This window comes from Cydia pomonella, chromosome 7 (genome assembly GCF_033807575.1).
Source record: "Cydia pomonella isolate Wapato2018A chromosome 7, ilCydPomo1, whole genome shotgun sequence".
NCBI classification, from domain to species: Eukaryota; Metazoa; Arthropoda; class Insecta; order Lepidoptera; family Tortricidae; genus Cydia; species Cydia pomonella.
In genome coordinates this window covers 23,452,531-23,663,131 of record NC_084709.1, presented here as the reverse complement: position 1 = coordinate 23,663,131, position 210,601 = coordinate 23,452,531, and the positions used below count along the sequence as shown (strand labels likewise).

The window sequence follows — 210,601 nt, the reverse complement described above, 5'->3', positions numbered from 1 at the left end:
AAATTCTCTCAAAATGGCGCTACATACAACTTTGGAAGCGGCATATTTCGTTCCAATAATTTAAATTTGCGGCCACGCCGGTTGTTTAGGGGATGCAAAATTGGCCTAAGCCTGGGCTCTGACACGCTCTGCCTTAATTACATAGATTTACACTCTGGCAATAATTTCTGAATGAGAAATTTTCAGATATAGTGGCTTCTGTATCGAACCAATCAGATCGCACCTGGTGCTTGCAAATTAAGTTGCAGCTTTTTAAAATTGATTTCATTTTAAGTTTAATTGAAAGGTTTTTTGTACTTAGTTTTAAAGTAGGTAATACCTATAAATGCTAACGGAATGGTGGCCGCTTTCAGACGAAAGGAGTGCCTGGCGTCCGTTGGCTCGTTGGGTGGACGACATTCGGAAGACTGCGGGTCACTTCTGGATGAGATTGGCTCGGGACCGGGATAAGTGGCGTACTAGAAGAGAGGCCTATGCTCAGCAGTGTGCGATAAAAGGCTGATATGATGATGAATACCTATTCGATAAGATGTGAGACTTTTCGTAACGATACTGAGTTTTATAATAATATTTCGACGTAGCTTGTTTAAAAAAACCGGCCAAGTGCGAGTCAGACTCGCACATGAAGGGTTCCGTACCATTATCTATAAAAAACGGTCACCCACCCAAGTACTGACCCCTTTTTTTTTTTTTTTTTCTAGGGGGGAAAATGCATTCCGCATACCACCCGGGTGCGGGGGGTGACCCGAGTGGTTATGTGGGACTCCCGTCTAGGCTAATGAGGCCGACGGTATACCCACTAAAAACCCCCCATATGCCATCTCGCCGCCTTATTGGTGGGGTTACAGGAACGCTCGCGCACTCATCCGCGACCCCACCGGCGGCAGCCGCCCGCGAGCGGCTCCTTCGCAAATGCCCGAAGGCCCTTCACGCTAGGCGCGCCAGATGGTTCGACGCGCCTTCCTCCTCGGCCTCCGTCCTGCAGTGTAGCGGACCCCCCCGAGCCCGCCACAAGGAGGCCACGGGCGCCAGAAAACTCCCAGCGCCCGGCGGCAGATGAGGTCCATGGTTCTGCCGCAAACCACAACTCGGCTGCAGAGGACAGGGAGAACGGCACACCGTAACACCGACACTCCTCTTCCTCTGCAGCCCCACCAACGCCGCTACCGCGGAACGGCCCCGCCAAGGTCGCAGGGGATAGGGAGAGTGGCGCATCGTGATACCATCACGCCTCTTCCCCTGCGATCCCACCTCGGCCGTCGAGGATAGGGAGAACGGCTCACCGCAATACCGACACTCCTCTTCCTCGACGGTCCACCTCCAACGCGTCACAAGCGGGCTCACCAAGCCCACTTGGAGCGTCCTCCTCGGGCCAGCCCGCACCTCAAACAGGCCGGCCCTGGCTGCCTCTTCGCTTCACCGTGGGTGACCAAGCCACGGCTACTAAGCCCCTCCACCACGACAAGGTGGGCAACCCGCGGGGGGACCCAAGTACTGACCCCGCCCGACGTTGCTTAACTTCGGTGATTGGATGAGAACCTCGAGATTGGAAAGAAATATTTATTTTATTCTGTTTTTAGTATTTGTTATTATAGCGGCAACAGAAATACATAATCAGTAGAAATTTCAACTGGCTAACTATCACAGTTCATGAGATACAGCCTGGTGACAGATGGACGGACGGACGGACAGTCAGCGGAGTCTCAGGGCGGATTCGCACTACGTCCGATCCGAATCCGACCCGAACCCGTGAAAATATGGTCCATAGAAGCCGTAGAACTATTTCTATGGTTAGTTTCGCACTAGATCCGAAAGAGATCGGATGACGGAGATCGGATTTAGATTACAAAGCACGAGGGTTAAACAAACTTCTTACCGAGTGAAACTACTCTAAATTATTCACCACACCAACGCGAGAAAAATACCAACTGTAAAACTACAAATCATATCCAAATTAACGTTATTAAATATTTATCATTAAAAATCATCATAAAAGTCAATTCTACTAGCGAACATGAGAAGCAACTCAACATTTGCATCATATTACTTTGCTACTCTTGTGAATAAAATGCAACTTTCTCAACAGTTTTTGAACAATCAAGAGAGCCTACGAACTGGTACTGTGAAATAGTACATTACGATACAAGTGCGAAAAATAGGAAATTCGAAACAAGTGGCGATAAATTAAAACACGACCGAAGGGAGTGTTTTAAATCGATACGAGTTGCGAATTACTTATTCGCACATGTATCGTACAACGTTTTACAGTACATATTTAATTATGGCCCTTTAAATGTTCGACACAGTAACGTAATATGCTAATTTTTGCACTAGTGCGGTAAAGTAGCACCATATGTACTGTAAAAATTGTATCGAAGAGTCAAGCTGTTTAGGCTGCAAAACGTGCAAACTCCAACATTGCCGTCTTCTTTGTCAGCCGTGAAAAGATGCCCTGCTCTTTAAGTTTTAACCCCCAAAATGGCGACCTCAGGGTAATCATTAGCCCATTCCAAAGGACTAGAACAAAGCAGAAGCAATAAGCGGACATTCGTTCCCGAGCTCCTAATCCCTAAACTTCCGCACTTTCGAGCGTCGTAAAATTTAAAAACATTTGGCTACGGAACCCTAACAAGCAACCACATAAACTGGAAACAACAGAACATAATAAATAATGCAAAATATAAATTTTAAAGCGCTGTTATGAATAGGGAATCCGAAGTTCGCGCTGTAAATAACGTTTAAGTCGTCCCGCGGTTATCTTTTTACCTTAAAGTGGGTTCTTAGGGGGAATCGTAAATTTTGCCTTAACCCGAAGACGCCTACTGTAAAATGTTGGGGAAAATGCCTGTAAATTAACGGGTAGGTATTAAAATGTCGTGATATTGTAACACAAGCTGATTTAAAATACCAGAACACAATCGGTAATTCCGTATTGTTTTATAAATAAGTTGTAGGGAAAAGTAGATTTTGACTTATCGCAATTTGAGTACTAAGATAATATTATTAACCTTTTTTGTCCCACTTTGTTCAATTCGTACCTATTCCTTTTTTCTCATTTCCAGGTAGTTCACAGATGCTTCGCGTTTAATACATAAGAGTTTAACAGTTTGTATCCAGATTTAGATTTTTGACCAGATTATTTTTGGAGTCAACGCTTATGATTCCTCAGTACTAAAACACTTAAATATAATTTTTACTGTATACATTATAACGAAAATAATTTTATATTTAGGTAGGTACTAAATGCTTTTAACATAGGCTACATACATTTGACGTTAGCTTTAAAAATTCCATCGCGTTCGCACCAAAGTATCATTGTCCCAAAACAGCCGCAATCAGATGGAGGGTTAAGCGGCACTTATGAAAGCAGGGCCTTTATTCCTGACGCTAAATTAGTATCCGCCTCTGCCTCGCATACTCAATTATAAATGTAACCTTCTAGGTCGTACAGTTATGGGTAATATTATTTAATCACACATTAAGGATGACTCACGTTAGAACGGACCGTGTCCGCAAAGTGTCCGACACTTCGTTTTCTCTAGAAAGAATCACGTAATTACCGATCACCCGTCATAGAAAATGAACAGCCCTATCCTAAATTTAATTATAGGATATGAATTCGATCTGGATTTGATATGAATCAGATTTACCAGTGTCAAAAGTAACGTTTTTGATTACAGAAATGTCACTTTTGACACTGACAGATCCGATCCATATTTAATCCAGATTGAATTCATATCCTATAATTAAGTAGTAGTAGTAGTAGTAGGAGGGAGGGGCATGAATAACATCTTTGTGCCCCGGCTTATCTCGCCTGCACGTGGTCCTCCTGCTGCTTAACGGAAGAGATAGCAACAGAGAAGGGAAACTTGAAACAAACCCGGCTCGGTGCCAGCCGTTATGCACCTGCAGCCGATCCGACTGCGCGCGTATTGACTTGTCTTTCCCGCGGATCTAGTTGGTGAGGTCGAGAGAGAGTTACAGATCTTGGGCAACCCTGTATCTCTTCGTTTGTGTCCCAGGCGATGCAGTGTCTGTGGAGAGGTCACTTCATCCACGTTGGCTTTGCCGCGTGGAAAACAACACGGGGAGTGGCAGTCACCAGTGATAAGTCCAAACAGATAGGCGTAAGTTAGGACGCTAGGGGTCACTCCTGACACTACACCTGCCAGGCTTGTGGGCGTGTTTGCCGCACCCGTATTGGCTTACACAGCCATGAAAAAAGTTGTCGCCCTGCCTGACACTGCTTGTATAGTCTGTAATAGACTCGAAGGCCAATGATGAATTAAGTAGTAAAACTCTTTATTGTACTCATATTAAAAGTAGCATACAATTAGTAAGAACTACAAAGGCGAACTTATCCCTTTGAGGGATCTCTTCCAGTTAACCCTAAATTAAAATTAGATTGCGCATGTAATTGTTGGACGCCTCCGTCACACTATATTCTGTTGTCCTAACTCAGTATTTCCATCTTTTCGTAATGGGCTTGAACAATTTTTTTACGACGCTCTGGCTGTTTATGTAACCTATGTTATTTTTTATTTTCATTTTTGCTAACATAATCTTTGCGAGCCTTCGCGATCTCCTTGCGGAAACTTTCGTTCGAGATGTAAAGCACTGTATTTCTCATGCAAGCATTGGTCACTAAGCCAGAAATCATGGTCGGCAGAAGATCATCAGGTTCGGTAAGGCAAAAAAAGGAGGGGTACTCGTAAGTAAGTTCAATGCTGCCGTCCTCAAACAAAAGGGCCACTAAAGTCTTTCAGAACAGGGCGGTCAGATTCTAAGGGAACAATTCCGATAGTCGTGTCAGCGAACGGTCTTAGAGCGAAGAGTTTTGACCAACACCTAAAGACTTACGTTAGATGACTGGCTCAAGGATCAGTTCAGCTCAAGGATGCGGCGCGGATAGTTCGTTGGTTCCTCTCACTGCGGCCCTGACTAGCCCCGCTGTGGGCGACACCCTAGGTTAGGTTTGTTATCATGTGTTTATTAAGTATTTGTAACGTTTTTGTTATGTTTTTAATATTTCTATTCAAAAAAATAAGGAAGAAAATGAATACAGAACAATAATAACAGAAGTTCTTGGTTACTAGTCAAAAGGTCTGGGTTAAAAGTAATATTTTGCGTGCGATTTCAGGGGATGGGAATGCAGCAGTGCGCGGACACCGGGGCTTAATGAAAACATGGCGTAAGATAAGGTAACGACTGTTTTATTATTTAGGGTGGACTTAAAATTCTGCGGAAGTATGGAGGGTATTTTTAATTGTCTCTTGTTGAGCAATCCAATAAAATAACACTACAGTATTTTTTTATACGTGTTGACTTATTTTAACAAGTTTTTAAGAGTTTGCGCAGGAACATTTTATTTAATCTCTTGTAAAGTCATTTTAAATAGTATTTTATGCAACAGTTGTATAAGAAGGATCAAAAAAGGCGAGTGGCGTGAGTTACAATGTGAGCCGGAGCCGAAGGCGTAGGCGAACATTGTAAAGGAATACGCCACGAGAATTTTTTGACCTACTTATACAACGTTGCATACAATATTTTTCCTACGAGTCAACAAAAATAAATCTTAATTTAGGTAAACAAATTACAGCAAAAGTATATAGCCAAGACGCGCGAGCATACCTTGTTACGCGCCCGGCCCGCCCCGGGCCGCGGCCGGCCGGTCAGCGACACCTCCTCGTAACTCATGAGGCCCTGGTACTTGCTACTTGCTAAATTAATTTTTTGGACAGTTTTTTCTCAATTTTGGCCACCGTAGCCTACGGAGACTAATAAGCAACGCTAAGCGGTCTTCGTAGTCTATGGGTGTTGCTATATTACGGGTGTCACATGCGTGTTTCTGACTTATGAAGTAATTATTTTTACTATGCAACCAAATGAATATTTTGTAAGTTGGCAGCAGTGCACTTAGTTTAAAACTGTATTCGTTTTGGTTTTGTTAGGTTGGTAGCCATTAATCGCAGTAACGTTATAGCTTATAAAAGCACAAGAGCTTTTATGAGGAATAGACAATATAGACTTTTCTTGAAACCTTTTATGTATGTTCTTATATTCGTGTTAATGAATGCATAAATGACAGATAACAGTAGAGGAGTAGGAAAATAAATGAATTGGCCATAAGTCGTTTAAGTAAGTATACCTATCTGTGGGTTTTAATCCCAGTCACTTTGAAGAATTGAATATAGTATACCTAATTCAAATTATTCACTACAATTTACTTTCTTACAATAAAAAAAATACTTAACTGTACATAATGGAGGCGAATTCAATAGGTTTGTTACATAATAATTATTAATTCAAATCAAAATACAATACAAATACAAAAATACAAAACTATTTATTTATTTTAAATACACATGGCGATAATTTAGGGCATGGAGCCCCCCGGTAAGAAAAAAATTGGATGTGTTAGAAGGCACCGCTCTTCCCTAGGTTAACAACAAACAACAAGCAAACTATTTATACAATATATAAATAACTTAATATTATTATATAATTTTGAACAAAAATAAAACGCTCAGTCTTTCTCCAGGCCTTTACTTTTTGCAAATATACTTATATCAGTTTAGAATTGCCTCTCATTCTAATACCATTGGATCCCCGATGTATTAAAATGTTGTTACATGCATAGACGAGGGCAAGAACCGCTGTCGACAGTCCGAGGTGCTGCAATATTCATAGCCAAGACTTGGTACTGCGGACTAAGATGCAGCTAAAGAAATCTGCCAGAGGGACAAGCGAATGGCGAGTCAAAATAATTATTGGCTTCGTTTGGAAACCGAGACGTTCAAGACAATACATTGAAATTGAGGAGGGACTTCAATCTTCTCACGGCCCGATTCGAAGAATGAGATACGATAACAATAAGATCTGGTTTAGATAAGTTCTCATTTAGATATCGTTTATATGTCGTATAATTGACAGAAGCAGCTCTATTCGGGCAACCAACGTTACTTTGACGTTAGAAATATCGTAGATAGATCTTATTGGGATCACCGCGGAATCGAAATAAACGTCAATTTTTACATGTCATTTAGTTAACGATCTTTTAAAGATCTTAAATGTGTCTTAATCATTCTTCGAATCGGGCTGTGAGGCAAAGTGTAGGATTAGAGCCAGCGTAGCTTTATTTGACGATGTAATATATTGTTAAACTAAATACACCAATCATTATCAAATAAAGGATTTAATACAATAAAAACAGACATAACTTGGGAAACTGCACTACGGCCGCCATTGCCGCGATGCTCCTCTGTCAGTTCTTGCCGCGCTATAGGTATATGACCATATCCAATACCGATTGTAGGCTGCACTCGAGAAAGCCATCGGTTATCAATACCTACTTAAAAAATAAACTGATCTTTTCATATCAAGACAGTATACAAGGCGTTTCAGTCATTGAAAAAATGAAAATGAAAAATGATTTATTCTCTCACAAGCATATTTAACAAAATACAGGTTGGTGTCCCTTTTTAAGTATAGATATACCTGTGTTAAGGAACACCGCTCTTCCTTAGTGATTACCTAGAAGCTAAAAGCAAAACTATGATGGCTACAAAGTATAAACTAAATAATTAATATGTAAGTAAACTATGTAATACTAAACTAAGATGCGAGTAGCAAAGTAACTAATGTAATTTTAAATCTTCAAGTATAAGAGCCACTTTTAAGTGTTTTGCGCGCATGTGTGTGTGCGTGTGTGTGTGTGTGTGTGTGTTTTGTGTGTGTGAGTATGTGTGTGTGTGTGTTAAGGGAATGGTGCATTGATTGATTTATATTAGATTATGATTTAAGTAGATTTTCTATATCAACATAGTTTTTAGTATTTAACCAGTTTTTTATTTTAATTTTACATTCTCTGTAGGTGGAGGGATATATATATATTTCATTATTTAAAAAGTTGTACAATTTTGCTGATTGAACAATGTACTGTCTTTTAGCAAAGGCAGACTTTGTAGGTGGAATAGGGATTATGTTAGTTTTTTCCTTCTAGAGGTATTAGAGTCAGGGTAATAAAACGTAAACTTATGTATCCGTAAGATTACATTAAGCACATATAATTTTCTTACAGATAAAAGTCCACATAGATCATATAGATCAACGGTTGGAAACCTATAAGGCTTAAAGTACATGACTTTTAGCAGTGCTCTTTGAGCTCTTTCAAGTTGTAAAAATTTTGTTTTAGTGGCTCCACCCCATACTGAAACACAGTAAGAGAGGATCGACTGAGCTAGGACAATATAAATCTGATTTAAGAGGTTTGAGGACGCAGCGTATCTTAAGAATTTAAAGGTCCAAATAAGTTTCCGAATTCGGGACATCATTAGCTCCGTATGAGAGTGCCAGGTAAGTCTCTGGTCCATCATAACTCCTAAATATTTTACGTGTTCCACTTTTTCAATAGGAGGGCAAGAGCAAATTGATGAATCTATGTCATTACAATTATGGATTCTAAGTGTGAAAAACGGGTCAGGTTGAGTTCTACAATCTTTGGTGAAACAAATGTAGTTAGTTTTTTCTCTATTTAAAGTAAGGAGGTTGGCTTGTAGCCAGCGAGCAATCTTACTAAGGCCGATTTCCGCTGATGTACGCACTTCTTCCCAATTATCTCCATAAAACACAACAGCTGTATCGTCCGCGTAAGAAAAGATAGAGCCATTATCAATAGGCATGTCACAGAGCTGGTTTATGTAGATTAAAAAGAGCGTTGGGCCTAGAACACTCCCTTGCGGAACTCCGAATTTTACGTCACACTCGTCACTTATATATTTCCCGACTTTTACTTTCTGTTTTTCATTACAGCTATAGTTCATCTCATCCACCATAATGCGCAGATTTGTCAAATGTAACCATTAATAACATTACAATTCGAGTCAAGGCACGCGTCTTCGTGAATGACTCGATCTATACACTAAGATGCAACTAAACTGCTTAGGGTTTTTTTTAATACTACGTCGGTGGCAAACAAGCATATGGCCCGCCTCATGGTAACCAGTCTCCGTAGCCTATGTACACCTGCAACTCCAGAGGAGTTATATGCGCGTTGCCGACCCTAACCCCCCCCTCTATGAGCTCTGGCAACCTTACCGGCAGGAACAACACTATGAGTAGGGTCTAGTGTTATTTGGCTGCGGTTTTCTGTAAGGTGGAGGTACCTCAGTTGGGCTCTGCTCTAGATCTGGAATGACATCCGCTGTGCTGTGCCCTACCACACAAAGCGAAATGACATTCACAACGCCCATACCTCTCTTAAATAAGGTACCAGTTGTTTCATTGTTTGGAAACAACTTTTACTTACACCACACCCGCCATTCGCGCCCAAGAGCACATTTTATCATATTTTATAAAATTTAAGACCGTTGTCTTGGCACGATGTGAACAAGTATTTATTCATAAGAAACTAGAATTTGTCAGCACTTCGTTACATTGTTGTTTTGAACTTTAATAAGTTTTCCGAAAGTGATGTCAATTTGTAAAGAAGGTCGTGAATGCGTCTGCTCTGGGATTACAAAAATACATCAAAACATGAGGCCGGTTCTGATTTAGCAATTCGTTACTATTTTGATCTTGTTATAATACATTGATGCTCCATTACCTAAAGGTTGTCTGGAAGAGATCGGTCTGTAGCGATAAGGCCGCCTGTTGTTTACCTCTATCTTCATGTATTATATGTGTTTCCATGTATTGAGTTGGTGCATAAATCATTGGACACTTTTATTTCATAGAATTTTTTCAAGGTTTCAATTCGGTTACACGCTAGAATAATCTATTATTCTACAGAATGTTCTAGGAGCTTTACGCCAAGGGGTATAAAAGGGCGCGCGCGTTCCGAGTAGTTCAGTTTAGTTCAAAATGGAACCGCGTCAACTACGAGCGATCATGCTTTACGAGTATAATCTAGGAACGAGTGCAAGGCAAACGGCCGAGAAAATTAACACTGCGTTCGGACAAGGCACTATTGCTCATTCCACAGTGAGTTTATTGGTTTAAGTCTTTCGATAAGGGGGATACGAGTTGTGAAGACAAACCTCGCTCCGGTCGGCCAGTTGTCTTCGGCGAAGACCTTCTACGATCACATTTGGAAAGACAACCGGATGCGACTACCAGGGACTTGGAGAAGGAACTTGGGTACGACCATTCCACCATAATTCGGCACCTGCATGCAATGGGATACCACAAAATAATGAGTCGGTGGACACCCCACGCTTTGACAGACAGCGAGCGCGCAGCACGCGTGACCATATGCGAAAGTCTCCTGCAACCACACAGACAAGACTTTCTCAGGTCCATTGTCATTGTTGACGAATCCTGGGTTCACTACAACAACAAAACGCGGCAGGCCTATTGGGTTCTACGCGGAGAAAGGGCGCCAACTGAACCAAAGCCAGATCGTCATGGACGAAAGATAATGTTATCAGTTTTGTGGGACTGGCAGGGCATTCTCTATTGGGAATTGTTGGACAAGAAGCAGACTATTAACGCTACTATTTATGGAGAGCAACTGGAAAAGTTAGCCTCAAAAATAGCGACTAAGCGTCCAAAAAGGTTGTCTGTATTACTTCTTCAGGACAACGCTCGACCACATACTGCGAAGTCTGTCCGCCACATTCTGGAAAAGCTGAACTGGACAGTGGTACCTCACCCGCCATACAGTCCTGATATTGCGCCGTCGGACTATTGTCTGTTTCGGGCTCTAAAGTTACATCTAAGAAAGAAGAAGTTTGAAAACTATGAACAACAAGACGATATTGCCCAGTTTTTTGACCACCAGCCTCCTGCTTTTTGGGAACACGGCATAATGTCTTTGCCAGAGAGATGGTTACATGTTGTTGAACATGACGGTCATTATATTGTGGATTAATAAAAAATATTTTTAACAAATGTGTTCGAGTGTCCAAGAACTTATGCACCAACCTGATACTTTTTTCTGAGGTTGTGCAATAAAGAGGATTTGTATTGTATTGTATTTTATTGTATTGTATTGTATTGATGACGATCGAAATAGACCTTAACACATTCACTGCCAATGTTATCGTAGCGCTACGCTCGTAGCCGATCCCTGCGTTGTCCCGCTTTGTAGAGGAAAGCGACTACGAACAGAGAACCCGCCGAGCGGGTTCCCGGTACTCAATGTGTTAAAGAAGCTCAAATTGACACAAACGCCGCACGGAATCGTGCTCAAACTCAATCCCATCATCATCTCAATGGAGGATGCGGACGGGGAGGGCCGACCCCAAGTAAATGGGACTACCGGTCTAGGAGAAAGAAGAAGAGTGAAATGTAGCCATTTCATTAGGCATCGCACTTTTTTTTTATACTACGACAGTGGCAAACAAGCATACGGCCCGCCTGATGGTAAGCAGTCACCGTAGCCTATGGACGCCTGCAACTCCAGAGGTGTTACATGCGCGTTGCCGACCCTTTAAAAATCTGTACACTCCTTTTTTGAAGAACCTCATACTGTAGATCCTCGGGAAAACCTCGACAGGTAGCTCATTCCACAACCGGAGCGTGCGCGGGAGGAAGTTCCTCTTAAACCGCACTTATTCCACTCGTGTCACAGTCATATCAAAAAAAGAACAAATTATTTAATCACGATCGGCTATATTTGAAACATCAAAAAAACAACATGTTTAAATCTAGAATTAATTTATTTTTAATTCCGTCGTTTGGTCCAAGTTTCGACGTTCGTGATCGCGGACGATAACAGATATATTTGTTTTCAGATTTACATTTACTGTCCCATTTTAATTGCTCAATTTGATTGTATGACCCATTTCATAATAGGGACCGTGAGCGTTGGAGGGTCTGCCATCTTGTGGCCTGAATCGGAACCATAAACATGCACATTTACACGTCACGTGTTTTCTTGTGCATAGTAGGTTCTGCCATCTTGTGGGCTACATCGGAACAATAAACATCACATTTACGCCTCGCGCCAAAAATCTGACGGCTCCTGTGCTGCCTCCTACTGTTCATGCACGCTCCCTATAGATACATACCACGGCCATATTCCAATATTTTCAATATGTGAGATATCACACCGAATGCCTCAGGTTTTTTTAGTACGTCATCGACGCTGTCTAGACATCTACTAAGATTGAAGTCAAGTTGCATGCATATTATATTAACTCATTTTACGTGACATTTACAACGAAATATATGTCTGAGCTATCTTTTCGTAGTTTGTAGTTAGGAGCTGCAAAAACCTAAGATGATGCTGCAAACACGAAAAATGTATTGAAATAAAAACAGAAAATGATAGCGTGAAGATGATAAAACATCATCATTTTATTCTAAAGGGGCCGTGCGCGTTGGAGGGCCTGCCATCTTGTGCCCTGAATCGGAAACATAAACATGCATATTGACACTTCACGCCAAATCAAGAGCTGCCATCTACCGTTCTCGTACGTTTTCTTGTACATAGTTGGTTCTGCCATCTTGTGAGCTACATTGGAAGCATAAACTTTACATTTACACCTCACGCCAAACATCTGACGTCTCCTGTGCTGCCCCCTACAGTTTATGCACGCTCCCTATATTGTCTCCCTATACTCTCTTTTTGCACTCCGCAAAAACAAGGCGTAATCTATTGTTGAAAAACGACAGTAAACTCTGTTTTAAAACAAATTCTCAGACTAACAATCGCTTCGTCAAAATTATAGTGGAAAAGAACTTATCTCTCAAAAGTTACTCTATCGATATTATTTCCGAGCATGGGCCGATTTTTGATTTTCGAGCGTTAGAAATTAAAAACGAGTGGTCGAAAATAATCGCACACGAAAATTTGTTACGATTATTTTCGCATGAACCTATTTACTACTATTTTCTAATACGTATTTTTGAAAGTCACCATTTGATCGCTAGTGATCGACTATCCATATTCTTGCGTATCGTTGTACGCAGAAAATCGATATTTACGTTATTTAAAAAAAATAAGACATAACATAGTTGAGAATTGTATTTAAATAAAATATTTTTTTAAAGAATAAAGTTCTTAATAATATTTACAATACATATGGCGCTACTTTACCGCACTGCTCTGATAATTAGCACATTACGTAACTATGTCGAAAATTATAAGGGTCATATGTAATGTGAAACGATGTACGATACATGTGCGAATAGGTAATTCGCAACTCGTGTCGATTTAGAACACTCCCTTTAGTCGTGTTTTAATTTATCGCCACTCGTTCCGAATTTCCTATTATTCGCACTTGTATTGTAATGTACATATTACAATCATAAACTAGCTAATCACAAAAACGAATTCGCTCGTATTTCAAAAATAGTATTTCATGGTTTTCCACAGGTTATCGAATACTTAACGAATACGAGCGCTCGAAATTCAAAAATCGACCCCCTGAACTTCGCCAATAGATTGTCGATTAATCCACGATCGCCACTGGGGCCGTCTTGTAAAACAGCCAATTAGGAGCGCCCAAGACGTTGCCTGTCGAATTACGATTCGCGGGGAACTATCACTCTGTCTGATTGCAGCGCTTTTGACACTTCCGAAGATAATTCGGAGTGAAGTCGGTTTTATTGTTTTCGTATGGCTGTCGATATTGTGATTGCTTTTCGTGGGAGATAAACTAGTGGATATATCTCAACTATTCTACTTAAGTATCCAGTTGATTTTTTTGCGTATTTGTGCATGGGGTCTGTTAAAATAGTTTACCATTTTGATAAAAATGATAGAACCCGTTGAAAAATTAAACAAAATGCTTACATTCTCGTCGAGTCTTTAAAGAACCATATGTACTGTAAAACGTTGTACGATACACTTGCGAATAGGTAATTCGCAATTCGTGTCGATTTAAAACAGTCCCTTCGTGTTTTAATTTATCACCACCCGTTGCGAATTTCCCATTTTCTGCACTTGTGTCGTAAGTAACTATTTTCAATAAAAAGACACGTTAAAATCACTTACCTTTTTCTAATAAAGTTGCTAATAAAACGTACTATAGTTGCGTCAAAAACTGTTTTAGTATGTTAACAGGTTATGCATACTTTCCTGTAGACATCATAAAATAAATTGACTTTAAACGCTTAAAGCCTTATTTCCTTGCTAAACCATTATAGGCATGTTAAAATCTCCTAAAACGAATACGGGACTTAATCGCGTAAACTTACGTTTATTATATGGCCTGAGGTTGCGAACGTGACGTTACGCTCGTGGTCACAGACAGACTGGCGAGGAATTGTATCAACATCTTTCTGTGCGGGCTTTGCGAACTACCCGCACTTGATCGATTATTCACTTGTACGCTAGGGTTGTCGTTTTAAAACTATGAACGAAAATCGTGTTGGTTTAAATCAATATATTAAAATCTTCTGTTTCATTAAAGCTATATAATTAAAGCCTTAGTAAAATTTTCCTAAACCGTTAAGAGTCCACAGCAACCTACATACAAACGTAGTTACGCTCTCATTTTTTTTAACTACTAGTTAAATTGCTCTGAACTTTGCTCAGAAACGGACGTGACGTCATAATCTCAGCAGTAATGCAGCGGCTCACTTCACTCATTTTATCAAGAAAATTGATAGACAGAAGTACAGCGTGCAGCGGTGGCAACAACGACACAACATTAATGCAGATGTTGTTGAGATTCGTATGACACCTTAATGTCTTTTTTCTTTTTATACAACGTCGGTGGCAAACAAACATACGGCCCGCCTGATGGTAAGCATTAACCGTAGCCTATGGACGCCTGCAACGCAACGCTCGTGGCGAACGAAACGCAACTGTCACAGTCGCACTAATGTGGAAGAGGGATAGAGAGAGATGACTACGCTACGCTACAGAGCGTTAACGATTGTAACATTGGCTATGCGGCCAGAGGTGTTACATGCGCGTAGCCGACCCTTCTACGAACAAGGTTATTTCAAACCGAGCTAGTAATAAAAAGCCAATATAAAAAAATAATTTTACTAATAAATTTCCTATCTATACCGTCTTTCGTCGATGGGTTGTAAATACGCGCCTCCACATTTCGTAGGCCTCGGGGTTGGGTACGGGGCCTATTTTGACCTCTTTCCCTATATGGAGCAGTTTTAACCCCTCTCGAGAGCTGGGGAACCACCGTGGTAGATCCGTGGCAGACTCTGGCGTTGGATTTCTGTACAAAAAAAAAACAATGTACACAATGAAAAAATACAGGAGGAGTTTATTTTAAGGGGATGAAGAAACGTGACCGCTTCTCCATACGAACGTACTTCCCATTTTCCTCTCTGGATCCTTTCCTCTCTAACATTATAGAAAATATTTTACGCAAATTAATGTATATAGGGATATTATTTATTAATTAAGGTCAATACAAAAAAAATACTTAAAAAAAAAACTTAAGACTAACAAGTGTAGTCAAAATACCCCAGACATTACCACGTTGAATGGCGATGGATAACCTTTGCACCAGGTACGAACCCGCGCGGGCGTCAGAACCCCTCTCCCTAATTCGACGTCCCACTTCCCTAACGAAGGCAATAGCCTCCGACCCCCAGCACCCAGTCGTCTCGAACGCAAGGGGTTACAAAATAATAGTTACCACCCAGGGCCGCATATTTTTCCCTCTACTTGACCGGGGCAAAATCTGCAGCGGCACCAGCTGTCCGCACAGTTCGGCCGAGGTGTGAGGCTGCGAACGTACTCACGCACGTGGCGTCTCACAGGAGGCACTTTCCCCTCTGCCACGGCACCAAAGTCAAGCCGTCCGGCCTTTTACCATCGGCGCGGCAGAGACCCGGAATTAATGTATATTAACTACAGCCATGCTATACACCGTTTTTTTTTTTTATTTGCTTTAATTTCAAGGGTGCATTCCTGAGCTTAAATTAAGTAACTTTCTCAATGACACCGGTATTCTAATTAACTCCATTTCGGAGATAATCAATATTTTATTTTTATCTTATAAATCCCTTACGAGTGGGTACACTTACCTTAGGGCCCGTTCACATATTGATTAGTGTTTAGTACGGGTTGATACATTTGCTCCTAAACGTAAGTACTATCTCGGACGATCGATGTTCGAAATGACATTGACATGTCACAGTTTTCAATTGTTTGATTGAGATAAATGTAATGCCCGTGCAACAACAACGCTATATGCGACATTTAATTACTTTTTATAACAAAAACTTGTTTATAAAATATTTAACAAAAAAATTTTTTTTGAAAATTAACTATGTCATGTAGTTTTCCGAAACGTACTTACCAATACCCCGAAGTTAACGGAATTCAATAAAAACACGGTGTATACATTTTAACTCAAAACCGAAAAAAATTAAACAAAGGGGCATAGCTATTAATATACAATAAATTGTGTAAAAATACATTCCATAAAGTCGATATCCAGGGAGGAATAGGGTAAGGGCACCAGTAGTCAGACTTTTAACGAACCTGTAATTGGCTCTGTATTTATATTGTATGTTATAGAAATGTTTAAAGCTGTTGGTTTTCCATGTATGTAATAAAAAATAAAATAAAATAAAATAAAATTTATACGTTCAAGATTATCTAATTTGTCCACCAATTGACCAATTAGAACTATTAAAGTTTTTACTGTTCAAGAGTTTGATTATTTATGTAAAGAATAAAACGGAATGTAATTCCGTATTTGGAAATATTTAATAAAATATAAAGAAAGGATCTTTTTGTCAGTAAACAGACCCATGAAATAGACAGCCATCCCATTTTGGCGGCTGGCTTCTGAGTTCCGCAATCTCAATTTCCAGTGGACAGCCACAGGCTGGATATTTAATCAATCAAATACATACCAAATAATGTAAATGTTTAAATGTAGTTGATTTAACGACTTACATTTCATTTGAGATAAAAAAGTATAAAAGCTAATTTCTGGGTTTACGACATTTTTAAAATTTCTGCCTCGAACCCAGTAGTCAGCCAGGGGAGGCTGACTATTAGAGATTGTACGAAAAAGTAGTTCCCGATAGTCAGCCGCCTTAAAAAAGTTACTTTTGTATGGATTTTTATTAATTTTTTACTTTTATCAGATATGAAAGAGTTATGAAAATGACATGCGTTTTCCTAACTCAGTGGAGGATTTTTTAGGATCTGGAGAAATCTGACAGATTTTAACCACGCATTCCTTTCCAGGAGTAATTTTTTTTTTTCCTTTTCTGCACACGAAAAGTTATTTCTTTTAACATCTTGGTGAAAAAAAAACCTTACAACGAATAAGGAAAGTATTTTTTATTTACAGATAAAAATGGCGATATTCCTTTAAAACTTTAATGTCTGCCAGTAGGTATATCTAAACCAAGAAAGTCAGTGGTAGCGTCGCTGCCAAAAAAAGAATTGTCATTATCTCTAAACCAAGACTGATTTCAGAAAACTTTGTACTTATGACATTTTAGTCTCTAAATGTGATCAAGAATAAACCTTTCAAATCTGCCGGGTTTCTCCAGCCCACGATGTATAAATAGAATAGGGAACTATCTATGCGCAAAATTACATCGAAATATGACGGAAAAAGGGACAAAAATTTTACGTACCCGTATTTAGCAAAGTTTGTCCACAATTTAGTCATAGTACCTATTATTTCATTATCCTTTCTGTTCCAGATTTCCATATAATTTGGCCAAAAGTCTGGTTTGAACAAATAGAATAAGTCATCGGCATGGCAAGCCCCTTCAGAGTCCCGATATCCTGATCTAGCTTTCAAAATATTTCTGCTGCCCCAATAGTCGAAGTAGTAATTATAAATCGGTTTGTCTGTATTTTTTATCAAAAGCTCGCTTTCTAGCAACGACGGTATTTCAAAGTACAAGTGAGTATAAAGATCTGACATGTTCAGTATTTTTGACATATCAATAGTCCCCTCTCCGAAGTAAAATTCTTTTACTTCTTTCGCTGCTTCTTCAGCTTCTAGTTCTGTTTTGAATTCTAAATCAGAAGCAAATAAATAACGGCCGTTCCTTTCATTGACAGACTCAGGCGTAGTCTCTTCACTAATTAAAAATAAACCTTCTTTACTGTTCGATCCATGAATGATAGATATATTCAGTTTCTTCTTTTCAAGAATATTATACGGCAAATCTGTTATAATAGGCTCTACGCCAGGAAAAGATTTCTCAACGCACGGTAAATGTAATAGTTGCGTGTCGAAGAACTTGTCCAAAGGTTTCTTCGGTCTCGTCCTGAGAAAATCCTCTACGGGTAGGTCTTTGAATATATTGTACAGCTCGTACGGGTCTTCTGTATCATAGCCCAGCTGTTTCGCAATGAGGCTGTACACCCACACGGGCTTCCTGTTGATTGCCCAGTTGGCTATAGATGATCCGCTCTGTATAATAGCCCTCTGGAACAGGCCATTGGCTGCGTCGCTAGCTACAAGCATAGACAGTGAAGCAGCTCCAGCACTTTCGCCAAAAGCAGTCACATTCTCAGGATCACCGCCGAACGCAGCAATATTTTTCTTTACCCACCTCAAAGCCGCCAGCTGGTCCTTCAAGCCAGCGTTTCCAGGCGCCTCTTTTATATTTAGACACATGAAGCCTAGTGCCCCTAATCTGTAGTTGAAGGTAACTATGATCACATCATGTTTGACTAGATAATCTGGCGCGTAGAGGAACTTTCCTCCGCTGCCTAAGGCGAAGGCTCCGCCGTGGATGAAGACCATGACGGGCAGAGGGCGCTGCAGGGGCATGGCTGGGACGTAGACGTTTATCGTCAGACAGTCCTCTCGGCCAACTGTGCTCCACTTGGAGTTCTGTGGGCACATGTATATGTGGTCCGTGGCTTTGAAGGTACCCTTCCATGATGGGGGCGGTCCAGGTGCCTGAAATTAAGGTAATAACCAAACTAGAGCAGACTTAAAAAAAAACTTAAATATACAATCATGTTTAGACTATAGCGATCAATTTATAATTTTTATTGAACCTCTTTCATATCAGACCAATAAATATATACCAGATAATAAAAAATATTTATATATCGGCACCTTGGCCAAAAAAGGTGTCCAGTTTATTTATTTCCCATAAATACTTACAGTATTTTTTTCTACCATAATTTAAAAAAATACAGGTGGTGTATGGTGTATTAAAAAAAAAGTAAAAACAAAATCGCGTATATTATAAAACAAATCGTGATGGTATGAGTTATATCATATCTTATCTACTTTTTCTGTCGTAAACCGATACTAAAGTTATGCACTTCATTTAGGATCTCTAATAGGTATAATAACATATTAGTAGACATGTACCTTTTCTACCAGCTTATTTAAATAATCAATAAAGTCTAAATTGCAACCATAGAGTACTTATTGATAGTTTTAAATAATTTTATCTTATTTGTGTTGAGGTAAGAAATCTAAAAATAATAAAATTGTATGCCAATCCACAAGGTAACTAAATTAATAATCGCAGGTAGTGAATATGTATGTTTGTGTATTTATAGTAAATTTATAGTAAGGAAAAACTTAAAAATAATAACCTATATTTTCAAGGTCGTTGTCGTATTTAATAAAATACTTAACAATATCAGCTCGAAAAAATAATTGCAAATGTAAGCCGTGAAAAAAATTATTATAGTTACATTCTAATACAAATTGATTAAGTCCCACGGTAAGCAAAGAAAGCTTGTGTTGTGGGTACTTAGACAACGATATACAGGTAATATACAAATACTTAAATACATAGAAAACACCCATGACCCAGGAACAAATATCTCTGTTCATCCCAAAAAAATAAAAATAAAAAATCTTCTTTTTAAAACTTATGAACGGTTTTTTCACTTACCTATACAACTGTTATTAGGATAACAATTTCAACATAGTCCAAAAACTATGCCCGCTCAGAAGCGGGTAAAATACAATATGTAAGTAATTTTTCAAGACGTCAGCATTAATGCCAAAGGTCATACCTGATTAAAAACGCTTTATTGCGTTACGACACGATACTACTGTAACATCACATGTATAAAAGCGGTACAAACTCACTTGAAACCTGGTGCTGTGATTGGTCGTCGCATACGGTATGCCAACGTATTCGAAGTACGACCCGTCATCGCTGACCTTCCCGCTCAATCTCCCTTGAGTGATCTCCACCACCGGCGCTGGTTGGTCCACCAAGTTCACCGCGAACAACGTAAACAACACAAGATTTTTCGAATACTTCATTTTAAATGGCCATAAGGCCATAACAAAGCCCTCAAGAATCTAGAATTATTTTTATTTATAATTTACAACTATTTCACCATAGCGCGCACACTATTGACCTGATTATTATATCTGAGACTGACACTAGGCTTAAACTTCGCTTATCACCAATACGTAACCGATATAGCACTGATAGTAGATACCTAGTAAGGTGTATTTACAATTTAACAATACAATTCCAATTTGATTCAATATTATTGTTAGCTGTGTAGATCTGTGTACAAGCAGCTCGGTAAATCAAATTGGCTTTAAATCTTTACGTTTACGCACACGCCGGCGTTTAATAAAAATAGGACTTTGTACACACGAATTAATTTTAATAGATAGTATGTAGTACTCGACCGCTGAGCCGGCTTTGCGGCCTTCAACTGACTCGAAGAGGTAATAACACTGTGACGTAACAATTACCCACAAACGAAGCGATAACGTAACCTTAACACACGTTCATCTTCTTTATATTATAACAATCTCTGTTCGATAGTTTGTTAATCTGCAGGCCAATGAAAACGTAGATAGATAGATCGATTATTCATCACATATAGTAATAGGTACATTTAAAATATACATCACATACATAATAACTTTGACATCAAATGATATCTAAATGATGTCATTTAGTTATTCTATGTCATTAACCCCAATTTATTTTTAAGATTCTCTATACTGTACAACACTATATGGATCTTCCGATACAAATAAATAATTGAACACCGCACCTCCCGCCAAAGAAACAAAGTTCATCCTCACTTTCTCGACACGTGGCAAACCAAGAACAAGCGGGCATCTCGCTCGTTTTTTCTCAGAACGTGCAAGTTGTGGAATGAGCTACCTTCTGAGGTGTTTCCCTTGCGCTATGACATGGGGTTCTTCAAGAAGCAGGTTTTTAGGGTTCTCAAAGGTTGGCAACGCATAAGTGGCTCCTCCGATGTTGCTTATGTCCATGGGCGGCGATGACTGCTTCCCATCAGGCGGCTCGTCTGCTCGTTTGCAGCCTATTACATAAAAAAAAAATTGAATTAATTGAAAGTGAAATTAATCGCGCATGCATTTCGCTCGTACCTGTCCGTACTTGTATTGACGCGAGTGAGATGCAAGCACGAATGAGAACAAAATTACTTCATCTAGATATAATTTTTATGCCAAATGTATATTTTAAATGGCCTCCTTTACAGATAAACTGCATTAAGTAAACTCCGAAAACCATACACTACTATGGGACCAAGTAAGGAGACAAGTCAGCAAAATCAGGGTTAACATTCTACTATTTATAACTAGTTATCTTCAAGCATTACATTTGCGTCCTAAACACAACCTATCCTACCAAAAATAATAAATAGTGAAACCTGTTTATTTTATTTCACATTAAATTACTATTAAATATCTATTCTATTCCATAATCGCATTTGTTTCGTAACTAAGTAACTAGACTAATGCTTACAAATTACTAATAGAATATCTTAATGTAAAAAAGGCATTATCCTAATAAACCAGTGTCATCAAAACTTAAAATATTCTTCTCAAAATGTCGGTAAAAGAGAATAGGTAATTTGAAGCAAAATTGAATAGAATAAAATAGAATATAATGATTAAATTAAGTATTCAGTTTTTACAGTCGAGGGCGAGTTTCATAGACTGGATCTCGTTTCAACATTACATAACACAACTTGTATATTAAGTAAAAAGCTTTTCGGCCCGATTTGAAGAATGATTAAGACACGTATAAGATCTTGGAAAGTTCTTTAAAAGATCGATAACTAAACGACATGTCAAAATTGACGTTTATTTCGATTCCGCTGTGATCCCAATAAGATCTATCTACGATATTTCTAACGTCAAAGTGACATTGGTTGCCCGAATCGAGCTGCTTCTGTCAATTATACGACATACCTAAATGAGAACTTATCTAAATCAGAACTTATCGTTATCGTATCTCATTCTTCAAATCGGGCCGTTTGACTGTGAAGGTTCGGATAGACTTGAATGTCACTTGCTTCGAGCAACACCCGGGAGGGAATCGGCATTCGCACTATTTCCCCTCTGCCGAAGCACATGCCCAACTGGGCATAGCGCGGTGCGTGTTGTGTACTCGTTCGTGTACATAAACTGATCGATGTGTGCAAGATTTGTCTTTGACGTGTGTCATTTTCTATGTATTTGTGTCCTCATTACAGATTGCATTTTGTATGTAGTGAGTGAGAAGTGCAACTGTGTGCAAGTGTCCTCCCGCAAAAAATTAGCAGAACGATTTATACGGTAAGATATCGCTTGGGGTCCTCCGATCCGACGGCGACGTGTCGGAAATCGGTGTTGGTCGAAGGTCACTTGTAAAAAATAGAAAGAGATAAGATAAATATCGCTCAATATAATAATGTTAAAGGTTACATTCAGATGGCAACTGCAGCTGCATTACCGTTGCCGCATTACTGCTGCGGCGATAACGCAGGCGCTGTCAGCCACGCACATTACTCGCTGAGCTATATTTAAATCGAGTATAGGTAACCCCATAATTGTATACACGAATGCCTCTGTGGAAACCAGACCTGTTTAAAAAAACTGAATAATTTTATTGTTCTTTTTCATAGGTGCAGTGCGTTCAGAGTTCTTCTCCGAACGCAACTTATAAAGGGCGGCCGATATCATTATTATTGTTTTTGAATAATTCTTTATTTGCAAGAACATTATACATAATGGATATTATACAGACGATTATTATAACTAGCTTAAATCTAAAACCTATTTATTTTCTCTTTTAGATTTAAGCTAGTTATAGTAATCATCTATTCCAATATGTAAATAAAAAAATTGTAAATGATTTTTAGATATGGATTTAGTCCGATAAAGGACATCTTATAAACATGCACACAATATGATTTCTAGAAACGATGGGATGAATTGCGCAATACGCGTTGGTTACACCTACGTACCTTTTGCTCAATAAAACTGTATTTTAGCCGTGAAATGCAATATTTTTCTTTTCTGAAATAATTTCAGTTCAAGTTGAAAGACAACCAACTAACTATACTGTTTTTTTTTTATTTTCGTATAAATATCTTCTTTTTGTAAATATTAATTCAACCATTCACTCATGGGATACTGGTCTCCTAAGTATTATGAAAGAAACCTGTATCAAAGAAGTAACATAGTAATCGGAAATGAAAATATGCCCCTGACTGTTTTTATTTTGATATCTTGTTGAAAACTGTATGGCATTTTTGACAATGTCTGTCTTATGGGACGTTTAAGGTAGTGAGAAAGTTGGCAATGTCCTTTTAAAGTGACATTTAAAAAACAATAAACAACATTTTTATATTGTTATGCTTGCATATTTCTCTTAATGATTCCCACGTCAACGTAAAACTCAAACTTTTACTAAAAAGAGTGACCATTTAAGGGTTAATCAGTTTACGAATCGGTGAAATTACTAGAGCAAAGCCTAAAGATTGCTATCCATATTTTTTGCCAACCGTCTCTTAATTCCCAAATGAACGTAAAACTCAAGTTTTACTTCAAAAAGAGTGACTATTTTAGGTTTAATCAGTTTCCGAATCCATGAAGTTAGTAGAGCAAAACCTAAAGATTGCTATCCATATTTTTTGCCAACCGTATTAAGATTTAAAAAAAACGCTACGGTTTTTCAAAAACTCAGCTAGTAGAACTGCACCTAAGAAAGAAGAAAACGACGTTTTTGTTCTTTTCTTTGAACATAATTTCGGACGCGAAATTACCGCCACCCACACGTTACACGTAACGCTGGAAACAACATGTTAATGCCAGCAACGTAATCAAAAAGGCTCTCATTATCATTAATCACGCGCCAAAGTGACGTGACGTCACGACTCGGAAATTAATTATGTACGAATATATAAATTATGTGCATGGAGTGTTTGCTAAGAGGGTAAGAAGGCACGCTGATATTTTTCGTCACCTCTGTGTAGACTTTGACTATTTTCTTTGTAAACCTTAAGACGAAAGGGGAGAAAGTCACGTGACCGCTTTTCATACAAACGTAGTCCCCGTTTTCCTCTATGGATATTAACATTATAGAAAGTATTTTTACGCAATTGATGTTTAATTACCACATCTTCCCTTTCGTTTGAAAATTTTTGATTTTTTTTTCGCTCCTAACACTTTTAAGAATAAAAATATCAAATGAAGGTACATAGCTAATATGATTAATATACAATAAAATGTGTAAAAATTATATTATATCCATCAATGATATTAATATCGAAGGAGGAAAGTAGGGACTTTATATGATTTAGTTTCATCCCCATTCTTATTGATAGTAATCTTGTTTTTTTTTGACCATAAGTAAAACCTACATTTGAACTGATTTCAATGGCAACATGACCTGCTGGAGCGATGGTGTAGTAAAAACAGCAGGCTCATCAACCAACGGTCGGATCAAAAATATGCATCCAACAATGGATCGCCAAATAACGCAATTGAGCGTTTTTTATTGTTGTACGTTCAAGTGCCATATACCAAAAATGTAGGATTTTCCTTCTCAAAATCACGAACACGATTGATTCCACTAAGAAAAAAAAGTATCCCAATTTGTTTCTACTATTTTCACACACGACGCATATTAGCCCACGTAATTATAAAACGAGTGTTAAAAAATATTTAATAGATAATTGCCCACAGGAGTAGTAGAGGGGGGTCAACTCATTATGGAAACATATAAAAGTTGGCCCGTCTTTGCAGACCCTGAAGGCAAATTAGAATAATAAGGTTACATTCAACTGACACAAATGGATATCAAAAGCGAAAGTAACTGCCATCAAACCGCTTCGCAGTTTGGCAGTACTATTCTGATGTAACACATCGAGGGCTTCAGGCCAAAGGGGCGTATACGCAAAAATGTCATTTTTCGTTTTTAACGGCATCGTATTTGTCTTGTAACAATACGTAAGCACAATTTTTTTCATAATTTTATCATAACAATTAGTTAATTAAATAATTAAAAAATCATTTGGCGTATAACTGACAGTCATCATTTAATGTCGTTCCAAAAAGGCGTACTGAAGGCGTATAAGTGATATTTTCATTCAGTCCCCAATATTCATCGGAGTATAAAGGCGTACGTACATACTTCTCTCACGTGACAGTGCGAACCACGAAATAGTGTCACGCTATATAGGCGTACATACATACGACCATAAACTTTTACCAACTATCCTCAAAGTGCGTCGCGGCAAAGAGGCGTATGAACATACGACCGTACAAAAATTACGTTGGCCTTCAAATAATGCCGGGCCAAAGGGGCGCGGAGACAGCGTCCTTGATTGCCGCATATTGCTATCCCTTTCTGTCAAGCGGGTAAGCGCACTAGGACCGCCTGTCTCTCAGTCAGTGTCTAGTGCATTACAGAATGGTGTGCATCTAGTGCGAATAATAACAATGAAGTGGAGCGCTCTGATGCTGATGGCTCTGCTCTGGTCATTTAAGAATGACGTGGGCGGCTGTCTCCTCTGCCTCCATGTACGCTCTGCAGATGGGGCTATCTGTAGCACGTAGGGTTAGTAGGTGTTTGTTTAGTGGGGCGGGGCCGGTTATGGCCCCAGTCAAAAGCCGGAGCTGTGGCCTCTTCAGCTGTCTCAGCCTCCTCGACAAACCGGGGTCGATTGTCGGGAGGGCTTCCTTCGCCTGCCTGCACGTGCCTAGGTTAGACCGGTACTGTTGGTGTTTTACCTTGGTGTTGTGTCGCAGCATGTTCCGGAGCCAGGCATAAGGCAGAGGTATAATTGGCTCCGGTCCTGCCACCCTCAGTTCTGAACCTCCTCTCGCCAATATGTCGGCCGCATCGTTCCATTCGCATTGATCCACTGCAGAGTTACGCTGGTGGTGGTGCTCACCTCTGACAGAGCTTTGTGGCATTCGTAGATTAGCCCTGAGGTCAAAGTATAACTTTGCAGAGCTTGTAGTACTGACCGATGGGGATGGGGTAGTCCAATACTTTCCTTGAGGCGATTGCGTGTGCTGCCATTATGATGCCCATATATTATGCCTGGAAGACTGTGTTGTGGGCACCTAGTGGTGTTGAGATATGTATGTTTAGGTCCTCTGAGAATACTCCAGCGCCATTGCCTGACCTTGTCTTTGTTCCATCCGTGAAGATTCTCAGCTCTCTTGGGTTGAGCCCTTCACGAGGTTCTTCGTGTAACTGTATCTTGTATTTGTTATCGAAGACGAATTGTCTGGGTATCCTGTCAGTCACCGCTTCTATTAGCGGTTCCTTACCTATCGCCTCGTAGAGGATCTCGGTGTGTGGTACCCTAGGTGGTCTCCAGAGATTAGATTTTTTGAGACGTACCGCCGTAGCCTAGCGCTTCCTGTTGTATAAAGAGGTGCAGCGGCGGCAGGCCCAGTAAGGCTTCCAGGGCCGTGGTTTGTATTGTCCTCATGCAGCCCGTGGTCGCCATACAGGCCAACCTCTGGAGTCGTTGTAGTTTAGCTTCAACTATGGATAGTTTGGTGCGTGGCCACCAAACTACCTTAGCTTATTATTGGTCGTATGGCTGCCTGGTAAAGCCATAGAGTTATCTTTGGGGTTAGCCCCTAGGTTCTACCCACCATTTTACGACATTGCCAGAATACGACTGTAGCTTTGTCAATTTTGCCGTTTAGGTGATTGCTTCAATTCAAATTGCTGTCAAGTATTACCCCTTAATACTTTACCTCAGCAGATAGTTGGAGTTCAGTGTCGAACAGTTTGGGAAGGCGGAAGTTTCCCAAGTTGCGTTTGTTGGTGAACATAACCAGCTCAGTTTTGTTAGGATTGACTGAGAGTTCGTTGTTACAATCATTTGCAGTTGCATGATTGCCGCTCGTCAGTATAACTATGTCGTCAGCATCGCCGATTGTGTAATAGTGATTATTGTTTAGTGTGATGATCAGGTCATTCACCACAAGGTTCTATAGTAGTAGTGGCGATAGGACTCCTCCTTGGGGGCATCCTTTTGCTATTAATGCCTGCTGTGTTTCGCCCGTCCCGAGTTTGATGGTTTATTGGCTCAACATGTTGTTTATCCATTCTGTCATAACTGCATTCGCGCCATGTCTTACCAGTGCTGCTGTAATGCTGCTGACCAGGTTCAGCCTGTCGAAAGCCCCTTCTATATCTATGAAGGTTCCTAAGCACATGGATCTGTTTTTGATCGCCACCTCAATTTTACTTACATGCATGAAGTGCTGATTCTGTAGATTTGCTAGGTTTTTAGGCATGTTAGTTTGGATGCAAGGGCACATGAATTAGCACCCTCTCTCTAAGGTACCTGTCACACAACCTCTCTAATGTTTTCAACATGAAAGAGGTCAGGCTGATGGGCCTGAAGGATTTGGGGTCCGAGTAGTCGCTTTTACCTGGTTTCGGTATGAAGATAAGGTCAAGATCTCCCTCCATTGCTTCGGCACGTACCTATGAGTCAGACAGGCGCGCAGAACGTTGGTCACCTTCAGAGTGAGATGCTTCCCGCCCCATTTAAGAAGCGCAGGGAAGATCCCATCCATTCCTGGAGATTTGAATGATTCAAAGCTGTTTAAGGCCCACTGCGTGTGCTGCGGGCTGATTACCTCATATGTCTGTAGCCACTCGTCCTCCGTCGGGGTGGTTGTAATTCTTAAGTGTAACATTCCTCTGTTATAATTTGATGGAGACGTAAGTGGGTTAAGTTGTAAGCTAAACTACTTTTAGGTTTATTAGTAGAGAAGGTTTAATATTGTTTCTTTTTATGAAATGACGATAAATGATGTCGTATTTATTTGTTTAGAAGTTTTGAATAATATTTTATTGTTTAAGATAGTTATAATTTTGTTACCAGTGGTACCATTAAAGAAGGAGTAATGTTTATTGTATAAATACAAGTTTTGATACGTTTTAACCTTTTGTTCTAGTTAATGCACTCTAAATTTAATCGTTTGATTGTTTCTTGACTGCTTTTTTAGTAAAGCTGTCATTGTGTTGTCTTAGCAATTTCTATGCATCCTTTACTACCGATTTCAATTCTTTTCTGTAAAATCGTTCTGTACTACTCGACTTTTGAGTGACTACCATTTACCTAATACTATCACAAATAGTAAAAATTATCTTATTGGAATTCAGTTAAGTCAGTTTTCTTAAGTAAGCCCACACGTTTTAACGCTAACTCCCACCGAACGGCTAAACGACTGCTATTATAGGCAAAAATCCGAGTAAGCGGCGTGATTGTCTTTTGAAACACTTCTTCTTATCGTGTGGGTTGTAAGATTCTTCTTCTTCTTCTTCAGGTACCATATCCTCAACGGATGTCGGCTACCACAGTCCGGAACTCTTCTCTATTTGCAGTCTTTCTGCCCAGCGAGGCAGCGTCCATTCCCGTCCAACTCCTAAGGTTATCCATCCATGTAGTTTTTCTTTTCCCTTCGATTTTTCCCTCTATTATCACCAACGACTTTACACCGTGCCTTCCGAAGCACAGAATCATCTTACTTTTCGGACAATCAAGTGATTCAGCCTGCAATGTCCTAGCTAAACCGGGAATAGTCTCACAAAGTCACAAAGCGACTTTTGCTTGACAGTGTCCCCTCCGGGATTAGAACCCAGAACCTCCGAATCGAGAGACAACCGCTCTAACCACTAGACCACGGAGGCTATTGAAACACTGAAATGCTCAAAGTGGCTATTCAAAACAGTTACTTACCCAATCGGTAACCAGCTCGAGTCGACATTGCTTAATCTCGTGGACAGTTGTGACACTATCAAAACCATCAGGAATCATTTTAATGGTAAAATCTAGATGAACTTATGAACATTTACTCACAATATAATTTGGCGCCCTATTATACGACCACAAATAAAGGATACTTACACGATAGATTCGTCAGCCCAGACGGGCGTATAAAAATCAGAAAAAATAGAAGAAACTACACAATGATGACAAAATTACTGTAAAATTAAAGTATTTCGAATTATTAACAGTATTTCCACCTTACATGATTAAATTATCGAATAGAAAAAAAATATGAATTATACGACCATAAATCTCAAGTATTTTTCAAAAAATTTCAACCTAAATGTCGGAATTATTGTCGTGGTAAAGAGGCGTAACTACATAATTACTGCTTTTTAGAATACGTAGAACGAAACTAGGCATGACACATGAAAAAGATAGTAATTTAAATATTCTATGCAAAATTGTAGAACAATCGGTACATTGTAACAAAAGTTATTCAGGTTTTTGTGTCTCCTGAAAAGTAGGGTTCTTGCTTATACGCCCCTTTAGCATGAAGCCCTCGACATATGTACCGTGTCTTATGAGAATAAAATGATTAAAAATATGCACTTTATCTTCTAGCACCTAAACGCGACGTCAAGCAGGTCGTGTACTCGTTTACCACTATCACGGTAATTAAAAATAGTATAAACAAGTCAATTTTCGGATGATTTACTAACAAAATAAAGCAAAGTAATGGAAAATTAATAAAATTTTGAGTTGTATAACATTATCGAATAGAACTAATCTTAGCTTCAAGGTCTAAACTAAAAAAAAGCGGCCAAGTGCGAGTCGGACTCGCCCATGAAGGGTTCCCACTTATGACGTATTAAAAAAAACTACTTACTAGTCCTCGTTCATCATAACTTAGATAATATGTTCAGAAACAATAAGCTAATGGCCTAACAAAAACCTGTATAACTATAAAAAAACCTGTGAAACTGTAATTACATTCAAATTTAGAACATCTCTGAGAAACAAAGAAATTTAACTATTCTAATATCAGTCGAGAAGACGTTTTTATAAGTGCCAGTTGCAATTAATTCAAACGATATGGCAGAATTAAAAAAACTGCTGTTGCGTGACAATATGTGAAAAAGTTTTCATTTACCGCCATTAAGCTTCCAGTATGTCAATATTTTAAATTAAAAATATGTTATTTATTAAAGATGTGTATTTAAACTTGAAATAAAATCTTCGACCAATTGCACGCGTCGTGGCGTTTCCTTTTCTCTAAACACAAGATGTTTTTCAGACATTGCACTATAGATCGTCTGAAATAGATGCTAAGGCCAGTAGTAAACACAAGAAGTAGGGTTATTACAAATTCTAAATGATGCTTGGATTACTATTTTTTGAAGATTATATGTGTTATAGGGTGGTAATTTTTGTCGTATAACATCCAAGTGTGCTCTGTAAAGAGATAAGTTAGGTACACAATTCTAATACTTTTTTGCTTTTTTCACGACTTATTAAATTTCCTAAATTATATTGCCCATCCCTGTGTCTAAAGCGTTCACTTGCAAAATAAGCGCTCACACGTTTTAACTGGTAACAAATGAAACGCGGATTAGAGAGAGATCAATCAACGTCTGAGATAAGATGACGCCATAGATTTATTATTTCAGTTGACTCGTGTGTCGGCCGCAAGTTTGATTTATCTTTCTTTTTAAGAGATGATTAATTTTAACGTCTTCAATATTTATTAAAATGGTTACTTGGATATTGTTTTAATACTTTTCACCTAATTTATTTTAAGTCTATGTCGGCATGTATGAAAGTTCAGAAGTATGAAGGTTACTCTATGGTACCCTAGACACTGTACTAGAAAGCTAGCACATCCAATTGCAAGATGGAAATGGATGAGGGTTGCTGAAGACACAGCCCAATGGAAACAGTTGGAGAAGGCCTATGCATTACAGCACACCGAACTGAGGGATATACTATAATTAAAAATACTCATTAGAAATGTATATAGTTCGGAATAAATGGCTTTATTATTATTATTATAAAAGTTCGTGTGGGGTTAATTTTATATTATAGGATAATCTTACACAAAGCAACCTAAAATTAATAAATAGCACCTACCTAAGTTTAATAAGGCTTATGTTAGTTACCAGACGACTTTAAAATTGTATTCTAAAGTTGCAAATAACTACTTAAGTTGCAGTAGTTTCAGCGAACTGAGTTTTTGAAAAATCACAATACGGCTGCCAAAAATTTCTTGACTTTCGATAGAAAAAGATCAAGAACATAGGTCTAAAACGCACCTTTAAAATTAGTAAACATGTTTGCACAAAATTAAAATGTATCATCCCATCAAAAATATTTTCATGTAAAATGTTGCCAAGACGAAACCATATGGCTCGCATCGTCAAAAAGTTATGAGATCTCTTGTAGAGCCAAGTGTCTAACTCTACAAGCCCTAACTTCACAAACTCTACACCCAAGTAAAAAAAAAAAGTTGAAAAATGTACTTTGCCAAGGGTTGATCTCACATACTTGCACAATTTTAAATTCGCGCTTTTTCTGTGATAAATTGGTTTGCTGGACTATAAGTAAGTGTAGCTATAATCTATTTTTTTATCCCGTAGACTAAAATGATATTTCATGTGTTGCTGGTTTTTTACGTCTTATAAATAGTGATGTGCTACAACCGGTACTAACCGAAAATAAACTATTGGGAGTTACTTATATAGGCAAGTAACACCATTTTGAGGCATTTAGAAAGTTTGTATCCAGGTCTAAACACAATATTTCTAATATTTAAAAGCGATTTTATTGTAAGATTAACAGTCACCTCGAAGCTCATAATGCAATTTTTAAATGTTTGAGTGGATTATTAGTGAGTAGATTTTATTTATTGTTTACTTCCTATCATGTAGTGAGTAGATTTCATTAATTGTTTATTGTGGATCTAAAATGAATTTAATATTTATCGATTATTCACAAACCGAAATCAAAGATCAGCACTATTTGTTTTAAGCTGGTCACATTATTTCTGCGTTTGACATTTGTGGTTGTCATTTTAGTCTACGGAATAAAAGAACAGACTATAGTCAGCTAGAATAGGCGCATCAATTCACGTCCCAGACGCTGCACTGCCAAATTTCACACAAAAGATACAAAATATCCGAATGATTCCCGTAAAGAGCAATTTTATTATTCGGCGCGCGCCGCCACTCGGACACGTATGCACTGTAAAAAACAAAATGGCCGCTTCAAACTTCCCGCATCGAGTGGTAATATTCGTGCAATTAAAAATGCTGCAGTTTCGTAATCACTGCATTTCGGGCTTTTAGTTCATTGATGCCCTTTGTTCTTTTGACAATATGTGTATGTATTATTGTACGTTTTGTTAGTATCGTAGGTATTATTGTTTAAATTTTTACTGTACTTTAGCAAATATCAAAGCTATACATCTCCGTTCGGCATTTTGGTTGACTAACGAACGAATTTCTTTTAAATATTACATAATCTAATCCCCCCCATCTCCGTTCTGCTACCGTGGGACTAGTTAGACGTGGAGTTGCGTTTCGCCCTTACGTCGTTACTCTGCCTCTGATTCGCACTAGGCGCTTACGCATCCAGCTTTATCATGCGAACGGCTAAGGAGTGGAAATCACTTCCTGCAAATCTATTCCCAGTCCAGTATAAATTGGATCTTTTTAAATTGAGAGTGAATAGACATCTTTTAGATAAGCATGTTCCAGTTCCATCCTAGACTGCATCAGCACTTACCATCAAGTGAGATTTTGGACAAATGCTTACCTTTTCCTAATATTTATATTATAATATATAAATATATATATTTATTTTCCTAATATATGTATTATATAAAGTTGTGTATGTGTGTACAATCAATTTGTAGTAGGAAAGACGTGTCTACAAAACCAGACAGTTGCGAAATCTATAATAGAAGATTTACAATAAAATGCTGCAAGATCAGAATAGATGTCGTTAGGGATGGGATTAATACAAATAACGTGGTCGGCATTCCTGATACGAGTGAATAGAGCCGCCTTTTATTCCTTTTGCGTCATGGTCTGACGAATACTTTTAATTCATTTTATATCTGCGCTCTGCCTTTCATCATACACTTTCATAAAAATATACATTTTATGCTAATTGAGCTGAATTCAACGGTAATTTTCTTGGAAACTATTCCGTCTACGCCTCGAGACTCACTTTGACGGGCTTGCCGGAAGGAACGCCTTTAAAATTATTAAAAGTCCTTAAAATTCTTTAAGATGACTAAAGAAAGCTGTCGAGTCGCAAACTTTTGTTGTACACATCCAAGTTCTAAGAACATGATTAACGATAAGAATTCCGTTCGATTAATGTAGGTATTCATTGAATTGTTTTTATATGGCAAGGTTTTGTGAAGAATACTTGTATGTACTTCATTTACTTATAGAAACTGACAATAAAAGAAATAAATAAATAAATATTATAGGGACATTCTTACACAAATCCCCACTAAGTCCCACGGTAAGCCAAGAAGGCTTGTGTTGTGGGTATTCAGACAACGATATATATAATATACAAATACATAGAAAGCATCCATGACTCAGGAAAAAATATGTGCTCATCACACAAATAAATGCCCTTACCGGGATTCGAACCTCGGACCAAACCGGTCGTACTAAGCAGTTATTATAAACTTTCTTATGGCGCTGTGGCGCTGAATATCTAACTGTCCATTACGTGGTACAGGCGTGCCCCCTCAATGCCTATCCTGGAAGCTCCGATGACCTGTTCTCACTTACTCCTGACGCAGCTCAATGGCTGAAAACCTCGGATATAAACTTGTGTCATTTTGATTCTAAATATTTGTGATGTTTTGATGCCATTAAAACAATAAACTTTCTTTTAGAAATGAAAACATAAATATTATGGGAAGCAATACTTGTTAACAACGTGAGAAGTGAACCTCTAGCGATATTTTTACATTTAAGTTGGTAACTACTACGAGATTTCATGGTTGATGACCACAGCTTACAATATTATACAAAAATAAATATTGTTGCCAAAATACTACAAAGAACAGCATAACACTAATCTACAAAATTGTACGTTCGTTCCTAATGTCAACCTGACAATGTGTCAGTTCATGTCAACTAGTGGGGTATCTATAAGTAGTGGTTATAAATAACTATTTATTGTTTAGAGTTAATGCAATCATTCATATCACAATGTATCTGCAACGAACTAGATGTGCAGATGTGACTTTACGTGTATTTGTGCGACAAGCGACTCAACTGTACTACTTGACAACGTTGAAATAGTGTAATGCTGCGCAAGATCTTGGACAGATAGAATTTTATTTAAGACAATCAGAACTTCTGGTGACCAATCCAAACTTTTTTTAATAGCGATAAATTGTATATTGTGTGATAAATATTCAAAGCTGTCAGTAATACGTCTCCTTTGAAGTCATAAACGTACAAAGAGCTTAGTCCGTGTACATTCCGTCGCTGGGCATCTCTATACCTTCCTTGTGCGAACAGCCCTCGGTACTTAGCACTCTGAAGATTAGTTTCCGAGACGTCAGTAATAGCTGACTTCGCATCTCGTCCGGTATGCAAATGACCTGCGAATCAATTCAAGGGCTTCCAATCGCTTTGGCTCTAGTGCTCAGGGGCCCTACGGGTAAGGGTCCTATGGTAGCCCTTTGGTCTTGGGCTTTGTGGTGGACACTTTGTTAAATGGTTGGAAATTATGAATGGCCCTTTCTTAATTCTTGCTACTGTAATGTGCAGCACGCACGTCATGTAGATAATTGAATATTTTAACTGGGAATTAATAATTTTAGTTTAGGTAGATAGGTATAATGTTGGAAAGTTCTTAAAAATACGAGAATGTACAGCGAGCTGCAAAAATCCATTAATAAAGTGGGTATGCACGGAGCTAGGTGGACTAATGTCTAATATATGTCTTGAGAGTCGTAGGCGCCTACATAATATACATATAAGGTAAACGTTCTAGCTCGACATGTTAATGCCTCATAGGGTGTCCATGTTATCACCTCTGTATTGTCACAAGTTTAAAGATGACATGGAGGTACTGGTCCCCTTACTTTTGAAAATGTTGGTAAAATTTACATAATATAAACTAGAATAAACAATACTTACTAGCATGCCCCAGTTAAAGCATTACTAAGCAATTTTCCACCGAGGTATCGTTAGCAAAATTTTATGAATTCAAATCACCAAGCCATCCAAAAATGACCCTCGAATATAACAGTATGTAAGGGGCGTTGTTGCTTAAAATTCAGCAGCAGCTCGGGTTACGTTAAAATTCAACCGTTAGCCTCCTAATTTATTCAACTCAATTTTGGGCAATGAGAAAGCTATGGGTCACGGGAATAATATTGTGTCGTTAGTGTAATTATTGCTAACACCAGCTAATTTGGAGGCCGATTATACCGCTGGGCGGAATTGAACTACATTGGAGAGGAAATTAAAAATTACTGTCATAGTTTTTCTGGACGCGGAATTGAAATTTACTTCGTGGCGGATTTTAAGTAGGGAAGTTTTAAAGGTGTCATTCGGAGTGTAGCATTATTTATTTATTTAAAACTTTATTGCACAAAAGAAAAACTTAATGTACAAAAGGCGAACTTATTCCCATGAGGCATTCTCTACCAGTCAACCTTAGGGCAAAGCAGAAAATATTGTAGGCGGTGCGTTTAAAACTAAAAGTTGTTATTGAAAGAATTAGAGTCCTAATACACATAAATTAATTATAAACTACTTAAATACATAAAGACACATACATACATTACATAAATATACATATATACATAACATACATAGGTAACCGGTTCGTGAGACTGATACTTAATTGATGAACTGCCAGCAAATAAATCACGCACAGATTTTTTGAAAACAAACTTGTTGGGAGCTTTTCTAATGTTATGGGGAAGACCGTTCCAGAGACGTGCTGCCTGAATGGCGTAAGAGTTAGACATGAAGCCTGTTCTATGAGTGGGGATAGAAAGAGAGAGATTGCCAGTAGAGCGAAATTATTGTTACAACGTAAGGGATGACTCACACTAGACTAGGCCGGGCCCGGGCCGAGGCGACCGACACCGACACGTCATTTTCTGTGACGGCTGATCACGTGATGCTTTCCATAGAAAACGAAGCGCCGGTAGCTCCGGACCGGTCTAGCGTGGGCCGTGTAACTTAGTTATTTTCCTTGATTATTTGTATCTGTCATGCTCTGAGTAGGTCATTGTTGTTTTATGAAGCGTTCAGAAAGTGATACGTTTTCTGCACTAGAGCATTTTCCATTCCAAATACGTACATTCTGATCAGATTTTTAACTTCCCATTCCATAAAATACCGATACTCTTTGGAGCTGGTTCATTAAAAAATTGGAGCATTGATTACAATTTAATTGTAAATAGTTAAAGGAATCCATGCAGCCATTCCTCTTGCTATATGCCGCTCCAGATGTCTTATAAATTAAAACAATTTAAATCCTTCCAATACTTGCATTTTAATCTTTGCGTCATTTTCCTCAGTGCGACGGGCGACAGTGCGGTTACGACTTCTTTTTAAATGTTATAACAATTTTATGTCTGTATATAGTCAGGAATTTTTAGTCACGACGTACGTGACGTGAAGTGGACAACGCCAAAAGGTCTCAGCACACAATGCTTAAAAAAATGTCCACAACCGAATACAGAACCTCCTCCTTCTATGAAATTGAAGTCGGTTAAAAATGTAGACCTAGACTTTCCGCAACATGTATTAAACATATGTATGTACAAATTATGGTGTTAATATGGCTCACTAGAGTTGAAATGAAATTAACGGCACGCAGGCCAATAAGAGTTTTAGTTAATAAATCTCATTCCAATATGAAACTGACCTGATACTGATCTGTCAGTATCAAAAGTGACGTTTTGGGTTGAAAGTTAACATAATGCGCAATTTAGCAGGTCCTTTAAAAGATAAACTGAAATAATGTCATATAGGGAGTATGCATGAACTGTAGGAGGCAGCACATGAGCCGTCAGATTTTTGGCGCGAGGCGTAAATGTGATGTTTATTGTTCCGATGTAGCCCACAAGATGGCGGAATCTACTATGCACAAGAAAACACGTGACGTGTAAATGTAAATGTTTATTGTTCCGATTCAGGCCACAAGATGGCAGACCCTCCAACGCGCACGGTCCCTATACCAAGAAAAAGTAGTAGAGTAGTTTTCTTAGTATAGGACATTTTTTTCAGTTTATAATTTAAATAGTAGTGTTTCAACTTGAAAAAAAAAACAAATTAAAATATTTTCTGAAAATAATTTAATTTGTTCTAATACTTCTTGTCCTTTAAAGGAGATGGGAACCATCTCATATTGAAATAATGTCAGATCTTATAATGTTAGATCAACCCGCGTAGCCAACGTGCATATCGTTCACGCTCCGTGGCGAACGAAACGCAACTGTCACAGTCGCACTAATATGGAAGAGTAATAGAGAGAGATGACTACGCTACGCTACGGAGCGTTAACGATTGGAACGTTGGCTACGCGGCCAGTATATTATATTATCGTATGGCTTAATTGAAAAAAAAATTAAATCAAATTTACAAGGTTAACATAATACATCAAAATTGATGCATACAAAATAGCTGGGAGGCTCAGAGAGAGCGCGTCCAGCTAACCTGGAACAGTCTGAATCTTTTAACCGTCTTCTGCGAAGCCATTGCCTGGGGTGGACCACGAGGAGGTAGATTCTGACCAATTACCACCCCGGCCAATTCGAATGTACACTGACATCAGATCAAAATTATATCATATCTGAAGATATAATTTAGTTATCATTCGTCTCGCTCGCTCCAATACATGTCCGGACAAGTAAGAGCGAAATGCACGATAACTAATTGACATCATTTGATGTCAAAGTGTACATTCTCATTGGCCTCCAGGACAGGAAAACAAGATGAACGTGTGTAAGGGCCGTTACGTTATCGCTACGTTTGTGAGTAATTGTTACTCTTCGAGTCAGTTGAAGGCCGCAAAGCCGGCTCAGCGGTCGATTACCACATATTATCTATTTAAATTAATTCATTTGTGTGTACAAAGTCGTAATTTTTTATATATCGGTGGCAAATAAGCATACGGCCAGTCTCCGTAGCCTATGTACGCCTGCAACTCCAGAGGAGTTACATGCGCGTTGCCGATCCTAAAACTCCGCACCCTCGTTGAGTTCTGGAAACTTTACTCACCGACAGGAACACAACACTCTGAGTAGGGAATAGGGTCTAGTGTTATTTGGCTGCGGTTTTCTGTAAGGAGGTACTTCCCCAGTTGGGCTCTGCTCGAGATCTGGAATGACATCCGCTGTACCATATAGTTGCACCGTTCTAGAGAACGTTCTCCGGTTTCTATGGGGAATGTTCTCGCACGAGAATATTCCCCATACAAAACGGAGAACTTTCCCGAGAACGGCACAACTATAGCCCTACCACACAAAGCGAAATGACATTCACAGTTTAAGAGAGGCATCTCTCTTAAAAATCTTACTTTTATTACATGATATAACAATCAGGTCAAGATAGGCGCTATGGTGAAACAGTTAATTGCAAATAAACAATAAGTTTTTGTCAAGAATATCATTTTTGGTAAAAGCTTTTATCGCCGACTGTACTTTTCTTTTCACAGGCAACTAATACTCATCGAGACAATTCTAACAACCCCAAACACAATTAGTTTGCGTTGTTTTATGACATAGTTCCCATGGCCTACTCTATCATCAGATTATGTCTCCATCATCAGATCAGCTCCATCTCATCATAATATTGTATTATCAACCGATTAACCTATGTATGCACAATGCCACTAATGTCAGTTCAATCGAAAATCGGGAAGTGGGTCAAGTTTAGCTTTCAAAATTTGACTGACACTAACAGAACTTTACTAACATAGATACATATTAACAGGACAAGTTAAATAAGACTTCTAGATTAATGCTTGTGGGCATTTTGACTTTGTTATGGCCATTTAAAATGAAGTATTCGAAGAACCTTGTGTTGTTTTCGTTGTTCGCGATGAACTTGGTGGACCAACCAGCGCCGGTGGTGAAGATCGCTCAAGGGAGATTGAGCGGGAAGGTCAGCGACGACGGGTCGTACTTTGAGTACGTTGGCATACCGTATGCGACGACCAATCACAGCACCAGGTTCCAAGTGAGTTTGTTGACTGTTTGTATTAGGTACGTCATGTGTGATTTATTTATTGAATAAAATTTAAAATGACATTACAGCTTACGCCAAAGCGTTTCATAGATTCATATCTTAAAACTACTTATTTACTAGTCGAAAACTAACTTACATCTACGAATATCTGTCTTGCTCCCTTTTGAGCACTCCCTTCCACTCAGATATCAGCCTCCATCTATCCCTGTCGCAAACAAATCACATTCAAATAGTGCCGTGAGTAAGGAGTTAGCCAGCGCAGTTGCGCGCAGTAGGGGGGAGTACAGGCGGGGGGAGTATGGCCAGTAGATGCCTCCGTCTACTACAGTACGCATCAGGTACAGAAAGTTTTAGAAACTTTTATAAGAGGCCAAAACTGTCCATGTTACACCTCAAAACCTTAACTATAAAGCATGCTAAGTAGTCCTAGATATCTGCGCAGTGCAGCTCTAGTCTAGTGATGTCACAATATAGATATGCCTACTGCTATATTTAGAATACCTAGCGGTCCGAAACAATACAACAACTTGCATAAGTCTAATTCCATTAGTTTACGATATAAAAAACAGATAAGGCACATAAAAATAACGAGTTTGTTTTACGATATACACCATTTTGCTATTATATCTTCTATCTTAGCTTCTTCAATTTTATTTTCAGGCACCTGGACCGCCACCATCATGGAAGGGTACCTTCAAAGCGACAGACCACATATACATGTGCCCACAAAACTCCAAGTGGGGCACAGTTGGCAGAGAGGACTGTCTGACGATAAACGTCTACGTCCCAGCCATGCCCCTGCAGTGCCCTCTCCCCGTCATGGTCTTCATTCATGGCGGAGGATTTATTCTAGGCAGCGGAGGAAAGTTCTTCTACGCGCCAGATTATCTAGTCAAACATGATGTGATCATAGTTACCTTTAACTATAGATTAGGCGCACTAGGGTTCATGTGTTTAAATATAAAAGAAGCGCCAGGAAACGCTGGCTTGAAGGACCAGCTGGCGGCTTTGAGGTGGGTAAAGAAAAATATCGGTGCATTCGGCGGCGATCCTGAGAATGTGACTGCTTTTGGCGAAAGTGCTGGAGGTGCTTCGGTATCTATGCTTGTAGCTAGCGATGCTGCCAAAGGCCTGTTCCAGAAAGCTATCATACAGAGCGGATCATCTATAGCCAACTGGGCAGTCAACAGGAAGCCCGTGGGGGTGTACAGCCTTATTGCGAAACAGCTGGGCTATGATACAGAAGACCCGCACGAGCTGTACAATATATTTAAAAACCTTCCCGTGGAGGACTTCCTCAGGACGAGACCAAAGAAACCTTTGGACAAGTTCTTCGACGCGCAACTATTGCATTTGCCGTGTGTCGAAAAACCTTTTCCCGGCGTAGAGCCTATTATAACAGATTTGCCGTATAATATTCTCGATAAGAAGAAACTTAATATGTCTATCATTCATGGATCGAACAGTAATGAAGGTTTATTTCTAATTGGTAGAGAGATGGCTGCGTCTGTCAATGAAAGAAACGGTCGTTATTTATTTGCTTCTGATTTAGAGTTCAAAACAGAACTAGAAGCTGAAGAAGCAGCGAAAGAAATAAAAGAATTTTACTTCGGAGAGGAGACTATTGATATGTCAAAAATACTGAACATGTCAGATCTTTATACTCACTTGTACTTTGAAATACCGTCGTTGCTAGAAAGCGAGGTTTTGGTCAAAAATACAGATCAGCCGATTTATAATTACTACTTCGACTATGGGGGCAGCAGAAATATGTTGAAAGCTAGATCAGGATATCGGAACTCTGAAGGGGCCTGCCATGCTGATGACTTGTTTTATTTGTTTAAACCAGACTTTTGGCCAAACTATATGGAGATCTGGAGCGAAAAAGATAATGAAATAATAAATACTATGACTAAATTATGGACTAACTTTGCTAAGTACGGGTAAGTAAATTTCACACACGTTACACTGGAAATTCATTAACGGCGTTATTCATCTGTCTGTCAAATCAAACAAACCGTTGGTGGGCCGATTTTAATTTTTCGTCAATTTCGATAAAATTTGGTAGATATATATAATTCCCTATTCTATATATATTAAGCGCCATTTCAGCGCAATTTCAACGTATTTTCTCAAAAATCTTCCACTGACAAGCCAATTCGAGTTTTAGTTGTTAAATCTCATTCTAATAATGATACTGATCTGATATTGATATGTCAGTGTCAAAAGTGACGTTTTTGGATTTGAGTCTTAGTTATTAGATCTCATTCGACTATGACCATCATCATCAAATCAATCCTTTATCGCCCACTGGCATAGGCCTCTCTTCTAGTACGCCACTTGTCCCGATCCTGAGCTAATCTCATCCGAATCTTCCGAAGCTAATCTTTCGAATGTCGTCCACTCAACTATGTAGTTAGCGGGTGTTATACTGAACTGTCATGAGTCATAACTTTCATAGTTCAGAAACTCGTCACCAGCGTATCATTTCAGACGATAGTGGGCGACTGCTTCTCCATAAACTACTATACTACTACATAAACTGCCATATAGGGCTGCGCATGCGGTAAGAGGTTAAATAGATAAAAATATATGTAACATATAGACTACCTAGCTTGCATATTATAGGAGCTTCGTCTGCCAACAAACCACTCTGTGGTTTGGCAGAAGTATATTGTAAATATTTATAAGGCATGAAATGTGAATAAACGTTTATTTATTTATTTATTTATTTAAAAACGTAGTCCCCATATTCCTCCCTGGATATCGACATTCTGGAAAATATTTTTACACGATTTATTGTATAATTATTAACCATAGCTTTGCTCCTTCGTACGATTTTTTTATTAATACAAGAATTAGGAGCAAAATACAAATTCCATACATTTTTGTAAAGCTCTTAAATCTTATAATAATAAAAAAAAACGATACATCAACGAAGGACTATAGGTGTGGTTAACGTATATCGAGACGCGTAATTTTTTTTTTAATTAAAATATCCAGAGTTCATCCCCTTTCCTCTTAAATTTAACTGATCTACCCTGCATGTTTTCATTGTGTGTACATTGTTTTTTTTGTACAGAAACCCAACGCCAGAATCCGCCACGGATCTACCACGATGGTTCCCCAGCTCTCGAGCGGGGTTAAAACTGCTCCATATAGGTAAAGAGGTCAAAATGGGCCCCGTGCCCAACCCCGAGGCCTACGAAATGTGGAGGCGGGTGTTTACAACTCATCGACGAAAGACGGTATAGGGAGCCAATTGTATAGTAAACTATTTATTTTTATAATTGCTTTCAATACCTTTGTTCATAGTTTATAATAATATATAGACTATAGTAATTTAATATTACGTTTAGGGGGGATACAAGAAAATGTGACATGTATGACAAGGGGAGGGGGAATCACAAACTTTGTGACTTCATTTTAACTTCATGAGTAACTGAAAATTGATTTAATTGTTTTCATTCGCTGTACAGTGAAATAACAAGTTTTTGGACCGATAATCGTTTTTATTCGTTTAATTTTATTTCCTGATTAGTTTTGGGTTATAAAATTATTAATATTTATTTTATCAAAAGTAGTTCGGATTGTGTCAAAATATTTTTAATAATGAAAGTATTCAGAAAGGAAAATAGGGACTACGTTTGCAAAAGGCGGTTCGGGACGGTCGTCCATTTTTGTCTTACCTAACCACTACGAGTTTTCACCCGGGCCGCTATTGGTCATGTAAATCTGTTCCTGGCCCGCGATCCATTGTGACATTCAGATGTCTCCTGATTGTATTAAAGCTCGACCAGAAATATATTATCATTGTCAAGAGGGCGCTGGTATTCTCATGTATAGGGTGACAGTTCAGTTTAGTATGAAAAATTTAGTTCCAATGAAATTCCGCAATATGGCGCGTGATCATATATTACTCACATATTAACACAAACGCGTACGTCACGTTTCGCTATCGAATAAATATACAGGGCATGTCAAAACTCAAAAGACGGCACTGACGTGTTAAATTAAATGACTCAGCTATGGAAGGTGGAGGTAAGGAATACAATCTCCATGTACCAAAAAGTATCCGTCAAAAAACCTTAAATAGGTGGCTCTACAATACCTAGAATAACTGAAGAAAAAAATCAAATCATAGACAGCGCACTTCACTCCGTCAATATCGCCTAAGTTCTTAGCTACTCTAGCGCTACTCTGCAGAGATTTGGAACTATTATTTATAGCTGACAGCTGGACACTTTTGGAACAGTTCTGCCTATGGAGATTGCATTCGTTACCTCCACCTTCCATAGACTCAGTAGCGAAAGAAGAAGTATTCTGATTGTAATAACGGGTCATAAATTTTAATCTAGATTTTTTTTTTATATCAGATCATATTCGCTATCTATTTTTATTATCAGAATACGCCTCGTACAGTACAATAATATAACTAATTGAAACTACACCAGCATTTGACCATATTATCAATGATGAACATGAAAATAGAAGAAGCGCTGGTGACCTAGAAGCTCTGGTGGCCTAGCGGTAAGAGCGTGCGACTTGCAATTCGGAAGTCGCGGGTTCAAACCCCGGCTCGTACCTATGAGTTTTTAGGAACTTATGTACGGAATATCATTTGATATTTACCAGTCGCTTTTCGGTGAAGGAAAACATCGTGAGGAAACCGGACTAATCCCAACAAGGCCCAGTTTACCCTCTGGGTTGGAAGGTCAGATGACAGTCGCTTTCATAAAAACTAGTGCCTACGCCAAATCTTGGGGTTAGTTGTCAAGCGGACCCCAGGCTCCCATGAGCCGTGGCAAAATGCCGGAACAACGCGAGGAAGAAGAATGATGAAAATGAAGATAGTTGACGAGCCCGAAGGTAAGAAAAACTCCGTGAAAAGCGATCAGGGCATGTCAAAAGGCGTTAAATAATCGAGTTAAGAGTACCGAGCGCGCCTAACATCATAAATCTGGGGAGATATTGCAAAATGGCGGCTATCGCGAGATATGACGTTGAGGAATAGCCCTAACATCATTTGGTTGGGGGCCATTTGTTTACTGAGTCCGTACGCTATGGCGATAAGATACTTTTCACTTGGATATGTTTAGTTTTAATAGGGTGTACAGTCAGCATCGAAAGAAGCGGATCTTACTACTAGTATATTAAAATGAGATATGTCTCCATATGTATGTTGAACAATTAGACTATTATAACGGATACTTTTGAACGCGAACTAAAGAGGGGTCCATATGGGGTTGCATAAAAGTTTAAGTCATATCTTTGATACGCATAACAACTTGTGTCATAATCATCATTGCGCATACAAATGAAAAGTCATATTATATTGTGTCATACATGTTAGCCATAATATTTGATGACATACCTACAATAACAGTTGCCTACGAAGCTGATGGTCCCGGGTTCAAATCCTGGTAAGGGCATTTATTCGTGTGATGAGCATGAATATATGTTCCTGAGTCATGGGTGTTTTCTATGTATTTAAGTATTTATAAATATTTATATATTATATATATCGTTGTCTAAGTACCGTCAACACAAGCCTTATTGAGCTTACTGTGGGACTTAGTCAATTTGTGTAATAAATGTCCTATTATATTTATTTATTATTTATTATGTGCATACCTAACGGACTAACCTAAAATTTTATGCGAATTATGACTATAAAAATTATGACAACTCATTTATGACAAAAACCCAGTTATGCTCAGGAAAAATTCTGACTAAAGATTTTTATGACTTACAATTTTATGCATAAAGTGTTATGACAATTAAAAATATGACAAAAGTTGTTATGCGACCAAAGGGAGTCCCACTAAAGAGATATGATTTATATTTGGAACAGTATTCCAGCGTGGCAGATACTTTAGGCGCGTTACTTCATCCGCTATTATTTGTGTCATCCATGATGACGCGCGCATTTGTCAAATCTAACCTTTAACAACATGACTAGGAGTCAAGTCACGCGTCTTCGTGAATGACACAATCTATATAATGTACATAGGTACTAAACTACTTACTACTCAGTGGAAAAAAGTAAAACAAGATAATTTAAAAATGCTATGTTGCAATTTCCAGTTCTGTGGATACAAATTTATTCATATTTAATTAAGTAGGTGAGCGCGGCTTTCAGCCGCCCAGATAACGAGTGTCCTCAGAATGACCACTACCATAAGGATTCGTCGAGTTTTCACAATCTTTAAATATGAGCATTTTTTACGAAATGCATATTAACTAACACCCGGACCCGGGTACGTCCTTAAACTACGTCCAAAAGAGAGGTATGGGCATTGTGAATTTCATCTCGCTTTGTGTGGTAGGGCACAGCCCAACTGGGGAAGCACCTCCACCTTACAGAAAACCGCAGCCAAATAACACTAGACCCTACTCATAGTGTTGTGTTCCTGCCGGTAAGTAAGGTTGACAGAGCTCAACGAGGGGGGGGGGGGGGTTAGGGTCGGCAACTCGCATGTAACTCCTCTGGAGTTGCAGGCGTACATAGGCTACGGAGACTGCTTACCATCAGGCGGGCCGTGTGCTTGTTTGCCACCGACGTAGTATAAAAAAAAAAACTAACATTGGCACAGCTATCCAAAAAGAATCTTGGCCTCAGAAACGAGAGAACGCCACCTGTCCCGATCCAGCGCGGTTTCCTGCCATGAATTGGCATTCAGCCGACACAGGTCCGCCTCCACAACATCACACCAGCGGTACCCGGGGCGCCCGATCGGTCGAAATGTATACTAAGTAGCAGTAAATTTAAAAGTGGAAAAATTACTGCCTTGGATGAGACTTGAACTCACAGACGGATCGATACTCCAGCGCACTGCCAACTGAGCCACAAAGACCTCATCCACAGCCAGCGAATTTTTCACCATATAGGTCTGGGGGACCCTAACGACATCTACCGTCCTATAATATTTATGTCTTTCCCATCACGGAACAATGGTGTTCCGGACCTTTGGGAGGCTTGCGCGGAGCCGAAGCCAACACGTAGCGGATGTTGCCCTTGCCCGTGTCATGGAACGCACGCAGAGGCAGCACCCGCCAGGGTGTAAGGACTATTTGAGAGTTGATGGAATCTAAAATGAACTGGGCTATTGGGTGAAAGCGATGGACTAAATACTGGGCTATGGGATAAAAAACCGGACGCCTGCCTAATAAAACGGTATTCAATTTTATTTCCGGCAGACGATGACTCGCCCCCACAAGATGGGCCCCCACAAAAAGCGACATCTAGGATGGCTCAAGGGCAACACCGGTGTGAGCGGCTCAGGGGTGTCGAGAGGTGTACGCTGCATTTATTATTATTATTCTAGCTCCTTCAGCGAATAATCTAATATCAACTAGCCGCCCTGGTTCATCGGCAGGCGACGCTCTTGGTTTTTGGTCTGCTACGTAGATACATATAATGACTTCGATTATTTCTTAGACCCAAAATAGATAAAAAATTAGGGGTAACGGGAATAACGAAATGAAATCAAATTCTTAAGGGGGTCCCTAACGCCAATGACCTTCGAACTGAATCCCTTCGTTTTCTAATGTTTTTGTAGCTTATCATATTAACAGCAACGGCTATAAGCAATACAGTATACCATATTTACTTCAAAGTTCACTGTGTTCGAGATATTTGGCATCAAAGTTGAACAATTTTAGGCCAAAAAACTGGTTTACTGGCCATAACTTTTATGTTAATTAGTTTGAAATTAAAATCTCTGACCTGTTTTTAGAGACGTCAAAGACGAATCCAAATATGTAGATTTCGTACATGTAAAATCCTTCACAGCAATCTAGTAACGAAAAATGTATTTTTTTTTGACATTGTTTAAAAAAAATAAGAATTAGGTAATTTCTTTCAAAATCCGGCAGACCAGAATGTAGATAAAGGATTGAAGAACCGATAGCCGTCTGTCTTATAATTCTATCTATAGTGCAAATGTAGGAGTAACGACTCAAAACTAGTCAAAAATCGATGTAAGCCGCGGGGAGCCCCTTAAGTAACATTCAGTTACCTAATAAATCCAACTATAATTTTGTTTTTTTCTAACTGCATTGTGTTGTGCTAACGTTTATTTCTGATGCAAGGCTTTACAGTAAAGACCGTGTCATTCGCGAAGACGCGTGCCTTGACTTGTATTGTGATGTGATTTAAGGCTAGATTTGACAAATTGTGCGTCCTCGTCGATGACACGAACTATAATTTTAGAATTATTGTTTGTACTTTCATGGGAATATTTTCCATGGGAATTTTATCATATGTTTTTGAAGCGAGTTTCAATGGTAAGCAGTTAACATGATACATAAGTATAATAAATGTTTGTAAAATGTGAGTGTTCCCAGTCAAAAACGTGGCGGTTAAATAACCTTTCGTTTGGTTATGTGACCGTAAGGTTTTTTTTGAGGAGGCAAATTGAATCGATATTGCCTAATGGAGTTTAATTGCATGACTCCGCCATTTTGAAATATTTCCAAAAATTTAATCGACATACAACCTGTAGTGGAGACCAGCCATATAATACGAAAGCTGACAACTGACATGCCCAAGCTGAATCGGATAACTTCCCTGTTATAAAAAGATCAAAATTATAGTCATTCTGATATTGAATCGGTAATCCTTTCGTAGCCCAAAGGTTGTCTGGAAGAGATGGCTATTTGGCGATAAAACCGCCTGTTGCCTACCATAGTTTAATTTATATGCTTAATTTGTATGTCATGTTCCTTTGATATTTCTGAGCAATAATAGTAGATTTAACCAAGGGATGAAATGGTTCACCCGAGTTAAACACTCTACTTTGCATGTCTATTAAAAAAACACGGTTGTATAAACTTCAGTAATATTTATTGAGTTTACTTTCAATTAACAATTTAGGTAAAAATATAGGTATTTATGGAATAGGGAGTTAATTGGCTACTTGACTGTTTTTTGTAAATAATGTCAAACGATCTTGATTTTCCTGAGGATGAAATGTCTATATAGGACTCATGGCATTTAGACAACACAAAGGTCAGAAATGAGAGTTAAAGTCTGACGCTCGCACTCTACGATTGAAACGCCTCTAACAAAATGATAAGGTGATGTGACGTCACATCATATAAGTCTGTCCTAAATGCATGGAAGATCAAAGAAATTGCCATTTTGACCCTGAAATATTGCGTTTATATGTATAGTTGTCGTACAATTTATTTTTCATTAAAATATAAGGAATCGAATGGTACCATTTTGTTATCTATTCTTGAAAGAAAAAAAAATTTTTTTTTGAGACTTCGGAGCCTTGTTTATTTTTTATAAACTCAATATACTTTTTTCAATTCCACTTTTTCATAATGGATGGCTCATTTTCTATCCATTTAACTAAATTTTGTTATAATATTCAACATGTGTCATGTACCCAATTATCACAATGGAAACTGTACAACACTGTACTGTGTCTGGCTGTATTGGGATACCCTCCTCCAATTGAGGGGGGATTTAAATCTTCTCGGGTCAGAGGTGTAGGGTTAGAGCCGGTGTAGCTTTATTTGACGTTCATAAACGCATTGTAATATGCCTACTTGAATAATAAACTATCTTTATCTTTATCTTTATCTTATCTTTACAACAAATCCATTTAAAACCAAAACTTTAATTACTTATCGTAAAATAAAGAAAAAAACCTACTTAGATTAGAAAGTACAGTGCTCTGGAGCAGAAAAGTATCATTTTCTGCACACTTTTTAGAACAACAACAACCCACTTTCAGAGTATAAGAAATGAAAAGAATATTTGTATCGTATTGTATTGTACCTAGATTGTATAGAAATGAAGGGCAAGGGAAGGAAGGTCGAGTGAGTTATCTCATCTCAGCATACCAATTTTCTATAAAATTAAGCACAAACAAACAAATTGCTCAAAGGTAAACTGGAAGAGATCCCTTAAAGGGATAAGTTCGCCTTTGTACTAATGATGAGTGTTTTATCTCCTGTTTTGTTTTCATTTCTGTACATTCAGCGTCAAATACCAAAGTATTAGTCAAATAGATCGGTACACCTTAGATTTAGTATGGTGTTCCGAACTATTTGGCCACTTTGTCTGCTACAAAGTATTTGACGCTGACTGTACAATAAAGAGTTTTACTACTACTACAAACGATATCGCGATATGCTCATTACGAATTCAACGTTCGTGCTTAGCATTGTTTATTCATGAAGTTTTAATTAAAGAGTTATATTAATTTTAGAATTATTGTAAACTATTGGAAATATTGGAATTTAATCGTGCTTCGAATATGACAGTAAAGTGGTATCTGTACGCTGTGCAGTTGCCTCATAATAGGGACCATATGATAGGGGTCTGCCATCTTGTGACCAACATTGGAAACTTAAAATTGACATTGACACTTCACGCCAAAGCAGGTGCTGCCCTCTACAGTGCATGCACGCCACCTCGCCCGCTGTATGTTATGCCACCTTGTGGCGTAAATCGGAAACTTAAACTTGACATTTACACTTTGCGCCAATTATCAAGGAGCTTATGTGCTGCCACCTACAGTTCATGCACGTTCCCTATATATGGTGCCGTACAGCGCCATCTACCGTCACTTCGGGGCACGATTTATATATAAGGCGTTGTAACTTTTATACAATTCTTAATTATTTGGTTTTAATATACGTATAGGTCCACTGTTTGACTGTGACAAAGGAAGTTGGTAAAAAGTTAGAGTTAGACCAAGATAAATCTGCAGCGATTGAGACATCGTGAGGAAACCGGACTAATCCCAACAAGGCCTAGTTTACCCTCTGGGTTGGAAGGTCAGGTGGCAGTCGCTTTCGTAAAAACTAGTGCCTACGCCAAATCTTGGGATTGGTTGCCAAGCGGACCCCAGGCTCCCATGAGCCGTGGCAAAATGCCGGGACAACGCAAGGAAGAAGAAGAAATCTGCAGCGATTCTGATAGGGAGCATGCATGAACTATAGGAGGCAACACAGGAGCCGTCAGATTTTTGGCGCGAGGCGTAAATGTGATATTTATTGTTCCAATGTAGCCCACAAGATGGCAGAACCTACTATGCACAAGAAAACACATGACGTGTACATTTACATGTTTATTGTTCCGATTCAGGCCAAAAGATGGCAGACCGTCCAATGCGCACGGTCCCTATAGCCCACGCTCCAGACTGTGCAAGTCTTATTTCTATGAATAGTTGCACAGTTATCTTGGTCTAACTATATTAAGGTTAGTTACGAGTTGGTTGAAGGCTTAGCTCCGTGAAGCTGTTTTTCATTATAGAGTGAAAATTTAATGTAACCAGTTATAATCGAGTTCAAAAAAAGATAAAGCTAATTAAAATTTGAATTTTAAAGGTAGATAATTTGACCCTTTTTTGTCCCGATCTTAGTTACCTTCTAAAAGAAAATCATCACGCAACTTCTTTATGAACCGCCTGAGATAAGTGGTAGGTAAATCTATAGGTAGCTATATTATAACTGTGCATTTATATTATACTGTGCACTGTGACGTTACATTCGCGTATAAAACTTTTTGACGGATGAGCGCAGAAATAAAAACAGAATGCGGAGAATTTTAACTAAACTAATTTAGCTACACGACTTACACGTGCCGCCGCCGAGGGCAAGCCGCGGGGAACTTGTTTGTTCTAAATGTAAGGTTACAATCATAGTCAAGTCTTTTTGTAGATGCATTCAGATGTTTAAAATGTGAAGCTGATTTGATATTACTGTTGACGTAGATACGTGGTGACGAAGCAAACCAATGAAAACCAGTACCCCTAGTGTAAATATTTTCGACAGCGAAACGTGACGTACGCGTTTGCGTTAAGTGTCATTTTGTATGAGATTTTTGACTTTCCAAAACGTCCCGCTTGGCGCGCTGTTCAAAAACCCATACAAAATGAGACTTAACGCAAACGCGTACGTCACGTTTCGCTATCGACTAAATTTACACTAGGGGTACTGTTCATTGTGAGATTAAATCATAAAAATATGAAATCAATATTTATTTAATTATAATTAAGGGTGCTGGTGCGCGGAGGCGAAATCTTTTCTTGGGGAACTGGGGCGGCGCCGGCGCTTGCAGGAAAGGGGTCTCGACCCCCGCTCCAGGTCGTTCCTAGCGCAAAGGTTGTCCATCGCGGTTCAACGCGGAAACGCAGCAAGCGTGATGGGCACCTTTGGGTTGGGAGCGACGCGGGGTGGGTTGTTTGACTAGTTTTTAGAGGTTAGTTTAGGTTTAGTTTTATTTATAGTTAAGTTTATTGATAGTTTATTTGTAAGACCTTAGGTATTTTTTTAATGATTGTATTTTTTATCGGAGGTCGCGGGTTCAAACCCCGGCTCGTACCAATGAGTTTTTCGGAACTTATGTACGAAATATCATTTGATATTTACCAGTCGCTTTTCGGTGAAGGAAAACATCGTGAGGAAACCGGACTAATCCCAACAAGGCCTAGTTTTACCCTCTGGGTTGGAAGGTCAGATGGCAGTCGCTTTCGTAAAAATTAGTGCCTACGCCAAATCTTGGGATTAGTTGTCAAGCGGACCCCAGGCTCCCATGAGCCGTGGCAATGTGCCGGGACAACGCTAGGAAGAAGAAGAAGAGATTGTATTTTTTATTTAATTAGTCTTAAAAAAATTGAATTATTGTTTATTTGTATGTCCAAAATTGTTATTAATAGTTCTCGTAAGTTACATTAATGAATAAATATTACAGTTAGTATTAAGTGAACAATTACAAATTAATTAATATTGTCCTATTCTGCTTTATCCTTAATCCTTAGTCTTTAAGTGCTACCACTGTACTATACTTTTTTCAATAAATTAATTATATTTGTATTTTATCGCGGCTGTACCAGTGCAGCAACGAATGTCTCTCATATAAATAAATAAATATTATAGGGACATTCTGAAATTGACTAAGTCCCACAGTAAGCCAAGAAGGCTTGTATTGTGGGTACTCAGAGAACGATAGGTATATATAATACAGGATGACCTTAGCCATTGGACAAACCCTGAAATCCCACGTAGGGTTACTTCTCAGGAATGCTCTGACGTTAATATTTTTTTAATTAGAACAAAAGATAAAAAAATAAATTATTCGAACAAAAGTTATTTGCAATAATCGACAACAAAAAGAAACAAACTGTGTTAATCTTTGGCAATGTTGTTGACAATTTGTTCGAAATATTTGATAATGAAGACATTTTTCAAAAGTCAGAAGCTTATTAGTGTCATAAATAAAAAAGATAATCAAAGAGGTCGAATTAAGGTTCCATACTATTCCTTGAGGATATTACTTTAGGAGCTACTAACACATACAGGATACAGGCTGCTCCAAAGTAAAAAATGGTAATTTGTTAATTTCTTCGAAACCGCTACACCGGTTGTTATGATACTTTGTACACTGGTTCTAAATACCCTAATGCATATGTACATTTCGGCTTTGTCCAATGGCTAGGGACACACTATATACAAATACTTAAATATATAGAAAACATTTTTTCTCAAGTGACCCTCAAGTCTATCCGAATTCCGAACCTACATAAAGTCGAAAACTTTTAACATAAAATACAACTTGCTTTCACCACCTTTCACATAACTTTCTTTCAATATACCTAATATTCTAATGTTATATACAAAGAGACCCCGTATCTGATTTCGCCCTAGATAGTAAAAACTGAATACCTAATTCAATAATGCTTCAGTTCTTTTCTATTCAATTTTGCTTCAAATTACCTATTCTCTTTTCGTACCGACATTTTAAGAAAAGTATTTTAAGGTTTTATGACACTGGTATATTCGGATATTCTATTCCCGGGTACGTCCTTAAACTACGGCCAAAAGAGAGGTATGGGCATTGTGAATGTCATCTCGTTTTGTGTGGTAGGGCACAGCACAGCGGATGTCATTCCAGATCTAGAGCAGAGCCCAACTGGGGATGTAACTCCACCTTACAGAAAACCGCACCCAAATAACACTAGACCCTACTCATAGTGTTGTGGTCCTGTCGGTGCGTAAGGTTGCCAGAGCTCAACGAAGGGGGGTTAGGATCGGCAGCTCCTCTGGAGTTGCAGGCGTACATAGGCTACGGAGACTGCTTACCATCAGGCGGGCCGTATGCTTGTTTGCCACCGACGTAGTGTAAAAAAAAAAAAAAACAAAAAATCTAATGGTAATTTGTAAGCAATTATGGAATAGAATAGATAACTACCTTCCATCTGGCAGTTTTTTTTTTACTTTGTGTATTATGTTTTTATACATGTTTTTGAAAAATGTATTGGATTAAGTAATATGAATTAGTATATTTTTTTCGTAGAAACTAAAGTGTTCCTTATTACTTTGATATCTGTAAATAAGGACGACCGACTAGGTCCCGTAGGCGACATCGTTATCAAAAGGCGTTATGCACAAAAACACGCAAAAAAATTTTTTTTTATTGTTATTAACTCTGAAACTAGGCGAATTCAAAACATAACTTTATATGACATTTTTTGTCTCTAGATACGATTCGGAATATACTGTTAAAAATTTCCGTTTCCTCGCGGGCACCCGTGTATATTATACTCGTAGTACGGGTGGGAATGGGAACCCTACTCGAGGCACAAACACGTGGGGTCATTTTGAGCTATAATACACTTCTATATTCTAGTTCGCTATAGGTATAGTTCCAGCTCAATTTCGAAGATGCTATTCTGTTGGTTTATGAGACGCCTAACAAAGGCGCCTGTGTCCGCCTGACCATTGATTTTGTGCTGGCAGATAACATGACTCCATTACCACATGGTTTAAATTAAATTGAAATTGTATTGCTGACATACAAACTTACAAAGTGTGTCATAAGTCGACGACCGGTCTGGCCTAGTGGGTAGTGACCCTGCCTATGAAGCCGATGGTCCCGGGTTCAAATCCTGGTAAGGGCATGTATTCGTGTGATGAGCATGGATATTTGTTCCTGAGTCATGGGTGTTTTCTATGTATTTAAGTATTTATAAATATTTATATATTATATATATCGTTGTCTAAGTACCCTCAACACAAGCCTTATTGAGCTTACTGTGGGACTTAGTCAATTTGTGTAATAATGTCCTATAATATTTATTTATTTATTTATTTAAGTGCGTCGTGTGCTCAGTACCCCTAGTGTAAATTTTATCGACATCATAACGTGACGAACGCGTTTGCGTTAAGTCTCATTTTGTATAGGATTTTGAGTTTCCAAAACGTCCCGCTTGGCGCGCTCTTTCTAAATCCAATACAAAATGAGACTAAACGCAAACGCGTACGTCACGTTTCAAAATCGAATTTATTTACACTAGGGGTACTGTACCCCTAGTGTAAATATTTTCGACAGCGAAACGTGACGTACGCGTTTGCGTTAAGTGTCATTTTGTATGAGATTTTGGACTTTCCAAAACGTCCCGCTTGGCGCGCTGTTCAAAAACCCATACAAAATGAGACTTAACGCAAACGCGTACGTCACGTTTCGCTATCGACTAAATTTACACTAGGGGTACTGATAATGTATATTCTCATTTCTTTATTAATTTTAGTTTTCCTTTCCTTTTGTAAGAATTCGATATGTTTTATGAAACTGCGGATTTGTATGATTTGATATGCATATATATTTTTTTATCAAATTTCTATAAAGAAAATTAGCTACTTCATGTAATATCATGATTTCTATAGTAATCTAAATTGTATTTTTCTTATTTAATGCATGTTAATTATAAGATGTAATATTTTGAAAAGATGTGTCCCGCGGAGTTTCTTGCCGGTCCATATTGGGATACCCTCCTCCAATTGAGGGGGGGATTTAAATCTTCTCGGGTCAGAGGTGTAGGGTTAGAGCCGGTGTAGCTTTATTTGACGCTCATAAGCGTCTTTATTGTCACATATTTTTTATATTTATGTATATAAAGTAAAACAAACTGACGATCAAAAAATAAATTCCTAAGAATTCACCATTTTAGGTGAAATTGTATATTGTGAGATAAATAAATCATATCATATCATTTTTTCGCTAAGGTCTTTTTGCACGAACTCGGCGCCGTCGATTGGACGCTTTGGACAGAGAAGCATGGCGGTCTATGGTGTCGGAGGCCAAGATCCACTTCGGGTCACTGCGCCACAGCAGTAAGTAAGTAAGTAAGTATATCATTTTTTTGTCCGAAACCGAACCTAATGCCGAAACCTGAATTTTATGCCGGACGTTGGTCGGATACGGAAAAGGTTGTCAATGATGATAAATTACTATGAACAGAATTAGCTACTCCAGAATGTAGGCACAGTTCGACACACAAAGGAGTTCTTGACTACGGCATAGACAATACACCGACACGTTAATTTGGACTAAATCACGGTAGACACCGGACGTTCTGGTTCACTTCCAGTTTGCGATACAAGTGGCAAACTAGCACACGGACTGATTGGTTGTCGTCAGGCAAGCAGTAGCTACTTAGTTTGATAAAAGTAAAAGATCGAAAACTGTCGCGAGACATACTAACATCAAACTAATTTTACTGTTTATACTCGCGTTTTTTTTACGTAAGTAAAATTTTGAAAAACTGTTCTATAATGTTTAGAAACATTTATTATGTACAACGAATAAGATATTTCTAGAGAAAATGCATTTTAGTTTTTAAATTTAAAATTGGCGCTATAACGCTTGTCGGTGTCATGGCGCCCAGAGCGACGTCACGTTTGTAAAAACAGAACGCAGACCTTTGACATTTGCTACCTAGAGATGCTTGATTGCTCATTGAATAAACATTAATTGGGTATTTGACACATGTTGAATTTTAGAAAATGAGCCATACATTATAAAAAAGTGGAATTTAAAAAATTATATTGAGATTAAGAAAATACAAGGCTCGGAAAATCTCAAAAAAACATTTTTTTTGTCTTTCAAAAATAGAAAAGAAAATCGTACTATTCGATTCCTTACATTTTATTGAAAAATAAATTGTATGACAACTATACACATAAACGCAATATTTCAGGGTCAAAATGGCAATTTCCTTGATCTTCCATACATTTAGGACAGACTTAAATGATGTGACGTCACATCACCTTATCATTTTGTTACAGGCGTTTCAATCGTCGAATGCGAGCGTCAGACTTTAACTCTCATTTCTGATCTTTGTGTTGCTTAAATACCATGAGTCCTATATAGATATTTGATCCTCAGGAAAATCAAGATCGTTTGACATTATTTACAAATAACCGGCCAAGAGCATGTCGGGCCACGCTCAGTGTAGGGTTCCGTAGTTACTCTTCCGTCACAATAAGCTAAACTGGAGCTTAAAGTATAGTAAATTGTTAACCAAGGGATGAAACGGTAGCTTTCACCCGAGTTAAACAAATAGGCAAATTTGCATAATCAGTACCTAATTAAAGTAAGTCTTTTTACTATGAAAGGAAAACTTTTTGCGATAACTCAAAAACAGCTAAACTGATCATGTCCGCTATAGTTTTCATTTAATGTATTTCTTAAGTTCTACTTCCACGATTTTTTTCATATTTTTTGGACCTATGGTTCAAAAGTTAGAGGGGGGGGGGGGACACATTTCTTTTTTCTTTCGGAGCGATTATCTCCGAATTTATTCACTTTATCAAAAAATGTTTCTTGAAAACCCCTATTAGTTTTGAAAGACCTTTCCAACGATACCCCACACTCTAGGGTTGAAGCGAAAAAAAAAAATTCACCCCCACTTTACGTGTAGGGGAGGTACCCTAAAAAAAATTAAATTTTTAGATTTTATTGTACGACTTTGCCGGCTTTATTGATTTATATATCCATGCCAAATTTCAGCTTTCTAGCACTAACGACCACGGAGCAAAGCCTCGGACAGACAGACAGACAGACAGACAGACGGACATGGCGAAACTATAAGGGTTCCGTTTTATGCCATTTGGCTACGGAACCCTAAAAACAGTCAAGTAGCCAATTCAAAAATTTACAAGTCCTGCGCGGTCTCTCAGTGTGGTAACACATCAATTAAAGCACCTGATAAGTACCTAAATAAAAAACAATGTATACATTTAATACGGTTTAAATATAAATTAGCATATCAAAGAGTTCATCCGAATTACATAACCTATAATATTAACCTACTATGATATGTTTGTATACATAATTATGATATTAGTAAAGAATTTACAGTATTTTCATTTAGTTCATTATCCTATTGTTATGATTTATATTTCATTAAAACTTATTAATGTACTTACATAGAGCTTTTGACATTTCTAAATCCTGCAGAACAAAAGTTTTTATGAGAGTGGTAGGCCGTCGACTCCCGACCGATTATATCATTTAAATTTCAAACTTGATTAATTGAAATAAAATCAAAATTCCAGTAACCCAAAAACGACATATGCCACTTGAAGAGTGGATGCAAAAAACCTCCCCAGCTTCATCGCATCGATTCTAGGCAAATTGACACTATTTGCCTTAATGAATCCTTGTTCCATGACTTATAAAAATAAATAAAAAAAAAGCATTTATTTCGGACAATATCCATAACACACAAAACAACAAACATTCAAAATATTTACATTAAATTAACATTATTCATTACATTAAATCAAAATTATCAATTAAATTACATTACTTACTTACTTACTCCGTTGGCTCAGCGACCCAAAATGAGACTTGGCCTCCGAAACAAGACAGCGCCACTTTTCTCGGTCCTGTGCGACCTAACATTAAATTACATTAAAATTATCAAATAAATTAAATTAAAACTATCAATCACATTATATTAAACTAATTATTTGTCGTAGTTGGCATGTGGCGCGTGAGATTTCGCCCAGTGGCCAAATATCGGGCTGTCATGGGCCCCTGCGACCGCGCTCAAGAGCCTGTTGGGGCTACCACGAACACGACGCATCAGGGACGCGACGCGTTTGCGCATAATGGCATGAAAATCGTCCGTGTATGCCTCCTGCCTTATGAGTCTATGAGTAATATTTATTTGATATAAACTAACTTGTATCCTAACCGAACGACGTAAAATAAAAGCGAAAAAGAATCACTTTATTTGGGTAATGGCCGTTATGGGTTGTATATACAAATGTGACATCATGCTCTCTGATTGGTGTTTAACATATCATGGCGGGCGTCCGTATTTTCCAGTTTAATTTTATCAAAATAAATAATAATCTCTGACTTAATAAAAACATATAAGCATTTTTCAAATTCTATGATTAAAATTACACTAAGAAAATAACATATTTTAGTGATTTTCAGTTACTGTCATCATGCCTAATAGCAGATCAGTGTTTTGTCCAGTTTTTGCCTATACAATAATTAATCCAATTCAGATTGTGCACGACCTCAAATTATTATTTGAGGCTTTGTATATTCGCCACCAGGGAGATGACACGTTATTAAAATTGAAAGATTCGCCATTCGGGAACACAACACAGCATTCGGCAACCCTCTACGAAGGCTGGTTGTAACGATCGGGCCTGTATTGTTGTTCCAATCTTAAAGACTACAGGAGAGCAAGTGTTTTTCTTAAAAAAAACGGACAAGGGTGAGTTGGATTCGCCCACCGAGGTTTCTGTACACTGCATCTATATTTCGTGACGTACGAGATTTATTTATGTAATTATTTATTTATGCAGCAAGCAAATTTCTATATCTTTCAGGTCTTATATTTTTTACCATTTGGTTCGATTTATATTTTTTTGTGTCGAATTTATTGTGAATAATAGCTAATTTTCTTTCAAACGACCCGATTCGAAGAATGAGATACGATAACGATAAGTTCTGTAGGGCTAATATGGTCGGCTCTTTATCATTTGTCACCATGGCTGTCACGTTCTAACAAGTATGTAAGCGCGAAAGTGACTGGCATAGTGACAAGGGATAAAAATGAAACCATGCTGCCATGTTTGTACTCGTATGTCGTATAATTGACAGAAGCAGCTCGATTCGGGCAACCAATGTCACTTTGAGGTTAGAAATATCGTAGATAGATCTTATTGGGATCACAGCGGAATCAAAATAAACGTCAATTTTGACATGTCGTTTAGTTATCTAAAGACCTTTTCAAGATCTTAAACGTGTCTTGATCATTCATCGAATCGGGCCGATAGATTCTTGTATTTTTTACCATTTGGTTTCACAGTTATATTTTTTTGTGTCCAGAAGTTATTGTGAAAAATTGTTCATTTTCTATCTAAGTATTTAACTAGATTTTGTTATAACTTTTGTTGTCATCATACTCATCATCCCTATTAGACTCGCCTGTGTTCTGTACCCAGTGACAATACGCGGGGTAGCCACTAGCCACACCGACACGTCGAACGGGCCTGATTTGCATCCCTATGTAAATGAGAGCATCCTAACGACAGTCCGTGTGTCTAAACCGTTTGTGATGTTTTAGTCGATCTATCACTGATTAATACCAATATCTTGGAGACCGAGCTTTGCTCGGAAAATATATAAAATCTCAAAAATGCGCGGTTTTCTCCAGAGATAAGACCTAGCTTGATCGATCGATTGGTTGACTGGTAGAGAATGCCTTAAGGCATTAAGTCCGCCATTTGTACCTTCATGTCTTGTGCAATAAAGATTAAATAAATAAATACATTTTTCGCCCCTGAGAACCCCCATTTAGCAAATTTCATCGAAATCGTTAGAGCCGTTTTCGATATAGAGTCTGTTCAGAAAAAGAAGAGTCGTGGAATGTATTGGGCCTCATACATTCCACGACTCTTCTTTTTCGCACAGACTACAAGAATTGCTCATTCAAAGGTAAGTATACATATGTAAAAAAAACCGGTCAAGTGCGAGTTCGTTTTACTCGCGCACTGAGGGTTCCGTACAAACTTTGCATTATCTCGTGTAACTGCAAAGGCGAAAGACTTTTGAACAGAACCTATACTAAATATAAATTTATACAGCGCCATCTATCGGCAAATTGTCTAACTAATTTGCGCGATGTAATGCACGGATGTTGGTTTGTCGAGGATAATTCTCTATCATGAAAACCGATTTCAAAAATTGATCTTTTATATGAAAAAAGGTGTATTTAATGTAATCTTATAGAAATTTCACGTGCAATAAACACACGTAAAGTTGGTTAAATTGCAATCTAAATTCTGAAAGGTTTTTGTTAATTTTAAAAAAAGCTACCAAGTTAGAGGTCTGATTGTATTTTTCCTGTAAAATTTATAGTAATGTTAATATTATGTAAAAATTTCAGTCTTTCGCCGGTAAATTCACTTTGACGATAGAAATATCGTAGATAGATCTTATTGGGATCACAGCGGAATCGAAATAAACGTCAATTTTGACATGTCGTTTAGTTATCGATCTTTCCAAGATCTTAGATATGGAGTGTGGAATTAAGAGGAGTGGCATATCTTATGGTAGAACTGTTGCAAAAGTGTCCAGCTGTCAGCTATAAATAATAGTTCCAAATCACTCCAGAGTAGCGCTAGAGCAGCTAAGAACCTAGGCGTTATTGACGGAGTATGCGCTGTCTATGATTTGATTTTTTTGTTAAAGTACTCTAGGTATTGTAGCGCCACCTATTTAAAGTTTTTTGATGACACTTTTTGGTATATGGAGATTTAGTTTCTTACCTTCCGTAATCTTAAACGTGTCTTATCTTAATCATTCTTCGAATCGGGCCGTTAATGTGATTAAAATTGTGACTGGAGTTATTTTTCTAATTGTAAGAGTAAATCATGATAATATCATTTATGGCAAGATATGGCGATGGCGCGCTGGGAAACTTAAATAAAAATGCATTTAATAAGTACAAAAATAGAATTATTTAATCTTATACAACAATGTAACATGTATAAAACATTAAAAACATTTAAAAAAATGTTTAAAAACATAAAATATATTTCAGAACCAATATAGAGAACCATCATATCGTCAGGTGACAAGCAAAACTCACTAATTACTAAAAAATAATTAAACAAAAATCAACCTTCTTTATTAAGTAATTAGTTCTGTAAAGAAACATACTTTTTGATGTTAAAAAGTTACCAAAAAAAAATTGTGCGTAAAAAAATAACATTAACATTAAAATTAACATTTTTTTTAATTTTAATTAACATTAACATTAACATAACATTAACGTTAACATTAACATCTGCCAAATTTTACTTTATGAATAAATAAAGACTGTTTTCTATTATTTAGTATTTTATGTTACCGATTATAGCGTTAAACGTTTAACGCAACCTTGTTGCAAGTCGCATAAGAAGTTTCACTTCAAAAAGAAAAAACCTACGGCTTCTTAAGACGAAAGTGGAGGCCCCGTGTGAAATCACCCTTTTATACAAAGTCCTCATTTTCCTTTCTGTATTAACATTATTCAAAATATTGTGACACAATCTGTTGTATATAAAACGTAGGGGACGTTTGACTGATGATAACATTTTTGGCCACCAACACTACTTCACAATCTATGCGTCCGGTAAGACCTTATAGGGGTTAAGGATGCCGTTGGGGTCCATGAGCCGCTTGAGGTCCCGCATGAGGTCCAGCGCGGCCGGCTCCTTGCTGTAGTGCACGAACTGAGGCTTACGGAACCCCACGCCGTGCTCCGCGCTTATGGAACCCTGAAATGGCAGACAATTTGAACTGGTTACAGTCAGACCAAGCTAAGTTGGCAGCGATTTTGATATAAAAAATAAATAAATATTATACGACATTATTACACAAATTGACTAAGTCCCACAGTAAGCTCAATAAGGCTTGTGTTGAGGGTACTTAGACAACGATATATATAATATATAAATATTTATAAATACTTAAATACATAGAAAACACCCATGACTCAGGAACAAATATGTCATCACACGAATAAATGCCCTTACCAGGATTTGAACCCGGGACCATCAGCTTCGTAGGCAGGGTCACTACCCACTAGGCCAAACCGGTCGTCATTCAAAAAAACATTGATTCAGAATAAATATAACCCATTTTACAAAATAACTCTTCTGCCAAGCTGCAGGACTGCTTGTTGGCAGACGGACTCCCTTAAAACATAGATGGGTAGACTTAGTTAAATGGCTAGTTACTTGTTAAGTACAGTCACTGTAAAACTCACTGTGTCACTGTGTGTAAGTAGAATATTTACCTTCTTGTCTAGTGAAAAACTTAGTGAAATGCTTTCTATTTGCTTCCTGGATCAAGCAGTTTGGGTTGAAAGACAAGCTTTCAACGCCCGGGGGCATGTTCGGGTCAAAATCAGATCCATGAAGCGCCTGCACAAATACTAAAGCAAAGCGCCACAGAGGTCAATCTCCTCTCGTAATAATTTAAGATATTGTCAAAATTTGCATGTCACTTAACTTATTCCTGTACCACAAGACAGATTACACGTCTCATATATTTTATTTGGAGTTTTTCTACTATAAGCCCGTCAGACCCTTGAACAGTCACGTCTGAAAATATCGGTACGAAAAATGTGCCAAAAATATGTATCTACCTTAATATATGGGCAATAAAGTCGTGTATACATATTTTTGACACCTTAGTCACGTCTGAAAATATCGGTACGAAAAATGTGCCAAAAATATGTATCTACCTTAATATATGGGCAATAAAGTCGTGTATACATATTTTTGACACCTTTTTCGTATCGGTATTTTCAGACGTGACCATACATCATATTGCTTATTGTGGTAACTTCAATTTGATTTTGTTTAAGAGAAACATTTTCATTTTAAACTTAAGCTTCCTAAGTGATTTACACTCCCTTATATCATACGGTATTTCATTATACAAGGTGCCCGTGAGCATTGCCAGAGATTTTAACGGTGCTTTCCTGGTAATATTTAGAAACTAAAATGTCATATAAAATTTCCTGAATTAGGCCTAGTTTCAGAGATAATTAAATGTTTTTCGAAATCATTCTTTGGCCATAAGTCGGTACAAAACACATTTTTGACTGCGGTATTGCCACTTTGAGATCTAGTCTGGACATACCTATTGATTGAAATCGAAAAATTAAAAAAATGTATTCGAGAGGCTACCCCCAAATAAAATAAAAACTTTTTAGTTAATTTTAAGTTATGTGTTTATCAATAAAAATTACTTTTTATGTACAGGAGTGTTCAAAAAAGGGGAAAAAAAAAACAAAAAAAAAATTTTTTTTCACGTTTTTTACGAATTGCATACATATGTAAATCGGATGACAATTTTATTTATTCATTTATTTTGAAACGTAATAATATACATCATTACAGTCGAGACCAAAGCACTGTACAATTCAGATTATATAATAGGATTACATACTAGGAAATTACATACAGATTATATAATAGGAAAAACAGATCACAATCAACTTTCGTCCATCACCTCGCAATACCGCAGACACATCTGATACACAGCCGTCCATCGACTTGCAAACATATCACAATCTGGTGCCCATGACAGAAGGGAGTTCAGCAGCCTTAGAGCCCGCACAGCAGGCCAGTTTTTATGTGCTACAGTGCGTGTAACTGGGACGGCCAAAAGCTTGTGACTTCGCGGTCGCAGGAGATTTTTGGGCACAAATGGAATAGCGAGTCTAACAGTTCGTCCTACCAGCTCAGGACAGTCTGTCTCGCCACGTAAAACTCCACATGCTGTCACCATGAGATTGTAATTGCGTCTGACTGCAAGGGAATTAAAACCACAATGCAATATTATGATGACATGGAACTGATCTGAAGATGGAGACAGGAGTTGGCCATGGGAATCTGTGATGAAACAACACAGATTAATTGTGTTTGGGATTGCTAGAATGGCCTCGATGAGTATTAGTTGCTTGTGGAAAGAAAAGTACATTCAGCGAAAGCTTGTACTAAAATAGTTATTTACGAAACAAGTGCAGAAAATAGGAAATTCGCAACGAGTGGTGATAAATTAAAACACAACCGATGAGTTTTTAGTGGAAAAAATTACCGTTATTTCGTTAGATTTGAAAAGCTATTCTTCCCTCTTAAGTAACATCAATTTCAAGGAATTGGGTGTTGACAGCCCCTTGAGTGTATTTTTAAAGTCTAGCTCTAGATGACATCTGACCTTGAGTTTAGCGACTTCCTCGAAGATAAAAGGCTCCAGCAAGGCCGTGGCCTGCTTGCTGTACTCGGGCACCGTCACGTTGATGTGAATGTTGCCGTCACCTGATAAAAAAAAAAAAAAAAAAAACATTTACATTTATAAATATAAAGCGGTCTTAAACTACAAAAATTGATATATTTACTAGCGTTCGCTATTTTTTCTTTAAACGTGTGACACCTACAGTCAACCAATTAGAATCCTAGGCCACTATAGAACCATGTCGCTTTAACTACTAGATATTTGACAGGCATCACTCAATTAGCACTGTCGTAGAAGTCATTATGGCATGGTTCTATAGTGGCCTAGGAATCAAATTGGTTGACTGTAAATGGATACATAATGGTACATTATCCAAGTGCAGTCGTTTTTGGCATTGGAATTGCATATTCTTGGAAAAATTCGACACATACCGCCGTGGCCCGCGTGGCCAAGGGGCTCAGGCACCTGCTCCAGCAGCAGAGGACGCTGGTTCGATTCCAGCCTGGGGCACTTGAGGCCTTGGTCACTTTTTCTTCGTATATGACATCTCGGTTTATAATTTAAAAAAGAGTCTGCGCGGAAAGAGAAGTCCCCACAAATTCTTAGTGTTTTTTATTGAGTTCACACAAATTAAAATATATTCAAATTGTAGTAGTAGTAGTAAAACACTTTATTGTACAGAGAGAAACATAAAACAGGACATACATTTGTACAAAACAAACTTATCCCTTTCAGGGATCTCTTCCAGTTAACCTTTGAGCAATGGAGAATTTGATTGAATTTGATTGTTTAATAATACATACCGATATGGCCATATCCATAGACCTTGGTGGTAACGCCGCTCATGCGCCCGCGCAGCATGGGCACCAGGTCGTAGTAGTGTGCGACGGGGATGGACACGTCGTACTTGTACACGTAGCCTTCTTTGAGGCCCGCGCCCGCGATGTTTTCGCGAAGGTTCCAGATTGTCTATGCAATCAAAATATGATATGGAGTGTCGTGGAACACTCGGTCGGAACGATGTTAAGAAAGGATCGTGGCGGGATCTCGTCACGGAATTCAAGTGTGGAAATCACATATGAGGAAATCATTTTTACACTCATGTTCATGTTCATGTTCATGATAATGATCATGTTCATGTTCATGCTCATGATCGTGCTCGTGCACATAGAGCGAGCATACGCGCGATATTTCCTCGCGCACAAACCGGCCAGTGTAGACGTACCTCGGCCGAGGCGGCGCGCGCGCTCTGTGTGGACCCGCCTAATCTCATTATTTCTTAATCGTATGGGTTGTGACGAAAAACTTACACCTTTTTCGCCTAGCCCCCATCTGCCAAGTACATACCGTCCAATAAGGAACTTCGTTCCAAAAAAAATAGTTAAATAGTAATTTATTATTACATAATGATGATGATGATCCTTCCGGCCGATTTCGACCATGGCGACCACTTCCCTAGTTAGCTCGGCGCTCGTGCGCCCGAAGATTGCTGACGTAGCCGATCTTCGAGGTGAATCCCCGTGCATTACATAATAAATTAAAATACGAGTGTGGGTTTATGAAACGAGCAGAAAGTAGATTTCATAAAACACCACATGAGTGTTTAATGCCTAATTATGTGCAGTACAGTTATATACACTGATTTACCTACACATATATAACAACTTGGGCCTCCCTCTGGTCGCATAACAACTTTTGTCATATTTTTAATTGTCATAACACTTTATGCATAAAACGTAAGTCATAAAAATCTTTAGTCAAAATTATTCCTGAGCATAACTGGGTTTTTGACGTGACAACGTCTTATAATTCGACGGAGCCGGCTGCACGCACGAAAAAACATGACTCATGCGGCGTTACCTCGCTCTGAGGCGTTCCATTTAAGGCTTGAAGTGCAAGCGAGAGCGCGCAACGAGCGACAAAGAGGCACAATCGGCCTCCGCGTTCGGCAGCGTTCGACATCTGTCTCTCTCCTACTTGAGTGAGCGATGCGTCCGCGTGGACAGCTGCTATACAATAATACATTTACATGTTTTCGTCAAGTATGAAGTGAAATATATCCATACAAAATATCTATCAAACAAATAATATTAAAATTTTCTTTGAAAAATGAAACCATTCCATCAGTATTTTCTTATGACGTTGTCACGTTCAACTATCGTCAGTAAACCGACTTTACAGACAACCGTTTTGTTATAAATGAGTTATGTCATAATTTTTATAGTCATAAATTTAATTCGCATAAAATGTTAGGTTAGGTTCGTTAGGTATGCACAAAAGAAATATGACAACTGGTATGTATGTCATCAAATATTATGGCTAAAAATGTGACACAAGTTGTTATGCGTATCAAAGATATGACTTAAACTTTTATGCAACCCAATATGGGCCCATAACTACTTATATAATAGAATTAACAAATAGAATATTTATTATTTCTAATGTACCTGCATTTTAGCGGGTTCCGAAGCGACAGTCCCGTCTAAGATGAGCCCACTGCCCATCTCTCGATCCAGGAATCGGTTGAGTTTCTCCGCGTCGTGAGTTTCGTCGCTGCCATGCGTCTCCACCAGCACGTAGAACGGGAAGTCCGATATCGGGTTTCTGTTCCAAAATCAATTATTTCAATTGTTATATCTTCTTCTTCTTCGCGTTGTCCCGGCATTTTGCCACGGCTCATGGGAGCCTGGAGTCCGCTTGGCAACTAATCCCTAGATTGACGTAGGCACTAGTTTTTACGAAAGCGACTGCCATCTGACCTTCCAACCAAGAGGGTAAACTAGGCCTTATTGGGATTAGTCCGGTTTTCCTTCACTGAAAAGCGACTGGTAAATATCAAATGATATTTCGTACATAAGTTCCGAAAAACTCATTGGTACGAGCCAGGGTTAGAACCCGCGACTTCCGGATTGCTAGTCGCACGCTCTTGCCGCTCGGCCACCAGCGCTTTTTTTCAATTGTTATATCATGACACTTATCTAAGGACGCTAAGCCAGACAAATGACAACATTTCATTTTTTTCAAGTGGGCTATTTTATATTGTTTCGGAAAAAAATCTAAGGTATACGTTTTTATTTCCCCCGAAAACCAACCTTTCATTTAAAAATGACACATCTAAAAGTAGCGAATTCCAAATGTGTAGTATGACGTCATTACTATGGCTGAAAGGATAAAAGAATATTTTACTCAAAGAAAAAGCCCGCGAAGAAGTGACAACTGACATTTGAATTTTATGACAGTCTACGTCAACCGGACACTATTAATTTTTTTTATAAAATATTGAATCTTATACAGTCACAGTAAATGACGTCACACTTCCAGTTTAAACTTTTTGGCGATTTTCCAAGAACACGATGGGAAAAAATTAATTACTTATTTTATCATTGAAACTACATTTTTTGAAACGTTTTCAATGATATAGATTATAAAGAAAACAGTAACCTATGTACTATTAAAATAAACAAGTATGATAAGCATGTTAGGTATTTATTCAACTCTTATCATCTCTTGTACATTACATAATCCATAAGACAATAAATCGACATATTTTAAACTACATATATTCGAATAATATTCTCAGATACAGAGACAAGATGAAATCCGGTGATTTCTCGTTCGTTCGTATCAAAGGTTTTAAATTCTAATTTGAATCCTAATAATGGCACGATACGAGACTCTGATATATCTGTAGCAGTTTAACCTCTTGCGTCCCACCGTCCTAATACTAGTACAAATAATCTACCTCCAATTAAACTTGAATCAATATTAAACGTAAACGAGTCGCTTTTGTTTTCTTTCGTTCTATTTTAAAACCAAATTCTATTTTCTTATATTGATTCAAATTTAACTGCCAATTTTAGACGATTCGCGGGCGCACGCACACGAGTGCCATAGTAGGTACCGTCCACCGGGATAAATAGGAACGGCTGGGGTGAATAGGGACAAAACTTATAATGTGATTTACCTGACAATTTCTTAAAAAAATACATATTTGATTTTCAGAGACCATAATTGTATATCCGCAACGCAGGTTTCGTCAGGTGAACACAAACTCATAATTAGCTACAGGCTTCGGCACAATACAATACAACGGTAAAATCTGCAACAGGCTTCGTCAACTTACTCTAAAAGTATACATAAAAAACAAAAAGCCTACAAATAAAAAGCACCCTCTAACTCGCCGCCAGCAGGCAGTGTGCCCAGCAGGCTGGCCGCATTTCCCCGTTGAATTGCGATGCTAATTCTTTGGGCAAAATACTGACCAGCCCTTTGGTCACCCCTGGCATCCACCAAACGCGACCCTAAACCCTTATAAAAACGCCGGGCGCTGGGCCCCCATGACCCTAACATTTCCACCCCAAGAAAAAGGAGATTTTCTAAGAAATTGTCAGGTAAATCACATTTTAAGTTTTGTCCCTATTTATCCCGGTTGACGGTACAGCCAAGCCAAGCCAAGAAAGTGGTTTACCACTTTTCGACTCTATTTGTGAAGTAATAGAGTCGTAAAGCACTTTCTTGGCTGACTGTACCTAAAATCTGTTGCGACCGCGCCAGTTAGCATTGCTCACACTATTTTTATTCAACCCGTTCACCCGCTCGTTGACCCCCCGCGCTAGCTAGCGGTCGCCCTTTTCTGGTATGGGTAGCTAGAGGTTAAGACTACTATTAGCTATTACTGCTTGGTACACTTACGGCAAATTGAGATTCTTGCTGGTACTCTGAATGGAGTAGTTGTCGGCCATTTCGAATGCCGACAGGATCTCCCCGAGAGACGCCTTAGCGCTGCGGTACAGACGCAACACACTGTCGAAGTCCTTCACACCTGAATATACATTTTTTGTTTATTTATATATTTATTACATGCCCCGCAACCATCATTGCAGGAAATCTTAATTCGACAGTGTGCAATTTGGCACAAACATTATTACAGATTACAAGCACAACACATATTGCGTGGCCCTTGTGAATTCTTTCAAAGAAAAAGAGAACAGATCTAACATAAACAACAATCCACATAGGATAAAAGGCTAGTAGACGATCGCTTCTCGTCATTCAATTCAATTACCTGGATATTTAATTTATTTCTACAAAATTTATTATACTTAAATAGACCATATAGGGGTCCATATTGGGTTGCATACAAGTTCAAGTCATATCTTTGACACGCATAACAACTTGTGTCATAATCATCATTGCGCATACAAATGAAAAGTCATATTATATTGTGTCATACATTTTTAGCCATAATATTTGATGGCATACATAGGTTGTCATATATTTTTTGTGCATACCTAACGAACCTAACCTAAAATTTTAAGCGAATTTAATTAATGACTATAAAAATTATGACACAACTCATTTATGACAAAAACCCAGTTACGCTCAGGAATAATTCTGACTAAAGATTTTTATGACTTACAATTTTATGCATAAAGTGTTATGCCAATTTAAAATATGACAAAAGTTGTTATGCGACCAGGAGTCCCACCATATAGCTATGATTTGACTTTTTTTGGTTTTTATTAAAGTTAGCAGCGAAAAACGAATACCAACAGAACTATAGGTAATATATACCAAATAAGCCAAGAGTCTGTGCTTTAGGTAGTACAGGGCAATGCACGGCGACCTTAGTGACCAGTCCTAGCGTCCCCACTAAACCTATGAAGAGAGGCGTCAGGCAATAGCCGTGTTTTTGACGATCCTTGGTGACCTAAGTAACCAACCGGTGGTAAGTATACTTACACCAAAGAAGCCAAGAGTCTGTGCTTTAGGTAATACAGGGCAGTGCACGGCGACCTTAGTGACCAGTCCTAACGTCCCCTCTGAACCTATGAAGAGAGGCGTCAGGCAATAGCCGTGTTGTTGACGATCCTTGGTGACCTAAATAACCAACAGGTGGTAATTATACTTACCAAAGAAGCCAAGAGTCTGTGCTTTAGGTAGTACAGGGCAGTGCACGGCGACCTTAGTGACCAGTCCTAGCGTCCCCTCTGAACCTATGAAGAGAGGCGTCAGGCAATAGCCGTGTTTTTGACGATCTTTGGTGACCTAAATAACCAACAGGTGGTAATTATACTTACCAAAGAAGCCAAGAGTCTGTGCTTTATAGGTAGTACAGGGCAATGCACGGCGACCTTAGTGACCAGTCCTAACGTCCCCTCTGAACCTATGAAGAGATGCTTTAGGCAATAGCCATATTATTGACGATCTTTGGTGACCTAAATAACCAACAGGTGGTAATTATACTTACCAAAGAAGCCAAGAGTCTGTGCTTTATAGGTAGTACAGGGCAATGTACGGCGACCTTAGTGACCAGTCCTAACGTCCCCTCTGAACCTATGAAGAGAGGCGTCAGGCAATAGCCGGGTTTTTGACGATCTTTGGTGACCTAAATAACCAACAGGTGGTAATTATACTTACCAAAGAAGCCAAGAGTCTGTGCTTTATAGGTAGTACAGGGCAATGCACGGCGACCTTAGTGACCAGTCCTAACGTCCCCTCTGAACCTATGAAGAGAGGCGTCAGGCAATAGCCGTGTTGTTGACGATCCTTGGTGATCTAAGTAACCAACCGGTGGTAATTATACTTACCAAAGAAGCCAAGAGTCTGTGCTTTAGGTAGTACAGGGCAATGCACGGCGACCTTAGTGACCAGTCCTAGCGTCCCCTCTGAACCTATGAAGAGATGCTTTAAGTGGTATCCAGTGTTGTCCTTCTTAAGAGTTCGGAGGCAGTCCACTATGGTACCGTCAGCTTTTACCTAAAAATAATTGTATATAATTAAAATTCAAAAAAGAGACTTAATGACTTTTGACGACCGGTTTGGCCTAGTGGGTAGTGACCCTGCCTACGAAGCTGATGGTCCTGGGTTCAAATCCTGGTAAGGGCATTTATTCGTGTGATGAGCATGGATATTTGTTCCTGAGTCATGGGTGTTTTCTATGTATTTAAGTTTTTATAAATATTTATATATTATATATATCGTTGTCTAAGTACCCTCAACACAAGCCTTATTGAGCTTACTGTGGGACTTAGTCAATTTGTGTAATAATGTCCTATAATATTTATTTATTTATTTAATTTAATTAACACCATGATTTTATCCAAGTTTTAATAGGAGTTAATTAGTATTTGGTGTCAGAGGAAAATATTCACTTTGAGGAGGGTTGTCACATAAAATAAACCGGAAAAGTGCGAGTTGGACTCGCCCATTGAGGATTCCGTACAAATTTAACTTTTTTTTACACATTTATAGTATCCAGATTTTTTCCTGTACTTGTAATATAAGACGATATTAGATACTTGTCGAATTTCATAGTACTAGGTCAACGGAAAGTACCGTATATAAATTTTTATTCCCTTGAGTGTAAAAATATACGTATATTTTTTTACGTTAACTTAGAAGTTTGATATTTTCACAGCTTCAAGGGAATGTAGACCTGAGAATATGGTTTTAATTTCAAACTTCAAGCCCCAAGACTCAGCCATGCAGGTTGACATAGCGTAACAACCTTAGCCCTCCAGCGTTAGTGCTCACGTTGCCTCCAATATGACTGGAACCCTTCGCTCCAAGGTCTATTGGCATGTTACCGGGATATAACTATAAAACAACTAGCAATACATCCTACTCACTGCTTCGAGCCCCATGATTGAGCCATGCAGGTTGCCGTACCGTAACAACCTTAGGCCTCCAGCGTTAGTGCTCACGTTGCCTCCAATATGACAGGAACCCTTCGCTCCAAGGTCTATTTGCATGATACCGGGATTTGGCTATAAAACAACTAGCATTACTTCCTACTCACTGCTTCGAGCCCCGTGATTGAGCCATGCAGGTTGCCGTACCGTAACAACCTTAGGCCTCCAGCGTTAGTGCTCACGTTGCTTCCAATATGACAGGAACCCTTCGCTCCAAGGTCTATTTGCATGATACCGGGATTTGGCTATAAAACAACTAGCATTACTTCCTACTCACTGCTTCGAGCCCCATGATTGAGCCATGCAGGTTGCCGTACCGTAACAACCTTAGGCCTCCAGCGTTAGTGCTCACGTTGCCTCCAATATGACAGGAACCCTTCGCTCCAAGGTCTATTTGCATGATACCGGGATTTGGCTATAAAACAACTAGCATTACTTCCTACTCACTGCTTCGAGCCCCATGATTGAGCCATGCAGGTTGACATAGCGTAACAACCTTAGCCCTCCAGCCTTGGTGCTCACGTTGCCTCCAATATGACAGGACCCCTTCGCTCAAAGGTCAAGTAGCATTACGGGATTTGGCAATAAAACAACTAGTATTAGTTCCTACTCACTGCTTCGAGCCCCATGATTGAGCCATGCAGGTAGCCGTACCGTAACAACCTTAGCCCTCCAGCGTTAGTGCTCACGTTGCCTCCAATATGACAGGACCCCTTCGCTCCAAGGTCAAGTAGCATTACGGGATTTGGCAATAATACAACTAGTATTACTTCCTACTCACTGCTTCGAGCCCCATGATTGAGCCATGCAGGTAGCTGTACCGTAAAAACCTTAGGCCTCCAGCGTTAGTGCTCACGTTGCCTCCAATATGACTGGAACCCTTCGCTTCAAGGTCTAGTAATTCGTGTTGACGAGGATTTACCTTGTCGAGGTTACACTATATAACTTTCACTTACTGCTTCGAGCCCCATGATTGAGCCATGCAGGTTGCCGTAGCGTAACAACCTTAGCCCTCCAGCGTTGGTGCTCACGTTGCCTCCAATATGACAGGACCCCTTCGCTCCAAGGTCAAGTAGCATTACGGGATTTGGCAATAAAACAACTAGTATTACTTCCTACTCACTGCTTCGAGCCCCATGATTGAGCCATGCAGGTAGCTGTACCATAAAAACCTTAGGCCTCCATCGTTAGTGCTCACGTTGCCTCCAATATGACTGGAACCCTTCGCTTCAAGGTCTAGTAATTCATGTTGACGAGGATTTGTTTCATGGAGTCATGGGTGTTTTCTATGTATTTAAGTATTTATAAATATTTATATATTATATATATCGTTGTCTAAGTACCCTCAATACAAGCCTTATTGAGCTTACTGTGGGACTTAGTCAATTTGTGTAATAATGTCTTATAATATTTATTATTTATTTACCTTGTCGAGGTTACACTATATAACTTTCACTTACTGCTTCGAGCCCCATGATTGAGCCATGCAGGTTGCCGTAGCGAAGCAACCTTAGGCCTCCAGCGTTCGTGCTCACATTGCCTCCAATATGACAGGAGCCCTTCGCTCCAAGATCGAGCGGCATGATGAGGTTGCGGTCCCGGACATAGTTGTCTAAGGTTTCCAGTATGCATCCTGCCTCACAAACGAGGGCACCTAAAAGAAGTAGCTATGTGTTTTACAATGGGTCAAAGCTGTTGTTTAACCCCTCGTTCTAATATTGCGGGTATCAAGCGAATGATTAAAAACATGAAATGTTTCAAGGCACGAGGCTTAAGAGGAATTCCTAGTTGTTATTTTTCCATACAAACGCTCTCGACTGTTTCCTCCCTGGATTTTTAACCTAGAGCAATGATTTTTTCAAATAAGTCCAATATCATCAATATCAGTGCCGCTATGTTTTACTTTTTTGGATTTTTTTATTTTGAAGAACCTTACAGCGCCTCGAAAATCGCAAAAACGGCTCAATTGAATTGGCTGCAAAAAAGGCGCATTATTTGTATACTGCGCCTTTTTTTGGATATTTTTTATGATATGACAACATAGATTATTTCTTCCTCTTGCAGTTTCCAAAATTTCATAATGATTGGTTGCGTTTTGGAGGAGGAAACAGTCGAGAGCGAAACCTCGATTTTTGAGTTTTTTGCGTGGGAATTTTAGTCCGAGCTGCAGTTGTGCTTATCGCACGCACGCACTCCCGCCCACCGCATCGCGACAGAAACATAGGTTCAAAAATTCGAGATTTTAAAGGTTGCTCAGCTAGGAATTGCTCTTAAACAAACTTTGCTACCGAGTGAAACACAACATTTTTCACCACACCAACGCAAGGAAAATACTAACTGTAAACGATTACAAACGATATTAAACATAAATCATTCAAAATCATCACTTCGAAGCCAATTCTACCATCAAACATGAGGACACAACACAAAATTTACATCTCATTACTTTGCCACTCTTGTGGATAATATGCAACTTTCTCGTCAATTTTTGAAGAGTAAAGAGAGCCTTTATGAGCGGATGTGGTGAAAATGAACTTTGAAAAGATAAAAATAATTTTCATTTGAATATTGGTAAACCTGCAAACGAATTAATATTTTTGAAATAATGAAGGACTTTTTAGTCTTTTTACCTGCTCAGAGGCTATTCGTACTTGCGTATCTGGGACACCGGTACTTTGCTTTAACTAAGCTACCAAAGCATAGCCTATTCAGGTAGATACCTATACCGAAGATAGCAATTTAGTCTGTCGAGGATTTATGGTAGGCATTTAAAAACTATTTTTTTCAGTTGTGAGGTGAAGGTGCCGGAGGAAATGAGTATTTCTGTATATAATCCAATATAATAAATGCCATGAAATGACAATTGGACGGTCGGCAATACACATTTTTTTATTTTAATTTAAACCTTGTTGCATAGAAAATTGGGATGAATTTCGTTTGTTTCAGAAAGCAATGCAACAAAAGAAATTCTACATTATTTTATTTTTGAAAGGTTCTTATTAGATTAAAACAGAGTGTGTAACGCAAAACTATTAGCTTAGCACCCTTGCATGGTTTTATATGTACATTGTAATGCTCGATGGGCGTAACAGGCTTAATTAAAAAAAAATAGGTTATAATTTACCTGATGTCTCATCCAAGCTTATAATTTTGTTCATCAGCCCGAGACTAACAACTATCTCATCAAACACCGGTACGGAGCCTCCGACAAGCCCAGTGTTGCCTCCCTGAGGGCACACCGCCAGTCTCCGCTCATTGCAGTAAGCCAATATTTGCGATACCTGCTGTGTTGACTTTGGCTTTAGAACCACCTTGGATTGACCTGAAAGTATGACACAATTGTTCACATTTATTCCCATTCATTAAAAGCAGCAAAGAAGTGGCATAAAGGAACCAGGTTTTCATATTAACACATTCACTGCCGGGAACCCACCTAGTGGGCGCTCGTGAACTTTGTTCAGATGCCGGACAACCCGCTGGGCGGGTTGTTTTGTACGCAGCTATAGACCACCGGTTTCTGGGGTAGTGCGCCGTTTTTTGTCTGGCAGTGAATGTGTTAATAATTCTTTATTGCAACCATGGTGCGATATATACACCGTGTCCAATAAGTTCGAATACAGTTATGATCCTTAATAAAATAAATTTACGCGTAGTTTATGTTATGAAAATTATATTAAATGAAAGCCACATTTATATACAATATTTACAACAAATGTTTTGGAATAACTCCACCTTTAACTTTTTTTACAAGTTTCAAACGCTTCTCAAAAGAGTCACAAGCGGCACGCACCGCATCCATCGGCATATCGTCCCATATTTGCACGATAACCTTTTTAAAATGGCTCAGGTTTGCGACTTTATAATTATTTAGTTTCGAGAGCATGTATGACCATACGAAATAATCTAGTACGTTTAAATCTGGAGAACTTGGTGGCCATTCAGTTTTCGGCAAAAAATCGGTCAAATTAGCCTTGCACCAAGCTTGAACAGCGTTTGCCGTATGCGACGGAGCTCCGTCTTGTTGGAAAACATAATAATCGTCTGCAAACATATTTTTTAAATTTGGGGCAACATTTTTCTCCAAAACCTCCGATTTATAGTATGCCGCATTGATTTTGACGCCTTTATCAATAAAAACTAGAGGCAGTTTGCCCCTCTTACAAAGAGCACCCCAAACCATCACTGATGGTGAGCTCTGGAACCTAGGCACATTCTTTTCATACTCTGGAATGTCTTCTATCCGTGCTGCCCACAACCGGTCGTTCTGGGCGTTATGAGGCTGCTCTAACACAAAGAGTTTCTCGTCTGAGAAAACAAATTCGTCACCTGCGTGCCAAGAAAGTATGGTGCTACATCTTTCTACTCTCTTTTTCTTGGTTGCATCTGAAATGCCATGTACTTTTCGTTTTTTATAAGCATGACATCCAAGATCTTTTTTCAATATATTATGTACAGATCCCCTGGAAATTTTCAGATCAGCAGCTAATTTTCTAATAGATCGGTGTTTTTTCCGCCGAATTCGCTCTCTTATAGCCTTTACCACTTTTTCAGTTCTAGCTGAGCGGGGCCGACCGGATCTTTTCCTGTCCTCTGTAGAAGAGATCTCTTTATACCTTTTTATAGTAGTATAAACCAGATTCCGTTTAATTCCATGCGGTTGTAACGCCTTGAATATAGCACATGGCCTGTCGCCTTTAAGGAATTTTCTAATAATTTCTTCACGAACGTACTTCATCGTGTATTCAAGCCAAACTAAAAATACGTGACTCATGAAATTATAGTACTATGTTTATGTCAATATACTTTTTAAATTAAAATAAGAATTTTATATCCAGCGATCCGTATGTCTATACAGCAAGTGCTAAAAGTTTGTATTCGAACTTATTGGACACGGTGTATGTCAAATAAAATATACATTCTTTCATATGGACACTGTAAGGGCAGGATATATTTTGAAAAAGTCACATTTATTATATCTGTAGTTTCAGAGTGAATTTTATATGAGTCAAATATTTGCAGGAGCTCAGAGGTGTAGGGTTAAAGCCGGTGTAGCTTTATTTGACATTCATAAGCGCATTGTAATATGCCTACTTGAATAATAAACTATCTCTTATCTCTAGTTATGTCACTTTCAAAAATATTTTTTTTACTAAACTTGTTTTGATACTACCAAAATAATGCAAGTGTAGAGCGGAATAAAATCTCAATATTATATACTTAAGATAAAACCACCATGATTATCATACTCTTGAGCCAGCAAGCCACATGTAACATGCCGTGATAGATAATAAAATACTCCTAAAATATGGTGTCTGCATACAGTAGGACAAAAGCCAGCATACCACAAGGTACCTCTAGTATCCCACCATTCTAATACTAGTAGAGTCTGTTCGGAAAGAGAAGATTTGTGGACTGTATTGGGCCCCATACATTCTACAACTCTTCTCTTTACACACAAACTCTACCTACTAATTACCCACAACAAATCAATGGGCCAGAGTTGCTTTTGCTTTATTTCATCCGATTTTCAAGTGATTTCGATTCGAAACAAAACAAGTTCAATCCTATTTTCTAATAACATTGATAGAAAATGTATTGTAACATGTGTAAGGGCTGCTAGGAGCTAAATTATATTGATTTCATAATTAATTACGTTAATTACCTCTGCAGTTCTTAATCCAATCTATATTGAATGGCAGAACATCACTCTCTTCTGTGAGCACTTGCTCTTCACTCAAGATAGATTTAAAATAATTAACATCTTCTGTTTGCACCACTCCAAATTCTTTCCGCTGAACATTGTATTTCGTCTGTTAAGAAGAATTAATGTGATGGTAATTACAATGTTAAACTGTAGTTTACTTAATTTACCTATTTTGAAGACAGCATTGTGTTTAGAAACTCAAGATAGCAATTTTATCAAAACAAGATTCACTATAATAAACATAAGAAAAAATCAATCTTCTATAATGAACATTATGGTTCAATTTTGCATGCATGGATAAAGCTGTCAAATACTTGTTATTATTTGTACGCACTTACCGCTGATAACTGTGGCAGGGCAGATGCACAGCGAGTTTGTGATAAAATTAGATTTAGTTTACTAGTCCCGAGTGTTCTGACCAGCACTATCACAGATTTTAACATATTTGCGACTGTCTTCAGACAGTATTAATCTTGCACTAACATAAATAATTTTCAAACAACCTTATCTACGTTTATTTGATAATGAACGTTATATTGTATGTCTATGTGAACGTCACTTCTACTTCCATTCCAATATTTCTAATGCCCCATAAACTTTGATAAGTTTGATATTACTCATTTTAATTATTACTATTTATTTATATTTTGTTCAGTTCAAATCAAGTGCGATTACACGATTTCATAAGTTGATTGAAGATCTTTTAAATCTTCTTTCCATGTTCTTTCATTCATTTGCATCATAATGTCTTTAAAAGTGGCTTAAACTGTGTGGGTACGAAACTAGTTTTGACATTGACAGATGTCATTTGTCATTTCACACGTGCGTGTAAACGAGATTTCGTGTTTTGTGCGGCTCTAACCTATAGAATATCGTAAAAATGGTTAAAGTAAAAGCAAAAAGTTCTAAAAAGAAAGAAATAAAGACTCAACCGACAAAAATGGAAGTAGAAACTGTTGTGTTACCTCCAGTGCGTATGTCGGATGATCCTACTCCGAAACAGGTACGATTGCGACTTTTAAGTTTTATTTTATTATTTTGTCGTAGTTAAATAAATATGACGATATATTTGTTGGTTCTTAGGTAAAATGGATCAACAGGCAGAGAGTACTGGTATTCGCGGCTCGTGGTATTAACCACCGGCACCGTTATCTCATGGAGGACATTAAGAAACTAATGCCTCACCACAAGACTGAGTCCAAAATGGAAAGGAGCAAGAACTTGTACGTGGTGAACGAGATCAGCGAAATGAAGAACTGTAATAAATGCATCCTGTTTGAAGGCAGAAAGATGAGGGATCTGTATTTGTGGATGGCTAACATTCCCAATGGTCCAAGCGTAAAGTTTTTAGTAGAAAACAGTAAGTATCTTTTTTCCGACATGTATCAAACAGTAGCTTTATTTAAACCTAAATATCTATACCCTTCACAGTTGTACTAATTACACGGAAAATGTAGTTATAATAACAAGTTAATGTTTGTGCACTATGGTACTAATTATAATAATGTTTTTTCCATAATTAATATGATTGTGAACTAGGGTATTAATATAGAAAATTAGACTACTGTACGGAATAATTAAAAAATCTAAGCTAATGCTAATCTATTCATTAAAAAGGTTTTTTGGCTACAACTTTTAACATTCACAGCTAGCATATGCTACAAGCATAGCCGATTATGTGGTTTATCCACTTTGTAGTGAAAAGCACCTACAAACAGAGAACCCACCTGGCAGGTTACTCGTAGTGAATGTGTTAACATTATTGAAAGAAGGCTATGATACAGGCACAGTTTGCCATGCCCCTAACGTATTTAAGTGTGTAACTCGTTAATTCAATGTCCAAAAGTATCAACAGTATATGTTGATCATGCCATGCCGTGTATCATTTTACAGAGATCTATAGCGATACCCAAGCAAAATAATACTTATGCATGCATTCTTTTACAGTTTACACAATGGGTGAGCTCAAAATGACAGGAAACTGTTTAAGAGGATCCAGACCGCTTCTTTCTTTCGATCCGCAATTCACCAAGGACCCACACTATGCCTTGCTGAAGGAACTACTAATCCAGATATTTGGGGTGCCCAACCACCATCCTAAAAGTCAACCATTCTTTGATCATGTTTATACCTTCATGGTGCTTGACAACAGAATTTGGTTCAGAAATTACCAGATTTTATCTGAAGATGGTGCATTGGCTGAAATTGGACCTAGATTTGTGTTGAACCCTGTAAGTAAATTCCTGATGCTCAGTTAATAGGTGTAATTTTAAAATGAAATGTCATATAGGAAAGAAAAAATTACCAAGGCTAAGTCATTCAAGCCTTTGGGCTTCAATGTATCTGGTGGTGACTGTACAATATTGTGCCTAAATTACATGTATTTTCTTTATTTCATACTTACAATATTATTACAGGTAAAGATATTCTCTGGCTCATTCGGTGGGGTGACCATCTGGGAAAACCCAAAGTATGTAAGCCCAGCTAAACTGCGGCAAGCTTTCTCCAAGAAAGCTGGTGATAAATACGAGAGACGGATTGAAAAGAAAGCGGTGTACGAGGCTACGAAGCCTGAGACAGGGTATCCGGATATTGAAGATGCTGACTTCTTCAAGGGGGATGCAGTGGAGAAGGCTGAAGAAGTAGTTGTGAAAGGTAATAATGAGACAAACCTCATTATCAATGTAGCAGTTCATTAAAAATGTATACCCTAAATTCACGAAAGAAACATTATTAATCTTTTTGACGCCAATAGGCTGGTCACACAGAGCGAGCATACGCGCGAGGCAATTTCCTCGCGCACAAACCGGCCAGTGTAGACGTGCCTCGGCCGAGGCGGCGCGCGCGTTGTCCTCGCCCGAGTGCTCTGTGTGGACCCGCTTAATGGAGGATATATCTGCACCGAAGACGGATTAATCCGTCACAGACAATGGAGCAACATAGACCTACATGCATATGCATAAAGTTCAATTTTAGTTTAGACACTTCAGTGACGTGGCGTCCGTGTGACAGCTTTTGTATTTCACAAGGCATTGAAAAGGTTAAATCATAATTCTGCTACAAATTTTATATTTTCTTGTATTTTAAACAAAAATAAATATCCTGTTAATCAATATTTCTTTTAACAGAAATAAAGGAAGAGGTGGACAGTGATGAAGAAGTTCAGGTTAGACCTGCCGTCAAGAAATCTAAGAGCAAACCGGACATGGCCATCAGACGGAAACAACTCAAAGCCAAAAGCAAGCTCATCTCCGACCAGATAAAGAAGAGGAAACAGTTCAAAAAGAAAAAGCCAAATAAAAAATAAATACGTACTTAATCAAATTTTGTATTCCATAAATCAGGTTATAATCAATGCGGCCAAATCCGTCTGCGGAAAATTCCGTAAACGAGCTTATTTTTCGATCCTAGAAAATAGGGCCCATCTGCTTCTTATTGCTGAAATTAAATCGCAGCTTTGTCAATGAAGTTAACAATCGTGGACTATTGTTTCAAAAACAAGCGCTCGTGTACGGAATTCCCTCAGACGGATTTGGAAGCTATAAGGATACCTTGTCATAAATAAATATTTCCACACAAAAGTAAAATTTTATTTCGATGTCAGAAGCTACAATAAACAGGTACGGTTGGAAGAAAATGCGGGTTCACAACATGATTATAGATTCTTAATAATAATACAACAAAATGTCCAACACAGACTAAACTACTCAAATTAAATAAGGTCAATTGTGGAGAAGACCGACATTTTTTTGGCGGGATGACCGTCATAGGCCCAGAACTCGTATTTGTATACGTACGTCGCTCAGACTGTGAAAAAGGGAACCTTCGCTTTTTCTGTAACTAGATTACGTGTGCAAACGTAAGAGTTAAAGGCGGCTAAAAAGAGCTTGTAGACGGTCTTCCCTACATTGACCATAGTTGAGATCTCGATTAATATTAGATTCGTAAACATGGACGGCCGTCAGTCATGAGTTTACAATTATTTTGAGCCAGATATACGCAGCTTGAACTAATTTAACCTAAATGAAATAGTAGTTTTTATTTTCACATTGAACAAATGTAGTTGCTATGGATGCACATATTGAGTCCACGAGAATGTTTCTTTTTTTCAATCTACATATACCGCTTAAACCTGTTATCCAAGAAATAGGTTCATAGCAACTCCCTCTCCTACAGTTAAAATACGTTAAATAAAAAAAATCTGCTGTACTTTTCATATGTTTACAAAATATTTATGTTTAGTCATGTGTCTACACTACATAAAAATGCCAAATACGGCTTTCTCTGAACCAAAGGTTTCCTGTGGCAGAATTAATTTTTGCGTTCCTAAGATGTACGAGTATTTAAGAAGTAATGGTTTTTGATGCAGGAGGGGACGGGGGGGGTTAGCGTTGGCGACGTCCGAGGTTTATAACTATGGAAGGTGGAGTTAATAGAGGTCAGGAATGAAATCTCCATGTACCAAAAAGTGTCATCAAAAACCTTAAATAGGTGGCGCTACAATACCTAGAAGACTTGAACAAAAAAAAAAAACAAATCATAGACAGCGCACTTCACTCCGTCAATAACGCATAGGCTCTTAGCTACTCTAGCGCTACTCTGGAGAGATTTGGAACTATTATTCTACCATAAGAGATGTCACCCCTCTTAATTCCACACTCCATATTTATAATAAGTTTGGGATCTAAGTCAAGTTTGGTATCATTTTCAACTAAATCAAAGATTTAGACGTAGTTTTATCTAAATCGGTTCAGCTGTTATTGATTCCCCATACAAACTTCTACCTTCCTTTTTATACCCATAAGGGATGAATTTGGAGACAAAAAACTATGCTGTTGTTCCCCGGGACTCAAAAGTATTATATACTAACTTTTAACAAATTTATTCAACAATTTAAGCGTGAAGAGGACTTTTTTTCTTCACATTTTATATATTTTTACTACAGAATTGTGTCAATATGATACCATAAATGAATTTGGGCATCCCCGATTTATACGAAAACGATACCAAACTTGGCCTAGTAACTTAAATGATATAGATATCAAGAAAAGTTGAGAGCCCCTCCCCCTCTAAAAATGTACATCAAACATCTTGGCGCCTCCACTTCTTAAATCCATCCTGGGTCCTAAGGACCAATCGTGCCAAAGGAAATCTTAGGTTTACGCACGCAGTATTTCGTGAGCTGCAATTACGACTAATTACACTTTTCAACCGAAAACAATCATTATTCCCATGACACCATTTGGTCTATTTTGAGTTGATCTATAAATTTCAATCATACCATTTATAACCTTAATTATTCATTATTCTTGCATTGATTTTAAATATGGATGTAAAAATAGAATAAAAATTCACTCTTAAGGCTAAATAAACTATCTTAGAGTATTAAATAATGAGAATTATAAAAATAATTCTGGAAAGGAATGGACAAGAATAAATCATTCATGGAAGTGCAAAAACCTTAAATTGAATCGACATAAAATTTGCCAAAAGGAATCAAATCTAAAGTTAACATTGGAGTATTTTACTCTAATATAATTAAATACAATAATTACTTAAGTTAAAGCTTCACACATTACAATATGTGTCAATTAAACAGTCAAGTCGTGTTTTGTACTACAAAAATAAAATTCACATTTATCAAAAATCGCATTTAAACGTTCATAAAATACTAGCAACTTGTATAATAGATATCATCAAAACTTAATATTATCTTGAAATATATTAGCGCCAAGTATATAAATTTTATGAGAATATAACTATGGTATAAATGCATACATATCAATCTCAAAAAAAACGTTTAGTAGTTTTTAAAGTCTTGTGGCGTTATTCATAAAAGGTGCTACAAGCCTCAAATAGCATTAATTTCAAAAAACATTATCTTATTCTGACGTGTGTATTTGTAAGAAAGTATTAAAACATAAGTTAACTAAATGAGGCTTGTAATCGTTATATACTATACACACATTTTAACAAGACCGAAGGGAGTGTTTTAAATCGACACGAGTTGCGAATTACCTATTCGCACATGTATCGTACAACGTTTTACAGTACATATGACCGTTTAAATTTTCGACATAGTTACATTGTGTTAATTTACGCACTAGTGCGGAAAAGTAGCACCATATGTACTGTAAATTTGTATTAATAACGAGGTTTAAAGTTAGGGTGCATATGAATTGATATTTTAGTTTGTGCTCACACCCCTTAAAACATTAAATTGCATCAAAATGATGGTGATTTTTAAAACATGTGTTATCACAAGATATCACCAAGCTTGACATAATAATTATAAGAAGATTAAATAGAGGAGTTATTACTTATACCACATAAATATAGACATGAGATGACAATAATACTTTGAATATCAATATTATCAATAAATTAATATTCTAAACACCTATCTATAAATATAAAAAAAAAATATCAATAAGAGTTTCCAATAAAGGTACATCCATTTCGATTATACATATTAAACTGTTGTAAGTATCGATGAAAACTTTTCTCGATGCTTTTCGTTCTAGTTTTATACTTATATTCTACGTCTATTTTATTATAAATGCCTCAGGACTCTCGTTACCTGAAATATATGAAAGAAATATATTTTATTATGTTTTTTTTTGTGCAACATTGAAAATCGATTGGTATGGCAGTCAAAAAGTTCAAATATATTATTGTACACCTTTGTAAACCCATATTCAGCAATGGTATATTATTGCAGAGGCCTGGAAAGGGCAATTCGTGGAAGAGTTTCGATTTCCGAGCCGACAAAGACGAATCCACGAATTGCTGTTCCTGCCGAGGCATATATAGTGCTTTTCTCCAAACATGCGAGGAAATCAGGTAAAATAATCATAATTTAAACATGAACCAGCATTCAAATCGAACCCTCACATCAAAAACAATATCCCTCTTTATTTTTTATTTTTTTAAAGTTATATGGCACAACTATTCTGCCAGACAGTACCATTCAATATTCGCTCATTCAATATAATTGTGCAATATAAGCTGTATTTGCACGCATGAGATCCTTAAAAAAAAAGTTATATAGTCTTTGATTTTAATAAGCAGGGCGGCTACCGGGAAAATCGAAATTCGTCAATTGCGGGCATTTTTCTCTGTCACTCTAATGACGTCTTACTAAGAGTAAAAGAGAAAGATCCCCGCAATTTGCGAATTTCGGTTTTCGCGGTAGGCCCCCTGTATTCGCAAGATCATACACGTCGGTCTTACACGACTCTTCCTATAGGACCGTCATTTCAAGCTATAGCTTGGCTTGAAATGATGTTGACCTGGTCGTCTAGACGCGGCCCGCAGCTATATTAATTGGCTGTGTGCGTTTTTCTTAGTGGATACATGTTTTTAAAAAGTAAAAAACAATACAGTAATAACTTCCCGTCCACTAAAACACGACAATAAAGGTTTGAATTTTTTAAATGTGAGTTTGACCATAACGAAGAACCTCCCGTACTATTTTTGCTACAATAAGGTGAACTTCCGAGCATATTGGAGAAAATAAATAAATACAAATGGTGAAATGGTACCATCAAAAATCTTTGAACTAAATCGGTCCTAGGAGTTACTTAAGTTCAAATATTCGATTCCTCTCGTCGAGAGTATTTTATTACTAAATTACCTACAGTAAGATTACAGTTGCCTTAAATTTTAGGGAGACATAAAGCTCGTGAAACCTTAGTGGGGTAACTATTATGGTCAGCGAAAAAACGGTGTACGGTTCACGCAAACTGCCAAGGAATTAATTTCCTCGGCTGTACAGTCAGCGTCAAATACTTTGTAGCAACCAAAGTAGCCAAATAGTTCGGTACACCATATATTTAGTATGGTGTACCGAACTATTTGGCCACTTTGACTGCCACAAAGTATTTGACGCTGACTGTACAAGATTGCCTTTCATATTTTAAAAGTGCGACCAATTTCGGAATGATGTCAAGTGTCATTGGAAGTATTGCATTATTCAGAAATATTCTGTTAAGGCACGGCAACATAGTTCCACAGAGGGCAACATACTAATCTAGATTTTACCTATTATTTACATGTAAATACTAATTACAGATTTACAATCACAACACAAGACAAATATTATTTATCATCAGAAAAATCACTTATATTATATTATAGTAACATTTATTTAATACAAATGATTTAAGTTTCGTTTTTTATATAAATTGGGAGGTGATTATATATTTTTATTGACGTATAGTGTGGGCTAGTTTCAGTTTAGAAAAAGGAAGTTTAAGTTTATTTAAATTCCGGTCATTCCTTTTGGGTAGTGTTGCAGGAGAGTATAATTCACTATGTTTTCTTACAAATTTGCTGGTATTTTATATTTAACAAAATATGGCTTACAAGATTCCATTTCGTCAATGTTGGCCAAGGTTCTGATGCATCTTTTTTGAAGTATAATTATTTTATCTGTACCCCACTATTACCCCATAAAAAGATCCCATAGGATATTCTAGAGTGAGCATATGCATAGTACGCTGCGAGAGCTGTCTATGTCTGTTACGGGTTTGAGGTGGTTTATAGCATAAATCAACGACGATCTCTTTTTGTCAGGCTTTGGTACTAGTATCTATTCCTAATAAAGTGGTTGATTTTATACATTCTAGAAGTAAGACAAATTGGCAAGTCGGGTTTTTGATAAGGTTTGAATTGGAATAATAGGATGATTTTTGTAAAAGTGATTGCTTAAATTATTTTCTTTCTACGAGTATATTTCAAGATCTATCCGTCTCCCTGAATACTGCTTTTCGTATTTTGCAATCCGCTAACCTTTGGTGTTGATATATTCAAGCGGCCGCTTTAAAGCTCAAAACTGGTCATGTTTTTAGGGTTCCATATTTATTTATAGCCACCGTCTTTCGCACTAATGTAATGTTCATTTACGTGATTCCCTTTTGTACACTTAAATCATCTTTAAGCGTAAGCTTAATTCCACATCAGTGGCCTTTGCTGAGCCGCAATAGAGGCAGGGTCTTGATAAGAGGAAAGGGGTCGGCCGCTTCTCCATCCATATGTAGTCCCCATTTTCCTTTCTGGATATTGACATTATGGATTTTTTACATATTTTGATGAGAAAAAAAAATAAAAATAATAACCTTAATACTTGGAGTCCAGATTGCGAAGCTCGTTGTCGGTGGTGTCGAGGTCGCCGGGCGGGTGTCCGCCGAGCGCGGCCAGGCGGGAGCTCTTCCAGCGGCCCTCTCCCGCGTTCATGTTGCGGTCCTCGCACACGCACAGGAACAGCGTGTCCACTACCATCTGTAAAAAAAAACAATAATGTAATACGCGATGGAAACAATTTTTTTTAACCCGAACTCAATTTAGTAGCGATGTTTATCACAAAGTTCCAATGGCCACCTCTTATGTCCTTCATCAGACCAGCTCATGGTACGATAATATTGCATTACATGTGAAATTTCAACAATAAATAATAATATCGTCACTTTGGTATCCTACTAGAATAATACACTAATATGTACACAGTAAAAACGTAAACTCAGCAAAAATTCAAATAAACTATAATTAAGTACAGCTATCGTCTATAAAGTCGTAGTACGACTTTTTTTAAAGATAACTCTTGAGTCTTGCATTGAACATTTTACTGTTAGTAATTGTTTTAAATTCAGTGGGTAACTTATTGAAAACAGTTACAGTGTTATGTTTACGATGCTTGATATAAAAATAATCTTTACTTAATTTAGTCGTTATCTTTTATCTATTTTTCAATTTGTTCACTCTATATTATTTTATGTCTTTTTCCTTCTTGTCTGTTACCTTTCGTGATTTTTCTCACTTCATGGTCTCATCGGAAGATCAGAGCAGGCAATGCCGGATTTAAAGGTCTGGAGGCCTCGGGCAATAAAGGAGTGGAGGCCCCCTGGCCCCAATTTTTTTCCAAATAAAATGGTAAATTTTCCGAATTCTCTATTGTGGGGGCCCCTCTTTTGTGGAGGCCCGGGGCAGTAGCCCCGGTTGCCCTCCCCTAAATCCGGCCCTGAGAGCAGGAAGCCGCCAGCAACATGCTGAGATGAGGCCATTTCATGGCACTTTATACTTCCTTTGTTTTTGTTATATCTTGTAATTTTATGTGTCTTGTTTGTGTCTACGAATAAAAATTATTCTATTATATTCTAAAAGGAAGACGGCCTGGTAACTTGCGGCGTGCTTCATCATAACTTTAAGCCTAGGGACTACAGAATTTTTTATGTCTTTCCGCCTAGTAGACAGCCTGCTTTCTCTCAGTCGCGCTCTCATACTTGTGTAGGTGCTTTACTAAGTCCGTTAAAAGTAGTATGTAAAGACACGGTACGGTAAGGATTCTCAGTTTGATAAAATGCTCTCTGAAAGATGCCATTTGCGGTATGCGTACAATCGTTCTAATTGCCCTTTTTTGCAGTACATTTACATTATAGCTATAGCTGTTTCCCCATAATTTGATGCTATAACGCAGCTTTGCTGCTATAAGAGCGTGGTATACCATTTTTAGTTGCGTGGTATCTATAGCATCTCGTAGACAGCGTAAGGCATAACAAGAGGAACGAATAGTATTGCTCAGTGCCTGCATTTCGTGCTTCCAGTTAAGTTGTGCATCAATGTAGACCCCCAAAAATTTAACAACATCAGCTTGCACAATTTTGTTGCTGTTTAAACTTATTTCCAAAACATCAGATATTTTTGCTGTCGCCGAAAATAGTATGACACTGGTTTTGTTGCTGTTTAGTCTTAGATTATTTATTGCGAACCACTCATTAAAAGCTAATACTGCAGCATTCCCCCTTTCATTTAACTGAGTCATATTCTCAGCACTGACAATAGTGTTAGTGTCGTCTGCGAAAACAACTAATTTGGTATGAGGTTGTGAATTTATTATTATTATTAAATCATTTATTGCAGACAACATTGATCCATATACATATAACATTTATAAAAAGAATTAAAATAAAAACGAAAATTTAAATCGATTTAAATACTAGACATTAAAATTTACATGATAAAGCATTTCATTGATTAAATTAAAATAATAAATGGATGTAATAAAATAAATTAAAATGTCAAGCTTCCTATAAACTATAAATAACTGCAATTAAAATGTAAGAATATGAAGACTGTGCCAGTGTCTAGCAATCGGGCAATCTAGCCTGTTTGCCACCAGACTCAGGATGCTGTTGGGGCTCTCCCGTACACGGCGCATAATGGAAGCTGTCGCATAATGGAATGGAATTATATATTGTATCAAATCGTTCATAAACAGGACAAAAAATAGTGGGCCAAGTACTGAGCCTTGTGGGACTCCGCGTCTTATAATAGCAGTCTTTGACTTGACCAGTTTCTCTGTGTCTCCATCGATTGTTTTTAGTTCGACATACTGCTTCCTATTATTTAGATACGAATCTAATATCTCAAGGACCTTGCCTGTAATGCCATAGTGCTCAAGTTTTTTATCAGTATTTCATAGTCAACAGTATCGAAAGCGGAGCTGAGATCTAAAAAGATGCCAGCCACTTTCATCCTGTCATTCATACCTGTTACCACGTCCTGAACCAAGGTAGCTATGGCCTCTCCAGTACCTACACCTTTCTGGTATCCAAACTGTCTGTTGTTTAGGACATTATTAACAATTAGATGTCTTTGCAACCTCACCTTTAATAACTTCAAATATTTTTGACAGCGTAGGTAATAAGGATATCGGTCTATATTTTTTGGGGTCACTTCTGATGTCTTTTTTGTATATCGGCAGTACTTTCGCAACTTTTAATTGGTCAGGAAAGACCCCTAATTGCAAGCAGTTATTATAAAAGTATGCCAGTGGTTCCGATAACAAATCAATGTTATCTTTAAATACGCTTATGGGTCTCTCTCATCTCTCATCTCATCATGTCCCGTTGATGATTTCTGTTCCATCTTTTTTACAATCCCAAAAACCTCTTGTGGGGTTACACTCGCACAACTCATAGATTGCTCTTTGTGAACTCTGCCTCAGGACATGCATAGCAGATGCAATATCAGTAGTTGAAGTGCCTTTATTATGCTCAAATAGACTTGAAAATATTTCGGCTTGTTCCTGAAGATCTTCAATGACCTTGTGGGTTTTGAGGACTAATTTGGCATTTGACTTAGCCGTTACCCTGTTGCTTTGTCTGTTTACAATTTTCCATGATTGTTTAGTTGAAGTAGAACTGCAGGTCCAGGTTCTGTTTGACAAGGAGCAGGCCAAATGCCTCGAGCACTCTCTGACGCACTAATATGGCTTGACGGCTAGAGACGACAAATATGATAGTAAGTAGACATGAAGAGCATAGACACGGCGTAGAACTGCAGGTCCAGGTTCCATTTGATAAGGAGCAAGCCAAATGCCTCGAGCACTCTCTGACGCTCAAATATGGCTTGTAGGCTAGAGACGACAAATATGATAGTAAGTAGACATGAAGAGCATAGACACGGCGTAGAACTGCAGGTCCAGGTTCCATTTGATAAGGAGCAAGCCAAATGCCTCGAGCACTCTCTGACGCTCAAATATGGCTTGTAGGCTAGAGACGACAAATATGATAGTAAGTAGACATGAAGAGCGCAGGCACGGCGTAGAAGTGCAGGTCCTTGGTCACAAGTCACTCGCCGAGGAACATGAAGCCTTGAGCATTCTGTGATTACCTGTCACACTGATACAGCTGGTCGGCCCTAGGATACAGAAAAAGTAACTTACCTCATATAAAGACAGGATGCAATGAGCAATAAAGAAGGAGTATATGCAGATGAAGAGTGTGGGCACGGCGTAGAAGTGCAGGTCGGGGTTCCGTTTAACAAGCAGCAGGCCGATGATGCCGGTGACCGCGGTCACGATGCACTTGCCCAGGAACAGGATGAAGTCGCCCACGCTGTTGATGGTGGCCACTTGGAGCGCGTTGTTCACTATTGTGCTGAACGCCTGCAATAAGATCATACCATTACTTAAATGTAGGATTGAGTGAAATGGAACGTATGAATGATTGTGAGTGAATAAGATAGAATAAAGACCATGTAAACAAGTATGAAAGAGATAGCACTAGTGACTGAAGGTTTTTTAAATGTAAGGTGCAGGCCATCCGCCATTGGGATATCGGTCTGAGAGCAATAGTGATTCACTGTCACTTAGAACCGACCAAGCTCTTGTCGTTTAGAGTCGACAGAACCCTGTCGTCTAGAGCCGACAGTCTCCTTTTTTATTTATACTACGTTGGTGGCAAACAAGCATACGGCCCGCCTGATGGTAAGCAGTCTCCGTAGCCTATGTACGCCTGCAACTCCAGAGGAGTTACATGCGCGTTGCCGACCCTAAACCATGAAGCACAATACATGAAGAGTACAAATGGCGGACTTAATGCCAAAAGGCATTCTCTACCAGTCAACCATGAGCCAAACCGAAAGATCCTAATTGGTGCAGGGTCAGAATACAAAGTAAAATGACAAAAAAATATCACAAAATTATATAAAATTATACGTACATAAATAATATACATACATACATATATAAATATATACCCATTGTGAAACATCATGAGGACGACCTTTGAACCTTGTCAAACAGATGCTTGCGCAACATGCGCTTGAAGGAGAATTTGTTCTGGGCTTGTCTCATAGAGAGAGGAAGATCATTCCACAGCCGGATTGCCTGAATGTTGAAGGACTGGCCTGAAACCTGTACGATGTCGAGGGACAATAAGTTGAAGGCTACGGGAGGTTCGGAGATCGGTGCCGGTAACTGACTTGATAGACGGGTCATCGTCAAAGAGTCTATGACCATGACCCCGCTATCGAGTCCAGGGCTGGAGCTGATATTCATAATCATAATCATTTATTTGTTGTTGTAGGTAGTTCTATAACAAGGTATATCTACCCGTTATTATTTTAATAAACCAGTTGTCATCTGAGCTCGGTGTTTGATTTACTACATGGTGGCAGCGGTGAAAAATAAATAGTTTTTGTGCAGTTATTGGAGTTTATTGGTGTAAGAATTATAAGTTATTGTGTTTGTGCTAAAGTGTACTGCAAATGGAACATGCGAGACCGCCTCCCGAGCTCAACACCGACGGGAGCCCCGTCAGCCGGGCTGACGCGTGGCAATGTTGGAAGATGCAATTCAATTTATTTCTTAAGGCATCTGGAGTGGTTAAAGAAGACTCCGCGACTCAGGCCAGTTTGCTTATCAACTTAATTGGACCCGAGGGGTTCAATGCATATCAAACATTCGAGTTCAACAAAGAAAGTGATCGCGATGATATAAAAATCCTTCAAGAAAAGTTCGATGGATATTTTGGTCTGAAACCGAACATAACTTTAGCGAGATACAAATTTTTTACTCGCAGCCAAGAAAATGGAGAAACTATAAGCCAATACGTAACGGCACTTAGGTTATTAACAAAAAACTGTGCATTTTCCTCATTGGAACAGGATTTGATTCGCGACCGTATCGTCTGCGGCATAAGTAGCACTATCGTGAGAGACCGACTGCTTCGTACGGAGGATTTGACACTCGATAAGGCGATAAAAATTTGCCAAGCGGATGAGATATCGAGTGACGGTTCCCGGAGACTAGACGCACTCAAAATAAGCGCGGGTCCCTCGCAAGTGGACGCCGTGCAGCTCCGTGGCGGCAGGGCTGGCCGCGGGGCCCGAGGCGGCGGGCGCTGGAGGCCGAGCCGCGGCGCCTGGGGCGCCCGGCCCGGGGGCAGCGGCGCGGCGCCGCCCGTGTCCGGGGTGCGGCCAGACCTGTGACCCCGGCAAGTGTCCGGCTAATGGAGTGCAGTGTTTCATGTGTCAGGGCTATGGGCATTTTGCGCGAATGTGTGTGAGTAAATCGGTAAATAATAAAAAGGTGTATGACATTGCGGTTTGTGACGATGAATCGGGTAATGAGTACGAGTCGTTTTATGTACCGGTGATTGCTAATGTTTCGTCAGTGAGTTCGTCATCAAAAGACTGGTATGAGACACTAAGAAGTGAGTATGGCAAGGAAAATTTTAAACTTGACAGTGGTGCCGATATAAATATGTTATCTTATCACAGGTATTTGCAATTAGGTTGTGACCCAAAACTGATTGTAGACGAACCGAGCACGAGATTGTTTTCTTATTCTCGCGATGTTATTCCTATTAAAGGTGTTTCTATTATGGATTGGTATTATAAAAACCGGGTTTATAAACTAAAATTTGCAATAGCTGATGACGAGCATTCTGAAAGCGTACTGGGGCGTGACAGTTGTACCGAGTTAGGGTTAATTAAACGTGTCCATTCTGTAGATTTATCTAAATATAGTAATTTATTTGAAGGGCTAGGCTGTCTTCCAGGGCTGTACCACATAGTGGTGGATGAGACTATTCAGCCGGTTATTAGTGCCACTCGGAAGGTACCGATAGGTCTACATGATAAATTGCGGCAAGAGCTAGATAGAATGGTACAGTTAGGAGTTATTCGTAAAGTGAGTCATCCCACGCGATGGGTAAATGCGTTAGTTATCGTGGCTAAGAAAAATGGGTCACTTCGTATCTGCCTTGATCCCCGCCCGCTCAACTGCGCCGTGCAACGCGCTCACTTCCAACTGCCGACTATCAATGAAATAGCTGCTAAACTTCACGGGGCCCGGTACTTTTCAGTTTTAGATGCTAGTTCGGGGTTTTGGGCTATACAATTGGATGAAGAGAGTGCCGACTTATGCACGTTTGGCACGCCATTTGGCAGATACCAGTATCTTCGCTTGCCATATGGAATTAATTGTGCTTCGGAAGTATTTCATGCTAAGATTAAACAGCTGTTAGAAAATTTAGATGGAGTCGACTCGTTCATTGACGATATTATTTGTTGGGGCCGCACGAAGGAAGAACATGACGAAAGGTTAAATAAATTATTAAAAAGGGCAATGGAAATAAATTTGAAATTTAATAAGGATAAATGTAAGTTACGTGTAGAGGAAGTAACGTACTTAGGACACGTATTCAATAAAAACGGTATGAGACCCGATCCCGAAAAGATTAGGGCCATAAAAGATATGCCCACGCCTGAGGATAAAAAATCGCTTGAGCGATTTTTAGGTGCAATTAATTTTTTGTCTAAATTTATCCCCAATTATTCGGAACATACTTTTCCATTAACTAGATTGCTTAAAAAAGAATCCGTATGGTGTTGGGATTCCGTGCACGACGCGGCATTTGCTAAATTAAAAGATTTGGTGTGTAATGCGCCAGTGTTGACGCTGTTTGACGCGTCGCAGCCTGTAGTGATTTCGGTAGACGCGAGCTCGGTGGCGCTGGGCGCCACGGTCCTCCAGGGCGGGCGGCCTGTCGAGTACGCGTCGCGCACGCTCACCGACACACAAATGAGGTATGCGCAAATAGAAAAAGAGATGCTGGCGATTGTGTTCGCGTGTGAGAAGTACCATCAGTACATTTATGGTCAAAAGAATGTTATTGTAGAAACTGACCATAAACCATTAGAAAGTATTTTCAAAAAAGCATTAGACACTATCCCAGTACGCTTACAGAGAATGTTGTTACGTTTGCAGGGTTATGACTTAAAAGTTAGCTATAAACCTGGTAAATATATGTATATACCCGATACCTTATCGCGCGCGCCTCTTCCAGATTTATATGATGACTCAATAAGTAGATGTGTTGTGTACCAAGTGAATCAATTACTGGACAGCGTACAGATGTCACAATCTAAACTCAAGCTCATAAGGGAGGAAACTGTAAAAGATGAAGCCTTGTGTCAGTTAAAAGAATATATAAATAAGGGTTGGCCACAGTACAAACGTGATGTTACTGAAAAATTGAAATGTTATTGGTCATATAAAGACGAGTTACAAATAATTACAGACATAATTTTTAAAAATAAGCTTATTCTAATCCCTGCTGCGTTAAGAGAACAAATGCTAAAAATCATTCATGACGGTCATCAGGGCATTGACCGCTGCAAGAGCCGCGCGCGAGAGGTATTGTTCTGGCCAGGCATCACACGCGACATTGAGTTGTATGTGCGGCGCTGTGAGGCCTGCCAAGAGTGCCAGAATGCTCCCGCTAGGGAACCTATGTTGCCAGTACCTATTCCAGAATTGCCGTGGTGTAAAGTAGGAATGGATATATTTGAGTATCGAAAGCAGTACTTTCTGATTATGGTTGATTATTTCTCGGGATATGTTGAGGTGGCTCAGTTGAAAAACATGACATCATTATCTGTAATTAGTGTTATGAAAGAGAATTTTGCTAGATACGGGATACCGCAAACAATAATCACAGATAACGCTACCACATTTACAAGTCGGGATTTTAATCGGTTCAAAAGTCAATGGGGATTTGAGCACATAACATCTTCCCCCCACTACGCTCAATCTAACGGAAAGAGCGAAAGAGCCGTTCAAAGTATAAAAAAGATTTTAACAAAATCAATAAATAGTGGCACGGATTTCTATTTAGATTTGTTAAGTTACAGAAATACGCCACGTGGAAACATAGGTTCCCCCGCGCAATTGTTAATGGGTCGAAGGTTGAATTGCAGGTTGCCTGTTCATCATAGTTTGTTAGAACCGGTTAATATGAATTTGCGTTGTCATAAGGCACTAACTAAGCAACAAAATAAAACAAAAACAAACTATGACAAACGTTGTAGGCATCTTGCAAAATTAAATGTTGGCGATGACGTAATAATAATGGACCACACTAGTATGACTAATAAAATGAGAGGGAAAATTGTAAAAACGTGTAGTACTCCCCGGTCATACATAATAAAAAATCGGAGAGGTATGGAATACCGTCGTAATCGCAGACATTTAATTAAGTGCGAGCCGGTTGCGCCACCGCCACCGACCACGCAAACCCCGGGACAGGGTTCGAGTCCGCTCGATGTAAAGTGTGCGCCTGTTGTCGAGCAGGCTCCAAACCCGTGTACGAGCCTTACTACCCAAACTACTCAGCCCAACGAGCCCACACTGACTCGTAACAGAGCTCGCAAAATGGGTATTGATATCAATGCTTTGTTTTAAGTATACCAATTTACTTGTACTCATTTCAAAAACTTATTATTATTCTCGCATCTCTTTTGTTCGTTTTTCTTTTCTTTTCTCTTTTGAAACAAAGAGGAGAGGAATGATTAGGTATAAATGAGTTATTCTTCTCAAGTTTACTTTAGTTTTATATACGTAAGTTTAGTATGCATGCTTATTATTTTTAAGGGAAAGATGTTGTAGGTAGTTCTATAACAAGGTTTATCTACCCGTTATTATTTTAATAAACCAGTTGTCATCTGAGCTCGGTGTTTGATTTACTACATTTGTAAAGCTAATTTACAAGTCACTAATAAATAAAAAATTCAATACTTTCAATAGAGAGTAATCAAAGTAAATAGCACAATTATTAATTGGTCATTATGAACTCGTCATAATTGTAGAACGGGCGCTCAATAAGCCAACTTCTTAGGCGATGTTTAAAGCTGCTTACGCTCGAGGCCCCAGTTATATTTTTTGGTAGACGGTTATATACTGTGGGGCCCGTCACATGAGTCAGTTTCGAGGACTTGGCAAGCTTGCGGTTGATAGCAACGAGCTTATCTGCATTTCGAGTATTGCGCCCATGTATCATGCCATTTGTTTTAAAGGTGTGAATATTTTCACGCACATAAACTGCTATCTGCATAATTACAATAGCAGGTAACGTAAGAATCCCTAACTCTTTAAAAAGGTCTTTAGCCGGTGTATCAATTGGTACTCGTGCAAGGATTCTAATGGCACGTTTTTTCAGGCGAAAGACCCTTTCCCACTCAGCACAGCGACCCCAGAGTTCAGCTCCATATTGCAAAAGAGAGTGTACGGTTGCAAAGTAACACGTACGGGCGACCTCTGGAGTCACTGTCCTAGCAACTCGGCTTAGAGCGAAGCAGGCACTAGCTATTCTGCTGCACAACTTGTCGACATGCCTATCCCATTTCAAACCCGAGTCAATTTCGAACCCTAGAAAGGTTGTGGTGGTGGTTTGGTCAAGCGATGTTCCATCGATCTGAACAGGGAGCGGTGTCATAGAGCGGCCCGCTAAATTAAAGTGAATGTAGTGAGTCTTTTAAAAAAAAAAAAAAAACGTTTATTCACATTTCATGCCTTATAAATATTTACAATATACTTCTGCCAAACCACAGAGATAGAGATAGGTTCAATGAGAGGCCGTTTGTTTTGAACCACAGAGCGAGCTGCGCTGCTGTTGCGTTCAATGCCTGACAGACGCCTTCTATGGTTGAAGCTGTTACAATTATTTATTCACTATAGTCACTACAGTAAGTATACCTTGCCAGCTGCTTTGCAGAAGTTGCACCGCTCTATAGTGATGATGGTGTAGGCGTTGTGGTTGAGGTAGCGCATGAACTTCTCCAGGCAGTAGAAGCAGCAGATGCCGCACTTGAGGCCGCACTTGGCGCATTCGGAGCCCTTGTCGGCTCTGGCTGACAATCTGGAAATTACAACATTTTATACAAATACTGCTTTTAGACTGCTTACCATCAGGCGGGCCGTATGCTTGTTTGCCACCGACGTAATATAATAAAAAACAACAATTTCATCTTGTATAACATAATAACAAATAATAATAAAATGCAGCAAGCGGTGATGTTGGCCACGGCGGATAGTACGTCGGTTCCTCTCTGCGGCCCTGACCAGCGGCAGCTCGGGCCCGCCCCGCTGCCGGCGGGATCTTAGGTTAGGTTTTTAGGGTTCCGTAGCCAAATGGCAAAAAACGGAACCCTTATGGATTCGTCATGTCTGTCTGTCCGTTTATGTCACAGCCACTTTTTTCCGAAACTATAAGAACTATACTGTTGAAACTTGGTAAGATGTATTCTGTGAACCGCATTAAGATTTTCACATAAAAATAGAAAAAAAAAACAATAAATTTTGGGGGTACCCCATACTTAGAACTGAATTTTTTTTTCATCAAACCCATACGTGTGGGGTATCTATGTATAGGTCTTCAAAAATGATATTGAGGTTTCTAATACATATCATTTTTTTCTAAACTGAATAGTTTGCGCGAGAGATACTTCCAAAGTGGTAAAATGTGTCCCTCCCCCCCTGTAACTTCCAAAATAACAAAATGATAAAACTAAAAAAAATATATGATGTACATTACCATTCAAAATTCCACCAAAAATTGGTTTGAACGAGATCTAGTAAGAAGTTTTAAAAAAACAATAAATTTTGAGGGTTAGAATTGAAACTCAATTTTTTTTTTCATCAAACCCATACGTGTGGTGTATCTATGGATAAGTCTTCAACAATTATATTGAGGTTTCTAATATATATTTTTTTCTAAGCTGAACAGTTAGCGCGAGAGACACTTCCAAAGTGGTAAAATGTGTGTGCCCCAAACCAAATCCCAACAAGGCCTAGTTTACCCTCTGGGTTGGAAGGTCAGATGGCAGTCACTTTCGTAACTAGTACCTACGCCAAATCTTGGGATTAGTTGTCAAGCGGACCCCAGGCTCCCATGAGCCGTGACAAAATGCCGGAACAACGCGAGGAAGAAGAAGAAAAATATGAGTGTTTACTTACTTAGCGTGTAGATAAGTGAGTATAAGCCTCGGTATCTTGAACAGCGTGATGAGGAAGGAGCCTTTAGCGACGGAGCCGAGGTGGTACTTGACCAGCTTGCCGATGGAGTACAGGACGGGAGAGTGTGCGTTTTCGCCGCTGAAAAACAAGAAAAAAAAACCGTGTGTTTTTGAACTAAAGAATAAGATTTATAAATAAATAAATATTATAGGACATTATTACACAAATTGACTAAGTCCCACGGTAAGCTCAATAAGGCTCGTGTTGAGGGTATTTAGACAACAATATATATAATGTATAAATATTTATAAATACTTAAATACATAGAAAACACCCATGACCCAGGAACAAATATCCATGCTCATCACACGAATAAATGCCCTTACCAGGATTTGAACCCCAGGTCACTACCCACTAAGCCAAACCGGTCGTCATACACTGGTATTTATTTACTGGTATTTACAAACACTGGTATTTTTGAACTGGTAATTTTAGAAATAGAATTTAAAACCCCATAGCGAGCTGAGATTGGTGCGAACCAATGAGATATTGGAATTTATGAATTAATCATGGTTCGATACCAGTTGGTATTTTATTGTAGGAAAACGGCGTAAGAAAACTTAGAAAACCGGACCAATTCCAATAAGGCCTATATCAGATACCTACTTAACTCTCCTAATCCTGGGCTTCATTGAGCTCCACTAAGAACTGCCACATAGCTGAGTGTCAATAAGGCCTAGTTTAGTTGGGGTCCAGCTAAATATCCCAACTTACCGGAAGTACCAGTGCGACACGGCCCCAGCGATGGTCATCTGCTGGCAGCCGAGGATGAACTCGCTGCCCCACACGAGGCAGATGAGGCACATCCACCACATGCTCTGCACCCAGCAGGGGCTGAACTCGATGGGGTCCAGATTGAATTCTGTAACGTGGAAATAATATTTATCGTTAAGGGGATAGACGACCGATTCTCCATACAAACGTAGGCCCCATTTTCGCCTCTGGATATTTACACTATGGAAAATAGCTATGCACTTTTTTCGTTTAACCTTTATATTATGTCTTACATGGCGACCCCGCCTGCTATACTTACGTTTTGGTGTAGCGCTGCTGTTGACGTTTTGCGTCCTGACAGACGCGTAATTTGTACTTGTACGGGATGCCGTGATACGTGGCTGTTGCGACTCGCATGCCAAACTTTAGTATAATTAAATATAAATACACTCGAACCGTGACCGTACGCTTTATGCGTTACATGGCGACCCCGCCAGCTGCACTTACGTTTTGTTGTAGCGCTGCTGTTGACGTTTTGGGTCTTGATAGACACGTTGTTGACGAGATCTGGCATCTGGGAGCCGTTGACGAAGAAGTTGTTCTTGTAGGGGATGCCGGGATATGTGAATGTTGCGACACTTGCGACTCGCTGGCCAGGCTTTAGTTCAGTTAGAAATACGCTCGAACCGTGACCGTACGCTTACGAGTTACATGGCGACCCCGCCGGCTGCACTTACGTTTGGGTGTAGCGCTGCTGTTGACGTTTTGGGTCTTCATAGACACGTTGTTGACAAGATGCGGCATCTGGGAGCCGTTGATGAAGAAGTTGTTCTTGTAGGAGATGCCGGGATACGTGGCTGCTGCGACTCGCTGGCCAAGCTTTAGTAAAATTAAAAATACGCTCGAGCCGTGACCGTTCGCTTACGAGTTACATGGCGACCCCGCCGGCTGCACTTACGTTTAGGTGTAGCGCTGCTGTTGACGTTTTGGGTCCTGACAGACGCGTTGTTGACCAGATCTGGCATCTGGGAGCCGTTGATGAAGAAGTTATATTTGTACGGGATACCGGGATACGTGGCTGTTGCGAGGCAAGCCTGAAAAATGATAATATATTATCAACTCTTTAATCTTTTGGCCGCCACGCAATAGTACACTTTATTAGAATGTATTTAGGTTTATTTTATACTGTAGCATTTATCGGCTATGGCCGACTGTGGTAGTCAAAGGCTTATAGAATCTTTTATCACATAAGGCGTTTCTAACTTAATCAAAGGAAGGTACCTACTAAAAGGGTTAGAAACATCACGACCATGTATATCTTTGAATAAGAAGCGTTTCGACAAAAACAGGATGGATCCAGACCCACAACACAATATAAAAAAAAAACTTAGCCTGTTGGAAGAACCATTTAACAATTAAGTACTCACCACAAAAGCGGTGGTGCCAGTGAGTTTTTACCATTCATTTTTCGATGAAGGAAAACAGCGTGAAGAAAGCTGCACACATCCACGAAGAAATCAGTGGGACGTATATGGGTAGGCTGAATTATTATTAACTATTTATTTATACTAACCACGCACACGCACGTAGCTCAGGCACGTAGTCCGGAATTCCGGATGGGTGAAGATCGTGTGGACATCCTAGGTACCGCTGGAGAGACGTGTGAAAAAAGACCTTAGCGAACTCAGCGCCGTCTATTCGATAGAAACGGCACTGGTTGGACAGAGAAACATGGCGGTCCCCACCAGTAAGTACTCACCACGACAATAGACCAGAAGGCGAAGAACAGCACGAGGAAGAAGAAAGTGATGATCGGCTGGATAAACAGAGCTGGGATGGAGCCGAGGCAGTGAGCGGTCTCACGAAACAGTTGAGCCAGGAACGATACGCGGGAACGCATCACGTATACTAGCAGTAGTAAGATCACCTTGAACAAAAACAATTATTACATTCTTATGTCATTTCATTTTAATGTTTAAGAACCTAGAGTAGCGGCAAAATGTCTAAAATTCGTGAAATTAATTATGTGAATAATTGTTGTATCATCATCACCATATCGTCAGGTGACAAACAAGTCACTAATTACTAAAAAATAATTAAACAACAATCAACCTTAATTCAGTAGTAATATGGTTCATTGTGGCTATGAACTTGTAGTGGTAATTAGTGAGTTTTGCTTGTTATCTGACGATATATAGGTATGAATAATTACATCCCACTGCACGTTGCAACGTTAGCCTACTTCACTCACACACACACAATTAATGTATGCACACAACAATAAAATCTAGATGGATGGATTTTTCGTCCTCGTAGGCCTTTGGCTTAAAAATTTCACGCACCATTACTTCACAATTTAATACCCATCGGGCTACCGCGAAAACTCGAACAAACTATTTAAAAAAATGAACCTCATTTTGATCAAATTGTCGTTTTTGTACGCACCTATTACATTGTAAATTTCATCGAAATCACTAGAGCCGTTTTTGAGAAATTATTACAAAATGTATGCATATAAATGTATCTGAAATATATGATAGCTTATTTGCCGCTACTATATACCTACCCGCACACACACACAACTGACAGACAGAGGTAGGGACGGTTAAGACAAAACTCTGACTTTATGGCTATGCCAAGCTAATTTCTTCTTTCTTCTTTCGCTCTGTTGTGTAATGAAATCTCTTTGTCTCTCTTTACGACTCTACCTCTACCAATCTTTTAACTATATGGTTGTAGTGTATTTAAAGTAATGTCCGATTGAAACAAATTTTTATACCGAAACCGAAACTTCGGCCGAACTTTACCGAAAATACAGTTTTGATGCGGCCCAATGCCAGTTTTTTGAAAACGGCAGTGTTCGGAAACATAATTTTTATGTTGAAACAGAAAGTGTGGTCGGAAACTAACTAATTCAAAACAGATTAGTTGCGCAGATAAAGTTCAAAGAATATGTTACTTACCGTAATAATAGTAGCAATTATAGAATACCAGAGGAATGCAGTCTCATTCTTAAGAGATTCCTAAAACAAAACATTCATATTATTCCGATGGCCTTATTAAAATACTTATTAGCTATATTCGCTTTATTTCCCATTTCCTTTAGAGTTCATTGCAGTTTCATGCATTCGTTAATGTCTTTCCATCACCGAAGGGTCCTTACACACTAGCGTCTTTTGAGCGTCGGCGTCTAGTCAGCGCTATGGAAAATGGCGTCGCTGAGCAGTTGTGCCAATGTTGCGTTGAGAAGCAGCCTCAGAGTTGACTAGACGCCGACGCTCGGGAGACGCGAGTGTGGGTGTCTTATGCTTCAAGTGCAATAAAAAGGTATCTGAAATTCTGATAAAAAGGTCTTTATTGAAAATGAAACATATGGACCCTTCTCTAATGGAAAGCCACATTTTATTTCGAGATCCGACTTAAATGTACGAAGTTATTTTGCTTTTAGTTTTAAAAGAAAAAATAAATTTAGAAGGTTTAGCAAACTGCGAATAACCACAAAAAAAAAAGAAAATTAAAAGAGACCAGTTCGTGTCATCCAAGATGACGTGCAGATTTGTCAAATCTAACTTTACTAACATGACAATAATAGTCAGGGCACGCGTCGTCATGAATGACACGATCAATAGAGGGTTTTTTTTAATACCACGACGGTGGCAAGCAAGCATACGGCCCGCCTGATGGTAAGCAGTCACCGTAGCCTATGGACGCCTGCATCTCCAGAGGTGTTACATGCGCGTTGACGACCCTTTAAAAATCTGTACACTCCTTTTTTGAAGAACCTCATACTGTAGACCCTCGGGAAAACCTCGGCAGGTAGCTCATTCCACAACCGGAGCGTGCGCGGGAGGAAGTTCCTCTTAAACCGCACAGTGCGTGACCATTTAGGTTCTAGGGTGTGAGGATGAACACCCTGCCGACGGCGGGCGGTGCGGTGATAGAAAGTAGCCGTGGTCGCTAATTATTTTTCTAAAGAGGTCTTAAGTAAAAAATCGTTTAAATATAAACAGAAATATAAATTCAATTTAACTTTCACGAATAATAAGAGGCCTTTTCATCTGTGTGAGATGTTTAAAGCAGCATCCTGGTAACGACACTTGCGTTCGTGGCTCCATAGCCGTGAGAGTCAGAATGGCGGGTGTACCTAAATAAAATTAAATGAAAACCATACCATATTTTTGTACCTAATTTGTACTATTTAGTACCTCCTTTAAAAAAAATTGTACCTCACGGTACTTAAAGTTATCACCAAAAAACAGGTCACCCGCCATCCTGACAGTCAGAATGGCGGGTGTACTTTATTACGCTATGTTCCCGTGGTTATTGATAAATTCTATAAAAACCAAATTTTTGTACCTTCATATTCAATTATAATACGAGTCATTTTATTTTTGGTTTCCAAGTTTTATTCTTTTTATATTTTGCTTGCTATTACACTTTTGCAGGCGTTATAATTTTTCAAATTATCGATTTCATGTTTAAGAAAAAACGCTAAGGTACAATTATTTTTATTACGCCAGGATTTAGTACCTTTAATGTTTAATCTGTTAAGTTCAAATAACTCAGTAAATCATGTCTTAAAAAAGGCTAGGCGCCAATTCAAAGAAATCTTCCTAAGAAAAATCATTTTTAAGACACGATTTTCGGAGCTATTAGAACTTAACAGATTAAACATTAAAGGTACTAAATCCTGGCGTAATAAAAATAATTGTACCTTAGCGGTTTTTCTTAAAAATTAAATCGATAACTTGAAAAATTATAACGCCTGCAAAATTGTAATAGCAAGCAAAATATAAAATGAGTAAAACTTGGAAAGCACAAATAAAATGACTCATATTATAATTGAATATGAAGGTACAAAAAAAGTAACAAAAATTTGGCTTTTATAGAATTTATCAATAACCACGGGAACATAGCGTAATAAAGTACACCCGCCATTCTGACTGTCAGGATGGCGGGTGACCTGTTTTTTGATGATAACTTTACGTACCGTGAGGTACAATTTTTTTTAAACGAGGTACTAAATAGTACAAATTAGGTACAAAAATATGGTATGCTTTTCATTTGATTTTATTTAGGTACACCCGCCATTCTGACTCTCACCCATAGCCCTATGCGACAGAGGATCCCACGTCCACACACGCGGCAGGTGTATGCTCCCCCAGGTGGGCGGGGGTTAGAGGCCTTACTCGTTATTCCTCTTTTAAAGAGGTAAACCAGGCATCGTTGTGCTTGGATTGACCATCATGAATAGCACGACGCTAAACGGGTCGGTCTTCGGCTAGTTTTTGCCATTGGTTACATGAGATATTAAGACAACCATATCACGCTTGACGCAATCTTTGACGTGCAGCATTGGCCGCTCGACCGGTCTTTTTGCGTCTGCAACCTCCCCTAGCAGGATTTGACGTGGTAAACGAGTCCGTTCCATTCGATACACATGCGCAAGCCACCTCAGTAGTCTCTTCTTTAGTATGGCTGTGATACTATGGAGCTGTGCCTCGTGTATAACAGACCCATTTGTCACGCGATCCTTCCACGTAATGCCAAGTATGCTCCGCAGACAGCGCATATGAAGGGAGTTCAGCCGGCGTTCTTGTTTTGCGTAAGTTGTCCAGGTTTCCGCTCCGTACAGAAGAATGATTAGGACACACGCACAGGGATTAGGGCTGAAGTGTGTTTTGTGAAACACTTAGCCCTGAAACGCTGAAACTTTCACTACAACGGAATTTAATCGGGGAAACGTCGGAGGTTTTAAAGTAAATTTTACGTGAGTCCCGTTGTAGAATAATACCACTCTACTAGGTGGCGCAGCGACCCAAAGTGTGTCTTGGCCTCCAACACGACTGCTCGCCACTGATCCCGGTCCTGTGCAGTTTCTCGCCAGTCTTCAATCTGGAGCTCGCGCAGATCCGTGTCCACCACATCCGCCCAAGGTTGACCGGCTGAGCGGCGTGCGTTGTATTATAACAAATAATATAAATAACTTACTGTCAAATATATGGATCCGGTGAAGTTCTGGTTTCCACGTTTTAACTCGTAATAGGTGTACCACAAAAGGGCAGTGCCAGCGATGCTTACTACTGATACCACTATCATGAAAATCCAAGATACCACAGTAGCTAGCAGATGCAGTATGGAAACCATGATCAAGGAACATACTGGAAATTGAAAGAATTTGGAATTAGAGTGGGATCACTACATACTTAGTTTAAAGTGGGATATTTGTGATGTTTTTTATTTAGTTCAGTGCGAGAGATGGAAAAGAGTACCGTAAAAGATGCCTAAGTGCTGCAAAAGCTCTATATTAAAGCTATATTAGAACCTTATTTAAGATAGTAGTAATGGTCTACTTTAAATCGGCACTTATCTCAATATAATAAGTATAAAAAAATATTTTTAAATTTTGGAGCAATGGTGCCACACTGGTGCGTTGCGTTGCATCGCGTTTTTTCGTCGCAGGCGTCCGCGTGACGTCGACGCTGCGTCGTTTTACATATATTTTTTATGACATGCCACATTAAATGCGCTGCGACAACGCGACGCAACGCAACGCACCAGTGTGGCCTCGCCCTTACGATACTTAGTTAAGCTATAAAGATCGCTATTTAATTAATTTGATATTGAATATACATATATAAGTATAGACGTAGACACATCCCAAATTTCTTAAGGCCATCTTACGTGTACACGTTCAACGCAGCTGGCCAACTTTATAGTCACGCGTGCAATAGAGTATTTAAGAGCAAGTTCGGCCTGGCCAGCCACATTAGGGGTCATGCTAGACAACGTCCATAATGTTTATTTAGGGTCGCCGTCATCGAAAACGATGAGGAGGACTATATATAATTAAATACGGAAGGAGGACATAAGGAACGAAATCTCCATGTACCAAAAAGTGTCATCAAAAAACTTTAAATAGGTGTCGCTACAATACCTAGAGTACTTGAACAAAAAAATCAAATCATAGACAGCGCAATTCACTCCGTCAAGGACGCCTAGGTTCTTAGCTACTCTAGCGCTACTCTGGAGAGATTTGGAACTATTATTTATAGCTGACAGCTGGACACTTTTGCAACAGTTCTACCATAAGAGATGCCACTCCTCTTACTCGTAATTCCACACTCCATATAATTAAAGATTAGATTTGACACATCTGCGTGTCATCCTGGCGTGGATGACACAAACTATAGTTTGTGAACCTGTATGTATGTAGCTGTTAAACGCCTATTTAACTTATGTGCCTAATTTTCTGTAAAGAAATTGTTTTATGTACCAACCTAATTTTGACATGTAAAATACTGTTTTATGAATAAAAATCTGAATCTGAACCTAACTCTGCACGGACTGAAATAACAAAGTGTGGCAGTGCCAACATAAACGCCATATTCTCATAGGAATAGCAACTAGCACTACCACCATTGACATATATCTAAGAACGGGCCTTACAGGCACTAAGAATGATGCTAGTTCAGTGGGGTTACTCAATTCCCGCCAATCGTGCAGTCTAATGCAACTTGTTGCGACCAATCGCGCGTGTGATGCGAACTCATCAACCAATCGCGTTGTGGCGTTAGACTGCATGATTGGCTCGAAGTCGTGTGCGTGACACAGCTGTACATAACAGTCAAGTGTAAAAATATGGGTTTACTCAAAAATATGTCCCACAGCATCTTATTCCAGTGTAATAAGAGCGTGGTATCATATTTAAGAGACGATTTATTAGATACATATTTTTGCACTTGACTGTACTAGTCCCTTCTTATTGCCCGTAAGGCCCGTCCTTAGATAAATGTCAATGATTACCACACTTTGTTATGATTCCACAGATGGTCCAACTCTACACTACTTTGACGTATATTCTAATCAGATCTAAGGTCACGGATGCCTAAGTGTGGATTCGGGATAAGTGTGGCTGGCTACGTGGCTACCACATTGGGGCCTCTTTACAAATTGATTAGTGTTTATTACGGATTCATACATACTTATTCGTCGTCCCGTGTTACCTCATTTACCTACATTTCAAAAAGTAAAAAGTTGTAAACGCAATCATTATCAATATAACTGCCGACCATTTCTGGGTCAACCAGTAGGTAAAAAAATGTAACAATAACAAGTACACAATTATCGATCAACGTCAAGAAATAGAACGCTGAGTTTTGTGATGGTTATCAACTTATCATTATCAATATTATGTTTGAATGGGTGCCGAGTAATATAAAATACCGGCCAAGAGCATGTCGGGCCATGCTCAGAGTAAGGTTCCGTAGGTACTCTTCCGTCACAATAAGCTAAACTGGAGCTTAAAGTATGGTAGATTGTTAACCAAGGGATGAACTGTGGGTGTACGTCTTTTTACTATGAAGGGGAAACTTTTTGCGATAACTCAAAAACTATAGTTTTCATTTAATGTCTTTCTTAAGCTCTACTTCCAAGATTTTTTTCATATTTATGGACCTATGGTTCAAAAGTTAGAGGGGGGGACACATTTTTCTTTCGGAGCAATTATCTCCGAATATATTCACTTTATCAAGAAATGTTTGTTGAATACCCGTATTAATTTTGAAAGACCTTTCCAACGATATCCCACACTGTAGGGTTGAAGCAAAAAAAAATGTTCACCCCCACTTTACGTGTAGGGGAGGTACCCTAAAAAAATGAAATTTTTAGATTTTATTGTACGACTTTCTAGCACTAACGACCACGGCGCAAAGCCTCGGACAGACAGACAGACGGACTAGTTGACTACGGAACCCTAAAAATAGGCTGTCAAAAAGAGCGTTTTTAGGGTTCCGTATACCCAAAGGGTAAAACGGGACCCTATTACTAAGACTCCGCTATCCGTCTGTCACCGGTGTCACCGAACGGTGATAGTTAGACAGTTGAAATTTTCACAGATAGGCTCGCGTTCAGGCGAGGAAAACGCACGCGCCGGTTCGGCCGAGGCACGTCTACACTGGCCGGTTTGTGCGTGAGGCAATCGCTCTGTGTGGACCCGCCTGATGATTTATTTCTGTTGCCGCTATAACAACAAATACTAAAAAGTACGGAACCTTTGGCGGGCGAATCCGACTCGCACATTTCCGGTTTTTTTATCTTCATCAATCGTGCAAACGGACTGACTGCTCTTGAAAATTAATGACAAATGTTATGACCATTAAATGATAGATTTAATTAGATTTTTCCCTCGTGCTCTTGCGAGATGTAAATTATGGGACATTATAGTACTTTCGCACTTGTTGATGTATGAATCATACATGTTGTCGCCGCGAGATGGCAGCACTTGGTGACGCCGGCTGACGTCACATCCGAGCGAGCAGAGTGGGGCCGACGGGTTCTCACGCCACCGAGTTGCGGTCGAAGGGAGAAGACCGGCGCGCCACACTTTTGTACTTGACTTCGAGCGAGAATGTTGTCTTGATAATTGTTGATATTAATTGTACTTTTGTTGGTTCGAGTTAATTATATTGATTATATTTCGATCCTTGGCTTTCATTTAACATACACGTCGTTCGCACGGTCAAGTTTCAAAATTCAAAAATTTATTCTGCAAGTAGGCCTCAAGGGCTCTTTTACAAGTCAATACAACATTTATAGTAACATCATATAGTGACATGAAAAATACATAACAACATTTATAAATACAATAGCCAATACCTGGGTAAACATTACATTATAATAATCTTAAAATAAATAATTACTACAATACAATAGAGATGTATAGTCTCTATGGTTAAAAACACATTCAATCTGGAGATGTAAAAGGTCCCCAATGTCAGAGTACTAATACTAATAAAATTTGGAGGTGTAAAGTCTCTCCAAGTGTCAAAATAAAATTTATTCTAAATAAATAAACCGCGTCTGGACTGTTAAACTAGCAGTCTCATAAACTAATGCTACATTCTGTACATAACTAGTATGTACCAAGTCAAGTATATTATACAATATGACAGAGACGTATTAATACATTAAGTTTGGAGATTTATAAGGTCCCCACGGTCTGAGAAAAATAATAATACACAATAATAATGACATTAATAAGATTTGGAGGTGTAAAGGTTCTCCAAATGTCAAAGAATAAAAAAAATAAAAAATTGTATGAAATACATGTTTCACGTCAAGTCGCGTTTAAGACTGACGTTAATACGAATAAACGTAACGTAAATCGGACGGCCCCTTAATTGCTCAAAGGTTAACTGGAAGAAATCCCTGAAAGGGATAAGTTCGCCGTTGTACAAATGATGTATGTTCTGTCCTGTTTTATGTTTCTTTCTGTACAATAAATAAATAATAAATAAGCGAGACAACTCTATAGGGACCGTGCGCGTTGGAGGGTCTGCCATCTTGTGGCCTGAATCGGAACCATAAACATTTACACGTCACGTGTTTTCTTGTGCATAGTAGGTTCTGCCATCTTGTGGGCTACATCGGAACAATAAACATCTCATTTACGCCTCGCGCCAAAAATCTGACGGCTCCTGTGCTGCCTCCTACAGTTCATGCACGCTCCCTATGCGCGTATAACAACATCTCAGTGGGGAGACACTAGAGCGTTCGGGAATCTTGGCTCCGTGCGACTCTGCATTTCTCCGAGCAATTATTAGGGTTGGCACAACTTGACGTCCCTTTGCATGCACGACCATAGATAAGATAACGACTTGAATTTTGACAACCCTAAATAGCCGGAAGGGATAGTGCCATACATGAGAAAGAGACAGCATGATTTGTCCCTGAATCGCTGTCAAACTTCGGTTTTGTAGGAAGTGTCATTTCTATACTGTAGTATTATTATTTATTCTGTGGTATAATGGAATGTTAAAGTAGCTAATTTAGTTGCAACTATCAACAGTTAACCTTCACTAACATTTTGCAATAAGATGTACAGTCGAGGTCATAAATATGTATACATTGTTTCACCTTATTGCAATGGATTAAGGTGAAGTAATGTATACATATTTATGAATTCGACTGTACATGGACACTTTGAAGGCTAATATATAAGGAAGTTACTTTAAAAACTGCATAAGTTCAAAGTCAGTACAATAGACTGTTTTCCTGAAGACAAGTTAAATATGTTTATTAATTTAATTATTCCTATTTTGTTGTCTCAATTTTCTTTTGTGCTATTTTTATTTTGTTCCTGTAATAATTTGCGTTCTTTAAGATGATTTAAACTGTATATTGTGTATTTTTGCAGCTGCCAAATAAATGATTTATCTATCTATCAATTATAGTCACTTACATTAGTCATTCTTAAGATTTTTTAGTTTCATTGAAATACCTTGTTTATTTTATGCTTCTGAGTTTTATAAGAAGACAACATGTCTTAAAGTCTTAACTATTCATGTAATTAAAAAAAATAATTGAAAGATGTCGGAAGCATTTTTGAAAATTGTTATCGAAAAGTTGTTGACATGAAAAGCGGCCAAGTGCGAGTCGGACTCGCCCATGTAGGGTTCCGTATATTAGAAACCTCAATATCATTTTTGAAGACCTATCCATAGATATCCCACTCAAATGGGTTTGATGAAAAAAAAAATGTTGAGTTTCAGTTGTAAGTATGGGGCACCTCCAAAATGTATTGCTTTTTTTTCCTATGTTTGTGTGAAAATCTTAATGCGGTTCACAGAATACATCTTCTTACCAAGTTTCTACAGTATAGTTCTTATAGTTTCGAAAAAAAGTGGCTGTGACATACGGACGGCCAGACAGACAGACATGATGAATAAGGGTTCCGTTTTTTGCCATTTGGCTACGGAACCCTAAAAATGGTACCAGGAATAACATTTGTTCTTTAATCAAATTAACATTATTCAAGTTTTAATAAATTACCACCATGATGATGTCATGTCATACGACATTGGATATGAGTCACCCCCTCCCTCAGAATTAGATCACTGTGTCAATTACGATCCACCTCAAGCTAGAGTCGGGTCGTATCTTACTAGAGTCAAAGCATTTTGAACCATGGACACAGTAGTTAAATTTCATATTTGATTGGCAGCGCTTAGGTTGCGGGCGCGCGGCGTCGTGTAGCGTTGTCGCCCAAATGTGATATGTAAGTATTGTACATAAGGTTCACATTTCATTGACTCTTGTAAAATGGGCCTGGACTAACTTCACGTATAATATCGTACATTAGAGGATATGAACACCTACGGTTCTAGCTACTATTTACGCCTGCTTGCTAAACAAATGGTGGGCATGTTAATTAGTGAAAAATATATGTCAATGAACACCATTGGTGAATAGGTATCTGTTAGATCAATATTTTTATACATGTTTATTAGCTGCAATGTTAAACCGTATCCGAACGGGAGTAGGATGCTGTAATCAGAACCTTCACAGATAGGATGGACTGTGGGGAGCCTTTTCAAACAATCCCTCGCATCATAGGAAAATATCCCAAGAGGCGATTTGCCAGAAGCATGCAGGACCTGTTAGCCCTCACAGCGGAAACAAGGGATTGGCTACTCAATTTAGATATATAATTATATATGTATGTCTTTTTCGTGTAAATAAAATTGTAAATATTCATTCAGTATATAAAGCCATATGATACAATAATGAGCTGCAATGTTTGTTATATTTTGTAAAAAAACCTCTAGCAGGATTTCCTGTTTTCAGTCTAATTATCAAAACTTAGGCATAGATTTATGTAGTTTGTTATTAAAATCCAAATTGATATTAACAGACAAAACCATATAACTTGATAATTTGCCTAGCTGATAGCTTACCACAAATACAAACACAACATGTTGGTATTTTGATTAGTGTTGAGCTATCTCTAAACACTTTCAATGTTGTAAACCGCATGTTAGTCTTAAGTATTAAGTGGTATTAGGTATATGTTCTTCGTGAGATACGTATATGGAAGCATCTGTAGTTAAGGACATTTATGCTATTTAAGTCTTTTTTGTTCATGCCATGTATGTTTTCTGTGTTATCTCCTTAATAAATAAATAAATAAATAGTGGTTTGTTCCAGATTCAAACACTCCCATGTTATTCAGTTCCTACCAGTGTGTCTCTAGCCATTGGACAAAGCCGAAATGTACATATGCATTAGGGTATTTAGAACCAGTGTACAAAGTATCATAACAACCGGTGTAGCGGTTTCGAAGAAATTAACAAATTACCATTTTTTACTTTGGAGCAGCCTGTATGTGTTAGTAGCTAGCTAAGGTAATATCCTCAAAGAATAGTATGGAACCTTTTTAGGATTATAATTTAATTTAGTTATTAATATCTTTAATTATCTCTGTTGTGTTTCTCTTATCTCATATTTTCTCCTAACCCACCTAGCCTTATCTGACCTGAGATTTGGTGTCACAGATTTTTTGAAATGGAGTCTTAGTTATTTTTTAAGTAGTTAATTTCTTCAAAGCACTCATAAATTAAGGCTAATTAACAACATTTACAACTTATCAGTTAAGACAAAGTATTTCAATAACTAAACCCATTTAAAATAATAAATTAAGGATAACATTAAGGTAAGGTGTAATTTTCAACCTTGTATTAGTGAATGGTTCTAGAGAGAGATACTGAACATAAAACCAATCCTTGGTATTGCCAGGCAGTGGCAGATTTGCAGTCTTGTCCACCCTAGGCCCCAGGCCCTGTAATAAGTATTAGTCCCCCCTTTCTCAGCACAACTGCAGCCCCCAATCTTTGGCTGCCCTAGACCAGGACCTGCTGGGCCTCAAGGCAAATCCACTACTGTTGCCAGGCCATTTACAGAAGCACAAGTTCCTTTTTACAAGCTTTTATTTAACTTGCCCTGTCAGTATGTGTGTTAGTTTGTTAGTGTGGGTTTTAATCATGGAAGAAAAATTTGACCCACTTCCCGATTTCCGATTGAGCTGGAAATTTTCATACATATATGTAAGTCAGGTGATGGGGTATTATAGTACCATGGAGCTGATCTGATGGTGGAGACAGGAGATGGCCATAGGAACTAAAAACTCAACCTAATTGTGTTTGGGGTGTTTAAAATTGTCTCTATGAGCATTGGTTGCCTGTGGTAAGAAAAGTACAGTCAGCGATAAAAGCTTGTACCAAAAATGATATTTTTGCAGAAACTTATTCTGTTCTCAAAAGTTAAGGATACTGGAGCCTAATTTCTGGGTGTGACTTATATCAGAAAACCCTTGTCCCAACAGTTTTTCACTGTAGCAAAATTGTGGGCAGAAATTTTCTTAACTTTCATCAAGAACTGAAATGAAAAATTATCCCTATAATCTGTGTGTGGCCCTGCAGCTAAACTTCATTAGAATAAATAACAATTCACAAATAGAAGGCTGAATTGTAATAATACGTTATAAAAAATACTTACATAATGCAACAATGACACATATTATCATTTCTTTCCATGATGAATACAAGTCCGTCAGCATCTGCTCTATCGTACCCCAACTGTTGAGCAAGTTGTACACGTCTGTGGATACTTTCTTCGAAAACTCTTTTAAGGACTTCGGAATGCATCTGTTCAGGAGAGGAAATGTCTCCACTACAGGTGTTACGGGACATGGCCCTGTCATGCTGTGCAGTGCATCGTCTTTAACCAGCTCATTCAACCTTGTTTCATAAGTACATAGATTAGAACCAGTTTCACGATAGAACTCTTGAATAGCAGGCAAATCCTTCAATATCTTATTAGGACATTGTTTAACGCAAATTTTTATAGATTTCCTCAGTTCCTTTATGTCCAGAAAGAACAAATAGGGCTTGTCTATTGTACTGATTCCCGCTAAAGGAAAGTTTATGAGCTTCTGATTAGTTTTGACACCACATGTGTTGCCGAACGAGTCAAACCCATTGATTATTCTTGCAGGATTCCCGTAAACAAACGATATTGCTGCGATTACGAGCTATAAAGAGAAATCAAGTTGAAATTAGAAAAGTCATTAAGCTTGATAAAAATTATAAACAATTTCAAAGTTATTCACTTACCATAAGCACCCAAAATACAATATAGATCACCAACCAAAGGACATCGGTGCAACTTTTCTTCGGAGTTTCATTTTGGGGTGAAATCTCACTTTGCGCGCAACCCATTTTTACTATCACTAGACACTTATCGACTTAATATTACTCACAACACTGTACTTACTAATTAAATATTTTGAGTGTCCTTAAGATTAATTTACGATCATAATAAGGTTATCCAAATCCATAATTCTCCCAGTAACAAACGGAATTGGTCGGGCCGAGCACGACAACAATAAGTGTTATTAATAAAGTCAAACAAAAGAAAAAAGTTTAGGCGTGGGTTTTGAGCTGTTCAGCAGCGCGGCGAGCGGCGAGTTTGGCTCGCTCGGTTCGTGCTATGGTTTGTCGTGTGTGGGGTAAAAGAAGTGGGGGATAGTAAAAAAAAACAAATAAGATATCTCTACCGCCTCGTCTCTAACGTATAGCTGCGTCCTATTGTCACTTAATTAATGACTTCTACAAACGTCACGATAATCGCCAATCCACCATAATTTGTATTACATTGCGACATTTAGTTGATCAATTGAATTAGTTGATCCTACTTGGCAAGCAATTATCTAAAATCCCATGCCATTTTTTGATGTAACGTATCAAAGAGCATATAATCACTACGTTAACGTATTCGTAAAAGGTGTGTGAAGCGCTTAATTAATGCCCAGCCACAAGAGATACAAACATTACAGATATGTGCATATGTGGTTAAGTTTCCATAGAAGAAAATATTTTTTTCATTTCATTACATTTATTTCAATCAATCAATCAGCACTAACAGCTAAACCTGGCGTGCTAATTGGCATTATATTACTTAGTGTCTAATATGCATTAATCACTTTTAAAGATACAATAAAAATACAATAATTGGAATGACGAATTGCAATAAACAAAAATAAAATAAAACTGAATTGAATAATGAATTATATGTATTATATTATATAATATATTAATAATGTAATATTTTTGTTATTATTTCAGGAGCATCCGTAAAGAAACTAAAACATTTTTTTTCGTTGAATTTATTAAAGCTACGCTCTCCAAATTTATTGTAATGAATTCATCCTTTAAAATTTAAAAACACTACCCTCTGCACATTTCACTTTATTCTTTGATTTAATATAAACTATTTAGCTCTGCTCAAAGTTTTATCATTTCAGAACGTACCTCAAATTAAACCACTGAACTGACATAAGGTCACATAACCTAATTTTGAGATTTCGTAAATTTTTAGGTAATTCTTGTTGTGTGGATAAAAAACTAACTCATAGTAGCCCGTTTTTCAGAAATAAATATAAAACATGCATTGGCGCTTTTTAATGAACGTGCGGACGCCATTGTCCAATTTTACAGTTCATAGATGCTTAAGTAATAATATACCTGAGATTACCAAAGTACACAGAGAAATATATACGAGAATGTACCCAACGACAGTGGTGCTACCAGATGGATCTTCATTTAACATAAGATATCATGAACCTCGGAAAATTATAAAGGTATGATGTCTGTAAGGTATACAATGTACCAGTGTGTAGATAATTTTGAAAGAGTGAAACAGTTCTGCTTTCTGTTAATCTTAGTTTAGTTTTTTTATATCTTTTTTGAGAAGAAGAGGGGTTTCGTCACACAGTGATGAAATATACATTATTACCTACTTACACTACTACATTATTTAAATATAGATTGCACATCATCCTGGCCTCGTATGGTTATGGCGATGCCAAGATGATGTTACAAATGCCTATGTTAGTAGATTAGACAGCTATAACCAAACCTTAAATAAAGAAAAATTGTATTGACTAAGACCATAAATAAAATGAATATGTTCTAGCCCACCGAGGCGAAGCTTTTCACATTTGCCTGGGTGGGCAAGAACAATTTATGGAATCATCATTGAGTTTATTTTCAAGTTTAGTCCTAAGCAAAATAAACATATGTGCATCTTACACATAGGTAAGGTGAACAAATGACCCCTTTTTTAACTCTAGGTATTCAAATACTTTCAGCAAAATATATTAACCGCATATGGCAGTATACCTAAATTTACCAATAGCGCAAGTAGGTAGGCACCTTACAGTAAATGTAAACCCGAAGTATTAAAGGTCTACCATTTAGCCGAGGCCATAATAGACAGCCAAGTACATAACTTGGTAACTTGGCTGCCTAAAGCGGTCCCACTTCCACTCATGACCCTGACAATGAATTTGTCACTTGTGTTTCATATAAACACTGTTGATATTCTCATATCATTGTACCTGCCTTAATAACCATAGATTCAAAGAATAAATTACTTATTTGATTTGTATTCTTTCAGCTTCCCTTAGACTTATCACAGCTGTCTGAAGAGGAAAGAAAACAGAGGATTGATAAAAGAAAACCAAGAAAGAAGGTCAAAATTACTGAGGATGTTGAGGACAACTTTAATGCTAAAAAATATTTGAAATATATGAAGAAGAAGTGAAGACATAGTAAAATCTTTGTATTGTAGATTTTTATTGTATAGTGTAATTATTATAAAATTGCATGTTGTATTTAATGGGAATAATTTCATTTGGATAAAAGAACCCAAACCTTCCTTTATTAAACCCAATTTTATAATTCTGACTAATACTACTTTCCGTTAAGATGATACTCCATTCAGACCAAAGAATATAATACTCACTAATTCAGACCAATATTAAAAGCTAGAATACATTCATGGCAATTTTAGTGACGTGAGAACGAGAAATTTAAAAGCAATCTTATTGATTTTGCGTTTTGATTCTACACGAGCGACGAATAAAAATGTTGTATTGCGATTAGTGATGTAAAGGATTAGAATATTATTGTCATTCTATCAAATGAGATAATAAAATAAGTTAAACATTTTGCTATTGCTTAACCCTTAGAGTCAGACCAAGCTAAGTTGGCAACGATTTTGAAAGCCCAGCCTGCAAGTAAACGTCATAATTTCATGGAAGTTTGACGTTTAAAATAACACTTGCACTGTCTAGGCTGTCAAAATCGCTGCCAACTTATCTTGATCCGACTATCTAACTCTATGACCAATTAATTTATACTTAGCAAGCCAAGTTACAAACATGATCAACAAAACGCAAAGTGTCAAAATAAAGTTGTCAAGAAGTAAAGGTCTTCGCGTCGTTTAGCGAAACTAAAACATGAGCCGCCCGTTCAAGAAGTATTGTTTAAATATGCTCGCTATCAAATTATCCTGTAAAAAATCAAATGACTGATTCTACGAATTACAGTGTATCAAAAGATATTCTCGGCGAGCGTGAAAATGGGAAGAACTCGACGTATACGAACCCAGAAGATGCGTAATTTTAGAACTTGTGGTGCTGAAAGCGAACTTATACTCTTGAATTCGTGGCTCGCTAAAGAAGGAATGCTATACAACAGCAAATTGACCCTGGCTGTGTTCGAGAATACCGGCCGCGGCGTTCTCACCAAAAAGAAGATAAACCCTGGAGAGGAGCTTATGAACTTACCTTTGAACTTAACTATAAATGTAACCAGTATTTTGATGGATTCTACGTTTTGTAGTATATTTTTAGATAGCGATAAGAATTGTTTGATAGAATATAAGCATACAATCTCATTTCAGTCATTGATGGCATTTTACTTAACATTTCTGCAATCACAGGGTTTAAAATCAAAATGGTTTGTGTACTTAGAGAGCTTACCTGAAGAATATACTGTACCATACTTTTTGCCTAAAGAAACGAAGTTACATGTAGATGCGGATATACTTACTGTTGTTGCAAGGCAAGAAGATATAATTAAGACTTCATTCCATATTTTTGAAGATGTTTTGTCTCATTGTACATGTAGTCAAATTGATGTAATTAAATTTAAAGATTTTTTTTGTCTATCTAGATATGAATGGGCGTATTTTACAGTCAATACTAGATGTGTTTACATGGACTTAGATAAGATAGTAGATCTGAAAAACATTGAGACCTCTATTTTGAACCTAATTACTGATAATACTAAAATATCACTCTGCCCTTTTTTAGACATGATCAACCATAGTCCCTATGCCAAAAATGAGACCAAATTGATGGTCAGTAAAAATATAGAAAATATTAGCGTAAATAACTTAAGCCAAAACTTATTTTCTGATGTGAGATTTTCTATTTATACCAAAAATATGTTTAATCCGTATACAGAAGTGTTTATATGCTACGGAGACAGCCACAATCTCAAGTTAATCACGGAGTATGGATTCTGCTTGCCGAACAATGATTTAGATTATGTAGCTTTTGAGTTTGAAGATTTAGTTTCATTCCTAATGAGCAAGCATATAAAGTTGTCTCAAGAACAAATAGCATTTATAAATAGTCATAATTTGAGTAAAGATTTGTATATTGATTTGAAAGGCCTCAGTTTTAATTTCTATGCTCTCTTGATGGTTGTCAAATACTACTATGAGAGAGATAAAGATGTGAGCAGATTGATATACTCGGCAGCTATTTGTTCCAACGACTCTGACCTCAACAATCTGATAATGCCATTGACGGAAAGGAAACTAAACATGATCAAAGAATCAATTACTAAATTGAAGACTTATGAAAATAATATAATTTTGAATAATTGTATATCACTTATGTGTCAATATGTTAGAATATTAGAGAAATTTATTAAATGTTAGAGCTACATTTGAGTTTCTTTTTATACCTAGATCTATTTCAAAGATCTTGTGATACACGTTATTTTAAATTCTCACTGAAGTAAAGATGCTAAGCCCGAAGAATGATCACGGATCATCCCTATGAATGATGTTGATGACAGATCATTCTTAACCATTTGAATAGAGTTGTCGGTCAATTGGTCAAAGGAACTAGTTTGCTCTTTTAGTTCAGGAGCAAATGTCGAAATCTGAAGGAACGGAAGGACCTAGCTTTGATCCGGTCCGTAGCTGCCATTATCTTGTGTGCGAGAGGGACACCGCTATAGACTTTGTTACTTGGTACCGACGTACCAACTACTGAACTAAAGGACCGAGACCGATTAAGAGCGATGAACAAGTTCCTTTCGGTCCGTGGTGGGATATCATTCCTTTTAGTTCTTCGGTCCTGACTGACTCAAGCCTACATTTGAACGCCAAGAACCCCTAGGGCGTCGTTACTAGTCGTGCCCACAGCGCCAAGGACAACTATAGGTGTCATGACGTACGCTGTTAAAATAACCTTCACACTTTGAAGTAAGTAAGGTTTACATTAGATCGCTTGCGCCCAGGAGATTGGCGTTTGAGTGATGTTTGTGTTTATGACAAAGCATTCAATAGGGTAAGGGAGTAATTGCACTAAGATCCCTATTCCCTATGGGTCAAAGTGGTATCCGCAAGGGCCCCCGAAAATCCTGAAATTATAAAATAAGATAATGTCACCTTACTTTCCAATCATAGTTTTGCCACCAAATTGTATTGCACCGGACCAAGGTCAGGGTGACATTGGACCGCCGGGGTTTGGTTGGTCATTGTGTAGTAATTATCCTTATTGGAGTTTTTGGAACAGCCGGCACAACTGCATTAAGCATTGAAGAGTTAACCGGTAGCAAAAGATTTACCCCATTATTCATAAAACTTTACGGGCCTGATTTATTTAAATTATGTTTTGTCCCTTTCTTACTAATACATACGTCAAAATGACAGATAACAAACGATTCATAGCTAATTCAGGCCAATAACGCCATTATTGTATAACTTTGTATAAGATGTATCAAGTCTAAAACAATAAAAATAGAGTTGTGCCCGCTCGGTCTTTAAAAAGAGCGCTCCGATCTCGATCAATCGGTCAAAGGAACTAGTTCGCTCTTTTAGTTCATTTAGTTCAGGAGCAAATATCAATCAAATAAACAGAGCGAGAGCGTGAGCTAGCGACTTTCTTGACCTTGACTCATTCCGATCATTCGCTCCCGACCGATTTGTTACTAGGTACAGGGCGGCTACCGGGAAAATCGAAATTCGTCAGTTGCGGGCATTTTTCTCTGTCACTCTAATTACGTCTTAGTGAGAGTAAAAGAGAAAGATCCCCGCAATTTGCGAATTTCGGTTTTCGCGGTAGGCCCCCTGACGTACCGACTACTGAACTAAAGGACCGAGACCGATTAAGAGCGCTTAAGATGAACTAGTTCCTTTCGGTCCGTGGTGGGATTTCATTCCTTTTAGTTCTTCGGTCCTGACCGACTCAAGCCTAAATAAAAATTCGTGTTTTGAATTTGACAGCTGGTGTAGATGACGCTGTACGGATTACACTTGTACACTTTGGATAACTGGTTGTTGAATGTTTGTCAATCCTATGACACTAAACCTTCTGATTTAATTACACCTATATATCATATTACTATTGTCTATTTGTCATTTTCAAAACAACTTACTCTCAAAATGCCTAAATGTAAAACGAGGAACAAGGCGCGAAGGCGTGAACAATCTGCGAAATCGACGCCACACTCGCGTTCGCGGCTTCGCGCACGAGTGTGGAAGGCCCTTTACGGCACCTATATAATATTTTGGTTAAAATAAAACACAGTTCGTAAACAAAATAATATACTTAATCAACTGTACATATTACGTGTTTTATGGTCTAAAATTTACAACAGTAATAACACTTAATAACGTGTAACTTTCGATTGTTTACAGACACATTTAACCTTTTGAACGCCACGCCTATTGCACGCGGCGCGTAATCGTGAACCTTGTCGGTACGCATGAAGGTTGATATTGGGCTGTAGCCGCGCGCGCAACGCGCGCGTCATGACGTTTTTGACGGTCAAAAGGTTAAATCTTCTTGGTTAGTCGGTCAAATAACGATTTGTAATAACAACTGAGCTTAAGGGTCCCCAGCAAGCTCGGTTCTCCATACAAACGTAGTTACGCTCTCAATTTAAAACGACTAGTTAGATTGCTCTGAAACTTTGTACTTACAATAGGATAAAAGGTTATGTAGCCTCAGATGCCATAGTTAAAAAAATACAGCAAATTTAAGATTTTCATACAAAACTTGTTTTTGCTCTATTTCGTTTCTTTTATAAGGTAGAGCAATATAAACTAATTTCAGCTCTAGATATACCTCATGCCATTATATGTGCAAAGTTTCATTATAATCCAACACGTGGTTTTAAAATGAGAATGAATCTCCGTTTGTATGGGAAGGTGAAATTCAGCCGAGCTTGCTGGGGACTCTGGGTAAAATTTACACATTTTAGAATTTTTATTTCGTAGTCTAAAACCTGACATTTACATAATATACATTGCATGGTACAACACATACCTAAATAATACTAATTTATACTACTCAAGTATTAATCATGAGTGCACCAGGCACATACATTCTTAATTACAATTAAATCATAAAAGGCTAAACGCGCATGATGGCGCTGCCATCGTTAAAAAACAATATATCATTAGATACGCCAAATCCAAAGAAACAAACCTTGATCAGTATAATAATAATATGTACAAAACAGGATATTTCTTCATTCAGGGAACCTTATTTGCAATAAGTCGCTGTACAATCCTTATTACATTCCAATAAGGTCTTTAAAGGAAACCACGAGTTCCATAAAAAAATCGTATGAACTCGTCATCAAAACCATATTCAAAGGAATACTTTTGTCTATGATTGGAACACATCTGATGCTAACGGTATCGTATTGTCAATGATTTGTCTATACTTCTTCGTGTCTGTAGCTCATTTGATTTCTCTGAAAAAAAAAACAATGAAAAATAATCTTATGTCGTAGACGACACGTGTAACAATTAAGAGGAAAGAATAGCTTTTCGAATCTAACGGAATAACGGTCATTTTCATAAGAAATTCCATTAAAGGAGAAAACGTTTTTCACTAACTAAATCTTAACGAATCACTTTGATATTGATGTCGATCGCTTCGGCATAATATATTTTAGGTTCCGGCTTTAAAAAAAAATTTTTTGTTTTGCTAATTATGAAAAAAAAAAGTATAACCTATAAACCTAATTTTTGATTATATATTATGAATGGGAAATATTTAAAAGTGGAAATCGATTTCTCTTTTTGTATGGACCAGAAGTATATAATCTTTGTCCAGAGGGCGCTGTTATTCTCATGTATAGGGTGACAATAGGGTTGTTTCCAATTTTTTGAAACGCTTGTAATACGTTCTATATTAACTAAAAGTTGTCCTAAAATTCAATTTTTATACTAAAAACGGCTTTAAATATGTTAAATTAACAAAATATATTTTGACAGATGCTTTCGCGCCCAAAACGCTCTTTGAAAATTGTGTGACGTCACAGTTTACGATTTGACACATAACTACATACACACGTAGAAGATACGAACTGTCAACTGACAGTTGTCATTTGTTCTTTATCGCCTAACTGTCAACAGTGTCAATCCGAGAGTTGTGACGTCATCAGAATCTTCAATGACGTTTCTAGTTTGGTCACGTGACGTGTGCCAAAAGATATTTTAAATTCAATATTTACAAAAATATGGTCATTACAGGTTCCCTAAAAGTAGTTTAACATGTTCTAGATTTGTAGATGGAAACAACCCTATTCAGTTTAGTATGAAAAATTTTGTTCCAACGAAATTCCGCAATATGGCACGTGATCATATATTACTGGTCAGACTAGTTTACAACGGGGCTACAGAATAAATAATAGTACTACTGTACAGAAATAACACTTCCTACAAAGCCGAACTTTGACAGCGATTCAGGGACGAAGCATGCTGTCCCTTTCTAATGGCACTATCCCTTTCGTGTATTGAGGGTTGTCAAAATTCAAGTTATTAAATTATCTGTGGTTGTACACGCAAAGGGACGGCAAGTTGTGCCAACCCTAATATAATAATTGCTCGGAGCAATGCTGAGCCCAACCACAGCCGAACGAAGCCGAGAATGCCCGAAGGCTAGAGTGTCACCCCACTGACGACGCAAAGCGCGTAGCGAATGGTTAAAAGTGGAATCATGAGCGTTGCGACGGCTTCAAGTGCCGAGTGATACACAAACATTTTCACAAAGGTCCGTTTTTGGTCACTTTATCCCAAGAATTAGTGCAAGCAGTCGTATTCACGAAAACGACATGTTATTAATGCCTACTGCACGGAACGGATACGAAAGTTTACTTACTCCGTTGGCTCAGCGACTCAAAATGAGCAGAGATGTGACTTATTTGAAATACTTGTATTTAAAATGGAAATACAAAATGCAAAATACCTATTTTGTATTTTGTATTTAAATACCTTTTAAAGAAAACTATTTTGTATTTTATTTCAAATAGTTTTTGGGACCTATTTTCTATTTTCAAAATACAAAATACTTTTTATTAGGTGAAGTAAGTAGGAGTTACAATCTCTTCTGACGTTACAATCCTTGCAACTCTCTCATTCTTTTATGGCGACCGGTCAGGCCTAGTGGGTAGTGGTGACCCTGCCTATGAAGCCGATGGTCGCGGGTTCAAATCCTGGTAAGGGCGTTTATTTGTGTGATGAACACAGATATTTGTTCCTGAGTCATGGGTGTTTTCTGTTTTTTTTTCGAAGCTGTTTCTATCGTTTTAATATCGACCTTATTTATTATGTATTTAAGTATTTATAAATATTTATCATTGTCTAGTACCCACAACACAAGCCTTAATGAGCTTATTACTGTGGGACTTAGTCAATTTGTATAATAATGTCCTATAATATTTATTTATTTATTTATTATTTTAACATGGAACTGGTGAATCTGTTTAGTAACGCCGCAAATGACCACAAGCGTAACGAGAGATTAAAAATCTGGAATCATAAGCGTTGCAAGGGTTTCAAGGCACGAGAGGTAAACAAACTTTTCTGCCCTGGTGAAACACAAACGAGACGTTTTCACCAACCAACGGGAGGTATATACTAGCTGTAAAACATTACAAATCTAAATTGATGCTTTTAATAATTGACCGTTAAAACCATCCATCACTTAAAAGTCCATTCAAACAGTAAACATGAGGAGACACAAAATTTGCACTCTAGAGGACTGATATACACACTATTTTTAAAGAATAAAGAAAGCCTTTCCTACTTGTAAATTCCGAGCAATACTAACTTTTTAATTCAGACTAGGTATTCGCTATTTAGGAGTACCTTTTATCGCAAAGTATTTGTATTTTAAAAAAGCATTTTGAAAATACCTATTTTGCATTTAGTATTTTAAATACAAATTTGAAAACTATTTTGTATTTTGCATTTGAAATAGTATACCAAGGAAGTATTTGTATTTTTTATTTAAATACTTTTTATAAACTATTATTCACATCTCTGAAAATGAGACTAAAGTTTAGTAATATATTAATACGTTTTACCATACCTCCCTTACAACTTATTTTTTATTTCTTAATAAAATGTACGGAATCAATTGGTAATGGTGGTTTGGGGTTTTTAGAAGTAAAAAAAAAAACTTAATTTTTTTAAACTTGGGTCTACTTTTTTATCATTTCCGTATATATTTTTGTGTTCGATATAAATAATAAATAAATAAATATTATAGGACATTATTTACACAAATTGACTAAGTCCCACAGTAAGCTCAATATGGCTTGTGTCGAGGGTACTAAGACAACGTTATATATAATATATAAATATTAAATATTTATAAATACTTAAATACATAGAAAACACCCATGACTCAGGAACAAATATCCATGCTCATCACACGAATAAATGCCCTTACCAGGATTTGAACCCGGGACCATCGGTCATAAATTGCTCAGTTTTTATCTATTTAAGAGTCCGGTAACGATTTTAGAGTAAAAATGTAAAATTGAAAGATTTAGTCGTTGAAATGGTACACCTTTTGTTACGTAATATCTGTCGTTGAAATTGTACACCTTTTGTTACGTAATATCTAAATAACAAGTATTGGTTTCTATTAGCACGTTTTTTCATCTTGCCTTTTAATAATGAGGTCGAAAGCGTGCGTCCCCGGTAATGTGACGAGAAGAGACAAAAGTTGATTGATTGTTTAAGTATCAAAATTACGTTGAAATTAAGTCGATTTTCAGAGAAATTGTCACTTGTTTTGAAGTAATTTCTAGAGAAAATTGATTTCGTCTAACTTTCATTTACACTACTTCAAATTTATAATAACAAAAATGTAGTTAACTAAAGTTGAAGTACAGGATATGTGTAATACAAAATTACCATTTTTAGCAGTCCAAACTTTACGAAATTTACAAATAAGATCGATAAAATCAGTGCCTTACGTGCGTTTACCTACACGTTCATTAGAATAAAAATCATTACTAATTAAGTGAGTCTGTTTTCAAAGAAATGATTTACTAAAATCAAAAATAACAAGACGTCCTAATAGAAACCAGTACTTGTTATTTCTAATAGTTAACAAAAGGTGTATAATTTCATCGACTAAATCTACCAATTTGTCATTTTTGCGACTTAAAATCGTTACCGGGCTCTTAAATAAATAAAAAATGAGCAATTCATGACCGATGGTCCCGGGTTCAAATCCTGGTAAGGGCATTTATTCGTGTGAGGAGCATGGATATTTTGTTCCTGAGTCATGGGTGTTTTCTATGTATTTAAGTATTTATAAATATTTATATAACGGCCTCTTAACTAGATTTGCTATAATATTTAACATGTGTCAACAATCTCTATGATCGGGTTTTATCTATAAGTATCCGTTCATAATAATACCTGTTTTGTTTCTCCCACAGCCGCGAGTAGAGGGAACCACTCTTGGCTATGAGGTCATCGTGTTTCCCTCTGTCCGTGACGGCGCCGTTCTCCAGCACGAGGATCTCGTCGGCGTCGGCGACGGTGGACAGGCGGTGCGCGATGCAGATGGACGTGCGGCCCACCGTGGCCGCTTTGAGGGCTTGCAGGATTGCCTAAGGGTAATAGTATTTTACAGTACATATGGTGGTACTTAACCGCACTAGTGCGAAAATTTACATATTACGTTACTGTGTCGAACATTTAAAGTGACATATGTACTGTAAAACGTTGTACGATACATGTGCGAATAGGTAATTCGCAACTCGTGTCGATTTAAAACACTCCCTTCGGTCGTATTTTAATTTATCGCCACTCATTACGAATTTCCTATTTTTCGCACTTGTATCGTAATGTACTATTATACAATCGTGATATAATAGAGCTTTTCAGTCGACCGTGTTTAGGAAACGAAGCTTGCTGAGTTGCCTAAGTCAGGTACTAAATTGAAAAGATTGATTGTATCACTATTGAAACCGATACTTTTTCTACGAGTCATCGAAAATAATATTTTTTTATTATAAAATCGTAAATTGGTAAGTATCTTAGTAGACAAAAATATAGTACAAAAGACATGAACGCACAAGTCCCGCCCTGCACCCCGAACCCCTTCAGTCTTTTCTATGGGAGCGCGGCGGCAAGAGATTGTTTTTTTTTATGGATCGTTTTACGTATCGAAACGAATCTTAAAGTTGAGTTGGGAGCCCATACATGAAAAATACGCAATTATAGTTTGGTATACAAAACCTTAATTCAACCATTACAGTCGACGAGTAGAAAAATATTTTTATGAAACTGTCTTAAAAACTATAGGAAAAAGGAATTTTGCATACATAATACACTATTTAGGCTGATATTCAGCTTATTATAACAAATTTTATTGTGATATTGAATGTGTAACTCACATGTTCAGTAAGCGAGTCAAGACTGGACGTGGCCTCGTCGAACACTATTATAGGCGAGTCCTTGAGTATGGCTCGGGCAATGGAGACTTGCTGTTTTTCTACTTCCAATAGCTTTAACTCACTTTCCCAGTGTTTTAGCTTATTATAACTAACTTTAGAGTGATATTGAGTGTGTAACTCACATGTTCAGTAAGCGAGTCAAGACTGGACGTGGCCTCGTCGAACACTATTATAGGCGAGTCCTTGAGTATGGCTCGGGCGATGGCGACTTACTGTTTTTCTACTTCCGATAGCTTTAACTCACTTTCCTTGTGTTTTAGCTTATTATAACTAACTTTAGTGCGATATTGAGTGTGTAACTCACATGTTCAGTAAGCGAGTCAAGACTGGACGTGGCCTCGTCGAACACTATTATAGGCGAGTCCTTGAGTATGGGTCGGGCAATGGCGACTTACTGTTTTTCTACTTCCAATAGCTTTAACTCACTTGCCCAGTATTTTAGCTTATTATAACTAACTTTAGAGTGATATTGAGTGTGTAACTCACATGTTCAGTAAGCGAGTCGAGACTGGATGTGGCCTCGTCGAACACTATTATAGGCGAGTCCTTGAGTATGGCTCGGGCAATGGAGACTTGCTGTTTTTCTACTTCCAATAGCTTTAACTCACTTGCCCAGTGGTTTAGCTTATTATAATTAACTTTAGAGTGATATTGAGTGTGTAACTCACATGTTCAGTAAGCGAGTCGAGACTAGATGTGGCCTCGTCGAACACTATTATAGGCGAGTCCTTGGGCGATGGCGACTCGCTGTTTTTCTACTCCCGATAGCTTTAACTCACTTTCACAGTGTTTTAGCTTATCATAACTAACTTTAATGCGATATTGAGTGTGTAACACACATATTCAGTAAGCGAGTGGAGACTGGACGTGGCCTCGTCGAACACTACAATAGACGAGTCCTTGAGTATGGCTCGGGCAATGTAGACTTTCTGTTTTTCTACTTCCAATAGCTTTAACTCACTTTCCCAGTGTTTTAGCTTATTATAACTAACTTTAGTGCGATATTGAGTGTGTAACTCACATGTTCAGTAAGCGAGTCAAGACTGGACGTGGCCTCGTCGAACACTATTATAGGCGAGTCCTTGAGTATGGGTCGGGCAATGGCGACTTACTGTTTTTCTACTTCCAATAGCTTTAACTCACTTGCCCAGTATTTTAGCTTATTATAACTAACTTTAGAGTGATATTGAGTGTGTAACTCACATGTTCAGTAAGCGAGTCGAGACTGGATGTGGCCTCGTCGAACACTATTATAGGCGAGTCCTTGAGTATGGCTCGGGCAATGGAGACTTGCTGTTTTTCTACTTCCAATAGCTTTAACTCACTTGCCCAGTGGTTTAGCTTATTATAACTAACTTTAGAGTGATATTGAGTGTGTAACTCACATGTTCAGTAAGCGAGTCAAGACTGGACGTGGCCTCGTCGAACACTATTATAGGCGAGTCCTTGAGTATGGGTCGGGCAATGGCGACTTACTGTTTTTCTACTTCCAATAGCTTTAACTCACTTGCCCAGTATTTTAGCTTATTATAACTAACTTTAGAGTGATATTGAGTGTGTAACTCACATGTTCAGTAAGCGAGTCGAGACTGGATGTGGCCTCGTCGAACACTATTATAGGCGAGTCCTTGAGTATGGCTCGGGCAATGGAGACTTGCTGTTTTTCTACTTCCAATAGCTTTAACTCACTTGCCCAGTGGTTTAGCTTATTATAACTAACTTTAGAGTGATATTGAGTGTGTAACTCACATGTTCAGTAAGCGAGTCAAGACTGGACGTGGCCTCGTCGAACACTATTATAGGCGAGTCTTTGAGTATGGCTCGGGCAATGGCGACTTACTGTTTTTCTACTTCCAATAGCTTTAACTCACTTGCCCAGTATTTTAGCTTATTATAACTAACTTTAGAGTGATATTGAGTGTGTAACTCACATGTTCAGTAAGCGAGTCGAGACTGGATGTGGCCTCGTCGAACACTATTATAGGCGAGTCCTTGAGTATGGCTCGGGCAATGGAGACTTGCTGTTTTTCTACTTCCAATAGCTTTAACTCACTTGCCCAGTATTTTAGCTTATTATAACTAACTTTAGAGTGATATTGAGTGTGTAACTCACATGTTCAGTAAGCGAGTCAAGACTGGACGTGGCCTCGTCGAACACTATTATAGGCGAGTCCTTGAGTATGGGTCGGGCAATGGCGACTTACTGTTTTTCTACTTCCAATAGCTTTAACTCACTTGCCCAGTATTTTAGCTTATTATAACTAACTTTAGAGTGATATTGAGTGTGTAACTCACATGTTCAGTAAGCGAGTCAAGACTGGACGTGGCCTCGTCGAACACTATTATAGGCGAGTCCTTGAGTATGGCTCGGGCAATGGCGACTTACTGTTTTTCTACTTCCAATAGCTTTAACTCACTTGCCCAGTATTTTAGCTTATTATAACTAACTTTAGAGTGATATTGAGTGTGTAACTCACATGTTCAGTAAGCGAGTCAAGACTGGACGTGGCCTCGTCGAACACTATTATAGGCGAGTCCTTGAGTATGGCTCGGGCAATGGAGACTTGCTGTTTTTCTACTTCCAATAGCTTTAACTCACTTGCCCAGTGGTTTAGCTTATTATAACTAACTTTAGAGTGATATTGAGTGTGTAACTCACATGTTCAGTAAGCGAGTCAAGACTGGACGTGGCCTCGTCGAACACTATTATAGGCGAGTCCTTGAGTATGGGTCGGGCAATGGCGACTTACTGTTTTTCTACTTCCAATAGCTTTAACTCACTTGCCCAGTATTTTAGCTTATTATAACTAACTTTAGAGTGATATTGAGTGTGTAACTCACATGTTCAGTAAGCGAGTCGAGACTGGATGTGGCCTCGTCGAACACTATTATAGGCGAGTCCTTGAGTATGGCTCGGGCAATGGAGACTTGCTGTTTTTCTACTTCCAATAGCTTTAACTCACTTGCCCAGTATTTTAGCTTATTATAACTAACTTTAGAGTGATATTGAGTGTGTAACTCACATGTTCAGTAAGCGAGTCAAGACTGGACGTGGCCTCGTCGAACACTATTATAGGCGAGTCCTTGAGTATGGGTCGGGCAATGGCGACTTACTGTTTTTCTACTTCCAATAGCTTTAACTCACTTGCCCAGTATTTTAGCTTATTATAACTAACTTTAGAGTGATATTGAGTGTGTAACTCACATGTTCAGTAAGCGAGTCGAGACTGGATGTGGCCTCGTCGAACACTATTATAGGCGAGTCCTTGAGTATGGCTCGGGCAATGGAGACTTGCTGTTTTTCTACTTCCAATAGCTTTAACTCACTTGCCCAGTATTTTAGCTTATTATAACTAACTTTAGAGTGATATTGAGTGTGTAACTCACATGTTCAGTAAGCGAGTCAAGACTGGACGTGGCCTCGTCGAACACTATTATAGGCGAGTCCTTGAGTATGGGCTCGGGCAATGGCGACTTACTGTTTTTCTACTTCCAATAGCTTTAACTCACTTGCCCAGTATTTTAGCTTATTATAACTAACTTTAGAGTGATATTGAGTGTGTAACTCACATGTTCAGTAAGCGAGTCAAGACTGGACGTGGCCTCGTCGAACACTATTATAGGCGAGTCCTTGAGTATGGCTCGGGCAATGGCGACTTACTGTTTTTCTACTTCCAATAGCTTTAACTCACTTGCCCAGTATTTTAGCTTATTATAACTAACTTTAGAGTGATATTGAGTGTGTAACTCACATGTTCAGTAAGCGAGTCAAGACTGGACGTGGCCTCGTCGAACACTATTATAGGCGAGTCCTTGAGTATGGCTCGGGCAATGGCGACTTACTGTTTTTCTACTTCCAATAGCTTTAACTCACTTGCCCAGTATTTTAGCTTATTATAACTAACTTTAGAGTGATATTGAGTGTGTAACTCACATGTTCAGTAAGCGAGTCAAGACTGGACGTGGCCTCGTCGAACACTATTATAGGCGAGTCCTTGAGTATGGCTCGGGCAATGGCGACTTACTGTTTTTCTACTTCCAATAGCTTTAACTCACTTGCCCAGTATTTTAGCTTATTATAACTAACTTTAGAGTGATATTGAGTGTGTAACTCACATGTTCAGTAAGCGAGTCAAGACTGGACGTGGCCTCGTCGAACACTATTATAGGCGAGTCCTTGAGTATGGCTCGGGCAATGGCGACTTACTGTTTTTCTACTTCCAATAGCTTTAACTCACTTGCCCAGTATTTTAGCTTATTATAACTAACTTTAGAGTGATATTGAGTGTGTAACTCACATGTTCAGTAAGCGAGTCAAGACTGGACGTGGCCTCGTCGAACACTATTATAGGCGAGTCCTTGAGTATGGCTCGGGCAATGGCGACTTACTGTTTTTCTACTTCCAATAGCTTTAACTCACTTGCCCAGTATTTTAGCTTATTATAACTAACTTTAGAGTGATATTGAGTGTGTAACTCACATGTTCAGTAAGCGAGTCAAGACTGGACGTGGCCTCGTCGAACACTATTATAGGCGAGTCCTTGAGTATGGCTCGGGCAATGGCGACTTACTGTTTTTCTACTTCCAATAGCTTTAACTCACTTGCCCAGTATTTTAGCTTATTATAACTAACTTTAGAGTGATATTGAGTGTGTAACTCACATGTTCAGTAAGCGAGTCAAGACTGGACGTGGCCTCGTCGAACACTATTATAGGCGAGTCCTTGAGTATGGCTCGGGCGATGGCGACTCGCTGTTTCTCTCCTCCCGATAACTTCAGTCCGCGCTCGCCCACTTGTGTATCGTAGCCCTGCAATTATAAACTTTATTACAAGGGAAAAATGTCCAAAATAAAAGCGAAGTAGAATGGTTCGAGGATATTTTTTTTTTTTTTATATCTTCTCTTTTAATGAAGTCTTGACTCGCTTAATGAAGCAGTCGCTATCGTAAATTTCAAATGCCAACCCGTGGTAGCCGTGCAGGTCGTTGAACTTGCAGTAAGTTCAGTAATTAAGCATATTTATTAGGTAATTATTTATTTATTATTATTACGATATATTTACACAGCATTACAGTTCGCACCAAAGCGCTGGCAAATGTATACATGCAAAATAGTACATAATTATTGAATTACAATTAAGTCATGCAAATATTATAAATTAAAAATATGTCAAGTGGTTTAAAATATGCAATTATACAATTTCATGTCAAACAATACAATAAACAATAGAAAACAAATCATTCATCCATCATCTCACAGTATTTCAAACATTCACGACATACATTTACCCATCTGCTAGCAAACACATCGCAGTCAGGGGCTGATGACAAGAACGCGTTAATTGTCCTGAGGGCTCGAAGAATTGGAGAGTTTCTGCACGAAACTGTACGCGCAAGAGGAACGGCTAAAAGACTAGAGCACCGCGGCCTGAGCTGGTTCTTTGGCACGAACGGTACCGAAAGTCTTACAAGTCTTGACACCAAGTCGGGACAGTCACTTTTTCCCCTCAATATGCTACACATATGTGTCAAAAACTTGTAATTACGCCTTACTTCCAGAGAGTTGAAGCCAAGTGATCAAAGCAAGAACTTAGTTAACATATGCATTTTCATAGAATACACTTACCTTGGGCCACGTTTTAACGGACTCGTGCAGCTCGGCCATCTGGCTCGCCTTGTACACCTCCTCTACGGGCCGCGAGAGGTCGCCGTAGTGTAAGTTATGCAAAATCGTGTCGTGGAATAACACACAGTCCTGTAATAACCAGACTATTTAGCAAAAAACGTTCAAATTACCCCCGGAGTTACACACAATGTTTTTCATCACATTTGCGAAAAAAAAACTAAATTTTAAGCGAAATAATTCTTAAATACGACGACTTGACGACCGGTTTGGCCTAGTGGGTAGTGACCCTGCCTACGAAGCTGATGGCCCCGGGTTCAAATCCTGGTAAGGGCATTTATTCGTGTGATGAGCATGGATATTTGTTCCTGAGTCATGGGTGTTTTCTATGTATTTAAGTATTTATAAATATTTATATGTTATATATATCGTTGTCTAAGTACCCTAAACACAAGCCTTATTGAGCTTACTGTGGGACTAAGTCAATTTGTGTAATAATGTCATATAATATTTATTTATTTATTTATCTCGGGTCTTTATCACCCTCGTATCCAAAATTTCACTTACACCCCTCGTTGCACAATGTACTATTATAGACAGAAGTGAATATTACCTGAGGCACGATGGCGACGGCCCTCCGCAGGCTGTGCAGGTCGACGTCCCGGATGTTCTGTCCGGCCACGAGGATCTCGCCCGACTGCGGCTCGAAGAACCGGAACAACAGGCGGACCATCGTTGACTTACTGCAACACGTTTACTGTTAAACTCTGTACCTTTAGGTATTTAAATAAAAGTAAACAAACAATTTGTACATTTTTAACCGACTTCAAAATTTCAAAAGGAGGAGGTTATCAATTTGGTGTGTATATATTTTTTAATGTTAGTTACTTCATAACTCCGTCATTTCAGAACCGATTTTCAAAATTATTTAGAACCTATATATATAAAGATTGGTCCCGTTTTTGTCAAAACTCAGTTCTGATGATGGGATCCATGAGCAATCGAGGGAACTCTTCAAATGTGAAGAGTATACATATAGTGATTTTTGTATTTTCATCATCAAATCAAGCATTTATTTATTTGGTACTTCTCAACTCTTTTAAGCAAACTTATAGCCATTTTTAATATTATTTCATGCATGGTGTGAAATAACAGATCAGTAACAGATCCAGGCGGTTTTGTATTTGGTTGGTTAACCCGATAATTTTTAAGAAAAAGAAAATTAATTATTTCACAATTAATTATTTCACAATTAATTTTAAATATAGTCGAATACTCTATTGCGGGTATTTTACCAGTCTTTTTAATTTCATTGTATAAAATCCAAAATCAACAATAATCTTTCTTTCACCGGTCTCCCTTGGTTTTCTTTTTCTTAAAAATTATCGGGTTAACCAACCAAATATAAAACCGCCTGGATCTGTTACTGAACGACCTGACTTTAACCTACATTATTTGATCATGTAATGTTTTCATCTACCCTCAACTGGCTTAAGAAGCCATTTGAAGGTAGATTCTGTTTACTTTTATTTAAATACCTAAAGACACAGAGTATAGATATACTTGTAATATAAAAAGCGTTAGTAGCCTTGCGGTAAGAACGTGCATCTTTTGATCCGGAGGTCACGGGTTTCAACCCCGGCTCGTACCAATGAGTTTTTCGGAACTTATGTACGAAATATCATTTGATATTTATCAGTCACTTTTTACTGCAACCCATTTACTGTCAGATATTATGCTTGTAATTTAAAAAGCTTTGGTAGCCTAGCGGTGAGAACGTGCATCTTTTGATCCGGAGGTCGCAGGTTTAAACCCCGGCTCGTACCAATGAGTTTTTCGGAACTTATGTACGAAATATCATTTGATATATATCAGTCGCTAGTTGGTGAAGGAAAACATCGTGAGGAAACCGGACTAATCCCAATAAGTAATAGTTTACCCTCTGGGTTGGAAGGTCAGGTGGCAGTCGCATTCGTAAAAATTATTGCCTACGCCAATTTTTGGGATTAGTTGCCAAGCGGCTTATTGCATGAGCCGTGGCAATAAGCCGGAAAAAACGCTAGGAAGATGTGCTTGTAATCACCAGACATCCGATTCTATGACATTTAAATTGGAAATCTCATGTGAAAAAAAAAAGAATTTCCAGTCAGTGCTATGCCTTATCCACATTATCAAATACATGTTCAGAAGATAAAGTTAAAAACGCTTATTATGGAAATGTATATCCTTTATTAATCTTTTCACCGCCACGTCAATGAAGTAATAGTAGTTTATGTGACTGCTACATAATAAAAGGCATTAAAACACACGAGTGTGGGTTTAAGAAACGAACGAAGTGAGTTTCTTAAAAGGATCACACGAGTGTTTTAATGCTTAATTATGTACAGTTATATACACTATTTTATCTACTTATATTATATATTATAAACTTTCTATGATATATTCACTAACCTAAATTACAGTCAACGTTGGGGCATCGTTGCTCTCTTGGCGGAACTCGCAGATAATGTGGTGGCGTCACCGAAATATTTTACTCGCTCATTTTACACGAAACTCTATAGTTACTTCAAAAACAACAAAACAAATTCATTTTATACTTAAAACTAAACTACACGTCAAATCTAACTACTACTAAATCGTTAAACTGTACGTCAAATGGAGGTAAACCAAAACTTTTTTCATGCATGTCACACATTCGTAGTTTTTTTAAATTCAGATATAAACTAGAGGTGGGGGCCTATTTCCGTATCATTCGATACAGCGTGATATGTAAAAATTGTATGCCCTCGACATTTCATTTCGAACAAATAGGCATCTCGTCTGATATTAGAATAGTGTCAAATCCAATTGCTTTTTTTTCAGAGATGTTCCAAATTTGACTGTCATAACCAAATCAATTTTCATGTAGTTATGAAGCAATTACAACATTATCACAGATAAGAAATTTGTTGTAACAAAACAGTTTATCGTAATGTTGGCCATTATTTACGGATTTTGAAGGCATCATAGAGGGTTTATGATATGTGTGTAGATAAAAAAGTTTTATCAAAGCCACGTCAAAAATTGCACGTATACAAATCTGAGCAGAACCACGACTTGATATGAAGTCACGTAATGTGACTTTATATCAAGTCAATGGCGGCGAAAAGGTTAAGCTATGGTTTAATTTACTGGGCAATTCAGTTTATCTAGAAACAACCTTTATTCTGCAAAAGAAATGCATCCGAATTATATACCGCCTCTATCCTTAAGACACGTTTTTAAAGAAAACGAATACTCTGCTTTTTAATACGATTGCGAGGAAACTATACAGAAACATCAAATATTCAATGTTATTTTAACGTATTTATTTTAAACTAAAGAAATGAGTCCTCGGACCGGCCACCAGCTGCAGCATTGGCAGAATTGAAAGGGGCAGGGATTGTACTATATGCACTAGAGCGCAAAAATCAACTTCATACTGCTTACACGCGACTTAAACACCAACTTCACGAATGACAAGTAATACATATTAGTAGTAGTAGTACAGTACTATAGAGGACGGGAAACGAAGGGTTATAGACGGCCAGGCCAAGTAGATATAGACGGCCGAGCGTAGCGAATGAAAAAAAAACAATGGCAGAATTTTGCTTATAGGTTTTTTTATGGTTGAATGCCAAGACGTGCCTGACGTTTAAAAAAAAAGAAGGTGTCCTTACAGGCCTAGGTGTGTAAGGCTGTATGAAATTCCTTTACATATCATCTTCACTCATCGCACCGGATACGTAGTATTTCCGGACCTATTTTGAAGTAAGTCATGTCAACATTTCATTACAAGTTTGAGAAAAAAATAATTACGACTTACCCACTGCCCGAGCCTCCGACGATACCGATCTTCTTGCCGGCGGGGATGGTGAAGCTCAAATTGTTGAAAATCGGCTTCCCATTTATGTACTTGAAACTGACGTCTCTAAACTCAATGGTGGCTGTCTTCTGGTCCACTTTGAGGGGTACTGCTGTGGTTTTCTCCTAAATTCAACATAGTTTAATATTAATCATACAGAAATACATCACCTGTGAAAATTTTAACTGTCTAGCTATAATGGTTCATGAGATACAGTCTGGTGGCAGACGGACGGACGGATGGACGGACAGCGGAGTTTTAGTAATAGAGTCCCGTTCTGCCCTTTGGATACGGTTGTTCGGTCTGCGATTGTTCCTATTGAAACAAATATTCCTCTAGAACTATTTATTGAAGTCTGTCAAATATACATTTGAAAATACAGCAGTTATATATAAAAAGTATGTACCTGATGGCCAGTTTCAACACTCCCCCTACATCAGGGCAGGCTTACTTATCATGCCCAACAAGGTGCGTGCTCTGAGGAAGCTTTCCTTGGGCAAAGCTTTTGTCAAAGTATCCGCTACTTGCTCCTTGGATGGCACGTAGAGGACATCTACCATCTTTTCGTGGTGCAGTTCTTGCACGAACTTATACCGTGTATCTATATGCTTAGTCTTGAAATGGAACACAGGGTTTTTGACTAGCTTGATTGCACTTTGGTTGTCCACAAACAATGTAGGTATAACGTCGAATCCTCGCACTTCTTTATAGAGACGATTGAGCCAAATTACCGTCTGGGCTGCTAGGCTGGCTGCAACAAATTCTGCCTCGGTCGTTGAAAGGCTCACACATCTTTGCGTTTTTGAAGACCACGACACTGCTCCCCCTGCGGCCAGACATACATAGCCAGAAGTCGACCTTCTCGTAGCCTTGTCTCCGGCGTAGTCCGCATCGCTATACGCTACGAAAGAATTTCCTTCCGCTGACGAATACTTGTACAATATACCAAGGCATTGGGTTCCCTTCAAGTATCTCAAGACTCGTTTAGCGATCGCATAGTGGCACGTATCGGGTTTTTCAACATGTTTCGATAATACATTTACAGCAAAGGAAATATCCGGTCTACTCACAACCGATAAATATAATAATTTTCCAACCAATTCTCTGTAATGAAAATTATTGACATTCGTGTCACTGTCGAGTTTGAAATTTTCTGTCATCTGACTTTTGTCTATCGGAATAACAACAGAGTTTGCAGCACACATGTCATAATGTTTTAAAATAGTTTTTATGTAGGCTTCCTGGTTGATAAATATTGACCCGTCATTTAGGCGATTTATTTCTAGCCCAAGATAGCAGCCAACTTCAGAAGTTCGAACTTGAAATTCTGCCGTCAGGGCACTCAGGAACTCTTCCATACATGTTTTGTTTGGGGATAGGACTAATCCATCATCCACGTAGATCATGACGATGAGTTGCCGATCTTGGCTTATAAACAAGCACGGATCAGAGTCACTTTGCTGAAGCTTATATTTAAACAGGAACGAACAAAACTTCTTGTTTCAGCACCGTGGTGCTTGTTTCAAGCCGTATAGGCTTTTGAGAAGCTTGCAGACGCGGCCTGATCCGTCGTCAAATCCCACAGGTTGCTCCATATATATAACCTCGTCGATGTCGCCGTACAGAAAGGCAGTCTTGACATCGAATTGGGTAATGTGCATTTTTCTAAGAACTGCTTCGCTAAGCATAGTCCGAATCGTATCCCAGCGAACAACAGGGCTAAAAGTTTCGTGATAATCGATCCCGTGCTCTTGGCTGAATCCTCTGATGACTAGTCGAGCTTTAAAACGTTCAATAGAACCATCAACATTCTTTTTGATTTTGTAGACCCATTTGTTGCTGAGGGCCTCTCTATTTTGAGGTAAATCAACAAGAGTCCACGTATTGTTTTGTTTAAGAGAATTCATTTCCTCTTCCATGGCATTACGCCATTCTTTATGGTTCTTTGAATCCATTGCTTGCTTGTAAGTCTGAGGTTCATCTTCTGAAAGACATATACAGCAATTAGATCGGGAACTTTGAAGTAATCGTCTATCTCTTAGATTGTAGCGATTTACTGGATCTTCATTAGAGTTAGGAGGAGTTTCAACTTCGCTAGTTTCGGGTATATCGGGTAGTACAGCCTCATCCGGAATAGCCTCATTACGAGAGTCGATTTCTGTTTCAAAAATCTCAGCTGTTTCTGGATCTTCATGCTCGCCTATAACACATGGAAGCTTGCAAAAGTCGGAAGAAACTGTTTCTGATCTAAACAGTACATCTCTTGAGATGATAACGTCGTTCTTTTCAGGTATCCAGATACGATAGCCGTCTTTGTCTCCGCAATATCCCACCAAATATCCTTTTATAGCCTTCTTATCGAGCTTCTTACGTTTCTGCTTAGGGATATGTACAAAACATTCTGTGCCGAAAATACGTAGATGGTCAATACAAGGTGTCTTGTTATACCAGAGCTCATAAGGTGTCTTCCCTTTAATCTGTGTTGGTCCAGTCCTGTTAATTACGTAACTCGCAGTATTAATGGCTTCAGCCCACAATTTTTTCGGAAGTTCTTTATTGTATAGCATGCTTCTTGCTGCCTCAACAAGAATCCTATTTTCTCTCTCTGCACCGCCATTTTGTTCTGCTGTGTAAGGCATACTCATGCGGTGATGTAGGCCAATTGCTTCGGTGATACGGTGTACTTCGACATTGTTGAATTCTTTTCCACCATCTGTGAGTAATTCTTTAACAACATGACCGGCCGTTTTAATTTCAGCAATAAATTTGGGTAGTACGCTGGCTACTTCGGATTTTTGTTTTAGGAAGTATACTCTTCTAAATTTTGTGAAATCATCTTTAAATACAACGAAGTATCTTTTTCCACCAAGTGATAATTCTGACATAGGTCCACAAACGTCAGCGTTAATTTGATCGCCTGGTTTATTGCCACGATGTTGTCTTGTACCGAATGACAATCTAGTCATTTTTCCGTATACACAGCCATCACAGTCATCTTTCTCTGGTGAAAATTTTATACCGTTGCGTGTAAGGACTTCCTTTACATGTCTTTTATTTTGATGACAAAATCTTTCGTGCCAAATTTGTAAGTTAGTCCCTTCTTTGACCACACATGCATTTGCAGTTCTTACTCTCATTAGAAGTTTATACAGATTACCATCTCTGATGCTGACAGCTTTAACTTTGCCGCTCTTGTCTTTAAAGATGCGCTTGTCCTTGTCGGCTACCTCAATGTAACCGTGGTCTAAGGCTGAACCAGCTGAGAAAAGGTTTTGACCTGCTTGCGGTACATACCACACGTTAGTAAGGTGAGCACGATTCCATTTGCCATGTACAGACATTTCTACGTCAACAATTCCTTGGCCATAAGCATACATAGCCCGATCATCTCCAAGGCGCAGGGCTTTTGGGTTATCGAAAGGTGTATAGCTTCTGAACCAATTTGCGCTAGACGTGACATGATGAGACGCACCAGAGTCAACGATCCAGTTTGAATTGGGATCGCTAAGACGAGACAGAAACGCATCTCCATCAGCCTGAGTGGACTCGTTACTCGCAGGTTTCTTTGTGTTGTTTCGCTTCTTAGATTTCTTGAGCAAGAAACACGCCGATCGCTTATGTCCGATTTTGTTGCAGTGTGTGCATTTAACGTTAGGTTTACTTGATATGAGAGCTTCGTCAGACATAGAAGTAGAAGAATTAGTACCGAGATCTCCAAGGCGTTGCTCGTGAAGGCGCAGACGTTCCATAAGAGTAGAGATATTTCTATTCTCTTTAGGCACTGACTCCCAGGCATTTTTGAACTCGAGGTATGTTGAAGGTAAGGTATTCAATATCCTGTTCATAAGTAATGATTGAGGGAGTGCTCCTTCTTCCTTTAATTCGTCGTTGAGTTGTTGCCATAATGTATGTAGCTTAGAGACGTGCATAGCAATATCATCAGCTTCATCTTTAGTATAGGTAAACAACTGGCAGTACAACAAATCGAGTCTTCTCTCATTCTTCTGCTCGTAGACCGAGTGAAGTTTATCCCACATTTCCTTACCAGATTTGGCAGTGAGAATATGCCGTTTCGGTTCGGCGGACACGCTACATCCTATGATGCATTGCAATAGTGAATCACGTTCTTCATATTTGATAAGCTTCTTTTGATAACTTTCGGTTTCGTCAGCCGGCGCATCACTACTTGGCGGAACAGGAACAGACTCGACGCCTTTTACTATACCTTGCAGTTTGTGCATAGATAGTTGCAGGTTTATGTCGAACTTCCATTCTAACCAGTTGTCTTGACCGCGTAGCTTTTCAATATTAAAGCGATCTAGTTTTTGACCACTCATATTTTATACGGAACACAAAATCTCAAAAGATAAAACTCATCCGAAAAATAGAAGAAAAAGCTCACTATAAAAGGTATATTTGTAAATATTTAACCATAACCTATTGAAACAAATATTCCTCTAGAACTATTTATTGAAGTCTGTCAAATATACATTTGAAAATACAGCAGTTATATATAAAAAGTATGTACCTGATGGCCAGTTTCAACAGTTCCCTATAAACGGAAGCTCTACCAATTATTATGAATGTCTTATTTTTGATAAGGTAATTGTAATTTTTCATGCGTTGAAACCACATAGGACAACTTTTATGCGTACAACGCTGCGTCTGTAACGTGATTTTAAGTGTCCCCACACCTACTAAAGAGGCCGGGAAACGAAGGGTTGCAGGCCTAGTAGACATAAACGTAGCCGAGCGTAGCGAGGCCGCATAGAGATACGGGGTGGATACGCGGCCGGCAACCCCGTATCTCGCCGAGATTTGTATAGTGCTTATCTCAAACTTGCAATGAAAAAAACTGTCAATTTGTTTTATTCGTATGTTTACACAGTTAAAAACAAAATACGAATCTACTGCTATTTGATGGTTGAATGCCAAGACGTTGTGTTACAATTTGACATAAAAAAAAAAACAAAAGAAGGTTGCTTTAGAGGCCTAGTGTAAGGCTGTATCAAATTTCTTTAAATATTATCTTTACTCATCGCACCGGATACGTAGTATTTCCGGACCTAATTTGAAGTAAGTCATGCTCATGTCAATATTTCATTGCAAGTTTGAGAAAAAACCTTTGTGTCTACGCAATAAGAACGAAAACTGACGATGCGACGACATATATTCGTTATATTACCAGTGGGGCGACACACCTCCTTTCGGCAATTCCCGGCTTCGCTCGGCTCAGCATTGCTCCGAGCAATAGGGTTGTTTCCAATTTTTTGAAACGCTTGTATTACGTTCTATATTAACTAAAAGTTGCCCTAAAATTCAACTTTTATACTAAAAACGGCTTTAAATATGTTAAATTAACAAAATATATTTTGAGATGCTTTCGCGCCCAAAACGCTCTTTGAAAACTGTGTGACGTCACAGTTTACGGTTTGACACATAACTACATACACACGTAGAAGATACGAACTGTCAACTGACATTTGTCATTTGTTGTTTGTCGCCTAACTGTCAACAGTGTCAATCCGAGAGTTGTGACGTCATCAGAATCTTCAATGACGTTTCGAGTTTGGTCACGTGACGTGTGCCAAAAGATATTTTAAATTCAATATTTACAAAAATATGGTCATTACAGGTCCCCTAAAAGTAGTTTAACATGTTCTTATAATCCAAAAGAATTTATTGGGATACAATTCTGTCCTAAGATTTGTAGATGGAAACAACCCTATTATTAGGGTCGGCACAACTCGACGTCCCTATACGTGCACGACAATAGATAGATAATGACTTTTGACAACCCTAAATGGCCGAAACGGATAGTGCCACACATTAGAAAGGGGCAGCATAATCCGTCCCTGAATCACTGTCAAACTTCGGTTTTGTAGGAAGTGTCATTTCTGTACGGTTGTATTATTATTATTATTATTTTTTTTTATTTATTTATTATAGGACATTATTACTTTTGTGATCTCTGTATGTACTAACAATAGTCTTGTAAGTTATGTTGTGTAATACTAACACTTTTATGGGTTTTTGCCTGAAATAAAGGATTTAATAAAAATAAAAAAAATTACACAAATTGACTAAGTCCCACAGTAAGCTCTATAAGGCTTGTGTTGAGGGTACTTAGACAACGATATATATAATTTATAAATACTTAAATACATAGAAAACACCCATGACTCAGGAACAAATATCCATGCTCATCACACGAATAAATGCCCTTACCAGGATTTGAACCCGGGACCATCGGCTTCGTAGCCAGGGTCACTACCCACTAGGCCAAACTGGTCGTTTCTATGACCTTCTATTACCTTAATCCTGGACTCGACGGTCATGAGCGTGAACATGGTCTGCATGTCGATGAGCGCCTGGCGCACCTCGCGGTACACGGAGCCCAGGAAGCCGAGCGGGATGGACAGCTGGAACAGCAGCCCGTTCACCATCACCAGGTCGCCCACCGTCATGCGGCCTGCGGGCACCGCCGACTCGTCACATGGTAAGCTTCCAAACGGCATGCCACCGACACTCAAAGTCATATGTTCATGGCAAAAATTGAATTTTAGGTAAAAAAAAAAATCGCTGACTGTACTTTTCTTTCCACAGTCAACTAATACTGATCGATACAATTCCAAAAACCCCAAACGCAATTAGGTTGCGTTGTTTTATCACATAGTTCCTATAGCCACGTCCTGTCTCCATCATCAGATCAGCTCGATGGTACCACCCGGAGTGCATTGTCACCCGACTCACATATGTATGCAAATTTTCAGCTTCATAGGAAACCGGGAAGTGGGTCAAATTTAACTTGCAATATTTGACAAGTAAAAACAAGTAGAAAGTTACACACATAGGTACAGTCAAAAGATTTGTGACCCACTATTGTTATTTGGCTGCGGTTTTCTGTAAGGTGGGCTTCCCCAGTTAAGCTCTGTTCTAGATAGGGAATGACATCCGCTGTGCTGTGCCCCACCACATAAAGCGAGATGACATTCACAATTTATTTATTTTATTTTATTTTAAACATATTTCCATAACATTACAGTCGCAACTAATACGTCATGAAATTATATAAATTAACAGCGTAAAACTACACAACAACAGTTGAGGACCTAGCATCCATCATCTCACAGAATCTCAGGCATTCCCTTCTCACAATGCCCATAGTGCGTTTTGCACCTGTTTGTGAAACTTGTTCTACCAAGCAAAAATCAAGAAATCAGGTTTCGGATCGATGAAGTTACTAGAGGCCTCAACACTGCTAATTAAATTTTTGCCAACCATATTGTGATCTAAAAAATGTGTGTATGTGTCAGCTCCGACCCGTGACTGGAGTTTACTTGGCGAGTTCCGCCAAGAGAGCAACGATGCCCCAACGTTGGCTGTAGCTTGGGTTAGTGAATATATCATAGAAAGTTTATAATATGTGTGCAGATAAAATAGTGTATGTAACTGTACATGATTAGGCATTAAAACACTAGTGTGATCCTTTTAAGAAACTCGCTTCGTTCGTTTCTTAAACCCACACTCGTGTAGTATAATGCCTTTTTCCTACTCCTCTACTGTTATCTGTCATTTATACATTCATTAACACGAATATAAGAACATACATACATAAAATGTTTCAAGAAAAGTCTATATTGTCTATTCCTCATAACAGCACTTGTGCTTTAAAATCGCTATAACGTTACTGCGATGAATGCCTACCAACCTAACAAAATCAAAACTAATGCAGTTTCAAACTAAGTGCTTTGCTGCCAACTTACAAAATATTCATTTGGTTGCATAGTAGAAACAATTGCTTCATAAGTCAGAAACACGCATGTGACACCCGTAATATACCAACACTCATAGACTACGAAGACCGCTTAGCGTTGCTTGTTAGTCTCCATAGGCTACGTGGCCAAAATCGAGAAAAAAACCGTCCAAAAATTTAATTTAGCAAAGAGCAAGTACCAGGGCCTCATGAGTTACGAGGAGGTGTCGCCGACCGGCCGGCCGCGGCCCGGGGCGGGCCGGGCGCGTAACAAGGTATGCTCGCGTATCTTAGCTATATACTTTTGGTTTGTTTACCTAAATTAAGATTTATTTTTGTTGACTCGTCGGAAAAGTATTGTATGCAACGTTGTATAAGTGGCTCAAAAAATGCTATAAGAAGGGGACCCTATATGTAGCACTCACATAAACTACTATTACCTTTAACGATTTCGTTGGCAGCCAATATCATGATCATGCTGAGTCCGCCGCTGAAGATGGCGTGTTGGCCGAAGTTGAGCGCCGCGAGGCTCGAGGCCGTCTTGAGGGACGCGGCCTCGTACTTTTGGAGGCTCTTGTCGTATTTCTCCAGTTCGTATTTTTCGTTGTTGAAGTACTGTAATGGAGGTAAGGGTGTTGTATGAGAATAAAAAAACCGGACAAGTGCGAGTCGGAGTCGCCCACCGAGGGTTCCACACAAATGAACTTATTTTTTACTTTATAGTAATGAGATTTTTCCCTGTATTTGTAGTGTAAGAAGATAATACTTGCCAAATTTCATAGTTTTTATTTTTTTTATTTTTATACTACGTCGGTGGCAAACAAGCATACGGCTCGCCTGATGGTAAGCAGTCTCCGTAGCCTATGTACGCCTGCAACTCCAGAGGAGTTACATGCGCGTTGCCGACCCTAAACCCGACCCCCCCTCGTTGAGCTCTGGCAACCTTACTCACCGGCAGGAACACAACACTATGAGTAGGGTCTAGTGTTATTTGGCTGCGGTTTTCTGTAGGGTGGAGGTACTTCCCCAGTTGGGCTCTGCTCTAGATCTAGGTCAACGGGAAGTACAATATGAATTTTGATTTCGTTGAGTGTCAAAATATACTTTTTTTTGCGGCATAAACAGCCATATTCCATTTTTTACGTTAACTTAGATGTATGTTTTTTTTTTACAGTTTTAAGGGGCGAAAGACCTTTCAACTCGATACCTCCACGCGTTCCCGAGATAAAGGGTCTTGCCAGACAGACGGACGGAACCCTAAAATGCGAGTTAGACGGAGACGGATAGTTTAGGTTTCTGAATTGTAACGAAATATTGCAATGTGACAATTGAACAAAGATTAACGTTACAGAAATACGGTTCCACAAACGTCCGATGTTGACTCAGAATTGTTTCCTTATATAACCAGATGTTTTATCTGATATGGCATATATAATATTTGGGTAGGTTTTTTAGGTACAAATACTATATATATATTTTTTTTTTTATGGTAGAGGAGGCAAACGAGCAGACGGATCACCTGATGGTAAGCGATTACCGCCGTCCATGGACACCTGCAACACCAGAGGGGTTGTAAGTGCGTTGCCGGCCTTTGAGATGGGAGTACGCTCTTTTCTTGAAGGTTTGAAGGTATGGACATACTTAGACGCATTTACGTAAAATTAAATTTTGAATAACTTTTGTATATTGTGATTTAAAAAAAAATACATAAAACACATAAAATATTTGGACGAATACTGCGGAGAGCATAACAACAACGTTGTGGGTGCCTGTTTAGCCTTTTGGTCTATTAGCTCACGTGACTAGCGGACATGGTGATCGCTACTCTTAGGCCTCTCGGCCTCGCGTTTACCTTGACAGTCTCATTGCTTATGAGCGAGTTTAAAGCTTCGTTTCAGATCTCGTTCTCCGCCCTATTCATGTGAACAGTGCAATTAAGTCCATTGTTTTCACGGCCTCGCACTTACTTTGACAGTCTCGTAGTTGATAAGCGAGTCGATATTTTTTTATGGCCTTCAACTCAACTTGCTGGATATGATCGGCAAACTTTGTGACCAAGTATTTTCCACCGTGCGCTTACCTTGAGAGTCTCTTAGTTGATGATCGATTGATTCTCCGCTCACTTCATGTGAAAAGCGAACTTTGCGATTGCTATCTTTCGGCCTCTCGGCCTCGCGTTTGCCTTGACTGTCTCATAGTTGAAGAGCGATTTATTCTCAGCCAATCAAATACTCCGCTCAGTTCATGTGAACTTTATGGTCGTTGTCTCTCGGCCTTACGTTTACCTTGACAGTCTCGTAGTTGATGAGCGAGTCGATGGCCTTGTTTCCGGCCTCGTTCTCCGCTTTATTCATGTGCACTCGGAACTTCGTGCGCCACTGTGTGATCGCGAGCGTGAACGCTGCGTACACGCCGACGCAGCCGAACGCGAGCCCTGTTCACAAAATAGATGAATAGATGAGTTAGTTTTTCGTGAAATAAAGCTACATATTTTAACGGATTAAACATATACCCCCTTATTCATAAACGTGTACTAAAGTTACGATGCCGCTGATCATCGTTTGTCCCTTTCCGACGTATTGGTATGATGGAAAGGGACAAACGATAATCAGCGGCATCGTAACTTTAGTACACGTTTATGAATTCAATTCAATTCAATTCAATACTTTATTGATAAAATAAAATTTTACATGTCAGGTACCATTGTGCTTATAGCTAAGTCTTATTATTTAATATTTCTCATAGTTGAGAGGCAAGGCTGAGTTAACGAACCAGTTGTTTTGTATGTATATATATATACACATATGTACATAGTTTTACTCACTAGATACAGTGCTAGGTCTCGAAAAAGGCATCGACAGAATAGTATGCATCAGACACCAGTTTAGATTTAAGTTTTTTATTGAAATTTTCGTCGCTCGCAGTTTGTTTTAACTCGAGTAGTATTTTATTATATACTTTAGGCCCTACCGTGTGCATACACTTTCTAGACTTGGCAAGTCGCGTTTTAGGGGGATAAAGTTCATTTTGCCTTCTGGAACTCGCACCGCGTGCGTTGCCGCGAGTCGGAAATTGCGTTAGGTTACGTCTTACGTATTTTGCCACTTCGAAGATATATAAACACGGTAGGGTGAGAATTCCTGTTTGTTTAAATAGTTCCTGTGCTGGATGGTCCCATGGGACCCCAGATATGCACCGAATCGCTCGTTTTTGGAGTTTGAATGGCCTCAGTCGGTCCGCAGCGTCGCCCCATAGGTCAATACCGTATGTTAGTATTGAATGAAAGTAGCCGTAATAAGCTTTCTTAACATTATTTATATTTAGACTGGGGCGAAGTCTGCCCAGGGCGAAGCAAGCGGATGACAGGCGGTCACATAGCTGATCAATATGCGGACTCCACGTAAGCCCAGAGTCAATTATCAGACCTAGGTATTTCACTTGATCCACCTGAGGGACACGCTGGCCATTGCAACTTATATGTAAATCGTGCACTCTTTTACCTCGCAAGCAGAAGCGTATTATATTAGTTTTTTCAACGTTCAATATCATTCCGTTGGCTGAAAACCACTTCGCTACCTCGTCCATTACTTTAGCCAATTTGTATTTGAGTAGGATGTGATTTTCTGCCGCGACGATTACACAACAGTCATCAGCAAACATCACAATTTCCGCATCGTCGGTGGCGGTTGTGAAATCGTTCATTAATATTGAAAAAAGGTTATTTCCGATCACAGACCCTTGAGGAACAGCAGTATCCCCCAATTCCAGAAGATCAGATCGTACACCACGAACGGATGTTAATTGTTTCCGGCCCTTTAGGAAGGAGGCTATGGTTTGTAGGAAGCTGCCCGTGATTCCATAGTGATCTAATTTGGATAAAATGAGAGAGTGACCAACGAGCTCGAAGGCGCGCGACAAGTCGCAGAATATGGCTGCCACCCGTCGCCCGGCGTCGAGGTGGCTAGTCACCCTGGTCACAACGTCGCGCACCGCGTCGATCGTCGATCTCCCGGGTTGGTAAGCATACTGCTGAGTGCTTAATAAGTTATTTGAGTAGAAATGAGACATTAACTTGTCACTAAGTAGTCGCTCGAAGACCTTCGAGAACAGTGGTATCAACGATATGGGTCGATAGTTCTTCAAATTATTAAGGTCACCTTTACCTTTATATATCGGCTGTACCTTAATATTTTTCAACGTGCTAGGATAGGTACCTGCATCTATACATCTATTTATTAGGTCACAAAATATATTTATAATGAAAGTGGGTAATATATCGAGCAGATGGGACGACATGTCGTAGATATCCTTCGAGTCTTTACGTTTGATCGATTTTATTGATTTAGCGATATATTGAACTAGAAACGGTTCATTTTTAATATGCTTATTGTGTTTGTTTACATACTTACTAAGATAACAAAGCGCAGCGGGAATATCGGGGCGGGCGCAGGTGGTCTTGTTTGCGTCGACGTAGAACCGGTTTAGCGCCGCGGCGGCGGCCGCCGTCCGATGCTCGACGCTCGTACCGGCTGATTCACTTATCAACACCTCCAGCGAATCTTGTTTACTATTATTGCTATTTGTTTCAGATGCAATTATATGCCAAGCCGTCCGACAGATGTTATTGCTATTTGAAATCATGTCATTAAAATGTTGCTTCCGAGCAGCGTAAAGTTCCTTCGAGTACCTAATTTCGAGATCCAACACTGTATCAGTAGGTAGTTGACTACGCGGCGCGTTATTGTGCAGCGCTGTTTTTACATGTCTGAGGCGGTTTCGCAATTGAATAACAGGTTCGCTCACCCATGCCTTGCTATAATTTTTTATCGGATACTTTCTTAATGGAAAGTTGATATTATGAAAATTAATTATTATGTTTATAACAGAATTAAATATAATGTCAGGACTAATCTGATTATTTAGGACAAATGCCCAGTCATAGTTATATAAACAGTAATTAAAGTTGTATTTGTTCATATCCGAAAACAGTCTTTTCCACATAACAATATTTAGCTGTAACACTCTTAATATAATTATAGTAATTAATACACATTTGTGGTCAGAAACAAGCATGTCATACGGTTTTACACATAACACTTCGTTTTTTTTAATATTGGTATAGGCGTGATCAATGCAAGTACTGGCTGTATTGCAAATTCTGGTGGGAAAGGACACAAGTGATGTCATGCCAGCTGATTTAAAAAGGTCAAGTAGGGCCTTTTTTTCGTTAGTTTTAGTTAGTAAGTCAATATTGAAATCTCCCACAACTATAACTTTGTTATGTTTAAAAACAGGGAGTTCAATAATTTCATTTAACTTTGATACAAATAAATTAAAATTGTTCGGCTCACCTGACTGAGTAGGGGGTCTGTATATACATACAACGAGCACGCCTATACCTATATATTCAGCCGCACACGCCTCCAGGGTCATTTCCACGCTCAGGGCTGCAACTTCTTTTCTTTCCAGTGTAGGCAGTGAGGTTGCAGAGTAGATGGAGACTCCACCGCCATTCCTCGATGGTCTGCAGTAGCTGGCACTAAGTTGGTAGTTCATGATGTTCACCTTTTCGATCTGGCCTTGTTTTAACCAGTGTTCAGATAGGCATATGACGTCAATGTTTTTCTTAAGTTGAAGTTCGCACTCAAGTTTTTGCGTTTTGTTTTTCAGTCTGTTTATGTTCTGGTGTATGACAGTGAATTGCTCCGCCTCCATAGTTGACCTTGTTTTAATAAGGGGGGTTAGCGTATAATAAAATTATTTACATATGTCGGGATGTATCGGCATGTACCTATTTATGTGTTGGGATGGGATTCGTGTGTGTAAATTATCGCGTTAATCGAACACAGTTAGTTTTTATAAACTTATTTTAATCAAAATGGTTAGTGGCACACTAAAGTAGGCTAAAAATAAAGAAGAAACGTCTGCTAGCGACACTGATTATTTTTATAATAAAGTAAAAATTCACCACCTCTGGCAAGACTCGAACTTGCGACCTCTTGGAACACCGGTCCAATTCCTGCTACCAACTGACAATATTTTTTTATATCACTTATTCCTACGCATGGATAGAGATGTCTACAAGTATGGGATAGTTATAATAATGTTGCTCACCAGTGAACGCTAAGCCTCCTTTCAACCCCAAAATTGAAGACACCAACGTCAGCTCGAAGATAGTCGGCACAATGTTAAACACCATGGCTGAAAGCACGAAGTTAATGGCGCGCGAACCTCGGTCTATCGTCTGTTAACAATATTAAAAATTACAATGTGTTTTGTGCAAATAGGGATGAGCGTTAAAAAAACTGCCACTTTTATTTATTATTAAAGTTTATTGCACAAAATATATACAACAATGTACAAATTTATGTATCGATCCCAATGGGATAAATAAAAGCGGCCAAGTGCGAGTCGGACTCGCCCATGAAGGGTTCCGTACCATTTATGACGTATTAAAAAAACTACTTACTAGATCTGGTTCAAACCAATTTTCGGTGGAAGTTTGCATGGTAATGTATATCATACATTTTTTTTCGATTTTTCATTCTGTTAATTTAGAAGTTACAGGGGGGGGACACACATTTTTTCACTTTGGAAATGTCTCTCGCGCAAACTATTCAGTTTAGAAAAAAATGATATTAGAAACCTAAATATCATTTTTGAAGACCTATCCCTAGATACCCCACACGTATGGGTTTGATAAAAAAAAATTTTTTTTTTTAATGTTTATGACGTATTAAAAAAAACTACTTAGTAGATCTCGTTCTTACCACTTTGGAAGTGTCCCTCGCGCAAACTATTCAGTTTAGAAAAAAATTATATTAGAAACCTCAATATCATTTTTAAAGACCTATCCATAGATAGCCCACACGTATGGGTTTGATGAAAAAAGATTTTTTGAGTTTCAGTTCTAAGTATGGGGAACCCCCAAAATTTATTGTTTGTTTTTCTATTTTTGTGTAAACATCATAATGCGGTTCATAGAATACATCTACTTACCAAGTTTGAACAGTATAGCTTTTATAGTTTCGGAAAAAAGTGGCTGTGACAGAATCGGACAGACAGACGGACATGACGAATCTATAAGGGTTCCGTTTTTTGCCATTTGGCTACGGAACCCTAAAAAGAGTTCTTTCTATTGTGTTACCATCTCCCATATGGGGAATTTGTATGGCGGTAACAAAATGGAAACTTTGAAAAAGGAATGGAAATTTTTGGACACTTTTGGATGATGATGACTCGCGATCCTGATTAGAAATAACACAAAAGGTCACATAAACAAAGTGGCAAAAAAATCGGACAAGTGCGAGTGCGCCCACCGAGGGTTCCGTACTTTTTAGTATCTTATACCTTTAAACGAGCAATTCTTGTATATATATTTCTGTGATCTCGGAAACGGCTCTAACGATTTCGCTGAAATTGGGTATATGGGGGTTTTTGGGGGTATACAATCTATCTAGATTAGTCTTATGTTTGGGAAAACGCGTGTTTTCGAGTTTTCATGCGTTTTTCTTTCGTCGCAGAATATGGTCGCTAATTTCGTACTGTCCGTCTGGTCCAGCGGGATAAGACGTGGACTGCTAAACGAGTGTTACGGGTTCGAATCTCGCCCGGTGACTAACTTTTGTTTGTTTTTATATGTTCAAGTTTATATATAATTTTTTAATTTTTATTGTTTTAGACAAGTTTAATTTAGTAAAAAAATGTAGTTAAGTTTATCACCTATACACCACCATATTACAATAAATAGTTATAACCGAGCAAAGCTCGGTCGCCCAGGTACTTTGTATTTATAGCGGCAATAGAAATACATCATCTGTGAAAATTTCAACTGTGATAGCTATCACGGCTCATGAGATACAGCCTGGTGACAGCCGGACGGACATCGAAGTCTCAGTAATGGGTCCCTTTGGGTACGGAACCTTAAAAAAAGAAACGCTCGGATAATCTATCCCTTTTAACGCCACGCCTATCGTGCGCGGCGCGTCATTTTGAACCTTGACTGAAGGCCCGAAAGTTGATATTGAGCTGTAGCCCCGAGCGTCAGTTGATGTTTTTCTGGATGACCCTTTCACCACCAATATTTTGGACCCGGGTATGTCCTTAAACTACGTCCAAAAGAGAGGAATGGGCATTGTGAATGGCATCTCGCTTAGTGTGGGATGTCATTCCAGATCTAGAGCAGAGCCCAACTGGGCCCAACCTTTCAGAAAACAGAAGCCAAATAACACTAGACCCTACTCATAGTGTCGTGTTCCTGCCGGTAAAGTTGCCAGAGCTCAACGAGGGTGCGGGGTGTTAGGGTCGGCAACGCGTACGTAGCACCTCACGAGTTGCAGGCGTCCATAGGCTACGGTAACTGCTTACCATCAGACGGGCCGTATACTTGTTTGCTGCCGACGTAGTATAAAAAAAACATCACAGCCAATACTTTACGCCCTTTCTAAAGGAACGTACGCTTGGGCCAATCTCACATGGCGGCCCTGCCAACGCATTATTAGTAGTTTTACCTTGGATAGAGCGCCGGTCTGCCGGCCCAGGTGGAAGCTGAGGTCCAGGTCGTGTATGTGCGTGAACACGTTGCAGGCGAGGCGGCGGATGGAGTGCTGCGCGACGCGCGCGAACACGGCGTTCCGCAGCTCGTTGAAGCCGGCGGCCGTCGCTCGGGCTATGCCGTCTACAATTATACAATGTGTTTGGACAGCGTGCCGACGACGAATTTTGACTTTGGTTTTCAATGTACTTTAATTTCGTTTACTAAAATTCCTAGATGTCAAAACGGAATTGTGTTAAAATGCCTGAATCCTAGAATGCCATTTTTTTTCAAAACACTATGTTATCAAAATGCCTTAACTTCAAATTAACGTGGTGTCACGATACCTAAAACTCAAATTAGGTACCTACATAATGACTGCTGTCTTATTCTATATTATCGTCTTTAGATCTGGCAGACTATTAAAAAATTGCACAAATTTAAACTAAGACTGAGTCGACCGTCCAGTGTCGCCCTCATTAAGCGAATTGTGTTTTCTAATAAACCAATTAATTTATGTATAGATCAGTATATTAATATTGTTGTTCTACTTATTCCTCAATTTTTCATCTACATATGTGATATTTTTCTATACCGCTTACTTTTGACTATCATCTAAACTGAAAAATGTGACCACCATCCGCCGTTTAGTTGATAACGATTATTTATAGGGAGCGTGCATGAACTATAGGAGGCAGCACAGGAGCCATCAGATTTTTGGCGCGAGGCGTAAATGTGATGTTTTTTGTTCCGATGGAGCCCACAAGATGGCAGAACCTACTATGCACAAGAAAACACTTGACGTGTAAATGTGCCTGTTTATGGTTCCGATTCAGACCACAAGATGGCAGACCCTCCAACGCGCACGGTCCCTATAGAAACATTGGATGGTTTGAATTAAAGTCATTATGACATTTGGCCATTTTAACCTTTTGAACGTCAAGAACACCTAAAGACGTGGTGCCCACAGCGACCAGGACAACTATAGGTGTTATGGCGGACGCTGTCAAAATACCCTCACACTTTCGAGGAAGGTTTATATTAGCTCTTTTGGGCTCAGGAGCTTGGCGTTTGAGTGATGTTTGTGTTTATGATATAAAGCATTCAAAGGGTTAAGAAGGAAGAATTTGTTTTTTTAGGCTATTCACTGAGCCGTGACCCTTTTGTCCTGCTGCAACGCACACAGTATGTAGGTAGGTACTTTTATTTTATTTGATTGTTTATTAATTATGCCTATTTTGTTGTCTCAGTTTTCTTTTGTGCCATTTTTATTTTGTTCCTGTAATAATTTGTGTTCCTTATGATGATTTAAACTTTATATTGTGTGTTTTTGCAGCTGCCAAATAAATGATTTATCTATCTATCTATCATTTGGACAAAATTATTTTAAAATTTAGAACAAATGAGTTTATGAATAAATTAGATGCACACAATACAAATTCTACTCAACACTGAAAACTTTATTGATGGCTCTGGATACAGGCATTATCAGTTTTTTCAACTGCCTGCCTACTTTACAAATAATAAATAAATAAATGAAGACATTGGCATTGTGATATTTAGGTTCAATGAAACCAAAGCGAATTATATCGACAAATATCTCTCCACTAAATTCGCAAACTTAAAACAACTTTATGCCTCTCTAAATAAGATTGAAAACTCACATCCAAGAAGTAAACTGAAAGCGGTAGTCCCCAACGCCTGCGAAACGGTCGCCATCCCCAGACGTCGCCGTGGCCGCGTTCACTTCGTCCCAATAAGGCCTAGTTTCCCCGTTGGATTGGAATAAAATTTGCAAGCTAAAAACAACTTTATGACTCCCTAAATAAGATTGAAAACTCACATCCAAGAAGTAAACTGAAAGCGGTAGTCCCCAACGCCTGCGGGACGGTCGCCATCCCTAACAAGGCGTCCCCAGACGTCGCCGTGGCCGCGTTCACTTCATCCACGGCGTATTTGAACAGGAAAGGGACGGTGACATTCATTATCTTCGCGCCGAAGAGTAGGGATAGGGACAGCATGACGCGGTTTCGGATTGCGGCATTATCCTGAAATTGATAACGATAGTATGCTATAGAGACAGATATGGTAAGAGTGCAATAAACATCCTTATGTCGCATGAAATTTAGGTCAAAATACTATGTTGGTTTGTTATGTCATTAGGCGGGTCCACTGCCGAGGCACGTCTACACTGGCCGTTTTGTGTGCTAGAAGATTGCCTTGCGCGTATGCTCGGTCTGTGTGGACCCGCATACTGATCATTTTATCAAACCAAAGGAATTTTGATTTCCAATATACCTAGCTACAGTTAGGTACATTATGTAGGTACTATATCCAAAATGTAGACCTTCAGGGTTGGGCTATGTTATTGTATATATGGGCATGTCACATATCCGCTAGCTAGAGACAAGTGTGCATATTGTGATTTTTTTATTAAGATTAATAATATGCTATAACCTACAAGTAATTTAAATAATAAAAGAAATAGAAATTGTATGTTTAGGCTGCGTTTCCACCAGAGCTATGCAAAGATGCGTAGCGGGGCATGTTTGCTAATAACAAATAAATATAGACCAGTTTCAAAACCTCAACCAGCGCAATAGTAACACCCGTCTGTGAGGCCACCAATATAAGTTAATATCTGAACTGTCTAAAAACAACCCCCCCAGACATTTTCTCAGCAACAAAGTGGTCAAAGCGTGGAACAAACTACCAGAAGATGTGGTCTCAGCACTGAATGTCAATCAGTTTAAGAACAGACTAGACAAATACTTAACCAGTGCAAATAATACATATTAAGTGAAGATCACTCAGATACAGGCAACTATCAGTTGTTTCAACTGCTTGCCTGTTTAATAAATGATAATAATAATATTGAATATCATTAGAGTGGCGCTGAGCCAGGGAATGTCAATGAAGTTATTCTATTGGTTCTTAAGAAACTCATCCTGACGCTACGCATCCTCGCGAAACGCAGCCTTATGCTGACATTTCCACACTTTTCTATCAATTATTGTTTTTTTTTACATGTAAATTTGACTCACCTGAGGCCATATATACGCCAGCATGCCCCTGATCATATCAGCACCGGACACCGGCTTCGCATCCCCCAGGTTTATATCTTCTCGGGACAAAACAGAGGCACCTGGGTGAAAGCAGTCTCTCTTTTGGATACCTAGGGCGGAAAGTAAAGGATTGGATAGGTTGGGAAGCTTGCTGTGTCCAATTTACCGTAGATTTTCTCTATAATATGTTCTTTTATATGTCTGGCAATATGTTTTATAAGTTTGGTGCAAAGGTCTGTTGTTAAGTACAGTTCTCCATAAGGTTTAGTATGTAGCGGATCACTTTATTTTTTTAGTAATATTGTACATAATGCTGCCATTTTGTTTTATTATAGAGGCAGACTGTGTGTAACTAGATACAACAAAGGAATATAAATTTCTATCTAGTTGTATAGCAAGATTATTACTTCTATTCTGACAACTTGTTGCCAAAGTGACCAGTAGTTTTTAAGATTAATATGATCATTGTTTCAATAAAACTTGATTTTGAATTACATGATATTTTTTTTAATCCTTACGGCAAATAAATATCAAGAGTATTCTACGATATAAAACAAGACTAAATGAAAAAGAAACAGAAATTCTCATGGACTAAGTGAAGCAAACAGCATAGCAAACTAAAATGGTTAACAGGAACAGGCTAAGTAAAGGTTATAGGACAGACACAAGGACAGCAATTACCCGCAAGTCGGGTAAAGGGTGCAGGTAGTGGGGATGTAAGAGCTGCATTCAACCAAGTATTAGTAACACAAATATGGGGAATTCAAACATAAGGTTTAATAAGGTGCAAATGATATTAGCTACACTATGATTTCAAATTGCCATGACATAGTGGATATTTATATTGTTGTTATTAGCTTTTGTACATATTTTTTGTATCAGTATGGTCTTAAAACTTGTAAGACTATAGGCAGTGCGGAGACACTCCTCTCATTTTTTCTCGGCCCCGTTCGGCTTGGCATTGCTCCAAACAATTATTAGGGTTGGCACAACTTGACGTCCCTATACATGCACAACCACAGGTATGATAATGACTTGAATTTTGACAACCCTAAATGGCAGTAAGGGATAGCGCCATACATTAGAAAGGGACAGCATAATTTGTCCCTGAAACACTCAAATTTCGGTTTTGTAGGAAGTGCCATTTCTGTATGATAGTACTATTATTTATTCTGTGCTACAGGTTAACAAAATTAATATGTAAATATGATTACTTAGTGGAACAAACTAAAAAAAAAAATATTTTTATAAAACATCTTCTGGACAATTTTTCCAAATGATCATTGTCAAATATTTAAATTTAAGCTTAACAAGAGACTAAGAAAACATATGTATTTTATTCTCAAAGTTATCAAAACAGAAGATAAAATGGATGTGTTGACTCACGAAATGAAACTAGACATCAAAGTGATAAGCAGCAAAACATACATGATAATATTAGTAGCGAGAGAAACATACTACAGGTATTTACATATTTTAAAACTAAGGGTCACATCAAAGAGTATTGGTGCTTAAATAATGTTAAATACTGAATATTATAAAATGAATTAAATTAGTAGCATTTTGAGCATTTGTCTGTCCTTTATCATAGTAAAATAAACAGTAGATAAATTAATAAAAGCCATTTTAATTAGGGTCATATTGGAGCAACTTTTTGTTGTAAATATAAGTTGGTTAATAATAGCATGATACTTGTAAATAATACCTTAAGTCCTTCTATATTAGGCAATAATTTAATACAAAAATACTAGATAGTATTGTGTATCTATGAAGCTTATCTATTTTATTGATTAATATTCAATTTGTTACATTATACGCATATGTTAAGTTAAATTTAGTTATGCTTGGATTCATCCAGAAATAAAGTTCAGTATATTCACGACATTTATCATGAGATTGGTATGATGTTATAGCGTATCACAATATTTGGCGGCATTGAAGGCAAGGTCAAGTTTAATAGGTTATATAAGTTTTAAAACACGACTAAAATCTAACAGAAATGTCTCTAAACATTTGAAGTTTACTAGTAATAATTAGTCGAATAATAATTCTGCAGCAACACACTTACCAACTGGAATTTTTCCAGTTTTTGCTTTGTTTGCCAACACCACTGCCAATACGTTTTTAGCCGCGTCTGAGCCTCCAGCATTGCTTGGTGGTTGCGTGCTGTGAAACTGTAATAAATATAAAGAATTACACAGGTATTTAACGTGAAAAATACAATTATTATTTAAGAGAACACATAGAAAACCAGAATGAAAGCATTACATGGAGTAAGAGTAGGTACTCACCCTAAAATTACTTGTAACCGCATATTGTTTACATATTAAATTTAACTGTGGTTTATTTAAAATTATCAATTTATTACACGATAACGAATTCCTAAATCTAACATGGTTTTTAATAATATTAGGGAATTTTGTATTTGACAGCAGTGCAGCCGCCATGATTACCAACTGACAATAACATGACAAACACAACTGACATCTGACATTGACAGCATTTTAATGTTGCCCAACATTAAAAAATACACTAATGTACGGCCATAATGTTGTTTGGCTAGATAGCTATTGATATTACTAGAAAATGGCGGAAATTAATTTAAAATGTACACATGAAATATTAAACCTATTTTTTTCATTACATAAATCAACCCTCAACTATATAGTATATTATAGAAATAGTTGTAAGAGAAGTATTTGTCATTAAAAAAAAACCAATAGACGCATGTTATTAAACAAAGAAGAGGGAAATTTAGTGAGCTTAAGTAAAACTATTTCCATAAAAAAAATCAACCTCTTTGACTCGCATAACGTAGTGGCAGTAAAATGCTTACTCCCTTGGGCGTAATATCGGCTAGGTTCATAGGTTGTGGGTTGGGTTTGAATATGTTCTTTCTAGGCAGACGAAGTCATGGGCAAAGACTAATAAAAACATACTTAGGTCCTCCTTATAAAAAGTTTCACCAGTAATTGAATTACAAATATGTATTTGACCTACTTCAATATTATTTTCTCGTTACCAGTCTATCTAATCATAAGTAATCTATCAATAAAATTAGGTACAAAGAGTACCGCAACCTATACCGCATAGGTATTGTCAAAATCCGCCAAGGCTGTTCGATTACAATGTTTCAAATCCTATTGATTGTGACAGTTATCGGTTTCCTTGGCGACGGGTACACAACACTACTTCAATTATATTTTTTTCAAAACAAGCTCATATTGAGCATTTTTTTACACAATGTGTTGAAAATGGATTGAAGCTATGTCCAGCTTAAGTCTCATACCTGAAGATAAGAGGAAAGAATTTCAAAGGTTGGTGATTTTAAAATTGTTTACAGGTCAGTTGGATAGAATATTGTGTGCACACTGTAACGCTTCATAGAATAGCACGAGTAAAATTATCAGGCCACTCAACCATGTCACTAAAGCGTCACGTTGGGCCAATGTACAGAAAGCAGTTACACGTAAGAGGGATCAAGCGATATTGCGATCTCGTTCCCCTAAAGAGCTTTGTCCAGTAGATGAGCCAAGCCAAGGTTGGTCCACCGTGGATCGGTCTTCAATTCTTTTGAGAGTGTTTCATACAATATCCGGATATGTGTTTTTATGCCACTATATTATAAGTTGAGCATTTGTGTCCCAGCTACTCTGGGGGGCCTACCGCGAAAACCGAAATTCGCAAATTGCGGTGATCTCTCCCTTTTACTGTCACTAAGACATAATTAGACTGACAGAGAATAATGCCCGCAATTGACGAACTTCGATTTTCGCTGTTATAGCCCTAATTCTGACAACAATGGCTGATGGCCAGACTGTAGAAGATGCACAATATTAGTAACAAGTGTTCTGTGAGCAGTAGACCTCGCGATAACAACACAAAAACATAATCGGACAGACAGACGGACATGACGAATCTATAAGGGTTCCGTTTTTTGCCATTTGGCTACGGAACCCTAAAAAAATACTTCATCGAGTTATTATCACATCGTGCTCGCCATAGACTAATGGCACTTAAGTTCTTTATGCCAATTGCTGCCATTTTTAACATTTTCCAAAAAGGAAACGACAGAAAAATTCTATCTAACTACTTAACACAAAATTTCACGAGAAACAAAGCGCCAATATAAATATTATAAGACATTATTACACAAATTGACTAAGCCCCACAGTAAGCTCAAGAAGGCTTGTGTTGTGAGTACTCAGACAACGATATATATATAAATATGTATAAATACTTAAATACATAGAAAACACCCAAGACTCAGGAACAAAAAATATCCGTGCTCATCACACAACCGATAAATGGGGTTATTCGCGGATGGTCTAAAACGCAAAATGACTAGTGTAATATTTTGCCTATATCACTTCTCTTTTTTAATATTTTGCCTATATCTCTCACTCCTTCAGACGGTGGCAGAGCGCCTAGACGGCCCTTTCCAGCTTCATTGGGATAAGCTGCACAGGGCGTCTAACTGATTTATTAGTTTTTATCAATTGTATGTTATTCGTTTTAATTTTTAATTTTATGTGTGCAAGTAATTAAGTAAGTATTGTAATTTTAATGTATTTTTGTTTTTATTAAATTTTTTTAGTCTACATCGCGAACGGTTAAGAACGCAAAATGCCTACATCATTTTCGTCGTTTTATCTTTACGTTAGCGATGTCGACGGAGCCCCGCTGCCGCGGGACTCCTATTCTGGGCGGTTTGGCCTTCGGCCATTTGAAGATAACTAACAAACCTAACCTACCTAATGAAATAAAAAAGTGGTCATTTTGCGTTCTAGACTGTTCGCGATGTAGACTAAAAGCGATATAGGCAAAATATTACACTAGTAATTTTGCGTTTTAGACCATCCGCGAATAACCGAATAAATGCCCTTACCAGGATTTGAAATTTGAACCCGGGACCATCGGCTTCATAGGCAGGGTCACTACCCACTAGGCCAGACTGGTCGTCAATCATAAAATATGTGTAGGTGTACAGTCGGGTTCACAAACATCTTTACAACTTTTCAATGAATTGTATTTTATAAATTGTTGACGTGCTTGTTTTTGCTTGTATGTAAATTCCATGTTGACGTGTAAAATTGCGCTTGTGGATTATTTGCTGAATAAATGTTGAAATTGAAATTGACAACGTGGTTGCTTGGTAAATGTTATTACTCTGTAGATGAATATATAAATTATATTTATCATGAATTGTTAACCTTTTCAACGCTTTTCCACACGTGTCAAGAAGTGCCATGGACGCCAAAAAGTTAACTGGTGAAGAGCGAATATGAAGCTTAACTGACAGTAGGAAAGTCGCTTTGACAACGTCCGCCATAGCCTTTTTAATGGTCATTGGCGTCGCGGGCACGACAGACGATGACCGTTTTTGTGGTCTTTGGCGTTGAAAAGGTTAATTAATTTTGCTAATCTTATACTGACTTTGAATTTTAATGTTTAATTTAACTTATGTAAATATTTCTACGCCGATGCATGCCGGCAGAATATGCTGACCTAATTCCTTCTACTAACCAACAGTGTATATGTACAGTGTGTGTGTTCTTGGAAATAAAGTGTTAAATTGAATTGAACGTTCCAATAGAGTCAAACCCAAGCTAAGTTGGCAGGGATTTTGAGAGCCCAGATGGTGCAAGTGTTATTTTAAACGTCAAACTTTTATGAAATTATGACGTTTACACTTGCACAGTCTGTGCTATCCAAATCGGTCACAACTCAGCTTGGTCTTTTTTTATCGACGGTGGCAAACAAGCATACGGCCCGCCTGATGGTAAGTAGTTACCTATGGACGCCCGCAACTCCAGAGACTGACTCTATGTAGGTATTTACACGACTCTATACCACGGACAATAAGGTCGTATAATTATATTTTTGGAACGTTGGCTGGTAAAGATGTTTTCATTTGCTCTGTAGCAAAAAAAAAACTGTTTAAAATCTAGCACTCTTATATTTAATTAAGGAAACCGTAGGTCTTACCTTAAAATACAATAGTTAATAATACTGCATATTGTAAATGACCGTTTGTTTCTTAATAAAAGAAAAAAAAAATTGCTCTGAAAGAGGGTCATTGTTGTTTTAAAAAGTGTGCATAAAGTGATACGGTTTTGCACTAGAGCATGTCACTTTCTAAGTACGATTTTTTAAGCAGTTGAAATTTGGTTATTAATAGATTTGTTATACAATTTGCATTATGATATTTAACTCTCCATTCCATAAATAACAAAAAAGTACCCTCAAGAAATGCAAAAAAAAATATACTTAAGTAGTCATGTTAAAAAAAAACATTCGTATTCGAAATGAAAAAGTAGAGTGTTCACTCGGGTGAAAGGCACAATTTCAGTCTCGGACTAAACTTCCTCGGCAGAAATGAGTGCCTTTCATCCCTTGGTTAAGAGGCTGTCAACACTCAATGTCCTTGAAATTGATGTTACTTAAACAGTTTTTTAAGAAAGACTATTTGTTTTAGTCAAGTAAGAAAAATATATGTTCATATTAATTATATTTCAAAGATCGTGGTTGTACTCGATACATGATTGAACGAAATCGGCTCGATAGAAAATAATTGCAAAGATTGGTCTTAAAATCACAATTAAACGGTTCTATGTCTTTATTGTTTTGACTTATGGATCTGCAATTAAAATCACAATTTCAAAACATTTATATCTAAACCGCTGTTGAGTAAAATATTACACTAATAATCCACTTTTTTATTTAAATATTTTTCTTATTATTCCCTTGCCCAGGCCCAGTAACATGCGACAGTGCTATCTCATTTACTCCGATACAAATAGACAGTGTGCGCGCTTTAGGTATTGACAGCCTCTTAACAATCTACGAGTACTATACAGTAATTTGGCGCTAATTTAGCACTATACGTGCGTATGTCGAATATTTAAAGGGCCATAAATATGTACTGTAAAACTTTGTACAATATAAGTGCGATAAGTAGGAAATCCGCAACGAGTGGCGATAAATTAAGACACGACCGAATGGATTGTTTTTATAACTTTTAAATCGATACGAGTTGCGAATTATTTGTTCGTAATGTACTAGTTTTGGAACGTCTTTATATCGCAGAAACTGTCTCCCGTGGCTACGATCCTTCAGTTCCGAATAGAAAACAGACTTAGGGAGTCTACAGTCATCCATGCGACAGACGTGTCCAATCCATCTTAGTTGGCTTTTCATTAAAATGGCCGCCATACCGGACATATTGGCCCGACGACCTCCATGTTAGACGTTCTGAAGCGTCATCTCAAAGCTTGCGACATTCCATTAGAGCGTTGGGAGGAGCTTGCGGTTCAGAGATCAGAATGGCGCAATATGGTAAGAGAAGGTGTAGCTACTTTTGAAGAAGCTCGACTTGAACACCTGGATCAAAAGCGCCTTCAACGGATGTCTCGACCTAAGCCGTTCTACGCATACACATATAACGACCAAGGGCAGCTTTATTGTGCACAGTGCGACCGGGCATTTAAAAATCAAAGGAAATTGTAAAGGTCGCCGTTGTCGGATACGACATTGGAGGACTATATTTATATATAGTTTTGGAACGTTGGTATAATCAACAACTTGCTAGCTTAGCAAGTTTAAATGGTAGGTAATGTCATCTCCTTATAATTTTCCAATAATTATGGATAGGCAGTTAACTCGAGAGAGATTGAGTAAGTCGCCGACGAGGCATTATTACAACCACTTCTTAAACTAAATCCATTATAAACATGGTCTTCGATTGTTAATATTTGTATAGAACTTTGAGGTCAGGTTATGCTGGTTTTAATGTAATTTTTAATAATTCGGTATTGAATTGAGACTAGAGGACCGTCGGGCATGGCATGAGGGCACTCGGAATACTAATAAGGGTAGACTCTTATATATGGATACTTATAATTAGGGCGCCTACGTAGATGAGCAATTAAACATAAATAAGTTACTCATATTAAAATTAGTTTAGAGTTTTATTGTTAATCTGTAACAATATAACTCCTAATCGTGAAAATAATGTTGAAAAAAGTGAAATGAGAGCAAAGGTCAATATTAAGAATGTGTCGATGGCGACTCGCCGACAAAATGATTGAGATATATATGTGTGTCAAGTTCTATGCTGTGTAGAAAATCCTGAAATTATAAAGGATTTGACTTTCACTAAGTGATTTGTTAAGACTTAGTTAGCGGAAACCGTTTTCTACCGAAATGGAATTTCATACAAAAATTACCTTTATTTCGTTAGATTCAAAAAGCTATTCCATCTTAAAGTTCATTCTGTTGTATTACACGTAAATATCTCAAATCCCTTCACCACTTTGCGTGGATTTAAGCAAGTTTGAAGAACATCAACATGTATTTCCTCTATAGTTTTCCTGCTCACTTACCGAACTCCGGTAACACAACTATGTCGAGTACGCTTCCATTCACACATTGTTCAAAACTCAATTTTCTTTGATTCACTACGGTTTGAAGATAGTATCAGAGGGCCTGCCGCGAACTACGTTCGACGTGTTGCCTCCCTGTCACACTTACGTACGAATTCACAAGTGCGACAGAGAGGCAGCACGTCGAACGTGGTTCGCGGTAGGCCCTCAGTACCTTACCTACCTATTTATAGAAATTCTCTACGAACACGTGGTTAGAATTTCTATTTAGTTGAATTGGTTTTGCTTTCGGCTAGGGCCTCGATTCAGATTAAACAACTTGTAACGGTTTTGATCATTTTGATTAGAACTTGATGATCGGTAGGCATCGAGGTTTTTATCGCATGGCAAGACTGATAGCGAGCCATGGAGTCGACATTAGCAATAAAATTCAACTCATATTCATACTCATACTCATTCATCTACAATATTTAATTACTGACTTTAATTTTATAGTCCAGGGACAAGAATGTTAACGAGTTTGTAAACGATCCTTTAATTTTGTCTTTCAGGACACAAATATAACAAATAAGAATAATGACCATCTTTTTTGTATTTATTAATTTATATTCATATTATTTCATTTTTGGTACAAGCTTTTATCGCTGACTGTACTTTTCTTTCCACAGGCAACTAATACTCATCGAGCCAATTCTAAAAACCCCAAACACAATTAGGTTGCGTTGTTTTATCACAGAGTTCCTATGTCCACCTCTTGTCTCCATCATCAGATCAGCTCGATGGTACCATAATATTGCATTGTCACCCGACTTACATATTATGTATGCAAATTTTCAGCTCAATCGGAAACCGGGAAGTGGATCAAATTTAACTTGCAAGATTTGATTACAAACAGACAAAGGTCAGGTGAAAGCAAATACGAGCTTGTAAAAACACGGCCCTCGCTACGCATCCTCGCACATCTCTGGTCGAAGCGCAACTTTAATAACACCTTATACGAGTATGTATTTATTACAGAAAAGAGTCTGCAGCGACCGTCTACAGCAGCAGTTCTCGTCTAAACTTGCTGACGAAGCGCAAGCGCATGAACCCCCTCGCCGGCGACATGTCCAGCCAATCACTGAAGCCGGACCGTTCCGTTACCCAACGTGTGCTGTCAGCTAAGACGCACCGGGTGAAGCAGCTACAGAATCAATTAGCTGACGCCCAGTATCACTTGCAGGTATCTTGATCTCTTGATCGAATGTATAGACCACTGGCCGATACTTGAAGGCTCTCGCCGGCGACATGTCCAGCCAATCACTAAAGCCGGACCGTTCTGTTACCCAACGTGTACTGTCAGCTAAGACGCACCGGGTGAAGCAGCTACAGAATCAGTTGGCTGACGGCCAGTATCACTTACAAGTTGTAGGTAATTTCAGTTTTTTGGTTTTTACATACTCACTGGTCAACAAATAAACCTTCTACCCGGCGACATAGCCAGCCAATCACTGAAACCGAGCCGTTTGAGGCTAATAGGTCAATCTAGGCTTTCAAAATGATATTATTTTGCTATCATTCGTCGTACTTGTTGGTACATGTACTGGTGCGAGCGAGAAGCACTGAGGAGAATGATAACAAAATAAAATAATGTTGATATCGGAATGTAAGTCTAACTTACTGTTGACGACGCACAGGTTGTGAGAATTTTCCAACTTTTGAAGATTTCGTGACCATATGTGTTGGCCTGAAATCTGATCGCTTCGTTATGGAATTTCAGAATTAGTCTGGTTGAGCCTTTTCTTTAAATCTGTCGTTGACCCCTTTCCAGACGTAATACGAATTTCATCGTTAACTTTCCGATTTAAGGTTAAAATTAGTATGCATTTTCGGGAAATGTGACTTGTCTTCTGAACCATCAAAGCTGTATTAATTGGAATATATATGATGTATTTGGATTTTTCGGGAAAACTTTATAGATTGGTGGCCTGGAAAAGGGTGAACAGGATTTTTCCCAAAGGGTTTAGATACATTTTAAATGAATATTTAATGTTACGCAGGAGTTGAGTAATGAAAATCGGGTACTGCGGGCTATGCAGAAAAAACAAGAGATAGCGTTACAAAGGTTAGTTATCATCATACTTACTTATTATATTATGTCGGCGGCCTATCGTAAAACCAGGCATATCGTGAAATTCCTAGGCATATCGTAAAGCGTGAAAATCTTTGTCTCGTTCCCTGAGGCGACGAAGCCAGCGAGGCTTCTATTTCTGGTTAGTTTCTATCTAAAGCAATCTGAGGAACCTATCCTACCTATTTATTAGTTTAAGTGTATTTACTGTTTGTGATTATCGTCAAGACATTGCACAGGAATATTACGATCTGCCTGATCTTACAATTGGCCGCCGATATATACAGTTAGCGTGAAATAAATAGTGACGGCCAAAGTAGCCAAATAGGTTACATCGTAACACGCCTTTGTTACCTTAGGAATAGGGATGTGTTCCGATATATTTTTGCCAATTGTTCGTTGCCGAGAAGAGCGATTTACTTGTGTTAATAATATCATTAAAATACAACCGTCGATAATGTGATGAATGAGGAAGGAAACTGTCATTTTGATTGTCGATTTCCTGCCAATTAAGTACCACCATCGTGAGCGTCGTCCACAACACAACGTTACCGAACATTATGTTTTTATCTAACATTGCACAGATAGTTACTAGTTCCTTTTAATTCATTCAATTATATATATAGTGCCTGACAAATTAAGACCAAACCTACACTAATATCAGGTGTCCCAAGCAAAAATCTGAACACTTAATTCTTCTCTCCTTGCACCATTTTTACGTCTCTGTTTAGCCCTATGGTAGAAAATGTCATTAGGTATTAGGTAAGTCCGCCATTTATACATCTTTAGTATTTTGTGGAATAAAATATAAATGAATTAATAATCTTAAATTACCAGATATGAGAACTCGAACGCAGAGCTGCCGCAAGTGCTCAGCTCTCACACCGAGGAGATTAGGATCCAGCAGTTAAAGTACAAACAGCTGAAGCAACAGATGAAAGAGACTTTGACGAAACTGAAGGAGCGCGACATGCAACTGCAGCAGCTTAGGGACGAGCACCAGCATCTGCTGGATTTGAGTAAAGACAGGTTAGATATACTTACCTATGTTTTATATTAAAGGAAAAATTGAAAAAAAATCACCGCTTTCGGAAGGATTTGAATCTGCGACCTTTGGAAACCGTCCAATCACTCTTAACCAACTGAGCTACGGAAGCTTAAAAAAAGCGCGAATGTTTCCATTCCTTCCTTTATGTATGCACGCACCGGGGTGGCGCCTACTTATGTGCTGTCCAATTTTCCAATATAGCGAAATTTCTACATGGTACCGTAAAACTACACAACTATAGTCCAATACTGCAACTATGGTCCACAAGTTCGAAAGGAAATTAAGTATCTATACCAATGTTCCTTTTGGTTTACTCTTAGTTTTACCTTCCATTTATAAACATACTTTGCCTTAGAACTACAAAAATATAGTAGAATACACACCGTAACGAGAAAAATTGAGTTTATTTGTGGACCATAGTTGGGAGCTTTGGACTATAGTTGGGTGGTTTTACGGTACATAAATAAATAAATATTATAGGACATTATTACACAAATTGACTAGGTCCCACAGTAAGCTCAATAAGGCTTGTGTTGAGGGTACTTAGACAACGATATATATAATATTATATATAAATATTTATAAATACTTAAATACATAGAAAACACCCATGACTCAGGAACAAATATCCATGTTCATCACACAAATACATGCCCTTACCAGGATTTGAACCCGGGACCATTAGCTTCGTAGGCAGGGTCACTACCCACTAGGCCAAACCGGTCGTCAAACACACATACATAAAAATTCAAATTTTTTCATGGGAATCGAATATTTCTAGTCCCTAAAATTTTCCTTTCTTTCCTGTGATATTTATCTAAAATTTCCGGGAACTTTTTGGAAACTTTCCGCAACTTGCGAATTTGTAGTTAGATGTATGGAAAAATAAGCTCTATACACCTAATATTGTACGAGTATCACCAAGTTTTTGTCTTCAAACGTGGAACGAACACTGATTTATTTAAAATTAAAAAAAATATTCTGCAAGTAGGGCTAGTTTACAAATCAATAGTGACATGAAAAATATATAGCAACATTACATTGTAATAATCTTAAAAATAAATAGCAATTTAACAACGATGTATAGTCTCTACTCTACAGTTAATAATAAATTAAATTTGGAGACGTACAAAGTCCCCAATGTCAGAGTACTAATACTAATAAGATTTGGACGTGTAAAGTCTCTCCAAGTGTCAAAATGAAATTTATATTAAATGAATCGCGTCAAGACTTTAATTCTTTCTTCTTGCTTTTACAGAGTGTCTTAAAATGTAGGGCTTGAATCTAGTCGCTACACTGAGCACCTTTTATTGTGACTAATCCCGAAATAGCGAATATTTTTTTTTATACTTTTAGCTGAATCAAGTAATAAGATAGGTAATGTTTTCTATGGAAAAGCCGAACTTTTTTTCGCAATTTCGGGGTTTGTCCCTTACTAATATAATAATAAATAATAATAATTCAGCCTATATACGTCCCACTGCTGGGCACAGGCCTCCTCTCATGCGCGAGAGGGCTCGGGCTATAGTCCCCACGCTATCCCAATGCGGATTGGGGACTTCACATACACCTTTGAATTTCTTCGCAGATGCATGCAGGTTTCCTCACGATGTTTTCCTTCACCGAAAAGCTAGTGGTAAATATCAAATGATATTTCGTACATAAGTTCCGAAAAACTCATTGGTACGAGCCAGGATTTGAACCCGCGACCGCCGGATTGAAAGTCGGACGTCATATCCACTCGGCCACCACCGCTTTTGTCCCTTACTAAAAGTAGCTAAAATTTAGCGAGTAGAATCGATCCCTGAAAGCCCCATGGTGGGAGACATACTGTATAATAAAACCGTATTGAGCTAGGAAGGAAAAATATTTCTTTCAGAAACCTCCTCGAACGAGAGAAGCTACAATCCCAACTGTCAGACCTTCAGCTAAAGGTTCAGCAGCAGAACGAAACTATAAGCACTCTGCAGCGCCGACTTGCGCTCGAAGCCAAGAATTTTAAGCACCAGTTGCAAGCTGAAATCAACAAGCATAAAGACACCCGGCATGACCTGGACTTGGCTATTAATAACGCTGATAAACTGTCGACTATTATCGAGGTATGATCAACTATGAATAGTACAAATTAGGCTATGAATTACTAATTAGACAGTTAATCTAGAATAGACGCAGAATATAGTAGTTTAATTTGACTTTCGTAACCTTGTTGTAATAGTCCAATATCCCAGAGCCGCCAGACCGTACTTATTTTCTCATGAATAATGTATGTATGGGAAAATATTGTGTTAGTAGGTACTTTTAATGTGTGCATACTTGCTATATTGGCCCGACGGCCATTTGTTCGGTACAAAATAATACTAACTTTTCTTAAATTGCCATGGCTGATTTTTATGTATGATTTAGAAAATATTGTTAAAAATCGATAATCAACATTGCCGACCATTTCCGCCGGCAGTAACTTTTACCAGGCTCTTTAAAATTGTCAAAAAAAAGTAACTTTACTTATATTCCCACTCTTGATTTTTATATGTAGAGTATAAATGTCTGGCGATATATGTAGAGTATAAATTAACTCTGCAACAGAAACACGTTTCGTGCGGTAGGTGATTTGTTGTTCTTTGATGTTTATTACTAGGGAATACCGTCATGACAGTACAAGCCATTTATACTATAAGTCTGTATCTTTAGGTATTCAAAAGAATGTAAACAAACGACAATTGGGTATTTTATTGGGCAAGACAATTCTTCAAGTCAATTAATTTAACTGGATGTGCTAAAACTTGAAGAAATTTTACTAAGATATATTAGCGATCACGCACTAGCTCGCGTTGACTATTAATGCCAATCCCGAGCCCGCGCGGGCTCGCGATAGCTATTAATGCCAATTTTTAGTGGACTAGGGCCACTGCCCTGCCCACACCAGCCACACACACCGTCTCCCAAATGACGGCCATTTGACCTCCCCACCGGACGGTGGGGAGCGACCCGCGACAGCCGCCGCAGCCGGAAGGCGGTAGCGGCCCCTCATACTCCCCTGACAGGGGGTATCGACAGACATCCAGTCAGGACTAGGGCCAGTGCGATTTTAATTCTCGCCACGCGTAGGCTCGCCTCGCCCCTCCGGTGGAAAACCAGCTTTATGGTGTCGCTTGCTGTACATGCGAAGTGCTTGACGGTGTATTTACAAGTGGCATTATTCCACGTGCTTTGCTATAACATCTGTATCCCGGGATCTATTGTTATATTTGTTCTAATTTGTTTAGATATTAATGCCAATTTTTAGTGGAATAGGGCCAGTGCGATTTTAATTCTCACCACGCGTAGGCTCGCCTCGCCCCTCCGGTGGAAAACCAGCTTTATGGTGTCGCTTGCTGTACATGCGAAGTGCTTGACGGTGTATTTACAAGTGGCATTATTCCACGTGCTTTGCTATAACATCTGTATCCCGGGATCTATTGTTATATTTGTTCTAATTTGTTTAGATATTAATGCCAATTTTTAAAGAAATAGGGCCAGTGCGATTATAATTCTCGCCACGCATCGTCTCGCCTTGCCCCTCCGGTGGAAAACCAGCTTTATGGTGTCGCTTGCTGTATATGCGAAGTGCTTGACGGTGTGACAAGTGGCATTACTCCACGTGCTTTGCTATAACATCTGTGTCCCGGATCTATTGTTATATTTGTTCTAATTTGTTTAGATGAAAGAAAAGATGATTTACACGGCGCGACAGGGCAGAGTCGTGAAGTCACCAGTGAAGTCCATTCCAGTGCAGCAACAGCCACGTAAATACATGCGCAGCCAGGATATCCGTGATGATGACAGGGGCAGTGTGAGTATATCAGCTTACGAGTACCTTCTTGCTTGGAAAAATAATACCTTGTTCTTCTTAAAAGTAGAACCATCGCCAATATCGTAACCAATCTGGGCTAACTTAACCTCGATGTTGAGGACTTTGAAAGGTTTTGTTAACCTGCGGATGGCATTTGTTGGAAGCTATCCATTTATTGATTGATGTTTATTACAGGGGGACCAGAACAACATGCTAGCAAAAATGTGCGAAAACTCTCGCAGTCTTAGCAGTGCTTTATCCCACGACGAGGAAACCAGCTCGTCCGCCGAGCCCCGCTCCCGATACGCGGCTCGCAGTCGCCTCAGCAACAGCACACGGTCTACCTCCAACAACACCAGGAAAAGCTCCAAGGGATCCGACGACATAATAGAAATAGCCAAAACCGTTCAAGATGGAATGGCTGACCTGGCAATCTTTGACGAACAACTTGACTTCAAAAACGCCTCGCCGGATGAAGTTCAAAAGAAATTAGATGCTATGAAGGCAGATTTAATCAACAAAATTAAAACTGATGATTCTTTATCCAGGAAATCTAGTGCTCTGAGGAGGAGATCTACTGATGAATCAATAGAGGAACAACTTAGTGAAGTCGATGATGAAAGACCCAAGTCGAGAGGAAGGAGACATTCCAATGTTTCGTTTTACGACGATGTAACCATTGAAGAAAATACAACGATAATCAACGAAGAATTTAAATCTGTGGAAGTTTCTAATCCCGTGCCAGCAACAAGAACGAACATGGATAAAACAAAGATTGAACGAAAATTGTCTGGCAAGCCTATCGAGACATATTGCAAAGACATCATCCATGACATAGAAAAAAGTAGCAAAGTTATAGACAAACACATGAGAGAATACACCCAGTCGAGATTTAATAACGATACGATAGTTGAGCATTTGCAAGCTGTCGACAAAATCAATGAATTAGTCAATGCGCAAGGCGAAATACCCCCAGAAGCTCTGTCAGAGTTAAATAATAATTTCAATATGATATCAGACCAGGTTTTTTCTGCTGAAGGTTTGCCGGTTGCCAGAAAGAGGTCAGTTTCTGGACGAAGGAGCTCTAGGGTTGAATCACGGACCAATGTATTTGGCGATTCTAGTCTGAGCAATCAAGATTTGTTAAATGATTTACTAGGAAAAAAATGATATAGAAGTAATGATTGCTTGCAATTATTTCGTGACACGAGGCTGGTAACTTGTTTTACTTTATAACAAAGTTATCGGGTGTAAACAGTTGTTTTTCAATAGACCATTTTGATTATGAAGTTCGTTGACATAATAATTAAATCAACGAGTTGAAGTTAGGAAACAAATATCAGTACTAAGACCGTTTGTTTTGCTTGACTGTCGGAGAAGGGGCGGCAATGCTCATGAATGTTAAATGAGCTTTTACTGGTGGTATTTTCTGGTTATTCATAACTTACTTATATTCATAGGTTACTAATAAAGACCGCATCAATAGTAGTTTTCAATGACATTGTAACAGTTTTTCCATCAGGTCACGTGTCCGTCTTACGAATTTTCAATTTGTCGAATCTGTCGGTCACGTCACCTGTCGCGAGTTTAACATTTTTTCCCCATCACAAAAAGTGCACAGCGCCGCTAAAGAAGTTTTCACTTCAATAAAAACCTGTTTGTTTCAACAATGCAATGCAATATACGTGTATTTATATTTTACAATATAAACCTTACAGCCCCCGTTCAGGGCAACGTAATATTGTGACGTGACGGTACCTAATACTGAGCATGGCCCGCCTTGATCTTGGCCTGATTTGGGTAAAAAAGTTTAACCAAGGGCGCTAAAACTCGATCTCGCTCTACCCTGATCGAGTGCTCGGGCCGGACTGGACAACAGGCTGGTAGAGTTGATACAATTTTATTATTTTATTAGCGGGGTATACTTGCAATTATAACTTTCCTGTACCGACACTGTGCGCCTAGAAAGCATGAAAACGATGCCAGTGTAAAAGCTATGCCTTTATTCCTAGCAACAGGGTAAAAATTCAAAAAGTCTGTACCTACTCAGCGACCCAAAGAGGGTCTTATCTTACGGCACGATAAGTTTCGGTTTAGATAAGTTCTCATCTAGATATCGTTTGTATGTCGTATAATTGATAGAAGCAGCTCGATTCGGGCAACCAATGTCACTTTGACGTTAGAAATATCGTAGATTGATCTTATTGGGATCACAGCGGAGTCGAAATAAACGTCAATTTAGACATGTCGTTTAATTATCGATCTTTTAAAGATCTTTCCAAGATCTTAAACGTATCTTAATCATTCTTCGAATAGGGCCGTTAGCCTCCGAAACGAGAGCACACCATTTTTCCCGATCCTGCGCCATTTCCGGCCAATTATCGGCTTGAATCTGACGCAGATCGGCTTCCACATGCACACTGTCTGTCTGTCCGTTTAAACCTAGCCAATTTAACCAATTTCCCGGGCAGAAGCTAGAATAATCCTTTCTGGACGGCTCGATGTTATGGTGCAAAATATAATTTAAAAAATCTGGATTGGCTTAAAACCTTTGTCCGAGTGCGAGGTGAGGCCGATACGTGATATAGGGGGCCGATTATAATGTTCTAAGTTATTTCCACTGAGTTCTGAATAAGTGAAGGACCCGCACAAAATCGTCTTTTCCTACACGTAGTCCTCATTTTCATCTCTGGATATTAACATTATAGAAAATATTTTGACACAATTTTTCGCATGTTACCATAGCCTACGTTGAATTTACTCCAATTATTTATTATTTTAAAGTTAGCAGCATTTAATTTAATTTAATTTTTACAGTAATCGAAAAAAGTGAAACGTAGGCGCATAGCTATGGTTAATATACACGAAATTATGTAAAAATATTTTCCATAATGTCAACACAAGGAGGAAAATGGGGACTACGTTTGTATGGAGCACCGGCCGTCCCCTTTCCTCTTAACGGAAAATTACATACCTACATTTTTTTCTACAGGTTTTCATATTAATAATTAAAGCAAAGTAAAAAAAAAATCGGTCCATAGAGAAAATATCCGTTTCACTTATACGGTTACACAAATAATGCAAAATTTTTTTGTATAACTATTGTTTTGCGAAATAAATGGGAGTTCTGAAACCAAATATCACGGATCACGTTGCATGGTTTCTTGATGGAATCTTGGAGGGTGTTTTCAACTTTCAAATTTTGTTATGATACTTATGGTTTATGAAATACACCGTGGGCTGATAGAACCCGACAGATTTTAAAGGTGTATTCTTGACCGCATTTAGAGACTAAAATGTGATACAAAGTTACCTGAAATGGGTCTTGTTTTTGAGATAATGTCAATTTTTGTAAAAAAAAAATTCTGTAATAAATTAGTGAAAAGCGCATTTTTGGCTGCAACGCTGCCACTATGTGACTTGGTTTAGATACCTGTTGGCAGACATAAAATTTTTATAAGAAACTCGCAATTTTTAGTGTAAATAAAAAAAAACTTTAGTTATTCGTTGTAACTAATTAGTTTTTTTTTTCGCGAAGATGTAAGAAGAAATAACGTATCGTATTAAGAAAAAGCAAAAAAAAATTTTTGTCTGATAAAATTTTTTTTTTTCCGAATTTTCCCAAAACTTATTTAAAATTGTTTGCTCCTCATCACCTCAGGAATGCGTGGTTAAAATCTGTCGGGTTTTACTAGCCCACGGTGTATAACGTAGATTCAAAAAATAGTCCCATTTTTTAAACCGACATAAAAGCCCTCCTTTATGTTACCTACGACGTTCCACCAGATTTTGATTATTTTTTTACAAATTTCTTGGTTATGGTATTAAACCTGTAAAGGCCAGTTAATAATTATATTGGCGGAAATTGGCGTCAATCTCCAATTTAATCACCAATTTTAGATTTAGGGGGATATTTGAACGCTCTAAATAAATAAAAAAATGCCACACATGAACACTAACGCCACAAATTGGTATTCTTGCGTCCGCACCTCTATGTTATCGGTAATATCGGTCATAATAACGGTAATATCGGTCATAAATAAATAAATATATAATCGGCGGTCGAAATCAGCGAGCCAAATTGGCGTTTGCATCCACACTATCAACCTCAGACTATAAAATCAGATTGGTGAAAAATTATTTCCGTCTGTTCCAATCAATTAAGGCTAGTGGGCCTTAATACAGTGGAACCTTGATAACTCGAACCTCGATAAGGCGAAATCCTCGTTAACACGAAATAAAATGCTATTCCCTTCCCTTCAAAGCACAAAACCTCCATAACTCAAAATGTTTAACCTCATTAACACGAAGTAACCAAAGATTGCCTTCACGATTATCCAGTACAATTTTTACCTTTTCTACAAGTCGAAAAAATAGGCGTATTGTTTTACCACCTCTATATCTCGAAGTTATTTACTAACGAACCTCTGTAACTCGAAAAAGATAACAAGACTGTACTTTATGCGTTTGTATAATTACCTCTCTAACACGATTTTTTTATGCGTTTTACCTCTGTTACTCGAAACCTCTTTAACACGAACAGAAATCTATAAGAACCTCCCCAAGTCGATTACCTCTATAAAGCGAAATCTCGTTAACACGAAGTTTTTGGCGTTTCCCTTGAGATTCGTGTTATCGAGGTTCCACAGTACTTATTAGTGCTGACGACAGTTCAATATTATAATAATTGATATAATGGAGACCGAAGGTTAAAGGTCGCCATTAGATATATCGGAGCGGCTACGGCGTTCACAAATATCTGAACATACCTTTATTGTTAAGGCGTTAGAGTGCGTGTTTAGATATCAATTCAATTCAATTCAAAATATTTATTTGCACTATATCCTTTTTTATTTTCTTTGTATCTTTAAGCACTTTGGGCGATCTAGGTGTGTAGCAAATGTGCCAATCGTTTACGCTCCGCAGCGTAGCGTAGTTCTCTCTCTTGCTTTTCTATATTAGAGCGAAAGAGACAGTTGCGTTTCGTTCGCTATAGAGCGTAAACGATTGGCACGTTGGCTAGGCACCCTTATGGCGTCTTTACTGAAGGAGTGACTATTAAAACTAAAGATCCCTAATCCCTAAGTCCCTATCAGATACATCGGAGCGGCCGTCGTGCTCAAAAATATCTGAACACGCCTCTATTGTCAAGGCGTTCAGAGTGTGTGTTCAGATATTTATGAGTACCTCGGCCGCTCAGATATTCTGATGTACAGTCAGCGTCAAATACTTTGTAGCAGTCAAAGTGGCCAAATAGTTCGGTACACCATACTAAATATATGGTGTACCGAACTATTTGACTACTTTGGTTGCTACAAAGTATTTGACGCTGACTGTACCGACGAAAAAGCTGTTTAGAAGATACAATAGGGATGATCTTTAGATGAAATGTTTATTTCATTTATGTTTAATTGTTCTTTTGAACGCCAAGAACACTAAAGGCGTCGAAACTAGTCGTGGCCATGCATAGCGCCATGGACGACTATCAGGTGTTAAGGCGTACGTTGTCAAAGTAATCTTCACACTTTCAGAATTCAAATTACAAAATAATAATTATTTTCAAAATTCGCTTGAGCTCGTGACCTTCGCGAGTAAGTGACGTTTTCGGTACTGACGTAAAGCGTTCAAAGCGTTAAATAGTTTTTCTGCCCTCCGCCGGGCGGAAAGCGTCAACTTTGCTCCCGCTGCGCTAAACGAAGTTGCCGCTTTCCGGCTCCGTCCAGCAGAAAGATAGTATGCGCACCACAGGAGGAAACGTAGGACATTCCATCCCGCGTATTCTTTCCTACTTTTCTTCCCTTGGGACACAACTATTGTTTGACATTGGCAGGCGTTATTATTTCTCATTTTTGACCCTATTGACAAGTTTTTTGTGTGATTGAGTGTGTCATGTATTTTTGTAAAGTTTGTGTATCTTGGATGTATTTATACGAAATGTTATTAAATAAATTATGTAGATGAAGGTGAATAAATTATATTTTATAAAAAAATGCGTTTTACTGAACTTGCCATGAGAATCAAAATAATAATTAAAAATAGAATGAAATGGGCGACCTTTTTGTATATCTAGGCGGCTAGAGGCATTGAGGTATACCTAGTCAGCATCTCTAACAAAAAAATACCCGCACCTCAATGAAGTGCCGGCACTTCAATGCGTTTAGTACGTCTCCGACTACCGGTAATGCCATGCATGAAACAAAAATTAAAAAACAATGCCTTTGTGTGTTATTTCTATTGGGTAACCCTTTTCCAGGCTACACTAATCTACAAGGTTTTCCCAAGAAATTAAAATATATTCCAATAAATCCAGCTTTGATGATTCATTTGAAGACAAGTCACATTTCCCGAATGTAAAATCTAATCTGAACCTTAAATCGGAATGCTAAAGTTGAGATTCTAATGGCGCGGGTTAATATCAAGAAACAATAAAATAGTACATTACGATACAAGTGCGAAAAATAGGAAATTCGAAACGAGTGGCGATAAATTAAAACACGACCGAAGGGAGTGTTTTAAATCGACACGAGTTGAGAATTACCTATTCGCACATGTATCGTACAACGTTTTACAGTACATATGGCCCTTTAAATGTTCGACACAGTAACGTAATATGCTACTTCTCGCACTAGTGCTATAAAGTAGCCCCATATGTACTGTAAACAATATAATATCAATCCACTGCAGAAAAAACCCTTGTTTTAAGAGGCTGTCAATACCTAAAGCGCGCACACTGTCTATTTGTATCGGAGTAAATGAGATAGCACTGTCGCATGTTACTGGGCCTGGGCAAGGGAATCAGCGATTGATAATAAGGGAATAATAAGAAAATTATTTAAATAAAAAAAGTGGATTATTAGTGTAATATTTTACTCTTTAGCGGTTTAGATATAAATGTTTTGAAATTGTGATTTTAATTGCAGACCCATAAGTCAAAACAATAAACACATAGAACCGTTTAATTGTGATTTTAAGACCAATCTTTGCAATTACTTTCTATCGAGCCGATTTCGTTCAATCATGTATCGAGTACAACCACGGTCTTTGAAATATAATTAATATGAACATATATTTTTCTTACTTGACTAAAACAAATAGTCTTTCTTAAAAATTGTTTAAGTAACATCAATTTCAAGGACATTGGGTGTTGACAGCCTAAAGCTTATTTAGATTATTTTGAAACGTGAAACACTCGCGGTGGTACGAAATTTGATTTGTTAGCCGTTTGTGTGGCTCGCATTTGGTCCAGGTCGCTGTTTGTCCAATTAGCGTTTGGTCCAATACGCAATTTGCCCTAAAATCCAGACATCTAGACCAATAGCGAATTGACTTAGTAGCAGTTGGTCCCAATCGAAGTTCGCCATATATGCATTTTGACATACTTGCTGCTCGCCTTAAAAGCAGTTTGTCCTATACCTACGTAGTTAACCCTTTCTTGTCTGTCTTTGACTAATTGGACGTTAAATAACGTAATATTATCGACATCGTCAAACAGTCACTTAATACAGGTACTTAATCCGAAAAAACGCATGTACGATTTTTGGTGATGGTACTCGCAAAAAAGCCCAATACAATAAATACAATACCGGTTGATCTGTATAAATTATTAATGTATTTTTTTAACTATCATGTAACCTTATTCTCCTATGTACTTGTATGTGGCAATAAATGATTCTTATTCTTAAACCTTGTCCTCAAATATATACACTGCACGCAGTAATAGGTTCCATTCCACACTTTCGCCCAAATATTGTGCCAATAGTGTATTAAATTAAATTAAAATTCGTTTATTTCGAGTAACATAATGACTCATACATATTAATTTGGAACACTAGACTTAAACACTATACTACAAATACGAGTACACATGCATTAATACCTACAATAAAATAATACAAAGAAAATAAAAGTTTTTTAACGCATCTGTGGTTAACACATTGACAGTTATCACCTATCTCAATGTGTTAACCACAGCGCTGCTGGGCGCATGGAGTCCACAGCAAAATGACATGTACGGGCAAAACTTGTCCGCAATCATTGCCAGGACGCTGTTGGAGCTGGCGCGCACGCGTCGCACCAGAGATGCGGCTCGCAAGCGCATGGTAGCTTTAAAACACGCCACCTGCGCCTCCGCAAACATCCCTGATGCGCTGCAGTATCGCGGCAGCCCCATCAGTGCCCTGAACGCGTTATTATATTGTACTTGTAGGGCCCTATACGATCTCAAGGTGTACCTTCTCCATAGACTGCAAGTGTAGAATGTTGTGCAAAAAGCTCTGAATAAAGTCACCTTACTTTCTACCAGATCAGGTTTAGACGCTCTTTTGCGAGTACCATCACCAAAAATTGTACATGCGTTTTCTCGGATCGCTTGGATAAGTTGGTACAAAATGCCAACATTTTATTGGCGTCTTCTTCTTCAATGACTAAAAAGTTTTCGGCCAAGGTACGGAAGGTGGAGATAAGGAACGAAATCTCCATGTACCAAAAAGTGTCATCAAAAAACTTTAAATAGGTGGTGCTACAATACCTAGAGTACTTGAACAAAAAAATCAAATCATAGACAGCGCAATTCACTCCATCAATAATGCCTAGGTTCTTAGCTACTCTAGCGCTACTCTGGAAAGATTTGGAACTATTATTTATAGCTGACAGCTGGACACTTTTGCAACAGTTCTACCATAAGAGATGCCACTCCTATAGGCCAAGGCTTTTGGAAATGTGACGTCATTTAAACAGCGGAATGATAAGCTCTTTATATTTAACATTTTCTTTTTATGTCTATAGAGAGTATCTCTTTTGGAATGATATAAAGTAATTCCTTCTGGTTCCACTAAACCACTCTCTGCCAGCTGTATAAATGAATCCTCAAATATTCCTTGGACAGATCCAAGATCGGCAGTTACTTTCTTTTTCGGTTCAAATGAAATATCGATTATATTTTTGGTGTGGTCAGGCTCACACGTATGTTCGGTTTCTCTTGTCACACAATCGCGGTCAATATTTAGGGTTACAGAGGCAATGCACTCACTTCTATTATGACAACGCCAAAGAGTGCTGCCGGTATCGTTTTTCGTATTTAGGTACTGGTGACCTTGTCTCAGTAACACGGGATGACGATGATGGTAAGACTAATTACTGATTATGAAGACCACGGGCGATATGTGGAACTTCCCTCTTATAATTGGGTATATTATGATTTTTAATGTAGGTAGTGTTGGAAATAAGATGTGAGAGGTTTGTGAGGTAGACGGTGGTAGTAAAGGTACGGGTAGGTTGGGGTTTGAGTCAGGGTTTGAGAGGTTAGGGGGTTGTGGGGGCGGTGAGTTGATGGGTCGGGGAGTGAGGGGTTGGGAGTTGAGGAATCGGGGGGTAGGAGATGAGTGGCCGGGGGTTGGAAGTTGAGGAATTGGAGGTTAGGATTAGGAGTTACGGTCAGGGGTTGAGAGGTCGGGGAATATTCGGTGGTTCAGCGTCAAGGGTTTCAGTGATCAGTGGCGGGGCAGAGGATCGATTTAGAGTAGTAGCAAGAATGAATTCGTTTACTTTTTTCGTAAAACGTTTTTATTACTATTATCTTATTTCTTTTATCTCCTTGTCCGGTGTATGTGTGCTTTATGGAATAAATGTCTTGTCTTTCTATACGTCTCTGGGACAAGGCTTGGAACCGGTTTATAAAATAACGGTAAATGCCGGTTTATTTCGGTTTTCCTCCGAATTTTTACACAAACGCGAACGTTTCAAGAACTTTATTGTTACCTAAAAAAACGGTTTATTCGACGAGCAACGAAACGGCCGGCCGGCCTGGGTGGTGTGACATAAAAAGAAACCGGTTTTTATTGCTCTAAACCGGTTAATTCTACAAGAAATGTTCTCATAAAAACCAGTTTAAAAACAACGGTTTTTCGAGCGAAACCGAAATTAAAAGGTTTTGCGCCAAGTACATGAAAACGGCTTAGAAATTTAACCGGTTTTAGAGCCTTGCTCTGGGATGTTAGATCTTATTTATATCTATTGATTCGCCCGAGCGAGAAATGACTTGCCTTACGCTCGCTGAGCGATGAGAATGATACTGGAGGGTCGAAAACTCAACAAACGGATGGGAAAAGCGGTGTTAAACTGTATTTTAAATTAATTTACGTAAATGTAACATTTGTTTATTTCGGACAGTTACATAATAATATATTTATCTAAAACTCTTCACGCTACATGACCGGCTTCAATCGGCATCTGAAACAGAATGATGTATTTTGATAACATTCTCGAACAAAGTAAGGGAAACATGCGACAACAGGTAACTGTGAAATAATTCCATTGTGACCCACATTCCGAAACCCATTTCCTGTTTTTCTGTAGCTACCTCTAGTAAGTACAGTAAATATCGATAATAGCATATAAAACAACGCGCGAAAAATATCTGCCACCTTGTCCCGCTTCTAATACTTTTACATTGGCAAAATCGTCATGGATTTGATGGAAGCCATAGTTTAAAAGAAGAAGTAGAAGATACTAATAATAAAATATCAAAAGTAGTTAGCTGTGCCTCTCCTTCTGTCTGTTAGTTTATATTATATACTTACGTTCATATATGGCATCAGATGGCCGCGGAGGTAACGGTCGGTTTTTCATAGTGTGGGTTGCTTTAGATTCATTCACTGAAATTAATTTCGGAAATATTATAACCCAATAGGTACAATAACATTGACATATATGTTTACACAATTGTATTATTATTATTAACTTATTAATTTTGTTGTTAGCTGTGTACAAATCTAGATAAATGTGGAAGAGCGGGGCTTCCTGTCACAGGTATTATTCATATTTACTAGGAAGTCCCAACCATGAGTGTTAAGGTGCGACCAGACCGCAGCTTAAAAAACGGTCACGATACGGAATCGCAATGACGCGGCGTATGCGTACCGTTTTTGACGCATGCTCCCCACGCCGCTGCTTAAAAAACGGTGACGGTACGGAATCGCAGTGACGTGCTTCACGCGAATCTTTTTTGTTCGCAAATCTTTGCGTCTTTTACGTCACCGGTGTGGTGTCTGCCATAAGATCTCCGTGTAATATTTTTTGCGATTTTTACGCAGATCAATTTACGGTGCGTCAGAAGCGTATTTTAAGCAGCGGTGTGGGGACCATGCGTCAAAAACGGTACGCATACGACACGTCACTGCGATTCCGTATCGTGACCGTTTTTTAAGCTGCGGTCTGGTCGCACCTTTATGTTGTACTATTTAACGAAATGAATGTTTTTTTTGACAATACAATTAAGAACGAGGGTTCGAAATGATACTGTATGATACTTTTGATTAAGAGGAAAGTATACAACAAGATCATTCATACAAAAAGAGATTGGCATCTTGACTAGGCTCCCTGATATCGCTCCGTTTCTTTCTGCTAACTTGCCAAATAAGGAAAGGGCTTTCTGCATAATACTTACTGTGATATAAGTTCTCTGATGGCTTTGGTGGTTGGTTTGTTTTCCCTTCGTTTTCACATTCTTTCCCTGAAATTAATTTTGGTGGAACATTATTAACACAAACGGGACTTAATCGCGTATTAAGTTTTAAATTTACCTCCGACGTTTCGAGGACGGCGTTGTCCCCGTGGTCTCGGAGAAGACTGGCTAAAGTTGACATCAACATCTTCTAGCCGCGCGAGTTTTTCGAACTACCCGCACTTGATCTTGTTTATTGACTTGAACATTCTGCTCACTAGGGATGTTACTCTGTCGACACACAACACTAACGATATTCGATTTTTCGACTGTCGATATTCGTTCTCGCTTACATATACGTACTAATGACTGGATTCCATGTGGATGAGATCCCCAAACCCTCGCCCCGATTGAAATAGCAATGTTTTTTTATTTCAATGGCTTCCCGCACTTTTATGCTGTAGAAATGGCGATCCGTGGAAAGGATTTTAGGGTTATGCAGCTCGATCCAGTGGTTTGGTCTTGCCTCCAGTAAATGCTCAGTCACAGCAGACTTGTTCACCTGACGATTTTTGACAGCTGTGATAAGTTCCTTAACTCTTTCTGCTATGGTGCGCTTAGCTTAACGTCGGAGGTAAATTTTAAACTTAACACGCGATTAAGTCCCGTTTGTGTTAGTTAATAATGTGTAAAAATCCTGAAAGTTTAAATCAGTGTTTTGGTGGAACATATTAGAATGAATAAGCTTAGAGCCGTATTCCACGGCGTCATCCCGTGTTTTGCATCAGGTACCGTTTTCTGCAGGATCCCGTTTAGTAGTTTAAGTAGTAGTTACTTGTAGTCGTTACTCGTTTATAATTCGTGTTATTCACGATGACGCGCAGATATGTCAAATCTGTACCCCTAGTGTAAACTTATTCGAAGGCGTAACGTGACGTACGCGTTCGCGTCAAGTCTCAGTTTGTATGACATTTTGAGTTTCCAAAACGTCCCGCTTGGCACGCTGTGTCTAAGGCCCATAATAAATGAGACTTAACGCAAACAAGTACGTCACGTTTCGAAATCGAATAAATTAATAACATAAGAATCTGACCTTTAATAACATGAGTAAGAAACATTATTGCCCGCCTTAGCCCGGCATTAGCCAAGACTCGGAAACCGGTTAAATTTCCAAACCGTTATCACGTACTTGGCGTAAAAGCTATTAATTTCGGTTTCGCTCGAAACGCCGTTTAAACCGGGTTTTATGAGAACAATTTTGGTCAAATTAACTGGTTTGGAGCAATAAAAACCGGTTTCTTTCTATGTCGTTGTCTATGTTACGTAGCACACCACCAGGCCGGCCGGCCGTTTCTTCACTCGTCGAATAAACCGTTTTTTTAGGTTACAATAAAGTTCTTAAAACGTTTAAACGTTTAAAACGTTCGCGTTATAAAAGTTCGCAGAAAAACCGAAATAAACCGGTATTTACCGGTATTTTATAAACCGGTTCCGAGCCATGGTTAATGCGGTTGCGGCCACAGTAAAGCTTTTGAATGTAACCTTCACACGTATATAAAAAACGTACCTTTTCGCCGAGACTTGAAAACAATGCAAGCAAATATAGCCGCAAGTATGAGGGCTACAAGCAAAATTGATATTATTATTGCCAGCCACGCAAAGTAACCTGAAAAATAATACAATGAAAAGTGAAAATCATTTGTTATTATTCCCCAATTTCGTAGAAAAATCAATATACTTTGTAAATATAATGTTTATATGAATATGAGTTTAAAAATTCCCGTAAAAGCAAATATTTCATGAACGGTCCGATTCGAAGAACGATTAAGAAACGTTTAAGATCTTGGAAATACCTATCTTTAAAAGATCGATAACTAAACGACATGTCAAAATTGATGTTTATTTCGATTCCTGTGATCTCGATAAGATCTACGATATTTCTAACGTCAAAGTGACGTTGGTTGCCCAAATCGAGCTGCTTCTGTCAGTTATACGACATACAAACGATATCTAAATGATAACTTATCTGAACCAGAACTTATCGTTATCGTATTTCATTCTTCGAAACGTGCTGTAAGTTTATTTTAACTACAAATAAAGGTTTAATTGACTTGATAGGACAATGATTGTTTTAAAAGAATGTGATTATGTACTAAAATAAAGGTAAATTGCCTTATTGATACGTTTTTTTAAACCATGCTATACTTAGTCAGGTCATAAGGTCTGTCACAAAGATTTTTACTGATAAAAAAATTATAGGTCTGTACCTAATAATTCACCTACCTACCTTTACCTAGTAATTCAGCATTAAATAAGCTTTCAACTCATATATATGAATAATAAGGGATACAGATCCCAGCTTATTTCATGCTGAATTACATACAATATAATTTAACGTAATTTGCTGTCTTAGTTTTGCATAATTCTATGTAATATTCGGAAAAAAATTATAAAAAAACATGAAAAAAATAGTTCAAGGTGATTTTGATCCCTATTTTTTTTTACATGGTTGAACCTTACATAAAACAAAATCTGGGCCTTTTATTTTTATTTGCACATAAAAAGGGTTTACATAAAAGGTGTTACAAAAGTTACATGTCCTAGCCTTTGAACCTTTTTTTTTAACCTTTGCGACAGAACTTATGACCTGACTAAGTAATTATAAAGATATTTTATTATTTATTATTATTGTATCTCCTTGGATTTCACGGGCCTATAAATCCCGGTCTTTTGATAGGCTTACGTCGGGATATAGATCCAACACGTAGAGGCCTCTTGGAGAGCTTTATTTATTATTATTATTATACTTACTTAGTCCAAAGGCCTGTCCAGTCCCTTTATCTTTTCTTATCATTTGAAGTTTGACCGTAGAATGTGTCTTTAAATCCTCAATGCTGAAGTGTCCCAACTTCTTGCACACTATCTCTGTGTCGTTCTCGTGTAGCGTGAACGTTTTTGTCACCGTTGCTGGTGCACCAGTTTTGACTACCACTATAAATAATTGGGAAATGTTTGTTGGAAGAAATAGCCTTTACTTTTTTTGACAATAAAGAAGAGTCATTTTGATATGATTTATATTTATTCATTACCTATTTTTATGAAACAAAATTGATATGAGTATTAAAATCTATATATGTATGTATAAACGTAAAAGTCCTGACTGACTGGTTCACTTAAATCAACGCCTAGCCCAAACCTTTAGACCTAGAGAGCTGAATTTTTCACAATAGCTAGTTTATAACGTTAAAAAGGGGTTTTCCAAAATTCATCCCCTAAGGGGATTAAAAAGGTGATGAAAGTTTGTATGGGGTTCAAGTTTTATTTTAACTACCTGTCAATAAGTAAGTTAGCTAAATCTGTAGTGTTGTAAAAAACTCCCTGTATGTTAAATAACGTAATTTTTGCGCCAACGGCATGAAAAGTACGGGCCCTGTACCCCTAGTTTAAATTTATTCGATAGCGCGACGTGACGTACGCGTTTGCGTTAAGCCTCATTTTGTATGGGATTTTGAGCTTCCAAAACGTCCCGCTTGGCGCGCTGTTTCTAAATCCCATACAAAATAAGACTTAACGCAAACGCGTACGTCATGTCACGCTATCGAATAAATTTACACTAGGGGTTCAGCTAATAAGGATATGTATATTATTTACAACGTGCACCGTGCACGTGCGCATCCACGCAGACGTATCCGGTGAATTCCGATGTGCCTTACGATATTAGGGGTGTAAAATTATAGTCGAAATACCAAGAGGTTAATCTAACTCGATTGAATACTGTATAATTTATCAATATAGTGAAGTATGTGAGTATATTTGACGACCGGTCTGGCCTAGTGGGTAGTGACCCTGCCTATGAAGCCGATGGTCCCGGGTTCAAATCCTGGTAAGGGCATTTATTCGTGTGATGAACATGGATATTTGTTCCTGAGTCATGGGTGTTTTCTATGTATTTAAGTATTTATAAATATGTATATATTATATATATCGTTGTCTAAGTACCCTCAACACAAGTCTTATTGAGCTTACTGTGGGACTTAGTCAATTTGTGTAATAATGTCCTATAATATTTATTTATTTATATAGTATGGGTACTTACCAATCTACAGTACCTGGCGATAAATATTGCACAACGGATTTTCGACTTCGTAGAGCGTTATCGCTTGATCTCTCGCTGTCTCCCATATTCTCTTTGTAAAGATATACTTACTTCTATACGTACTTACCTCTTTTCATGTTATCCTCGTTTTCATGTAAATAAAAATGTAAGGTGTATTTTGTGTCAACCGGGCATGCAGTGCAGTTTAAAACGCAGTTGAGTGTGACCGTCTCGTTGTTCTCAAAGCGGTATACTCCTCCATTTGGCATTGGGTAAATCATGTTCTTTGTTTTCCTTAGGATGCTGATCTGTGGACCTGATAAGAAGTTAAATTATCAAAGAGTGATAGGGACCGTGCGCGTTGGAGGGTCTGCCATCTTGTGGCCTGAATCGGAAACATAAACATGTGCATTGACAGTATTGACACTTTACCCCATAGCAAGTGCTGCCATCTACCGTTCTCGTCCGCTTTCTTGCGCATAGTAGGTTCTGGCATCTTGTGGCCTACATTGGAAACTTCACATTTGCACCTCGCGCCTAAAATCTGACGTCTCCTGTGCTGCCCTCTACAGTGTATACACGCTCCCTATACCTCCCCTTTGATAGTTCGGTCAAAATGAATTCTATTCATTGTCTGGTTTCTGGCTACTCTGTCACACTTGTATTCGTCACCAGGCTTCTATCAAATAAAAAACAAAAAGTCGACTGCATGTCTTTATAGCTGTAGATTATGTTCAGAGATCGGACAAATTTGCGTCATTGCTCGCAATAATGTGGACATGACTCCAAAATTAATCAAATATGTAATCATTTAATTAATTTCTTACTTTACTTAAATTTTAATTCCTAGTCAATAAATACAAAAGTTTGTTAAAGTATAGATTTATTAACGAAAATAATCAGTATTTTTTCCAAAATTTCTGCAGTCAGTCTATTTCTTTTTACATCAAAAATATACTTAAGTGCTGAAAAACTTCGCTCGCACTCCACTGATGTTAATGAGGCAAACTTAAGTAGTTTTATATATATTTTCTGTTCTTTGTTTAGTTTATCCCGATTTTGAGGTTATCGCCCACAACTTAGAACAGAAAATAAACTCTGAATTATACTGGAATAATAATATTCCTATAAAACTACTTAAGTTTGCCCCATTAACATCAGTGGAGTGCGAGCGGAGTTTTTCAGCACTTAAGTATATTTTTGATGTAAAAATAAATAGACTGACTGCAGAAAATTTGGAAAAAATACTGATCATTTTCTTAATAAATCTATACTTTAACAAACTTTTGTATTTATTGACTAGGAATTAAAATTTAAGTCAAGTAAGAAATTAATTAAATGATTACATATTTGATTAATTTTGGAGTCATGTCCACATTATTAAGTATATTTATAGTTTCTATTTTTTTCCGTGAGCTTCTACGGATTATCGTCTTATCTATTGTTTAAAAACCGCAAAGGCGCGTGCCACTATGAAAAAATGGTCAGGCCGCATAGGTAGCGTTTATTGAATTACTACTCTATTGAGCACGGAATAAGATTCATTATGAACTAATACAGAATTCTAACAGAATAGCTGTCTGATCTCTATTGGTGCGTCTACGGTAGGCGACTAAACGCTCTCAAATCAGCTTAACTTGTGACACTGCGATCCGAAACAAAGATACGTATTCGAAGACCTCGCTTGCACTGGTAATGCGAGCGCACGGCTAGCTAGCGCCAAGGAAGCAATGTTATGTTTCTCGAAGAGCAGGTAAAAAACAGGGCCGGATTTTCACACAAATATATTTGGGTGGTTTTACGTTCTTTAATTTAAAGAGATAAAACATAGAAGAAAGAGTAAATTAAGTATATAGGTATATGCACACGTAAAACCAAGGCCTCCCGTTGTCTGTTCTCAGTACAAAATTTGATACTCAAGCCGTAGCCATTTAGGTGGTAGACAAGCTGTGTATTCAATGAGTGCGTGCGGGTTTTTAAACCTACTAATAAAATATGTTTTCTGTAATAAGTAATTGAGTTATTATATATCATAAAGTATTCATTATCCATTAGCATTTCTATGATGTTAATTTTTAGTGCAGATATCGAAGCTTCAATTAATTGCCCACCACCAAAATGGCTACGGCTTTAGTATTAAATTTTGTACTGAGAATAGACAACGGGGGGCCTACCGCAAAAACCGGAAATCGCATATTGTGGGGATCTTTCTCTTTTACTCTTACTAAGACGTAATTAGAATGGCAGAGAAAAATGCCCGCAATGACGAACTTCGATTTTCGCGGTTATAGCCCAGTGTCAAACTGTGAGTTGTAACGTCATCAGAATCTTCAATGTCGTTTTGACTTGGGTCACGTGACGTGTGCTAATAGATATTTTAAATTCAATTTTTACAAAAATATGCTCATTAGAGGTCCACTAAAGGTAGTTTAACATGTTCTTATAATCCATAAGAATTTATTGGCATACTCTCTCTCTCTCTCTCTCTCTCTCTCTTCACTGGCTCAGTGACCCAAACAAGATCTTGGCCTCTGACACAAGAGAGCGCCACTCTGCCCTATCCTGCGCCACTTCACGCCAGTTGGGTATTCCGAGGGCGAACAGGTCTTTTAGGACTTCGTCGCTCCAGCGGTATCTGGGACGCCCAGACGGACGTTTTCCACCCGGGTGCCCCACATACGCCCTTCTCACGGCACGATCCTCTCCCATCCTCTCTAGGTGACCGAGCCAGCGGAGTCGTGTGGCTTTGATTTTATATTGGGCATCGCAACCAGCTCCTCTAGCTCCCTATTCTTTCTACACCTCCAAGTTCCATCTTCATCTCTGATAGGTCCCAGAAGCTTCCGCCAGATTTTCCTCTCCGCTACTAAGAGCTTGCTCTCTTCTTTCTGAGTCAGAGTCCAAGCTTCACACCCATACATCAAAATTGGCCTAATTACAGTCTTGTAGACACGAATCTATCGAAAAATTAAAACAAATATAGATGCGAAAAAATGTTGTCTTGGAATTTTCATTGATCTTAAAAAGGCATTTGATACGGTTAGCCATCCACTACTTTTAGAAAAACTTAAACATCTAGGCATCACCGGCAATGCTTACAAAATTATGGAATCGTACCTGAGCAACCGGTGCCAAATAGTGAGAATAGGTAATGTACAAAGCAGTCCTCAAATTATAACCTGCGGCGTCCCGCAGGGATCGATTGTTGGCCCTCTCTTGTTCTTAATTTACATCAATAGCATCTGTCAAGTACCTTTGAACGGAGAGATAAGCCTATACGCAGATGACACTTGTATTTTTTATTTCGGCCAGTCTATAAAGGATATTAAAAAATTAGCACAGGAAGACCTGAATAACCTTAATGAATGGTTCCAGTTCAATTTACTTACTATTAACGTAGCCAAGACCAGTTATATAATATTTAAGTCAAAAAATAAAAAAAATACTGAAGACATAGAACTGCAAATTAACCATACACAATTAAAACAATCCAGTGAGGAAAAATATCTTGGCCTAATATTGGACTGTGACCTATCCTGGAAACAACACATAAATAAAATCCGATCAAAACTCACATCTTTAAGAGCCTGCCTCTACAATACAGTACAATGTCTTCCCCGCCGGGTACGATACACGATTTATAATTCATTAGTAAAATCTCATTTAAACTATCTAATTGAAATATGGGGCAGTGCCACTAAAACTACTCTTAAAAATCTCCAAATCGCTCAAAATAAAATTATTAAAACACTTTTCAATTATGATTACTTAACTTCTAGTCGCAAAATTTATTTAGAAACAAAAATCTTAAATCTTAACCAACTGTACGTTAATAATACCTGTCTACTGATTCGAAAAATATTAGATAACAAAATCCACTCACAACTAAGTTTTACAACTAAATTACAAAAAGGCTTACGACCTCTACGTAATTCTAACGATCTTTGTCTTCAGCCAGCTAGAACGAAATGTGGCAAAAAAAATATTGGTTATGAAGGAGCACAATTTTACAACAGCCTACCTAAAGAAATTAAACAGTGCAAAAATTACAATGTTTACAAGCGAAAACTATTGGACTACGTAATTCATAATATCTAAATACGGCCCTGGCAAACATTCCACATGGGAACAAAAGATATTGCACTATTAAGTAAAATATTGTCACTCAACTCAACGAGTATGTGTTTAGAGTTCAAAGTGCAATACGGCTAAAGTATAAGTGATAAAATTACTTAGCAACAGTTTTTAGTTAGTGAAAAATAAGCAGCTTGTATTTAATTTGGACATACCCACATGTTTATTTTATATTCAGTACATATTATACAGCTTTACTTTATTGAGCATGTTCGTGTGCCTATTTTTGGATGTAATACTCGTAAATGACATGTTCTAGTTTTAGTTATTAGTTATTTTAATTTGTTAATTACCTGCATGCTCACTCATATTTTGTATTATCTTGTATTTTCTCTATTTAAGTGAAATGTTAAATTTCTTTTGAGAAAATAAATTTCTTTAACCACAATCTTGGTTGGTCTACTGATCAGCTTTGACACTAAAACTCGATGGAGCGCTGCCGAGCATCTTAAAGCGTTTTGGATTATTGGCATACTATTCTGTCCTAAAATTTGTAGATGGAAGCAATGTAATACGGTTTAAGTCACTTAGTTTTAGTCACTCGTGTGACATGTTTCAAGCATTAACAGTGCGAGTAGCGTTTACGATTAATTTGGGGAATACTCTTGTTGTTTCTACTCGGAAATACTCGGAATCACAAGCTCTTTCGATTCTAATAGAAGGAAAAAGTGTCTATTCCGTTACCGTCATACAAAGTCTATCAAAAATGGTAACAGAATGGAAGTAAAAAGTCTTGAGTCACTTTTTGAAGTGAAAACTTATTTAGCGGCGCTGTGCAATTTATGTGATGGGGAAAAAATGTTAAACTCGCGTCAGGTCACGTGACCGTCAGTCGCGTCAAGTCACGTGACCGTCAGATTGAAAATTCGTAAGATGGACACGTGACATCATGGTGACGTGCAAATTGAATGTCATCAAAGCCTGGTTACTTTTGAAAAATCGTATCTCATTCAAGTGTGACATTTTATTTTCTTCATAATCAAAGTGCTGTCATAACGGTTAAAGACGTTTAATCTTTGTTAATTGTGTTGTATTGTATCTTTGTGTTGTTGGGTGTCCATGATCTGTGTCCTTGAGTACCTATCTACTCAATTTTTTTCTTACCAAAATGTTAAATAACAGAAAAGAAGCGTGTTTTTTTACTTAATATGATGGTGAACGATTCATACACATTTACTGATTGTGTAGGCTGTAGTCCTGCTCAAGTTTCCTGAATTACTCTGTATATGTTATATATTAACACTAATAAAATTCGCATTTGAAAATATCTTCCACACTCCAATTTATTTACGTAGGTATAATAGAGAATTATCTCTTTTTATAAAACTGCTACTAAATTTCTCCAAAATATCAAAAATGCACAAGGTTAATATTCAAGTTTTTACTTCTGCCGGCACTCCCGGAGTGCAACCCGTTCTTTTTTTTCCTGTCGGGGTCGAAAGAGCTCGTGGTTCTTAGTATAAATAACATAAAAATGTCTAAATAAAAAAAGTAGTGTGCACTAACTAACTTTTATACCCACATAATCCGACCACTTAACTCAGTCGATTCGTTTTTTAGTTGCACTAATAGTTTCTAGTAGAAGTGCAATTAGCTAAACCTTGCATCCTAGTGCAGCCGCAAATGCCATAATAACTTAATAACTTCTAACCAACAGTCAGAACCACTAGTGTACATTTATTCGATAGCGAAACGTGACGTAGGCGTTTGCGTTAAGTCGAATTTAGTAAATAAACAGCGCGCCAAGCGGGACGTTTTGGAAACTCAAAATTCTATACAAAATGAGACTAAACGCAAACGCGTACGTCTCGTTTCGCTATCGAATAAATTTACACTAGGTGTACTGAGCAAATGACTATGTACATGCCATAGCTTTCAGTGGAATCAAACGAAGTGAATGATAATAGACGATTTTATGAGGAAAGGGGACGACCGCTTCTTCATACAAACGTAGTACCCATTTTCCTCCCTGGATATTAACATGATAGAAAATATTTTTATGCCATTCGATGTTTTTTTTTTCGTTTGATTTTTGGGGATTATTCAATTATTATAAAAGATAAAAGCTTTTCAAATGTATGGAAAATTGTTGTTCATTCCTAACCCTTGTAATAATCAAAGAATCTAAAAAATTCAAACGAAGGGCATAGCTATGCTTCTGTATTTCCAGATATTCTTCTCTGCAGGTCACATTTCATGCATTTCTCAGTCGATTTTCGTGAAATTTTGTGAGCAGGTTCGGTAGTTAGATATATGTAAGTTGTCTGCCATTTCATTTTTTTAAATATTGAATATTGAAGAAATTGGCGACCTAAGTGCCAGTAGGGTCTATGACACAAGACTATTGTGGGTTCTCGCTGATAATGACACAACGAAATAAGTTTTTTTTACATTTTTAAACTTACGAAGCTTATCGCGAGGTCTACAGCCCACAGAGCCACTAGTATTCAATAAATATTTTTATAAATATTTTCCATAATGACTGAATGAATGGGGGGGGGGAAATGGTGACTACGTTTGTATGGAGAAGCGGCTTCTATCCCCTTAAGAGCTAAGTATGTGAGATCCATGCATGATCAGCGAAATAAGTAGGTAAGTAAGTAAATACTCTCTCTCTCTCTCTCTCTCTCTCTCTCTCTCTTTGTACTGCTTATCCTGCGCCATGTTTATATTTTGTCTTTTGTACAATAAAGAGTTTATACATACATACATACATACAATACATTTTACAAATACGGTGTAATATAAGGAAACCGAAAGATTTTAACAGTGTATTCCTGATCACATTGAGACTAAAATGTCATGTAAACTTTTCTGGATTTCGCCTAGTTTAAAAGTAAAAAAAAACTTATTGTAACTTAGTGGAAAACGCCTGTTTGATGGCGATGATGCCATTCTGGGGCGTAATCTAAATATCCTTATTGATAGATGTCAAAAAGTGCCAAGTTTACTACTTAAGTGTACTAGGTTTTACAAAAAAAAAAATGTTTTACTTTACATTAACTTTTTTTGTACAAAAACATTAAAAAATTGGGAAAAAAATTTTTTTTTGCTAAATTTACTTAAATACAGATAAAAAAAAATTTTCCTCAGAAGTGCGTGGTTAAAATCTTTCGGGGTCCTCGTATTACACCATGTATATGAAATAGGTAATATGCCTTCGTTGAAATCATCTATTTTGTCTTGCTAAACCATGATAACCTAATTTTGTAACTTGATTAATCAAGTATGCTTATAAGTCAGGAAAGTAGAATTAATTAGGTACAGTCAGCATCAAAAGTAGCGGATCAAACAAGGTTTCAAAAGTATCTACCATTCTGTAACAGCTTAACAAAATGTGGTGGTTCTATGTGTAGTAAAAGATTTAGTTTCGATGTAAATTTTAGAGATTTATCTATATTTGGAAAAGTTACCCAGAATATCAGATACTTTTGGCGCGTTGTTTCATCCGCTACTATTGATGCTGACTGTACATATTGATCGTGTCATACACGAAGACGCGTGCCTAGACTCGTATTATTATGGTATTAAAGGTTAGATTTGACAAATCTGCGCGTCATCGTGGATGACGCGAAAAGACGGACAACTGGTGGTCACTGGGGATTTTAGTTTCGGTGATTTCTTCGAAACCGTTAATTTTCGCTGAGCAAACTTGTAAAAGAGCCCTTGACGACCCCTTGCAGAATAAATTTTTGGGGTCAGATCGGTACCTAGTTTATTAGGTCCTCTATAATTGGCATTCGTTGGATCCGTACTTAACGCTCGCTGTAGCCATGTAGGTTTGTAGGTAATTATAATTAATCAAATAAACTAAGAAATACATTTTAAAAAACTTACCCGAGCTATTTGTTGCATAGCTTACAGAGAAGAGCAACAAAAATATATATCTCAGCATTGTTATGTTTATTTATTTATTTATTTTATTTTTATTTATTTATGTTTTTTGGAACGATTTGATCAAATCACATTAATAGTCTGTGCAACTACACCTATTACAACTTCCAACTGCGGATAATATTTAAATAATATATTATCAAGTAGGTAGAATCGTACAATTAATCACACAAGGAAAGTACACAATGACGCCAAAGCGAATAATAATTCAACAATATTTTACATAATCTCACTTTGTTATAGGTAAGTATTATATTAAGGCAAAACACCAATAATTAACTGGTACCAATTATCGTAAATGGGCCATTCTAGTTTTTCTTGTAAGTACAGACAAGGTATTAAATATCGATACGGATCATAGCGCTATGATTGTTTGTCACAGTCTAATTTTTTCCTCCAACGTAAATTTTAGTATAGTTTATGGCGGGCAACAAATAACCCGACCAAATTACGTAGGTTGTGTTTGGTATGTTGTCAGGAATGTTAAAACGTGTTTTTAATTTGGCGCATTACGTATTCACACACATCTATATCTATGTTTCTGTGTTAGTATTTTTATATATCTACGTATTTATTATATAATGCATCCTCATCTAGTCCCCGTAACATAAGCCTTGAGCTTATTGTAGGACTAGGTATATTTGTGTAAATTGTCTAATAATATTATATTTATTTTAGTGTGGTCATTGCAACAATAACAACTTTAGTTTTCCAAAAAAATAAGGATCAAAGTCAAATGGCGTTCTAAATGTTTCAATCATGTTTCGAAAAATGGCAGGAAATTTACTGTTGCTACAAAGTTTTCTTTGACAATTCAGCTCTATTTCATATTTTCTTGTGTAATTTTTATATTTACGATGTCGAAACCCTCTCCGAGTGGGTTAATAATAACATTCTGAGATAATAACACGATTTTCCATTTCCCAATAAGAGTATTACGACGTATTGAACTCAAGTGTAATAAGACTGGGAGTAATACTCGTAACATTTTCTCGGTTTTAATGAGATACAATTTCATAACGAATTTTGAAGAGGGTAAAGGTATATACAATCCTACATATATAAGGATTATGAATGCGAAATATCTTTCTGTTACCTTTCAATGTTGAATAAATATTTTTAGACGTTTCTACTTCCACTCCGTTTATTTTTTGTACCTCGTGTAAGTTAATTTTAACTACTATGTGGTGTTTGTGTGAGTAAGTAACATTTTTGTTGTACTTTTGTATTTTCGGGGAGAATCAATATTATGCGAATACGAAACATAAACTAGCAACATTGTTTTTTTTTATAAATATATCTTATACCTTTAAACGAGCAATTCTTGTATATATATATATATATATATATATATATATATATATATATATATTTCCGGGATCTCGGAAACGGCTCTAACGATTTTGCTGAAATTTGGTATATGGGGGTTTTTGGGGGTAAACAATAGATCTAGATTAGTCTTATGTTTGGGAAAACGCGTGTTTTCGAGTTTTCATGCGTTTTCTTTCGACGCAGAATATGGTCGCTAATTTCGTGTTGCCGGCCACTGTCCGTCTGGTCCAGCGGGTTAAGACGCGGACTGCTAAACGAGTGTTACGGGTTCGAATCTCGCCCGGTGACTAACTTTTTTTTTTTTTTATATGTTCAAGTTTATATATATTTTTTTAATTTTTATTGTTTTAGACAAGTTTAATTTAGTAATAAAATGTAGTTAAGATTATCAGCTATACACCACCATAGTTATAACCGAGCAAAGCTCGGTCGCCCAGGTACTAGGACATTATTACACAAATTGACTAAGTCCCACAGTAAGCTCAATAAGGCTTGTGTTGAGGGTACTTAGACAACGATATATATAATATATAAATATTTATAATACTTAAATACATAGAAAACATTTACATGAAAACGAGGATAACATGAAAAGAGGTAAGTACGTATAGAAGTAAGTATATCTTTACAAAGAGAATATGGGAGACAGCGAGAGATCAAGCGATAACGCTCTACGAAGTCGAAAATCCGTTGTGCAATATTTATCGCCAGGTACTGTAGATTGGTAAGTACCCATACTATATAAATAAATAAATAAATAAATATTATAGGACATTATTACACAAATTGACTAAGTCCCACAGTAAGCTCAATAAGGCTTGTGTTGAGGGTACTTAGACAACGATATATATACTATATAAATATTTATAAATACTTAAATACATAGAAAACACCCATGACTCAGGAACAAATATCGGTCCATGCTCATCACACGAATAAATGCCCTTACCAGGATTTGAACCCGGGACCATCGGCTTCGTAGGCAGGGTCACTACTCACTAGGCCAGACGGGTCGTCGAATTTGTAAATGGTAATTTTACCATCATCTGCCGTATGCCAAACGACTTGAGGGCCAAGAAAACTACCGAGTGGACACCAAACATAGTGCGACGTCACGGCAGACCTCGGAGGAGGTGGCGGCACGATCCTGACGTCTTTCGGAAAGATTGGTCTAATATTGCCATAGATCGAGACGCGTGGAAGAAAAAGAGGGAGGCATTACCCCAGCAGTGGGACACAGGCTAGCAAAGAAAAAAAAATTACCATGCTCTCTATTTAGAGAGGTATAGGTTATACAAGGGGTTAAGATAACTGTTGTATATGCATGCATAGGTAGATGTACGTACGCACGGTGGCTGCGCCCACCGCGATATAAACCAGTTAACGTGTTAAATAAAACAGTTCGCTAATGGCTACGTTGTGTGTCACTTGTGTGCCTTCCCGACCCATATCTATCAGTGGCGACGATTCGATAATTACCTCGCGTGTTAATCGCCGTGTATCATGGCAACTTCAAACTCGGTCGGCTTATTTTCAAGTTTTAACCATGAACAACAAGAGTGGCTTACGTACAAAAATAGGCTTGAACAGTGGTTTATCGCAAACAACATCGACGATGCAAGCGATAAATCGGGTGTGAGAAGGCGCGCCATCTTGTTAAGTGCACTTACCGAAAGCACCTATCAATTAGCAAGTAACCTTGCTCTGCCCGGTGTTCTTGAAAACAAAAGTTACTGTGAAGTGGTTCAGTTATTGGATGCGCATTTTACTCCAAAGCGCTGTGTTTTTGCGGAGCGTTATCACTTTCATTCTGCAGTGCAGAAGGTAGGCGAAACTTCAGCGCAGTGGGCCGCGCGGCTGCGCGGGCTCGCGGCGCATTGCCAGTTCAAGAACATTGAGGAGGCGCTTCTGGACAGATTTATCATGGGCATGCAGTCTGGTAAAGAGCGCGAAAAATTGTTTTCGAAGGAGCTTGGCGAACTCACCCTAGCGAAAGCAATAGACATAGCTGAAAGTGTGCGGTGCGCCCGCGCCGCAGCCAGCGCGACCTTGGCTCCGACCGCGACGGCGGTGGTGCCCGGCGCTGAGAGCGTGTTGAAGATCGGCGAGACTACAGCGGCCCGCGGGAATAAATGTTCTGTATGCGGTCTAAGTAGTCATAAAACGGAGAACTGTCGTTATGTAAATTACAAGTGCAAAAAGTGTAAAAAGAAGGGTCACTTACGTAAGATGTGTAATCTCAAATACGTTGAGTCAGAGGAGGTGAGCGAGGATGATGATGGTAAGTTTTTTAATATACGTTCAGTTAGGGGTGAACCTATGATAGAAACAGTTATTATCAACGGGTTATCTGTAGAATGTGAAATAGATACCGGCTCCCCCATAACCGCTATATCACAAAAAACTTACGAGTCTCTGTTTAAAGAAGTGCCGTTATCCCCTAGTAACAAGAGGTTTGCGGGTTATAATGGTATTCCGATCCTAAGTATAGGTTTTGCCAAATTACCGGTCGTGTATTTGGGCAAGACTATTATTCTCGATGTACACGTCATTCCTCAAGGGGGTCCGGTGATCCTTGGGAGAAACTTCATCTCCAAATTCAAGTTGGAGCTCGCGCCTATCCTCTATTGCTCGACAACAGAGTCCGAAACCGACGATGTGAGCGATTTGATGGCTCGTTATCCAGAATTATTTTCGGACAAACTAGGTCGATTCAAAAAATATAAAATAAAATTAACGCTTAAGGCCGACGCCAAACCAGTTTTTTACAAAGCCCGGCCCGTGGCATTCGCTCTGAAAGATAAGGTCGATAGTGAAATTAAACGTTTAGTACGGCTAGGTATTCTAGAGCAGATCGAATATTCTGACTACGCATCGCCCATCGTGCCAGTGCTTAAACGCGACGGGTCAGTTAGGATCTGTGCAGACTACTCTCAAACAATAAATAAACAATTATTGATTGAGAAATACCCCCTGCCGACTATCGAAGAACTTTTCTCTAAATTGCACGGAGGGGTTGAATTTACAAAACTGGATATGTCAATGGCTTATAATCAGTTTGAAATTGACGACCCCGATAATATTACATGTATCAACACAAATCGGGGGTTGTTCAAATATCGGCGTTTAATTTTTGGGTTGTCAAGCGCCCCAGCGGTCTTCCAACGTGCTCTAAATAATATTCTTGCCGATTTAGAGGGAGTATTGTGCTTCCTGGATGACGTGCTCATCACGGGCCGGAGTAGGGAGGAGCACGTCGCGCGCCTGCACCAGGTACTACAGCGTTTTAGAGATGCGGGGCTGACGCTTCAGAAGGAAAAGTGTTCTTTTTTCCAGAATGAAATAACGTACCTAGGCCACGTTATTAACAAAGATGGTATAAGCAAATCTAAATCTAAGGTCAAAGCAATAGTCGAGGCACCGGTTCCTAAAAACATAAATCAACTGCAATCATTCCTGGGGTTGATCAATTACTATAGGAACTTTGTGCCTAGGGCTTCTACCATCTTAAGTCCCCTATACGATCTTTTAAAAAAGGATGTAAAGTGGGAGTGGAAATCAGAGCATGAAAAGGCCTTCACGGAGATAAAGACTATGTTAGCATCAGATCAAGTCCTTGCGCATTATAATCCTGATGCTAAACTAATTCTCACTTGTGATGCGTCACCCCAAGGCCTCGGTGCTATTTTATCACAAATACAGCCAGACGGGTCCGAACGTCCCATTTCTTTTGCTTCCCGAACTCTAAATGCAGCAGAAAAAAAAATATGCGCAAATACAAAAAGAAGCGACAAGTTTAATATTCGGTATAAAAAAATATCATCAATATTTATATGCACGTGCGGAACCCTTCATTCTACGCACCGATCACCAACCGCTATTATCTATCTTCGGTCCGCACCGAGGAATACCAGAGATAACAGCGAACAGACTGCAAAGGTATGCAATATTTTTATCTGCATATAATTACGTAATAGAATATGTACGTAGTGCGAATAACTGCGCCGATTTCTTATCTCGGGCGTCATTACCGGACGAGCCGGTAACACGCGCGAGGGGCGCGGGAGCGGAGGACACCGCTGCATATGTACATTTCGTTTTGGAGGGCAGTTGTTTACCAATAACTATCAATCGGTTGCAGCAGGAGACGCATAATGATGCGACTCTAAAAAAGGTTGTTTATTTCGTTCAAAATGGGTGGCCTCGCAAAACTAATGATAACGAGATTAAGCCGTACCACCAATGTAGATTTCAGCTATCGCTTGAAAAAGGGGTTTTAATGAGAGGCCATAAGGTCGTTATTCCTTTGGCGTTACAAAGTCAGGTTCTGGCAGAGCTACACGACTCACATTTAGGTATTGTGAAGAGTAAAGCTGAGGCGCGTTCGCGGGTTTGGTTCCCGGGCATTGATGCCGCCATCGAGAATCTGATCGGAGCCTGTGAGGTTTGCACTCGGTTGCGACCGACACCTCCGCGCGTCCCGCTCGCACCATGGAAAATTCCAGCACATGTATTCCAAAGGATACACTTGGATTTTCTCGGGCCTATTAACGAACACTGGTACTTAGTCATAGTCGACGCCTATAGTAAATGGGTGGAATGCTACGACATGAAAACAAATTCGTCGTCAATTAACGTGGTTGATAAATTGTACGACTTCATGTCTAGGTACGGTATACCTTGTACGATAGTCAGCGATAATGGCACTTCTTTTGTCAGTCAGTACTTTGAAGAATTTTGCGCTTTAAATGGCATACAACATTTAACGTCACCGGTGTATCATCCTTCCAGTAATGGTATGGCGGAGTCATATGTCAAAGTAATAAAAAAGGGCCTCAAGGCTGCACTCTTGTCAAACTCGAAGAGTAAAAGTGTAAATAATCAATTACTAAAATATTTATTTCATTATAGAAATTCAAAACATACTACTACCGGGGAATCACCAGCGCAGCTGGTATTTGGTAGACAATTAAGATCGCGATTAGATTTATTGCGTGTTACGTCACAAGGGTCATCAACCTCGCTCACCGCACTCGACTCTTTTGTTAAAAATAAACAGTGCTCGCAGATTAAACATTACGGTGGTGTAAACAGATGTCCATTCATTACGGACGAGTTAGTTTTATATAAACACTTTACAAATAAAAATCATTTTACTTGGACCCTGGGAACTATAGTAAAAAACTTAGGTCGTGTGCTTTATCTTATAAGAGACAAAAAAACAAACAAAATAGTGAAAAGACATATTAATCAAATTGTTAAAAATAAGGGCCAAGTCACACCGACAGCCGAGAGTCTCTCCGAGCCAAACAAAACACCGGAAGTCTCCAGCGAATCATCATCTCCTGACGCACCTCCTGTTTTTGATATCGGGCCTCAGCCTACCGCACCATTTACCGTGGTGCCTAACATAGCTGGTGGACCGGAGGCAATGACGAGGCAATCTTCGTCACATGAGCCAGCAGGCCTGAATAACGAAGATGAACTGATGATGGGGGAGGAGGAAGATGCGAGGCCTCTCGAGACAGCGTCTGTGGCCATGGCAAGCCCAGCTACGGTGCCTGCGCCGGCAACCGCCGCCGGCCGCGCGCCGCCGTCGCCGCCCGGCGCCGCAGCGGACGACGCCCCTCCTGAATCCGCGGATCCGCCGGCCGCGTCCACACGGCTCAAGCGGGCTCGCCCGCGTTTTGATTATAAACAGTTCTTCTAAGCTGGTCGGACTGTGCTAGTTTTAGGTTAGTGTAAGAAACTATGGGGAAGGGATTGTTGTATATGCATGCATAGGTAGATGTACGTACGCACGGTGGCTGCGCCCACCGCGATATAAACCAGTTAACGTGTTAAATAAAACAGTTCGCTAATGGCTACGTTGTGTGTCACTTGTGTGCCTTCCCGACCCATATCTATCAATAACCTAACATGTTATGTACGTTATGTTTTGGGGCTGTGCTGTCATCATACGCGTTTCACTAGTAGTATGAGACTAGTTTTCAGATTATAATAATAAAACCTAGAAGGTGATTTCTGATAACAGTAGCAAATTAAGTTTTTAAACTGTACTTACCATGTAGTCATAATATCCATGCAGCTTCAACCGATTAGTATTGTAAACCAGAAAAAAAGTCGGTTTACTGACGATAGTTGAACGTGACAACGTCATAAGAAAATACTGATGGAATGGTTTCATTTTTCAAAAGAAAATTTTAATTTTATTTGTTTGATAGATTTTTTGCATGGATATAGAGAAGGAGGTAAATGGAAATCACAATTGAATTGATCAAGTTACATTTATTTGTACGCATAAATACAATTGCTGCCGAACGCGGAGGCCGATTGTGCCTCTTTGTCGCTCGTTGCGCGCTCTCGCTTGCACTTCAAGCCTTAAATGGAACGCCTCAGAGCGAGGTAACGCCGCATGAGTCATGTTTTTTCGTGCGTGCAGCCGGCTCCATCGAATTATAAGACGTTGTTACGTTAATAAATGATTTGTACAAAGGCGAACTTATCCCTAAAAGTGTTGATTTGTGAATTAAGTTTTGTCTTTCTTTAGTACTCTCTAAATTTGATTATGCTGATGTCGTTTATGGCCCACGTTTATTAGCTAGTACAGACCGGATGGTGCAAAGAGTGCAAAACGCCTGCACACGTTACTGTTTTGGAGTCGCCCCACAAGAGCACGTGACGCCATATTTGAACTCAGCATGTATTCTTAAAATGTCACTACGCAGAGAATTGCATGTTTCATCTCTGTTATTTGGTGTTTTTAAAACGTCTAAAACGTCTTTATTTAAAAAAGTGTCTTTAATGTAATCTCATAGAAATTTCAAGTGTGATACACACAAGTAAAGTTGGTTAAATAGCAAACTGAATTTGGAAATGTTTTTTGTTAAATTCGCGTACAGCGTATTGAAACCAATCTTATAGTTATGCTGGGAGCCCATACATGAAAAGTACGCAATTATAGTTTGCTATACGAAATCTTTATTCAACCAATACAGCCAACGAGAAAAAAAATATTTTTTATTTAATTTTGTTTTGTTAGGTCTGAGGTTGGTTTTTAGAGTAACTCACATAATTGTATCAGTAAAACGAGGCAACTTTTTAAGGAGAAAGTTTAAGAATCACTGTTGTTGACGTCGTTCTGAAGTTTGTGCATACATTTCATAATTTATTCGTCCAGAAACAAGGTTCTCTTATTTAATACTCACGAGGTCTCTGACCTACTTAAAAACCGGTCAAGTGCGAGTTCGTTTTACTCGTGTGATGAGCATGGATATTTGTTCCTGAGTCATGGGTGTTTTCTATGCATTTAAGTATTTGTAAATATTTATATATTATATATATCGTTGTCTAAGTACCCTCAACACATGCCTTATTGAGCTTACTTAGTCAATTTGTGTAATAATATCCTAAAATATTTATTTATTTAATTAAGATTTTTAAACTAATTGTTAGTAGAACATTAACAAAAAGCGAACCTTAAAGCAAAAAATATCGCACAATAGGTGAGTTGTATCGGCCCGCTACAGTAGCCAGAGGGCCTACCGCGAACCACGTTCGACGTGTTGCATCTCTATCGCACTTGTAAATTAGTACGTCAGTGTAACGGGGAGGCATCGCGTCAAACGTGGTTCGCGGTAGGCTCCCAGTACAGAATGTATGTATTATATCCATTGGTTGACCGAAAACAGATTTTCCCGTCTTCCCTCATCCCTTAGGATCTCTGCCTTGGTAGGTAGTCTATAATAGTTATATGGCCCGATTCGAAGAATGAGATACGATAACGATAAGTTCTGGTTTATATAAGTCCTCATTGAGATATCGATTATATTATTATGTCGTATAATTGACAGAAGCAGCTCGTTTCGGGCAACCAATATCACTTCGACGTTAGAAATATCGTAGATAGATCGTCAAGTTTGACATGACGTTTAGTTATCGATCTTTTAAAGATCTTTCCAAAATCTTAAACGTGTCTTAATTCTTCGAATCGCGCCGATAGTAATTTTACCTAATTTCATAAGCATAGCAAAGCAGATAAGTTGTAGGCGGTGCAAAAACATGTACATATACTCATACTCATATTCGTTTATTGGTAAAAAATAAGAATTTTACATGTCAGCAATAAAAATAGTTTCTACAAAAACAGTGTTAAGTCAGGTAAAATTAAATATACAATTAACAATGATTTAGTTGATCTACATTACATTAAAATAAAAAGATAATAATTCAGCTTATATACGTCCCACCTCCTCTCATGTTCGAGAGGGCTCGGGCTATATTCCCCACGCTAGCCCAAAGCGGATTGGGGACTTCACATACACCTTTGAATTTCTTCGCAGATGTATGCAGGTTTCCTTCACTGAAAAGCTAGTGGTAAATATCAAATGATGCCGTGTAGGGAAAAAAGTGTACCCTGCATTTTTTTTGTAAAACGTAACAAATTTTGGGTGTCTACCAAGAATCATGATAACTATCGATTTAAGCAAAAAAAAAGTGTCCCGCTCTTGTCAGTTTTGTATCGCAGTTAACCATACATGTTGTTTTAACCGTTACAAAACTGACGAATAAATTTTGTATGGAAAATTAAGGATAATGAAGGCAAAACGGGTACATTTTTTTAAACCCCCGTAGATGCACGGTTCTAACAATTTAGCGCACGTGCATATATGTCTACACATGTCGGCGGTGTGCTCTAGCCCTGAATGATACCAAGCCAATTTATTGAAACGACACAGCACTTGCTTATGCAGCGGCTTAGTGAGCGAATGACTCGCGAACGCGAAGCGGCGCGGCGCAGCGCGGGTGATTCAATCCTTTGATACCTATGGAAGTGTCCTACGTGGGCGATCTTGTTGCGAATGGCCATGGGCCGCCGCGCCGCTTCGCGTTCGCAAGTTATTCGCTGACGTAAGCCGCTGCGTTACGGGTCATGTATTAAGTTATTTAATTATAAATTATATGATGAGTTTGTTGAACCCAACTCTTACACAAAATATACTTAATTAGTGTACCACCTGAGTCGTGACAGCTGAAAATATAAAAGGACTTACAGAAACATCTAAAAATAAAGCAAAAGCTTGTAGTCAAAAGGCAAGTATTAATTAAAATATTTCAGGATTTCTTTACGCCAGTTTGGACAAAAATAAAAGAAGCAATTGAGAGCTACTATTATAATTTGTGCTAAGTTTGTGGCAGGACTCATGGTTGCAAAATCATTATTTCTCTCTCTAGCATTCAAAAGTACTTAAGGACGGTTAATGTTATCTAAATTTCAAATGATTTTGAAGCAGAATACGTCAATTAAAAAAACCGGACAAGCGCGAGTCGGACTCGCCCACTGAGGGTTCCGTACGTTCCGTACTTTTTAATATTTGTTGTTATAGCAGCAACAGAAATATATCATCTGTGAAAATTTCAACTGTATAGCTATTACGGTTCATGAACTGCACACAGCCTGGTGACAGACGGACAGACAGACACACAGACGGATGGACAGCGGAATCTTAGTAATAGGGTCCCGTTTTCAATCTAAATCTAATAAATAAATAAAACCGGCCAAGAGCATGTCGGGTCACGCTCAGTGTAGGGTTCCGTAGTTACTCTTCCATCACAATAAGCTAAACTAGAGCTGAGGATGAAACGGTACCTTTCACCCGAGTTAAACAAATAGGCAAATTTGCATAATCAGTACCTAAGTAAAGTAAGTCTTTTTACTATGAAGGGAAAACTTTTTGCGATAACTCGAAAACAGCTAAACTGATCATGTCCGCTACAGTTTTCATTTAATGTCTTTCTTAAGCTCTACTTCCACGATTTTTTTCATATTTTTTTGGACCTATGGTTCAAAAGTTAGAGGGGGGGGACACATTTATTTTTTCTTTCGGAGCGATTATCTCCGAATATATTCACTTTATCAAAAATTGTTTCTTGAAAACCCCTATTAGTTTTGAAAGACCTTTCCAACGATACCCCACACTCTAGGGTTGAAGCGAAAAAAAAATTTCACCCCCACTTTACGTGTAGGGGAGGTACCCTAAAAAAAATTAAATTTTTAGATTTTATTGTACGACTTTGTCGGCTTTATTGATTTATATATCCATGCCAAATTTCAGCTTTCTAGCACTAACGACCACGGAGCAAAGCCTCGGACAGAGAGACAGACAGACGGACATGGCGAAACTATAAGCCTATAAGGGTTCCTAGGTTGACTACGGAACCCTAAAAACGGGCAAATCAAGAGTTATAAGTCAAATAATGGATAGCTTACCCTTAAATACTGCGCCAACGCAATTAGACGCCTCTTAGTTGGAACTTAAGACCCCTACTCATATTACTCTATGACAAATTATTTATTTATTTATTTTTATTTATATATATATGTATGCATTATTTTATGGTTGTTTTTCTATCTATGTATATTTGTATCAATGTGTATTCAAAACGTGCATTTCATTAATTTCAGTGATTGTACACTTTTGTTTGTGTTTGTCATTCATTCACCGTTACTTCTGTTTTACTCATTTCCTCAAAGGTTAACTGGAAGAGATCCCATACAGGGATAAGTTCGCCTTTGTTGTATTTAATTTACTCTGTAACTGTGTTTTTCGTGTTTTTATTTCTATGTACAATAAAGTATATACATACATACATACATACATACATACAAATTATATTATTACGCTACAAAGCCAAAGGCGAGCAATTAATACTCGTATTCGTCAGTGATATGTCGGCTAAAGACGTAACTAAGTGCAAATAGGGCAAAACCCTCAACTATAATATGTCTTAGTTTAGGCGAAGATTATATAATAATTAAGAGCAGATTCGTATAAATAGTATCTCATTGTATTCAATATACAGGAAATATTACACGAAACTCTGCGTAGGGGACGCCACTACCACAATCCATCACAATCTGAGGGTCTACCGCGAAGAAAGAAAAACTAAATTTCGTTATCTAACCTCTCTATCACTCTTGCGGATCCGAGCGATGAAGAGGCAGATAACTAAATTTCGATTTTCGCGTTTCCCGGTAGGCCCTTTGTAAACAAACCGCCTTGATGCATCAATGTCATATTTTATTATCTGTACAAACTTGTCAAAAAACCGTTTAAGGCACAGTATGTATAAGTTACTCCCTATTGAAAAAGCAAATACGATCGATTTACACAGCTACCTACTTGAATAAAAAAACGGTCAGCCGGGTTGTATCGCGGTGGAAAGACCGTCAGTTGATGACATGAACATGTAAAAAATACGCGCCTTACCACGTTATGTCCGCAAAGAGAGAGAGAGAGAGAGAGAGGCGCCATAAGAAAAGGTTGAGGGCACCATTTCGTGTTTGTCAATAATCAACCCTATGGTGTTAGCCAGTAGATTCATAATGATATATAATGATATGATATCGATACGGACAAAGTGCCAACAATATGTATACACTACCTTAATATAATTATGGACAATAATGTCGTGTATACATGTTTTTGGCACTTTGTCCGTATCGATATTTTCAGACGTGACTGTACTTTTAAACTTTTCGTTTCTGTAAGTAGCTCGTTGGCTGTTACGAAAACAGAAGCAGATAATAGGATTGTAGGTACTAATAATACAATGGAATTGTTAATACAGAAATTGAACCAGCTCGCTTCAAAAAATGTTGGCCTAAAGGTTATATGTGGGGTGTAAGGTTATATATATGCGGCTAGGTTTGTGTTAAGCTTAAAAATAATTCACAATAGACGTCAGAACCTCGCAGCTGCCTTCGCTTTCAATCAATTGCCAATTTACCTGGCATTCAAGACTCAAATTCAATTAGATTTATTGTAGACGCTGATATATTCCCAAATTAAATTTAATTGGAGACCCGATGGATGCTGGAGAATCCGCAAAAAAGCCGAAGTTGAATAAATAGTTGCTGAGTCAAATATTATTTGCGTGGTAAAAATGTTAAGGCTTCGGTGGCGAGGCCATCTAGAGCGATTGGGAGGCGATCGGGCGGTGAAGAGCTTTTGAGGGAAAACAGACAGCACGCCGCCCGGCCGGTCGACCTAAGTCGACAGCAGACCGCCCGATCGTCTCCCAATCGCTCTAGATGACCGAGCTACCGAAGCCTTTGCATTTTTACTATGCGAATAATATTTTGTCAGCAACTCATCTCACCCATCGGTATGGGTGACAGGATACTAACACCTACCTACCTCGCACAGTTGTAACTGGGAATTCGTTGGAAACGCAGCCTTACTCTGAACCGCGTGTGTCAATCAAGCGGGACCACATCGGCCAATAATTTTCCTCGAACTAAAACATTTCGCAAGCGAAATTGCTTTTCTCATAACACGTAGGTATTTATTTTATAGGCCGTCGTAAAATACGATCAGAATTGAGTAGATGTCGAGGAATTTGATAAGGTTGGTAACATATAATATAATAACAGTATAAAATAAAGGGTAGACATATGTGACAGAATTATTTCACGATATTGTATGAAAGCTAATAGTGCCCACGTTTTTTACGCGTTTTTAGGGTTCCGTACTTATCTAAAAGGTAAAAAGCGGCCAAGTGCGAGTCGGACTCGCCCATGAAGGGTTCCGTACCATTTATGACGTATTAAAAAAAACTACTTACTAGATCTCGTTCAACATTTTACCACTTTGGACACACATTTTACCACTTTGGTAGTGTCTCTCGCGCAAACTATTCAGTTTAGAAAAAAATGATATTAGAAACCTAAATATCATTTTTGAAGACCTATCCATAGATACCCCACACGTATGGGTTTGATGAAAAAAAAAATATTTTATGGCTTATTAAAAAAACTACTTACTAGATCTCGTTCAAACCAATTTTCGGTGGAAGTTTGCATCATAATGTATATCATATATTTTTTTTAGATTTTTCATTCTGTTATTTTAGAAGTTACAGGGGGGGGACACACTTTTTTTCACTTTGGAAGGTTCTCTCGCGCAAACTATTCAGTTTAGAAAAAAATGATATTAAAAACCTCAATATCATTTTTGAAGACCTATCCATAAATAACCCACACGTATGGGTTTGATGAAAAAAATTTTTTTTTTAATTTCATGACGTATTAAAAAAAAACTACCTACTAGATCTCGTTCAAACCAATTTTCGGTGGAAGTTTACATGGCAATGTATATCATATATTTTTTTTAGATTTTTCATTCTGTTATTTTAGAAGTTAAGGGGGGGGGGGGGGGACACACATTTTACCACTTTGGAAGTGTCTCTCGCGCAAACTATTCATTTTAGAAAAAAATGATATTAGAAACCTCAATATCATTTTTGAAGACCTATCCATAGATACCCCACACGTATGTTTGGGGAACCCCCAAAATTTATTGTTTTTTTTTTCTATTTTTGTGTGAAAATCTTAATGCGGTTCGTAGAATACATCCACTTACTAAGTTTGAACAGTACAGCTCTTATAGTTTCGAAAAAAAGTGGCTGTGACAGAATCGGACAGACAGACGGACATGACGAATCTATAAGGGTTCCGTTTTTTGCCATTTGGCTACGGAACCCTAAAAATGGATTCCTCAAAATCATATCAATCAGAGTTACTCGTGTGACTGTCTGTTCATCTGTCAATTTGCTTCGAAACTATACCTCTTCCGTTGAATGATGTGATGATCCCTATATACCGCGAAAACTCCGGGCAAAAACTCGTATAGTGGTTAACGGCTATGTATGCTGAACCCTCGTCGACGTCAGCTGCTGCTCCGTTGGTGGGTTGAGGCAGCCACCGAAACATGTTAAAAAAATTGTCTCTGCTTCCCGTTTCATACTTTGTCATATGATAGTTTAGATACTATTGTTAATTAAAACAATCGTCAGCCGGTTATATCACGGTGATAAGAACGTCAGCTGGTCGCATGAACATGTAAAAAATAACAGCTTTACCTTTTTATGATATTAATAACAAATCATGAAACTTTACATGTAGCATTTCATCAGGTGAAACGCCTGAAACGACGTGAACGGATTACGCAATTTACACATTACGCATACTTTGCGTACATAAAGTGGTAAGGCGCGTATTTTTTACATGTTCATTTTACAGTTGACGGTGACGAAAAAGACATGACGCTGAAATACCCAAAAATCGTATATTATGGAGGAAAAGGACAAGAAAGGCCGACCCCAAGTAAATGGGAAAAAGGTCAAGGAGGAAGAAGATTTTACAGTTGACGGTCTTTCCACCGCGATACAACCGGCTGACCGTTATTTTAATTTAAAATAGCATCTAAACTATTATGTCAAAATTCAAATTCAAAATTCAAAAAAATATTCTGCAAGTAGGCCTCAAGGGTTCCTTTACAAGCCAATACAACATTTATAGTAACAGCATAATTATAGTGACATGAAAAATACATAACAACATTTATAAATACAACAGCCAATACCTGGGTAAACATTTCATTATAATAATCTGAAAATAAATAATTACTACAATACAAAAGAGATGTATAGTCTCTATGGTTAAAAATACATTAAATCTGGAGATGTAAAAGGTCCCCCGATGTCAGAGTTCTAATATTTTCCGCTAATATTATAACGAGAGTAACCGGAACTCTATTTTCAAGTCCTACGTTTACTCTGGTTCTAATATCAGCTGAAAATCGTTGAGCATTAGACTTTTTGTTTGCCGCGATATCTATTGTCGAGTAGCAGTACTGAGTGTTCCGCTACTCGATGCTAGATGTCGACTTCGAAAATAATAAGCGTTTTGGTACCAAAACTGATGTATGGAGTGATCATTCTATGTACTTCTTATTTCTCTATGTCAATGTGTAA

At 38.4% G+C, this 210,601-nt stretch overlaps 10 protein-coding genes across 13 annotated transcripts; 5 read left to right on the top strand and 5 right to left on the bottom strand.

Annotated features, from left to right (window-relative positions):
* Positions 1 to 14,927: 14,927 nt before the first annotated feature.
* LOC133520189 (esterase FE4-like) lies at positions 14,928 to 20,705 on the bottom strand. The gene is made up of 3 exons (XM_061854558.1): positions 19,968 to 20,705; positions 17,524 to 18,809; positions 14,928 to 15,131 (listed from the first exon to the last, which is right to left on the bottom strand). Exons 1-3 carry the CDS (start codon positions 20,166 to 20,168, stop codon positions 14,960 to 14,962), a joined length of 1,659 nt encoding a protein of 552 aa, XP_061710542.1. The 5' UTR covers positions 20,169 to 20,705; the 3' UTR covers positions 14,928 to 14,959.
* Positions 20,706 to 38,461: 17,756 nt separating this feature from the next.
* LOC133520188 (esterase FE4-like) lies at positions 38,462 to 42,727 on the top strand. The gene is made up of 3 exons (XM_061854557.1): positions 38,462 to 39,135; positions 39,805 to 41,087; positions 42,227 to 42,727. Exons 1-3 carry the CDS (start codon positions 38,917 to 38,919, stop codon positions 42,396 to 42,398), a joined length of 1,674 nt encoding a protein of 557 aa, XP_061710541.1. The 5' UTR covers positions 38,462 to 38,916; the 3' UTR covers positions 42,399 to 42,727.
* An 18,516-nt stretch (positions 42,728 to 61,243) lies between these two features.
* On the bottom strand, positions 61,244 to 78,126 carry LOC133520187 (D-2-hydroxyglutarate dehydrogenase, mitochondrial). Its single transcript, XM_061854556.1, has 10 exons — positions 77,944 to 78,126; positions 77,564 to 77,711; positions 75,026 to 75,223; positions 73,362 to 73,555; positions 70,798 to 70,966; positions 68,900 to 69,029; positions 66,655 to 66,811; positions 65,011 to 65,176; positions 64,190 to 64,290; positions 61,244 to 61,737 (listed from the first exon to the last, which is right to left on the bottom strand). Exons 1-10 carry the CDS (start codon positions 78,046 to 78,048, stop codon positions 61,582 to 61,584), a joined length of 1,524 nt encoding a protein of 507 aa, XP_061710540.1. The 5' UTR covers positions 78,049 to 78,126; the 3' UTR covers positions 61,244 to 61,581.
* Positions 78,127 to 78,405: 279 nt separating this feature from the next.
* Positions 78,406 to 81,186, top strand: LOC133520196 (ribosome biogenesis protein BRX1 homolog). Its single transcript, XM_061854569.1, has 5 exons — positions 78,406 to 78,608; positions 78,689 to 78,965; positions 79,553 to 79,836; positions 80,023 to 80,260; positions 80,734 to 81,186. The coding sequence occupies exons 1-5, from the start codon at positions 78,486 to 78,488 to the stop codon at positions 80,910 to 80,912; spliced, it is 1,101 nt and encodes a 366-aa protein (XP_061710553.1). The 5' UTR covers positions 78,406 to 78,485; the 3' UTR covers positions 80,913 to 81,186.
* Positions 81,174 to 114,762, bottom strand: LOC133520191 (choline transporter-like 1). 2 transcript variants are annotated; one of them, XM_061854561.1, is made up of 12 exons: positions 113,912 to 114,762; positions 113,295 to 113,829; positions 104,952 to 105,121; positions 101,924 to 101,983; positions 100,720 to 100,887; positions 99,919 to 100,054; positions 98,961 to 99,108; positions 98,187 to 98,324; positions 96,927 to 97,089; positions 90,330 to 90,551; positions 86,733 to 86,887; positions 81,174 to 84,185 (listed from the first exon to the last, which is right to left on the bottom strand). In XM_061854561.1, exons 1-12 carry the CDS (start codon positions 114,014 to 114,016, stop codon positions 84,182 to 84,184), a joined length of 2,004 nt encoding a protein of 667 aa, XP_061710545.1. In that variant the 5' UTR covers positions 114,017 to 114,762; the 3' UTR covers positions 81,174 to 84,181. The 2 variants fall into 2 exon arrangements, with proteins under 2 accessions (XP_061710545.1, XP_061710544.1); XM_061854560.1 differs by having other exon boundaries at positions 86,725 to 86,887; positions 113,912 to 114,761.
* A 327-nt stretch (positions 114,763 to 115,089) lies between these two features.
* Positions 115,090 to 116,477, top strand: LOC133520197 (large ribosomal subunit protein mL55). The gene is made up of 2 exons (XM_061854570.1): positions 115,090 to 115,437; positions 116,256 to 116,477. The coding sequence occupies exons 1-2, from the start codon at positions 115,243 to 115,245 to the stop codon at positions 116,400 to 116,402; spliced, it is 342 nt and encodes a 113-aa protein (XP_061710554.1). The 5' UTR covers positions 115,090 to 115,242; the 3' UTR covers positions 116,403 to 116,477.
* Positions 116,478 to 116,724: 247 nt separating this feature from the next.
* On the top strand, positions 116,725 to 118,599 carry LOC133520186 (SET domain-containing protein 4). Its single transcript, XM_061854554.1, has one exon. It carries the CDS (start codon positions 117,222 to 117,224, stop codon positions 118,590 to 118,592), a length of 1,371 nt encoding a protein of 456 aa, XP_061710538.1. The 5' UTR covers positions 116,725 to 117,221; the 3' UTR covers positions 118,593 to 118,599.
* Positions 118,600 to 120,475: 1,876 nt separating this feature from the next.
* LOC133520198 (iron-sulfur clusters transporter ABCB7, mitochondrial) lies at positions 120,476 to 158,172 on the bottom strand. Its single transcript, XM_061854571.1, has 15 exons — positions 157,809 to 158,172; positions 157,586 to 157,691; positions 155,497 to 155,627; positions 154,296 to 154,500; positions 152,430 to 152,596; positions 150,034 to 150,163; positions 146,205 to 146,353; positions 144,360 to 144,534; positions 142,478 to 142,635; positions 136,125 to 136,288; positions 132,894 to 133,023; positions 132,284 to 132,412; positions 131,321 to 131,467; positions 125,616 to 125,809; positions 120,476 to 121,645 (listed from the first exon to the last, which is right to left on the bottom strand). The coding sequence occupies exons 1-15, from the start codon at positions 157,962 to 157,964 to the stop codon at positions 121,633 to 121,635; spliced, it is 2,154 nt and encodes a 717-aa protein (XP_061710555.1). The 5' UTR covers positions 157,965 to 158,172; the 3' UTR covers positions 120,476 to 121,632.
* A 63-nt stretch (positions 158,173 to 158,235) lies between these two features.
* LOC133520192 (lebercilin-like) lies at positions 158,236 to 176,878 on the top strand. 3 transcript variants are annotated; one of them, XM_061854562.1, is made up of 7 exons: positions 158,236 to 158,834; positions 164,919 to 165,123; positions 165,941 to 166,005; positions 166,849 to 167,040; positions 168,939 to 169,158; positions 170,757 to 170,888; positions 171,084 to 176,878. In XM_061854562.1, exons 1-7 carry the CDS (start codon positions 158,785 to 158,787, stop codon positions 172,056 to 172,058), a joined length of 1,839 nt encoding a protein of 612 aa, XP_061710546.1. In that variant the 5' UTR covers positions 158,236 to 158,784; the 3' UTR covers positions 172,059 to 176,878. The 3 variants fall into 3 exon arrangements, with proteins under 3 accessions (XP_061710546.1, XP_061710547.1, XP_061710548.1); XM_061854563.1 differs by having other exon boundaries at positions 158,236 to 158,860; XM_061854564.1 differs by having other exon boundaries at positions 158,751 to 158,834; positions 164,924 to 165,123.
* A 3,597-nt stretch (positions 176,879 to 180,475) lies between these two features.
* LOC133520201 (uncharacterized) lies at positions 180,476 to 186,936 on the bottom strand. The gene is made up of 5 exons (XM_061854572.1): positions 186,552 to 186,936; positions 185,140 to 185,319; positions 183,896 to 183,994; positions 182,332 to 182,397; positions 180,476 to 181,540 (listed from the first exon to the last, which is right to left on the bottom strand). Exons 1-5 carry the CDS (start codon positions 186,703 to 186,705, stop codon positions 181,449 to 181,451), a joined length of 591 nt encoding a protein of 196 aa, XP_061710556.1. The 5' UTR covers positions 186,706 to 186,936; the 3' UTR covers positions 180,476 to 181,448.
* Between the last annotated feature and the right edge of the window lie 23,665 nt (positions 186,937 to 210,601).

What these genes read in the sequence shown, in the direction of transcription:
- LOC133520198 (XM_061854571.1), bottom strand. Translation starts at nt 157,964, where the DNA reads ATGGCGGCTGCACTGCTGTCAAATACAAAATTCCCTAATATTATTAAA. An exon ending in CCGTCGCCATCGTGCCTCAG is followed by an intron (nt 132,413 to 132,893) that starts GTAATATTCACT and finishes TGGTTATTACAG; the next exon opens with GACTGTGTGTTATTCCACGA. An exon ending in TTGACTCGCTTACTGAACAT is followed by an intron (nt 125,810 to 131,320) that starts GTGAGTTACACA and finishes TATTACCCTTAG; the next exon opens with GCAATCCTGCAAGCCCTCAA.
- LOC133520191 (XM_061854560.1), bottom strand. Translation starts at nt 114,016, where the DNA reads ATGGGTTGCGCGCAAAGTGAGATTTCACCCCAAAATGAAACTCCGAAG. An exon ending in ATGTGTCATTGTTGCATTAT is followed by an intron (nt 105,122 to 113,294) that starts GTAAGTATTTTT and finishes TTCAATTTCCAG; the next exon opens with TATGTTCCTTGATCATGGTT. An exon ending in TAATTGCTACTATTATTACG is followed by an intron (nt 100,888 to 101,923) that starts GTAAGTAACATA and finishes TTTTTGTTCAAG; the next exon opens with GTGATCTTACTACTGCTAGT.
- LOC133520197 (XM_061854570.1), top strand. Translation starts at nt 115,243, where the DNA reads ATGCATTGGCGCTTTTTAATGAACGTGCGGACGCCATTGTCCAATTTT. An exon ending in AACCTCGGAAAATTATAAAG is followed by an intron (nt 115,438 to 116,255) that starts GTATGATGTCTG and finishes GTATTCTTTCAG; the next exon opens with CTTCCCTTAGACTTATCACA.
- LOC133520188 (XM_061854557.1), top strand. Translation starts at nt 38,917, where the DNA reads ATGCTTGTGGGCATTTTGACTTTGTTATGGCCATTTAAAATGAAGTAT. An exon ending in ATCACAGCACCAGGTTCCAA is followed by an intron (nt 39,136 to 39,804) that starts GTGAGTTTGTTG and finishes TTTTATTTTCAG; the next exon opens with GCACCTGGACCGCCACCATC. An exon ending in ACTAACTTTGCTAAGTACGG is followed by an intron (nt 41,088 to 42,226) that starts GTAAGTAAATTT and finishes TTTTTTGTACAG; the next exon opens with AAACCCAACGCCAGAATCCG.
- LOC133520196 (XM_061854569.1), top strand. Translation starts at nt 78,486, where the DNA reads ATGGTTAAAGTAAAAGCAAAAAGTTCTAAAAAGAAAGAAATAAAGACT. An exon ending in CTAGATTTGTGTTGAACCCT is followed by an intron (nt 79,837 to 80,022) that starts GTAAGTAAATTC and finishes ATATTATTACAG; the next exon opens with GTAAAGATATTCTCTGGCTC. An exon ending in TGAAGAAGTAGTTGTGAAAG is followed by an intron (nt 80,261 to 80,733) that starts GTAATAATGAGA and finishes TTCTTTTAACAG; the next exon opens with AAATAAAGGAAGAGGTGGAC.
- LOC133520201 (XM_061854572.1), bottom strand. Translation starts at nt 186,705, where the DNA reads ATGATTTACCCAATGCCAAATGGAGGAGTATACCGCTTTGAGAACAAC. An exon ending in TGGACAGGCCTTTGGACTAA is followed by an intron (nt 183,995 to 185,139) that starts GTAAGTATAATA and finishes ATTATTTTTCAG; the next exon opens with GTTACTTTGCGTGGCTGGCA. An exon ending in ATCAGAGAACTTATATCACA is followed by an intron (nt 181,541 to 182,331) that starts GTAAGTATTATG and finishes AATTAATTTCAG; the next exon opens with TGAATGAATCTAAAGCAACC.
- LOC133520187 (XM_061854556.1), bottom strand. Translation starts at nt 78,048, where the DNA reads ATGTTAAAATCTGTGATAGTGCTGGTCAGAACACTCGGGACTAGTAAA. An exon ending in AAGCTTGGATGAGACATCAG is followed by an intron (nt 73,556 to 75,025) that starts GTAAATTATAAC and finishes TACTTCTTTTAG; the next exon opens with GTGCCCTCGTTTGTGAGGCA. An exon ending in AGGAAGTCGCTAAACTCAAG is followed by an intron (nt 61,738 to 64,189) that starts GTCAGATGTCAT and finishes CTGCCATTTCAG; the next exon opens with GGTTCCATAAGCGCGGAGCA.
- LOC133520189 (XM_061854558.1), bottom strand. Translation starts at nt 20,168, where the DNA reads ATGGCCTTATGGCCATTTAAAATGAAGTATTCGAAAAATCTTGTGTTG. An exon ending in ATCACAGCACCAGGTTTCAA is followed by an intron (nt 18,810 to 19,967) that starts GTGAGTTTGTAC and finishes CCTTAATTTCAG; the next exon opens with GCACCTGGACCGCCCCCATC. An exon ending in ACAAACTTTGCTAAATACGG is followed by an intron (nt 15,132 to 17,523) that starts GTACGTAAAATT and finishes TTTTTTGTACAG; the next exon opens with AAATCCAACGCCAGAGTCTG.
- LOC133520186 (XM_061854554.1), top strand. Translation starts at nt 117,222, where the DNA reads ATGGGAAGAACTCGACGTATACGAACCCAGAAGATGCGTAATTTTAGA.
- LOC133520192 (XM_061854562.1), top strand. Translation starts at nt 158,785, where the DNA reads ATGTCCAGCTTAAGTCTCATACCTGAAGATAAGAGGAAAGAATTTCAA. An exon ending in AACTGTCGACTATTATCGAG is followed by an intron (nt 169,159 to 170,756) that starts GTATGATCAACT and finishes TAATTTGTTTAG; the next exon opens with ATGAAAGAAAAGATGATTTA. An exon ending in GTGATGATGACAGGGGCAGT is followed by an intron (nt 170,889 to 171,083) that starts GTGAGTATATCA and finishes TGTTTATTACAG; the next exon opens with GGGGACCAGAACAACATGCT.